Source organism: Acipenser ruthenus, chromosome 7 (genome assembly GCF_902713425.1).
Source record: "Acipenser ruthenus chromosome 7, fAciRut3.2 maternal haplotype, whole genome shotgun sequence".
NCBI lineage: Eukaryota > Metazoa > Chordata > Actinopteri > Acipenseriformes > Acipenseridae > Acipenser > Acipenser ruthenus.
In genome coordinates this window covers 17174204-17447918 of record NC_081195.1, presented here as the reverse complement: position 1 = coordinate 17447918, position 273715 = coordinate 17174204, and the positions used below count along the sequence as shown (strand labels likewise).

Sequence of the window (273715 nt, the reverse complement as noted above, 5' to 3'; positions counted from 1 at the left end):
TTTGTTTTAAGGAAATTTGGTGATGTCTCAAGTCCCTGTGAAGGATTGTTTGGCACTGGACCCTAAAATGCAATGTAGGTCACCGCGCCAAAAGTCCAGACCTCTACTTAAATCATTACCAGGGCCAAGGAGGATAAGGTCATAGTTTGTAATAGTAATTATCTGTTATTGCTAGTGTACTCCAAGTGAACTACGATATCAAAGCTTCAGCATTCTTTGATGTTTACTACAATTCTGACCCATCACACACTAATTAGCGCTTAATTACGTGCCAGACGAAAGTCTGTTTTTATTTGCCACCTCTATTTACATTGTGAATTGTAGCACAGGAACTGAAGTACTGGAGAAAGCTCAGCATTGTTACTGTGCTACAGCAGTCAGTTGAAAATAATAAGATAATCTAATTAAACCACTATTCCAGTCTGAAATAGAATGCACTTCAACAGATATATATATACACACATATATACACACACATACATATATATATATATATATATATATATATATATATATATATATATATATACATATATATATATATATATATATATATATATATATATATATATATACACACACACACATACACACACACACACATAGGCCTACATACATACATACATACATACATACACACACAAACACAATGTTTACCACTGAACAATGTGTGCAAGTATTAGCCTTGCCACAGTTTGCAATCAATAATAGCTTAATGATTTTTATGTTAAGTAAGCAAATACCCTCTAAAGTATACCCTTCAGTTCAGCAGTGGAAAAGAACATTAAATTACACACAGGATTGTATTTATTTTACATTAAACATTCTATTACTGATTTTGACATGGTGTGCAAAATATTGTTAGACAATTGCCGCAAAACTAAATTCCATGCAATGCATATTCTTCTGTAAACAGTACAAACACTTGTCCTGTGGTCATCTGGACACTAGGTGGCTGCTACAGATATTGGAATATGACTTGTAATAATACACAAACAAAAATAATGCTCTTCTTCACTCACCCAAAATATAACCCCTTTTAAAAAATATATTAAATTGCGACAAACCAGGGTGAGCTTGCCACATGCAGAACCATCTTCACTTGTCTTTTTGTGTAAAAAGGAACAGCACTGTAAAAGCACAGGTAGGTTTTTAAACAGGGCAGGCCTGTATGTTTATTTTAAACACAAAACCTAACTCTTTCCAGGAGTGCTAACTTACACTTTTCAAGTTTTAAAGTAATAAACTGGATGGCTAAGCCATTTACTAGTCTCAAATACATACTTTTACAAGCGGCACAAAACACTAGACCTGCTCTGTCTCAGCTCCCTGGTAGGCTCTCTTCAATTGAGCTTCTGGTTCTCTTTTTTAGCATGTGGCTGTTTCCCAATTAGCACCAATTATCCCATTTGGGGACAGCCACATTGGCACATGTATTTGGCAGGGACAGGAATTAACCCCATCCCTTCCAACCACCACCAAAACACATACAAACACTAACACTATTTACAGACAAGGTTCTTGCTCTGCCACATCATGTACAAATAGCCCTTTATGTAAATTGCCAAACTCTGTGGTTCATTTTAAAAGGCGGCAAACATTTAAAAAACAGCAGGAAAGCACAAGTTGAACGTGTGGTTATATCTACTAGCAGTGCTCATCAACATGAAACTACAGCACAAGCCACTGTCTGACCTCAGACGACCTGAGCTCATGGAACTGCTCACTCCCTGTGTCCCTGCTAGTATTCTCAAGATCTCAGGATGCTGGTCTGATTGTAGTCCCGATATGTTCTGTCTGAAGTCAGCTGGATCCAGGACTCCAGTTTATATATAATGGCAAATGAAAAAGAGCTATTTGTGATATGCAAGATTAATATACATATATAAAAAAAAACACAGACTCAACACAGCAGCTCTTGAGCCTCTATTATAAAGTTTTAGACAGCAAAAAGTAAACAAACCAGATTAAGCATGCACATGCACATAGTAATCTCTATGGAAAGCCATTTGGGACAAAAATGCATTGTGCTGCTTTAGACCGAGCCAGAATCTCATGGGACAAAAAAAAGGCAAGCACGTCATTCTGAAATGCCTCGCTTAAACAGTACCCAACTTCCTGAAAATGTTGTGTAGTGATTTTTATATAGATAGACTGTATATATTATATATATATTTTATTGCGACTTTATGTGGAATGTAATAAACGGGAACCAAAACTTTAATATTTTTTTTCCTTCATTTTACAATGCCATTTCCATGCTTGTTTTATTTGAAGTGTTTAAAGTTAAATTTCAGTTTTCATTTGCTTGTTCAGCTACAAAAAGGCACAAGTAAACCTAATGTTATTACTTTATGAAAACATGTCTATGGCCATTGTTTACTGTGAAGAAATGGCAATGGCAAGGAATAACATTTTTTTTTTTTTTAAATGTGTTGTCAACTTGATATACTATTTATTTTGGGAATAAACAAAACAACATTTAACTTGAACTGCTATTTGGCATCCTTTGTTTTGTAGTTAATTCACTGGGGTAAAGTAAGTCCTACACAACTTATTCTTTACTCCTGGGATATGTTTCTATTTTAACGTGTTACGTATTTGTAAGGTCTTGCTGTAAAATAAAGGCACACACACAGGGGCCATGGCCATGCCCCCTGCCTCTGCTGCTATGCTGTCTCTGCCTGCGTTCAGAGCAATATAATGGCTTTTATTACTTTTTGAAAAACGAACGAATATCCGAACGAATATTTAAATTATGGTGAATATCTGAATGTGAAAATCCCATGTTCATCCCAGCACTAATACACACACACACACACACACACACACACACACACACACACTTTTTTACATTACAACTGGAACCAAAGCAGCAGCTTGGTCATATATCTAGGTTTCTGTCTCGCTACATTTCAACTGGTGTCAGAGCTGTAGTAACAGTATCTGCACTGAGTTGATGCTGACGACAAGCAGTGCACAGATGAAATGTAAGGTTGAAAGGTTAAAGTCCCTGAAGCAAATCTTAAGGAATTATTAAAACAAAATGTTCAAGATTAGAATATGTGTTCCATCTGCAGCCTGTTCGTTTTGAGACAGCTGGAAGGAACACATTGAATTGTACACTAATTGTAAGTAGTCACATAATTTTCTATTCAAATGATGTTTACATAACAGAGTCTCCTCATAGTTCATCTTCTTGGATCACTTCATTAGGAAGTATCATGGCGAACAAACAAGGTTTTATCTAATTTAGTGTAAAGTAATGCTTACACCCAATATGAAACTTTACAACAGGGAAAAAATAACAATAATAAATACGAATTTAATTAAAACGCCACCGATACAGTTACAAGGATAACAATTTACTTTGATAAACTGGATGATAGGAAGCCCTTAGGTCAATGAATTTTAAGCATCCAATAGAGGTTCTAAAGTCTAATCAGGGCAAGGTATATAAAGAACACACATAAACACGATTACAGGTGTCAAGACCATACAAAGGGTAGGTCACCATGACCCACATCCACAGAATATGCAATAGTATCTCTTAACAATGCCCATGCACAGGTTCAAAAGCAGACCAGTGGTTCCCAAGATATAGCCTTCATTATCTCAGGTAAACACGTGTCACAGTGACCTTCATGTCCAACATATTAAACAGCTTATAACAAACGCTTCCACACTCAAAACCGCACAAGAGGTTCCCAATATACTGCATAGCTCCCAGTGGCTCAGCCAATCAGGTGTAAGTGTGTACTGGTTAGGATTGCTTCATCAGATTCAGGTTCATCCAGAGAGTAGGGTCATGAAAAGGGACAGGTCCTTGTTTGACACAGAGGAAAAAATAAAGAGGCATTGTGTAGTTGGCAGATGCATTGCTTTACCATTCCTACGCTAGCTCCACTAACCCTGATTTCCTACTCTACCAGCTCCAGTGTTGACACCTTTATGTCCCTCCCTCCTATCGCAGCAGGTCCAGAGGCCATGATAGATGCTGCTGAACTTTTCCTCCTATCACCTTTTAAAGAACGTCCTCTTAATCCATTGTTTAACATCGCAGTAGAAAACACTTTTTTTTTTTTTTTACTTTCAATTACCAGCCATTTTGCTGGAACTTTGTTGCGATATACAGAATTTATTGCATCAGCGTGAAAGCAGTTTTACCCTCTGTTACATTTATACCCACTGAACTGAATATGGTCCAGAGTAAATCAATGTAATTGCTGCTGGACCTACATTGCTGAAGGACTGCTTTACACACTGTGCCATCAGTTACTTAGCACATTTAACTGAAAATCCCAAGACAAAGGAATTAAAGATACAGTTAACCTCTAAACTTTTGGTGCTGTACGCATATGTAATAGAAACACATTCCAGTTTGTACATCACTAAGTTACATGTTGAAAATAGTAGTAGAAATGTAATCCACATGCCCATTGTAGCGAGTAAGGTTAAGACACTCTTTGATTACTCATACAAGTTAACACTTTAAATAAACATTTTTATCAGTTTAAAAAAAATGCATATTTACTAAAACAGCAGTCTTTGTCCTATTACAGAAATAATATATCTACATCCATTTTATTAAAATTACTTTTAACTCAAATCAATCTAAGAAAAGCATAAGTTACTATCAGCCATTAACATTGAAATCAATATTTGTATTACTTTACTACTTGCTAGTTTTGTAATAATCTGAAATAGACAAAGTATAGGTCATTTAAGTGCAAAAATGTTCAGGGGCAAGTTTGACGATAGGCTTTGGAAAAGTAGATTAATTAATGTATTATTCATTTATAATTATCTTAAAGGAGCTTACATACAAGAACATGGTCTTCATATGTTTTCATAGTCAGTGTATGCAGCCCGGTGTTAACATTCAATCATAAAGGAGCAACTAAGCCAAGTTGCTGCGGAAACAGGACAGCACATAATAAACATCTGGTTGCTTCTGATGGTAAACCAGTGATAAATCCCAGGGAACTACCTGAATGTGTCACGGAAAAGGTCAGTTATCTGCTGTTTGTGGGTCATGAGACAGGCGTAGCACTTATTATTGCAACAGGAACTTCAAAACAAAACAATCTTCAGAAGAAGCAACCAGAATAATCGAGGCCACACATGAGTGGAGTAGTGAATGGAGTGGAGGTGGCGGTTGAATATTTGACTGTACTTTATTTTAGCACTTTGTTTTAAAGGCACAGCTCTTTTAGAGTGGTTCTAGTAACATTTCAGCCAATACGGCTTTGTGAATGTCTTTTTTTTTAAAATACTAATGCATTGATTGTTGCAGATTATTACTTATCTGATATTCAATTAGGAAATTGGTTGCCAATCCCACCTCTATATATATTTTTGGGGTGAAAAAAAGTATCTGTTTAATTTATAAACTCACCAATGTGAGACTGAATGCTGCAATAGTCCCTACAGAATTGAGGTCCAAGCTTTGTGTAAAAAAACAGTGATTCCACACAAATCTGGGGCAAAATAATAATAACAAAAAAACATCAGTGGAAAGTTAGTTTAGTGACAGAAATGTCCTTTTAACAATGGCAAAACGATCTTTTGATGTACGGCTGCAGAAGTTCTGGATCTTTATTGGTCGCAGAATGGCTCATTAAAAGCACCTTAAAAAGAAAGTTGCAGCCACTTGCAATGTAAACAGCGCAAGATGGTAACACACAGTAGCAGTAACAAAGCAACATCAGGAGATTTCCTCAGAGCCAGAGACTGTATGTGGGGGCCTGTGGTGGCCATCCGTCCATTTTAAAGATCCCATTTCAAACCCCAATCCATCTAGGGGAAGAATTGCCTGTTTAAACACTTACTGTTTCTCGCGGTTTCACGTGTGATGCATTTAAGTTGCAATCAAAATTGTAAGGTAAAACTAGGTCTAATAGACAGATGCTGTGGCTCGTACCTTCTTTGGTGTATAGTACACAGACGAATGCACTACCTAAAACATTTGTCTTCTTGTCACTGAATTTGATTGAGTGTATTGAAGTTATAAATGAAATAAAATGAACAATGTTGACCTCAGAAGAACCCTACAAACAAGTCTTTATATTCAAAAGCATAAAAGTACCGATGGTTATGATGGTTTCAAAGCTCAAAATGACACCAGGCTATTTTAAACCCCATATTAAAAGCAGCAAGGCTTTCTCTTTTCATAAGAAAGTATGCAGCTTTGGCTGAGCTATTGTTGAGACACACAGCAGACAAAGAACATACAGCTGAAGAGTAGCTGATGATTGTGGAAACACGAATACAGAAATGTTAGTGAAAATGAAAAAGCCAATGAAAGTACTCCTTACATCATTTGCATGTCTGCTGCACTGTTGCCCTCTTACTGAACCACATCAAACCTTAAAACGCACAATCAGATTACCTATTATACAAACCATTTGCTATTATTTATAATCAACGCAGGCTTTTCGGAGGTTCACTAGGTCAGACAAAGTTCAATGATAAAAGCAGCAAGTCATCACAGTCACATCGTTTTATCTACTTCTGATTCAAATGAGTTTTTGTTTTACCTGCAAAGCTAACAGTGCACTTTCACATGATATTGAGAACAAAAAAATATCTTCTCGGCAATTTTTCACTCACACAGAATACCATGCTTTCTGGTTGATTTAAACAACTTCTTAATGATTGTTTTAGCATTTCTGAAAAAATAAAAGGGATACAACTTCAAAAAGGTTTCAAAATAGCAATATCAAATTCACCTAGTATCCTTTCCATGACCTCAAGCCTTTTTAAAGCTATAATGTAAGAGGAAGAAAGGGGTGATTGGACTATCTACTCTAATATAGATAACAATGAGTTTAATTTTAAACATCTATCAAATGCATAGGTTTTAAGAGAGTTGATTTTTAGCTAGTTGATGACTACAGATAGGGTTTCTGAAATATAAGAAAGAGTATAACAAAATAAAATGAATGCTGGGTTATAAAAATAAAAATAAAACACTTTTACCGAAACATATCAAATAACAAAAAAAAAAAAAATGCACCATCGTTGAATATCATGGAAGTTGAAATACCTTCAAAATAAAGAAACAAAAGCTTTAGGTAAGGTGATGCACCTTTTCAGTCAAAAGGAAATGTAAATGATATGACCTTTTGTTAACCTCACATTGAAATCATGTCAGTTATTCATGTCATGTATTATAGCGCGGCACAAAAGATTCATATCAACAACTACTTATTTAAATAGCTGTTACAGGTCAGTGAATGATATAAAAAGAGGTAAAGCGGAAAAAAACTGTCTAAAAAAAACACATGTTGATGCTAACTAACAGAACCTTCACAATTAATATATTGCATGGCTAGAAGGCACTGTCCAAGGTATTGTTTATGCATTATTTATTTATTTTACAATTTTAAATAAGGATAAGGCTATTGAGATGTAATCGGCAATGCAATCTCATACATAAAGCTACAATAGAAAAATATTAGAAAAATTATTATTATTATTATTATTATTATTATTATTATTATTATTCTTATTATGAATTTCTTAGCAGACGCCCTTATCCAGGGCGACTTACAATTGTTATAAGTTATCACAGTACAAAGTATCGCATTACAAAACATCACATTACAGGTTATCACATTATAAAATATCACATTACAGAATATCATAACACAGATAAGAGCAGATGTGAAAAGTACAATAAAATCAATTCAAGAGCAAAATAAAGCATACAGTAACTTATAAGTAAGAGCGAATTCGACTAAGTGCAGTTAAAACTTATAGTAACTATTTGCTTGTATGAGTAAAGTCCAGTAAGAACACGCAGTAAGTACAATAAATGGATGAGAATGATTTCAAATAAGAGCAATTACAGAAAACATGAGTACAGATACCTATAAGAGTAAAATCAAATACCAGATATAGTAATTAATTATAGGTAGGAGCAGTAGTTGAATGCAGCAAGGTATGGATCAGTTCAGTGCAAATATAAGTTGATGCAAAGTATTGGTACAAGTGGGTGCCATATAGTCCAGCATAGTTGAAAATTGTAGTGTTTACAGATGCTGTCTGGACAGGTGTGTCTTGAGGAGGCGCCGGAAGGTGGTCAAGAACTGAGTTGTTCAAGAAGAAAATAAGATTCCATACTTTATTTTTGACAGTTCTTATTCATGCGACTACTTTTATCTGTTAACACAGAAAATGCTCAGAGCCATTCTGTTTCAATATTGCACAAGTCCGTGTCAAACTAGATTAATGTATCATGAGACATTTCAACGTGGCGAGATTTCTCACAGCAACATTTCAGCAAGGTCGACGGTTAACTTGGTTGCAAAACTGGACTTAAACATATTGAAGCCGGAGACTTTGTAAAAATGACAACCAGCATGCTGAAAGTAGAAAAGTCAGTGTTATGCAGTTATGAGGTGGCAAAATGAAAAGGCCTTTGTAAAACACAAAGACACTACATGAATGTCTGAGTACTGAGCAGCACTGTTATTAATACTGAGGTTACACTTTACTGTCAGCCCCCAGCTTAGCTGACAGTGTTTAAAAAAAAACAAACTGATAGTCAGCAGTGTCTAATTGCACACTCTAAGAAAACACACCACAATCCACCTGTAGGGTCTGGTGTCTGTTTAGCCGCATTTTGTTTCTAAAGTTGACCTAATTGCAAGGATATTCCCCCCAGGGAATAACTGTTTCTCCAGCCTTAATTGAAATTACTGTAGCTTCTAAATGGAGCATACCATAGTAATAATAAAGCTCTGTATTGTGAATACAGTAAATATGTAACTTACACATATTCTTTGTCTCGTTATTTTTTAAAGTGATATCTAAGATACCCAGAGACATAGATAGTGACAAGTTCAGCCTTGAGAATATGAAGTGGGAAGTTCTGCCACATACACCCTTATAGTTCAGACCTTGGCCCAGTGATTTACTCCTATTTGGTCCTCTAAGGAGCCTTTTGGCCACCGAAGGCTCAGGACTAGTCTATCTCCCGACCTGGCAGCAGGGTGCATCCAAACTTCTTAATGCTGCTGGGATCCAGGTCTATCAGTGTAAACATGTACACAGCCACTTTGGAGAATGGATTGTCTCAGACACCACAAGTGACCTTCCAATATCTTGTAGATTCCATGCCCACACAGGCCCAAGCTATTCACGCTGCTGGAGGTGGTCCAATCTGACTAGAACCATTAATGCGTTATTTTCTAAAACAGCAAGCACTCCTGCTAGATAAATGACTGTGGCAGCAGTTAAATGACCCGAGTCAGATATAAGATCTTTTTTTTTTATACCAATGCCCACTGCAGAGAATACTGCCACTATGAACCAGAAAAAATGGCTGATATACAGATAGATGACAGTTGCCTCCATATAGCTACAGATTATGTGCAAAAGAATGTCCTTACCAAGTTTCATGGAATAGCAGTTCTCCACTTATATGTAAGTATTACACAGACACACAATAGGACAAACTGGCAGACTTTATAAATCCCTAGATTATGATACACTCAATAATTTGTTCATCACAATTGCACAGGTGGTTCTCTAGATATATGTAAATTCTAGTATGTGACACCTTGGGTACGGCTCCAATATCTATCGCTGACAGGCTATGCATCCCTGGGGGATAATATTTGTTTTGGCAGGACATGTACACACCCAGAGAACAGTACAGCACACACACATACATGTCACACAGGACTCCTTCACTCCTTCACTCAACACCCTCAGACGAAACAGACGTGCAGAATCCCTGGCTTTGCGTAAGCACCTCCAATCATTAAATAAAACAAGACTTGCACTTTATAGACATGAACTTAAGAAGACAATCCCCAAAGCCTGGATGCTATTGAATTTGAGACTGCCGTTATGGAGGAGTGGAACACCACCCTTCAAAAACACAAAGCTACTATAATCCACAGTAGAATGCCACAAAGAATGACTGCTTTCTCACCTCACCTTTCTTTTACCAGCAAAATATTGTTTTTTTTATACACTCTCTATTCATTCATGAAAAGTCTCTGTACATCATATTATATATATAAACACAGTTGGCACTCAACATTACTCTGGTGAAACACATTGTGTAGAATATGCTTTTACTGTAAAGGGCAGGAGTGCCGAAATGTACCTTTTTAGAACATTATATTTTACTTAAGCACTCTAAAGCAATATTATATATTGGTCATAAGTGATAGCTGCTACATAAAACTCGTTAATCAAGACACTGAACCCAATTATTACATTTGTTCTTATGCAAATATTTGTTTATGTGCAGGGTTAAATTTCAGATGGCCCGGTAAAGAATGCTATCTCAAAAGTCGATACTAAATCATTATCTCTTCAGCTCAAGCTAAGCACTTTCCCTTTTCCTACAAACATGTTCCCCTGTCCTGGATTCTCATGAGTGTCTCAGAACAAAAGGGGCTCATTAATAACTGCTAACATGGGCTTGACAGCAAGGGCTATCCTACATTCCCACCTTAATAGAGAAACTATTCATACCATGCAAACAGAAAACAGCTTATAATGGTCTCCAAGACATATATTATGACAACAAAAATCAGTGTCCAAGAAAATACATGTGCTACTGCATCATTGTGTTCCCCTTTCACCTCCCCACTCACTGCAGGATTACAATAAAACCAGCCTAGTTGGTTTCAGTTAGTGGAAAGCACACCAGCATTTGTAGCAGCTTTAATATGTATTACCTTTGTGCACACTGACACCCATCTCCTTCCCCTTCCTGGTATTCTTGTTCAAACATGCAGGGTGAAATCATACAATTACCATAACCAGTTTCAGCAGAATGAGCCTTGTATAGGTGTTAGATTGCAAATACCTGTCACCTCTCATATAATGCAATATAGAACAGCAGCTCTACCCAGCCACCCCATAGTCATCATCACCAGGGCACTAACACTACAATCACTACGGCAACAGTCAACATGGTTTATAGCTGCGAAAATATAGTTTTCTGCCATGCAGATCTACAAGGAAGTAGATCAATCAGAACATAGTAAACTGCTTTATTGCCTGGTTTATATCATATTTAGTCAAGCTCAAGGACATATTAGGAAATCTTTAGAACAATTAACACATTGTATATATATATATATATATATATATATATATATATATATATATATATATATATATATATATACAGCAAGCAGTAAGTGGAGTGCGAGCTGCTTTTCGAAGCAAATTCTGAGCCTGTAATACCACAAAGAATCAGGTTCTAGCCTATAGTGGACACTGATAGGCCTACATAGCTGGAAAGTGTAAACAGAAGAACATACACAGATTGATTTCAATAACAGCTGATCTGCTGACATCACAATGGGCATCTACCCTCAGATAGAAGCCCGCTAGAGTTGGAAACTGATTGGCTGATGGCACTGAATTCCAATACACGTGCCCACATAGCATTCACCCCAGTGGTTTAAATTATTAGTAATGCCAGAATCACTCAATGGAATTACAGCCTTATATGTACAGTTCAGTTTTTTTTTATTTTATATAAAATATCCCAGGAATTTATTGGTGTTTATTAAGAAATAATTTATTTTAATTTAAAAAAGTTTAAGCTTAGGTCTCTCAATTACACAGGACTATGTTTGCTCTTTATTGAGGGAAATTTGCTTACAGTTAATTAATGATATGCTAGAATTTCATGTTTGTTTGCTTTTTTCCTGTCTGGTCTACCTGGGGAAAAAAAAGTGGAGGCTATTGTTGTTTTTGTTTTATAAAACGATTTTGTTTTTAAAAAGCCAGTGTTAAATTATTTAACACTATACATAAACCACACTATTACAGTACGTACAGTATTTCATTCAAATGCATTGGGTTACCATTTTTGCGCACTGTCCACACTGAAGTTTAAGGTTAATTGGTTTTTGTGGTTTTGTTTGTTTGTTAAAGATAATCTACATACAGTATAGGGATATGTATATATTTTTTTTATCAGCATTTCTCAATATTTTTTTCAACAAGGGAAATAAGCTGTTCTATTTCTTTTCCTTCCCCAAAAATTGTTTTTAAGGAAAAAATAAAACAGATCAACTCCTTGGGAAGCTGTTCAATCTGATGCAGACTGTTTCTGTGAACTCACAGCCCCGAAGCATGTGAAATAAGATAGGAAGCATCAGTCCTATCACCAATGCTGCTAGGACTTGTCCTAGGGAAGCCTTCAATATGAGGTCAGGTAGAGTTCATTGAACTGTTAAACTCAGCACTAAATCAGCGTTTAAAAGGTGCTGTTTTTCAATTCAGTCCGCAGCAGTCAATAACATTACAAAAAAATTATAAAGTACCTTCCCATCCAAAAGGACCCAGACAGCATCCTTAAAGCAAGATTTAGACTATGAAAACTGTGCAAGGTTGATTTAGACTGTACTACTGCGCTGTCACATACCATAACAAGTTCAAAAGTTCAGCTGAACCATGAACTTTGTCACACACAGCAGGCAGTTCCACAAATACAACTAAAAAAGGGAAATGCATAAAAATCCCAAAGGTGAACCTATAGATTTACACCGTGACAAGTAAAGCATTCTTTCTCCATTAAGTTGATAACCTTCTTCTCATTAGAAGGAAAAAGAAAGTAAGTCAGAGCAAATGAAAATCAAACTGAAAATGTTTGATCAGTGATATTCACTGGCCGTATGTTCTGACTAACTAACACATGTTGAGGGACAGATCATTACTGAGTGAAAGCTAAATTCATCTATGCTATTTAATAAATTGTGGTGGAGGTTTTGTATTCATGCTTGTGTCTCTTGGTACTAGCGGTGACTGTCCTCCCTGTCTGGAACAGTGCGGTCATGACATTTCTGTATTTGTTTTAAAGCTGGGACGCATATTCTCTCCCGATGAAGCCTTGACTGGGCTATACAAACCAGCACTAAGCATAACTGGTTTAGGAATGAAAATAAGCATGTGTTGTTATTACAGCCTAATTTGAAAATGTTTTGAAGAAATCATTTATAAAAACAATAATATTGAACTCTATAGTTCCACATATTCCTCAATATTGTACTAAATTATTATTATTTTTCTTTTTTAAGTTACAATTTTTCATGCTTTTGTCTGAGCTAGTGGTGTTTGGTGAACTTACTCAGAAGCGATTGAGAGGATTTCAAACATTGCCGCACAGCTCCAAAATATTACACCTCGAGTTTCTCCACCTTAAATGCATATGAACTTGAGTTGAACTTTAACCTAGGTGATACTTGTTGATTCTAGCAAAGTGTATACTTTCAAACGAAATTCATAGCATATACCCTACAACACAATTTGAATAAATAATGCTGGTAATGCACCTTTTGAGGGGCTCCCTTGTCAAGCAAAATTACCTCTATCGTAAATTGGGAAAAGGAAGCTACTCCACCTTATTCAACCCAGTAGGGAACGACCTCTGGACACAACGTGATGCATCCTTCACACATAAAAGTGAGACCTGCCCTTTGAAGATCATTGTCCTTCCTTTGCAATAACAAATTAACTGCCCTGCCAGGACACCTCCCCTTCTATTAGGAAATGTAGCAACATTCTTTTCCTTCCAAATATCCAGTTTTAACAAATAATCTACTGTGCTGTTCTCGTACACACCCTCAGAACATGTCAAAATAAACAGACAAATAAAGTTGATCCATTAGACGATTCTCAGTCCACTGGTCTCTTCTTGTTTATTGATTAGACTGCACATTAAAACTGTATATCACCAATGTTTCCATCATCACCATCTTGGCCCTTTAAGTTAAATTACTCCTCCATGTGAGAGATGTCCTCAATCACACAACAAGCTTTAAAGCTTCTTGCCTAATGAGACAAGTGAACGGGTAACTCCCTTGGGTGAGGGAATATGGGTTCTTTTGCATTTACTTTACAAAATCCACTCATATGTTCAACTTCGGTCTCCAGAATCATATTAGAATTAGTTGTGTTTCCTACCGTGCTCACTTGTGTCCTATAAACCCAATCAAAACTTGCTAAGCACTATTGCCGAGACACATGGCAAGTAAGATAAAATAAACTTGAAGGTACAGTAACAAAGGGTTTTCTCTGAACACTAAAAAAGAGCATCCCTCTGGTCCCAGCTGATAAGCAGGTATCAGAAATCCCCCTATTGCCCTTTCAGAGGGATTATTTACTATAAAGCAGGATGGCAAAGGATGTCTTAAAACAGCATGGAAGGGGATTGTCTCTGTCCAGCCGTGGAAGCTTTGGAGGGTGTTTAATAGGGATGAGAGATATTCTATAAATAGAGTTGTACATTCAGGAGACTTTTCAAAGCTAAGAGTATTTCAGAAAGGCCTGCATTAAGATTGTATGGAAGAAAGGAGGACGGAACAATTATTCCCAGAACAATGGAATCTTTCATTCTTGTGCCAATCACGTCAACCAAACAAAATTGTGAAATCTAAGTTTACATGATCAAGAAGATTAATCATCAGTCTATCTGATCAGTTGTCATTGTGAGAAATGATTTCTACAAGCAAGAGATGCATGTGAATTATGAAATGTTAAGCAGTTTGATCCTGCCTAAATTGAAAGGAATTTTATTTGGAACGTACAGCTAATCACTCTTACTTCTAGGCTCTTGAAGGCGTCTATACAGCTTACGTGGTGACAGATTTGCAGCTTGTTCTATTTTCAGGGAATGTGAATCCAAATGTTTGCTGAATGCAATGCTATTACCTGTTATGTGCATACGGTTACCTGCAGTGGCAACTAGTCATTTTGTAGACAGAATCTTAAGGATTTCTGGATTTAGTACTGTAGGTATTTCGTGCAGCCATTTGTCAAACCAGTCTTTAGAATACAGACCCTTCCCTGGAGTCTCATATGGCCCGCACATGAACTCCACTCTACTTTCTCTTCTGTTTTATCACAAGGCAGAGATGTATCAGCTGGGAAACATGGTTCACAACATGGTACTTGCTTTAATAGCCTGTAAACTACACTTAGCAAGACATGCACCTGTACTGATTTAAAATGTCTGAGAGCTCAGTGTCTCCTAAATAAGCATAGCCTTTTGTGTAAATGACAACTTAGCAATAACTGTCATGGAAGCCATGGAGCCTGCAAAAGGAAAACATTATTTAAAACACCAACAAAAAGAAGATTTATCTTCATTGTCTGTGATATCGGTACTATATCAGCAAGGTAACTCCTATTGTAGTGTTGGAGCCATGACCGTTTGTGACAGAGATCAAATGATTCTTGGTGTTAGATCTCCCTCCCGACCTGTGAGGTAGCTGCATAAAGGGAACAGAGTACCCTGGACTAAATGGCACAACAGTTTATTCCCAGGGTTAGGTGGAAGTCAGACATCTAGGAAGGGGGCAAGGCTACGGTATACGAACTCAATGACCCTGACGGGAAACGGCGTGGCATCCGCGGATTGGAGGAGTGGATGCGCTCGTTGACCAAGGGGTTATGGGTGACGTTATAAAAAGGGGACGTAGTGATGTGATCTGGTCCTTTGTGAATGGTTATGTTAAAATGACCAGAAGGAAAACCTGTATTGTGAAACATGAGTGTTTTGTTTCTTGTTAATAATACTGTTTGTAATTACTTGGACAGCTAACACGATTTGGAGCTGTCGCCAAAGGCCAGCATTAAACCCGGATCAACAACACTGCACTTTTGTTTAACACTAAAGAACTGTATTCACCACAAGCACTAGAGCATGCACTGTGGACTGGTATTTGTGTTTGTGTATGTGTTACGTGTGGGTGAACTAAAAATGGGACTGTTATTATTTCTGAGCAAACCCGCGGATTATAAATAAGCAATACACGCCACTGATATTATTTACTGTTCTTTTGCCATCAGGCCATTGGATTTAAAAAACATTAAACAACATTGCACCTGCATTATAATTGTCTGTCTGTTTATTGATCACCTGCACAGGCACACTGCTAACCACTTTGTCACACCGTTTCATACAGATAACCTATTACTACGGCTTCTGAACTGTATTGCTTCAATTCCCATAAAAGTGCCATTAACCATGTAACAATGTAGAGTGGGGGACGGCAAGTTGAGAAAATAAGAATTGCAAAATGTGAATTTATGTACGAATGATGGAACAAATAGGTTCATTTGCTTTTTGCTGGCAGATATACAGCATGTATAACAAATATAGTTAAACATAACGTCTGCAGCTTTCAGACAGCTGTTGTGGCCTGAGTTAAAATAAAGTGGTGAAAGGAAACTGCCCAGTTCACAGAGAGGGCAGTAGCGATATAGTGTAGCAAGTCTAGCACATATATATGCTGAAAGAGTTACCCCTGGCTGGTCTGCCACAAATATCCCATTACCTCAATGAGAAGAAACACTCTTATTTTAGCACCCATTATCTGTACAATTCATACTCTCTGGGTTCATTCCCAAGTCAAGTAAACTACTAGGAAGGTTCATTTATCGGGCCAGTCTATCATTACTAATGGAAAACATTGTTTCGCTCTGTTGGAAAGATTAAACTAATGCATGCTCTTTAGGCTTTTTAACAGTCTTTGGAATTTCTTAAGTTACAGGGTCAAAAAGAGAAAACTGTGACCCACAAGAAAAATAAAAAATGTGACCCATGGAAAAAGATGCCTGTGAAATTGTGACAGGTAATTAAAAATCATAAGAATAACTTCATAGTTTGTAAAATGCCACTGAGATAATAATATCCAGGTGCAGAATACCAAAAGGCAAATAAGTTAAATTATAAATGTGCAATAAAAGGTAGGTTTTGACCTTTGATACTTTGACTTCAGAAGCCTAGAGCTTTAATGGCACTTTTCCCTTGTTGGCCCCGTTAACTACTCCTTCCTTCGCTTACTGCATTCCCAATGAATCCCAACAGCACCTAAACGCGTAGTACAAACTGTGGCGATTGTTTGACAGTGAAAAAGAAAATGAAATAAAAACAGGAAATATAAAATAAAAACTGCTTGAGTCATGCTAAAGAGGTCACAAAGCACCCATTTTCATACAGTCAACAACCATAACTCATTTTATCTCTGTCTCATTCTACAGGTTTTGACGAAGACACAAGCAAATACGGTGTTCTTTTTATTGATGCAATTTAACACATTATTGAAGGGCCGAACTTCCATATCAGAGGAATGTTTTGAATTTACATATAAACCAGCCAGTCAGACTCCACCCTAGAACAGTGACTTGTTTGTGAACTCTGATCACACAGGGGTGCAGGGCCAGTCTTCCCAGTGATAGGCGACTTCCTCCCAGGAGGTGAGAAAACTGGGATCCAGCCCAGTCTGCACTGCTGCCCTTTCACCTAATGCTTAGTGCTCATCTGGGCAGAGGTACTAGCTTAAGAAAGCTGGGATCTACCTCTTTCTAGACCCACCAAGGAACATCAGACATTAAGGTTACTCAGTGGGTCTCAGAGGAAAGACCTACCACTACCCTTTAGTGCATATTTCCATTTCCTCTTAGAGGACATTCTTGAACAAAATACTGGGTGGACAAGAAAACAGGAATCTGAAGTACACTGAGCATATAAATAGGAATTATGATTATACATGCACCTACAATAAGCACACTGACAAGCCCCCTTGTCCATCTGATATAACAAAGTTCAACAATAAATTCTAACTGCCATCTACATCCACCGAAAAGAAGATAACTTAATTTAGAACATATTTGTTTAATAAAAACTTCCATCTTAGTGAAGGGTGTATGCTGGTCCATGAGAATTTTGAAAAGTAAAAAGGGGCATTGAAATAAAATGGTTTAACTATTTAAAAAAAAAAAAAAACTGCACATTTCTAGCACCTAGTATCGTAGTAGTAGGTAATGGCTTTTTCTGGGGGGGAAAAAAAAGATTGTTATCAACTGTAGCCTTTGCAACGCTGTCTGTGAAGCTATTAAGACTATCTAGCACAGACTGCAGGAATTCACAACTGCTCCTGCACCAACACCCCACACCAAGGGTTACTAGTTACGTTATTTACTGCCCCCTTCAACCGTTTTGTTCTGAAATACAATTATCAGAGAAGTGATGATTATCCTTGGATGACATGTTTTTAAACCCTAACAATATACTCAAACGATAATGCAATACTTCCCTGCTTTAGCTTCTAATTGTCTTTTTGGACTGGTAAGAGCGGTGTAAACTTTGGCAACGATAACTGAAACTTTAAACACTAATTGATTTCATAGTTCACTGGTTATTTTGATAAGCCTGCAAAGCCTGATTCTGTTTATACACTCTAAATTCAGCGTTATGTTGTTGAAACAGACAAAGCTCTGATTACAAAAGCAGACTGGACCCTTCCACATGCAGCCTCAAGCAAATAAAGACGTGTGAGGATCTGACCATTTTCCACTTTCAGTTCTCAGCTTCAGATACCAATAAGAAACTTTAAACATTTTCGATTTTTACAAATAATAAAATGCAGGCTTGTTCTTTAGCTGAAGGGTGTTCTTCTAGGACTAAATCCAAAAGTCACCACCATCCTTTCGAGTCTGTATGCCTACTCTGTGAATCAGTCTGGGATAGAGATAGGGCCGTGTTTCTGCATAGTGATTGAACACAACAGGGGGGATTCCTTATCATCTCTGGATGGGTTACTGGTTACCCTCCAGTGAGAAGAAACATTGAGAAATGAACAGAAGCTTGGCTGTCAATCACTTGGCTGGTTGCTAATCAGGAGTGGACACTGGGCTGTGCTGATCAAAGAGGAGAGTCTCTGTGTTCCAGACCTGTCTCTCCGAGCTTCAGGGGTTTGAGGCAACAACAGTGGAGAGATGTGAAGATTTCCTGCAGACAGCCTTTCAGGAGAGGAGAGGAGATGAGCATGACCTGCTAGCTACCTCACAAGTACAGCCCCTGAAGCTTTAAAAGCAATCAATCATTTCTTGTTTCTCTGCTTTCTCTCCAGGTTTTGTGATATGAAATATTAGATGCAGCTACATACAGCACGTCATCCATCTGAAGCACAAAACATTGCTTGTTTATAAGCAATTTATCTAGACTAGAATGTCACACATTCTCAATAAGGTCCTGGAGCAAATGGCAGTAAATTACAACAAAACATGACAAATCTGCATTAATCTGCACTTGTTAGAAGAGTTGGGGGGGGGGGGGGGGGGGGCATGGGTTCAGAAATGTAAACCTCAAAATATTCAAAGGATTACATACAAACATGTGGTGATATAATAATAATAATAATAATAATAATAATAATAATAATAATAATAATAATAATAATAATAATATGCATAAAAAGGTTGGAGATTCATCTAAGATACACACATAACAAATCCACAACCAATGGCCAATATAAAAAACAAAAAAAAATTAAAACACTCAGATAGTACATAATCTGGTAACAGCAAAGGGGAAATATTATTTGAAGCCAAAGGAATTTAAATATAACAAAATGACAGGACAGTGTATCTGTAGTCTCCATGACACCCATCGGAAACTAGATGCCATAATCTCACCTTTCCTAAGAATTGCATTAAATAAATAATACTATGCTAGGTTTTAAAATGTCTCTTAAAAACAGGAGCTGGCTGACTGCCTTAAGTTGCTTGGCGTACAGCCTGTTCCGAGACATTAGACAGTTTAAACTTCTGACATCTGCTCTGGTCGCCTAAAGGAGGATAGCTTCTGGTGCAACTGTTAACAGCCATCATTAACTGGGAGTCAAAGCGTCTAAGTAAAAGCTTTGTGAACCCAGGCTGTCGCTTCCTGTGGGCTGTTAAGATGCAAATTGTCCAGATTGTCCAGCCACCCTTGGCCAACTAAGGAGGTATGTGCAGGGGGACCAAAGAGGCAACTCACTGAGGTGCCAACTTTTCTGTGTTAAAGTTCCTGAAGACAGATATGAATCATGTTGAATAACATTTTATTAAACTATTTAATTCTGTAGCACATGGCTGTCCAACTGAAGATATATATATATGTCTCACCAAGCCTTAAAATAAGTGTATATAATTAAGTAAAAAACAACACTGCAGAGACAATAGACAGGCTTTAGCAGAAGGATCAACAAAACTGATTTTGTGTTTAGTAAGCACAAAATTACTGAATACAGTATTGTAAAATAATAGGTATTTCGTTTCAGTAAACCTAACCTATATTAATTTATATGTTTTTTTGGCTTTCTAGGAGCCCCACTGGCTCTTTCAGCCAAAAGTGAGACAGGTCTGCAGCAGATAATGTATTTATTTTCAAATTTAGTAGTCTCCAATTGATTTTTACCCTGTTTCCTCCCAATTTGAAACAGCCAATTATTTTAGGCTCAGCTCACCGCTACCACCCCTGCGCTTGACTCGGGAGCAGTGAAGATGAACACACACTGTCCTCTGAAGCAAGTGCCACCAGCCGCCCGCTTCTTTTCACTCTGCAGGCCCACCATGCAGCAACCTCAGAGGTGCAGCATCGGAGGACAACGCAGCTCTGGGCAGCTTACAGGCAAGCCAACAGGCGCCCGGCCAGTCCACAGGGGTCTCTGGTGTGTGGTGAGCCAAGGACACCCTGGCCGACCTAAGCCCTCCCCACCTGGGTGACGCTTGGCCAATTGTGCCCTGCCCCTTCGGAGCTCTAGTCCACGGTCGGCAGTGGAATAGCCTGGACTTGAACCGGTGACCTCCAGGCTATAGGACACATCCCGTGCTCCACACGGAGTGCCTTTACCAGATGCGCCACTCGGGAGCCCCCTGCAGCAGATGATTCGAACATATTTTAAATGTGGGCTGAAGTAGGCTCCTTAAGGAGTACCTCCTTTAGATCTCACTGGCAGTGGTACTTGTTTGAGTGTAGGCAGGTTAATATATCTGGATGGACCCTGCAGGGATTATAAATGTCTGCTATAATGAAAATAAAGCTATAAAGGTGTCAAATACATTATTGATTCCAGTTGCCAGTTTGGCTGGACTAGGGCTTGCTCATCTGGGCAGAATCAATCCATAAAATACCTCAGGGTAGTGACTCAGGCTTATCATTGATTTGACTCACATGTGCAAATGTATGTTTATTTAATATTAATTAATATAGAGAGAGTACAGGCCATATTTACTATAAATACATTATTGCTTCCTTTGTAATACTGTATTAAAGTACACAATATTATTTTTTTCATTGGGTGTTCAACCAAAAAAACAAATACTCTGAGTAAACATATATACACAGTCATGTCAGGTATATATTATCAATGTAACTGCATAAAAATGCAATACAAATGGGGGGTCACCCGAAATGGCCGCGTAGTGTAAAGCTCCGCTAAGCTGGACGCCTTTTTCCCTCAATCCCTTAACAAAAAACACTTCAGTGGTGCCGAAATCCCTTAATTATCTACACTCAAGATAGGTTGCGATGCCAGTTGATCCTGAAGCACACTCCCAAAGATCTACTTCTCGGAAACAGAGAAACAAGCCGACATCTGAAGTGAAAGAGCCTGTCATTGACTCTCTAGTGCAGAAAATGGAGCAGATGCAGCAGTGTGGAGTAGTGGTTAGGGCTCTGGACTCTTGACTGGAGGGTTGTGGGTTCAATCCCAGGTGGGGACACTGCTGCTGTACCCTTGAGCAAGGTACTTTACCTAGATTGCTCCAGTAAAAACCCAACTGTATATATGGGTAATTGTATGTAAAAATAATGTGATATCTTGTAACAATTGTAAGTCGGCCTGGATAAGTCTGCTAAGAAATAAATAATAATAATAATTTCAGACCTCGAAAACAGGGGACACCAAAAGAACATTAGGATTGCGGGGGTTCCTGAAAACACTGAAGGACGTGATATGAAGAGCTTTCTGAACTCACTCCTACACGAATGCCTAGGACTACACATTGACAACATGTTTGAGATTGAGCGAGCACACAGATCGCTAGGCCCGAAACCTAGCTCAGAAGGACGCCCTCGGCAAATCATAGTGCGCTTTCTACGCTACAGTGCAAGGGAGAATGGTGAAACAACCGTGTGTTTTTCTTCCAGGATTTGTCGCAAGATGTGATGCTGAGGCGTAGGAAGTTTGATGAGATTAAGCGATCACTACAGGAAAAGGGCATACGATATGCAATGCTTTACCCATGAAAGTTTCAGTGAATGGCACCCTGCTTCGGTTTTCATCTCCCGCGGACATTTAAAGCTTTCTTTCAACCCTGCCGGAGTGATATTGCAACCTTCAGGGGACATCTAGTGGAAGTTTTGCGGTGGAGCAATGGATTCAATTTGAGCTTTCGGACTGATAGCTGGTAATTTCAAGTTTCGACAGAGATGGAGAACTATTAGGCCAACAGAGAGCTCAGTTATTATTTAAAGGGGGTGGGGTGGGGGTGGGGTGGGGGTGGGGGGGGGGGGATAAAACAAGATAACGAAAATACTATTGTTGGAAATTGCTTCAGTAAGTTTGGTTAAATTGATAACTGAAGTGAAAATTATATATATATTTTTTTCTACTTTGCTTCTCCAATGTTGTGAGGAGAAGAACTGACTGTTTTTGTTTAGTGGAGTATTTAATTTGGTGCAGGAGCTTTTTAGTTAACAGATTTGATGCAGATTATTACATGCTGGTTAAACAGCAGAACCTAGACAGCTATTTTGGGAAAATAATATAATACAGACTAGGGACTTTATTACTGGCATTATGCAGATACAGGGCTTATTAAGATATGTTGTCAATATAGTACTATGGTAGAGGCACTAAAAGTGGTTTCATGGAACATCAAGGGAGTAAATCACTAGATGTAAAAGGAAAAAAATTATTGTGTACTTAAAACAAAATAAGGTAGACATTGCCCTGTTACAAGAAACTCACTTAAACAAAGAAGAATCTGACAAATTAAGGAAAGACTGGGTGGGTCAAGTTTTTTTTTTAGCTCATATTCTTCTAAAAAACATGGGGTTATTATTCTGATCCACAAAAACTGTAAAGCACAAATACATAAACAGCTCTCGGATGTGGAGGGAAGATGGGGGCTTTAGATTTGGACATTTCTGGTAGAAATGTCTGCTAAATAAATAAAAAATTAAAATACACTTTAATGAATATCGATGCCCCTACTTCAGACTCACCTGATTTCTTCCATGACACATGTGCAGCCGTTTGACATCTTGGTAATGACCACATAGTAATTGGTGGAGATTTTAATCAAGTCAGAGATGTGCTCTTGGATAAATCTAATAACAAACTATAACAAAAGGTAGTTTAGCCATTGATACAATCTCAGAAGAACTGAGTCTTGTTGATATATGGCGTTTAGTTCACCCACAAGAGAGGGATTACACCTTTTTTTCTAGGCCCACATTCCTCTTACTCAAGAATAGACTACTTTTTAATCTCAAATGGTATGGTCTGTGTGATAGAACAGGCTTCAATTGGCAATATTGTCCTGTCTGATCACACCCCCATAGAACTAACACTGATTATCGATGATATGTCAGGGAACTATTCTCCTCATGGTGTATGAATACTTCATTACTTCAAAAATAAAGAATATTGCGATTTTATTAAAAAAGAAATACGAGAATACTGGGAAATTAATGAGGGATCAGTTTCCAACCCTCGAGTGACATGGGATGCATTTAAAGCTTATCTGAGAGGCCGTCTTCTACAGCATTGTTCCTTTCTTAAGAAACAAAGAATGCACATTTTCTGGAACTGGAAAAAGAAATTAAAGAACTTGATAAAAAGTATGTAACTCACCCCATTTTTGCTTAACAGGGGGATTAGACAGGGATGCCCCTTTCCCCACTAATTTTTGCCCTTGCATTAGAACCCCTGGCAGTAGCCAGAAGAAACAATACAGACATTGTGGGCATTCATGCCGTGTAACAAGAACATAAGTTATTGCTCTATGCTGATGACATATTACTTATGTCCACTAACCCTCAAACAGCTGTCCCTCACATCCTCTCATTAATAGATTCCTTCTCACAGATATCAGGACACAAAATCAATTGGACAAAATCTGAGGCTATGCCAATATCTAAAATATGTCCTCCGAGTATAAGAGAACACTGGCAGTTTAAATGGTTTCCAACTGGCATGACATACTTGGGTATAAAGCTCACTCCAGGGTTAAAATATCATGCAAACAAACCTCCTCCCACATATCCAAAAAATTGAAAGCACTTTACAAAATTGGACAAAGTTAGGCCTCTCCTTACTGGGTAAAATTAATATTATAAAGATGATTACTGTCCCCCAAATCACATATCTTCTCCCGCTCAGCTTCCCTCCTCGTCTTCTAGACAGATATAACAGACCTGTTTGTAAGTTCCTATGGGCTGGAAAAAAAACCTTCTTTTCATAAAACAAAACTGTTGGCATCCCACACAGATGGTGGCCTTGGACTCCCATAAGTAGATTGGTATCACTATGTCTTCTTGCTTTCTCAGCTATCTAAAACACATTTTGCAACCGAGCAAGCACCTATGTGGGCTATTATAGAAAGAGAACTTACAGATCATTTCCCAGTTCAGGCTTTTATTACTCAAACAGGCAGACCAGTCCCATTTAAGAACCCGGTATTGGCTTTTGCCAGGGAAACCTGGAAAGTGACTCACCAAATTAATAAATCAAATCCCTGCCTAACAAAAATGACAATCTATATGGTATAACAAACTACTACTTATTGATAAAAAGCCATTCGGCTGGGGGTCTTGGGTAAAAGCAGGAATAATCTTTATGGAAGATATGTTTGAAGGTTTTTTGCTATCATTTAAACAAATAATGACCAAATATAATATTTCAAAGACTGACTTTTGGAAATATCTCCATTTAAGAAGTTGTATTCTTGCTGTGACTAGATCATGTCCTGTAACTTTGATAACAGGTATTCAGGAGCTGTTTCAGAGTTCCTGGCAATCAACAGGAGGGGCATCTAAATGTCACAGCCTTTTTAGACAGACTCAAGCTCCAAAGTTAGAGGGTCTCAGGATGGCATGAGAAAGGGACTTTGGAGATGGTATTCCAGAGAGCAGCTGGCAGGAGGTGGTTGGGTCATGGCATATGTCCTGCAGAGAAATCCAGTCACATTTAATAAATTACAAAATAATCCATAGGTGCTACTGGACCCCTTGTGGAATGGCTAATTAAAACTGAGGACCACTGATTTGTGCTGGCGATGCAATAAACAGAGGGGCACACTGTTACACATGCTATATGAGTGTGAAATGAACAGCCTCGATGGTCCAAAATAATAACTCTTTAGAGTTAAGTATTTGGAATGCTGCTAAATCAGAACCCAGCATTCTGTATTTTAGGGATAGATCTAAACCATCAACAGACTATCTGGTGCCGACTTGCACTTACAACGGGTTGTAGAGAGGTACTTAGGCACTGGATGTCAACATCACCCATTCTGTTTAGGGAGTGGGTAGACTTGTTAACCAAAATAGCATCATATGAACAAGTGGTCTACAGAATGAACAACAGAAATGTATTTTTGCAGATCTGGGGTCCCAACATGCATTTGTTTAGAAGGAGAGCAATAGAATAAAACAGATATCCTTTCATGCTTTCACCAGTTTCCAACTGTGAAATCTGTATGGATCTTTCCTGATGTATTTTTTCTTATAATTATGCTCTATATAATCTTGCTATTTAACTGATGATACTCCATGTTTTTTTTTGTTTTGTCTTGTTATCTTTCTGTATGATTTACCTTCATTGGTGTCTTACATTCTGTAAAATCCAAAAGGAAATAAAAAATAATTCACCAAAAAAATGCAATACAAATAAGTTACATTCAAATGAAACTTTCATAAATGTTGAGAAACTTTAACAAGGATAAAGTTGTTTTTTGTTTGTTTTATTGCTCTTTTAATATATGATGCCATTTAACTTTCACACCAAGTTATTTATTTTCAATTTTATGAACAAATGGGGGGGGGGGGGGGCTTTGTAATTCATTAGATGAAGCTCATCTAGGCATAATTATCTTGGTACGGTCACATTTACTTTATTTTAAAAAGAGTATGTATGTAAGTAAAACGAATTGGAGAGTTATTGCTGGTGCTTTGTGTCTTCGAGATTATACCAATTAGACATAGAGACCTACCTACACATGTATATTGTACATTGAGGCATCTCCACAAGATCTCTGTCCCTGGAGGTATTCATAACATTCCATTATCACGATTATGACTAGACTAGCACTGTATGTCCTGTATAAATTGAAAGCTTTGATTTATTTACTGAATTTCTAAACAATTTTAAATCCTAGATATACAATACCAAAGTACAGGTGAGATTCAGGCAAGGTTTAGCAAGTTATGGCTATCTCCATTCTCTTGTTTTGAGACCTCCCACAAACAAAATTTGTAACTGCGTTCATCCTTCATTTTCACATTTTAAATGATCAATCATAGCAAAAGTGTTAGTCCTAGTATTTCTCATCTTTCATTGTCACCATCAAAGGAATATCTTGTCTTTGTAAAAGAGAAAAAGCAGCATTGCTATCAGGCTACGCAACAACAAGATACAAAACTTGCCTAAACTGGCTTCTAGCAATTTTTTCGAAGCTGCATTATCAATGATCTAACCTTCACTTGAACTTAAAACTGTCCTCATTCTCCATTTGTCAGATGAATTTAAGTCAAAGTTTGCATGTCTGTTAGGTGGATATGAATCCTGCTAAAAAAAAAAAACCATGATACCTCAACCTCGTGTAGGGCAAGCCTGTGACAGGTCTTCAGCATTAACACTGTACGACATGTATGCCCTACTTTATTACACTGCTTATCTGTAAAAAGCAGTCTGAACAGCTTTTCAATGAGACATTTAACCCCATTATAAATAGGCAGCAGTTACGTTCGCACATAAGGATGCCTTATCAAACTAAGCTATATTTTCAATGTTTAAAAAAAGAAAGAATAAAAGGTATTCATATTCAAGTGTTAATAAATCTGATTCGTGCAATGGTTTAAAAAAATGACACATTCCTTTTTTCTTCTCTTTTTTATTATACATTTAGACTTAAATAATTGTACCCGTTTTACGCCCAAATTTGAAATCAACTCACCGGACTAAAGATCAACCTTTATCCCTACTGTCAAGCCAATGATTTCTGCACCAGACAGCAGATGTTACTACATGTAAGCTACTAAAGCTTGGGAAATTCCACCTGGACTCGTAGGCACCTCACCAGTAGGGGTTACTGTGGCTCACTGAGGCCAAATATTCCCATACAATTCTCCTTCCAAATCCTCAGGAAAGCTAAGGATAATACAAATCTCCTTATGAGCCCCAAATCAAGATCGTGCAAAGGAGGTTCGAACCACAAGGCTGTCATTTGCATGGTCACCCTGCATACTGGAGTGTTTTTACTATATGAGCCACTGGGAAGGAGACAGTATTAATTCTTGATCACAGACTTCATGTTTCACAATTCTGGTTTAATTATATTTATATAAATAAGGTATGCTTGATCCAACAGTGAAATCTGTCTGTTATGGAGCTCTCTTGGCATGTGGATCCTTAGTCCCAACTTGAAACAATAGCCAACTATTGCAAAAGTCACCCTTTCTTATTTTGCTGGGCAGTAAATCATTCATTCACTTGTGCGGTTTAGCAGATGTTGCATTTTACCAAGCAAAATGCAATAATTGTATCTAATTAGAATTAGTAACTAATTTTACACAGAAAATGACTTTTCCATTTTTTACATAACTACCAAAATTATGGGGGTTCCCTATTAAATAAATCACCACCATTTACTAACAATAAGATCTTGAACTTGCACAAAAAATAACACCTATTTGAAGTAATGTAAATTTAAGAAAATTCAATTAAAAATAAAAAACATTACTTTAAAATTGTATTGTATAAAAATATCTCTTTCAACTCATATTAAGCCACATTTGTCTCAGACATCTACCTTCCCAAAAATGGCACACCTGAAAATAAGTTGTTCCACTAGCAATTTTGAGAAGCTATTTTTAAATGTACATATTAATTACCTCTTTTACTGTACCTCTAATTAATATTTTCAGTGCATGCCCTATTAGGGAATTCCATTTCTTTACCGAGGCAAACCATTTGTATTCCCCTTAATGAATTTGTTTTGTTGCTTCATTACACTTCACTTCTCATCAGCTTTGCAGCAACGAGTTAAGCTGAAGTCAGAGAAGTCAGTCAACATGTGCCTAAAGTCAAAGCTATTCGAGTGCATATCAAAATAAAGAAATACAATAGAGGCTTCCCTGTTCCCAAAATTATTATTGCGTTAGCCTGAACTGCAAATGAACCCGGCTTGCTTATAAAAGAAGCAGCTGTTCATGCGACTGAAAACTATGGTTCATTACAAGTTGACCTTGAATTAAGGAGCAAAACTTCCTCTCTTGTAGTACAATTATTCAGAAATGCACTGAAGTTAAACAATAATCAAAACCAGGACCAAGAGGCAGTGCAAAAACCTAGTGAACCACTTTGGCAGAATTATTGCAGTGTTTGTATCACCGAGTGATACAATGTGAGCTGACCCTAAAATGTTCCCTTGTACAATAAGCAGCAAGCCAGTGTTACCAACTTTACAGCAAACAAAAGGCTGATTGTAATGACTTTTTAAGCGTATCACTGTAAAAGCATTAACTATCATACATTTTGCATGTTCAAAGCGCAATACCTAGGTCAGATGCAGTGTACCAGTTCAAATTCAATACAACCTTTCTTCACATTAAATTATGCTTAATAAAATACGGTATTAATTTACAACTCTCAACTCTGGACCTTGTGATTATATAACATTTGGACTAGCTTCACTTGTTTTTCCGTGTTTAAACTAGCATGACAACTGGTGAAAGGTATATTCAGGATTCAGTAAGTAGGTCTGTTCAATTATGGTTATAACTGAATAAAAGTAAAAGCTTTTTTTCTTTTTTTTTTAAACTTATTTGGTAACTCAAAAACTAAAATATAAAACAGTAGTGAAGTCTACCTTTAGTTTGCCATAAGGTAAACTGATGGATTTATGAATGAACTTGTGGACAAATTAGATAGAAGCCCTGGTTACTAATGAAAATAGAATAAATCACACTAACAAGGACAAATGAGCCTCCAGCTATATTAGTCAGTACGTTAAACATTCTTTTAATGTACTTCAGACAAATTGCTTAAAAGCAATTTGTGATAGGATTTGTTACTCACCAAATCCAATGTATTATCTGTGCTAAATATTAATTGGAAACCAAAGTCGGTAAAATAAACACATTATTAAATCCCTCAATAGCTCAGCCTAGTGTCAGTACCACAGTATAGTGAATAGCTTCCTGGAACAAGTTTTATGTAATTGGAGCTGGTGGTTCTGGAGACATAGGGCCTTATATATCATTATGAGGAAACTGTCCCTGTAATACATTTACAAAGAAGGGGGCAATTTGCCTGTGATTGGAGAATATATAGACTCTTGCATTCTAAGAACTCACCTTTCCAAAACCAGAACTTATCCACAAGTTGTTCACCACGACCTAAACAAACAAGTATGTTAGTAACACACATCCCCTCCACAAGATCCATCAGTATCAGTAGATCATCGCCATGACCTCTATCCACACATGTACCTGTAACAGTGCAATGGTGACATGCGTACAGATGGATGGCTATATCTCCCCAATTGAGATACCCTAGAACAATGCGCTCAATCTCAACAATTGGATATGTGGTTCTCTCTATATATGTTACACTCTAAACTAACATACTGTACTTACCTGTCACATGGGACAGGCACTCATATATTAACTGAAGATCACTTCAATTGTCCATACCAGGTTTCATTATAATTGGATCAGCAGTTATCAAGATTTTAAAACAGAAAGAACAGATCAGCACTATTCGTGTAGGGGACACCATATTTTTTTGGTCAAAAGAAGATAAAAGCAAAGTCCTGCTACTCGTTAACTTGTGGCTCAACTCTTTGTGGCATCACAGATTTTAGTAGCTCTTCATTCTTGAGATTTAGCAGCTCTATGACAGCCTAAATGACAGAGATGCCTTCTGGCTAAAGACATTGATATAGCAGTTTCTGCCTGAGCTACAGCTGCTAGTCTTGGGTTTACTTCCCTTGTTATCCAAGCATTTTGAGAGGTTGACTTATGGGATCTGATATCCCTGGAAGTGTGGTCATACTTGTTTTTCTCCTTTTTTGTAATGGGTAGCCTTCATGATTGACCATTGAGAGGGGAACTCCCATTTATTTGGGCACATCGAGCAGATTCCAGTCAGTTTCCCATTGTCCAATAATCTACCTGCACTGAGTGATACTTATTTCCTTCTCAGGACAGGCTCACTCGTATATATTCGGTGTTGATTAAGTGTTCTTCTGACTAAACTGCCACCTATTGTAGTGTCCATTTCTTTTTTTTGTTTATATACAATATACTAATAACAAACCAAACAATTCAGACAGTAGAGGTGTTAGGTAGATGCGGTCTTATTTCTCAAATGCTTCAATTATAAACTTGAGTACACACTTTGAAAATATGGAAGTTCTACCGCTTGTTGTTCTGAAATTGTTAATGTCAGTGCTTATTTTGTCATGGTTGTATAAATCTATGCCATGCTTTTCATCACCTAAACATATACTACCGTCTATTTCAGCAACTCCCACACCATTTGACATATTAGAGGTTTCTTCCCAGGTCATAGGGTAGAAGGCCTTCTGTACCAGTGCTGTAACAAACTAAATGACAGCAGAACAGATGCAAGGCATCCAATAAACTAGTTTGTCCTACTACTAATCTGTATCACTGTGTGGCTTCCTACCATCCCACATCATCCCAGGACACGTAATGCCAGATACCTGCTTTAGTTTGGTTAGACTTTGGTACGGTCTGCCCAGGACCTCCTTGTAAAAGGATCACAGGGAATTTCCATAAAGATTTGCCTGCTCCTCATGTGAAAGGGTGAAGGAACCAGAACAGGTTGTAAGAGTCATGAAAGGTCCAAGGGTATACAATACATTCTATGTGAACCAACTGCAGTGACGTGAGTGAGCCAGAGGGGAGCAATGCAGGAGAGCATGCACTCCGTATTAAGATGCCTATGGGGCTTCAAGGAAACATTGGATACCTGAATGGATAACAAGGGATAAACAGCACGCTCTTTTGCATGTTTGAAAAGCTGTAAGTCTGGTACTCAATGCACACATTATTTTGTCTCATGCAGTCCACTATGCTCACCAGGTATTTTGCTGGACCTTTGGGGGCGCTAAATAAATACATTCATATGGGCTGGTGTCTCACAAAGAACTGAATTATTTAAAAAAAGGTATAGACTAATAAAGTATCTGCTACCTACTAAATTCTTTATTAACTTTTCTTAAGTTCACCTTACAGTGTCATGTAAATTCTCTTCCAGTAATTTACAGTTCTCTTCCATGCCCAAACGCTATATGCAGATCCCAAATTAAACTTTAATTTGTGCTAAAGAAACAACATTCTTGCTCGCTGATCAAATATTTAGGCTCTGTGTATTGCTGTCAATCATGCTTATACAGGCCCGATTAGATTTTTTCAGTAAATGACCCTGTGAAAATCAGGTGAATTGAGACTTCAATTTTTTACATTCCAACTGTGCTAGCATCAACACTGGATTTACAAACATATGCAAAGCTGCTTAAAACAAACACTATTTAATAGGAGGCTTGGTGGTCCAGTGGTTAAAAAAAAGGGCTTGATCCCAGGGGATTCCCGGTTCAAATCCCAGCTCAGCCACGGACTCACTGTGTGTGACCCTGAGCAAGTTACCTAACCTCCTTGTGCTCCACCCCTCAGGTGAGATATAAAACCGTGGTCCTGTTGGAAGTGACTCTGCAGTAGCAGTTGTTGCTTTAGGTAAAAGTGTCTGCTAAATGACTAATTAATTATAAATTAAAAAACATTATCTGCAGAAGCTGTACAATGTGGGTTGTGCATTTTAAGCTCCCAGATTCAGAGCATGAATGTGCATTTCAGACACCCCTCAAACTGGGCCAAGTTAATAGCATTGGAACCCAGGTTCATCACTGCCAATGCATGTCTAAAAACCACTTGATGTGTGGCAAAGGTGTTTTACGCTGTATATCCACTGATTGGTCATTGCTGGCAGTCAACACAGCAGAATTTCACTATACATTTTCAGTGTTAGTAAATGAATAATATTTTGGGTAACGCAGCACATTTGAAGTCATTGCTCATTAAAATCTTTGAATGTATCTTATAGACATTTAGTGAGCAAGAGGTCTGTGCAGGGTTATACAATTGTCTCTATGTCTTGGAGTGTGAATCAATTGGTTTGGTTGGTAAATTCCCTTCTAAATAATGTATAATGAAGTTGCTATTTTACAGAATACAATGGCACTATAGATATTCAAGAAGAGAGTTCAGCAAACCTCTCGACCGAGTGTGTTAAACCACATCTAAAGACAGAGCCACGTTTCATCAGCCAGCTAATTTGGATCCAATCCAAAACTGTTTACACACTTCACTACTGCCATCGTATGCTGCTTATATTTGATCTATTACATTCTTTGTTACTACACCTGCACAAAGAAAAGGAGAAAAAAAGACACACACACAGCACCACGTCTGAGGCTCGTTTTCCAGTTGATCAGTTTTACATTGCTGTCACTCTTAATATTCCTCACTGGGAGATAGCTCGGGCTTGGCTGCCATTCAGCCACACAAAGAAAAGAAGCTTGACGTTTGAGATGCATTAACAGGATACTCCTTACATGGTGTAATTACAACCAGAAGCCGCAGTGAGTGTGAAAGCAACAGATAACATCAGGTCACACAGCCTACAGGAGTTCACCGAGAGCAGCAGGGTAAATTCTCCAACGTGTTTTTATTGCCTTGGCCCTACATCCTTTTCATGTGTTTTAGCACACCCCGGTCACTGGTGCATGCCTGCTACTGAAACCTGAAAGCTAATTTGCTTGGTCCTGTTGGCACTGGTGGCATGAACCACCTGTGAATGATACTCAGCCCTCTGAGCAAACAAACACAGTCGATTCAGCCTGTTGCTCAAAACAAGCCCATGCTTACCCGTCGGCTCGAGTGAAGCGGTACTAAAGAAGGACACCGGATGAATTTTTAGAAACATAAGCAGCCTTCCCTATTCACTTCAGGCCAGCTCCTTGATAAACGGAGATTCTACAATTAGATTTCACTGTTTTATCTATAGGTCATGACCCTTTGCCTTTGGGAATGTGAACTTTTTTTTTTATTGCCGGTCATCATGCTGTGAGTGGTGAATAACAGCTGCCTTGACGTGGGTTTTACATGGTTTTGGACCCGTTCCTACTTAAACAGAAGTCAGTCAGACTTTTATTTACATTTGTAATGCTCAACAGGTTACATCTTTCTTGTATCTTAAGTTAGAACCAATGTTTTTTAGTGAAAATATTTTATATATTGGTACATATATATGGCATTCTTTAAAATCATGTATGGGAATTTCATCCCCTATTTAAAAAATGTAAAGTTTTTAAAATAAATTGTTCAAAATATAGATGAACAGAAAAAGACAGATGCATAAATATCACAGAAAATTGATTAGAGTTGATATGGTTTAAGTGTACTATCTATTAATGGCTTACAGGACATATCAATATTCACATCACTTTTTCTTTAAAAAGCCTAAATATCTAAATATCCACATGTAGATTTAAATGTCAGGAAACAATTCAATTTGATATTATAGCTTACTATTTATAAGTATAAGGTGTAACAAACAATTCATTCCCCAGGTCACCCTCCCATAAACCCTCTCGTCTCCATCACCAAATTCCCTTTTTAAAAGAAGGATACAGAGTGTCATTGCTTTTTACTACCCTTTCTTTTACTTCCATTTTATATGAATGGTTTGCAATAAAATGCATATTTCATCCCTCCCCTCTGTGATCTGCCATCTGCGTTGTTTGTTTGCTAACCCCCTAAGGTAATCCAAATTACAAAACACAGGGAGGAGCAGTAACTGCAAGGAGCCTCTACTCAAAGTATTGCCTGCTGTCAAAGTTGAATTATGACATGCTGACTCACTTAGGGAAGGGAACATTGTTTGCTTAGTCCCCATCTATGCTGTAGAGAGTAAAACTCCTGAACCATACCAGCGCTCATGCAGTGGGGAAACCTTGCAAGCCAGATACAGACCTCAGACCTTTTATACCCGGGACTTTAAACTTGTATTAAAACTACTCACTTGTGGTTACTTTACTAAGGCTATCGAGAGATCAAAAGTTAATTTATCAAGATTTCAGCCTGTCATTAAAAACAAACACAAATCCCTTAAAGGGTCAATCACATTGAGATATATGCATTCTAAAAACTTTAAATAATTGATTATCAAAGTATTCCACAAAAAAATATCAGTAGATGCTATATCTATGAAATTATCAGTTTAAACTTTTCATGACTGTATTCTAGCAGCACTTTGCAAACGAACAGTCAACATATAAATGCAATCCTTACAAATGGATGCATTATTAATTTTAAATTACTTTTTTGCTGAGCAAATTAAAACAAGACCAAACATTACTTATTACACAAGAATCTGGCATTCACCAAGCCTGAAATATGGGATTTTGTCCCACAGAATATGGCAAACTAACATCTCTCACCACTGTTACATACAGTGTGCCAAAGAAAATAGTAATTGCTTTCTGCTCAAAATAACGTCAACATTACCTGTACTTGAAAACAATAAAACCACATTTTAGTAGGTTGCCCTCTAAACTTATAAAGTCAGCGTCACCCGCTGTCCAAATTAAAAGATGTATGGCTTTATTAGATTGTCATCACAAGAATACTTCAGTGCTCCAAAGGGAGTGTCACATGGGCTCTGGCACTCTCATGGGTTTGGGAGGGAAAACCGGCAGGGAGTTTCTCCTCATCACGCTAAATCGAACCTGGCTGGCCAAGTGCCCAGTGAGCTTAAAAGCAGACACCTGCAGGGCTGGCTTTTGTCCTCCATAGGTGGGTAGCTCGCTGACATCCATTCGAGTTCCTGGGTGTAAAAGAGGAAGCTGGCTCGGCCGTGGGATCGGAGGACGCGCACTTCATCTTCAGGTCTCCTGTGCTGTGTGGGGAATTGCTGTGGTGATGATTGGACATTCCAAATTGGGGAGAATATCAGGGGTAAAATAATTGGGCACGCTAAACTTAAAAAAAACAGAAGAAAAAATACATCAGTGTTGCATGTCTTGAGGTCTGAAGGAAAAATAAGGCCTTTACTACAATACAAGATTAAAACTTGTTAGGATGTGAAAGTTACCTTTGTTTGACTATGCTAATGGATATTATCAAACCGCTTGCTCAACACACCTGGGGTGCGTTCAATAGGCAGAGTGCTGCAGAGCGTTACGTGGCGCTTTCTACTGAACGACCTGCACGCCGAGAGCGCTTCGTAATGTTAGCTAACATTCTGAGGAGCTGACTCGGTGGGCGTTTCAAAATGGCAGAGGCACAATACCAGTGCAGTGGCTGTGGTGTCATTTCCCCACATACTGGACATTGACCAACATATGTGCATGCATTTTTTCGTTATAAAAATATGATAGTTTATTTAAATTAACAATTTATAATTTGACTATTTTTTCCTTTCAAACAAAGTGAATCTGCAGCATCACATGCAGCATTCGAAACACTCAGCTTGTTATTGTTTGTTCGGTCGGTCTTACATTAAGGAATATTTTCTTAATTGCATTTAAAAAGAAAAATAATGGATGAATAGTGCCATGTTAAAGGTGAACTGTGTGCAACACTTTTTTTTACAGTTTTGCTATTTCTGCGAGATTAGGATTCACAGTGTATCTCGGCTGTAAAGCACAGCAGTATAGGCTACACCGAAAACTTTAAACCCTTTTTTTGTGGCAGAAAGGGGACGGTAGAATAAGAGAACTTTACTAAAATTAGGTACTTTTGCAATGTTACATTTATATCTAACCAAGAGCACATTATAAAGAAAATTATATATGTAGTATAAGACTTGAATCATATTGGAAAGAAAAAACAAACAAACAAACAAACAAACAGTAGTACTTAAATCATAAGACTTTGCAGAGGAACAGAAAGGCAGAAGCTCATGGAAAAGCAGAAGGTTGCAAAACAAAGAAACTAACTGCTTCATTCACAGATGTATTCAAAGAATCATTGAAGAAATAATTTCTTTGGAAAGTTTTACTTTTATTTGCTGTATAAAAATGTTACTGGGTTGAATAACTGTTGAAAAAATTAATTGTTCTATTTTTGGAAAGTTTTTAATTTTTTTATTTGATCTAATTGCAAGCGTAAACTGCACTGTAAAAAAACATGCAATATGCAACAATTACAGTACCAGGGAACAATGCTCTCAATGTAGTTTTCAATTCGTACCGGACTAGTTCTGTGTTTTCCGCCACCTTGAAACTTAACTCTTTGTAACACACTGTTCATTAAGAGCTAATTTAAGTTACGTAGTGCCACGGCGGAGCGCTCTGCCTATTGAAAGCTGCCCTGGCATGCTAGGCCATTGAGAATTGTTGCACAGTGTTTCCCACAGGTATGATCTGCAGAAGAGGCTACATTGTCACAGTCTGGCACCCAGGTGTGATTTGCACAGGTTAATACCGATATACAAATCTATTAAACAGCAGTAAGCTATCTGAATACAGAACTTAAAGATCGCCCTCATAAAAACTACATAGTTTAGTTTATTCACTTTGTGCCTGCAGGGCCAGCACAGGTGCACCTCAATAGTGCAAGCACCAATACAAAGAGAGACCAAAACAGACCACACTCAATAAAATAACAATACAACAATTCCAAACATTACTACACATCCAGAAATGCACATAAATTTATAGTTTTGAATGGAATGATCTTTCCTATACTAGAGCAGGCTGCATTTTTAGATCTTTCCTTGGCTACATACAGGTCTGCAGGGTTTAAAGAGTTAAGACTAAAGATCACCATGTGCTAGAGAAGTGACACACTTCAATATACTAACAGCCAATCCTTTCAATTTACCTGAACTAGATTTCAGAATCAAATGTTTCCTTTATTTTCTCTATTTAACTTATCTGTCTACTTATCTATTTTATCAACATTAATGCTTAATTGACGTTTGCCCATCCGTTAACAGCCTGATAAATGATGGACAAACAAACAACAATCAAGCCCATGTGGTTTGAAAAGCAGTAGTGAAGGAAAACATACACAGTAACAGATAGCACAAAGCAAATATCAATTGTAAAAGAAAACACCCCATGAGAAAACAGTAGCACTGAACCTAACAAAGAGACAACTGCGTAGAAAGAGCTTGTTGTGAAATTCAATTTGGACAATGAAACATGTATTTTTTTTAGGTGAAGTGCACAATTCTTAAACATAAACATTATATATTACAGATTCACAAATTACTAAAATTACTACATTTCCATTCAAATTATTTTAAACTTTATACTTTACAAACAGTTTTATGTTAAACCAAAAAATCTCAGTTCAATTCAGATAGACCCTTTTGTTGACCTGATAGACTCTTTTCCTTTACTTCCATTGAGATTTTAATGATATTTTATACTTTACATTCAGTTTAATGGGGAGCCTACAATTATTTGCCTGCCTGACAAACTATAAATGTGAAAGTTGCAAATAAATTAATCTGTGTGAACCCAGGAGAAACGGGTTCAATTCCATCTGCCTTACACAATAAACAATGAAATGCCAGTAATCTTGTGTGGGCTCTATGATGTTATAATGCTTCATGAGGACTGAACTGTCGTTCATGTAAACATGCTACTGAGAAAAGGTTATAATTTGTAGTCTGTGTACAGCAAAAATCTGCTCATATTTTAGTACACTGATAACTAGTTCTTATTATTCTATGCGCATATTAGTGAACAGATTTTGGATTCAATAACTAAAAACCTTGACCCTCCCAAAGTAATACAATGCATGTATTATCCAAGAGTCTTAATTTCAAGATGCTTTAGTTTAAATGTCCATTAATTACAGTAAAATCTCGATAGTCCAAACCAATTTATAATCCGGACCTGTCATAATGCTATACTGGCCGATAGCTGCTGTAGACACCAAATTTCAAAATCATGATTCTATGAGAAGTGTACAAAGCACTTACAACTACTTGTGTATTTTTTTAGTCTTATTACTGGTTTTATGAAATCTAAATGTCAAACACATAAAATGAAGATGAGACAAGGTGATTGTAGCACGGTACAGATTACACTCATATCAGAGCATGAATCTGAACAGGGTCTGCAGCTCAGATTAGCAGGTGTCTGTAGTTCTTAAAATCCTGGACACAAGCTCAGCTGTTCACATGATACAATTCTCAGCATTATAGGTGACTGTGACAAACATATTGCTTTAGTCCCCTTCACAGAAGGAAAACATGTTTCAAGAAAGAACGTTTAATTTACCATCCACATAACTTCAAATGAAGTAAATATATCATGACATATCATGACTCTCTTGTAAAACATCATCTTAAAATAGTGATCGAGTTCCAATAACAACTTTAGAAAAAATATTCATATACTATTATGCAGTAACTGCTGAACTCAAGATGGGTAAAGAAGGTTATGTGTATTTATTGTACAATTATGTCTTTTACAGAATTATCAAATTAGATGCTTGTATGACTGTCATGTGAGTCTTTTAGCTTTGTGTGTGAATTGTATTCTTATGACAATAGAAGTTACAACTTTAAGCGCTTTAAAAAATAACAAGCCTTGATGAGTCAAATGACATCTTTTTTCATTAACAGTAATAGAGCATACAACTTTTGGAAGGGGTTTGTGGCATCAAACTGTTGATATGGCACCCTCTACTGGGCAACATGTGAAATGAGTAATATAACATTTTACCAAGCATTTTCTTGTGACTTGTGAAATGCAACTATATTTACTCAAATAATACCCAAGTCAATTGCGTGGAAAGCTGTATTAAGTAACCCGGTCCTCGGGATCCGGAGGCCTGGTCTTTGTTTCACCTGTACCCAATGATCTTATTGAATCAATTAAACCAACTTCCAGGACTTAATCAGCTCATTTAATGGTACCTAAAAAACCTGGAGGACTCAGAACACTCGTCGGACCGGATATGTGCACCCCTGTGCTGAACCAGGGAAGAATGTTGCAAGCCAACACAAACTAATTTAATATCTGTGTAAATGCACTGGTGCACATCCGTTTCTGTAGTTAAAAAATGGGTCACATGTATTGCATTACATGGCTTCTGTGTATCCAGTATTCTTCAGTACTATTTTATTTTCCACGTCAGCCTTAAGGCAAAAATTCGGGGAGTGTCGGAGAGGGCCCCTCTCTTTCTTATCTCAATCCTGTCTCAATCCAGTCCTCCCGTTGGTCCAGATGAAAGCGGCCACGCGTAGCTTGGGCAGCATGGTTGTGCCTCCGTTCCTGAACTCTGTCTTAAAGCCTGGCTCCAGAGCTGCACCCCGCCGATTCGTCAGTCCCGGGTGGGCAGAGCGGGAGCTTCTCTTTGGCTATATTATCTGTCAATCTATATTTACCTATATAAGTACGTCATGTGTTTGTTTTCTGTTTTGTAGCAAACGCTCAGACTCCGTCATTCATACTTCATCTTAACATCTTCACTAATATTTAAAACCATTATATTTAAAACCATTCCAGCAGAGCTTCACATAGCAGGATTTCAAGGTATCAACAGAGCAACGCATCCGATTCCGATTTCAACCAGCACTCCTGCCCCATCTACCGTCACAGCAGAATCAGCACCAGTTTTCAACCCGACTTCAGCTACAGATCCGCAAGTTTCACAGCAGCAGACCCTATACCTCTGCAAGTCCCCACCTTCAGCCATCTGATGTTGTGAGCAACTCAGCATTATCCAACTTGCTCCAGTCAGCTTACCAATACATGGCTGCAGCGCTGGCTGCATCCACCAGAGCTACCCACGCCTCTGCATGGACTGTCTTCTCCATCTTCTGTGTCCAGAATCAGAATTCACCAAATACATTCAATCAAGTTTTCCTGATGGCATGTATTGTTTATCTCCGAGACATTCTCAAACTGGCACCATCATCTATCCGGTCTTATATCTCTGGCATTCAGTATGAATACCGCCTCCAATCTATACCATCCCCTGCTCTGCTATCAATTCCAGCTATTCGCCTAACTCTTCGAGGGATCGAAAAAAGTTTGCCTTCAGCCTCCCCAACCAGACAGCCGATAACCCGAGACATCCTTTTTAAACTCATCAATACATTGCGATATAGCTGCTTCAATCCAGCCGACGACCTCATCATGGAAACCTTGTCTCATAGCTTTCTTCGGATTCATGAGATGTGCAGAGTTTACAGTACCATCAAAAAACAGCTTTCCAACCCTGGGTCTACGCCACTCCGACCTGTCTATGGTTCCCACCAGCCACTTCATCTACATCTCAGAGTTTCTAAGACCGATCAACTGCAGCAAGGGCAGTCCATCCAACTAGCAAAAATCGACTCTCCCTAGTGCCCGTTTTCATCCATATCCAAATACCCCACCACCAGGAACTATGCTCTCCAAACAGACCCGCTATTCACGGACATATCCAGGACAATTATTACAAGACATTGGTTCTGCTCCCATCTATCGGCTCTCACTTCAAGAGCCGCCCTGCCGCCTCAGTTCTATACACCGCACTCCTTCCGGATAGGAGCAGCTACTTCAGCAGCAAGCGCAGGAGTGAACCAGCACCTCATCAAGAACCTGGGGCATTGGTCTATATCAGCAGTAGAGACTTATATCAGATTATCTCCCTCAGACACTGCAACAGCCCAGCAGTCAATTGTTAGCATACCCAGAGTTGGGGTGCCCTCTCAGCCAGGACCACCAGAGGTTTTCCCCAATTACAAAAAATTAAAGAAAATGTTTTTTTTTCCTCTCCACAGTGCAGATGGCCTCCAATCCATAGTCATCCTACTAACACTTTACTTCATCTTGTCTAAATGTTTCCAGCTTATATTCATGTGTGCAGCAAGCGGTCTTTCTCTTCACAGTGAGGTTTGCGGAAGCCCGGGGTCCCGTCTTTGGGGAGGGGTAGTGAGCTCACTCCCCCTGCCTCGGGTTCGGCAGCGCCGCCCATACGCCTACACGGCAGAGGTTCTCTCAGGAGCCTGAGGGGACCCCCGGCCACACACTGTACTTTCGCTGCTTATGCGCTTTTTGCCCTTACATGGGCCCTAGAGCCTAATTGTTGTCCTCTAGCCAGCTATATGTCTTAACTCTGGCCTCTAAACTGTCTCCTATTCACAGGTTCCTTTGGGGGCACATGACCCTGTCTAAATCTTTCTTATTCCAGGTCTGCGACCGTTCCGTCGCTATGGGTAGCCGCGTCTCCCCAGGCCACTAGAACGTGGTCCTCCGAGCTCTAAAGGGACTCTCCATGTGTTATATGTTCTTCGGTTCCAACCATACGGGAACCTCTTGCTCTCATGGGTATCTTGCTCCCAAACTACCGAGGAAGCACCTCACGGTTCTCCGAGTAGTGACAGTCATGTCTGTTCTGTCTGTCTACTAATCTCAGCCCTTAAAGACGCCCCATGAATTGCTGGTAAAAACACAGTGGCTTCTACACTAGATTCTGCTAGCTCTTAAAACCATAAACCATTTTTCTTATATGTTTATTGAGATTTGAAATTTTCAAAAAAATGATTTGGAATTGAATTGAAGGGAAAAGCCTTTATCCTGCCTTGTCTTCTTTCTCTGGTATATTGTTTCAGACCTGTTTGTTTTAAGACACGAATTCAGAATGCTTATAAAAGATAAGAGATTGATAGCATTGGAGAATAAAGCTTGCTTTATTTACTAAGCAGACATATAACACAGGAACACTGTATGGAATTTCAACACCCTTTTGGCGAATATACTTCAACCCTGAAATTACATGGGGCTAGCTGAAAGTAAGGAAGTTCACTCATCAGGTCATTCAACTAAATGTCTTTTTACAGCCAGTACTGCCAAAAGAGATGGATTACATCAAGGGTTGTGTTTTGCTATACAGGTAACAGTAAGTGCTTGGATAAGTACATACTCAGTTCACTTGAGACCAGGATGTGTCTACAGGTAACTGAAAGAATACACTGGAGCACTGTGCTCAATGAATGGTTATTCAGATGGAAAATCCCATGTTTCCAAGGAATGTTTCTCACCTGTTCATGTCAGTGAAAGCTGGAATGTTATCCACAGGGGTAAGGCACTAACTTGTCCCAGAGTGAATATTTGTGCTTGTTATTCTCAGAGAATAACAAACAGGCAATTTTTTATGTTCTTGCTCCTGAAAGGAAAACAAAGTTACAGTTTACAAATGCCAGACTTTGTAGATATATAGCATTTTTAAAGTACTAAACAAATACTAAATTAATATTGAATTATGCAGTGTACAACTGAAGTAGTAAAGTAAAATGTGTATTTACAGTCACCTGTTCACAGGGGTCACCTGCTCTTGCTAACAAGTAGACCCCAGAAGAGAGTATCTTTTTTTTTTTTTTTTTTTTGCTACAAATTGGTGACTGTTTAATTCAGGTTTCAATGCATAGATATGAGAAAGACTTCAGAAGTGGCACCCTCACCCTCACTCATACTTTAGTATCTCTTAATAGATAACTGCCTCTTACCACCAATGCAGAATGACTGGGTATGATATGTTCTATTCCTTTTACCCTTAAAAACTGGTTTCTGGTTAAGGACAACACTATATTGAATATTGTACAAGTCTTGGCAGTCACCGCTCACATTACATATGTTGGCAGAAGATGCCCCTGAATCAAAATAAACTGTGAATTGTCCATACAAAAATGAATTAACATTAAATACTAACCATAGGCTACAAAAAAGATTTAAGTGAAAAATATGACCCGATACAGAAGATGGAAATTCATCACAACACAAGATTCTTCTCTTTTTACTTGCATACCGCTCAGTGATAGATTCTGTTCAGCTGCTCCTCCCATAAACACTGGGCCTCTTTGAACTTGAGATCACATTTTCGCTCAAAGTCATACACCTGCAAGAGTAAAGTGGCAAGGTTTAGTTATGGAAATATCAGACTGACACAGAGAACAAATGATATTGCAAAGAAGACATGAAGATATTTGGTTTCCCAGCTAGAATCTTGTTCAAAATGTCCTTTTCTGCCTCGGAGCTTAAAGGAAATACACTGGATGTGTCAGGAGCTGGTTTTCAGGAGCTGGATTTCAGAAGTATTTTGGCAACATCAATTTGGGAATGTGCCTTTCATGGAATTGTCAACCATACATACTTGCAGGCAATTACTGTGGTCTGGCTGTGAATTATTTTCAATTGATATCATATACTGCTTTGCAAAACTCAAATCATCCATATGGATGATATTTCACAACTTTCAACATAGTAGCTGACACTATTATTAAACACATCTGGTAATATATCACATCTTGGAATTCAGCACAAATGTCTGTCTCTGTCTGAGACAGCAAGGACTGACTGCCAGGTGGTGTGGAACTGTGTATTTTTATACATAGATAAATAGATAAATAGACAGAGAAACTATGGTATTTTTCTCCAGCAAAAGAATATAAATACATTAATAAAGATAAAATGAAAAGCACATAGCATATTTTAAAATAGTAATGGATGTATAACCTAAATAAATCCTTCACATAAGGAATAGTATTGCTTCAATTTTAAACCAATTAAAAACATTTAGTTGTTAATGCCTTTTCTAAAGTTGGGATGTATTGTTTGGTAAAAATGCAAGCTGTCATTCATGCACCTTTGAACTGGACAGGTACAAGGATGGAAATAAGACTCCCATTGCATACCAGTATGAGCCATTGCAGGTTTTACAAGCTGAGCCAACTAAGTGACTCCTTAGTTTTAGACTATTAGTGTTTGAAACAGCTATTGAGTGCGAGTCTTATTTCCATCTCTGATGTTCTTGGTGACTATAGGTTATTCCAACACATACCAAAGCATACCTGTGACAACCGGAAATCAAACAACTTCAACAGAGCACTTGCCTTCCATACAACACATCTCTGCACACACACACAGTATATGGACAGTCTAGCTGTCCTGAGCCTAGATAACAGTGACAATCTTCCCTGCAGTGTGCAAACTCCTTCCAAACTTTGAATATTAACACTAATCCTTGATGCCTTAATATACACCTTATTTTCTGTACAGTATATTTTACCAGATATCTATTACCTGCTTTTTAAAGTGGCCCTGGATTGGTTTCTTGCATATCCCTAACTTTTAAATGAATGTAGAACTATACGATGGCTTGCTTTACGGTGTCTTCCTGAAGGCATTTTGATGTGACTGACATGACATTTACACACAGAGATTAGGATGCTCCAGTTCAGTTGTATATGCTATATATATTGACAGTATATATAAAATAGGGCAGTGCTACCACCCAGTGGCGATAATAAAATAGAAAAAAATAATGGAAATGGTTATTAGAAGTACTATATATAAAATAAAACAGACAACCAAGAATGTATGAATATATAACCATTTACTAGAGTAGGGAAATAAAAATCTAGAGGGGGGGGGGGGGTATGTAAACTGATATTAAAAGACAATAAAAACATTTTAAAGTTCAAGGTTTTGAGTTGTTCGTTTCTTTCTAGTACAACTATGGCAACCATTTCAGACAATTTTGTACATCTCATAACGTGCCATCAGTGATCATAATCCACACATCCAAAATTGGAGTTCCCCAGCTAACCCACCTCCCTCCAGAGCTACCATCCTGTCTCCCTGATACCCTTCCTCTCCAAAACCCTTGAGCGGACTGTACACCGCCAGCTCTCTGCTTTCCTGTCCAACCACTCTCTGCTTGACCCTCTCCAATCTGGCTTCCGCTCTGCTCACTCCACTGAAACCGCCCTCCTGTCTGTCACCAACTCACTTAAGTGTGCCCGAGCTGCCTCTCTCTCCTCTGTCCTAATTCTCCTCGACCTCTCTGCTGCCTTTGACACTGTTGATCACTCTATTCTACTATCATCTCTTGCTGACCTGGGGATCTCTGGCACTGCTCTGGCCTGGTTCTCCTCCTACCTCTCCAACCGCACTTACCAGGTAACCTGGCGTGGAGCAACCTCCACACCTCGCCCTCTCTCAACAGGAGTCCCCCAAGGGTCAGTCTTGGGTCCTCTCCTGTTCTCTCTCTACACCCGCTCCCTGGGCCCCCTCATCACATCCTATGGTTTCTCATACCATTTCTATGCTGATGATACTCAGATTTTCCTCTCCTTCCCCACCTCTGACCACCATCCCCTCCCGTATCTCTACCTGTCTGTCTGCTATCTCCTCCTGGATGCACTCGCATCACCTCAAACTCAACCTCTCTAAATCTGACCTCCTTTTCTTTCCCTCCTCCTCTGATCTCTCTATCTCCATTCCTTTGGAATCTACCACACTCTCTCCGTCCTCCTCAGCTAAGAACCTTGGAGTCACCCTGGACCCCTGCCTCTCTTATTCCCAGCTCATCTCCACTCTGGCAAGCACTTGCCGATTCTTCCTGAGCAAGAATCCGACTCTTCCTCACCAACTACGCCACCCAGCTCCTGGTCCAGGCCCTGGTACTCTCCCGCCTAGACTACTGCAACTCCCTCCTGGCTGGCCTCCCTGCGTCCACCACCCGTCCGCTCTAGCTCATCCAGAACTCCGCTGCTCGCCTGGTGATCTCACGCAACTCCACTGCTCCGCTCACTCCACTGGCTCCCAATCACCGCTCACATCCAGTTCAAGACTCTTGTACTAGCCTACAAATGCCTTGACCAGACTGCACCCAGCTACCTCCAGACCCTCATCTCTCCCTACACCCCCACTTGACCTCTCCGCTCCTCCTGCACTAGAAGACTGGCTCTACCTCCTTTACGCTCCCCTGCCTCCAGAGCCCGCTCCTTCTCTACCCTCACCCCGCAGTGGTGGAATGACCTTCCTATAGATGTCAGGACTGCCCAGTCCCTGACCACCTTCTGGCACCTCCTCAAGACTCACCTCTTCAGACAGCACCTGTAGAACTCCTCTTTTTTTCCCCCTGGACACTTATCACTCTTCCTTAAATGCGCTTTACTTGCTCTTATCTGCCCCCTATTTTACTGCATTTAATCCTGTACTTTAGAGTACTGTAATCTGTTAAGTGTTATTTAATCTGTAGTATTTTATATTTAATTATATGCTGATGTAACTATCACTGACACTGTTATCTGCTCTGTTATTGAATCGTATTTTGTCATACTTGTACTTGCTAGAACCGAAGTCTTTGTATTTTATCTTGCGCTTAATTGTATTAATACTTGTACTGTGATTCTTGAAATTTATTTTTGTTTATGACTGTAAGTCGCCCTGGATAAGGGCGTCTGCTAAGAAATAAATAATAATAATAATAATATTGCTTGGGGAAACGCGGTATTCTCTCTATCCAGGTTTAGTGTATAGGTTCCAGCAGGAGTTTTATATAGAACCACTCTCACAATGAACTGCATTCCAAACAAAAGCATTGGGGTTCAATTCTAAGATTCTGGGCCTACGCAACTTTCTATATTTAAATAAAGTGTAAAAACAATAACTATTTATCTTATAATACACACATATATAGTAAAGTTATTGTGTCCATGGAAACAATTATTCACCGCAAGCACCCATGATGCTCTACATTTAATTTCTCGAACTATCACAACAGCAAGCCTGTATTTTTGGTATTTTAAACACTAAGGCTACGTACACACACACTACAGTTGGGGGGTTCTTTGTCCTGGTCACTGTGATAGCGGTCTGCTTGGGGGAATATTTCAAACTCCTGACCCCACTTTAGCGGAAATTATCTTTTGCTTCATATTTTGTTTATCCATGCTTAATCTATCCGAGTTTGTGGTTCCTGTGTTTGCTATTCCTGCCACTTGCCCGTTGTGACCGCTAACCCACCCTTCCACTAGAGGGCGCACAAACTTTAAACCACGTACTGTATAGAACTGTACCAAGCGGTATTGAGTAAGGAAATCATCAAAAACAAATGTGCATATATGCAATGAAATGTTTCAAGGTGACCTGCATTGATTCATTACATACAAGTTATGTAAATACATAAGTGTCGTTTTCAGAAAACCAATTTTATGATTAAGTTTTACAAATACATTGGTTTTCTGATCTCATGTAAACGTACTGAATGATGTTGATTACCTTACTACTGTTAGGTAAAGTTCTGACACAATGTTGAAGGCTGCACTGACAGTTAGTTTGCCCAGCAATGCCAAGGCAGTTGTATTTAACCATGAACCTAAGAAAGAAACAGAACAAACAGCATCAGACATGATACTTGACAGCATTAACATGGACTGCAAGTGCTTCTTAATGCAATTCTACAATAAATCTTAATGTTTCTATGAAAACCCCAAGAAACTCTGGAGCTCAGATTAGTAATTTCTCAAATAGCATTGAATCCCTTACCAGAATGTTCTGGTAAAAACATTGTAATCATACAGGCAAATCCTGCAAACACCAAAAATCCAAATGTAGCTTTCCATCTTCCTGCCCTGAAAAAAACTAAACAAAAAAGTCATAACCAAGTGTAGAGCACAATAACAAAATGATCACCTATCTCTAACATTCCTGATCCGTTAGGTCTGCAAATGTCTCCCATATATTAAGTAATATATAAAAGCTGCATCTCCCCGTTCCCCTTACAATGGACAATGATCTTACACTGCTGGATAGAGGGCTGGTTGTAGGCAGTTGGAAGGGGGCTCCATCTCTAAGACAGCACAGACCTCAATGCACTGTAGGTGCATGTAAACTTTACACACTGATATTCAAGCTTCCATATGCCCTCAGATTCTGATACCTGCCTGCCTCCATTTTATCACCCCAAGCAGAGTCATATACTGTATCTGAGGGGGGTCATTACTTTGAAGAATTGTCTCAAAAGATGACTCTTGAGAACAGACTTCCATGTTGAGATGTGGTAACCACTAAAGAATTGTTGCACAGCCCACATATATTGCAGAATCCATATCAGGGACGCTGCATGACAATTGAATTAGTTAAGATGCTGTTGTGTGCCTCAGGTGTTTCTTTGTATCTAATCTGTATTGATGCCGTAAGCCTCAAGGTCAGTGGATGACTAATGCTGATTAGAGCTAGTGTTGTGTTCACTAGCCAGTGGTGAGATATAGATATAACACATCACCAGGGCAGGTGAATACATAAATAGCTTTGACTTTGAATCATGTGATGGGCTACATGTCACCACGCTACATACAAAGTGTCTGGTAAATGTTTCTAAATAGACAACTGTTCTTCTGTAAAACAAAATACAAGCATAGTTAATGCAGCCAAGTAGTATTCCAGCTCAAGGCCAAAACAAAATATTTAAACAAAATACAAAAAATATAGGCCGGGCATTAACATTCATTATCTTAAGCAAACAAATAACAAAAGCCACCAACCAGACCTTCCATGTGGTCTCCCGTCTCCCGTCTCCCGTCTCCCGTCTCCCGTCTCCCGTCTCCCGTCTCCCGTCTCCCGTCTCCCGTCTCCCAGGCCATTTCCTCTCATGAAGCTGTGTAGCTCCCTTATATACCATGTGGCCAGGGTTAATTGACACTTAATCATTCAATCAACGCCTGGCCACATTTTCACATGTATTTGGCAAGGATAGGTATTAACCCTATCCCTGCCAACAACCACCACAAACACACCCAAAACAACCAGGGCTGGAATCCTAACTTCCAGCCCTGCCATATTTAACAAACACTTTTTCATATGTTTACACTTACACATTTATTTACCTGTGCAGGGCTTCTGCCCTGCCACAGAAGTGTTAAGCATTCCAAAACCCCCACGCAACACATTACTTTACCTCTGCTGTTTCCCATGTTGCCCGTATCACAGTAGTGTTGACTTTTTTGTTTTTATTCAGACATCATAGGTAAACTAGGGAATGGCCTTTTTTCATCTTTTACTTGGGAATGTCTGCCAGGAAAAAAAAAGTCTTCTACCTTGCAGTGTTAATGCTCCCTTCTGTAACAATGCTGGTGCTCTGATTGATTGATGAGTGGCCTAGAGTGGGAACAGAAAACTGTTGCAGGTGTGATCGTGATCTGGATACACTGCCATCTTTAGAAGAGGTATTTCTCCTGGCCACTGCTCCCGAGTAAATGCTGAGAAATGTATTGCCCAGTTCATTTATGACCCACGATGTGTAATTAATGAATTTCAAGAGTCAGCAACATGTTTAAAAATATAATGCAGTGATACGAACAACACAGAACGCAGCAAAGGTAACGCAATGCATTTCTTGTTCACTTTGCAGGGTGTTCTGTAACACTTTAAGACAGACCAATGGTAACAGTGTCTATTTAGAAAATCTGAATCTTGTACCATGTGTAAACTGCTGTGTACCAAAAGGAGCACAGTCAAAAAGAAAAAGGTAATGTAGGGACACAAAAAAGTAAATTGATTGAAAAAAGCTGTTATATCAGGACATTTCAGACAGTGTCTTTCAGTTTGATAGAAAAAGAAGGGCAGTGTGATTCTAGAGAGAGAGAGTGAGAGAGAGAGTGAGAGAGAGAGAGAGAGAGAGAGAGAGAATAATAGATGGGCTTCAGTGAGTTGCAGGAAAATAATTTCATTTTGGGTTTCTGTGACGTCATAAATTACGAGCCCAAACATGGATACCCTTGTGATGCTAATATTAAAGACGAGGTTCAGGAGTACAGTTCGGTTTCTTTTAAACGCAGTGTTTCAGTGCTGAACAGACGTTCTATGTCGTTATTCGTTTGAGCAGTTTCTCTGAAATACAAATGTACTGGCTATACATCTTTTTCTTTTTAACGCATTCTCATTTTGTTTCATTAATGAACATTTCCGTACTGTGGGTGTTGTCGAGTGATTGAAAACGAGACAATTTGTGTTTGAATTGAAAGTGATGGTCTCGAGGAGTCGAATGGGTCAAAGTTCAAGTATATTTTCCTCTAGAGGAATTATCACTTTTTGACGTCACTAGTGTGGTATTATGCCTTTTCTTTAGTATGGTTCAGGATGCAAATATAGCCTTTATATATATATATATATATATAATGCATGAGCACTATGGCAACTCGAAATGCATCATAGGATCAGTAGTGCCAAACAGTACTAAAATTGCACCATATGTTTTTAATATTAAAAACAAACAATACGGTATTTATTCAAATGCCACTTGCTGAAGCAAGCCGCTAATAAAATACATATTACAATCAATATGCATAATAATAACAATACTTCTGAATCGGGCCTTTAGCTTCGCTGTTTAAAATATTAAACTTTCAATTGCATGCTGCGTTTTTACTTGATGAAGAACATCGAAGAAATACAAAACCTGCAGCAAAATTAAAGGAGCGGTAAGTCGTTTCTGATGTCTTCCGAATTCTCCTACTGACTGAAAAGCTTCATATATCCACCCCCGGTTAATCTGGCAACACCGTGGATAGAATAGTTGCATTGAAGCGTTCAGTACAATTGGGGCTTCAGTGATTGAGTTGTGTACATAGATATTTTTATAACGTGAGAGCTGGTGATGAAAAATTGTCTCCCAGTGTTTGTAGCACTTTTTTTTTCCCCCCACCCAGAAAAAGACACTGGTGCCGCCTAGTGGTCAACTGTGAAAACGGCTTTACAACACAGTACCAGTGTAAAACCTATTTTGGGGTAAACCTAGTCTTTCTGCATTGGTATTAAATACTAGCACCACTGTTACTTGTAGGACTAATTACTCATTAAAATATTTTGCATGCATTTGAAGATGGGAATGAACCATGTGTTTAAGTGTGTAAACAGTAGGCCGTATGTCGCAGTAGGCCTTCTTCCTCAGGCCAGGGCACAGTGAAACGGGATTCTCGATGATGTCATGGCATTTGAAAGGTCATGGGGGGGGGGGGGGGTAGAGTAGAATCAGGGCAATATTCCACAGTTGTCACTTTCATTCTCAAATGCACAAAGGAAAGCATAGATCATAGATGTCATGGGGCTCAGTGGGTCATTGAGGAATGGTGACATATCTAGAAATGAAACGCCATGCAGACTTGTCACCTTGAATCAGTGTCACCCTGGCTGGTCACAGTGGTCCCATACCTAATCCCCAGACAGTTGATCTAACAGTGGTGCTGCTTGAATGCCACTGCCCTACATTTCAGAAACCTGATTTCACTGTATTTTTATTGTAAATAATAAGTGTGTCAAATTACCCCAGCAGAGGAGGTACTGTAGATCATTAACATATACCCACAGTATGCTGTGAATGTATAACTGGTTATTTCAAACCCTTTTTTACTTTAATTTATAGAAGATCAGTAAATAATTTTTGGATATCTGCCCGTTTTATGTTTTTTCCCCCCAGAAATGTAAAAAAAAAAAGGATATAATTTATATAAAAATACTTTGTTTCTTTTAATCCCCTGTGGGTACATCTCCTACCCACACAAGCAGAATAGGTTTTGCATGAAATGCACAACTTATAAATCCCTGGTGTTTCTGCTGGAGCAAGAAATCGATTCCAAAAATCAATTTTTCAACTCCCTTGGTATTAATGTGCTTACATGCTTCTGAAATGCATGTGTCATCACAGCCACTGCGAAACAGAATTCAAGCAGTAATGGTAAAAAAATATATATCCTTGTTACTAGGAGACCAGGCTAAAACCCTGTTGCTATGGTGTTATGCTCAGACAGCCTGTGGTATTTACACAGTTTCTGAAATATAACGTGTAATCCACTGAACACAAATGAAAATCTCTACATCAGAAATCTGTTAAAATAAATAAATAAATAAATAAATGAGTGGATATGTATAAAATTAATACAGATCATTCTCTATCAATGCACATGCCCTTCATGGGGTTTCACTTTTGTCTTTTGTTCTATACAGAAGAGGATACATACATTAAACTGGAGTGTAGCATGTTCCCTCTTTATATATATAAAAAATTAATTAATTTTAGAACAAAGATTGGGAACAAACATTGCACATTAGTAGTGATATGATAACATGGCAGTGCAGTGAATTTAGCAGGAAGCATCCTTAGACAACACATATTTGCCACTAATGCCTCTTAGTACTAGACTACTATAATGCAAATGTTAACTATTTGATAATCTGTTAGTGTTGTACAACCACATTGGCTGTTTTCTGAAGACATTACTCATTTGTTAGTTTATTTTTTACTCCTAGTCGAAATGTTTGTCACTGTCAAGTTTCTTTTATCATAGATGAAGAAAAAAAAATAGCAAATATATTAAATGATTACTTTTCACTGGTTTTTACAAAGGAGGACACGAACAACATGCCCCACATGTCGACCTGTTCCTATCCAATTTTAAATAACTTTAGCATAACAGAGGCAGAAGTGTTAAAGGGACTAGGAGCTCTTAAAATAAACAAATCCCCTGGGCCGGATGAGATCCTCCCAATAGTACTCAAAGAAATGAAAGAAGTTATTTACAAACCGCTAACCAAGATCATGCAACAGTCTCTTGACACGGGTTGTACCGACAGACTGGAAAATTGCAGATGTAATACCGATCCACAACAAGGGAGACAAAATCGAACCAGGTAACTACAGACCAATAAGCCTGACTTCTATTATATGTGAACTTATGGAAACTATAATAAGATCTAAAATGGAAAATTACCTATATGGTAACAATCCTGGGAGACAGTCAGCATGGTTTTAGGAAAGGGAGATCGTGTCTAACTAACCTGCTTGACTTTTTTGAGGATGCAACATTGACAATGGATAATTGCAAAGCATACGACATGATTTATTTAGATTTCCAGAAAGCTTTTGACAAAGTCCCGCATAAAAGATTAATTCTCAAACTGAACGCAGTAGGGATTCAAGGAAATGCATGTACATGGATTAGGGAGTGGTTAACAGGTAGAAAACAGAAAGTACTGATTAGAGGAGAAACCTCAAAATGGAGCGAGATAACCAGCGGTGTACCACGGGGATCAGTATTAGGTCCTCTGCTATTCCTAATCTACATTAATGATTTAGATTCTGGTATAGTAAGCAAACTTGTTAAATTTGCAGATGACACAAAAATAGGAGGAGTGGCAAACACTGTTGCAGCAGCAAAGGTCATTCAAAATGATCTAGACAACATTCAGAACTGGGCAGACACATGGCAAATGACATTTAAGAGAGAAAAGTGTAAAGTACTGCATGCAGGCAAAAAAATGTGCATTATAAACATCATATGGGAGATACTGAAATTGAAGAAGGGAACTATGAAAAAGACCTAGGAGTTTATGTCTTCATCTAGACAATGTGGGGAAGCTATAAAAAAGGCCAACAAGATGCTCGGATATATTGTGAGAAGTGTTGAATTTAAATCAAGGGAAGTAATGTTAAAACTTTACAATGCATTAGTAAGACCTCACCTAGAATATTGTGTTCGGTTCTGGTCACCTCGTTACAAAAAGGATATTGCTGCTCTAGAAAGAGTGCAAAGAAGAGCAACCAGAATTATCCCGGGTTTAAATGGCATGTCATATGCAGACAGGCTAAAAGAATTGAATCTATTCAGTCTTGAACAAAGAAGACTATGTGGCGATCTGATTCAAACATTCAAAATCCTAAAAGGTATAGACAATGTCGACCCAGGGGACTTTTTTTACCTGAAAAAAGAAACAAGGATCAGGGGTCACGAATGGAGATTAGATAAAGGGGCATTCAGAACAGAAAATAGGCACTTTTTTACATAGAGAATTGTGAGGGTCTGGAACCAACTCCCCAGTAATGTTGTTGAAGCTGACACCATGGGATCCTTCAAGAAGCTGCTTGATGAGATTCTGGGATCAATAAGATACTAACAACCAAACGAGCAAGATGGGCTGAATAGCCTCTTCTCGTTTGTAAACTTTCCAAATTGTTAGTTTCACAGTACAATGGGCCATGTTTATAAAGCATTAACATGCCACTAATTGCACAGGTCTTCAATAAATTTACAGGGATGCCAATGCGTTATGAATATAGCCTAATATCTCAGACCCTGCTTCTAAAACCTTGGATTCTCTGCAAATGTCTTTCCAGGTAGTTCCTGCAGTCTAGTTTACATAACAGCTCACTTCAAAGTAAATGAGACTTTATTGAAGTCTTCGATGTGATCAGTTTAAGTGGGCTTAGTCAATGTTTAAAAGATCTGTATATAATACACAGTGGGAAATGGCTGCTGCTGCAATAAACCCAGTTACATAAGCACTGCATTCACTAAACTTATGAAAAGGATACAGAAAGGATTTCTTTCCATTCGTTTGACAGGCAGATAAGATTACTTTTTTTTTTTTTTTTTTTTTTTTTACATTCAATTCAAACAGAATCAAACGGGCACCCACAACATGAAAATTGCACCCCATATGATAATCCATTTGAACTGAGATACAGAATGAAACACGCTACAGCATATCTGTATCAATAAAATGAAAAATAATACAGTGGGTTGTCATTGGTATGCAGTCAGGAAATAACTGTAGAACAAAGTACTGTAGATGAGCATGTCTCTGTAATGTCCATCACATTTTCATAAATTCATTATCATGTGTAAATGCTATTCAGAATAGTAATCCAAATCTCCAAACCAGCTTTGCATGATAGATGATAGACGCCCCTTTAATTGACAAGTAACATCAAGAACAAAATGAGTTAACTGTCTGACCATGACATACATGAGAATTATTTCAGAATAGTATAGAATAAGAATTGGCAATTCATGTTTCTTCACAATTTAAGATTCTCCACCTATATGCAAAAATATAAGTGTGACATAAAGGATGAACGGACAGACACCATCATATATATCCCCAGAATCTTGTATTCTCAATAACTAATGCTAAATAATGTTCCTACCAAGTTTCATGACAATTAGGTAAGCGGTTCTCCAGATAAGACCTCAAATATATCCTGTGAGTATGTATGTAACAGGGAGAAGGCTGGGCACAAACCGGTGAGCCTGCGTAATGCAAAAGGGTCAGGCTTGTTTGTATCCATGGTTTTAGAGCTTTTAACCTCATCTCAACGGCAGAGGACTGGACAGAATCTGTAACGGCAGTGTATCACAAAACACTGGCTGATACATGTACATGACTGTGTCCATTATATTCACAGTGGCTTTCAATACATCAACACAGATGGGTACAGATCCTCCTATTAATCTAGCCCAGTGGCTACATTAATATAAAAACCATTGGGCGCTACAAAGCAGTACTGTAGATTTGTAGGCTGGGTAAAGTAGCTGTTGCTGCTCTGCAAAACTGGATGGGATTTAAAAAACACATAGCATGAGTCCAATTAAATGAAATAAATTAAGCTAACTAAACTAATGGAAAAACAATGAGAAAGTTAGTCAACATGTTTGTTGTTGATTTTCCAAAGTTTCTTTTCATTGGACTCCTGCTGTTAAATGTCTTTTTTTTTGGTACAAGGGTAAGGGTGGAAATTTGCCTACAGGGGACATGTAGTGTGTTGTTAGCATTACAAAATGGGTTTCATATTTAAAAGACCATAGTGTTTAAACATGGCGCTCAAAACTACACACGTAAGTCGACACAGGATTCGGTACACATGGAAACATGGAATGTGACAAGTTAATTTCCATTTGGTAGTTCCATTGATGGAGAGACAACTTCCAGAATAAATATTTCATTTTTGGCTGTCACTTGTGTGCAAAATGTAAGACACTTACTCTTTGCCACTACTGAATTAAAAATAAATAAATAAAAAATGTACTTATGGATATTTTAGGAAGAACAGGTCCAAACTGTAAACTAAAAAACAAGTAAAGTTATGCCAATCAGAAACCTACAATAGCTCCTGCAAGAGAAAAAAAAAGTACATTCTTTTTTACTACTGAAGACAACATAGTTTTTTTTGTTTAAATGTCAGTTTGGTGCACCATTGCCATAGACATGCCTTGTGCGATAGTTTCTATTGCTTTCTGCAGAACCGTGCAAGTACTAGATGGATACACAGATTAATGCCACACAAAGAGCAACTTCCCCGTATGCTTTTCATTTTTCACAGACGAATATATCCACTGTTCTGTCAGCGTAGATGTTAATCCTCAGCAGGGTTCAGTAGCTCTGAAGGTGCAATTCCACACATCCTTATCAAAATCACGATTGCCTTTGGATAGATCTCCTTCGTTCTTGTTTGAAAGCATCAACAGTGGCATTCATTTAAAGGCTTAGGCTGGTAAACCATTCAATCAATCATGTGTTTTGGGAGTCACTTCTATTTGGTGACAGATATTGTATGATTTATTTAGTTGTGCTGCAGTGTAACAGTCTCTCAATATATGGCATTTTAGATCTTGATGAATAATTTGTATAACATTTTTGGAACATTGTAAAAACCTGAAAGCTATGTGATGGGTGATATTCAAAAGGAAAAATGTATAAAGACACTGACACACCATTTGGCACCAGAAGGTTGTTCAATAATGTCAAATATGAATCAGACTTATGGGCTACATTCCGATATTTCTAATACAAGTTGCAGAAGGCCATACATATATAAAAGCTAAATGTTTTAATTTCCTTTTGGCAAAGTAACTTAATTTACATATTCAACATTTCTAAAAAAACAAACAAAAAAATGCTAAAAAAACCAAAAACAAAAAATGAAGGATGATCTGTCTTAATATTGATGCATTTAAATGATAAAACAAACTCAGCCTTTTAAATTGAATACTACTAACCAAAACTTCATGATCCTGCTCTACTGCGGACCACTATTTTTTAATTGTATTTAGTGGGGGTGGGTGTCATAGTAATTCCTGCTGGAGACTTAAAGTGCATGGATATGAAGAACCACTACTGTTAGAGTATTAGACCCATTATCACCTAAGAATACTCTGTCACTACATTGTGGAGGGAGCCTGGTCATCTAAGATAGAGGTGTAGACTGTTGATGTTTATTGACCTTTAGGTGCAATCAATGGACAATGTCCTTCCCATGTAAAACAGCTCCCAATCATCAAGGAAAAATCATCCTCTCTCACTGTGGAACACAACTGCACTCTGAAATTCTAACTGATAGCTCCATAAAATGATCCATCCATAACGTGAGCACCAACACAAACCACCGCTGCTGCTGCAGTGACCAATCCACATTCTTTTTACACCATGCAGACCCGACTAATAACTCTGAGGGCAGCCATATTAGCCAGTCACTTCTTTTCACTTTTAGTTGATATACAGTACAGTGGATTATACTTGCACATCAACAAATTTATCAATTTAGCAGAAGTAGTGTAATAAGGGTTTTAAAAAAATGCATAACAACAAGTTTACTAGTTTATTCCCAAAATCTATTAGACGCTAGGAACGTATGATGAATAAGTGAATAAGACAGCGGAGCACTGTGAAAGAGTGCCATATCTGTGCATAAGGACCAACATTTTTAATGAGAACCTTAAACATAAGATGCTTGCATTTCTTACTTATTGTATGTAAACTGAGCATCTGACAGATCATGTGGCATGGGGCACCTTGGTAAATGTTTGAATCCACCTCTTTTACAGGCCATTGCACCAAACCGGAATTTAAGATTATCAAATTGTGTAGAGGCCTGTTGATTAATTTTAATAAATAAATAAATAAATAAAATAAATAAATACTGAAATAAAAGTACACTTTTTGTACTTATGGTAAAATTAAAAGGTTGAGTTTACATTTACAAAGATCTGATTCTATGCACATTTTTTTTTTTTTTAAAACCATCCAATAATTAAAATACACAAACTTAAACGACATTTTAATATCTATACATTTTACCCGTAATTTTTACAAATCTCTTGCAAAATACACAATTAATTGAAATTCATTACAACAGTGAAATGTGATTCATTCTTTTAATTCCCCCAAAAAGTAAAAGCTTTGATGCACAAATATCAAGTAAACTTTCATTACCCAAGTATTTATTTATTTTTAAAAAATGTTCTCAAAAGGAGAAGAGTACATTATAGGGATTTGCTAGTTATCTAGACTTTCTAGGTCTCAATTCTAAATTGAAACCAGAATAAACCTGTTAATTGCATATTAGTATTCACTGCCTTTGTTACATACTGTAATGTGCCAAGATTTGCTTTGTCTAATGGTTACGGTTATGAAATCTTACCGTCAGAAGAGTTATGCAGTTCTAATGAAGCTTTTTAATAGCCTGTCGTCTATTACATTAAAGCTATAATTTAATTTGTGCAATAAAATGTACCAAATGTGTTTTTTTTTTTTTTTGTTTTAAATAAAGTTAATACAAATGACATCACTATGGTACTCAACATTTTGTTTTGCAATTAGCAGATTCTTTCAGTTACCTCAAAACGTGTCGGGGTGTGCATAGTACTGCAAGGAGCAATGTACAGTTTTCCACACCCTTTATACATTCCACATTGAGATGACTCTTGCAACATGAAAAGGTATAAGAGTGGAGAGAAAAGAAAGGCCTTGTCTCAACCTAAAATGAAATCATGCAACTGAACTAAACATTGACTTCACAATCCAGCCTCCCTCCTAGGGCAAACATACATATTCATAGTGGAATGCCAGGCTAGGATTTTGTATTCAGAAATCTTGGATCCTAGCTTTGAAGTGAACAGATTCACCAGCACGCAGAGGGTCAGTATGAGGTTCCTTGCTATGCTGAGCTGAGCCAATGATCCGCCTTGCATCACACAATCACAATGATCTGAATGACATTGAAATATTACAAAATAATTGTTAAATATGCATAAAAAAACATTCCCTTGACAATACTGCAAGGCACTACAAAGTTCCAAAAAGTCTCTCCATAGGCAGCAAGGAGGGGGAAATTGTATATAAAACAAAGAATGTATTGTTTAAAATTTAAATACTGGAAAACAAGGCAGTCCTGTACAAATATATAAAACATAAAGGCCATAAAGTTAAAAACAAACATGTAAACTGTAAACAAAATTCATACCAAGTACAAACACACACCGATTTCAGCAGTGCAGCTTACAAAATACAAAAAAAAAAAGCTGACATACAATGATTCAGCGTTTCACTTGCATACTCTGACAAAACGTCACGATACACACTTTGAAACATTTAATTCTTCAACTAAAAAGCAAATCTGTGCAGCTTTGAAATTGCAAAAAACAGACCCTCCACCAAAACAAAATAAATAAAAAAATAAGGACTTCTCCAAACAATTGTGTGCTTAACTCAGTAATCCGGCCCAGGAAAAAGTAGAGCAAATTTTATTGTTCATAATTCACTGTATTCAAGAGTGGTCTTTTTCCTTTTTTTATCTTCAGAGATCCGTACCGTATCTACAAAAAAAGAAAACAACAAATAAAGTAGATTTATAAGATGAATTGTACTTGCACTGCTACAAAAACGCAGGAATTAAAACTACAAACCACCACATATCAGCTTCCGCTTTGAGCTATTTCTAATAGATGACAGGTTGCAAGACTAGAGGCTTATTGGTTATTTACACATTTGTGAATAAAAAGTCAAAAACGATCTTGTGAAACATTAAATGGCTGAATGACAAGACATATCCTCATTCATGTTGTACACTCCTGAAAGAAAAGTTGATAAATGCATTTGTTTTTATTTTCCAGCTGATTTAAGACCCATGATGTGCAATTAGAAACCTGAACATAAAAGGGATTGTGAAAAAGCAAAGGTAAAAGTAATGGTGTTTCCTTTACATGTTACAGGGTTTTTCTCAAATTAAAAATGAACATACATCTTTGCGAGCTCTTAATCTTGTCAGTTTTACACTCTGGGATCTCCTGACACCTCTCTGTGCCAATGCTTCATCCTCCGAGCAAGCTCCTTCAATCTCTTTATCACTTATTTCCTCTCCAGTATCCTGGTTGAAGCTGTAGTCATAGTCTGGAAGAATAGATATATAATTTAAATCAGACAATGTTTTTACTATAAACAGCAGCACATGTACATTCATGTCCTGCTGTATCAAACAAACCCTTAAAAAAAAAAAAAAAAAAAACACAGCACATCATTTCAGAACTGGCAAGCAATTCCCTCACCTGTCAAACCGTGATCAGATTGCTTCTTAGAGCACATAGGAAAAATGCACGACAATGTGTATGCATAATCTGTACTCACTTTAGGAAGAACAAATGCAAACAAAAGCTGTGCATTTCAAATGTGTTGTAATGCATCTGGTATTATGGCTAAACTAGCTTGTTCTTTCTGTATTAAGTTATAAAACATGATTGCATAATGTCAACTATTTTTACTTTAGAAGCTGAAAATTCCCGCTGCTTGCAAGCTCCTTGTACCGCAGCATTCAAAGGGTCAACCATTTTATGACCTCCAGGGCATTTAGCTTCCCTGCTATCTATGTAGAAGTCTTGTTCCAAGCATGCTGTACGAAACTTGCCACATTCAAGTTTTAACAAGTAACTGATATTTGAACCAGTGGGACAGAGTTCAACATACCAGTGAAAAAATACTTGTGTTGAGCCACTAAACTAATTACTCAACATGCCAGGAGCTGTATGTCAACGACACACGCACATCTTGTTCTATTCCAGAATTCCTCAGGAGGGCGCCAGAGGTCAGAAACAGCACAAATAAAATGTGGTTTTGATTAGAACAACCTCCCTGGGATCAAAGAACATACAGTGAATTCTGTGAAGATATGTTTTGTTTATTTTCCCTTTGCAAGTATTCTGTAAACTAAGCAAAAATATGAACATTACTCCATTGCTCAGACAATTCACATTTATATAGGAATTATTTAATGGTGAACCACGGAATTACAGAAGGTTTTGCCACAGAAATGTAATCAGCCACTTGGCATGCTGCAAAAACAACAAACAATACATATTCTCTGCTCCCAAACAGAAATAAAAAGATTGCTTACACAAACAGTAGGGGGTGGGGGATAGGGACAGAGACAGAGAAAGAGAAAATGTAATCTGGGACCTTTAGTTTATTCATCTCTGCCTAGTCCCTAGTGTACTTGAACAGCTACAGTGACCTCAACTAACATTCATCAGGAACAGGCATGGTGCTGAATATTCATGAAAAATAAATCTAATTTTGCTCCAGCAGACAAGAGGTCTTCTCTTCAGTTCAATTTGAAGGCCGTAAATAACCGCATGGTAAATTTCTCCAAATACCAACATTGTCTCTTCAAGGGCAGAGTCAATAAAAGGCCAAATGAATATGAAGAAGAAAGTCCAAGGTAAAGCCAGGAAGCAGACAGCAGTATTCAGCACAATAGAGATGTTCTGCACTGTTGATTGAACTGCCTGTGTAAACCCAATCACTGAGTATACCAGGAGCAATTGTAATCTTTGGTATAGAACAAAACGACTACACTATATTAATCTTGGTAGTTGATAACATATTTTTATGCGCCACAAATGTTCATATCTCTACTGCTTATAAAATGACAGTTTTACTGCAGCTGAGATTAAAACAAGCTGCATGCCTGCGGAATGTCAAATATAGCAGATTAGCATACCCTATTCGAAGGCATTATGTATTCTGGTCAGGGTTTAAACTGCAAGGGATGGTTCCTAACATACCGTCCCAGAAACCATTTCACGTTTTTGAATTTAGATTAGATTTACGACTGTGCCTGCTAAATACGTAGGGTACAATTATCCATCCATCCAACCATTATCATTAACCGCTTACTCCTTTACAGGGTCGCGGTGAGCCGGAGCCTAACCTGGCAAACACAGGGCGCAAGGCGAGACTACACCCTGGACGGGACGCCAGTCCATCACAGGGCACCACACACACACACACTCACACAGAGGGCAATTTAGAGTGACCAATCAACCTGGACAGCATGTCTTTGGACTGTGGGAGGAAACCGGAGTACACGGTGAAAACCCACACGAACACAGGGAGAACTTGCAAACTCCACACAGACAGTACCCTAGGCCAGATTCGAACCTAGGACCATGGCGCTGTGAGGCAGCAGCGCTAACCACCGCGCCGCCCAGGTACAATTATTAAAAGCATAATTGCATACAAAAGCATGTAAGAGGCTGTGTGGTCCAGTGGTTAAAGAAAAGGGCTTGTAACCAGGAGGTCCCCGGTTCAAATCCCACCTCAGCCACTGACTCATTGTGTGACCCTGAGCAAGTCACTTAACCTCCTTGTGATCCGTCTTTCGGGTGAGACGTAATTGTAAGTGACTCTGCAGCTGATGCATAGTTCACACACCCTAGTCTCTGTAAGTTGCCTTGGATAAAGGTGTCTGCTAAATAAACAAATAATAATAATAATAATAATAATAATAATAATAATAATAATAATAATAATAATAAATAATAATAATAATAATTGTACCCTAACAATGCAAAATCTATTTGGTTGTCTATATACACTGTGAACAATCTACTTAATGTTTTCAGCACAACCATTGGATACCATAAACAAACCTGAAATGGTTTTGAAAATAGGAAGAGATCCGTACCAGAAGCCTCGAAGTTTGAGATTTTGGTTTTCTTTCTGCGATCAGGTAAGCCTGGGAAAGGCTGCTGCATTGGTTCATCCCCCTGTATGGCTGTCAAATCATGCATACTGAAGCTTCGCAGGCGATCCGTAAGAGCACCCTGGCCCTGTGGAAAACACAGTGTTATCCACCACAATAGCATGGCATCAGGGACTGAAAAACACCAAGCTCAAGGGTTTGCTTTTTCAGTCATCACAATGAAATAAAAAGGACTTTACAATGTAGTTAAAGCAGTATCTCTTTTTTTTTTTTTTGAGAAAGCAAGCCAAGAAAATAGAACACTGAACAGCATGCGTGAATTTTATAATGGTTTTGAGGATTTTGATCTTGGAGAGGATGGGGGTAAAAAGAAAAAGAAAAAAAAAACACAACTGAAAATGTACATGTTTCATTTGGCATGCAACAGATTGATAAAGGGCCATATATTAGTTATCCTATATCAATTGACTGTATTTCCATTTGATTTATGAACTAAAAACAAGTGTATTTTAGAAGTAGAAAACAAACGTCATTTTGTTGTGGGATAAAATCTGGTTGTACGTCAGTGATCTCCCTTATTTGAAACTTTAGAATACATGGTTAGTAATAAAAATATTTCACAAACATATTTAATGCTAGTGGGGAATTCCTTACACTACCTTTAATGTAACCAATTAAATAGATTTGGGTGGGGAAAAGAAAAAGGTCCCATGCTTTATTTTCATTTTTGCAATTACCTCAACGTGAGTGGATGAGAGCAGACGAAAGTGCAGTATTCCTACAAGATAGTGTGCATCAATAAGAAGAGAGCGACAGCAGAGTTAGAAAGAGAAGGGAGACATGAAATAACATAGCAGCACAGATTGTGGAGATATTAAGGGAAAAAACAATAGTTTGAAAACAGGTTTTGTTAGGCAGCCCATTTACAAGCATTTAAGGAGCTTTTTTTAGGCAGTACAGCCAGAATTCCTCCGCGGTTGTATCTCAGAGAGAACGTGCTGAACTCATTTTACATATTGTTCCTATTACAGTAGTTGTCAATGTACAACACGAGAACTTAAAATGGATACAAATTTCTAAACTGCCAGTCTTATGAATTGCCCAAATGAAAAGTAGTATTAAGAAAATAAACATAGAAGCATATGTTAATGGAAATGCAATACAAATATTTAAATATATACAGAGATGAAAGTGAGAAGTAAAGGAAAAAAAAAAAATGCTAGTGGCAAGAATCTGGGATCCACTGCAGTGTTGGAATTTTAGCTCAGGAACCCAAATTGAATGAAGTTAAATTCAGATTACAACTGAAATTAGAATGTATACCAAATAATGTGAACTTTAACTGCTGGTTTCACAAACCCAGAGACACCAATACTTGAGTGAACAAAACAGCACCTGCCATGCAAAATTAGGACAATAAGGACCATTCATAACTCATGTTTTGAAATAAGGATTCTGCATTGTTTTATTTCATTAACAGTTTACATTTATGTAACACTTAAAAGTCTTACGATCGATTTTGGTGTGATGTCTTCCCAAGAGTGTTTTTTTTTTTTTTTTTTTTTTAATAGCTCTGACACTATTGAGTCACAAATGTAAACAAATACGCTGCAGTGCGAATACAAAGCAGTGTTTATAAAGTCTGTAACAGTTTTTGACTGAAAGTAATTTAGCCTTACTAAACAAATGCAAACTTTTTTAAAACTTGTTTTTAATATATCTATCTATCTATCTATCTATCTATCTATCTATCTATATATATATAAACCCTCTTTCAACATTTAGCAGTTTACATAACATTAACCATACATTTTGACATTAGAAAAGCACATTTTGTATCATTACTGTATATTTAAACACTAGAAGCCCATGGCAGTCATTTTGGCGTTTTTTGGTTTTAAAATGTAATTTTCTCCAGTCATGTAACACATATGGGGCTGTGCGTTTGTGTACCTTTCTGTCCGTATGTATTAAATATTTTCACAAAGCATGAAACGCGGGAGTGCAGAAATAAAGGAGATATATTACATTATACCTATAAGCCCCGGGAGCAGTCACATTGACAGCCACACAGAAAACAATTGTATTTTGATTATACAGAACGGCATTCTACTTTTATTATTTTTATTTACCCATCCACAATGTGTTTAGCTGTAATTCAGGGACACGCAACCCGCTGCCTGTTTATCATTCGACAGCGGCCTGACACTGTATTAATTCCATTTCACTTATGAATATATCGTAAATGTTTTTTTAAAAACTTTGTTGACTTGCTTTTTTAAAATTTTCGCATAAAAAACAGCACACCATTTTAATTTGTACTGCGGAGGGCAATTGCTTCTCATCAGCTTGTCTCCAACTAATTTCATGAGTCTTCCTCTCCTTTCTTAAATGCACAAACCCGCTGCATTGAAAGAGCCCACTCCCAAGTTAACATAGGAGGCTTGTTGCTAGGGAAGTGATGTCACTGCCCTGTGACTTTTGGCTACATTGCTGCTGCTACAACTGAACTCAAATAAACTAATAAAAACTGCTTCAACAAGTAGATATTTAATTTGCTTTACATTATTGTGCAAGGTGTGTATATGGTAAAAGTACAATATTAATGCTTTGTTTTTAATTGTTTCATATATGTTGTTTGTGTATGTGCGGCCCGCTATACACCATTAGGTTAAACTAGTTTTCCGGATATGCAGCCTGTGATAAAAGTCTGGTTGTGCACCTTTGCTGTAATTAGATTAGTTTCTACTCTCTGCATGAGTGAATGACTGACAGTCTATTGTTTTTCAATCAGCCTTTTCAAAGGCTGGCGCCTGCTTGCCAGGTGCGCTTTTTCGGTCAGTCAATTAGCATCGGGACTAGTGAAAAAAATAAATAAAATACCAGAGGCCGTGGAGTTTTACAACGCAACAAAATATGGAGTTGATGTTTTGGATCAGATGGAACGTTAGTATTTTGTGAAAGCTGGCTCCTGACGGTGGTCTATTCAGGTGTTTTACAATGTATTGAACCTAGCAGCCATCAACTCCTGGGTACTTTACCAAGAATGCATGGAGAAGAATTTACCAAGGAGAGAATATATTTTACAATTAGCACAGGAACTCTGCAAAAAGCATTTGGAACAGAGGGAGACTGCCAAGCGTGTACACACAGCTAAAGCTGGCAACCCCGCTGAGAGCTGCAAGAGACTCCAATGCCAGGTTGGCAAGTGCAATAAAAATTTAACTTCAGGACAGCACGTGTGTAGAAGCACATTATCTGTGTTGATTGTGAACAGCCTTAGACTCAAGGTAAAGGAATACCCTTTTGTCGGGAAAAAAACCCCAGAAAAAAAGAAAAATAATTTGATTTTTTTTTTTTTTAACTTTATAACTTGTTGTGCTGCTGCGCTTCTGTAAAGTTTTCTTCTAAGTTTATTTATCTACGTTGTTCAGTTGCTTTTGTGCATCTGATAATAAACCGATTGCTGTTGAAAAGTAAAAAATGTATTGCTATCATTTCAGTTTTATAAATATGTATGTTATAAACCAATGTCTGTTCAGATGTTTATTTTTACTCAGGCAGAGAGTAGAAACTAATCTAATTACAGCAAAGGTGCACAACCAGACTTACCACAGGCTGCATATACAGAAAACTAGTTTAACCTAATGTGTATAGCGGGCCTGTGGCAGAGCAGGGACTCTGCCCTTGTAAATATTGGCAAGGATGGGGTTAAATTCTCCTCCCTGCCCAGGTTTATTGCGTTAGGTGGGAGTAATCAATTATTCAATTAACACCCAGCCACCTGGCATAAAAGGAGGCCTCAGCCTCCCATTAGGGGGAGAGTTCCAGAAGGAGAGGAAGATTTTAGGTCTGCTGTTTGTTTGTTTTTTTGTTTGAAGAACCTTGGTGGCATTACCGTTTGTTTTGTCTATTTCTGTTTAAAACCCTTTTGTTTGGCCCTCGTGCCGGTTTATTTTGTATTTTTTGTGTAATAAAAGCTTTATTTTGAACTCTTCACACTGTCTCTGAGCCTCATCCTCTGTCATCCTGCCACAGGGCCGCACATTGCTAAAGAATAATTCGAGTTTAACCCTTAACTGCAATATACATAGGCATATACATATAGGTAAAATTCCACAACACATAATTTTAACCCGGCTGTGTAGGTTTTTCTTTTTTTTACCAAAGCCCCCAATTTCTCCATTGTAGCCTGTATTATTATCCTTGTATGACAGCAGTATTATTACTGTACAACCATTAACTTTACTCAGCTCTCAATAACCCAGCTGTTGCCTCAGGATACACTAGCGGGTTTATTACTTAACCGCCTTGCCAACTGCTATTGGGTGAAAGTCACTAGACCCACCTTAAAAATGGTTAAATAATCGAAAACTGTAGTTTTGATATCGTGGCAACCCTAGCCTCAACAAGCTAGTCATTTTATTTTCCTTGTTAGGGTATGAATACTTCTGAATTAGCATCTCATCTCCTCCCCTCCCCCGCCCCCACCCAATCTGCATTGATCATCACATCAATAGCCCCGGGGGACCGAGTAAAAGCAGAAAACCACCAATCAGCAGAGATTTTTCATCTCTGTATATAGGAATTGCTTTACAACTACATTAAAATAAAACTAATGTTCCTGGCAAGAATGACAAATACTCCATGGAACTAAAATCAATATTGTTACAGCACAAAATGGATGTGTCAGTCTGGCCTTAGGGCATGCCAATTTATGTGAATACAAGAGATATTTTCATTATAAAAGAATACATTATAAAAAGAAACGCTTTAAAAAAATCAACTCACTTTTACACAACCAAAAGGAAAGTAGAATTCAACTTGCCTTAACAGCTGCAGTGACAGCTGCTGTTGCTGCTATATTTAATCCCTGCTTGCCAAACTTTACCATGGTCTCATAACTACGTTCTCTGGCCTGAACAATGTAGTCATCAATTTCCTAAAGAAACAAAAAAGGTAATAACAGGTTGAAGGATTAAAGCTTGAAAAAATAATGGAAAGATGTTTTCAATGTATTAATTATGTAATGGGTGGCCCTGGAAAATGGAAACTTAAATGTATTTGTCAAAGTATGTTCCAGAGAAACTTATTTTCATTTTCAGATAGACATGATTCTGCCATGCCACAGTTCACTGAGCACCAACGCCTATTCATTCTTGAACATTATTTTTCAGTCAAATGGACAAGGGCCAGTTTCCTTTTTTTTCTGCGGCCACCCAGTATTCAGCTCAAAGTAATTACTGAACTTGAATTAAAGGATTCTTTCAAAACACGGATGTATTTAGAGGAAAACCAAAGCATTCAGCCTCTTGGAAAACTATTTGAAAAAGATTAACACTTAGCTGGGTTTAGACACATGTTAACCATTTGCTGTTGTAATGGGAGAGCCTTTTTATTTTACATGAATATCATGTACAAAAGAACTGCTGTAAATAATATTCCCATTAATATCGTGGATATATGAATGAATAGACACACTGACACGGTAAAAAAATACATAGGTTATCAATGCTTCGAGAGTTTCAGGTGAGGAAGATGGGTATTTGATACAAGGCTGAAGTGAATGTGTATTCTCTCACCCTTTCTCTTGAAGAAAGAAGGGGATGCAGGAATTTCCTGTAGAGAAGGCTGGCTCCTCTGGTGTATGGAGACAACAGCCAAATTACAAATGCAATCTTCAGTTCATAGTAGAGTGGAAACCTGAGGGGTTAAGCAGGGAGAGAGAGAGAGAGAGAGAGAGAGAGAGAGAGAGAGAGAGAGAGAGAGAGAGAGAGAGAGAGAGGAGCTCATTCATATAATACTAAATAATGGAAAGATGTTTTCAATGTATAAATTATGCAATGGGTGGCACTGGAAAAAGGAAAACAAATTTATTTTTCAAAGTTTCTCATCTATCAAGTAGCCATGATAGATTTTTATATTCTATATATTATATAGACACACAATAAGGCCCGACAGGGTGTCTGTTTACGTCGAATATACGGACGCCTCGGGGCGTTGAGGCACAAGACGAAGCCGAGTGCCTCCAACCCCCGAGAAGTCTGTATATTCAACGTATACAGATGCCCTGAAGGGCCTTATGCATTTATAATACAGGTCAAACTGTGGATTTGAAGAAAAAAAAAAAAAACACAATAAAATAATGTTTATGGAAAAAAATGAGTCATTTTTTTATTAAATCCTTACGCCAATAAAGTAGTCCCATTTATAACTCGACACTAAACTGAATAAATTAATTTTAATGGCACATGCAAAAGAAAGTACATCTGTATTTTTAATATTGTGGACATTGCCATTGAAGAGATACACTAGGGCGCGGAGTTGAGACGGAACCGAGTTATTTTTTTCCCCCGTCACTGACAGTGCAGACACACTGAGCAGAACAGACGGGAGGAAGAAAAATAAATACGACGTCTCAGATTGAAGTAATTTTTCAAGGTCTGTGTCTGAGAGGGGTGGATAATGTACAGAAGTGTCTGTTTTTCTGTAGCGTTTACAAACTGCTAAAAATACATTATTTTAAGTGACAAAGTCGGGGTGACTGAGTATAAAAGACAGCGATTGTTTGTTTTTTTTGCCATCTTCCAGTTCATTTAATTAATTCTTCACACAAATCGGCATGTCTACTTACTACTTTGGGGTTTTTTGCAGGTAATTGGTAGCTGTGCATCTAACTGTAAAAGCAAGATGGCTATCGTCCGATAATTAATTATGCGAGGAAGCGCAGTGATTTAGAATGTGACAAGGCTCCAACTGTCCGTATCCATCCAATACAAGGACAGCTGGAGCCTTGCTCGACCAATCACATTGCTTGTTTCACGTTTCATTGCCAGCCGTGGATATATAGCTTGAAGTGTTACAAAATCAAAAGACAATTACTGTGAAGTCAATTGCACACAGTCTGAAGTTTCTAATTTTCTTCTGCAAACGCAGTAGATGTACTGAAGCACCCGAAATACAATGAATGATACCAGTTCTCTAAAAAAAACTGTAGAATAAATCTGCTACAGTATTTTGTATATAGTCCATTTTTATTTGATGGTCATCGACATTGAAAACCAGATATTAACAGTAAGTAGCAGCATTTAATTCCCCCCTCCCTCCATTAACTAAAGAGTTTCTAACCTCAGTGAGGCTCATATGATTTACTGGAATACAGTCTGATCTGCCATCCTGCCTAGATAGTCTGAAATGGGAATGTGATGCAACTTTAATTTCAATAGCACCAGTTAAATGAGATTCTTACATAAAATATCATTACAATCTGCATTTCTATTATACTTGTGATCTTACCAAGAAACTGTGAGGTCTGTGATTGTTTCAAGTACGGTGTAGAGAGCAAAGACGATCCAATACATCATCCAGCGAACCTGGGGGATATAAAAAAAAAGAAAGTGTCAAAGCAGTGCTTGAGGGACGATCCTGTTTAATAAAAGGTGCAGAAACACCAGAAACTGCCCTTTACTACTACTGCCACCACCACCAATACAGTAGAGAGGCGTTTCAGCCACTGCAGATCAGGTCTTTATGCTCTAAAAAAAAAAAAAATCATTAAAAAACTGACAGATCTCTACCACCATCCTATTCAGATGAAATTAGTTCTGGACAATCGACTAGGATAAAAAAGTTTGACAGTCACTGTATTTCTATCCCTGATTGCCAAATTGTCAGCCCTTCCCATTTTTATTAATTCATTTCACAGCTATTCTCATCCACTTTTTCAATGTCCATAGTATCAAAAATACTGCAGGTTCTCTGTTTTCAGTGCAGCAGGAATTTTGTTCATGACTGATCAACTGTGAAGGTACCAGTACCATACCCAATGGATTAGTAGCCTACATTTTAGAGGTGTAACGATTCACATGTTAGCAACTTTTTACAAAACAATGCTGATCTCATTACTGGATTGTACACAATGGAAATGTTTCATGCTATCATATTTAAGATAGTTGAAATATTTCAGCAGTTGATCACATTTTATTAAATGTTTTTGTACTTGTTTCCATTACTACATAAAAAAGCAAATAAAACAATTTTGCAAGTTTAGAACAAACAATTTTCATGTTTTATTAAATGTATTGTAACCAATGTGTTAACCCTTTGCGTTCCATTTATTCAGCGCGTCCGGTCCAATTTATTTTCACACGCACAGTTTATTTTAGACGCTCTGTTTAAAAGTATTTTTTCACAGTAAAACAGGTTTAAAAGGCACTGCATATCAACAGGACACTCAGTATTGCATCTCCAGCCCAGGCCCACCCCTTGTTTGCTGTATTTTTCACATACCTCTTCATAGTCGTGCATACCGATAAATCATCTCCTGATCACTCGTTTTATCACCTCATCTCAATTCGATCCAAGTCATTATTTTATTACTATAACATCTCAAAAAGCTCTGCAAATGTCTGTGATATTCTATGTCCATGATAGCGCTGGATGCAGAAGCAGCTATCTTGTTTGTTTATGTCCGTGTTATCTCTGTGGTGCCGGGGCTATCTGTATTGGTGAGATATGCCCCTTTTTTTTTCGGTCTTTTTCTATCGGTCTCACTCGGCCATTGAATGGTTTTCTCGGCTTTTTCTGGAGAAAAAACGACTAGAGACCTTTTTTTATGTCTTTTTGATGATGTCGGACAGGGTCCGACATTGGACCGGAAAGGGAAAATTGTAATGTCGGACCAGGGCCGACATAGGACCACAAAGGGTTCAAAGATATATCATGTTGTGAACCCAAAAGACACTGCCCTACTACATGCAACAATTGCAATACCTGCAGTAACATCAAAGTAAAACCTAGTTTTCACCCAGGATCAGATGTGCACATTTAAAATATTATGTAATGGAACTATGACTTTAAATTTGTAACCAGCCCGTCATAGCTCTGTGCAATGCACTGTTTAGTATGCTTGCACTTGCTGTAATATTAGCTGAAATCCATCAGGCTTTCAGAGAGACAGCATTTCAATTTCAAAGTTAACCCAGTCAGTCATGTGATAACACCCCTCCGTTCAGGCTCTGAGGTATTATTGGATATTTTAAGCCTCACTGAACAAAGTAAAATGAATGTACACAGCCCTGGAATTACTACACTGACAGGCAACTTGAGATTTAATTGGCAACCTCCCTGTGAACTTCCACAGCCTGGTTTTGACCGCAAGTGATCAATGCATTATATCAGCACTATAGATTACAAACCGGGTCTATTTAAGCATGTAAAACTGTTCTAATCTTTAAACCGCAAAAACACTAAATTTGGATAAACCTACCCTCCAAATTAATTAAAACAAATTGAACTGAGAGGAACAGTAGTTCCTCGCGCCAAGTTATCAGCAAAGCGCGAGAACTGCCAGACACTCTACACAGCAAGGATATTAAGTGTTTTTAGGGTATTGGCACCATTTCACTTTTAATTTGTAGTTCCCATCACTCTTAAAATGTAGGAAAGAAAAAAAAGTCAATACCTGCAATACAGTAAGAGAAATAAGTCACCAAAGTAAGGTAAAAAAATGTCCTTTTTCTCCCAACATTTTTTTGCAGATTTTTTTGCAGACCCTAGGCACTTTTATCCACGTATATTTACGGGACATCTGAGTTTAATGACAATTAACTTATTTTGTCAACACAGAAATATGCTAGGGAACACACTTATTGTGACGTCTATATCATTTATATTAAATTATTTATTTCTGTTTTAAAATTGAACATTTGCCTGCAAAAAATATAATTATATAAATATACAAAAAGGTCTGGCATGCTTGGGATTTGAAACTATAACCATCAGTTTGCAAGCGCGTTACTGTCAGTGCTACATGATCAGTTGAGACAAGCAGTATTTTGAAAGATGAAGTCAGCCAGCTGAGAATTCTTGGGACTTATATTGTTATATTTTGGAGATCTTTTGAGTCATCATTCATCATCATCATCATCATCATCATCATCATCATCATCATCATCATCATCATCATCCTGAGATTCTGATCTTGAGCTCTGAAAAATGTTGGTTTCCTGTCAGTGTTACGCTCATTGTGGTCCCTATTGGCGCAAGGAAGTACGGTTCCTCTCGATACTGGTTGATGAGATTAACACTATTTGTGGTCCACACTGGACAAAAAGGAACGTACACTTTTCTGAGAATTAGCTATGCTGAAGGACAACCTATATTTGGTAAAAGTAAAACATTAATAAATATTCAAATAAATGAATCAATAAATTAATACAAAAGACATTTCTTTCTTTATCTTGATATTTATTTGTTTTTCACCATCATATAAACAATGCCATTTAATACAGTATGAAATGAATAAATATTTAACAGTTCTTGTTCAATTGTATATTAGAGAAGATTTTTGTACATAAAGGCCAACTTTCAAATTAAAAAAATATACTGTAAGGACCCGGACAATTGCTTTGTTGCAGGACTTGTTATCTGTTCAGTTTGTCTCGACTATCTTTTATATGTTACTTGTATTGTAAGAGGAACGGGTCACGCCATTACTTAGCATGGGAAACGGGGAGTTAGTGAATGAGTGGGGAGAATGTGTGTTTTTGGGGGTTGCAGAACAGGGATGTGACTGGTTGATGAGCATGACAGCGGCGGGAAACGACAGGAGGTTATATAATAAGAGGGTGCATGAGCCTGGGGACTGGAGACAGTCCAGCGCTGAACTTGAACGAGAAACTGTGGGTGCGACTGAGCTAGCGTGTGAGCTGTGACCGGAGTGAATACGCAGTGAAAAAGTGATAAGACTAAAAACGTAGTTATTATTTTGGTGCCGTGAATTCCGGCCCGACAGGAATTCTCTGTAGTTTCAAATAAAACAAACATTTTGAGAATTCAACACCGCCTCCCCAAGTACTACTTCCTAAACATGAATATGTTACAACATACTAAATGAACAGATCAAGCTTATTATGATGGTTTGCAAAATCAGATGAAAGCTTTCAATACAAAATCGGGATAATACATAACCAGTATTTCATATTGTTCATCTTGTTACATGTTAAAAACTGTAACTTTACTGCTATACTACTTGCAAATGTTGTGAAATGAAAATACAAACTTTGTGGTGTGAAAGCTAGGGTGTCTGCATTGCAATCTCCATTAGACCCATGTCTTGGGTCAGATTCCCACACAGGGTTTATATTGCAGACTTAAATTAAATATATATATATATATTTTTTTTATTTGTGTAGCATACTTTTTTTTTTAAATTTGGAATCGCCAATCGTATTTTTACCCCATTTTCCCCCAAATTTGAAATGCCCAATTCGTAAGCCTGGCTCACCGCTGCCACCTCCGCGCTGACTCGGGAGAGATGAAGACGAACACACATGTCCTCCGAAACGTGTGCCATCAGCCATTCGCTTCTTTTCACTCAGCAGCCGCGCCATGCAGCTTCCTCAGTGTTACAGCATCTGAGGACCACGCAGCAGGTGAGCCGAGGACACCCTGGCCGATCTAAAACAAACACATTCTTAATGTGAAAAACATGTAGCTGATATGACACTTTCATTAAACAGGCATACTTTATTATTATTATTATTATTCATTTCTTAGCAGACGCCCTTATCCAGGGCGACTTACAATTGTTACAGGATATCACATTATACATTATTTCACATTATACAGATATCACATTATTTTACATACAATTACCCATTTATACAGTTGGGTTTTTACTGGAGCAATCTAGGTAAAGTACCTTGCTCAAGGGTACAACAGCAGTGTCCTCACTGGGGATTGAACCCACAACCCTCCGGTCAAGAGTCCAGAGCCCTAACCACTACTCCACACTTTAGCATTCATATGCATATTAAAAAAAAAAATTGATAATATATACAAATAAATAAAAATAAATAAATTAAACAAACAAATAAATAAATAAATAATTGGCAGGATCTGAACCCTAACTAGCCATACTTTCACTCCAACTACATAACCGCTACACTACACAGATTCACATCTTAACCCTTTCAACAGTAACTTGGCTTGTGTTTTTCAGGCACAGTAAAAGCAAATTGAACTCGCATGACAAACACAAGCCAAGTTAGTAGAAACAATTGGGGCAACCTTGATCTCCACCGCTTTTACAGTTGTGCCTATTTGCTTGGCTGGGCACTTTTGATAACTTGGCGTTTTTTCACATTTCCAATGTGTTTTTGTTTCAGATATAAGATACTGTAGCTACATTACTAGAAGGGGATAAACCTTTAATACAGACAGAGATTACAGAGACTAAGCAACACTGCACAAGTAGCTACACCAGACTGATTAGACAAACATGCTATTATGTAATATTTGTAGTGTAAACCAATTAATTAAAATTGATTAGCAATGACCCACTTTACAAAAACAGTCACTAATCCTAGTATTTTGCTGGTTGTTCAGACACATTTTATAGAATTAGCAACCAAGAAAATGTGACCTTCTGGCTTATTTATAAACAAAGGAACTCTAATCATTACACAGTACAGTAAGAGAGTTACTTGCGACTTGTAAATTAAACCTCTTCTCTCCCTCTCATCATAAATGATCCATCAGTAATAACCCAACAAACCACAGTGGTTATAAATGAGAACATTTACAAAAACTCCTGTGACTTACAAAAAAAGGCATGTGTAGTAATTTTGTATGTTTAGACATAAGCCTAATAATTCCACAGGACAAGTGTCACAAGAGGAGAAAGCTTATTTGGCCAAATAGCCTGTTCTATTTATTATTTATTTTTAAATGGTATTGTATCAATCAGGTAATGGCAAGGAGATAAAGGGTCTCCGACTCAAAACAGTTTTCATCTAGAAACAGTTCACAGAATAACAAAACACTGAAATTGCTGCAGGCAGAATAATAATGCAATTTCTCCTCAGTGAGATACTGTAAAATGCTAAATGTTTAAGACATGGAAATGAAAGGAAAGTGCTTCTACCTCAATTATGTAATGACTTCTGCAGAAAGCAAATTGCTGAATGAGGATTCATTTACTAAATACAGTGGGGAATTCCTCACTAAATAAACTGCGTACAGTAACAAGAACTGCATTTCTTTAAAGGAATGGAATTCCTTCCACAGGCTATAAAACGCTGAAAATCAACAGAACATCCAGTAGAACCTGCTTTTTATTTTGTTTCGACAAGCTTGAGTATTTATGTATTACAATAAGGAGACAAGCAATTAAACAAGCTGGTGGGTAGGTTGATCCAAACATGCAAGCAAGCATCAATTGCAGAACTGTATTCAGCAAAATGATGCAATACATAAAGTATTCCAGCAGAACTGTACATTTGATAAATCAGAAGATGAAAGCACAATGCAGCTTGGACTGGTCTGTTTGAGCAGAAAGCATTTACAATTATGGGAAGTGGCAAGATGTACTTGTATTGTAAATTCCACAACAGTAATGCAGCACAATTAGACCATTATTCAGATCAAGCTCTCCACAGATGGAGGGTCATTGGTAGGGCCAGTGCTTACTGGAAATTGCAGTGGTTTTCTCCGAAATGACCCTACATTTCCAAAATCACTTCTCAGATTTTAATAATACATTTATGAAGTTAAGTATTACACTTAAATAAATAAATAAATAAATAAATAAATAAATAAAAATAAAAAATAATACTGCAATTAAAAATATATAAGCAAAACATCTAAAAACATAAAAATCGCTATAAAACTAAGATCAAAGCTGCTGGGTGCGTTTTGGACTACTGTACTGCTAGGCTTTTCTTTCCCCATGTGTGTGCTGTGTGACTGAGTGCAGTTCTGTTTCCACTACTCTCCTTTTTTTCTTAACAAAAGGTAAGGTATGTTTCGAGTTGTGTGTGATGTTAAATAGTTTCTTCTTGTGCCACAGTGGTTTCAAATTCATTCTCCCTTCTCTTGTTTTAGGTAAACAAAAAAAAAGCTTTAGTATTAAAAAAATTACTAAGGAGTTGTTTTTCCCCACCCCCCAAGGATTTTTTTTTTTTCTTAAAAGACATAAAATACACCAAGTAAAAGGTGCAATTTTATTTTTAAATGCACCAGCAGCAAAAAGCTAACACTACATTTATAGTGTGCTTGAGTCACTAAAAGAAAATAATGAGTGTCTGTTTTTAGTAATGACTTGAGGCTTTGCAGTTTTGTGAAACAGGAGGACACTGATCAATCCCAGAAGGGTGTGGGGTTTCTAAATGCCTGACAGAAAGTAAAACAAAAATTTCCATTAAGCAAGGTAGAGTGCCAAAATGTCAACTACTATAGATTACTTGAGCAAGCTGTACAATGAATCTCCCTTGACCAGTTATAAAAGGTCAGTCAGTTAAAATTAGAAAATGACGATTAAAAAACGCCAGCTTAAAAAAAAAAAAAATGCATTTTTCAACGTAACTGAAATCAGAATTCCCACTAAGGGAACCTCTCACTCCAAAGTGAATGCACCGTTAGAAAACATATTTTTGAACTTAGATCATTCCTTCAAGTTGGAGTTTATTCAGCACCAAGATTCAAAAGTACGGTAATTTTATAAATGGTCTCCCTGAACCCAATGCATCTATTCTAAGTCAACTACTGTATCTTAACAACTGAAAGCTGTAGTGAAAAATAAATTGTATTGTTCAATAAAATGCTGAATATATAAATATCCCCACATTTGCCTGCAAAAAAAAAAAAACTTTGAAATTTTGTCTGCTGCCGAGGCAAATTAAATCAGATATTCAAAGTGACTCGTTTGTAATTTAGCAGAAATTATGGGTTTATAATGTCACAGTGAAAGTTCTTTGAACACACACACAAACAGAAAAAAAAGACAGGAAACTTCTGAGCACACTTCCCAAAGATCTCAGATTATTTTTTTTTTTTTTTATTTTTTTTTTTTCCTTGCCTAAAAATACTTTAACTGTAGTCAAAGGTTTAATATATAGACAAAGATCAAAGCAAGTCCCGCTGGAGTGGTTCCAAGTCAACTTCACGCATCTAGTTGTATTTTTTGCACAGCTTACTGAACGCTATACTATTACAGTAGATGAGTATTTGTATTTACAAAGGAGGTAGTGTGACGTAGGTTTACAATTTGATTAGATTTTAATATTTTGTTTAAAATTAATTAATGTCCACACACAGTAGATGTCGTCGACCAGAAAAAGATGAAAGAGTTAGCTCAATGACAGGCAAAATAAATCAGCTTGGTTGTGCACAAATGTGAAGAGGCAATGCTCGATCGAGGACTGTATCACTGTGTAATAACCTCCAGACTTGATCTCAAGGAGGATGCAATGAATGACATCATTCAACAGTACTAGAAACACTGTACTGTAGACCCCATGCAGGGTTAATTTCAGAGTGGTGGCAGAGTTGTTGACATGCAATCGAGCCAAGGAGACAACTGTGTGTTGCCTACTATACCACCCTCTTTGTGAATAAACTGGGCCTTAAGGGTACAGTGATGTATTAAAAAATTCAACCTTGCCTCAGACACAAGCTTTAATAATGACTTTAGCTCTGTATCACTCCCTGTAGCATGTGTATTCAGTGTGCTGCCATTTATACTGTAGATTAGTTTATATGCAAAAAAATAATAAGACAGCTATCACAAGGACTGTTGTACTGGTAAATGGATACCATCTAAGGTGCCGCAATATTGCATATTTTCAGGTAAAATACTACTGTATGCTGCACATTACCTTCTAGCAATGCAAGTCATGTACTGTTTTAAGCATACACGTTATAAAATGCACTGGTCCTGTACAATACACAAGGGTGTTAGCATTGAGTTTCTCCAAAGCAAACCATAAAATTACACAAAAATAATGTCCTAGTTTTGAAGTGTTCCCCCATTACTGTACTTGGAGATAATCTCGTGTATGATCTCGGCTTTGTTCAGACAGGAAGCGTGGGAACAAACAAACAGGCAATAGGAAAAACACTTGGCCTTCACCCTTTGATGTGGTTAACGTTACTAGATTTTCAAACTGGTGTTTTACGGTTCACTGTCAAAATGTCAGTGATGTCCTATTTAGAGGCTTACTGTACTGCACTAAAAATCCTGGTTCAACAATAAATACTTGGGATGGGTAAATGAATAGTTTGTTTTCTAATTGATTGAGTCAACCCTCTAAAAACAAACAAATCACCTGTTTCTATCACTCTTCCACTGCCACAGATGCTTCAACTGAAAGCTGCCACACAAAACAGTCATTTGAACTGGGGCCAGAAACTCAGTTTAGCCATGTAAACCTGCGCCAACGTGTGCTGAAAGCAATCTGCATTTACTCTATTTTTAGCTTTAAAAACTAACCCTGTTATACAGTACAGCTTATGTTAACCTCTCCTCATACTGGTTTGTCACTATGGAGAAGAAACAAAAGTAAAACATGGGGATCTAAATGCATGTACTATAGTACATCAGGGGAGAAGCGCTGAAAAAGCCTGAAAACAAGGAACATTACAAAAAAATGATAATGCCCAATGAAATTAGATTTCTTCAAAAAGGGTTTTGCTAGCAAGAGCTATGCAACAGTAGGCCAAATTATCAATTTTTTTCAATGTTTGATGCAGCAAGCAATCCTATAGATTAGGGGTTTTATTTAGATGCCTTCAGAGCACTAACAATAAAATGGACAGAACGGATCCACCATCATACTACTGTACAAACATTCAAATCCTACAGCAGATACGGTTAGAAGTTCAAGTTAATGACTACCCTGGAAACACGATTGCTGTTTAATATACAAAACTACTGGTCCCGATATTGGCAACACAGACTGTATAGTACTGTACAATAATATAAAATACATCTTTAACACTGACAAGTTAGCAGCTTACTATTTAGATGGTTAAAAATCAAAAATGGGGGGCTCCCAAGTGGCGCATCCGGCAAATGCGCCACTAATCCGGCAAACCCAGCATGGAGCGCAAGGTGCGCCCTATAGCCTGGAGGTCACCGGTTCAAATCCAGGCTATTCCACTGCCGACCGTGGATGAGAGCTTCCAAGGGGCGACGCACAATTGGCCGAGCGTCGCCCGGGTGGGGAGGGCTGAGGTCGGCCTGGGTGTCCTCGCTGTGCACCAGCGACCTCTACATCCTCCGATGCTGTAGCTCCGAGGTGGCTGCATGGTGGGCCTGCAGAGTGAAAAGAAGCGGTCGGCTGTCGGCACACGCTTCGGAGGGTAGCATGTGTTCGTCTTCACCGCTCCCGAGTCAGCACAGGGGTGATAGCGGTGAGCTGAGCCTAAAATAATTGGCTATTTCAAATTGGGAGAACAACAGGGCCAAAATCAATTGGAGACTACTAAATTTATTAAAAAAAAAAAAAAAAAAAAGCCAGAAACGACATTTATCAAAAGCAATATTTGATGCATGTTCATTGGATTCTTGTTCATCAGGAAATGGCATTGCTCTTCACAGTATGCTGCTGTATATGACTGGTAAACAGTTAATCTCCAAAAGAAAAACAAACCCAACCATCTATGGTAACCAAAATTCTCAACAGAAAAAAAAATCCTGCGCACATTCATTTCACTTGCCTGAAGCAAATTTTCCCCATGTCAAGTTCAAAGGTCTCCTAAACTCAGAACTACATTCCAGTTAAATCATGTGACTTACAAATCTAATCTCTGCACATACTGCATTTATCACATGGCAGACAGTCTGTCTGTTCTGTGCACAACAAGGTTCTTTGATTGTAAAACAGAGTAATACAATTCATAATAACTACTATCTTAACATACTGAAGGCATTAAATAACTTATTGTATTATATTAAAGATTAGTACTATCTTATTAACAAAACAAACATTTAACAGTTAAACAAAACAAAACATGACCAACAAACATTTACTGAATTTGCATTTAATTTGTGTAATATCACTATTTTACAAGCACCTGTAAACTACTAAAAGTGGATTCATGCGACACTTACATATTCTTTAACATTCTTTGTCTTCACAGCTTTGTAGGAAGAGTATGCAGGGTATAAGGTTCCAAAAAGTAGCCTGTTGAGAAAAACAAAATAAATGTTTACTGGTACAGTCAGGGTGTTGACGAGTAAGGTGTATTAGAGGCATCAGCATGTCCAATAGCTGGGTCATTAATGCATAATCTAGTTCTTCAAAATTAGAAAACAAACAAAAATGGTCACAAAACTCTGTTGTGTGACCAAAATGCATGAATTTAGGGTCCATTTGGTAAAACTCCAGCATCTGGAAACTTTTAAGAGCAAACACTTTCTACATTCGTGTCCTGACATGAAAGAAATCTGGAAATCAATGCTGACAGCATCCGCTTTGGAGAGCTTCAGGACATTGTTATAAAAATACCTTGTAAACAGTCCAGCTTTACTGTGTGGGTGGGAAAAAGACTGCTCTTTGTAACAGACAAGTTGAACAAAAACACACACACACACACACACACACACGTTGCACATAACAGCAAGAAGGTTCTTATTCTGGTTTGTTCCCCTATATTTATATTCAGAAATTCCTGGGTTTTACAATAGCTACAGAAGTTAGTGCCTACAAGGCTGTTTATTGCACTGCAGTATCTATACAGGTTAACTTCACTAACATTACATGGTGATTCAGACAGGTGGTAGCATCCACAGCAAATAAGCAGTATTCTGATTTCACAACCATCCCACATATTTACCCAGACAATTTATTTGCACCAAACTTTACCTTGGAAATTGTATATTAAATAAACTGTTTTTTGGAAACCAATGTCTAAGCCTGCAGAGGGAAGAAAACACAGCACATCCTGTGTGTAGATGACCTGCCCTAATATACCAGATGGGAACAAAGCCAGCCTTTCATGTGGAAGCTGGTTTCAGCTGAATCTAATTTATTATGTTCCACTCTGCTAGATTTATGGGTAATCCCCTTCAACCATGCATGGAACTGGTAGTGGAGGGGCCCCACTGTTTCAGCTTTCCAGCTGCATTAAGCAATTAGTACATAGTTCTTATTCTGTAGCACTTCGCGGATAGGACAAACTTGGCAGGACGTCTAATATTATTTTAGAATTGTGCTCCCCTTACAATCTGCACAGTTAAGCACACATGGCCAAACATAGTGAGAAAAGTAAAAGAAATGTAAAAATTAACAATTTTAAATAGCACCACAGCCAGAGGGTCTTCAGAATGCAGTATGGTTTAGTGAAAGAGTGTCCGTGATCCTTTTTCAATCATCCCCGATGGTGATTTCTCGCAAAAATCGACAAAGCAGCTCTGCAACTAGAACGATTGGCAGGCAGTGTCGTAGCTGAAAACTGAATTAAAGCAAATCTGGGATAATTCTGGTCCGTCTATATATGTCCAGAGAACTACACGACCATGAAAAAGTTCTCTGTTTGTGCTCTCCATATTTGGATCTACGTACCCATGCGAAGCGGCTTATACCACAATTGATACAATAAAAACAGATGCACGAAACAGGCTGACAAGAAAATTTGGAGGACTGAATACGTATCATCGTCATGTCAGTCACACTTGTTCTAAAGCTGTTCGCAGAAGGAAAGTGCCATTTCTCATTAAATTTGTTATAACGCAATGAAGCATTTAAAACAAAAACGTATGCTACCTTCGAATTTTGATTTATGTTATTCTGCGTCCCTGTTTATCATATGAGGATTTCAGTACCATAGCGAGGCACAAATGTATCATCACATCAGCAAGTACAGATGAACCTGTTTTATATCATAATTGCCGTGCAGATATAATCCATGATAAGGGGGTCATGATATGAACCGGGTTTCACATTTGCTGTCGACTGATGAGAGCTATCAATTAGGCGTTGCACTTGGTGTTTTTTTTTTTTGTGTGCATTTGTATAAGACTGACTATGTTAAAGAAACATTTGTTGGCGTTGGTGTTTTGTAATTGTAACTGAACTGTATCCTGTTAAGACCACACACGTAGCATTTGACAGGCTGCACAAAATGTCAGTTTATCAGCCGCAATGATTATTGGTTTTTAGTTGCGTTGGAAATTAATTATATGATGGTGACAAAACGTGTGTGAGTATCGTTGTGTTAAAAAAATTGTTAAAATGAACAGCTGCATTCAAAAAATGTAGAACAGCAAAAAACAAAAATAGTGCATTAACATTCTATTATAAAATCACTGGAATAATGCATTTATTCATATTTGATGCCCTGCAAAATATAATCTTATTTAACCTATTTTTATTTAAATATTATTATTATTATTATTATTATTATTATTATTATTATTATTATTATTATTATTATTATTATTATTAATAATAATAATAATAATAATAGCTTAGATGGAAATTCAATTAACAGTTCTAAAGGACTGACCTTTGTTTGGTGGGTGGTGATCTGAGCCTTTCTGCATCACAATCCATTTATATATAATAATAAAAAATAAAAAAAAGTATTAAGTATTCTTGGATTGTCACATGGAGGAACCTTTTTTTACTTTATTTAAATGAAATGGGTAACTGTACTGAATGTGTGCAGCTACTGTAAAAACCACAATTTTACAAAAAAAATGACACTCCCTCATTACAGATCTATTTATTACAGTAGACAGCACAGTAAGCTCATTTACTGGCCTTTGCCCTAAAAATCCGCTCATCTTACAGGGGCAGTGAGTTTTGTCAACCAGTCGATAGCCACGTGACTGATTCACAACACAATTTGGCACAATTGCCTGTCTGCTAGAGAAAGGCCCAGGACTGAATAGCAGGGGGTGAACAGGTGTTGAAGTTAGGATTAAGGTGAGCCCACAGAACACTCATGGTGCCTGACTGCAGCCAGGGCCCTTTCAGGACAACCAAGTACTTTCAAAGAGTTCATCAAACCCTGGCATGCATCGTTTTGCTTAAGAATCCAACAGCCAATCTTTCAATGAGGCAGGAACCGAATCAAGTCTCAAAAGTTGCCAGTTGCCCCTGGAACTCCATCACGGAATGCGAACCAAGTGGATGTGATTTTCACAGCTACATGGTTTGTAGCTGCTCCCTCTAGGATTGGAAACAGACAGGGAATCACTGCAGCTTCTACCAACCATGTACAGCTGGTAAAGCAACTGATCAAAAGATTGCACTATGTGTTTGCATACACCTTTAACAATGAGAAAGCATTTAAATATATACGGCAGGAGACAAAAGATTTTTGATGAACAGCTTGGTTGTCTCTCTGAACTGTACAGTAATAACACATCAAACTTCGAACATTCAGGTGCAAGATATTTATTCAGAAGTGGAAAAGGAAAGTTTTTCCATGAGCTACTTTCAACGCTCATGGAACAAGTGTACGAATAGGCCTACATAACCCAAAAGATACAAAACTCCACCCTACAAGCTTGAATGACCAAGGAACATGTTTTGATGTTATATAACTTAAGTCATCACCTCAGTTAGCCCCGAGCCAACAACAAATAAAATCATCTCTGACCACCCCTGCAGCAGCGACAAAGAACATTTTGCTGCAGAGCTAAATTTGAATTCTGCATATATTGTAGAAATAACACTACTATACATCCCCCAGATCATCTCTCCATTGCCCTTGGCAGGTTTATTCCAGATTAGGATCAATGAAGTCTGTCAATAATTGCTGTACCGTCAAACACCCTGGAGTATAAACTGCAGCTGTTCTGTATGGATTTAAAAAAAAAAAAACACACACACACACACACACACACACACACTACTGCTTTGCTTGTATTGTTGATATCCAAATCACCATAATTTATTTGCATTTTGATCACTGCATGTGACCAGGTTGGCTGGTGGTGATGTCAGGCCAGGAAGCATGTAGACAACAGAGTGGTGACAACAATTGTTTTCTTTTGATTTATTCTCCTCTCTCTACTCTGAACACCCAACCCAAAGAGAGTGAAACACTGCATCTTTTATGCAGCTGTACTCGATTGCTAATCAATCATTCAATTGGAAACTCGGTACATCTGCACGTGAACTAATTGTGCTCCCCATGCTTCCACACTAATACCAACTTTAATCTGCACGTGGAGTGATTGTTCAATCCCTGTGCCTAAATACAAATATACATTTTAAATCACCCGTGCACCAATACATACACCAGCAATAACACGCCACATACAACATAACACATAAATACCCACAGAGGCGGGGCACTCCACCACACTGTACTACAGAATGAAACTAGAGAAATCCACCAATACATTAACACAGCAAACTAAGGCTAGTATCTTGAGAGTATTTTATTATTAAAATGCAACATTCCTTCAGCATAATTCTTAGTGGATTATATACAGGGGTCCACCTTTGCTGTGGTTTATTTTCTAGATGCCATAGCAACTGTTCCACCTATAGTCTTCAGCCCAAGAAACAGGAAAACAAAACAAAAAAAAACTTAAATGTGTTTCAAAAATAAACACATGACTTAATAAGAACTCATTATTGGAAGTCTGCACTAAATTAGTATGGCAATTCCTTTCAAAGCGCTCTATCAGCCTTGGCTGTATACTAATCTCCCTCCACCCACACAACTTGAACTGTCTGTTCAAATCATGTGTTAAAGAAATACGGACAGCATACTACCGTTTCAAAAGGTTTGACAACAGTTACTTGCATCTCCCCAAGCTGCAGTCAAATCAACACAACAGTGGTTAAATTAATCTGAAAAACCATACTAACCACCACATACTGCAAAAGCTAAATATAAACCATAGTGTTCAGGAAGAATCTGTTAAAACATTTCACACACAAATGCAAAATGTAAACAATGTTAGGGGGTTTTACTTGGGGTCTTCGGTGCCTTTTAACAGCTGCTCTTTGATATTTCAAAACCAGGCACTGTGTTTTATTATCCGTCAGCAGGCTTTTAAAAGCCTTTGCAATTATTTTAGTAACACACACACATCTGTTTCTTTGGAAGGATCCAAGCAAGCAGCTCACAGAAAGAGTTATGCTGCTTTTCATTTATGTGCTTGCAGGATTAGACATTCAGCTGCATAGCTGTTGTGGTCTGTGACTTCAGTCTGACCTTGTTACCATTGTGGTTGTTGGTAACAGCTTCCATTACAATAGAGCATTTTTGAATACGTTGAGAGAGGCAACAACTAGGGATGGGAATTTTACATGTTTAAAAATGTATAAACTCTAAAGAAGTGGTTAAACGTTGAACAATATGCTAGACGTATAATCGTTCATGTGACAAATTTTGCAACACACATATTTAATGTATTAATTTTAGTAATTTATTATCATATACAGCAGTCCATCAAGTATCCGCCTGCTCTAGTGCCACAGTAAGGGCGGATATTATAAAAAGGAAGGGGTTTGGCAATTGCCTCCCAATAGTTTTTCTAATTGGTGCAACAGAAAGATTGACACTGGGGCGGGTTTTATTCTCGATCTGGCGCTTCATTGGTGCACTTCACTGGTGTTTTTCATGCTGTAGTGGGTGTGGTTTGGTATCCAGTCCACACGGGGTAATAAAGTTAATGACAAGTGTTTCTTCCGACAGTTGCAATATATATTTATAAAAAATATATATAAAAAAATGGTTAGGGCTCTGGACTCTTGACCGGAGGGTTGTGGATTCAATCCCCAGTGGGGGACACTGCTGTTGTACCCTTGAGCAAGGTACTTTACCTAGATTACTCCAGTAAAAACCCAACTGTATAAATGGGTAATTGTATGTAAAATAATGTGATATCTGTATAATGTGAAATAATGTATAATGTGATATCTTGTAACAATTGTAAGTCGCCCTGGATAAGAGCGTCTGCTAAGAAATAAATAATAATAATAATATTTAATAAAATGGAATCTCTAAACAAAGGAACGAGGCAAAGCCACATTTGGAAGTATTTGGAGGAACCGGACGACAGAACTGTGATGTGTAAATAATTATGCCAAACAAAATTGCTGTACCACCATTTGAAATGAAAACACATCCAGAAATTACTGTGGTTGGCAGTAAAAAGCAAACATCCACAATAAACAGAACACTCCAGGTGGCATCTGACATTTATTTAGCTATTACTGTACATTTCTGTGAATACGTATAATATTGGGTTTTTTCCCCCAAATATTAATTCAGAAAACACATAAAAGTGTAAATAAATTATGTTTGGGCTTTAATTTACCAGTACACTTTTACACAAATCGTTTGTTTAAAACATGTCCTTGATATCTATGTGATTTGTCAACAGAAGGGGATATTTAAAAAAATATATATATGGATATCACATTTGTGGCACTAATCCCTGAACAGTAGCGTTAATATAACAACGTATTGGAATCTGTGCATTTTAAAGATTCTTTAACACGTGTAAGCTGTGTTTTTTATCATTATTATTGGGTTTGTTTTGCTCTTTGAATATATATAAAAAAGTTTTAGTTTAGTTTATTCACTTTGTGCCCACAGGGCCAGCACTGGTACGTCTCAATAGTGCAGCACAAATACAGAGAGAGACAATTACCAAGATAAAAAATAACAATACAAATGCTTTTAAAAAGACCAAATTCCCATTGGGCCTATTTTTTTTTTTTTTTTTTAGATTCTATTGATTTTTTAGTGTTACATGCAGGAGAGCCGCTATAAGATCGTTACCTTTATTAAAAACCTAGACGTGCATATTCACGGTACTCTATTGCACTGCAGCAAAATGACTGTAAAATACTTGCTTGTTTTTAAAAAGAAAAAAAAACAAACCTGTTCTGTAAGTCCGCCCATCATTGTCGCCGGTGTCCCTCAGCACCAGCACATCTGATCTACAACCCATTCACAAACTTGCTCAGCATCAGCTGTCACAATTCAGTTTAATTCTGTATAATCTCCTCCTGTGAGAAAATGACTAATTATCATAATGTATTATTGTTGCCATTCTTTTTACTGTGCACCCAGCACTAAGCCATGAGAAAGACATACTGTATCATTGGTTAATGACTGGCAAACAGAGGGAGGGAAGCTGTTAGATTGAGCTCAAGATGACCATGCTTCCAGGAATGTTCAATCATACATGTTCACTAGCAGTGTCACCGTGTGATTTTTTTCCATCTGGGAGCCCCGTGCCAACTCAAAAATGTTTAAAAAGAAAGAAGGAATAAGAGCTGTCTAAAGTGAAGTGTTGTAGGATCGACTTGATGTTCAGGTAAGAAATGGGTGCACAACAATTGGTCCCCGACAATAATAATAATGTGAACCAGGGGCACAGATCTGTCTGAAAACCTGGGGGGGGGGGGGGGGGGGGATTTTAACCTAAATTTTTTCCGCTTACTTTGTTTGTGGTTGTGGTCTCTTACATTAAGCTGATTATGATCACCAAAATCAAACTGAGGGTGAAAGGGACTGGTATTATTAATCATGTCAATAAATTATAATACATGGGGCTCCCGAGTGGCGCATCCAGTAAAGCGCTCCGTGTGGGGTGCAGGATGCGCCCTGTAGCCTGGAGGATACCGGCTCAGGTCCAGGCTACTCCACTGCCGACCATGGATGGGAGTTCCCAGGGGGAAGAGCACAATTGGCCGAGTAAGTGCTAAATATTTTTGTTCCTAAGACAATAGGTTGGTTACCAATCAACAGCTGATGACTTTCAAGGAGCAATATCCTCAGACAAGGATTTTCTTTTTCTTCAGGAGAAAAATGTTTCAGGTACAGCAAGTGTGTGGCAGAAATGAACATGGTTTTAGAAGGAAGCTGGAAGCTCTCTTTTGAAAAAGGATGGGAGGGGTTTTCACCCTAAACCTGTTAACAGATCCATTAAAGGAGACAATTACTCTCTCTCCAGTTGTTCATCTAAGACACTTTACTGGTACTGTATGTTAAATTGAACTTAATCTAAAGAGTTAACAGAAAACAGCTGACTTCTCAAAACAAAAAAAAAAACATCTGGGCTTATTACATTTGTGCTGCAAGATCAATTACATATGGATCAAGAGGCTGAGAAGCAGGAAAAGAGAAAAACAAACTGACTATCGCCCCTTTCACACACAAATGCTGCTACTAAGCCGTTTCTGAGACGTTAAAAAAATTATTTAAAACATCCATTCACACAGCATGTAATTGCGCAATCTATGGCGGTATAATACCATAACCCTTTCACACAGCCAAAGGTATTTGCCCATAAATTATAGCATCACGCACTGTCCCTTCTATTAGTGAATTCACCTCCTATTCAGCCCATAAAGTTAACAATTCCTCAGACTCCAATTACTACCTCGTTCTTGATCAGCCATTGCAGTTGAAAAAAATGAAAGCATGTAACACCAACGACAAAAGCACGTTTGGTATACTGTACAATCATGTGGGATGTTGACTTTCAATCCACGCCACTATAGCGTTTCAGTGTTGTTGGCACAGAATTTCACAAAGGCAGTTTAGACGGTTCAGTGCTGTCTCTGAACCACCTCGCAAGGTGGTTCAGAGGCAGCATAAAATATGACGGATCTGTTACAGTATAGGCAATTCACACAGACCAAAATGCAGCATCAGTGCCGGTTCTAAGCCGTTATAACTCGTCTGTGTGAAAGGGGTATAAGATGAACTTTTACATGTACTAACAGTTTAAAGGAAGATATAGTGCATCTTCAATGATTAACTGTAAAAAAAAAAAAACACAAAAAAAAAAGACAGGATTGTCTTATAAAACAGTTATAAAACCTTGTTATACAGTATCTAAATTTAAAGGCATACTAAAACACATACTTCTCATCTTGGAATTCAATAACAGAATCCAATCAGTCAACAAAAAACAAAACATCTACTGCACAACTGACTCTGCCTACAGTAAGCAAGAGGTAAGAATATTCTGTCAAAAACATGGACGATATAGTTCCTAGTGATCTCTCTTTAAACAATTTGGTTAACTGGGGCCTCACTTTCACTCCGAGCAGCTGAAACAATAAAAGATTCAGACAGGCCTTGACTTTGTTTTCGTTCAGCTTAGGGTTTCCTGTTAAGATACAGTGACATTCTAAGAGGAGGCATTTGTTCGGTCCCAGGAAAGCCAACAATGCTATTCATCTGCTTAAATATAACACTTTATTGTCCAATGTGAGGAGATTTAAACACAGTTTTAAAACTTGAAACTAAATCTTATTAGAATTTGGTAATTAACCACAGTAAGTAGATATAAACCAATGGACACATTTGAAAAACATTTATTATTATTATTATTATTACACCCAGCTGTAATTATAATCGCCCCTCGCTATACTGCTGATTTGGATATATTGCGGTCCTGGAATTGGCTCCCCATTTTTACAGTCTAACTGCACATGGCTTAGCTGCAGTATACATAGACAATTTCACTTAGAATTACTGTTCGTTTTATTTCGTACTGCACATCAAACAAATATATAGAAAACAATTAAACAAAGCATTAATATCATACTGTTATCATATACACACGCATTGCACAATAACACAAAGAATCAGCATAAACTTGTCATCTATAGCAAGGTCTTTCCAAAGTGAAGAATAAATACAAACAGAGAACCAAAAAGTAGTGTGTTTACAACTTCATTTTTATAAATCAATATTACCATGTTGTATTTATAAAACAAAAACTTTTTACTATCTGCAGACAGTGCAAATTGACTATATAATTTATAACTAGAATAAAACAAACATTGAAATTGTTCTCAGACCATTTGTCTGAAGTTTCTTAATCCCTTTCTGGCAGATCAGCCAGAAAAAGAAGCCATTTTCCCACTCACTTAAATTCCCAGACACCAGGTCAGATTTCCAGACAAGGTTACATTAAAAGCCAGTAAAGTTGAAAAACTGTGGCTGCAGAATATAATGGGATCTGCTGTCAGTGTATACAGTAGACCTAGGGCCCCAGATTCATTTAACTTGCTTTAGTGTAAAACAAGCTGGGAATTATTTTAATCCAACAGCTATAGAACATTACAAACAATATATTTACAGATACACATCCTGCTCAGTCGAAGGAGTGTCAGCTTAAACAAATATGTTCTTTAGTAGCAAAGAAACCAGCAAGACTACAGTAACAAAGATATTTGACAGCTATGAACTTACTGTGTATGTGCCCATGAAGATTCATGCGTACACACCCAATAAACAGGGATTGTTTTTAAAGGCAAGGTTTCTATCACTAGTCTATTTGTCAGCTCCAGAATTGTTCCTTTGGTTTTAATTTGAATATTTTCCAAAGGAAATTTAAAAATAGGCACAAAGCCAATGCAGCATACACTTGCCAAAAGTTAATTTATACAGGACTTTTGTGTGCAACACAAAAATATCTTCAAGAAGATAGCTTGTGTGTTCACATTCCAGATTCTTGTAAAAGTAACAAACAATAAACATCTATTTTTTAAATGGTTTTCCAATTTTTTCAAATAAACAAAAAACTTACTAGCATTTATATACATATTTGTTCTATCAAAATAATGGTCGTCAACCAGACTATTGTGCAACTTATACTGCAACTTATCCAACTATACTGCAGATACGAATAATGTATTTCATATTTGACCTGTACCTTAAATGACTATAATATGGATAGATACAGATATATTGTATATACACTTGTGTAAAACTACTCATGCATCATAATTAGTGTTCCGCATTTTTGGTTTTTATCTTTCGAAGTTTATTTTGCATATATTAAAATAGGGATAAAACTGGTAACAAATAGTTTTTAATTGAAACCGGTAAAAATCATGGAGGGGGGATCTCAGTATACACACTTTGGAATATGATACGTAGCAGTTCTGGTTTCTGATTAAGTTTGATGTCCCTGGCATGTAGCTGGAACTTTGCTAACGTTTGTACAATCACTTCACTTTGTTTTAGTTTAATGTGTCACTTATTTTTCTGTATGTTCTTTTATTGTCAGCGCGAACATCTACCTTGATGCAGCAGTATTTGCAGCGCTATACATCCTCTGCCTCATCTGACCCACTTCTGTTATTTTTGCTTTTTGTATACTTCGAAACATTTGTTTTCTTTTAAATATTCATAAACTGATTTGTTTTCTCCCCATTCCTCATCCATTAAAAATATTATATTTTCGTGGAAGTATTTCAATTTAGTTTTTGATCAAACTAGTTACCACAACCCAGCAATTGCCACAATAAATCAGACTTTGATTGGCCAACATAATCAGGCAATAATGTATTTGTTAAGTGACAGAGAACCACATTTGAATATTATTTGATCCTCTGACGTCTAAACGTCTGCTGTATCGTATGATACAGTGTAGGGTTGCTTATTACAATGTCAGAGTCAAAAAAAGCATTTGAATCAAAATATTGTGTATTTCCTAGAAAATAGTACCTATAAAATATTGAATAATAGACAAAAACCGACATCCTGTTAAAAAAATCAATGTATTATGCTTCATTATTTTCAACTTCTGCAATTGTTTTGCAATATGATATGACAATAAAACACAACACTGCACTAAAACGGAACAATTCCAGTATAATTCTTATAGCCTACCAAGTGCATTTCATATACAAATAAATCATATTCATTCTTCTTCTCTAAATAAAATGTATAGTAGTGCTGGGACGAACACAGGATTTTCATGTTCGGATATTCGCTCAATTTAAATATTAGTTTGTTTTTCAAAAAAGTAATAAAAGCAATTATATTGCCCTGAACACAGGCAGAGACAGCATAGCAGCAGGGGCAGGGGGCATGGCCATGGCCCCTGTGTGTGTGCCTTGATTTTACAGCATGACCATACAATACGAAACACGTTAAAGTAAAAATATATCCCAGGAATAAAGAAGTTGTGTAGGACTTACTTTACCCCAGTGAATCAACTACAAACCAAAGGATGCCAAACAGCAGTTCAAGTTAAATGTTGTTTTGTTTCTCGAAATAAATAGTACATAAAGTTGACAACGCATTCTATTTATTTATTTATTTATTTTTTCATTCCTTGCTATTGTCGTTTCTTCACAGTAAACAGCGGCCATCAACACGTTTTCATAAAGTAATAACATGAGGTTTACTTGTGCTTTTTGCAGCTGAACAAGCAAACGAAAACTGAAATTGAACTTTAAACACTTCAAATGAAACAAAACGTGGAAATGGCGTTGTAAAGTGAAGGGGGAAAAAATCACCATTTTGGTTCTTGTTTATTACATTCCACATAACAAAAGTCACAACAAAATATATATATATAATATAGTTAGGTCTTCTGATTTTTGGATTTAACCGATAAAACACACCAGATACAAAAAAAATTAAATCGATGGATAGCCAATAAACACTGGAAAACATCGGATAAACTATGGAAATTGTTAATCAATTCACGTTGACTTTACCCTTTTCCCCTTAAATAAAACCTACTAAAAAAAAATAATAAATACATTTCCCAGTGCTGCTGGGCAATGTCCCGCCTTCCTGACCTGTAGCTATCATTGATTCGTTCTGAATACTTTAAACCCGCCCCAACTACTGAGTGACAGCACATCCCTACATTTCTATTGGAGACTCTGCTTGCGCGATTTAAAACTAGATTACAATCAGGATGGAGGCTTGTTAGCGGGATTTAAAGCTGTATTACAGTTAAGATTCGGAGGATTTACAACAGAATTGTGGCGAAATGTAAAAAAATGCCTACACAAAAACCCCAGAAGAATGTGCCCGTGACCACAGGGATTTCATTGTGGAAGACAGCAAAGGAAAGAAAGTGTGCAAGTACTGTCGAGTTACTACTGTACATATTTTGTCAGAAAAAAAAAACGCTCAAGCATTTTGTAAAGTAACCGAAAACACTAATTTCATACAGTATATCAGAAACGAAAGCCACGAAAAAATCGATTTAAATAAAACTCAAATAGCTAAAAATAAGCACCGAAAAACACAATTAATAATAACCAAAAAACAGAAGCCTTAAATATAGTCTATATGAAAATCACTATACAACAATTTCAGTAAATTGGGCACTGTTAAGCAAGGCATTTCTGAGTGACATGCTTGCCTTTTTTTTTTTTTTTGTCCCATGAGATTCAGGCTCGCTCTAAAGCAGCACAACGTACTTTTGTCCCAGATGGCTTTCCATAGAGATCACTTTTAAATAGAGGCTCAAGAGCTGCTGTGTGTATTCTGTGTTTTTATCTATCTATCTATCTATCTATCTATCTATCTATCTATCTATCAGAAAGATAGATAGATGGATAGAGATAGATAGATAGATCTCATATCACATAGAGCTCTTTTTCCATTTGTCATTTTTTTAAAACTGTCGCGCAAATTCTGATGAGACGGTAAATAAGTGCAAGGTATTTTTGTCATTTGTAGCGAATACAAACATCTGATTTTTGTATCTGAATTCATGTCAAAAAATATTAAGTTTGAATATTCGGATATTTGTCCCAGCACTAAGGTAAAGTGCAGTATATTACAGTTGTTACAGGCAGGAACTAAAATCTTACTTAAAAAATATAAGTGTATGGTATAGAGTAACATTCCATTCCTTTCTAATGTAGTCATACATTTATTTATTTTCTAACAAAATACTAATTTCTTTTCAGTAATAAACCCCCCCCCCCCAAGAAATTAGACTTTTCCATTGATAATTTCAAATTATATATAACAAACTAACATACAAATAGAATCAGTCGTAACTAGTGACGACTGGAGTGATTTTTTTCATCGTCACTTTCAAAAAACATTCATAATTGATGAGAGTGACGAGGGACAGCGAAAACACCGGGTATGATGTGGTACACAACAAAAAGTTTACCCCTCAGGAGTAATTAGACACACCGTTAAGGTAGGTTAACATTTAGTTCCCATAGTAAGCACTTGAAAACCAGACAGACTTCAGTCTAATCTCTAGAAATAGGAATGGCACAACTGTGTCAATTACAGCTAGCATCCGCCCTGTTACACAGGCATGGGCATGTTTAATGAAGGGCACATTATTCCTTTCTTTAAGAGGCCCCACAATTCAAACATTAGCCAGAAGCTCTCTCAAAATGTAACCTTCAAATCATACATTTTGTTTTAGTCAGCCTGGGTCCATCATGACAAATCTAGTATTTATTTCGTGCTGGGAGGAACATGGGTTCTAGATGTTTGAAAATTCTTTCAAAAACAAAAATATAAATACATTACAGTAAAAAATAAACCTTTGAGGGGTTAAATAACTTGGGTACCCAATAAAGTAGGCCACTTTTGTATGTACTGTTATTTATTTCATACATAATTTATGCATTGGTCACCTTTACATTATATTTTTTGATAGCCATTCTGTTAGATGAACAAATACGAACATTTATTTAAGTATAGTTCAGACCCACTAAAATGTCGATCCAAAAAGCATCAGACACAAGCAAATTGTGTGTGTTTGCATACACTATGGGAGCAATTCAAACTCTCAATAAACATCAGTATGTTTCCACATTTCGTTTTTTCTGATTATCATAACAAGAACAAACACCTTTATTGATTTAAGCGATTGTGAAAGCTGATGACTACTTTAAGCACACCCTAATTATGTTCAGTGTCATGCTCAGGAACCTTTGAGAGAACGTGTAATAGATGTGCTAAATTCTATCCCAGTCATGTATGGCAGATAAGCTCTAGCCATTGGGCCCCTGATCTCCTTTAGGATTTTATATAGAAACAAATGGCAAAGAGATGTCGTTCTGCAAGCATCTCATTTCAGAGACAAGAAAAACACAACACCTCGCAAATAACATGATCAATTCTGAAATCTGAGTTGTACAGTATTTCACCAAAGAGCTGGCGCCTTCCACGATAAACACATACTGTACATTCTTGCTGTGACCATCTGTATCATTTCCAGTTTGGAGTTAATCTTAAGATCTTACTGAAGCAGGTGTACTGTCTATAAAATCACAGTTTAATTGTAAGTCTCAGGGCTTTAAAAACGCTTATCCTCAACCTAAGACAGACACACTTGCTAAATTCAACTCGATGATTAAATATCTACTAAAACAAGGACGTCTGTCCAAACTGACATTTTGATCTGTGCAACCCAATCTATTTTAATTTGATCTACGAACTACTAGGCTCACATCTTCAGAACTACATTCACGTGTCATGTGGGAGGACTTAAAAACCCATGCATGATAAACATCTGCGGTTTGTTATGGTTTTGTTCAGATTTGCTGACGACTACATATTTTTTAAAAAGCAAAGCCGAAGGGGAAATAAACAATAATTACGTATTTAAATCGTCAGGAGCAAACAAAAACAAAGCGTATACAAATGTGGATATCACAGAGTACAGGTAAATGTATGATTTAATTTCAAAGCCTCAAGTCAACAACTGATTACTTTAATTTGTTGTCAATAAAAACGGTGATTTGTTCTAAATATTTTATTTTATTTTATTTTATTTTTAATAGACGAGGATTCAATCATATGGCCATAAACTAAGCTAGGCCTATGAAGCTTCACGAAGTTTAATTCATACCTCTGCCTGGTTAGGTGTCAGCTACTTAACCGAAGCCATTATTTTTTCGAGAATAAGTTACCTCGCCTGGGCTGGGTTACGTAACTTATTTCACCCAGGCTCAACAAACTACCATTCATACTGTCAGAAACTGTTCAATAACTTACACTATTGTTCTAGAGATAATCCACGACACCATCTTTTCTTCTGTTCTTTTTTATCTCTGTCGGGCGCTGGAGTGTGTTTCGAGGCGGTTGCTGCTACAAACTTCTAGAGAAACTTCAATGTTAAAAAAGAAAGAAAACGGATAACCACAGACGTCTACGACCTACATTTGTCCTTTAAAGAATAAACTACTCAGCTCCTCCAGATTTTTTTTTTTTTTTTTTTATCACTCTCTACCTCTCTCTCCTCTTTCAGTCCCTTTGGTCTTTTCTGGTGCTGGTGACGTCAGAGGCAATTCAATCGTTTTGAGATCTGGAAGTACAGCCCCACAGCTTCACCGTGATTGGACCATTTCCACAATGTTTTCAGCGAGATCTGTAGGTGGGTGATAGTATTGGTTCCTGAGGACGTCTGTCACAGTTTTGTTTGCATTTGCTGCGAGCGCTTGGCTTACTTCAGCCGATCAACAAAAGTGACAGGCTTACCAGCACAGGGAGAGGATAATTTGTTCCATTGTTTAGATTATCACATCACATGACTCATGAAATCAGCTGTATGACTAGTAAGTATAACCAAGACGCCCAGAATGTACAATGGATAAGGAATCCCATGTGAAAAGGTTACATATAATCAGTTTATTTTCAGGGGAAATTACAATAACAAATAGTTATTACTCAGCGACCCGTCCCGTAGGCTACCAACTGACTGTATTTGCATTTCACAATACAGTGAACAGTATTAAAAATCATGAATAATTTAGTGTAATGTAATAATTCTCCACGGATCGATACAAAATGCGCACTGGCCCAAAAATCTCTTTAAAGTTCATAAAGATAGTAAATAACAGTCCTGACACACAATATACAGTTTACAAATTCTTCCGTATTTAGCCCGTCCCAAAACGGTAGTTCCAGCTGCTGGTACACAAGCTTTAACGCTGGTTGCATGAAGCCTTCTTGACACTAGTGATGAACAGGCGTTCTCTGCTTACTACCTGCATCACCAGGGATTTGAATGAGGTATTGATTTGAATGTCACCGGGAAGGTCTGCTGTAGCTCAGGGAAGCAAAACAAATATGTAAACAAATAACTGACAGTGTCTCCTTTGTTTTCAATATACAATACTGTCTTTAAGTTATTCTATATATTTATTTTAAGTGTTTGTCACTTGCACAATAATAATTATTCACTGTTTGCACACTTCCATTTGTTATGTAAGTCTCAAGTGAAGGTGTTGCAGTAAACGTGTATTTCCATTTAACACATGATAGGGTCTGTTTCATTGATCTAAACAGTGGCCGATATAAATACTACAGCTCTTGAACTGTAGTGATCCAGGGGAGTACAATTGTCTCTGCGCTCTCTTTCCTAATTACCAATACCAATAATCTGCTTATTGACTGACATGCTTAGCAATCCTGACACTGAAGACGTGGCTGAGGTGAAATGAGATGGGAAGCAAAACTTCCTCAAAATGGCAACCTGAGAACTCTTTAACCTATGTATTGAGATGGTTTACAATGAAAATACACATTTGCTATAATATTTGTTTCTAAAGTTTCAAAACGTTAGGTTACTTACCGTAACCCTGGTTCACTGAAAGAGAAGACAACCAACACTACATTATGTATGGGATATTCCTGCCCTTCGGGTAGGTATTGCTGAGCTCTCTATACCAGAGCTGCCGAAGGCCCCTTCCTAGGATGACGCACTCGGTCCCGCCCACAGAGGGAATAAAACCATCACTCACAGGAAGATCCTCCTCTTTTTCCATCGAACCCGTGAGGGCAACTGAAGTGACCTCACGGGTGGTGGTGGTCTTCTCTTTCAGGGAACCAGGGTTACGGTAAGTAACCTAACATTCCCTTTCAATTCGAAGACGACCACCACTTCATTAGGTATGGGATAACGTATACCAAAGCTGTCGCAAGGGAGAAGGAACGGCAGCATATGACGGACGCACACCACTGTGCCTACAGAAGGCAAGGCAGGGTCTACCACATTAAAACGGTAGAACCTGGAGAAAGTATGTGGCATTGCTCCGCTAGCCGCAGTGCAAATATTGGACATCGAGGCACCTTTGAAAAGGGCCCAAGATGTAGCCAACCCTCTAGTGGAGTGTGCCGCTACCCTACCAGGTGGGGGCAAGCCAGCACCATTATATGCAGTCAAGACTGTGTTCACAATCCAGTGCGACAGACGCTGCTTAGAGAGGGGCTGTCCTAGGGTCCGTGTCCCATGACAGACGAAGACTGGTGAGATTGACACAGAGCTCTTGTCCTATGCACATAGCATCTCAATGCCTGCACTTTGCTGAGGAAATTCAATCTCTCATCCTCCATTGAAGCAAACGGTGGTGGATGGAAGGACTCCAGTTCCACAAACTGATTAATGTGGAAGGTTGTGATCACCTTGGGGAGGAAAGCAGGGTTGGTGCACAGAGACACTCTGCTGCCATCCTCCCAAATACACATGCAGGTGCTGTGCACTGACAGCTCCTGCAGCTCACTGACCTGCTTATCGGAGGTGATAGCCACGAGGAAGGCACTACGACAGGTACTTCAACTCTATGGAGTGTATGGGCTCAAACGGGGCCTTCGTGAGAGCCTCCAGTACAAATATTAAGGCTCCATTTGGGGAGAACAGTCCTCCTGGGAGGGCGTAATCGCCAAGCGCCTTTAAGAAATCGGGTAGCCAAGAAATGCGCACCCAGAGACACTGAATCTATGAGGGCATGGGAAGCAGAGATAGCCGCTAAATACACCTTCAAAGTGGAAGGTGATCTACCAGCATCAAGCAGTTCTTGCAGAAACTGTAAGATGACTGGCATAGGGCAATATATGGGGTCATGGCTTCTAGCCAGACACCAAGCTTGGAAATACCTCCACTTATAGGTGTACAAGGACCTAGTGGAGTGCGCCCTAGCGCTTTGCAACCTACCCACAACCGCATTTGATAGCCCTAGAGCTAATCAGCGGTCCCTTTTAGGGGCCAGACCCATAGGTGGAACCTGCCTGGTTCCCGGTGCCAAAGAGAGCCTTTCGTCTCACTGAGGAGATCCCAGGAGAACTGACGCTTCCTCTAACCAGACCTTTTCGAGAAAGGCCGGGAGCAGCGGTATAGGCAGGAAAGCGTACAAAAATGCTTTGGGCCATTTGTGCGCTAGGGCGTCTACGCTGAGTGGACCGCCTAAGCGGTGGAGGGAGTACAACAGGGGGCAATGCGTCGTCTCTGCCGAGGCGAAGAGATCGACCTGCACCTTCTCTAACTGTTCCCAAATGCACTCCACTATCTGAGGGTGGAGTCGCCACTCTGATGGATGCGGACCCTTCCTGGAGAGGAGGTCCGCTGCCCAGTTCACCGCTATGGTAATGTGCGTCGCCCATAGGGACAGCAAGTTCCTCTGAGCCCATGTCAATAGCCTGAAGGCCATGCAATGCAACCCCGGGGACCATAGGCCACCCTGGTGGTTGACATACCACTGTCATATGTCATGTGTACCGCTCAGCACTGGGAGGAAGTGGTGGAGAGCTTGCAACTCCAGCATGTTTATGTGCAGGGATGTCCAGCGATCTGGCCAGGATCCACATACTCCTCTGCCTTCCCAGACTGCCCCCCAACCCAAGACGTCACCACTTGGCGGTTTAACACTACTCCCATTCGTACACCTTCGCACAGGTGAGAGGTCATCCTCCACCAGAGTAGGGCTACCGAGCACACATGAGACACAGTCAGCCGACGGTCTCTGTCACTTTTGGTGTTGAGGTGGAACGCATTGAGCCATGCCTGTAGTGGGCGCATGCGAAGCAGACCCAGCTGAATGGCCGATATGGCTGTGGCCATCAGACCCAGTAGTTTCTGGCACAATAGGAGGGTGACCTGCGATCCCTGTTGAAACAGGGAGAGGCAACCCTGGATAGCTGCAACTCTGTCGTCTGACAGGTATGCGTGCATTGTAATGGAGTCTAGCCGGAGCCCCAAGTACATCGTGCACTGCACCGATGTAAGCTGACTCTTTGCATCGTTGATGGTGAGGCCCAGCCTCGTCAGATGCTCTGTCACGACCGCCGTGTGGGCCACTGCTCCCTCTTGCAACTAGGAACAGATCAACAAGTCATCAAGATTTATTACTCTGATCCCCTGCAGTCGCAGGGGGCCAGGATAGCGTCCACGCACTTTGAAAACGTACGAGAAGCTAGGGAGAGGCTGAATGGCAGCACAGCAAGCTTGTAAATGCTTCCTTGCAAAGAGAAGCAGAGATACTTCCTGTGGTCTGGACGAATGGGAACGTGAAAGTACGCGTTCCGTAAGTCCATGGTGGTGGACCGGTCGCCCGGCCAGACGGACTGGAGAATGTGATGGTGCGTCAGCATCTGGAACGTCCTTTCTTTTAAAAACCCATTGAGGAGCCTCAGGTCTAGGATGGGGCGAAAGCCGGCATTTTTTTGGGTGCCAGAAAATACCTCGAGTAGTACCCCTCTCCGTGGGTAGTGGGGAGCAAGGCGGCCTCTTCCTTTTGAAGTACCGAGGCCTGGAGAGGGTCTGTCACAAAGTGGTCATGATACATCGAAAGGGAGGAGGTCCCAAGCGGAACTGAAACGTGTAACCGTTTTGCACGGTGGCCAGCACCCAAGAGTCTGAGGTGCAAGCACGCCAAGCCTTCAGGGGCCTTGCTCGGGCTGCTGAGGCTGCAGCAGGGCAGTTTGGGGTGGCTGTTTAGGACGCTGGCCCTGGAAACGCCTCCTATGATGCTGGTGTGTGGGCTGGCCACGTCCTGTGTTTCCTCTGCCTGCCGGGTGGGCCAGATTGTTTGCTGCTGTGCCCTGTAGGCGATGCCTTAGGTCACCCAGCGGAGCCGTAAGGACTGGAACTGTTCTGGTGACAGTCCGCATCTGAGGAGCTCGCCAGCGGTTCAACCTGCCCCACGTGGAAGCGCAGGGAGGGAGCAATACGGGCCACCTGCCAGGGCGCTTCACGTTCCCGGTGGAACTCTGTAAGATCTCCTCCACGGCTGGCCCAAAGGTGTGTCCTAGGGATATAGGCGTGTCTAGCAGCGCGACCTTATCCGCATCAGGATCTCTGGCTTGTGACAGCCACATCTATCTACGAGCCACAATCAAGCTAGCCAGGCTCTGGCCAAGAGCTTGCGCTTGGAGACCGGAGATCTGCAGCAGCGTGCTGGACAGGAGACTCAGGGAGAGGGGCCTAGCGCAACACACCGTCCATATAAGCCATGAGCACACTCGTTGTGTTTGACAGGCGAGTTGTCTGCGCCTCTGCTTGAGATGCATTTCCGTCACCCTGCATTGAGGGTTCGGGCATGCCGGGTCTCTAGCCAACCCACTCACCGGTAGGGCCTTGACCAGGGCCGTGATGATGGAGTCTCCCGGGGGGAAACCCGCTAGGCCAAGCTTTTCTGCGCCTTCTAGAGAGGCAAGCATTGCGGCCTGATTTAGCACGCTAGGACCTGAGTCCGGACGATCCCAGGAGGAGTGTACGTACTCCATGAAATCTGGGAAGGCCGGGAACTTTTGAGGGAGAGGAGCCATCGCCTGTGTCCGGAAAATGGACCAGCGTGGTTCTGCCGCTGGCGTCCAGGGGATCTGCAGGAAGGTTGCAGCGTGTCCCATAAGTGCCGAAACTGAGCTAGACAACGGGGAAGCACTGGCTTCCGAGGCTACCTCGAAGCCAGGTTCTTCCTCAGCAGGGGGTTCGCCTACTTGCATGTCAGAGGAGAATGAGGCCCCCTCCCAAGAGGCCGCTATAGAAAGTGTGTCCTCTTGCGCTAGGTGGGACGCCTCTTCCCATCCACCTTGAACTCCCCAGGGGGAGGGGGGTATGGCAGTTGGGGCTGCAACGGAGCCTGGACAGCGACCGGGGTCGCAGGTGCCTGTTTGGCCAAGAGCTCCAGGACCTGGGCCATCTGGGCTTTGAGGTCCATCATAATGTCCCTCGCCTGCCTGGAACGCTTCATCCTTCTCGTCTGCGGAGATGGGGAGCGACTACAGGAGGCCTGCACATCGGGGCTGTCCAGCAGGGGGTCCTGGGACATGTCATGGAGGAGGGGCTCTGGGGCTCCAAGAGCTGTTGACGGTCCAGTCATAGAGGATGCAGAGCTCGCCTTCGTGGCCCCCTCCAACCTAGCTTCCTTCACCTGGGGCTGAAAAGCTGCACAGATGCTGCAGGCCACGTCCCTCTCGAGGGCCAAGGTGGCATGTTGGACGCCCAAGCACCGTGCACAGAGGGTATGTTTATCCTCTTGCGGGATTTTTTTATTGCAGGCTGTGCAGGGGTGGAACCCTGACTTGCCTGATATGGGCATGGTGTTGTGCATGGGCTGTGCACTGAACACCGCTTGCACTGCGCTCAAGCACTGAATGCGAATGCCGTGGGCTTACCACTAGCGCTGTAACAGAGGGTACCGAACACCGTGCACACCGTGCACCTTGTACACCGTGCGTACCAAACACCATGCACACCGAGTACCATGGGCATCTTGTGCACCGCGTACCGTGCAGCACCATATGCCCGTGCACTAGTGTAGCAGTGGCACCAAGCACCGTGTGCACCATGCATATTGAGTACCGTGGCACTATGCGCTCTTGCACTAGTTCTGTGGCAGTGGCCAAGCACCGTGTGCACTGCACAAAGAAATAGACAACCACTCGCGGGTGACTGCACAGGCAGCCGCATGCACACGACAGACAGATAACAAAGAGTGGCCTACCACGCAAGCGACAGAAGTCGTTGATTCCAGGAAAGCGGACAACTTTCAGCACAAATGCAAGGGAAATACAATCGACTCGAGGAGCTCTTTTCTATCAATACGCCCAGCTCAACACAGAGGTCTTACCGTACCGTCTTGAGAAGGAAAAAGAGAAATGGCTTCCTCGGGATGACAGTTTTATTCCCTCGGTGGGCGGGACCGAGTGCATCATCCTAGGAAGGGGCCTATCGGCAGCTCTGGTATAGAGAGCGATACTTACCCAATGGGCAGGCATATCTCATACGTAATGTCATTGGTGGTGGTCTTCGAATTGAAAGGGAACCACCTTAACTCTCAAAGACCAATATCCACCACGTTCAGCAGATCTCTGCTCTCTATAGCAGGCCACCGCACACTACCGATGGCAGTCCCCTGTTCACTATTACAGATCCTCACTACAGCAAATTTTGTCTCTCTCTTCAGATCTGCTCACTATTGCAGCATGCAAAAGTTGCTTTAGTTTACTGTTTAAATCTGCAACTGCCCTCCTCCAGAGCATCCAACACTCCAGTTTTCCTCCAATACTCGGATCGTGGCAGCCATTTCCACAGTCAAGGCTAACGCTAATCTCTATCTAATCAAAAAATCAATAAATAATAATGAAAAAAATACGGGGCGCTTGACTTCCTCAGCAATCTAGTCATATGTCTGCTCATTAATACATGGTGAGACATGTGGTACGAGACTGGAAATATATCTTGATTATGAGTTGAGTTCCACTATTAGGAGAATGACTGGAGTTGTGAAACCCAAATCTCTGAATGTGAGTTCACCTTTTCCATTCCAAGCAGACATGATAGTAGCAAACTGCTGATCGATCCTGTATTAACTAACACATAGGATGGTCGGCATCTCATCTCTCTACCCTTGTTTCCCGAATGGGGTGCAAAGGACGCTGAGCTTCCTCAGCAGTCGATTCTTATATTCATTCAACTCCAGCTGCCCCCTCAGCTCTCAGTTCCAGCACTCCTCCTGTCTCTACTTTTAGTATCTAAGTTCTGTCAGCTGGTCCCGCCTGCTTCTCTAACCCCCCTTCCAGACTCCTTAGTTTCACCAGCTGCTATTCGACTGAATCCTACTTTCAGTAACCTCCTTCAATCTGCTCCGCATTACATGTCTGCAGCCCTCGCACCTTCTTCAAGAGCTTCATATTCTACAGCCTGGTCAGCGTCTTCAGCTTTCTGCGCCCAGAATCAGATTCATCCTATTCCTTCAATCAAAATAAATCTTACATTTCCGGGATCCAATATCACTATCGTATCATTTCTCATTATTTATTTCTTAGCAGACGCCCTTATCCAGGGCGACTTACAATTTCTAGGTTCCCCATGGCAGGTATTAGTTTCTGTGACCTTTCTTCTATTTCAGACGCCTATTCAGCCATCAAGTATCGAGTCCCCTATCTCCCTTTCTTTTCAACTGCAAGGTATCTCCCCAGCAGGAAACCCTGCCCCCCCCCGGAACCTCTGTTCATTGATTCCTCTCACTCTGTCATCACTCCTCACTGGTTCTCAACCTCACTGGTTCTCACCCTCATCTCCTGAGCAGGCCTCCCCCCTTGACTCTACACCCCCATTCATTACTGTGAGGGCGCTAAGTAGCGAAAAGGGAAATCTTTGGACGGGCTGGCCTGACAGTTCATTTCCTGGGTCGGGAAGTTGGTCAGCCTGGAAGAAGGCGAGACTCCGTTGCAGGAACGTATTGACCCGGAAGGTAAACGAGATAGCAGCTGCAAGCCATAGAGACAGCTGAAATTGTTTACTAAGGGGTCATGCGTGATAGCATAAAGGGGCCAGAGAATCGTAAATCTTTTCCTTTGCTTGTTTTTTATTGAGAGACTGGAAGGACCGTGAGAGACACCGAGAGTTGTGTGTTAAAATAAATAAAATAGTGTTTTGTTTGTAATTTGTTAGTAACTGTCTGTGTTTTTGAACCACCAGACGGCTAACACGAATCTGGAGCTGTCGCCTTGGGCCAGCACCAAACCAGATCACCATTGCACTAAAACTGTCACGAACTATAATAAATTGTTATCACCCACCACGAGCACTATTGCACGCACCAGGATGGGTGATTGTGGCAAGTATTATTGTGGGGCAGATAACGTGTCTTTGTTATTTAGGGCTGCAATCCCTGTTTTCTGTACTCCGGGTTTTACATATTGCTGTGTATTACCGGAGCTTATTATTTGGTCACCAGACCCGGACTATAAAACAAAATAAATCTTTCCAAACCAGATTACAAATCTCTGTCTGTTTATTCCGGCGCTGCATCACCTCTGCACCTGTTCATAATCAGCAACCACTTTGCCACAATTGCATATAGGTGCAGCCACCTCCACCGCGAGGGCCAGAATCAATAACAGCCTGATCAAGAATATGGGGAGCTGGTCCTCTTCTGCGGTGGATTCTGATATAGTTGCAGCCCATTCTAAAATTGCTAGTATGCCTGGAATGGGGGCTTCCTGTCCACCGGGGCCACCAGAGGTTTTCCCCTAATCAGCCTCAAGCGTTTTTTTCCTCTCCACTGAGCGGCAGGTATACACAGTCACACCTACTAATAATTCCTAACCACCTCTGTTTCTCCTTCTTATCTTTTGTATATGTTATGCGTTGGCATGTATTTTTTGTCATTGTTTCGTGGAGAGCCAGGGGTCCATCCTTTGGGGGGCAAGTAAGTCTCACTTCCCCGATCTCAGGTTCAGGCATCCGCCTACCTTCCTTCTAATAGGGGGGGTTCTCACTACCGTGAGTCAGAGTGGACCCTCGGCCACACTCTATCCTGTCGCAGCTCATGCGCTTATCTTACCTAACCCAGTGAGGCTCTGTTCTATCCATTCCTCTCTTCGGGACGTGGCCGCTTTATGCTTCCAGTCTCGAGTCCCATACTAACCTGCATGCTTTCTCTACTTCAGGCAGCGCAGAGTCTCGGCCAATCACAGGGTTTAACGAGCGCCCCTTTACAGAAGCCCCAGGAGCAATTTCCTCTCCCGAGGGTTGGCTCTTCGAGTATTTAACCCTCGTATATGTTTTTTGGTAGCTGGGCTTCGCCCCTGGGATGCGATGGCTACGCCACCCTCAGTCAGCAACCACCTTTCTATCCTAATTTCCAGCCCGGGCCATTGGCCCGCTACTAAGTCTGGGCTTTTCCCGCTCCTCTGTCCTATGTCCGTTCCTTCAGCGGCACTCTGTCCTACTAACTGCTCTTCTGCTTCCTCTGCCCTATCCTTACATACCCAGCTCACGCCTTGTGAATTTATTTTATTTTGTGTTCATTTACGTTTTCAAATTCCTTTAAGTGAAAAGGACCAGATGTTGCTTGAGCTCCTTAACATTTTTTTTTTTCTGACCCCAAACAAATTTCATATATCAATATATTTTTTTAGGCCTACATTTAAGATTTTAAGGTCAAGTTCCTTTTTATTTCTTTTCTCCCAGCTGAAAACAATTAGATATTATTTGGCAGCAGTTTAGTTTATTGTTTTCCATATCAATGAAGGCTAAAAGTAAGATCTGTTTTGTTATTTATGAATTGCTTTTTACTATTGCTCACATGACAACATGAAAAAGTAGGTCACAATAGCATATCAATAGAATAGCATATCATAACAAATGCCCAGCATAGTTTATTTAAAACTGGATAAGAAAAAGTAGGTCACCTTCATTCTTTTATCCTCTGCATGTGGGTGTTCCAAAACAAAATCGTATTATAAATCCTTGTCTAGCTTTTGAGATGTAAAAGACACAAGACAAAACTCTAGCCAGCTGAGTTGTGTTACAGACGGTCAGCTAGTATCTTCAGCTGAAGTTTAAGCAATAAAGTTCAATTTTAAAAAAGTTAAAAAGTAACACTTTTAAAATAAAATAAATAAATCCTACCGGACCATTAAAATTAGATTATCTTAATGTACATGATCACATAGCATCCATCATATCATACTAGTTAAGCAAATCAATATTTTGTGCTTTCGAAAAAATGTTGTGTAGGTTGGCTTGGTACAAGTTTCAAGTGGTTAAACTAACGTGCACATAAAAACTTGCAGTGGGGAGTCTATTGTCATGGGACTAGATCATATGATAGCACTTTGAGCTCCCACTGAGAGACTGCCAGCTGCATCAAGCTGCACAGTTCCAGGAATTAATTACAACCAGAGCAGACCTGTTCACAATCATAAGGAGACTGTTCAAATTTTTTTTGTTTCATTTTCCATAATGGATGACTTATTTATATGTACTTTAGACACACAAATCTTATGTTTAGCTACTGTAGTGCTTACATTTATTTTTGTCATCTAAAAAATACAGCATTTATATACATTATTATTATTTATTATAGTAAATCCTAATTTTGTATGTATCCATTATGTATCCCCTATTGCTGAAAATTGTATATTGTAATTTGATTTAATATTATCATACTGTCCCTGTAATAATGGTCTTCTAAATAGTGGTAGGTGTAAATACCATTGCTGCTTACATTTTTAAAAGGCAGCCACTTCTGTGCTAAGATCAAAGTAAAGTAAGTCGTATTTTGTCATGAAAAATAAGTACCTTGAACAGAATAATTAACCCCAGTAGAGTTCTCCGGCTGGTTTAATCAGTCCATTCTCTATGCCCGAGTGCCTGGGCCATCTTTTATTGGCTCTGAGACATTTACATTGAAATTAATGCAGGCGTAACAACTGCTGTGATTGGTCAACTTACTGAGGTAGCCATGGAAACCATACATAAGGATAAAATTGTACGACCACGGCAAGCTGCATTTTTCAGATGCATTTTGCTCAGTGATTAATATTTAAAACATAGTATTCTGTGTAGAAAGGAGCCAACTGAATGTGATTTTGCAAGTTGTATTTGGTTGTTCAGAGTAATAGCGAAAAAAGTTACTTATGCAAGGCTCTCGTTTCCTTCTGTATTGTGCACATTCGTCTTTTTTGTGTATAACAGTTCAGCGTGAGAGGTAACGGCTGGACGTTTTAGTTACACAGTGTTTAGAAATTAGGATTTAAGAGTTATGTTTTTATGCATGTTGTGCTGGTTTTACTCAAAAGTAATTCCTGTTCAGGTATTTGGGAATAATAAGAAACACATATTTTATGTGATTCCCATCTTTCACAAGATGTATTCCAATGAATAAAGGACAGTTTAGATAGGGTTTATTTATAATGTTACAGTTTTAAACATATAAAATGTTTTTAATTTTCCCAAGGAGTACTAATAGTGGGCTGCAGTGCATAATGCAGCTGAATAGGTGGGCCTCAATGTAAAAAGGTTTGGGAACCCCTGTACTAGATCATTTCAGAGTGTAGCTATCTGTGCCCACTGCTTTATAAGACAGCAAGTACCTGTAGGACACATTCGGCTTCCCCTTTTAATTGCAGTTATAAATGACATATTCTGTTACAGCAAGAAAACAATTACAATGGGGGGGGGGGGATTACCTTTTCAAATGGGGTTTTTGTTACACTGATAACATATTGCAGGAATCTCTATAAAAATAACTGAAATATTCAACACAGGCCTGCAGGGTAACAACCTCCTTAAATAAAGAAGGGTAAATTTAATTGATCCAAATCATGGTAAACACAGGCACGGTTTGAAGAATAAAAATAGACCAACCCTGGAATTTCACAAAGCTTCCTTCTTTAATTGATTCAGTATTTAGAATCATTCATAGACCTGAAAAAAAAAAAAACAATGTTGTGATTTTGGTGTTGAATAAAGGTGTGTAGACACATTTCCCACATGTGGTGGAATGCGCTTGGCAACAGATGACGTTGGTGAATTGAGGTCTCTCTCTCTGTCTCTCTCCCCTCCTCTAATCTTGTTGTTATTCATAAGCATGTCTGCAGCTAAGGGAAATTCCCTTCAAGTTCCTTGGCCACACTTGCGAGAGCACAATACAGAAGCAGGAGCAACAACAGAGAACCAGAATATATTGATTCAACAAACCACTGCAGAAAGAATACATATATAACAACACTTACCTGGGTGTATAAATTATATTAGCTAGTGCTAACCATGCACACTATTATTGCAGGTTCTTTAATATTATTATTATTATTTTTAATGACTCTTAACCTATTATTATTATTATTATTATTATTATTATTATTATTATTATTATTATTATTATTGTACCCCCATAGCCAGAATAATCCCATTGCAAAAAGGACCAATATAAAAACACTTCTTTGAGTGATTGTCTATAGCTGATCATGCTCACTCTTCTGATCTGGTCCTCATACATATATATTTGTTCCAGATTTTCAGTGTGAAATAAGCCTATAACCTTGCTCCCTAATATATGCATATCTTGCACCTCCAGAGTCAAGCTATATACAGTGCTCTCTCATTATAGCCCTGTAGTCGAAAGTAAAGAAACCACACTATACAGTATGTGTTCTGCCTTATAATGAGAAGTGCAAGGGGAATAGCATAATAGTGAATATGGGAGCCACTGTCTTCTGATAACCGTTTCAATATTGCATTGTAAGAAGGAGCAATCAAACACTTTCATGACCGTCCAGAAAAAACTGAAAAACTAAGAAATGTCCATAATAGTTTATCTTAAGCATAATGATCTATAGTTGTAAATGAACATTCACGAACTGATATTGCAATTGTTAATCTATGATTGTGATTAAATCTATGATTTTATGATTTAATTTTAAGATATTTACAGTTCTTTAATTGCAACTTGACAAATAATCAACATTTAATGATCATGTATTTTTTTAATACATATATTAAGCTGTTGTGTTGAAATATAATCATATATGTTCATGCTACATCTAATTAACAAGGCATTGTATTTATTTAAACAAATTAATTGTGAAATGTATATGATTCTATACCATTAATATACCCCATTCTCTGAGCATTCATAATACAGTTCATTACAATGTCCTACAGTTTCTTATGGTTCATTGTGATATTGTTGTGAGGCAGGAATTGTTCGCTGCCACGAATGGTTCAAATGTTTTGTAACACAAGCTTCTATTTTCTTTTTTACATAGGGTTCTGTATAAGAACTGTCCATTGTTCTTTCAATATCACATTCTGAATTTGGTGCATTGTCAGAGACTGGGAGCCGCATGTAGAGAATTTCTGAAAACCTAGGATCAGATCAGCCAGTACAAACAGAACAACACACTGTCTCAATACCTTCCAATCTGAAAAAAAGGTATATCCAAACCTTCTACAGAAGGATTTGGCACTAAATTTAATTTATAGTCCCTTCTTTCAGATTGAAAAAGGAATTAACTTCTGATTCCTACTGTTGCTTGGTTGTCTTGACAACAAAAACGCTGCCTTTTACAAATGTCTAGTACCTGGCATGATATCTTTCTTTCATTACCTTTAGCAATAACACTGTAGCTCAGTGAAGTTGCCATTTAAAACGAGAAACTGGTACTGTGTGAATAGACTGTGGTAATTATTGGTTTATTTATTCATTAATTACTACACATGTGGCTGGTTGCACAGACTCCAGCCTGCAATAACCTTGGACAAGACTACCGCTAAACTGGCGATGCCGATTGATGCTTTATTATTTTATGCCTAGTGTGGCCTATTTTAAGAACCCAAACCGTGGCACTTAATCCTGCAGCTGTTTTCCACAATGTGCGGTTTTTTGACTCGGTTATATTAGCATTGCTAAATACAAGATCCACGTTATACAACCGCTGTATTTATCGTTTTACTAGACCCAGGTGAAACTGCATATTGTTACACATTTTCTATATTATGTCTATGCCTAAAATACAAGAAAAAAATTAATTGTCTTTGATGATATTGTCTTCATCCCAAAAACCTTCAGCAGTAGTCAGTTTTGGTCAGGAGACAGTAACAGGAAGTGAACCAGCTCTTTATAATAATAATAATAATAATAATAATATGAAAAGAAATGCTATAAATTTAAAATTGCGCCATCTTAAAAAAAAAATCAGGTTTGGTAGTATATATATATATATATATATATATATATATATATATATATATATATATATATATATATATATATATAGGTATTTTTTTTTAATTACATATTCTTTATATATATATATATATATATATATATATATATATATATATATATATATATATAAGTTTCTATTATGTAAAAAAGGGAAAGGTTGTTTAGGAATAACAAAGGCAGTATTATTAGTTGAATGTTTCCCTGCAACAAGACGAGCAGGTTTTTCTTCACATGTCTTTAGGGCTCTTTTTTTTAAACACATTAATGACAGGGCACTATTTTTAACAGTCAATTGTAGTAGTAGTAGTACTAGTACTAGTAGTAGTCGTAGTCGTAGTCGTAGTAGGAGCTGTCTCTCCGTGAGAATGAATGCGTGTCTGGCGAATGGAGAAGTCTGATCGCTGCGGTGTTGTGCGGTGTTGTGCCTCAGCAGGGCGGAGGGATACCAGTTGTACGCTAGCAGTGATCGGCTCCTGTGTTCAGTTTCACGGAGCGAAGAGTTGATTGTGTGCGGGAGGAGACTGAAAGAAATTTAAATCCCCCGGGTTGTGCGCGACACGCAAAAGATATAATAACAGTTCTTTTTTGTTTCTTATTTCAAACCCGTTTCAGTTAGAAAATGTCCGACCGGTAGGGCGCTGCTGCTGAAGTTTTGTGGGGGTCTTTTTCTCTTTTGTGGGCTATGGCGGTGGAAGCGCGGCCGGAGCTGGTCGGGAAACGGTTCCTGTGTGTAAGCGGAGAGGAGCTGCCGGAGCTCGGGGAGATCGGGCGCTGGGGATGGAGAGCCGGGGTTATCCGAGCTGTGACCCACCGGGACAACGACAACCCAGAGTTGACGGTAAGATATGGGTGCTATCCCACATACTGTCTTTATTTTCAGACTTTATGGAAAAGCTTGGAAAACATTGCAAGATAGTCTCAGGCTGTGTGTTTGTATGCTGCACATTTCTAGGGTTACTTGTCATGTGTATGTTATACTGCCCTGCTGTGTATAGGATTCAGTGTTTTGCATGGTCGTTGCGTCTTTTTTCCTGATATAGAAAAGAGTCGATGGTATTTTTCTCGCTTTTGGCAGTTCTCGGTTGCTAATTCATTTTGTTTGTGATTTGTATTTTAGACACAGCTTAATGTTCAACGCAGCCAAAACCTGACGTATTATCAAATTCTAAAACCTATCAAATAGAGCTGAGGCAATGCTCTATACCAAGCAAAAATATATGAAATACATATTCCAGTTATAAGCTGTACGCTGCAGTACGCCTGGTGCTCGTAAGAACGCATACATATTTACATTTCAGTTAGTTTATCTTTACTAATAAGCTAAATAAAAAAGCAGCATAGTATTAATGTAAATGGTGTAGTTTAATGCAGCATTGGCTTGTGTTAAAACAAAACGTTGATCGTACGCGTGTGTCAATCAGACAGGCAAGTTTTGGCTTAAACAATTTTTTTTAAACAATAGATGAATAGAGGATTAAATTACTTTTGACTTAAGCTTTTTTTTGTTTTGCTTACACAAGACATCGAAACATGAGTTCATAAACTCGACCTGCTTGTTGAAGGGGAAATCACGTTAATTAAATATTTTTATAACTGGGTTGTAATAATTAATTCCAATTAAAATAAACGTCATGCAGATCTGTATGAATCACTATCTGGAGGTAGTGATATTAACTGGCATTGGACGGAGAGCATTCCAGCTGTCAACAATGTCACTGGGAATATAGGGGCGGTGTATGCTTATTAATAATAAACATGAGTTTATTAAGTAATAGCGGTACACAACACAGCATGATATTACTGAAGTTGTATTTCTTTTTATAAACCAGCAGAACACAGTTCTTACATTTTATATTTATTATTCTAAATGCACCCCCTCAAATGCAATTGGATGCAATTTTTTTCATGTAAACATTTTTTGTATATAGGTATTTCCCCCACATACCAACAACGAGTTTTTAATATTTGTTTTTCCCGGTAAAGCCTTTATACACTTATTTTGTAAATCTTTGCTGTAGTACATGTATTTTTCTTGTCATGTGACTTGGAAGACAAAGGAAAATCTCTAGGAATTACGTATTACATATATATATATATATATATTTTTTTTAAATTGGTAATAATAATTTGACCTTTAAAATACATTTAAATAATCCATCCTGTTTTCACATTCAGTCGGATGTGTAGAATATTTGCTTAGAATTTAATTATTTGCTGTCGATAACCAACTAAGAACTCGAATCCTGCTGTGTGTTTGTTTTAATTTGCTACTGGATTTTAACACAGTTTATTGCAAAGAACCCATTATAAAATACAAATTGTTCTCAACATATGCAAATGACTTCTAACAATATTATGAAAAAATATATTTAATTTTAGAATAAGTACTTGTAGTGACAAGTTTTCTTCAGTTCACATAGTTTATCTGTTCATTAAAGTCAATAAAAACCGTATAAGTTAATAATTAATAACATATTTGCTGGTAGCTGGCACCCCTACCTCTTCGTTCCTTTTGAATTGATGTAGTTGTATTTATTTTACAGCTTAGGTGTGGGTTCGTTTGTTTTTAGGGAGGTCTCTTCAGGGCATCAATACTAATGCTGTATGCTGAAAAGATGAACTGAGATTATGGAGGAATTGTACATGCAGAAATTGCATACTTGCTGTTTGACATATAACCCATACATACTGTATTGTAAGAAGCTGTTTGGGGTCTAGAACAAAGAAGATGACATTTGACATTTAGCACATATTACATTTTCCTAGTCATATGTTTTAACAAAACACTTTTTCTCCTGTTATGCTTTTTAAGGAAAGCTTTGTAACCCATTTGAATTTTTAATATCAATATCATTTTGACATTCCTCCGTACCCTTTGCAAAGTATGCTTTGTAGAAATGCCAAAAAAACAATTTTTGCCTCAGAAACAAGCAGTATGTGCACCATGTACTTGGACTGTGTCATTGGCTTGTCTTTATTGGAAAAAGGAGTTATAAAAAATGAGCTCTGGATATTTTCAAGATAAAATGTTTGGGTTGGTTGAATTTGACAGAGTGTGGGGGGAAAATGACATGGCTTCTGGCATGGTGATTGCCACACATCTATTTCTATGCTCCCTTGTGGGATTACTGTTTTCCTTTTCCTATAATGTAGCAAGACATAATTTATTCTCATTAGTGTTTGTGGGCTGTGCTAGTAGGGTTTACCCAACATGCTAATGTTACAGTAGCTGTTTTTATTTTACAATTACCAATAATGCAATTTGTTTGCCCACGAAGAAGAAATACAAAATAATTAGTCTACATCTGCAACTCGGTTTAATAAATGGATCCCAATGCAGTTCGTTTTCAGTGTTTATGTTATTAGATTCTAACAGTGATGAAATAGTCTGTCTAGGTTTTCAGAGCGTCTTATGAAGAGTGCTCTGGTCAGAATATTTTTAAAAGAGAAATATCCAAACAAAACATTTTATACAAGAACATACACATTTTTGAATAATTTGTACATTTTCAGGGTAGCAATGGCTTTAAGTGCAGTGTAATAAAAGGAGAAGAAAAAACCCAACAACAACAAAAAAAAAAGAAACTAACTACAGTGAAAATAACTGATTTGTGGCTTAACAAAACAGCATGTAACATGAAACTCAGATGTTCATTCCAGTTTCCCTTCCCTTCCCCCTCCTCCTCTGTAACATAGTCTAGCCTATAGTGTTACCATTACTGTATGTGGAATAAACCAAATGTTGTATTGTCTGCTGACTGAATGATGTCATTGTCATGTTTCATCCATATCTTAAGACTAGATACTGAAATTAAGCTGTTGGCAATTATAAACTTAAGGAGCACAATAAATCTTGAGACATGCTTTTAAGACCTGTAAAATACACTGTTAAAATATGTGCAGATTCAAACCCCAGTTTATATAGCACATACACTTACTTGTTTACCAGCCTTAAGAAAAAAAAGAGTAAACAAGGTCCTGGGTAAATAATGCATACTCGAGGTTCTTGTTTTTCTTACCACAGGGCAGAAATCCTTGACCTAATTACCAAAAAAAAAAAAAGCTATATGTTTGCCACACTGTTTGTAAGGCACTCCCCAAGCTATATATTGTTAAATCAATTTGGAAGTATTAAAATACATCATACTGTAGAATAGAAAAAAAAACATTATAGCTGATTTGGGCTAATGCACAATGAACAGCAATCAGATAGGGTAAATTAATTTTGGTTTTTCTAATCAACTTAGTAGTTAACCTTTTATTGCAACAAATACACAAATTGCAGTCCCATTCACCAATTTATTTTAGTATCAATTTGTAAAGCACTGCAGTGGTTGATTTAAAATTGGTTGTCTGCTTGCGAGCCAGGGTATCCTTGAGAAATGTTCTGGTTAGAAAACCGAAATGAAATGGCATTCTACAGGAATGCCTTTTATTAAAACCCCTCAGCTTTGCTTAGTCTGTAGCTTAGAACTGCGAGGCACTGTCTTATTTTTATCCTTGTTTTAAATTTTATGCAGTCACATCAGTTTTGTTTCAAAGTACATTAGAAGAAGCTACCAAAAAGGCCTCTGTGCAAAATACAAGCTGCAAGGCTTGCATTCTAGTACCGTATACAGTAGCCTATTATAAAATTTGTACCGCTGAATAACATCCAAGACTTGTATTATTCACCAACGACAGACGGCTCCCCATTAATTACTGGCATTTAGCGTTTACTTTAAATATGATTTATAGTATATGTTCATTAAAACTTTAAAACCTGAATAGTTGTCCAATAACTTTGGCTGGGGAGCAATCAACATACGATAGCAAATAGAACACAAGTCTATTAACACAACTGTCAATCTGTGTTTGTATCAAATCTAATGTAATGATTTGTGTAGCCTACAGTGTATGTGTGTGTGTGTGTGTGTCCTGTTTCTTCTGATTCTGCGTGATAATCAGGTAGCCTCCTCCTTTGTCAGGTTCATGATGAACTACCTGCAGGACAGCCAGCATCTCAAAGATTGTTTTCAGTGGCATTTTATGTACTGTGTCCATTGTTGGGTTCTGAATTTTTCCACTTTAGTGTTTTCTGGTGTTAAGCAGTTTTAAAAATAAAAATACTCTTTAAAGAAAACAGACCCTTATGTAACCTCACCTTTTAGAATGGGTCATATTAAGGTCCAGGTTACAACATTGTTTAGACAGCATTGCATGATTGTAAAAAGTTAATTGAATCCAAGGCACCTACTTTGTACAAATGCATGGACTGTTTGTGCTTTTCAATTTAATTAATTAATTAATTAATTATTTTTTTAAATTTAGTAGTCGGCAGTTGATTTTTGCCCCATTTTTCTCCCAATTTGAAAAAGTCAATTGTATTATTTTAGGCTCAGCTCACCGCTGCCACCCCTACGCTGACTCAGGAGCGGCGAAGACGAATACACGCTGTTCTCCGAAACGTGTGCCGTCAGCCGACAGCTTTTTTTTTTTTTCACTCTGCAGGCCTGCCATGCAGCCACCTCAGAGTACGCGGTGAGCCGAGGACACCCTGGCCGATCTAAGCCCTCCCCATCCGGGCAATGCTCGGCCAATTGTGTGCCACCCCTTGGGAGCTCTCGTCCATGGTTGGCAGTGGAATAGCCTGGACTCGAAATGGTGACCTCAAGGTTATAGGGCGCATCCTGCACTCCATGCGGAGCACCTTTACCGGATGCGCCACTCGGGATCCCCCCTTTTAAAATTCTTTAAGAATGCATGAGTCTGTTTTCTTTTTAGCACAACACTGCGGAAAACTATAAAACCCAGCATGCTTTACATAGCCCAGTTTAATTAACTGAACCGATACCTGGAGTCTTATTTCTTCCCCCATGGAATTGCAATCAATGCAAATACTATTGAAGATAGTACTTGTGTCGGATAAAGGTAGATGTAGTTATTTTTATTTGTGTATCTGAATATTTTCCTAAACAGACTTTGTTTAGTAATGGTGCTATGGTAAAGTGTCAGGATAGGTATACAGTATAATCAGTGGTACTCAACTCTGGCCCTCGAGATCTATTCCAGTCCTGGTCTTTATTCCAGGCAGGTCCTAAATTAGTTAATTGCCTCTTAACAGCTTCAATTAACTACACTAGAACCTGCTTGGAGTAAAAACCTGGACTGGTTTAGATCTCGAGGACCAGAGTTGATACCACTGCAGTATATAATAAGTCCATGCAGTAAATAAACTTTGCTTTTACTTGCTTTATGTTGTGGATACTGTAGAAAAAGAGAAATCTAATATGACATATCAATTAGGGTATACATGTTTAAATTATTTATTTTATTTCAATTAATATACAAACTATAAATTAATCTACTGTATTATTTTGTAAAAAGGTTAATCAGCTGTCTTGGGGATTCACAATTTTGATCATGGCCCATCAGCAAAGAATTGGCATTACTAAAGAGGCAATTAATTAATTTTCCTGAAACTGAAATGCACTTCAGCTGTGTATCAAACTCAAAGTATTGGGTTGGTACTTTATACTAATGTTTTGTTTTCATCTTTCAGTGGGACTGGTTTAAAAGCGTTTATTTGTTGAAAAAAATCCTGAATGTGGACCATGATAAACTGATCAGACTACAATTCTACCCTACTGATGGGAATGGTTGTACTGCCTGGACACATGTAGAGACAGTGATTTTCTGTGAATTAATTTTCATTATTAGCAAACCTAATACCTTCAACTGATACCAAGTCGTAAACTTAAAATAAATAACATGTTTTTTAACATTTCAAATAAAAACTAAAATCACTGCCTTTACTCCTGCATTTGGGTTTGAGTGTACATCCTTGGACATGAATATACATTAAAATTAGTTTTACAATCTAAATGAGAGCTTGTACAGTATGTTGCAGAGAATACATAAGTTACTCTTTTGTGAAAAGTTATTGGAGGTGTGTTTTTGTGACTTTTTGCTGAATCAGTACTTCCTATTATGTTTATTTTTCTACACTTGCTGCCATCAGTAGCTCAATGTCGTCATGCAAAGTCAAGTAAAACTAACATTGGATCCTGATTAGGGTCAACATGGGTCACTCTTTGTTTTTACGATTTTGGGTTATTGTGTCTTTTACAGAATTTTTTGTTTGTGTTATCTCTCAGGTACAGTAAGGTGTACAGTGGCTCCTTGTAATTTTACTGTATGACTTGCGCTTAAATCATGACTTTGAAAACTGAGTTAGTCTATCCAGTTTTCTGTTAACATGGTCTAACCGGGAATTAACCAGGTTTGTAAAATAACGAAGGAGTAGGCCTACTGTATTCTCTAGTCTTATATGCAAAGTAGTAACCCATAGAAACACACATACTGTTTTATAGGATTTGCATTTTAGTAAATGTTAATACTGCCTTTAATTTAAAACTACAGCCTACAGTACATAAATGTAACTTAAATCGTGACTTGAGTTTCACTTTAAAAGGAAAAAAAAGGCTGCATGGCTGAAGAATTGGTGGGATTTAAGGAATCTTACCATGTAACTGTTTCAGATCTTTTTCTTGTATGAATGTTCTTATTTTCCAAGCTTTTGGTAAAATTAGTATGTACACATCTGGAAAGCAAATGAATGTGAGGTTTGTTTTGTCTTTTGTATTGGTTGTCATGGCTTGCAAGTAGTTTGGCAGGTTCTTAAAGATCTGTGTTGTTATGCCTGAGGCGAAGATAGCAACCCTGCTGAGTGGGAAAACGTGTTGTCGCTACACCACACCTCGAAAGCCTGGACTCCAGGGGGGATGTGTACATGCTTGGGAGGCCTAACTAGTTCTTAAGAGTGATTTCAGAATAGATACTGGAACTTTTATAATTGATTTACATAAGCAGAAAGCGTATATAAGAGTGTGAAACAAACAGTAGAATAGAAAGAAACTAATCCTTTGCAATGTTATTTTCTTAGTACAGTTAATTTCACAACCATGAACATAAGACATGTTTTAAAACAATTTTATAGGCTACTTACAGTACTCTTGTTGAAAATATTTTGCATGGGAGTTACCAGTAAAGTCCTATCAATAAAAAAAACCCATTTCATTTAAGGAACAAAACAAATAATAGCAAGAGCATGCCTACTGTATTTGACTTACAAAGTGATATAATTTGCTTTCAACAAATGTCAATTCTTAAAAGAACCTAAAATGTAACTAGTTTACAAGTCTTGGAATTGATATTCACAGTTAAATTTGACCCTACTGTGAAGTATTGTAGGACGTCGCTGGTGCTTGTATCAATACATTTAACATTCATGTTAATAAATAAAAAGCTTTGATTGCTTCAGTTTAATTTTCAGTGATGGTCCCAGGCTAAGAAGTCATTTAAAATAATTAAGTGTGTTTAAAGATTAATAGATTTTTCCATTATATGTGTTGTTTTTTAGTATACTTTTCTGAAGTAGAAATTTCTCATATCCGTTCAAAAATAAAATGTAGGCTACATGTCTGTAAAGTGTCTAACCCACGAATGTCACGGATATTGTAAGTCACTCATTCAGAAGCACAAAAATGTGTTCATAGTTGAACAGACATTAATAGGGAATTGCATTCATGTTGAAATTTATGTAAATTGATTTTTCACAAGCATTTCTGCAGGCTTAATATGCGATGTGCTGAAGGTTATCGGCCTCAGGGTAAGTCGATCTGTAACATGAGTTTTCGTTCAAATTTAGGGCAAGATTCCTTTCTTATGTGAAATAGTATTCTTTGTTTAGAACTTCTTGTGGTATTGGGAGTGTTGTATGGCTCCATTGATTGGTTCCATACAGTGGAAACATGACCTTTAACAGATGTTTGAGGCGCTGCCAACACGCAGCGTGATCAGCAGACGAGACAGCTTTTTCCTTGTAATGTCGATGAAGAACTGCATATCTGAAACAAGATGCCAAAAATTCAAACATTTACGTATTTAAACGAGCAAATGCTGCTGTTGCTTCTTCTTCGAGGCAGCTATCTAGACATAAACATCGTTGTTGGGGAACATATTCTGATTTATTCTTATGCAAATATCACTTCTCTAACGCTTAAATGATCATAAAGCATCACAGCAGGGTTTGCATGACAATGTGCTTTAATTTATGGTTCTAGGAAACATTACAAGGTTCCTTCATTAAATAAAATGCCTGTCTGGGTTCCTCTGGGGAAGAAAATGCTTCTGGTCTCAATTGAGAACATAATGCATTTACTGTATTGATTGAAAAGGCTTGTTTACATTTTATTTATTTATTTATTTTTATTCTCTGTGAGCCATTGGTGATTATAATTAAGCAGTTTCTGTGCAGTTTAAAAGAAAGTCAGGTGGACTTCAATTAAATCCTATAATGAAATAGGCTATACCAATGAAGCAACAAGGTTAACTGCAGATATGCCTTCTAGACTGAAGCTACTGTTACGCTGTATTTAATGTCTTATCCAGAAGTATAGTGAGAAATTGCTTAATCTGTGTGTTCAGCTTCTTCCATAAAAAAAAAACAACTTTATCCTTTACTTCACAGCATTAACACTTTCAACACTGCAGACCTACAGTACACGTATAGGCCTACTGTAGTTATTTCTTTATTCAAAAGTTACTTCATACTGAGAGTTTAGTTTAAAGATTTTAAAACAAAATGTTAAGTTTGAAATCACATCTGGTGTGTTAAGCTTTAGTGCAGGATGTTGTTCATTTCTGGTCCCAGCTTAAAGGGATGGATCTAGCTTGGTTACCCAGTTGTGGGATTTTGGAATGAACACTGCAAGCACTATTTTCTCAGAACTTGCTCGTGAGACTTCAGGAAGGGGCAGAGCAATCTGTTTAATTGACAATACAAGCAGTTGCTTTGCTGCACATGAAGATGTTTCTGTGTTGGTTGGTTTGAGGGATGCTTGTAGGTTTTAAAAGTAATGGGAAAGTGAAAAAATAATAAAACAAGTATCAAGTATGATTTCAAAATTCTTGGAAAAGGAAAGCATATTCCATGGTATTTGTAAAATGTATAGTTCAGTGTTCATGCTTACAAAATATTTAACAATATAGCTCATTGTGATGCAGATAATTATTCTTATTTGAAGCATGTACAGTAGCAGAGATAATGGACCAGGGGAACATTTAAGTGTCCTGAACTGAAGGCATTTCTTTGAGTGTAGGCATTTGTACTGTATTGTATTTTGATGCATTAAACTTACAAGAGTTGAGTTTCAAGATTATAAAGAGGCCTCGGGGCATCTATCGTAGAATTGTGACCACTCTCTGATGGTCCACAAGGCTTAATTTTAATGACGATGATATGCTGATGAAGACATTTTTTAAAAAATATTTTTTCCTTTAGAATTTTATTGTTGACCTCTATAATCAGCCCTGGAACAAACATGGGTTTTTCATTTTCAGTTTTTTTTTCCATGAAATGTGTGTGTTGGCTGTACATTTAGGTTTTGCCAAAAGCTCATGATTGGCAGAGTTGTCCTTTTCAAGCCAGCTTGCAGTAGCTTTGGAATCTTGTAATGGATCCTTGTTACTTTCAGATAGGTGTCAATAATTGAGAAAATCTGGGAATAAAACTTTACACCCTTGTAACTTGCTGTTGCATGCTAATGCTGCATGCATACTTAAAATGTGTACCTTGAATTAATAAAATAAAGAATTGTGTGTACTGTTATTCATTTAAATATGTAATACTGTAATCACTTTACAATATATTTTTTAAACTTACAGATGTGGAGTTTTATACTTTTAAACAATATTTACCCAATGGAAGCTAGTCTTCTTTTAACCCTATTCCATCCTTTTAAACTGACTCCATAAGCAATGGGGCCCAGAATTACATTTTGTGTGGGAAGTTTTAGATTATTTGTTCTGTTAAGCTCTTTCTACTCTAGAAAAAATAAATCCACTCAAAACGGCAGACTGCTGGTGCCGACTAGAGAAAAATATCCACCGTTTAAACAAAACATCATAATTAATACACAGAAGTCAGTCTACAATTTTTTTAATTTTGTAAGTGCTAGTTCTATAGGTGTTGGGCACTAGGATTCTATGATATTACTGTAGTCTCCTGATTTGCTAATATACTGAATGCAGTAGAGTGTGGTTGCGTAGTTACAATGTACTGATGTTACTTTTTTGCTTTTTATTTATTTATTTATTTATTTATTTATTTATTTATTTATTATTATTATTATTATTATTATTATTATTATTATTATTATTATTATTATTATTATTATTATTATTATTATTATCTTAAAGTAGAACAGGTGCTACTGTAGTCTGACATATTTCTATTTAAGAATAAGTAGAGACCCACAGTTAAATCCTTTGTTTCACGGCAAAGCTACACTGAACAAAAATAAACGCAACATGCAACAATTTCAAAAATTTTACTGAGTTACAGTTCATATAAGGAAATCAGTCAATTGAAATAAATTTATTAGGCCCTAATCTATGGATTTCACATGACTGGGAATACAGATATGCATCTGTTGGTCACAGATACCTTAAAAAAAAAAAAGGTAGGGGCGTGGATCAGAAACCTGGTGTGACCACCATTTGCCTCATGCAGCGCGACACATCTCCTTCACATAGAGTTGATCAGCCTGTTCATTGTGGCCTGTGGAATGTTGTCCCACTCCTCTTCAATGGCTGTGCGAAGTTGCTGGATATTGATGGGAACTGGAACACGCTGTCGTACACGTCGATCCAGAGCATCCCAAACATGCTCAATGGGTGACATGTCTGGTGAGTATGCAGGCCGTGGAAGAACTGGTCATTTTCAGCTTCCAGGAATTGTGTACAGATCCTTGCGATATGGGGCCGTGCATTATCATGCTGAAACATGAGGTGATGGCGGCGGATGAATGGCACGACAATGGGCCTCGGGATCTCGTCACGGTATCTGTGTGCATTCAAATTGCCATCGATAAAATGCAATTGTGTTCGTTGTCCGTAGCTTATGCCTGCCCATACCATAACCCCACCGCCACCATGGGGAACTCTGTTCACAACGTTGACATCAGCAAACAGCTCGCACACACGACGCCATACACGCTGTCTGCCATCTGCCCGGTACAGTTGAAACCTGGATTAATCCGTAAAGAGCACACTTCTCCAGCGTGCCAGTGGCCATCGAAGGTGAGCATTTGCCCACTGAAGTCAGTTAGGACGCCGAACTGCAGTCAGGTCAAGACCCTGGTGAGGACGATGAGCACGCAGATGAGCTTCCCTGAGACGGTTTCTGACAGTTTGTGCAGAAATTCTTCGGTTGTGCAAACCCACAGTTTCATCAGCTGTTCGAGTGGCTTTCAGACGATCCCGCAGGTGAAGAAGCCAGATGTGGAGGTCCTGGGCTGGCGTGGTTACACGTCGTCTGCGGTTGTGAGGCCGGTTTGACGTACTGCCAAATTCTCTAAAACAACGTTGGAGACGGCTTATGATAGAGAAATGAACATTCAATTCTCTGGCAACAGCTCTGGTGGACATTCCTGCAGTCAGCATGCCAGTTGCACTCTCCCTCAAAACTTGAGACATCTGTGGCATTGTGTTGTGTGACAAAACTGCACATTTTTTTGGTGGCCTTTTATTGTCCCCAGCACAAGGTGCACCTGTGTAATGATCATGCTGTTTAATCAGCTTCTTGATATGCCACCCCTGTCAGGTGGATGGATTATCTTGGCAAAGGAGAAATGCTCACTAACAGGGATGTAAACAAATTTGTGTGCAAAATTTAAGAGAAATAAGCTTTTTGTGCGTATGGACCATTTCTGGGATCTTTTATTTCAGCTCATGAAACATGGGACCAACACTTTACATGTTGCATTTTATATTTTTGTTCAGTGTAGTTTGGATGATGTACCCTTTTTTTTTTTTTAAATGATGATAAATTTGGGGGAACTCAAACCCACTCATCAACTCTACTTTATTTTAAAAAGTAGAAATTAACTTTCCATTCCGAGTGCATTTGTTTGTTTTTCTTGTAGGTTGGCCCGAGGACTTTTAGGAGAGATGTGTCTCCTATCAAAAGCTTTAAAAATCTTGCTGGATTTTATACTTGGCATTGGGTTATATACTAACATATGGAAGGATATATTGAAATAACTGAAACAGTGCCTGCCAGGTACTTGTACAACACACCAGTGTTCTCATCAGCGCTGTTGAGCTTAACGGAAAAATGACGCTGTATTCAGGCCATTTTCAGTTTGCGTAACGGCCAAAAAATAATAATAATCCTTGTTGATTTATTCCTTTTATGTGATAAATGGGTTTGCTTAAAATACTTGTTAAAGCTCTCAATACTCTTCAATGGGTTGGTTGTGACAGCATGTTCTTTAGTTTTGTGTGTAATGTATGCGACACAGAGATGAGATTGACCTTCGCTGAACTTTATTAGCACATTCCCCCCCGGTTGACAGATGAGACTAGATCCTGGGTGCGCCCCTGATACACAGCTCTGTAACAACCAACACCACTGCAGATCTTTATTATTATACCATAACTACGTTCCCTCTAAGACTTTCATTTAGTTAGCCACTGTGGCTAAAGTAACTTAACATTTTTATAGCCACACTGGAAAAACTTTAGCCACTTAACAATACTATAAACAAGTTATAAACATACTGTTTTAGCAAGGCAAAAAGACTTGTTTTATTTGAAAACACATAGATATTTAAATGCCAGACCCTACCATTTACAATACACATAAATATTATATTTAAATTGCACTATAACTCTGATTCCCATTTAATAAATGCCAAACTTAGTCCCACGTGAAAAAACGTCATTGCAGATTTCCTAAATTCTGAATAGGTTTGCAGAGATATTCATGTACTGCATAATCCTTTACATTATTTTGACTGATATGGTTTTCTTCCCACTACAGAACGGTAAAGCAAAATTGTGCCAGTAGACAGTGCTATTAGTGTATGTTAATATTAATGCCCCCCTGACCAACCACTGCTCTAGTTACACAAGATTGTAATAATGTGATTAATAATATTAGTAGGATTGTACAGCCACTACTGTGTTTAATTTTTTTTATCATGTTCTTTCACCACTGACTACTGACAGTAATATTGCACCGATTCTGACATTAAAAATCAATAAATCATAGTGAGATGAGTCCTTTTTTTTTTTTTTAAATAATAAATGTGTTTATTATTTTCTTAGATTATTACTCTTTCGAATCCACTCTGTTACTATTTCCAAAATCTATTTTAACACATTTTAAAGAAATAGCAAACAACAGAAAAACTTAGCTGTGATCTTGAAGCTGCGTGTTTCTGGCTTGCCGTCTGTGAAAATGTTCTTTCGGGACCAGAGGGTATGTTTGAAACCATGACTGCATCTCCTTGTGACTAGTATCATGGTCATATTTTAGTTGTGTGTACATGGGTGACTGGTATTCCTTGGGCTACATCTTTCGGAACATGATTCTGGTAATTGGTCTACAATTTGTTTTATAACATTTTTTTTTCATTTGGATACCATGTGGTTTTTTTTTTTTTTTTTTACAAGCAGCGCCGTCCACTTAATGTTTCTAATTAGAGCCTCTGTCCTCCCGCCAAACACAACGTTTGTGGCATGCATATATTATGTGATCAAGCTAAAGAGCTTTCATTGGGCAAAATGAAGTCAAACTAAACAGTCTATATTGACTCATCTACCAGCACACGTTGAATGTGCTGGCAGTCTTACACAAGTACATTTTTCAAAACCTTCGGGGAAAAATAGTTGAGCCACAAGGGAAAACGTTTCGCTTGTGGCGATGTGGTGAGCAGCTAGCGGGAACGTAGCATAACAAGCTGGGTTAAATAAATAAATCGTTCAGACGAAGAACAGTAATGTGTATTCCAAACAGTTTTGAGATATTCAATCTTTTTTATTTGAAGGTCTTTAGAAAAAAGTTCCACAATTTTACAATAATCCTTTTGTATTATAATGACTTCAGTTTCCCATAGATAGATTTTCTTATAGTATGTAGGTTTTAAAATATAAAATGTGGGACACAGTACATGTCAAGTTTTACTTGCGACAAGAAGAGAAAACGTTTGTTGTATATTCCTTAACTATGGAACAAAAGGGACAAACGGGTTTTCCATTTTATTCTTGCTAGCACACGTATGATCGTGTAAGTTACGTCTTTTAATGGTGCAACAACCATATATATCGGAACAACGACAACAAAAGCAAAACTCCAGTCACATGATCACAATAAAAAGAATATTTAAAATGTGAGATGATGCACGTTATTAGTATAGCTTTTTTTAGTAATCAAGAAGTAGCCTATATTATTTTTAACTACAAATAATACAATACAACTCACATGCAGAAACTACTACCATGCAGTAGGTAGGCTATGGTTGGGGGGGAAAAAAAAAAAAAAACAGTCGTGAATTAAAAAATGTTTAGAAAACTTAATATTTATGCTGTTTTTGAAAAGAATGAAAACGGCACTAATTATATCCACATAATCATAGGCCATTCTTGATGTTTTGAAAGGTAAAAACAAGTTCCTTAGTTGGACAGAAACAATAACATTATGGCACAAATCTAAAAAGTCATCCTATGACTCTGCATCTACCTACTGACAACCATAGATACAGAATATTATATATGCTGACAACTACTTTCACAAAGCGTAAGCATGTGCATGACTTCGCCGCTCCCACCCCCCTGCTCCTCCCACCACCACGCTGTGAAAAATTCCTGGTGGGAACCCTGCACATTTGCATATTTGATTTCAGATACAATCTGTTTAAAGGGAAATAAATGTGGATTACAGAGTATTGAATGCTGCTGTGAAATACCATAACATTTTTGCATAAAGTATAAGTAAATCCATCCTGTAGTACAGTAACTGTAGCCTTATCGATCTGGTTGCAGTTGCTGTGTTTCAATGGCAGCACAACTCTCCTGTCTTTCTAATCTAAAACTAGTATTGATATTTTTCATTCAAATAATATGCTTCCTACAGTCATTTTAGAAGAGGTTTATATATTGTTATTCACTGGCAGTACAGAATTGAATAACATTTTGGAGACTTTCTGTCCTTTTTTAGTATAACACATTAGGGTCCTGTTGCCTATTTAAATGAGTGGTTTTGTTCTAAATGTTTAATACAGTTATTTTTATTTTTACAGGTACAGTAAGTGATTACTATAGAGGACACCTAGTGTACAGGGAATGGAATAAGACATTCAGGTGCAGTTGGGTTGTGCTGTACTGTGAAAGGGAGCAGTTGTGACATTCTTTAAACCAAGCTACTGTAGCTTTTTTTGTATATCAAACTATACTGTAGCTGTCCCAAAGATTTGCACCAGACCTGTGGTTGGATGGATGTTCAGCTGAGGCTGTCATGCTTTGCTTCTGAGCCAAAAATAGGGAGACTTCATAAACACAGCCGTGTGAAAAATAAACTTCCAGTTTGGCAAGTGGCTGACTTAATTTTGTTATAATAACATTTTAAATGGGGGGAGGGGGGTGGTCGAGGGGGTTCAAAGCAGTGTACATTTGAGCTAGACTGCTGTATCAGCTTTTTTGTGTTTTCTGTTTGACACAGTACATGTTGTATATTACTGTATAGCTAGCTTATTTCCTTCCCAGATAAATTCCCAAGGACCTCCAACACTGAAAATGAATTTGGTTTATATAATGTAGCCTTGGGTACAGAAAACACACTTGTATCTAGGATCTCTTTTTTAGTTTAGTTTAAAAATGCACTTCTATAAATGTCAGACCAAATGTCAATCCCCGTGCTTCATGCAGAGAGACTTAGATGCAGTAGAGACAATAGGAAAGTAGTTAGATCGCTGTCCTCCTTTTTTAATTTATTTTTTATTTTTTATTTCAGATATCTTGGTCAGACTATTGTCAACTTATTTACCTGCATGAAGCATCACTTAACATGATTATATCCATCACACCACATGAAAGACTCACTTAAATATCTATCCCATGGCTTTGGAATAGTATAAGCAGCAAATGGAAGGTTTAAGGTTATTCTGTATGTACTTGAAGACGTGTAGCTTATCATTGTCAATGGCACTAAAGCAGTATTGTTTACACTCGGAAGTCTGCATTATTCTGTCATTGCATTACTCGGAATAGTGCTGACAATACATATAATTAGGCCTTCTGTTTTTCCGGTTTTATTAATTGTATTTTTTGGTGCTTATTTTGAGCTATTTTCGAGTTTTATGTAAATCTTTTTTTTCTGGGCTTTCGTTTTTGATATACTGTATGAAATTAGTGTTTTCGGTTACTTTCCAAAATGCTTGAGTTTTTTTTTTTTTTGTCAAAATATGTATAGTAAGCCGACAGTACTTGCACACTTAAGTTGTACCTTCTTTCCATTGCTGTCTTCCACAATGAAATCCCGATGGTCACGGGCACATTCTTCTGGGGTTTTTGTGTGTAGGCATTTTTATACATTTCGCCACAATTCTGTTTTAAATCCTCGTATCTTAACTGTAATACAGCTTTAAATCCTGCTAACAAGCCTCCATCCTGATTTGTAATCTCGTTTGAAGTCTTGCAAGCAGCAGAGTCTCCAATAGAAATGTAGGAATGTGCTGTCACTCAGTAGTTGGGGCGGGTTTAAAGTATTCAGAACGAATCAATGATAGATACAAGTCAGGAAGGCGTGAATAGATTAGATTAACCATTTCCACAGTTTTTACGGTGTTTTCCAGTGTTTATTGGCTATCCACCGATTTAATTTTTTTGTATTGGGAGAGGGTTTTATCGGTTAAAACCGAAAATCAGAAGCCCACATATAATATACACACAGTATGCAGCTGACATATTGGAGCTTAGATTTTGATTAACTTGAGTTTATTATTTCCTCTGCTCAGCTGTCTAGAGTAGACCCTAGACTTATTTTTCAGGATTTCTTAAAACATTGTCTTTTGTCTGAAACGATTAGGCCATATTGGAGGGGGAAAAAAAAAGGTTATTTTGTAGAACTAACAATTATATTTTATTTTATTGTAGCCTTGTTTTGTGTCTTTTTAGGTACACATCCAGTGAGTGAATTAGCTGTATATTTTTTTTAAACCTACTAAATCGTTCCAAAACTGAACTGCTTGACTGTTAAAATTTCAGTGGATGATAACACTAAGCCCCAGAGAGTATGAAAGGCCGTCACTTGTAAAAATATACACTTACTCATTGGCCCCAGGCAAAAAACTATTCTTTCAGGGGTAGGTTAAGGGAGGCCACAAACCATAACATATTTTGAACATAACTGAATAGTGTCTGATCCCTTTTTTCTGATACTGATAACATTAACAACTCAATTGTGATTACGCATAACTGGGTGTTGATAAAAAAAGTTAATTTAAAACATTCTGATTACAGGCATACTGTAGTGTAGACCTTCATTTGTTTTTATTTTTTTGGTTTAATCTTGATAAAGTGACATCGACTGTGTATTATTTACCTGTTACAACTTTATATTGCTCTGATATATTACATCTGTTAAATTATTAATTTAAAATCTGTTTTGTATCTCAGTATTCAGAGTACACTTCCAAGGCATTTTACATTGTAAGGATACTGTGCAATGTAGTAAACATGATGATAATAATGTGCAAACTTAGATTAAAACACACTTTTATGTTTTCAGCAACATGACAATTAAAGGCTCTTGGATTTGTCAGGTGGGCAGTGAGAAATAGAGCAGGTTTCTGTTTTCAGCACCTTGTTAAGCAACTTTCTAGTATACACTAGCAACTTTTGTTGTAGAATGTTGCTCAACAACATTAGTCGGTGTGAGTGTATACTGGCCTTGGTGGCTTGATCGTCAACTTGTCTTGTGGTTACTAGTTATCTGTTGTGCTTTTAGCTCAAAGTTAAGAGCTGAGTTTCAGAAGTAGGTCAAGTGAGGTAAAGGCAAGACTGGACAAGCACACACAGACCTCTCTAAATGAACAGTACTGGAGGAGAACACTGAGCCTGAGGGACATCTGGATTTAAAACTATTCTTGACTGCAAGGTTTTTGCGCCTCTTTTTTTTTTTTTTTTTTTTTTAATTAGAAAAGCAATGCATGTTGAAAAATGCTATTGTTGCTGGTTTCAGATAATGCACAATACAAATGTCATTATGATACAGAAATAAGACTGTGCCTAATATTGGTGTGTTCTGTGTCTAAATGTTATGACACTGACAGCTGTTTTTAAATGTTGGCAGGACTGTTGGTTCTTATGCCAGGAACTTGGACAGTTGGGTGAACAAGTTGTGTTTAGTTCTGTGAGTTTATGCTTGTTCATTTCTTTCCAGCAGAGGAAGGTTTGCTGTTAAAGGTCTGTCTGTAAGGAGGCTTACAGAGGCTTAGCTCTTGCTTTTATAAAATAAATAAATAAAAATAAATGAATACCACGGGAACTAGAGCCTTGCAAGCAAAACAGGGTGTTTATTCTTAAACAAATAAAGTATGGTAAGTCATGAAGTGTTCTGAAACTGCTTTGAAGTGAAGTTCTGCTGATATGATTCTAGGGTTGAGAAGTGAGTGTGTACAGTATGTGTGTTTTTTATAAATATGGATTGGCTAACCCACAGAGGACAGGGTGTGGAAGAGAGCCACTCCTAGTACCTGTACCAGCCTGTTCTATCATATACAGATCAGTTGTCAGGCTATCATCTGTCTTCACAGAGCCCTTGGTATTTTGTATGGAATTAAATTAACACAACAATATCTCTTACCCAGAAACTTAAGCATTTTATTTATGATTTGACATATTGAGAATAATTAACAAAGGGGTTTTCATTTAATGTTCAAGTCTAAATTATCCCAGGTAATGTTTATTGAAATTGCCTGACCTGAATGATATAAATACATACATGCTAGTTATTACACAGTGTAACAATTTTTTATTATTTTTTTTGGTTCCTTGGTAGTAAGTGTTATTTCCTAATTGCTTATGCCTCAAAAGTATAGACAATGCTATTATTCCCCACAAACTTTGCTTTTGTGACCAGGACAGTGATATTTTGAAATTTACCTATTTTCCAGGACATTCCAGATAGATTCAGTGCTGAGTAAACTTGGAGTAACTTACAGAACTTTCTAGAACTTTCCAGTAATATAAATAGTAGTATAATACAGGGGCCTTAAGCCCACCAGTTCAGTTAGTTCCAGCTGCCTAAGTGGATACATATCTGCATTTTTCTGAGATGGCATCAAGAGGCTGCAAGCATCCGGCAGATGCATTTTGAGACTTCAAAATGGTGGCATTCCTGATGGGTCTCCAAGGCGGTTTTACCAAGTTTCCCTGCTATCTTTGCCTTTGGGACAGCAGGGACACCAAGGCGCACTACCACAGGCGGGACTGGCCACAGCGGACCGAGTTCTCTGTGGGGAGGAACAACGTCAAGTGGGAGCCACTGGTGGACCCCCGGAAGGTGCTGATGCCATCACTGCACATGAAATTGGGTCTTATGAAACCATTTGTCAGAGCTCTAGATAAGGAGTCGGCAGCCTTCAAGTGCCTTCAAGACTTCTTCCCTAAGCTGTCTGAGGCAAAGGTCAAAGCCGGTGTCTTCGTCTGACCACAGATAAAGAAGATCCTGGAGTGCAATGAATTCCCTAAGAAGCTCACTAGTAAGGAGAAAGCAGCTTGGAACAGCTTTGTCGCAGTGGTTCGGGGCTTCCTGGGCAATCACAAGGCCGAAAACTATGTGGAGCTGGTTGAGACTCTGGTGAATAACTACGGCACAATGGGCTGTAGGATGTCCCTCAAAGTCCATATCCTTGATGCTCATCTTGAGAAATTCAAGGAGAACATGGGAGCGTACTCGCAGGAGCAAGGCGAGCGCTTCCACCAGGATATACTTGACTTTGAACACCGCTACCAAGGACAGTATAACGAGAACATGATGGGAGACTACATTTGGGGGCTGATTCGTGAAAGTGATTTACAGTATAATCGTAAATCTCGAAAAACTACTCACTTCTAAATCTTTTGTAGTCATTTTTGTATTACTTTAGTATAAATACATGTTAATTTGGATTCATATGTTGTTTTCTTCTGATTTTATGTGAACGAAAAGACACAAATTTACCCGTTTTCTCATTGGAAATAGGTACATTTTAAAATATCACTGTCCTGGTCACAAAAGCAAAGTTTGTGGGGAATAATAGCCATTTTCTATACTTTTGAGGCATAAGCAATTAGGAAATAACACTTACTACCCAGGAACAAAAATTGTGTTACATAGTGTTATTATTATTACTCATGCTTCATTTTTTTGTAAAAACAATATATTGAAAATCAACATAGTGCATTTAAAAGTTGTCATGTATTGTGTGCTTGCTGTAATATGGCAAAAAGAGATCTTGACATTTCAGGTTATTTACTGAGGAAGAATATTGATTTAACTATATTGATTCTACAGTGGAGCATACAGTACATGTTTTGTGTTCTCAGTGCTCGAAGTAGCGACTGTTTTTTCAATTTAGGCACCTTCACACGACCACCTTTCAGCTGGACATTTCTTGAGTATATATATATATATATATATATATATATATATATATATATATATAATGTCAGAAGTTTACATACCCCAATGGAAATGTATAATTTCTAGAAATTTTTCAAACAAATAATTATAGGAAAAAGTTTTGCTTTTGTGGATGAGGAAAAAGTTACAAGAAATAGATGTCTACAATTCATTTATTTCATCAATTTTTTTGCAAAACTCCAAAAATGCTAATTCAAAAGTAGTCATACCCTGACAAGGAAAATTAAATTAATAGCTAGTTGAGGCACCTTTTAGCAATAATAACCTTAATAATAACATTAATAAACGATTAGGATATTTGTCAATGAGCTTTTGGCATGATTCTTTAGTGATTTTTGACCATTCTTCAACACAGAATTGTCCCAGTTCATTCAAATTCTGAGGACTTCTCTTGTGCACAGCCGCCTTCAACTCATACCAAAAATTCTCAATCGGATTTAGATCGAGACTTTGACTAGGCCATTCCAGAACCTTGATTTTATTCTTCTTTAACCATTCTAAAGTAGATTTTGATGTGTGCTTTGGATCGTTGTCGTGTTGGAACATCCAGTTGCTCTTTGAACCAAGTTTTGTAGCGGAGGGTTTCAGATTATTGGCCAATATCTTTTGGTATGCTATGGAATCAATTTTGCCATGTCTTGGAACTAAATTAGAGGAAATGGATGGCGCTCAGTTTTTGTATTTATTATTTTTTTTGTAGAAGGTTTTATTTTTTAATGGGAATAGGTAAAGTCAACGTGAATTGATTAACCATTTCCACAGTTTTTCTGGTGTTTATTGGCTATCCACTGATTTTCACCGAATGGGTCCATAAAAATAAAAGTGTTTGTTTTGCTTTCTTTTAAAAATAATAAGAAAAAAAGTTTTTTTCATGTCTGGAAAAATTCTGCTTTTAGATGCCAAGTATTGTGTGTATTAAGAAAAAAACATGCTTGTAGATGCACATTTCTGTTGTTTGTTACTTAAGCATCACTGCACTTAATGTAACTATTTAAATTAAGCGCATTAATAGGTGACCATATAGAAAAAATTGGAGCCTGCAGGCTCCAAAAATAAAAAAAAAGCTTACTTTGAGCACTGCTTATAGAAATGTGTTGCTGACAGTTCTCGTACTTTAATTAGTCAATAGATCATTTTAGGTTGACCAGATATTAGTTAATTGAATTATAGCACAGCCAGCTGTGGTTTATATTCTTCCATCATTTGTTTTTCCTGTTTTGTATAGTCACATGGTTTGGAATTCTAGGTAAAATAAAATAAATAATCCCTGCCAGCCACACAGCAGTCCTCAATTCATACTGTTTTCATGCATGATCAGGTTAATTCTGTTTTAGAACTGGCTCTGGAAGCATTTTTGTGCAGTGCTCTGAATGATAATGTGCACTGTAGTGAGTTCCCTGGGTAAGCATTGCTGGGGTCAAGGTCACACAGTTAGGCAACTGCTGATGCAGTCAAGTTAACAGTGAGTGGATGTTGTAAACAGAATCCACCTCAGACTGCCAGCACTTGATTAATAGCCTGTCTATGTGCTGCTCCCTAAACCACATGGAACATCAGAGACATACTCTACTCCACTGCAATGAAAACTCAAATGATATTTGAACATTTCTCTCAGTTGTGTATCCCCTGAGAATACATCATCTCAGGTTTAATCTTGGAGCTTCAGGTAGTTAATTCAAAACTGGATTTTACACAATCTTTTTACCTTTTAATTAAGGTGATTTTTAGTTCTAGTCTAAATAGTTAAATTACAGTTATCTTATGTGCATAGCACTGTTTTGATCAGGTTTTAGGTGGAGGATGTTATTTAAAATGTCATTTAATACTTCAGTTCAGTTGATGTTTACTGGAACATTAACTTTTTAAATGCTGTTTAAAAACAACCAAGTGACTCGGAGTATTAATATACATCTGTTGTTTAACAATGAAACATGACCTCTTTCTTAGGACGTTATTCCATGTTGATCCAAACAAACTCCCTAGCAATACAAAACTACAGCTTGTTTTTGTTTGCTCTTATTTTTGTTTCCAAATATTACAAGATATAGTGGCTGTTAAATGTCTTAATTATTTATTTGTTGTGGTGATTTACAGGGAATAAGGCTGACAAATGTCTCTGTAGTGTTCATTTGTAGAGCTACAGTTTTGCTCCTTTTTAATCTGGATTCTCAGATGTGGATGTTGCGAAATCTGCTTTACAGTAGTGGTGGGGGAAGTAGTAATAGGTAATTAGATTGCTTAATAGCATTTTTAGGAAATGTGCCACTACGTATAGATACATTTTATAAAAGTACTCAAAATGCTGGTTACTGAGTAGTGAATGTTTGTTATTTTAAAGACATTTTTAAGGTCAATCTGTTTCTTCGGTGTCTCTTTGCAAGTAGTTTCTTGTAGAAAATGGGGCAAAGTAGGAGCTGTACTGAATACTTATGTTCATGGTATGGTAATCCTATACTTGGTTTACATCTGTCACTGGTTCAATTCATGATTGATTGAAGAAGGGTGCCTATAAAGCCGTTCTTGTGGAGGTTTCCAATTACAAATGTGTGCCAAAAATGGCAATGCAGATTTTGACACTTTATTGAAACATTTGGCAAGCTGGAAATATTACATTTGTTCTTGTGTTGGCGTTAAAATACTGTTAGAAATAATGATTATTTGGTGAAAAACAAAGATTACAGCCTTTCATTTTGTAGTATGTAAAAAAAGTCATTAAAGGAGGACTGGCATTAAGTTATGGAGATTTGCCCTGAAAGAAATCTCGGTAAATTGATGCTAGTTTGAAAGTAAATGTTTTCATGAATTTGTATGCATTGGTCTAAGAATGACGGGCATATCATTTTTCACCAGAGGTGGTGCTGCAACAATAGGACAAAGTATATTTAGTGCCCTTGGGCACCCACTTTTACTTAAGTCAAGTTCAGTGTGTAAGGTTAGTTCATCAGGATTCTAGATATTACAGTACATTTTGTCTTAATTCCATTTAGTTTCTGTTTTCCTTACACAATGCAGCCGAATTGTGCAAAATGCATATATTGTATGGTTTTTTTCAGCAGCTTACAAAAAACTAAATCTCAGAATAGGAAAACAATACTGCTCCAAAATACCTTTGATCTCAATGTCAATATCTGAAATATGAATACAATCAATTAATTGTGTGTGGAGGTCAGCCAGAAGGTCAAAGCTCCCCATACAGGGTTGAGGATATTGCAAAGTTTTTGTTTTTTGATTAAAATTCAGTCTGTAAGTATTATAAAATGTTGATTTCCAGCCTCCCCAAGAAGCCCCATTTTACTATAGGTTGATCTTGTAAGCAGTCTGTACAATGAACTCTGCTCTTCCTTGAATACCCATATGGACAGCCATGTCATGTATGGAGATTATGAATAATACAATAGCCAAGACAGTAAGAGACCAAGGCTTTACTTCACGTGTGTGATGAGGTATAGCTTTAGTGTTTTTACACTTTAATTTATGGTGCTTAGAAAAAAGAAAAATGTGTTTCATTTGTATTTCACCAATTCGGCTGTAATAAAAAAAAGGGAAATAAGAAGAAACAAAAGTAATGGACGATGTGTTCCTTTGGTTAATGTTATGTACTGTATGTTATTACTAGATATGCTTGTTGAATTTATTATTTTTCTGGTATTGTAATTCAATCTGCATAGGTTTTGCGGGATGGGACCTGGGATGTTTAGTCTGTGGAAGCGTGCATTCTAGGTCCAAGCATCAATTTAATTATAATTGAAAATCCCAGCATGCATTTACATTTGTTATTACAGTCAGCACTCGCATATCCAACCCTATAAAATTTGGACTTCAGTGACTGTTAAATGAGTGTGACGCATATTGGATTATGTTTCCCCGTTTTTCAGGGAGCACAAAAAAGATACAATATCAAAAATGCATAGCTTAACCCTTTGCGGTCCATTTATTAAATGCGCGTCAGGCACGCCAGGTCTAATTTATTTTCACACGCGCAGTTAATTTAGACGCGCTGTTTAAAAGTATTTTTTTTCACAGTCAAACGGGTTTAAATGGCCCTGCATATCAACAAAGCACTCACTAGGCATCTCCAGCCCCGCCCCCACCCTTTCATTCGCTACAGCTTTCACCTATGTAAGAAATAAATAATAATAATAATAAGTCGTACATACCGATCAATCATCTCCTGATCACTCGTTTTATCACCAAACTCCTCAATAATGCGATCCAAGTCATTATTTTATTACTATAACATCTCATAAAAGCTCTGCAAATGTCCGTGTTCTCTGTGCACAGATTCACAGGCAGCCAGCTTGTTTAGTTACGACCACCCCGTTATCTGATACCAGGGCCATGTATGACTATTCATGAGATGCGCCTTATTTTTATTTTATTTTTTCGACTTTTCTCGGCTCCTGTCGTTCCCACTCGGCCATTTGAATGGTTTTCTTGACTTTTTCTGGAGAAAAAATGACTAAAACCCGTTTTTTGCGTTTCTATAATGATGTCGGACAGGGTCCGACAATGGACCTGATAGGAATAATTACAATGTCGGACCAGGTCCAACAATGGACCGCAAAGGGTTAAAGGACTGTGTTTTAAAATAAATAGGCTTCCATTTAGATGTACTGTATTGACTTTGGTACAGTACTATATTTTCAGCAGAAGTATTTTATTTCAGAACTATGATTCTGAAAATATCACTTGCCAAAAGAGAAGACACGTGGACTGCAATACGGTACATACTTTTATGTAAAAGTCTGTAAACTTCCCAGTTAATGACCCAACAGCAAAATTAAATCAAAATGTTACCCATGTGCAGAACTGCGTACCATGTAAAAGGTAATGCAATTTAGCAAAAGATTTAAATAAATAAATAAATAAATAAATAAAAAACAGTTTCCAGAATTAAAACAGTATCTAAAGTCAGTCTTCAAAATTGCAGAATATAGTGCTTGATAAGGCCCTAATGTCACAGTTCACTTGCAAATGAAAATACACAAAAACAACTAACGATCACAGATTAAAAAAAAATACCTCACAGTATCTAGAAGTGTTTAATGATTAACTGTTACATTACTGTAGCTTGTCTCTTCGCTTTGTTTTGGCTTCATTTTCATCAGGTGAAACTGGAGGAAGTATATATTCTGATGCTAAAGAGTGCAAATACTGCACATCTGTTATACATTGTTATGACCACATCATTAAAAAAAAAAAAACAATAAGGACAATCTTTGCCCTTGTTTTTTTAAAGAACTGTGTTGTCCTTTTGCATTTGCGCCGTAATTAGTCCTTTGTGGTTTTAGACATGTTTCTCATCCAGATAGAGACTCGTGATATATTAAGGTTTCACATTTAACAATGCATCAAAGCATACAGTGGCACTGAAACTTATTTTAATTTGTTAATACAAATTTAAAAAGTACTTTACCTTTCTTTTTTACTTACAGATGCAACTCGAAAAGTGTTTATAAAATTAAGTTCATACAGGACTTCCCCTAGGGCTTGCAGCCTCTCTGTCTCACATTGGATTTCGAACTGTTGAAGCTGGAACACATCGGGGAAGCTAATCGCTGTTTACCAGTGCTCTGCTTCTTAAATAACGCTTCAAGACGTCAGTTATCATTATTTAAGTTTGCCTGCATTCTTTCCAGCACATATTATTGCTTGATTGATCTCTGAAAAAAATTGTTAGCTTGTTTTGGTATATCAACTGTTCTTGTGTTGTGACCTTAATTAACTTCTTCTAAATTAGTTTTTTATGACGACATTAAATGGCTTTTCACACTACTTGCAATGTTTTTAGCTCTGCATTGCCACTGCAAAGACCAAAAAGCAAAAATCAGAATATAACGTTCATTGCAAAGCTGATCACCTTGAATCTAAGTCACCAATTTTGCTGATGAGTGAGCTTCTTAGCCTAGCGGTAAAGCAATAGCCAGTGCTTTTTTGACCAGCAGAACAATTAGATTACATAACAAAGATACTGAAAAGCAAGTAACTTAACTTTTATACAAATAAAATGTTAAATTACAGGTTTCTTAATTTTGCATCCTTATTATTACTGAAGTTTCTTGTGTTACACCCATTTACTTTACAGATCTCTAACAAAATACTTCAACCTGTTAAAATACAGTAATTGAACTCGGTTTGTTCAATTCAGTTTGAAAATTTAATAACCAAAAGGTAACATTAATATCTTGTGTATCGGCTGCATGCCAGACACACAGAATGCGCAAGACATTACTCCAATTTGATTGGAGGTAGCCACAGAACATTAATTAATGTATACAGTAGTATAAATAATAATTTACAGTAAATATAAAAAATCACATGTGCATACTTGTAACAGGGCCAAGAGCCCTGTACATGAAAAGCGGTCAGGGCAAAGCCCTGCTGCTTAAATCTATTGTTTATTTATTTATAGAACGGGGTACCCCTCCACCCCAGTGCAGTTTATTATTTTGTGTTTGTTTTGTTGTATTGGGTTGTTGTTGTGTTTGTTTTGTTGTATTGGGTTGTTGTTGTTGTTGTTGTTGTTGTTGTTGTTGTTATGATTTTGTAGTTATAACGGCCAAGCGCAGTTTGTTATTGTTTTGTTTTATTTAAACGTGTTCTGGCAGAGGCGAGGTTGGTCACTCGTCCTCTGCCAGGAGTAATTAAAAACCTTGTGCAGAAGGTGGCCACCTACCCAATTAAGTGATTTAATTTGTTGCTAAATCGGGAGATGGTCAGCTGCATATAAGCCTGCAGCTCTCGGCACTCGTGGTGGGGTGTTCGGAGGAGGAACGAGAGCAAGAGAGGAGAGTAGAAATAAAAGAAAAAAAAGAAAAACGAAACTTAAAAGGAACCGTGAAGGCTACTGCCCAGCCGGACATTAAAGGACCTGTGTTGTTTAGTTAGTATTGTGTTCGTGATTTGTTTTGTTTATTATTTTATTTTGCTCTGTGAGCTCTGTTTTTGTTCAAATATTTTTTTATTTATATTTTTGTTAACAATAAACGGTGCACGGCGCGTTTTGTTTGGCAACTGCAGTATTTCTCAGTTTGTTTTCTTTCCTGCTTCTGGCCTGACGTCACCACATGACCATCCTGTCACAATACTGTATTCCACTTGAAGCTTAATGTAAAAAAATAAATGTCTTGCAACTAGAATCCAGTAAGTGTTGTGTAATTGAGGAAACAGAAAACAGCCAGCAAATGAATTTACACTATAATGTGTTGCATAGTACTCCTAGTATGTAAATTTGATAACAAGCACTAATGATTCTGGAATTTTAATTTAGCTAATTTAGCAACATGTTTTTCCCCTGCAAAGATTATAGACATGACCTCCGAAGGGGAAGTCAAATATTTGGTTTAAAAATTAAATAAAAAAATAGTTCATCACAGAAGTTTAAATGCAGTAATCACAAACCTTAAATTGTATGAAGTACAACTGTAGAACATGAAGATAAAAAAATAACTTGGCTGCGGTGCTGTAGACAAAGTATAAACAAAATTATAAGCAAAAATATTTGGCAGTACACAAAATTCAGAAGCTTTGTGACTGTCCATTGTAAACCTTTGTGTCTACATGATTCACTGTAAAGTTTAATGTGACATTGGTGATCTAGTAACATGGATATGGGTTTCCTGCAGTCGCCAGTAATTGCCCCTGTATCTTAATTTCAGCTGGCATTTTAAGATACAGTTCACTAACTAACTCCCAGTATCAAAACAAAATCTTGCTCATTGAATTATATATATACAGACGTGCTCAAATTTGTTGGTACCCTTACAGCTCATTGAAATAATGCTTCATTCCTCCTGAAAAGTGATGAAATTAAAAGCTATTTTATCATGTATACTTGCATGCCTTTGGTATGTCATAGAATAAAGCAAAGAAGCTATGAAAAGAGATGAATTATTGCTGATTCTACAAAGATATTCTAAAATGGCCTGGACACATTTGTTGGTACCCCTTAGAAAAGATAATAAATAATTGGATTATAGTGATATTTCAAACTAATTAGTTTATTTAATTAGTATCACACATGTCTCCAATCTTGTAATCAGTCATTCAGCCTATTTAAATGGAGAAAAGTAGTCACTGTGCTGTTTGGTACCATTGTGTGCACCACACTGAACATGGACCAGAGAAAGCAAAGGAGAGAGTTGTCTGAGGAGATCAGAAAGAAAATAATAGACAAGCATGGTAAAGGTAAAGGCTAGAAGACCATCTCCAAGCAGCTTGATGTTCCTGTGACAACAGTTGCAAATATTATTAAGAAGTTTAAGGTTCATGGAACTGTAGCCAACCTCCCTGGGCGCGGCCGCAAGAGGAAAATCGACCCCAGATTGAAGAGAAGGATAGTGCGAATGGTAGAAAAAGAACCAAGGATAACTGCCAGAGATACAAGCTGAACTCCAAGGTGAAGGTACGTCAGTTTCTGATCGCACCATCCATCGCTTTTTGAGCGAAAGTGGGCTCCATGGAAGAAGACCCAGGAGGACTCCACTTTTGAAAGAAAAACATAAAAAAGCCAGACTGGAATTTGCTAAAATGCATATTGACAAGCCACAATCCTTTTGGGAGAATGTCCTTTGGACAGATGAGTCAAAACTGGAGCTTTTTGGCAAGTCACATCAGCTCTATGTTCACAGATGAAAAAATGAAGCTTTCAAAGAAAAGAACACCATACCTACAGTGAAACATGGAGGAGGCTCGGTTATGTTTTGGGGCTGCTTTGCTGCGCCTGGCACAGGGTGCATTGAATCTGTGCAGGGCACAATGAAATCTCAAGACTATCAAGGCATTCTGGAGCGAAACGTACTGACAGTGTCATAAAGCTCTGTCTCAATCGCAGGTCATGGGTCCTCCAACAGGATAATGACCCAGAACACACAGCTAAAAGTACCCAAGAATGGATAAGAACAAAACATTGGACTATTCTGAAGTGGCCTTCTATGAGTCCTGATCTGAATCCTATCGAACATCTATGGAAAGAGCTGAAACTTGCAGTCTGGAGAAGGCACCCATCAAACCTGAGACAGCTGGAGCAGTTTGCTCAGGAAGAGTGGGCCAAACTACCTGTTAACAGGTGCAGAAGTCTCATTGAGAGCTACAGAAAACGTTTGATTGCAGTGATTGCCTCTAAAGGTTGTGCAACAAAATATTAGGTTAAGGGTCCCATCATTTTTGTCCATGCCATTTTCATTTGTTTTATTATTTACAATATTATGTTGAATGAAAAATCAAAAGCAAAGTCTGATTTCTATTAAATATGGAATAAACAATGGTGGATGCCAATTACTTTTGTCAGTTTCAAGTTATTTCAGAGAAAATTGTGCATTCTTCGTTTTTTGTGGAGGGGTACCAACAAATTTGAGCATGTCTGTATGTGTGTATATATATATATATATATATATATATATATATATATATATATATATATATATATATATATATAGCTACTGTAATTAAATAGCAAAACTGGTTGATTTACAGTATGACTAGTTTCAGTTTCAGTTGCATTTGCAACTCCAACCTTTTAGAGAATCAAGGTTTTAGCAAAAAGAAATCTATATACAGCAATAATGGTTCTGATGGTTTTTATGAGCAACTGCTGACTATTTTTATTGCGTAGTGGTATCTGTCAAACAATGTAAAACACAGGTTTTACTGAACCAGCTGTTTTTAGTTATCATGCAACCTTTTGATGTAACACATGTGTTCTACCTATCTGTCAAAAATGATGACAGCTGATTTTTAGATTACCTCTTGACCATTTGGTTTATGTGGCTAGCCCCATGGAAAAACTGAGTTTTAATGTTATGTGTAAACAAATAATTGTACTTTGTATTATGCATTGCATAAACAATAGGCACCGTATCTTTCTTTTTTAAAATATTGTAGACGGGCTATCTCCATTTAATGTGTCATTTTTTGTCTGTTTGTTGAAAGGGGTTGCAAATATCCTTTGTACAGGAATTTAGTTATATATTTAAATAGCCTAAAGTTTTTATTTTGTTTAATGGATTTACATTAAATCAATTAAGGAAGTTTTGAACATATTTCTTTCATGAATGATTGGCAAAATGTTTTTTTTTTTTTTCTTTGCTTCTATTGAAATAATGTACACTGTGAGGTCAAGTATACTGGGACCGTTCACTGTGACTTTGAGATATTGGGTTGATGTTTGCTATACATCTCTGTGTTTTTGACTTTCAAGTTGGAAAGAAATGTAAGAAACAACAGGGAATCTCAATATGGCAGATATAGCAGAGGAATCTATGGTTTGAAAGTGAAAGTTATATCTGTAGATCATCATGAAAGTAGTTGGGGAATTTTAGAAAAAATATCCATGTATTTGTCCCTGTGGCTACATCCCTGGACAAAACAGAAATCAATGATGTTAGTAGTCACATGGAACTACAGTAATGCAAGGTCTGTTGACTTTTTAAAAAAAGGAGTTAACAAGGGAAATCCCCTATTCAGGGGTGATTGAATCTGAAATATTATATTGAAAACAATCAGCATTTATTGCTAGCTTTAATGGAACAAAACAAAATATAGACTAAACATTAGAAAAAGAATAGCCAAGCCTGTGTTCCAGCTAGAAAATAAACACAGGAACTGTGTTCCTGTGTGTCCCTCTAAGATTTAAACACTGCAACAGCTGTTTAATATTCATCCTTTCGATTTGGTATGGCAGCAATCCATAAACAGTATCCTCTTTCATGGCTATATTTAGAAAGTTAAGTACTAGACACTATGGTTATTAGTTATCTGTGATGTGCTGTATTCATCTAATCTTACAGTATCAGAATTCACTATCTAATTAGCATTTGGTGTTGAGTCTCTCTGATCAGTTTTCTAAGCATGCATCTAGTATATCACGATGCACAAATGTGCTTTTATGACAATTGCTGTGTTCAAAGGTTGTTTGTTCGCTAGCCAGGAATTCAAAGTTAGTTCTAAACCTTCGAAGGTTGATCAGGTGGCATTCACACACTATGCTTTTTCTTCTTTTTTTATTTCTCTGTTAACAGAAACCGTTTTGACAATGTGTGAATACTGTACATCACACATTAAATGTCACTCGCATGCAAAATTTAGATCTTATGATTTGTATAATGCATATTACTTAAACAAAAGTTGTTGTATTAAAATCCACTACCAAATCGTTATATGGGGAGGTACCTGTAGCAGAGAATATGTTTGAAACACTAAACATTTTAATTTTGAAAATGTTCTGCCCCTCCCCCGTCCAGCTCGTTTTATCCAGAGGCAGAACTTAATTTCTTATTTCGCCATCTCGACAGCAAAGCGTTGTATAGTGTAAGCTGTATTGAAAAAACTGTCTCTCAAACTCTCTGCTGTTTGGGATTTTTTTGATAAATGCCCAGACGACCACAACAACAACAAAAAAAAAAAAAGTTGAATGCAAACTGTGCAAGCGACTGTTGATGTACCATCAAGGCACAACCAATCTCCAGGGTCACTTGACAAACGTAGGTTCATATTATTATTATAATAATAATAATTGACTGTTTGTTAAAGGTTTGTTTTGCCTAAGTCTGCTGCAGTTCTTTTAATTGGCCTCAATAAGGTGCTCCTCCAATGGTAGATTACTGTATATATCGCAAGCAGCATCAATTATGTGTACATAAACGTGTATTTTTATTTAAATTAAGACATGATTACTGTTCTATATAACGCATTTTTAAACTACATATGAATGTTGTGTTCCATTTATATGGATTACCTGTAACATAATATGAATTTCAATCAAATATAAACAAGTAGCTATGGTGACATCACCAGTAAATTATGCAAATTACCATCGAAGGTTTGAACCTTCCTTTGGTAATGTGCTCCGAACCTTCGAAGGTCAAATGTCAAAATGTTCTTGCAGCCCTACAATTTAGCTTATCCTTTGTATAAATAGTGGTTAATAGTCTCTTAATATTTCCAGAACATTTGGAGAATCTGGAGACAGTTATTTTAAATTATGCCAACTTAATTTGTTTCATTGATATATACAGGGTGATAGAATGTTTACCACATGAGATATGGTGCGTTGATGTGGTATACGTACTTGGTAATCAACCTGTATATATATATTTATAACCAATATTTGTACAAATATTGTACAGTGGAAGATGCACATTTCCAGAACAGTTATCAGTCTGTTACCAGATATGTTACCTGAAGCAATTATGAATTGCAATCTGGGCCACAGGCATTTTTGACCTCTTCAGAACTCTGAAAAATATGTTTTGACGGCAAGTTAGACCGAAGCTGGATTATGCCAGTTAGCTAGCGCAGTTTTGTTTTTTTCCTGTTTTTGAGTTTCTTTTTCCATTTCTCATGCGTGAGTCAATGCTAATACTAAGAGATATGTTTGTCAGAATCCCTGTATTTAGGTGATGTACCGTAATTTAATTGCTGCACTTATCTCGTGAATGAAGTGAAAGCACAGTGACTGAACTCTGAAAAATAGAAAAGCAATGGCCTCTCCCATTGACCGTTTAGCAGAAGAGCAGCATTTTATCCCCATTGCCAGCTCCACCCCCCTCTCCTCATTAGAAGGGCGACGGAGAGGACCAACTGATTGATTGCGTTAGATGTTTTAGAAACTTGCTGACTTGGCTCAGTGAGTTAATTCCTTCTGCAGTGCGAGTAAGCTTAGCCGAGCAACGTAGGTGTTCAGAGAAAACCACAGCCACTCCCAGAAGTTTACAAATGTAAGCTGCTATAATGGTTTAGCTATTTTAGGGATATTGTTCCTTGGGGATTAACATTGCAAATTTCATTAACTTGCAAAGTGGCTTGGTAAACCTACTACAGTAACACTAATAACATGTTAGTCATACTAAAGTAAATCTATATTGTAAAGAATAAAAAAGGTCTTTATTTTACTGGACAAAATCTAACATTTAATTTCAAGACCAAGATGAATGGCAGTTTGTTGAGAGAATAGTCTGTCTGTCACTCTTGAAAGTGTGCATATTGAAAATATGTTGTTGCTATAAAATAATAAAAGTCAATGTATGTCACAAATTCTGTTATGAAATACTGTACAGTGTTGATACTTTGAGGACAGGAATCATTTGTCATCAGGGAGCTGGTTAATTTTTAGTTCAGTGTTCATTAGATTTATGTATTCTACAGGGCTTTCAAGGTCAGATGCAGTGCAGTTCTGTATAGTGCACCTCAATCTGCTGTGCTGTGACTAGCAGATCAGAATTTGTTGTAATATTTTCTTTATTCTAGTACATGCAGTGCTTATGCACTGGTCTGCATTTAAATGATTTTTGTTAGGGGGTGTGTTTTTACCAACCCCCTCTGAACCTGAGCCAGCAATGCTTAGTGGGATTCAGAACTGGGGCTCCTGAACTTAGAATCTTGATGTTTCCCACCCAGTTGTTGCATTTAATAGTGTTTAATAGGGAAACAGCATTCTTAGCCATCAGTGTGCGTGTGTGTCCTTGTAGCAGGGCGGTAGCGAGCCCTGTACATTTATTTGTTTATTTATTATTAGATCGGGGTATCCCCCTCCGCCCCTGTGCAGTGTATTTTGTATTTGTTTTGTTAGATTTTATTTATGTATTTATATTACGGCGAAGCGCCGTATGTTTTTGTTATTATTTTATTATTTATGATGCCGAAGTGCTGTGTGTTTTTGTTTTGTTTTGTTTAAATATGAAACCTTGTGGTAATGTGTGACTGTCAGCTAGTGCATTGTTAATCTAGCCAGCAGTCAGACATAATTAATAAACTTGTGCAGATTATGGCCGAGTGGTAATAGGATAATTACTAACTAGTTAAACCCCTCGGCCACGATATAAAAAGCCTGCAGCTCTCCATGTTCGTGTGGGAGTTCAGAGGAGGAACGAGCAGCGAAGAATCAGAGCTAAAACGAAACTAAGCTTACCGTAGGTTCAGTGAAAGCGATTGCCCAGCCTGACCAGTTTGTTTGGTGTCTGTGATTATTTTTGGTTTAACATTTTTATTTTGCTCTGTGAGCAAGTGTTTTTGTGTTTTAAATATTTTATTTATTTTTGTGATTTAAAAATAAAACAGCGCCCAGCAGTTGCCTGTGTGTTCTTCCTGCATCTGGCTTGACGTCACGTCTGTGCCATTCCTGTCACAGTCCTTCAAAGACTTTGCATTGGGTTCAGCTGTACTGTAGTATAAATGGAAGACAAAGCACTTTGTCCAGCCTTTGTATTGCAGTTGCATGGCAAGACAGCCTTCTCAAAGTGTTCCACATTTTGTTTTTTTATTTAATCCAATGCTAGAGCTTCAATCAGTTTAGTCAGTCTTTGCAACCAGAATATTGATAGCTTTGTTAGGGTTCTTTCAGCTTGGAAACTATCCACCTTTTATTTTAATGGGTCTCATGAATCTTGCTTCTGAGGTTGCCACTTCTGCCTGTAGACATGCAAGTTTGATTAGGAATGAGGTTTTATACAAGGCTCACAGGAAACACATTGTAGGAGACTGCTTCGCACAGCTTGAGTGATCACACCTGCTTTCTGATTATTAGCTATGTGACCTAAAGTTTAAATCTAAAGTTTAAATCTAGAATTAAAAATAGCAAAACGTTATGCTGCTGCTTATGTCGAATAATAACAAACCTTGTTAAATTTTCTAAGGTACAGCCATATTTATACAAGATGTTTAAATTACTCCAGAACTCTTTCTGCCTTCGGTCAATGCTTAAATTAAGGGAATGTTATTGATAATCTGTTCTTTTCTTTAACCATTGATGGTGAGTATCATTTATTTCATAATTCATATTTGACTACAGTAGTGTTTGGTATTGACTTAATAGTGGAAAATACATATTTACCGGTATTAATTTATAGATATTATTTAACAGACTGTCACAGTATGAGGTGATGTTTGCATTTTACAATTGTCTATAGTATACAAGGGTTTCAATCCGATGTTTCTCATTGACAGTGACTGGTTTCTAAGGATTGCGAGAGGCATTAATCCATTGATTCAATTAGACTGCATTATTTTGGAGAAGGTTGCAGAACAATTCCTACAGCAGCATTACAGGTTTCATGAAAATCCATTAAAGTATGCCCCCCCCCCCCCCCCCCAAAAAAAAAAAATACAACAGGCCATCCTTTTCAAACCTTGTTCAAGCTTGGTTTGCGCTTTTAAATTTGGACACAAAATGGTGTCTTTTTTTTTTTTTTTTTAAAGTATCAGTGTTTGTTAAAGTATAAATGTCTCCTTACCCAAGTTGAATGCCAGAGATTGTAATAGAAGGCGGGACTCCATTTGAGCCCTGGTAAACAAAGAGGTCGTTCTAATCTTGTGGCAGATTTAAGTAATTAAATGCAGAAACAGATGTTGCCACGGGTCATGGCAGTTTGCCATCTTGTTTTCTCAAATCTATTTCTAGAATTTTTTTTTTTTTTTTTTAACCATTGAAGTCTAATTTTCAGTTAGATTTTCAGATTTGGGATCTGATGTGTTCAGGTCAAAAATGCCATTCACAATCTTTCCAGGACTCATTGGTATCACTCAGCAAGATTGCCGCTGACTTGGGAGAGGCTACACAAGCGACAACGCACTGAGAAGGATTGTTATTATTTTGAATTATGAATATTGTTTTAATAGTGTTTATTTAGAATAGTTTCCTATTTGAATACACAGGGTGCACCATTTTTGTGTATTCGATTACCCAAACTCTGGTCCCTTACGCTACCAAGAATAAAAGGCAAATGCATGTGTACAAGCAGACAGCATAACAGTGTAAGCCGGTAAAGTTTAGCTGGGTTCACAAAGTGTACAAACAATGTCCAAGACAAGATTTCTTTGTTCAATACCCTATTTCCTTAGGCAAGTTTTTCCTTTTGTTTACTGAATTAAAATACAGAACTCAATGAGCAGCAACGTCACAGCGTGTATCTCTTCCAATTAAAGCAACAGTAGCAAAATATTGCGCAAACCACCAAATAATAATTTTTGCTGTAGTGTATTCAGAATAAAATAACACATATCATATAGCAACCTAAACATTCTACATCTGTTTTAATTCTAATAAATAATAGTTATAAAATAATCTTCACGGTGTAAATATTGTAACCTTGCGCAAACAATAGAAAATACATTCCAACATTACAATAGTTTAACATTACTAATTAAAACTAGCCATCAAGTACTGACATTAGATGAATCTAAGTCAAGTTACTTTGTTTATTCAGCAACCTGTAAATAATTCAAAACAAGGATACCTGGTTGTACTTTTAATGGTCAGTGCAAATGTTGAAGTTACTCCATCCATTCACAGAAAGTCAACCGTAGATGTTTTACATTGAACTGCAGTCCAGAGTTAAAAAAAAGAAATCCTTTCCAACTCCAAGTATCTTGCCTTTTCTTATTAGTTACTGTGTTGGTCTTTATATTCATAACGTTAAATTACCTTTCTAATTTCGATGTTACCCACATTTGGATTACTTCTTTTAGCACTTGCTATATACATTCTTTTATTTCAGTTCACACATTCAAAGTTCGTTGGTGCCATGGTCCCAGAAGCTGTTTCATGACTGGCTAGCAACAGCTGCAGAAGCTGCTGTGTACAGTCATTACGGCGGAACTCATGCAGGATCTTAACATTAGCTAAAAACAAGGCAATAAAATTGGCAACATTTTCAAACAGAATACAATTACTGTAGAATGTTGCTATTACAAGCATTGCATAATTAATTAGGGTCCTTACATTTAATATGCAAGTAACAACTGGTTTAAGACTGACAACACGTGTTAAGCGTCAGCATTGAAAAAATAAAAGACGCGTTTGCTTCTACTCGTAGCTAATGTATACGTTTTTTTTGTGTACTCTAATATGTAATATGCTATTCGAATTGTTTTATTTTTTTATTTTTGTGTAATCGTGTATTTGACTACATTGACCCAACCCTAATTAGGATTATTAGAATTCAGTTTCAGCGTTGCTGTGACTGGTAACAGCTTGGTTGCGGGTTTGCTTGTGAAAAAATGAGCATCATTTGTACACATACATTTTCTAATCTTGAATACAGTATTATCATTTTCTGACAAGCACACAAATGTGTGCATGTTTAATGGCTGAAGTAGCATATATTGAGAGGCTTAATTTAGCCACTTTCTTTTGAGATGTGGGCTGTCTTTGGTTACCATACACAGTTAGAAACATACTGAAAATAAAAACCATCATGAAAAAAGATATAAATATATTGGGCCAGATAAAATTGCATCTGGGCCAATAAAAACATTAGCTCAGTGGCCCAAGGGGCCAGTTAAAAATCTAAACTTAGAGCCCTGGAATGGTTAAAGGACCCCAGGTACAGCCCCTGTCTGTACAACACTGACCATGGTATGTTTACAACCTAAAAAATAAGTAATAGCTTGATTGATTTGTGTAACTAACGATTATACAATGTGAATAGCGTAAATTACCAATGAAGAAGTATAATGCTGTTAATAATCCATATGTATATTTTCACTTATTTTGACACTTCCTCTAATGATCAATTTTCAGTTTGCTTGCATGAATTAAGATGTGTGTGTTGAAGTGTCAATGTAAGGTAAATCAAACTTTATTTCAAACATTTAGCTGAATTAACCAAATCTCCTTACCATATATATATATATATATATATATATATATATATATATATATATATATATGTATTATAATGAGAGAGTCATTTACACTGGATTATGATTAGAACACATTAAAAGGAGAGCAATACTTTAAAACTGGTAAAACGAAAAAGAAACATATAGCTATCTATTTATATGAAATAAAATGTTCTCTCACAAAATGAGACAAAGAAATATGTGGCATTTGAATACAAAAACTAGTAACTTTAGTAAAATGAGTCATAGCAGCGAGTTTCTACAGACACTGCTCACTTCCTGATTCCTCTCTGTGCACAACAAACAAGCCAGGCTGTCTCTGCCTCCTCTAGACATCCACTGGCCAGAATCACCGCTGTCTCAACTACCAATGGCCAGGCAGCGTTTCTGCAGCCTGTTCTAAAGCCTTTAGTACAGTGTCATTATTCCCTGCTTGCTAGCAATGGAATACAGAAAAAAAACACCTTGTTATTTGGGTCTATTATTATTATTATTATTATTATTATTATTATTATTATTATTATTATTATTATTATTATTAATTAATAAATAATGTTTTTATCTATGTTTTGTTTTTTTCTCTAAATTTTGTTTAACTTTGTATTATTGTTAACACTAGAACCACCTGATTTTTGAACTACCTAGAACTGCCACGTGGGTCACTGTGACCCATACATTTTTAAACTGCTTCGTTATGAAAATGAAAGACATACTATCGGATACAACTGAAAAGTTTTATTCATGAACATCATTTATAACATTTGCATCGCAGAAACACTATTTAAATGGAAAATTAAACATAAAGGCTTTATTTTTAAAATGAGCGCATCTACAGCACAACTACAAATAGTGAAAAAATATAATAAAATATACATTTCAAAAGAAATGGGTATGTACATATACCCGTGTACAGGTGTAAATGGGTACATGTACACACAAAACTATAAAACCGAAATCATTCTAATACTACATAAGAAAATATAAAACTACTTCCGGTATGACGGCTGCATTGTACTCTATGGAGGAGCGTCCAGTTGACTGTGCCTGCATCCAGGAGCTGTGTTGTAAACACAGACGCAGTTCCATTGAACACTATTGTGTAAACACATGTAAACTGGTACATACAAACCTGTAAAACTAAAATGTTTTTTTTTTCTAAAAGAAATATAAAAAAAGAATATATAACATAGGTTTCATATTAGGCACATAAGTTATCCTACCTGTCATTTCAGTTTGCTGTATGCATCTGAGTGCAGCTTGCTGTATTCCAATCAAAATGTCTACTTTCAAGATTAAATATTTCCTTCTGATATATTCCCAGTTGCATTTGTGGAACAAAACCAAGGATTGTTGTCTCCAGGTACATTGAAAAATAAGCAACTAGGCTGTCGCTGAGTTTGCATCTTGACAAATCCACAATCATAGCAGTCTCTGTCTCTGTCTCTGTCAGTCTACAAACAATGAAAGGTTTGAAAAAAAACCCATGTGTGCTAGGAGAAGGCGGTGTGTCTTGTTTGCTGCATTTACAAAAAAAAAAATAGAATATCTTACGTTATATAAAAAAAAATGATATAAATTAATGTATTGTAATGCATGGGTCACATTGACCCACTAGGCGGTTCCAGGTAGAATTGTTTAACTTTATGATTTTTGCGATTCTGGCTATCAAACGCTGTCTGGATATTTAATTCATATATTTAGGAAAAGTCAAAAACGGACATACACATACAATTTGTAGGGCAGCAGTGTGGAGTAGTGGTTAGGGCTCTGGACTCTTGACCGGAGGGTTGTGGGTTCAATCCCCAGTGGAGGACACTGCTGTTGTACCCTTGAGCAAGGTACTTTACCTAGATTGCTCCAGTAAAAAAAAAAAACCCAACTGTATAAATGGGTAATTGTATGTAAAAATAATGTGATATCTGTATAATGTGAAATAATGTATAATGTGATATCTTGTAACAATTGTAAGTCGCCCTGGATAAGGGCGTCTGCTAAGAAATAAATAATAATAATAATAATAATTTACAACGGAAGAGTAATTAACATTTAAAATCCAAAGTAGGCCAAATTGACCCGCATGGCGGTTCTAGTGTTAAGTCATTTGTTTCACGTTTCTGTCCGTATCAGTTTTCATTAACGATTGTACACCTAAATTCAATTAAATTAAAATAAAGAACTCATCATTGTTTCATCTACTCTCACTTAAATTCCTGAAGCGTCTGGCCGGCTCATTGCACAATGGGATATGTCTAGGATCAAGTGGAGTTTGCATTCAAACAACCAAGACCTTTTCTTTCATGATTTACAGTTTAATAAATGTTCCATATTAGCTACTCATTTCAAGCTTGTATCGCAATACACAAAGGTGTATTGTGTTGTCAAGTATCGCGATGCATCAGAACACGATGAATCGTCTCACCCCTACTGGAAATGCATCCGACTGTTTGTCAGAGCTGAGTAACAGGGCTACTGTGCAAATTAACTTGAGGGGATTAATCCTGGCTGACAGGTTTGACCTATATCGACTAATCTGCCACATCCCTCTCACAGTGCTGTAGAGAGAATTTAGTAGCGACAGCTGTCTGTAATGTTAGCCAGTTGTCCAGAATACAAATTGTCTGCTGTTAAAAGCATTTTATATTTCTCAGAGAAACCACACAGTTGTTAATTTTACAGCATCATTACTATCTACAAAGAGCCTCATTTGTGGCTGCACATTATTAAAACAGAGGATGTGTTAAAATATTGGAGATTGATCAGCATTCAACCAGATAAGCAATTAACAATTTTGTCTATATTCATTTCAAAGCCCCCTCGACTACAATCTGACAAAATCCTACTCCCCAATTGAGGTGGGGGAAAGCATTGTTTGATCTTCGTATCAAAGGATTCAGTGTTCAGTGCAGATAAAAATACAGATCTGAGGTACTGTAGGGTTGGTGTTCAGCATGTAATTTTGTTCAAATGATTTGGTTTTCATTAAGGACAATGCACCAGTTTCCATATAAAGATCCTGCAATAACAACATGACGAGGAGAAGCTATTTCTTCAAACACTTGGGAGTCTGTTTAACTGTAATTGACAACAGCAGCTGCATCTGCAATTCATGATTTTCACCATGCAAATGGGACTCCTGACAACTTCTCTTGGTGTGACCGCTGTTTCTAACGTATTTTCAAAATCAAGATGTTTTCTTGCAGACATCTGTTGTGGAGACATACAGTACAGTTTTGAAAACTGACAATGATGATGGTAACCTAGCAACCGGGTTGCAGCATGTTTTTTTTTCCTGTTATAAATCCATGAATTAATTCATTCCACATGTGCTCTTGATTTTGTGCAAGGGATTCTTTAACACTTACCAGGCCAAACTTAAAAACAAGAACACTTTTTTGTTTAAATTGTTAACTATAATGCAGACTAGTGGGGACCAGTGAGTTAATATAACTACATAATGATCTTAGCAACACACTGCCAAGGGTGTGAAATAAGAAATGATGTGTATGTACTGTACATCTGTATGTACATGTACAGTAAAAATGTAAGTGTGGCATACAGTCAGGTTTATCCATTTATACCAAGATTTAGATGTTCCCAATTTGATCATACTGGAATTATATTAAACGGTTCATTAGATTTATGTAAAAAGTTGGTGTGATATACCCCTGTCCGAGGAGGGGTGGGATCATAAAATAACACTTTTAAAATGAGGCAATACTAGAGATGGAAGGTACTGGAGAGCATTTTCACTATGAAAACAGAGCAGAAGAGCATTGCACACACGGTGGGTGTGAGCACTGAGGTTCACAACAAGATTTAACAGTAGATGTTTATTAACTTGCATTTAGTCAGCTTTTTTTGTTTTAAAGACATTCATGCCTAAACTGAAGCCATTTGTGCAGTGCCGAGAAAAAGTTTGTGAACCCCTTAGGATTTTCACATATTTCAAACCTAAAATGTTATTAGATCTTAATCTAAGTCCTAATAATAGATAAAGATATTTATTTATTTATTTATTTATTTATTTATTTATTTATTTATCCACAAATGATTCAACATTCAATATCCATGTGTGAAAAAGTATGTGAACCTTTAGATTCAGTAACTGGTGGCACCCCCTTGAGCAGCAATGACTTCAACTAAGCGTTTCCTGTAACTGTTGGTCAGTCTCTCACATCAGTTTTGAGGAATTTTGGCCCATTCCTCCTTACAGAACTGCTTCAACTCGGTGACATTTGAGGGCTTCCTTGCATGGACAGCTCGCTTCGGGTCCTGCCACAACATTTCGATGGGGTTTAGGTCCGGACTTTGACTAGAACATTCTAAAATGCGGAATTTCTGCTTCTGCAGCCATTCTTTTGTAGATCTGCTTGTATATTTAGGATCATTGTCTTGCTGCATGACCCACTTTCGGTTCAGCTTCAGCTCACGGACGGATGGCCTGACATTCTCCTCTAGAATCTTCTGATACAATGCAGAATTCATTGTTGTGTCAATGATGACAAGCCGTCCAGGTCCTGAGGCAGCAAAGCAGCCCTAAACCATCACACTCCCACCACCATGCTTGACGGTTGGGATGAGGTTCTTCTGTTCTAACGCAGTGTTTGGTTTTCGCCAAACATAACGTTTCTTATTAAGGCCAAAAAGTTCTAACTAACTCGTCTGTCCAGAGAACATTGTTACAGAAGTCTTGTGCATCATCTATGTGCTCTTTGGCGAACTTCAGATGAGCAGCAATGTTCTTTTTAGAGAGCAGTGGTTTCCTCCTGGCTATCCTTCCATGAACACCATTCTTGTTCAGTCTTTTTCTGATAGTTGAGTCATGAACACTCACATTAGCCAAGGCGAGAGTGGCCTGCAGATCCTTGGATGTTACTCTGGGGTTCTTTGTGACTTCCTTGATGATTTTCCGGTTTGTTCTTAAGCGAGATTTTGGTAAGACGACCGCTCCTTGGTAGAGTGACTGTGGTCTTGAAATGGTTTTGTAACCCTTTCTAGACTGATGAGCATCAATAACTGTTTTTCTGAGGTCCTCAGAGATTTCTTTTGATTGTGGCATGATGTGTTTCCACACACCTGTATGGTGAAGACCAAACTCACAAAGTTTCTGATCTTTATATAGGGTGGGGCCTCCCAAACTCACCCCTGAAGATCTACCTAATTATTTAAACACCTGATTCTAATTATCCCCTTAATTGAGCTGATAAAACCAGGGGTTCACTTACTTTTTCACATACCCTTAATTACTCATTGTTTTTCTAATTCATACATCATTTTGTTTCAAAAGACATGGAATTGGTTACTATAAACCCTATTGGATATTGATTCAAGGTAAAACTATGGAATTTCCGTAATTATCATTGGGGTTCATAAACTTTCTCGGCACTGTATATTTTCTATGACGACATAATTTGCTGATTTTAGGGTTATATATTGATGACATTCCTCAAAGTAAGTGGACATTGATGTCAAGGTATCTCATAAGGAAATCTGTGATTGGGTTAGGATATAAACACTATGTAGATTAATAGTTAACTACTGTGTTCATTCAACATTTCTCTTAAATATTTCACTTTGTGACCACAGTGAGTAACACTCGTGTATCTAATTTTATTGTGCTCATGTTTGTGCTCTGCCATGACCTGTCTCTCTGCAGTGCGTGATCTGGTATGTATGAATATTAACCGTGCATGAGCAGATGATGTCTGATTCAGGAGATTTACCAGAGCACTATGATTTACATTAAATATAGACCGTTCTGTTGCAAATCCTGTGGTTACCATGCCTTTAGTATTTTGTTTTGTTCTTTCTATTTTAAAGTCTCTATGTAAGCCTGCTTGTTTCATGTAAATTGGTGGACATTTCTGAAAAAAATAGAAACTGCTTGATTTAAATGTTGCTTCTTTATGCTAGATTTCAGATTCAGCAAGCAAAAAAATACATTAACATGCTGTAAATTGCTGTTGCCACTGTATTGCAACTGAAAGTGAGATTCCTTCTCTTTTAATATGGTGCTGTCTGACTCTGAACAGATGACTGAAGATAAGTGAGGGAGTATTTGAATGTGAAAGATTAGTAAACCGTATCCTGTTGACTCACATTGTTTTAGAAAATAGGGGTGAAGCCCAGGTCAAATTCTTCAGCTGGTATTGACAGATGGGGTTGTAGCCCAGAGGCAAATCCCATTTATATTTAGGCTGATGATCTTTGAGCCAATATAGTCATTATGGTAGAAGGAAACAATGATCAACACTCTCTCAGAACAAAACAGAATGGATTTTACTTTCTAGCTCTTAGAATAATTTGTTTAATTCCAGTAATGGTAGCTGGGTCATTCCATGTGAAATCAATCATCAAAAACCTCAACCTCCTTTGATTTGGATAAACATTTCCATGCATGTTTGCCTTTGGGAGGAGTGGTTACAGTGTAAATTTTAGGCCTGAGTGACATCACGTTCATGAGACACAGCTCATCAAACTTGACCCATGTTTGTAGCTAAAATGTTTGCAGTTTTGCAGTCTATTCGAGATTGAAGACAATTTGTTGCATAAATGGCTTTCTTGTGGCTTTCTTGGTGTTAAAGATATCAATGCATGCTGTTACCCATTTGCAAAGCATTGTGGAGTGCGCCGCACTAAAGGTCGCACCTTAACAAAGAAGCACATCAAAGACCACTAGAAGCTGAAGTCTGTGTATGGCCAGAAGTTATGTAACCCTTGTATGAAATTGCTAGCCCATATTCCTCCTGACCAAGACCAAACATCATCTTCAACACAAAGTGAATCCAAGGAGTCTAGTTCCAGAGAATCCAGCCCTCATGCTATTCAAAGTATCGAATCTGAAAAGGAACATGTGATTTCACAAATAAAAGAATCTCCACTGAAGAGAAGGAAATTGTCACAAAAGGTATGTAGCTAAGAAGGTTGGAGAAGCAATGAAGAAAAAGCTAAGAAAGGTTTTTCCACAAACAGAAGTGGAAGACCGTGAAACAATCAAGGAGCAGACTCAGGCATATCAGTCGAAGTGAGCAAGTTCATATTTTGACAGCCGTCCCAATGTCTTGGTCTATACGGAGGACTGCTGCTGAGTTTGGTGCTACCTACACGTGTCCAGGACAGCCATGGCTTTACAGGAAGAGAAGTGATGCCTATCAGATACAAATCCAAAAATTGGGGGGAGAACGCTAACAGAGGAGATTGCTCAAATGGTAAAATTGGAAGATGTTAGTCGACTCGTGGCCGGAAAGAAAGATTTTGTTTCTGTTTAAAATAGTCAGGAAGGAGGGAGCACCAACAAAAACAGCTTGTTCTCTACAATCTTTCACAGGCCTATCGTTTCTGCATCCTGACATTAAGATTGGCTTCTCCAAATTTGCAGAGCCTGAAACCAAAGAAGTGTGTATTGGCAGGCAGTAGCGGTACACATGCTGTTCATTTGTTCTAAGCTTCCACAACTGACTGCCAGTACAGAAGTGCCTTTGAATCACTGTTGACATTGCTTATCTCATGTGTTCCCCACCTGACGTTGATTGCCACTTAGGAAAGTGTGAAAATTGTCCATCACTTGAAGATTTCAAGAGTCATCTACAAATGCTCTTTCAAGATAGCCTGGTGGACGCAGTAGAGTATCGGAAGTGGACTACAACTGACAGATCCACCCTTCAGACAATCAATGAACCTCTTGATCGGTTTAGAGACTTTCACAAGCCATATCCAGCATCTTCATCGACATGATTTCATCGCAAAGATGCAGTCTGCATATTGTCAACAGCTGAGGGATGAACTCCTTCAAGAAAATGAATTTCTAGTTGTTGGTGATTTTGCAGAAAACGTCACTTTCGTCATGCAAGAAGCAGCACAATTACACCATTGGAACAACTCTCAAGCAACCATACATTCTTTTGTTTGCTATTGGTGAGACAAACATGGGAATTGTCAGCACATCTCATATGTTGCGATATCAGAATGCATGACTCATGACAGTCGCTGTTTATCTCTTTCAAAGGCATCTTTTGAGGTTCTTGGAGAACAAATTTTGGAGGCACCCAAGAAAAATCTATTACTTCTCTTACGGGTATGCAGGGCAATATAAGAACTTTAAAAATGACCTCAGCATTTGCCAGCACTTAGAAGATTTTGGCATGGAAGCAGAGTGGAACTTCTTTGCAACATCTCATGGCAAAGGACCCTGTGATGGTGTAGGAGGAACCATTAAACGAATGGCAACAAAAGCCAGTTTGCAGCATCCATACCATGACCAGATCCGGACCACACAAATTGTACAGGTTTGCAAAAGACAACATTCCTTGATAGCACAATGGCAAGCTGAGCAAGTTTTTCTGGAGCAACGATTCCTCAAGGTAAGAACTGTGCCCGGCACACGGCATGTCCACTTCTTTCAACCAGTTTCCAAAGCAAAAGGCCTTGTATGATAGTTCTCCCAGTCAACAAAACAAAGAGAAGAATCAATAACAGTAGAAGATGATGTCCTACTGTTTGACCAAGTGAAAGGATATGTTACTGTTCAGTATGACAGTCACTGGTGGCTCAGGCTAGTGGTGTCTGCTGATCAGAAGAAATGGGAGGCTGAAATTAACAAACATGCGCTGACAGAAGTACCACTGGTGGGGACAAATTTAAACGTGCACAATTCAGTATTGATTTATATTCAATTCACTTGTATTTGTGTTAGCCAATTGTGTAAATAGGGCACCTTGGTTAATTCATTAATATATTAATAGCTGTTACAGCTGCACCAGTTCACTGCAATTTCAGTTTAACAGGAGAGGAGAGTATACTCGATTTGCAAATAAATATTTTTGTTTAATTGTGTTAGGTGTGTAATCGCTTTACTCAGAAGATTCACCAGACACTCTGCATTCAACTCTGTGCTGTGCCTCAACCAATGGCAGGCACAGAATGAAACCTGCAGGAAATGTAGATAAGGTTCTAGGCTACAATCTATCAAAAACTGACAAAAATCCAAGGTTACATGATTTGACCTGGGTGAGGTCAAAGGTCACCAGATTCACACAACGTTTTTATCTTGTGCACTTTTGATCTAATGAATAGATAGTCCTATTGAGAGCTTTAAACACCAACACCAGCTTTCTCACCAGGTCGCTCAGGCCTACAATTCAGTGTAACCATTTATTCCAGACAATAATATGTGCAAAAGTTGATCAAAATCAGAGGAGGTCAAGTGAAAAATGGCAGTTTTTTTATTGCTTTCATATGGAATAACCCAGCTGGAATGGTGGTTACTGTACAGTAGCTGGCAAACCTTTTTGCTCCGGCTTTTGAATGAAGTGGTATTATTCTAAGACCTTTACAGATTCAGGTTTTTTCCTTTTTAGAGACATACTATAGTAGACTTTATATGCTTCTGAAATGATGAAGAATTTAAGTTTTCATCTACATTTAAAAAAATAAAAAATAAAAATAAAAATAAAATGTTGCTTTGTTTAGGCTACTGTTCCTAAACAGCAGGGTCATTTATAAAACATGATGTTTTATTCGTGTTTTATGTTAGTTGTTTTGTATTTCATTGAGTATTTTCTCAGGATTATATATGTATTGTGTCTTTGCATTAGCCTAGGCAATGGCAGCTGCTTGTGGACACATACAAAACCCTGATTTTATTAGCATGTTCATTACTTTCAATGAATCCATAACATGCAGTAGTGATGGATGATTGCCATTTTTAAGGTGGTCTGCTTGTGTCCTGGATCATTGCAGTTAAGGTGGTCTGCTAATACATTTTCAACTACTTGGACAGCCTGTGTAATCCAGTGAGTCTCTGTTCTAACTTCTAACTCTGTTCTGGTTTAAAAATCAGTGTTGTCTTGGCCTTATTACCACTTTCTGTTACACGTGGCCAGTATTAAGCAGTGGGTGGGTTCCAATAAAGTGGTAGGACATTGCTTGAAAACCACAGAGACACAGCTTTGTTGTTGTTGTGAAATGTGTCGCAACAAATTGTTAACAGCATTGAGTTTTGATGTCCGGATATTTTGATTCAGTGGAAATCTGCCAAAATATTCTGCGATTTGGGTACAGTATACATCACTAAAAGACAGAATATCTATGCTGATATGGACTCTCTATTTTGTTACTGTATAGCCAGGGCTGTATGTTACTAACAGACTTGTTTACAAAAACATTTCCAACCAACATATGTAAAGCGTGTTGGATTACAGATAAAGGCATTGGATTCAAAATAAATAATTGGTAGTTATATAATGAAGTTACGTACTGTAATACCCAGGAATACTGCATGAAAAAAATTGCTGTCTTTAGAAAGTTTCTTAATGTATTTTCTTTATTTTTTGTCCTTATTGAGGGCTTTTTTTTTTGTAAGAGTTGACAAGATGGCTGGAGGATTATTCAGGAAATACACATTATTCTGTATGTAACACTGGTTGCTTAAGGCATGCTTTTCTGCCAGAGCACTTGCAGTTTTAAAGTGTGTTAAATCAAGCGGAAGTGCAGTATGTGTGCTAGAAAAGTCCAAAGCGTGAAGAAGAATATTAGATATGGCTAGCAGCAGGCAGAGTGTAAAATAAATGAGTTAATGTCATGGTGCTGGGACAGTAGCTCTTTTGTATTTATGGACATGGCAGGGGAGTAACATAAAAACATGCTGTACAAACTGATGTGCTTAATGAAGCTCACTCAATAAGCTCAGCATGAATGAGTCAAACAACTGTTCAGTGAATGAAATGTGAGATTTAAGTATTATTATTATTATTTATTTCTTAGTAGACGCCCTTATCCAGGGCGACTTACAATTGTTACAAGATAACACATTATTTTTACATACAATTACCCATTTATACAGTTGGGTTTTTAACTGGAGCAATCTAGGTAAAGTACCTTGCTCAAGAGTACAACAGCAGTGTCCCCGACCGGGGATTGAACCCAAACCCTCCGGTTAAGAGTCCAGAGCCCTAACCACTACTCCACAAGATGTATCCTGAAGCTTATACAGTATACAATCTGAAAGTTGTTTAAATACTGACATAGTGATATAGGCTAGTCTAAAAAATTGAGAGATCTCTTCTCTCTCTCTCTCTCTGTCTCTCTCTCAACAGACATAAAGCACTGTAAGATAGTTGCTTTACAAGTCCATGTTTTCTGGGATGCTTCTTGCTTGCTTACTGCAGAAGCTGGATCTGCACTGGCACTGAAATTGATATAAATTCAATGCCTTTGATTTACTGTCTGAAAGGACTTTTTATTTATTTAGCCTTTCTTTTTTTGTGCATACATTTTTCTAATGTATGTATAGCCTTTTTCTTAAGGCTACAGTATGTGCTCAGTGTTCGCGCTAGGCCGCACCATTGCGTCAGTGCCCCCCTGAAATAAAAAATGTCCAGCTGAAATTCTCTTGACATGCCCGTGTGTCCCCCTTCCCAGACCAGACGCAATACCAATACGCAGTATATTTATGCATTTTGTATTACAATGACATGTCTGACGACAGGCTAATATTTTTTACTTGTTTGTTTACACTTGTGTTTTCATAATTAACCCCCCTTGCCATTATTTTCAAGTCCAGTAGAATGCGCTCACACCCTCCATGGTTACAGTCAGTTTCACAGCCTGGACACGTTTTCACACTCCTGGGAAGATTCACTACTGTCCCAAACTTTCCCCATTTGGACAATATGGCTCAGAGCCTTAGAAATGGCTTTGTAACCCTTTCCAGACTGATAGGCATCAACAACTTTTTTCCAGAGGTCTTCAGGAATTTCTTTTGTTCATGGCATGATGTGCCTCTAGAACAGGGGTGGGCAATCCTGGTCCTGGAGGGCCGGTGTTCCTCCTGGCTTTTGTTCCAACTGTGCTCTAAATTACTTAATTGTACTGATTATGATGTGCTCTAAATTACTTAATTAGACCAATAATTGGTAATAATCAGTACAATTAAGTAATTTAGAGCACAGTTGGAACAAAAGCCAGGAGGAACACTGGCCCTCCAGGACCAGGATTGCCCACCCCTGCTCTAGAACCTGTGTGCTGACAACTTCACTCTGATGGTAAGGGCCAAAGTTAGTCAGATTTATATTGGGCAGGGCTGGCCCAAATCAGGCCTGGTTGTTAACCAAAGTACTCAAACAGCTGACCCTAATTATCCCATTAATTGGGTTGAGTTAACTAGGGGGGGGGGGCAATAACTTTTTCACACCTGAAGATTGCATGTTTGATTACCTTGCACACCGAACAAATGTAAGAAGCACAAAACTTTGGTGTCATTTTTTCTCTGACTCCCTCTACATACTACTACAACCCACAAAAAAATCTGACCAAATACAAAGTGAAAAATGTGCAAAAATGCAGAAAATCAGACAGGGGGCAAATACTTTTTCACGGCACTGTGTGTGTGTGTGTGTATATATATATATATATATATATATATATATATATATATATATATATATATATATATATACACATACATACAGTGTATGTGATTTTTATACAGCACTGTATGCCTACAATACATCTTGCTTTGAGAAAACACCACTGGAATCGGAATAATTAATAATACAGTTCACGTGCAGTCACGGTTTTGGTAAGTAGCATTTTCTAAACCATATCCTTATGTGCAGTATTAAAATAAGTAAAAAATATAGGAAATCCACAAAACCAACGAAATACATATTGTATATTTGATATTTCATTTTTAATGTTCTGTGTAACACAGGCCAACATTTAACCTTGAACAAAAATTAAATACAGTACCGTACCTGAAGCAGATATACGCGTTTATCACATCAACACCACCAAATAAAGCAACAATTGTTTTGAAAAACTAAAAGCCTAGTCTTTAACTCATTTTATTTCCTGTGTGCGTTCGTGCCTGCGAATCGGTATTTATTTTTTTCAATGACCCGATTTAAAGTTTATTATAATTTAAGTTCATTTCAAAATACAGAATGTATGGCCAATCAGAAACCAAAGTATTGCCATGCGGTCTAGTTTGACAAGCCGTTACGTCTGGTGTGAGAGTAGGAGTTTTTAGCTTTCAGTCCAGTGAAAAAATATGGATTGTTGGCTCAATACTAGTACATTACTAGCAGAGGGTGATCAAGACGAAATACTGTTAGAGATTAAAAACGCCAAAAATGTCTTGCGACTGAAGCTCTCTCCAATTTCCCTGCCATCATCAGAGATTTGTGTGGTAACAAGCAGGGACATCCATCACACTGATACTAGGGAAGCGTTTTATTATTCTTTTTTAATTGGCATCAGTACTGTACGTTTTAGTCACCAATAATTTAAAAATGCCAATAATATGTTTTCGTAATGAGGTCAGCTGTAGAGATGGGTGGATAGTGAACTTTTCTTTGCCTTCTTTTCTGTAATTTTATTATCAATAAAAATACATGATTGCCATTTGCTATCATGGAATAGTCCTATCTGAGTGATTGAGGCTAGCACGGAGGCTTTGACTATTTTTTTTAGCCAAAAGTAAATATAATATATATTTTTTCTTTTATAATACTGTAACTTTTATAATTGTATGCATCACACACTCCAAGGCTTGTGCGTTTTGTTGTATCATGTTATTGTACAGACCTTTTTTCTGTTTTCATTTTATGACTGTCTCAGATGGGGGTATGCGGTGGACTACATTTTATGGAAATATTCTAATGTGATTTGGTAGAATGAATGTCCTCTACTCAGTGATGCACCAGCGTCACTGTGACACATTTCCCAATATTTTCTCCATCGGTGACAGTGAGTATTGTAGACACACCTTGGTTGCATCTACAGCTTTACAGTTAGATTTTTTGTTCAGAAACAAAAGGTCTGTAAACTCTGTTGGCATATTTAAAACAAACAAAAATAAGAAATGGTGGTTGGTTCTGAATCAAACATATTGACCCCCTCACTGAAGAAAATGGCCCCCTAAAATTGAGAGGGGGCCACACTGACCCTCTAAATCCTGGAGCAAACACTGTGTGTTTGACGGTCAAAGGTGCATAGACTGCTAAACAAAGAAAGTTGCTTAGCTACAAACACAGAATGTTAAGTTTGAGCACAACAGGCTTACAGTAGGCATGGCCAAAGGTTTGCTATTTTAAGTGCAGAATTATGCAACAGACCCTTGATTCTACTTAATTTCCATGTGGTTGTGCAACACAATTGTAAGTGAAAACTGCTGGTACATTTTTTGCGGTTTGCCTGTTTAATCACATGTTAATTCATGGGCCGTTCTATATACAGTAGCAAAAGGTTTTGATTTACTGAAAAAGTAGGAACTGAATTGTGTAGTTTTAAAAGTTGAATGTAGAGCAGTATATTTCATTTATAAAATACCTTAATAAATAAGTAAATATTAGGGTTACGTTTTCTTAGGACGGTAACAGTGTGGAAAAATAGGCTAGGTAGGTAAAGTGAAAACCTTTTCTAAAAATAGAATACTAAAACTAGGGTAGGCAAGTAATGTGGTTTAAAGTAGTGACACCATCAGAATAAAAACAAATCTTTTTTCTTAATGTTTATGCCTATACATAAAGCAACACCTGAATAATTCAGTGATGGCTTATTGTACTGTAAATGTATATTTAATGTATTGGAATGTACTGGGAATATCGTTTTTCAGGTATTTTAATACTGTGCTGTTGTTGCAGACAACTAATGGAAAAGCCTGTTTTAGCACAAGTTCCTTTATGTAAAAGCTAAAACATTTTAGGGAAGAAACTCAAGTTTGCTTTAATGAGGGACGATACTTACAGTACGTGCATCTTAAGTATACCTTTTAAAGCAGTGTTTTTCAAACTTTTTACCCCTTTCCAAATAATCTAGTCTACCTCGTACCCCCATCTGAGAGGGTCATAACATACCTATGAAAACAGGAAAAAATATGGTCTTTTCTAATTGCTAGATTAAGTACTGTAAATGGAAAACTGCTGTTAAAAACAAACTAAATAAAATACAGTTAGTTAACCACGGTGCAAATGCACCAACTAAAAATGCTGTGTACAATGATTTCAAAATCCAGACTCCAGCAGAAACAAGTCCAAATTAAGAGTCTAAAAATAGGTTATACTTCTGAAGACCAAAACTAAGGTTCCAGTTTAAGACAATCAAAAAGCAATTCTCAACAAAGACACACAGAAGTGTAGAGAGAACTAACTTCTTCTAAAAAGCAAAAAATAAAACCTTTTTTTTTTTTATTCAACTCTAATTGTCTTGAACAGTTTAGCTGGGACAATGTAAAATTCTACGTGTGTCATGTGTCATGCCAGAATAAGCGCATTGTTTTGATGTGAATAGTTCCAAAAACAAATTTAATTTGTTGAAAGTAGAAAAGGGATATTTGAGGCAAATGACTTTTAGCAAAATTTTACATGTTGGTGTTTAGTGCAGCTGTCTGCTCAACTCAATAATACTGCTATTTAAAACAAGCAACATCGTCATACCAATCTCTTGAATTTTTTTTTATTTTTTATAGCCCACAGACTGCAGTAACCAACTCACTGCTATTTAAATATGTAAATTAGCCATGTGTGCTCAACAGGCTGGGTGTTTATAGTTAACCTCGCCCAACAGAAATATACACCAGTACAGCTGTGGTTTTATTTGAAAGGAGATTGAACATTATGATTTGATTGCCAAGTCGCAAAGTACTACAACCTGGTAAAAAAATAAAAAATAAATATGCGTTGTCCGCATACCCCCTGACTAGAGCTTGCGTACCCCAGTTTGAAAACCACTGCCTTAAAGCAAAAGGAAATTGAAAGTTACATTTTTTTTTTTTTTTTTTTTTAATATACTGTAGTATGTAGATAATCCCCTAAAAACCTATAGGCCTATCCTTAAAAGGTAGCCAAGGATAGCACATTATTACAAGAATCATTACTATGAAAACAGAGGTCACCATGACCTACTGTACATCCTTGTAGAAAAGTATCTTGTAAATGCCATAGCTTCATCAAAGCCTGACAAACACTTTATATAATAGCCTTCAATCAGATGACAGTTTTATACCAGCACTGGCAAGCTCATTACATTTAAAATAAGAATGCGCTAATAATAATAATGATTTAAAAAAAAAAAAAAAAAAGTTTTACCCATGTAAACTATTTAAAACAATTGGGGGTTCAAATAAAAATAATACATGGAAAAACTGTATCATAGAACTAAATGATTGACTAGTAGTAGGGATATGGCTTTTATTTTTTTAAATTTAAGGTTACAAAAAATGGTTTCGTATTGTACTATATATAAACTAAACACGAAAGATAGCACCAATAACACCCAGTAAGCACTATTTACTTAAATGATCGTACTTGTAATAAACCGTTTCAATGCCGCTAATGTGGTTATAATTTTTTTACTCTGCTGCTGGCAAGGCATACTAGTTTTTTACTCAAACATTTGACGAACAGTAGCATTTCATAAAAGATGTGGTAACAGTGTGCATATGATTGAAAATGATGACAAACAAACAAGAAGTTAACTTTTTTCCTGACAAAAAAAAATCTTAAGTGGCCTTACTTTTTAAAACAGGAACCATTGGAAAATATTGTAAGTTTCACTTCTGTAAAGCAATAATGCGTTGTAAAAGGGGTAGTAATCAATAAAAGAATAAACACAATAATATATAGGGTGAAATGAGTTAAGGAGTTATTTGTATGATGAACTGAATTACCATTAAAGCCCCACAGCCACCGATACATGAACTGTCCGCTTTCCTTTTTGCAATACATCTCTCAGGGCTGCAACGAAGGGTACGTTTTGACCTTCGAAGGTTCGGAACACATTACCGAAGGAAGGTTCGAACTTTCAATGGTACTAATTTGCATAATTTACTGGTGACGTCACCATAGCTACTTGTTCATATTTGATTGAAAATCCTATTTTACAGGTAATGTAAATGGAATAAAACATTCACATGTAGTTTATAAATACGTTATATAGAACAGTAATCATGTTTTTATAATAAAAATAAAAATACATTGTTGCTGCTTGCGATATATACAGTAAGCTTGCATTGCAGCAGCACCAACTGCAGCGGATTTCGGCAAAACAAAGCTTTATTTTAACAATCACCGTTCCAAGCAGGTTATCAGTTAGTCACATTTTACTACTACTAAAAATATTAATAATACTACTAATAATAATATAAACGTATGCTTGTCAAGTGACCCCGGAGATTGATTATGCAACAATCGCTTGCACAGTTTGCATTCAACTTTTTTTTTGGTCGTCTGAATTTAACCAAAAAATCCCAAACAGCAGAGGGGTTTCAATACAGCTTACACTATACAACGCTTTGCTGTCGATATGGCGAATGAAGAAACTAAAGGTTTGCCTCTGGATAACACAAGCTGGTGTTTAGCATATATTTTGTACGTTTCAAACATATTCTACCATAGCACTTCTCTTACACTGTCTTGTACACTAGGTATTCCGTACATATTTTACTGAAGCACTACTACCGTACAGGTACCCCCGCAATGCTTTGGCATACTATACCCTGCTCCATACACAGCAGCGGCGCCATATAGAGTTGCAACATATAACAAATTGGTAGTGGATTTTAATACAACAACTTTTGTTTACGTAATATGCATTATACATATTTTGCATGCGAGTGACATTTAATGTGTGATTTATAGTATCACACATTAATGTATTGTCAAACGGTTTCTGTTAACAGAGAAAAGAAAAGAAAAAAAAAACAGTGCGTGAATGCCACCTGACAAACCTTTGAAGGTTTAAAACTACCAAAGAATTCCTGTCATTGTGCCTGGTTGTGGTGGGGCATATTGATTATGCAATTAATTTATTAGGTGACTCTCTCCCCTGCTAGTGTTGTGTGTGTGTGTGTGTGTGTGTGTGTTTTTTCTTTTGGCAATGCAATATTGTGAAATACCTTCTGTTTGTATTCAGGTTGAGATATAAAGCTGAGGGCGGATCAAGCATGTCCTGCCCTGTATTTAGGTTCTGTACAGTATGTGGTATTAATAAGTTGTATACATTTTTCTTGCTACAGTAAGCAATTTCTTTATTGTCCCCTGCAGGGTCTAAGCCGGACGATGGGGATTTATGATTTCATATTGTATTCTGAAATACAATGTATGAAAAGTAAAATTAAACCTGTAGTAAATTAAACAACCAAATTCTGGGATTTGCTTTCCTGTCTAGCTCTGCATCTGCTTACTGTAGCAACGCGGTTTATTTGAAACAGCGTGATTGCTATTGACAAAACTATTATCAAGGCTGGTACATATTCTACAACATGATGTGGAAATTATGAGTGTCTTTTCTGATGGTATTTCAACTTATATGACAATACACACCAGGCTTATCCAGTTTCTTTGACAAATCGAAAAAAATAGGATTCAATCTTATTTATTTCGCATCACTCCAGTGTCGCCTTGGTGCCTCTCCCGTGTCACCTGTGGTGTGAAAGATACTTATCAAAAGTATAGGTTCTATTCATTTTGTTGCATTGCTGCACAGTTTTGCTTGTCGTATTGCATCTGGTGGGTAGCAGCCTTAAGTGTGTTATTTAGGGATAAACAGTAAAATAAGAAAATAATGCAACTCACAGAAAAGTTTCTGTCTTTCTATTTACTCTGCCTTCTCCCCCTGTCTGTGTGTGGAACAGTGTGAGCGGGAGCATAGATAAGCAATCTGAATAAACCCTTGTTAATCAATAACTTGATTTTATTGCAGGTTTATGTTGAGTTTGATGACCTTGAATGGGACAAGCGTGAGTGGGTCAAAGTATATGAAGATTTCCAGATTTTCTTGTTGGAGCACCAGCTTGTTTGGGCGAAGTGGAAAGAGACCAGCCAGCCTCAGGGAACAAAGAGTAAGCAGATTCAGTGGCCTGCTTTGGTAAGTTACTAAACCAGTCATTACTCAGCTGCCAGTTGTGTTTTTAATTAACTTTCATTTTCAATTTAGGAACCTATTAGCAAGACAAATATACTGTAGCTAAGGCAAAAGCACTGTAACGAGTTTCTTTTTTTGTTACCCATCAGTTTGTGTTATGGTGCATGCAGATTAAGAACTATTAAGAGTGTAAAGTGTCTGAAATATGTGGTCTGTGTTTTGATTATATAACATGCAGCACAGAGCCATCTGGCACAAGCATTAAAGATAAGCTTTCAAAGAAAGTATTTGTATGACATATCAAGCCATTTGTTAAGAAGTGGGCATATCTCAGAGTGAGACTTTCCATGTGTTTTCTCGTGCATCATGCAATTTTACCAACTAGTAGTCTTTTAGTAAATTAATTGAATCTGACAATATACCAGAATATTTGTACTCTGAATATTGTGGGTTTGTTTTTTCTGTGTGTAATTGTGATATTTTTTTAAAGTTCATTTCAGGAATGTTTTCAGCTTTGTGTGTCACACTGGGATATCATATGGTCAATGTTTGAACATGACCACAGATAAAGATGTAATGTCCCATATGATTTTTGACATCTAGTACATTATTGACTGGAGTTGAGGCTTACTTTCTGGTGGAAAACTGCTGTCCCACAGGTCAAAGTGGAAGATAGTGGGCAATAATGAAATATTTTACTTTGGTGTAAAATTTAACACAATTGTTGGACACTGCAATGTTGAACCATACTGTATATGCTTTTGTGTTTTGTTAATTCATTTTTTATTTAATATAGTGACCCATTGCTTGTAAAGGGGAGGATTGCTTCTTGTGACCATTACGGGCTACAATATGTCTTTTAACGCGATTGGTGTTGAAGAGTATTCAGCTGGCCCTCTCGCCTTGTTTCTTGGTTCTGTTTGGGCATCTCGTTGTTTACTTTGATGGACAAGCACGTTGTTGAAAGGTTACAATAGTACAGCACAATACAATCTGCCATGTGTAGAGAAATTAAGCCCCAGTTTTTTTTTGTTTTTTTTTTAGACCTTTCCAAGTTGTGTTTTTTTACTCTCTTGCTTTTTGTGCAATGCTTTGGGGAACCAGTTTGTCAAAGAATTGTGAAGACTGAGACTCTAACTTCTCCAGAATGACTTTATTATGTTAAGTAACGGCTTTGTGATTCTACAATAACACTGTATTCTAGTTCTGAACAGATTACCGACTGGACATTTTAATTTCTGAAATAGCCCTGGCAGTTAATTATGAACTGAAGATATTTGGGCTACAAATGATTAAAATAAATTCTGCTACTTAATATATAAAGTTAATATTGTATTACTAGGTTAATTTGACTCTAATTAGACCTGATATTAGGGCTACTGATTTTCCATGATCGTGGAATCACGGGCGGAATTAGGCATTGGGAATGGAATTGGCATTTTGGGAATGGAATTCTGCTTTGCAACTGCACCTTTAAAAAAAAAAAAAAAAAGTAAATAAAAAAAATAAATAATAATTTTTAAAAAATAAATTTAAAAAAATAAACTGCGCAAACAGTATTTTACAGCTGTTATTCTCCTATAAAAGAATAATGGATTGCTTTGAAAACTATACTACCCAGCAGCCCAGCGATGACGCTTGTATAAAACGTTTTTGTATGTTTATTTGGATCATTGGATAATGAGAAAACAGGTGGTTTTGTGGGCATTACCCTGATGGACTATCTGTCTCTGTTGCGGCGCTGCCTGTGTGTTGTGTGAGTCGAGTTGCTTAAAAAAGCAACTAGCTGTTTTGTGAGTTCTATTCTGTGTACTATTGATATGTCACATACATTTTAAAATGTTTGTAATGATACTCTGTTAAATTCTCACACTGTTCTATTATTAAAGTACTATTCATATGGTAAAATATGTAAGTCTTGTTCAATATTTGAACATTAAGTTATATAATATTTATTATTGCTTAAAATACTCTGGTCTTTTTTCCAATCTGGCCCCCTTAAATTTAAAAAACTAGTTGAAGAGCCCTTAAGGCAACTGTATCTGTCCAGGGTATATAAGAAACACATGCAGGCAGCTTTACAGCAAGTACAGCATAAACCAGTCTGTGTTGTTGCAGATGAAACTACAGATGGGAGAAAAGCGTCCTGAACATTGCATTTCATTTGTAATTTCTTATGAAAATTGTATATTTTTGTAATAATGCCCCTTGTTTTTGACTTGTCTGTATATTGTAATGCCAGCAATAAGCTGTTTTTTCAAAACACTTATTTGTTGACTGACCTACAGTACATTGTTACTAGTGGACTGCTTTAAGAAATATTTTTTTCTGAAAACTACAGTATCTCAGGGACTTAAAAAAATAATTAAAAAATGAATTCAATAGATTTATGTAAACATTTTATTTATGTTCAAATTATGTGTTAATTCTTAATAATTTGGTAAAAATTGAATAAATGGAATTGGTCATTTTGAAAAACGGAATTAGTCATTTTGAAAAACAGAATTTGCCATTCCCAGAATGGAAAATCAGGAGCCCTATATTATGCAGGAACTTTTATTTCGGAGCTTATTACTACTGAAGAATTGATTATTCAGTACACATCTCTGTTGGTAACCAGCCAGGCTTATAATAGGTTGTAATTGATTATTCAGCCCTCCAGAAGGACTGGATTTATGTACAGTAATGTGTAAAGCCCATGTACAATTTAATGCAGTGACAGATTCCTAAAAGGCTTTTCTAAACATTTTATTGCATCCCTGCACAAACCTGCAATCTATTGTTTTTCTAGAGAAAGCGCCTTTTCCTTTTTGATGCTGCTTGAACTTGGTACACTACTTTTAGTATCAAAGGATAGAGGCTTTGTTGGATTTCATATTATATAAAAGTGGCGATGGGGAGTTTCAGGATGTAGAATACAGTACATCACAAGGGATGCAGCCAATATATCCTGTCAGCTGTATTGCTGCTGAACTAATGCAATTTTCACGTCAAACATTTGCTGTTGTGTTTCAATTGTGTGTAAAATAGGTAATAAAACAAGATGTACTGTAGGACCCTATTGAATGATACCAAGTTCATATCCCTCTAAAGGTCATTTATTGTTTAACACAGCCAGGGATTCGAAATGGAACCGGAACCGGAACGATAAACAACAAAAAAAATCTATTCAAGATTTTGTTTATCAGTTAATAATGTTTTTATTTCGTTCCCCTTCAGCCTGTTCTCTGTCTCTTTTACATTTTCAAACATACAATAATTTGAAAAAAGTGCTTTTCCCATGGTCTTACACCTCAGGGGTCAACGACAAAGCATTACATCACAGCCAGCTAATGAAATCCAACATTATATTTGCTTTTTTGGAGCAGCCAGTGAATCAAATACCACTATGTTTACCTTCAGTTCAGGCTTCTACTTTACGGCAGTGTTGGCAAATTAGCAAATTTTTCGCTAAATCTAGCTACTTTAAGGGCTGACTTGGCGACAATTTTTGTCAAAAGCGCCTAGCTACAAATCTAGCGGGTTCTAGGACAGTCTTCGTATCAACACCCTCCCCCCCACGACCCCCACGACCCCCCAATACCACTACATTAAAATAGCGACTTTCTGAGGCCAAACTGGCGACTTTCAGATCTGAAAAGTTGGCAACACTGCCTTGCGGTTTGCTACATGCTGGATTCACGTTACATGGTCAGTCTTGTATTTGCTCAAAATAAACAGTTACTGTTATTAACTTAAGTTATGTACACACAAAACAAGCTGTAAAAGTATGTGTGGCAAGTGAAGCGCTTTGTTAATAATCAGAGGTTTGCTACAGTAGTTATATTCCTGGATATTAAGAGTTAAGACATTTTACCATCGACTTGAGAAAAATATTTATTGTATAACATTAATTTATTTAATTGTATTCTCAATCATTTAACGATTCATGATTTTATTGTTCAGTGTTTCATTTTCATTGTTATATTCAAAAGAAGTATGTAGAAAAGTTGCACGTGTACATTTTACATTTGTTGTATGTCTTACTGTGGTATGTGCATACAGATGATAACAATGTTCCCCTTAGTGCTTAAAGAATACATAAGTTAAAAACACTACAAAGTTGAAAGGTGGAACAGAACGGAGAAAAAAAAGCAAGTTACATATTGATGGAGACATGCTCTCGATTAGCTGCAGTGTTTATCAGACAAACATCGCATTAAGTTATTACAGTGAATGTAAGTACACTAACCCACAGAGATTGTTGGGAAATGTCGCTCTTTTAAATTGTTTAAAAAATAAAAAAAAAAACTAATAAAAAAAAATTTGCAAACTCGAACTGAGGCAAAAAAAAGCAGATTGCTGTCATTTTCTTTTAAAGCTACAACATAGGCATTGTTGTTTCTATAGACAGGAAGTAAGTGCATTTATGATACAGGCAGATAACTTGTCACACCGTTTTTACTTTGAGTCCCGAGTTATCTGGAGTTTACTGTATTTCATGCTTTTTTGTTTAATTTTAGAAAATGAAGACCTATGAACACCAATACAATAGCCTACTTGGCTTAAAAAAATAATAATCTAACCGGTATTTCATTTAGTTAGAAACGGAACGAAATCAGCTGATCGGAACCAGAGCCAAAAATTCCGGTTCGGTTCGGAAAAAATCTTGTTTGAATGCCTGAGCAGAGCTTCACCTTGTGGTCATTGGGATCTTATTGACAAGCTAAGACAAATGGAGCCTAATCTCTTGGTACATTTGAACAATTGGAATCATCACTTTGCTGTTTTGTGAATGCTTTCTAGTGTTCTTTTGTAGTGCATATTAATTTGAGTTAGAATTTATATTCCATAGACAGGCTTTTATTACATGGGTCAGCAGTGAGATCCAGTTACAGGATGTACTAATATAGGGCCTTATGAAATCTGTGTTGCGGAGAACACGGACGTAATCGTGGAATTCTAACAAAAAAACGGAATTAGGCACCCGAGGACATTTACCACAACATCAGTTTAAACAATTACTTTGAAATAGACACGACCATGATTCTAACAGTAGAAAAGCGCTGCCTCTCGGGCCACTAGGTATCGTTATCGCTTGGGGGGGGGGGGGGGGCTTATGCTAAGGCTTATGCTAAAGCCTACATTTTCTTTTTTTTTTTTTTAATTTACAATGTTCCTAGTTTGTTTCTATTACATTGTGCCAATTTGTACCCTTTTTTTCTGAAAGCACTTTGATTAAAACTGTATTTTTTCATGCATTTCTAGCTAAATCATTGCTGTCAATGTATCAAACACTTGTTATAAAAACAAACTAACAAATTACAGATTTTTAAAATGGAAAAATCTGAAATCAGGAAAAAATAAATCCAAAAATAATAATAAAAAAGATTTCCTAGGGCCCTACTGATATTTATGGTTGTAGTTAATGGTTTGTTTTTTATCAAGACTGCTTGTATCCTACAGTATGGGTTACTTTTAGAGGAACATTATTAAAAAAGAAAAATGAAACAATTTAAACTCAGTTTTTGGAAGAAGATACAACACCAAGTATGTCAGTATCATACAGTACACCCCCCAACTTGGCTGGAAATTCAAAATTAGAGCCAACAGTTGATGACTAATGATCTAGGCCTATTGTATACCAACAGTATAGGATAGTATAGAATAATAATCGCCAAGCAATTTATCGAGATGTATGCAAAAATGCAAGTGCACCATACAGATTGATGGATGAACAGAGAGACACTCCCATATATCCCCAGATGTTAAGAGCTTATGCTAAGTATATTAATACCAATTTTCCTGGCAGGGATAGTACTATTTTACACTATTACAAACTCAACCCTTTTTGGCTCTGGTCTAGCAGTGTATTTCTGATGGCCATGTCAGTTCATTTCAGATTCCTGCCAAGGTGATTCACTATTTCCAGGGTTCTTTTTGGATTTAATTCTATTTGCTTAAACAAGATCCTTCGACTGACTTACAGTATTGCTTCTCTCATACACTTGGTATGCATCCAAAACATGCTGGGTCTGTAAATATGGTGTTAGTTTGACTTCCCAACAGTGTCCTCTCTCTCTGGTATTCCACTGCTTTTTATTCTCCTTTATCACTGTGCTGCACTAATCTCTATCAGTATTTTATTTCTTGAGAAATGAACACACATATTTCTGTTCTATTTGTAAAAATCTGTCCCTTAATACTATATATTGTAAACTCCTTGTTCCATGTACAGTATTTTGAGAAAACTGTCCATCAGTTGCCCAAAGCACTCCCCAGCAGCACCAGCCAATTGAATGTCCACGCCCACCTCCAGTATGGGTGTACCTCTTTGTGTGTTCGGTAATGAATGCATTGGGGACAGTGCCTGGGGCCGTGATTACTGATCTTTACAGGCCGAATTGGACAAGTGTATAAAAATGTATACAATTCTTATACATTGAGAAATGAAAAATGCTGTTTTTGTAAACTCTTAAGAAAAAAAAGGGATAACATAATTAGCTCATTGCATGGTTTGACCATGCTGAATTACATTTAAATATAGTTAGGAACTATGGCAAGAAACGTTTTTGGATGCAACACTGGTATTTATTGTTGATTTCTTTTTTTTTTATGATGTTTTGATTTTCTAGGATTTCAGGAATGTGAAGCCGGTATTAAAGTAATAGTTCATGAAATTCTTACTGCAGTGTTTTAAATACACATTTAAACCACTTTTTTAAATACAGTTTTGTTCCTTACAAGTGTTGTGTAAGTTGGTTATTGTTTGATGTAACTAGATAAATTGGTCTTTCTTAAACTGACCTTTCAATAGCAATCATCCCAGTTTTAAAGAAATATTAAGACTTTCTTGAAATAGCATGCATGATTGAGTCTCCCCCCCTGTATTTGACAGCAACAAGAGATCATTTAAATATAACACAATATAACCAAATGTTTCGACTTTCTTTCACTGATCCCCATGCTATATTTTATATGCTACAGTTTTCTTATAAAGAAAAAAAATGTGAATGTGAATAAAATTAATTTGGTTCTGAATAGATAAAACCATATTTTATAGTTATTTATAGTTATAAATTATTTATATCCCATTAAATAAAGTGGGTAAATAATTCACTAGTATATCACAGTTGACCTTGGCTAACCCAGAATAAATCCAGACTCTCTTTAAACCCCAGGAAATGATTTACATTGTTTTGTTCTACTTGAATCACCTCTAAATGGTGCCATGAAGGTGTAAGAGAATGTTAAGTAATTTTATATAGCCTATGAAGTTGCAATTATATGCATTTACTTCTTCATTAGAATATTTTTGCTATAAATATTCACTACAAATCTATTTTTTTTAAAGTATTTTTTATTATGTATTCTGCTTGGAGATTCATGTATAAAAACGTGTTATTCTATGACCTGAGGGACCTTACAATACTTCCTGAAAGTTTATGTTTTGGCAAATTACAAGACATTGTTTCACCTGAGTGATTGCAATGACATAATACATGTTTATTCTCAGGGTCTTTTATGAGCAATAATGGACACTGCTCTTGATTTATTTTCTCAACATAAATATGTATCAATAACATATTAGTTATTCATTCCAATATTACCAGCAATATCCAATGTTTTAAGCCTGTACTGCAAAGTATGGTGGCCCTGTAAGTCATCAAAACAAAGTGCTTTTTCTTTTTTATCATGTTTATACGATCGCAGTCCTAGAAGCCCACTTCAGTATGATCGTGTTTACACGATCACGGTCCTTAAAGGGTTAAGTTCATACCTACACTGTCACAAACTATTTAAAAGCCAGAGCAGCATTTGTAAGTCCCAGTAGTTTGCAATACTGTATTATTGGATTGTGGGGAATTGTAAAACATTTAGCTTACATTTAAAATTTAACTTTTCATTACTCTGCCCAGTCCTATTGAGTGAAATATGTTGGTACAGTAGTTAATTTGCATTCATTCAAGTCCTACGAAAGAATGGTTAGGAGAATTGCACTGTTCCAGATTACGGCACTTTTGATAAGCATGTGCAGAGCATTCGGCTGCATTCAGCTGTTTTAATTTAGGTTAAACATAATTTGTTTTCCATACACCTGTAGGCTGCTTGTTTAATAAACAGAGAAGCATGAGTGTTTATGGAGTGCTGTGCTTATTTCACTCATGAGAGGGCTTGTCGATTATTCAGACATTCTTTTTCGCGGAATAACTACAGTAGTCGGTGAGCTTTGAGTATCCTCTATTTATCTTGTAGCAACCCATTAGATTTATTAACTGTTTCATATGTACCTTAACTTTTAGAGTCTTTATTTTATTTAACTTGAAGTTGATCAGTTAAATGTATCATAAGGCTTGGATAGTATTAGAGTACACATTTTACTGAAATGTGTACGCTGCAGTTTCCACGTCTTTAAAAGATATTGGGCTTACTTCACAGGGTTACAGTAGTGTACTATTTAAAAAAAAAAGTCTGACTATGTTGAATTTATTTTGTAGTTCTATGAAGTTTTTAGGACTTTGTGTACTTTAGAAGATATCTTGGTTAAAGTACATGCAACACTTTCCTTTCTTTCGCGGTGTGTTATTTCTAATACTTTGAAAGCATTTAATGAAATGTAGGTGTGCCAACTGCAATGAAAACATCAGTAGATTCTGTCAGCTGACATGCACTTAAAACTTGAAATATTCATGACTACAGGTGAGGTGCTCCTCAATGCCAAAAAGTACCAATAATCTGGGAGCAGAGTGATTTACTTAATGTAACTTTCTGTAGCATGCTGTACCTTCTGTTTTAACAGTAAGTAAAGTAGATGTAATTGTTAGTTACTGTCCCACTAGCTGGTGTATGCTGTAGATTGATCGATTCATTGTACTAGCAAAGCAATTCAGTCTGCTATAGTTGGTCATGCTGGATTGATCATCTTATTCCCTTTCATGTCTTGGGTACCGAATGCAAACCTAATAGAAATGTATAAGTTACTGCATTAGTTTGGATGCGGCTCTGACACATCCTTCCAGATGGCAATTGGCACCCCTGTGTCTTGAGCACCGTTGTGTTCTGTTCGGCCTGACTAATGGCAAATGTTCATTTTCAATATTTTATTTGTAAATTGTAAAATTTTGGAAAAACAGAAAACGATGGTGGAGGGCAGCTACCCCTTGTAGAATGTTGCTGGCATAAATCTTCTTTAAAGCATGGTAGTATTGCAGCATTAGAAAAAGTGTTATTTTATAAAATATGCACCTCAATAAATAGGTAACCAGGTATACTCTACTATAGCCACTTAAATAGAAAAACAGAACTCTGGGTAAAGGTGATGTACATTTGTAGTCAAAAGTTTACATATCCCAATGAAAATGTATAATTTCTCAAACAAAGAATTATAGAAAAACTCTTGTAGCAAAAGTTTTGCTTTTGTGGATGAGGAAAAAGTTACAAGAAGTAGATGTCTGCTATTTATTTCAGCAATTTCTTTGCAAAAATAAAAAAAAAGCTAATTCAAAAGTATTCGTATGCTGACAAGGAAAATTAAATTCATAGCTAGTTGAGGCACCTTTAGCAATAGTAACCTCTTAGGATATTTGTCAATGAGCTTTTGGCATGATTCTTCTTTGACCATTCTTCAATGCAAGTTCGTTCAAATTCTGAGGACTTCTCTTGTGCACATCCTCCTTCAGCTCATACAAAAGATTCTCAATCAGTTTTAGATTGGGACTTGGACTAGGCCATTCCAGAACCTTGATTTTATTCTTCTTTAACCATTCTGAAGTAGATTTGATGTGTGCTTTGGATTGTTGTTGTGTTGGAATGTCCAGTTGTGCTTTAAACCAAGTTTTGTAGCGGAGGGTTTCAGGTGATTGGCCAATATCTTTTGGTATGCTATGGAGTCCATTTTACCATGTATTGGAACTAAATTTCTTACCTCATCTGATGAACTCCACACAATGTGAACTTCCACTCTCCATGTCGCTTGGGTCAGGAGAAAAAACCAGATCTCTTTCCCAGAGATCCTTTTTATAATCCCCATTGGCACCAAATACGTGCTCCTCCTCCATAAAACCTCCACCTCGTATCCAAGTCAGGTTGTCCAAATTTCTCTTGCATTGCTTGGGTAAGGACTAACATGCGTTGCGCTTTGTTATTTTTGTTTGAAAAAAAAAAAAAGTATAGGGTTAGAGTTTTTTTCTCTTCCCCTTTTCTCCATTTTCTGCTTCTATGCCTTCCGTCTGTTTTAAGTGTGGTTCCCCACTTTCTCCATCTTCTAACACAAATTTATGTTTAATGTGTGTAGACAAGTCAGTCACTCCAACTCACAAGGAAGGTCCTTCCCCTTTGGTGGTTCACCGTTCTGATAAAGGTTGTTCTACACCCTCTACTTCTAAAAGAGCAGGCAGCCCCAGAGAACAACAGAGTCCAGGTTTTTCTCCTCCCAGGAAAAGAACGAGAAAATCCACACACCCGCAGCAGCAGGGAGAGAGACGTATCGGCGAAATCAGTCACCACCATTATGGAGGCTCCAGCAGCCAGGGCTCAACCACCCCTTTCACAGCTACCAATGCCTAAAGGTCTCTTTTTTCAATGGCTAAAGGAATATGAGCAGTCAAAGCAGGCTCAACCTTTACAGCGTGTAGCTCATACAGCAAGTTCTGGTACCGTTGCACCCGGAAGTACACAGGAGCAATACTTTCCAGGTGCCCCCACCCTAGGAGAAGATGATGTCATTGACTCCACCCCCGAGGAGGACGTTTTTGAGTACACAGACGGCCCCTCTCCTATATACTCAGATGCAGATGCCGTACTGAGAAGGATTTCATCCTCTCTCAAGATACAAACCCAGACCTGTGCAGATCAGGATGACTTCCTTAGCATCTTGGATGCAAGGGATAAAAAAAGCCTTTGAAGGGTTCCCCTTCCATGAGGCAGTCTGGAGGTCTGTTGAGGCTATTTGGCAAAGATCTGTTACTTCTGCACCATGCCTGCCCAGAGTAAATCAATTCTACAGGGTACCAGTGGATCATAAAAACCATCTGTTCAAACAGCCTAAACTGGATACTGTCATGGCTACACCAACTGCAGGTATTGCCTCTACATCTGCTTCTTTGAATGGATCTTGATAAAAAAAAAAAAAGATCATTTCTTAAAAAAAAAAAAATTATCAGATCCATGCAGCAAAATACCAGCATATGCTGTGGAACCAGCTTTCCACAATTTTACAGTCACCTACACCCGAAAATCTAGAGGTGGCCCTGCAGCTGGCAGAAAAAGGGAAAAACACAGCAAAACTTCTACTGCAAGCAGCATGTGACACCATTGATATTAATGCCAGAGCTGTGGCTAATGACATCTCTGCAAGACGGTGCATCCAAATGAAAACATCTTCTCTGTCTGCGGACAATTCAGGGTGATCTTTTATTTGGCACCAGCCTGAAAGATTCCTGTCTGACATGAAGGAGGCTAGACAGGCAAGAAGATCTTGCTCTACTACAGGGAGAGGTACAAATACAGCAGACTTCTGGGTCCTGTGGCTTATTCAACAGGGTTACACGATTCTGTTCCAGGTTTTACCACCATCAACAGGCATCATACAGACAGGAACCTGAACAGTTTTATTCTTTCAGAAAAATTCAAGATGGTATCACTAGCCATTATCATCAAGGCAGTTCAACCAGGGGACTGGTTGATTTCTATAGATCTCAAAGATGCCTACTTACATTTTCCTATACACAAGGAACACTTGTAAGTCGCCCTGGATAAGGGCGTCTGCTAAGAAATAAATAATAATAATAATACAGAAAATATCTCTGATTCTCCATCAAGAACCACCAATTCCAGTTCAAAGTACTTCCTTTTGAGATCTCCACAGCCCCCAGGGTATTTACCAAGGTAATGGTCGTGGTAACTGCACATCTCCAGGGCATGGGCATCCACGTTTATCCATCTGCTAAGAAATAAAATAATAATAACATAGACTGGCTGGTAACAGCTCCTTCCAGAGAAAAGGCTTTGGAACACAAAGACAAGGTACTCTGCCTTTTTTCAGGATTTGGGCTTGCTGGTCAAAGAAGAGAAGTCGTCTCTTACCCCAACACAGTCTCTAATCTTCCTGGGAGCACAGTTCAATACAATCTCAGGAAGTGTTTACCTCGCAGAAGAAAGAGCTGCTACAATCCGACACATTGCAAATCAGCAGTTTCTGGGGCACTTGCCAGCATCAGTCTTCTTAGTAAGAGACGCAGCGCTACATATGAGACGCACGCAAAGGTGCCCCCTTTCTTCTTGGAACCACACCCTGCCAGACTCCCAGCCATCAAGGTCTCCCCAGGGGCAGCCACAGAAGCTAGATGGTGGCAGCTTTCACCTCGGGTATGCATGGGGATGCCACTATCTCCACATCCACCTACTCTCCGTCTATATACAGATGCCTCCCTGTTGGGGTGGGGAGCACACCTAGCAGACGTTCAGGTCCAAGGCATGTGGTCACCCAAACAGAAATCTTGCCACATAAATTATTTGGAGCGTTTAGCAATCTCCCTGGCACTAAAGCACTTCACCCCAATATTGAAACAAAAAACAGTACTAATCCTCACAGACAACACCACAGCAGTAAAGAACATAAAACATCAGGGAGGCACAAGATCATGGGACCTCTGCACTCTAGCCATGAACATCTGGAACTGGTGCAGAACACAGGACATCTCTATAAAGGCAACTTATTTACCAGGACTCGACAACGGTGTGACAGACCTACTCAGAGGGTAATGGCACACCACGAATGGAGGATTCGGCCCAACATCCTAGAGTGGGTATTCAAAGAACTAGGTCACCCAAAAATAGACCTGTTTGCAACAGCAGAAAATACCCAGCTGCCACTCTTTTGCTCCCGTGTTCATCAGGAGTTAGCAATAGCAATACCCGCCCTTACCTCTAATCCCAGAGGTACTCGGGAAGGTAAGACGAGACAGAGCCAGTCTCATATTAGTAGCCCCCTACTGGCCCAAAAGGTATTGTTTCTCGGAGATTCTACAACTGACCGAGACCAAGACCCATGCACTTTCCACTAAACCCTGACCTGTTATCTCAGAACAGGGGGAGACTACTACACCACAATCCAGCACTTTTTCAACTTGCTGCTTGGATATTGAATGGCAACAATTGAGGGATAGGGGGCTATCTGAACAAGTGGTAAACATTTTACTCTCTTCAAGAAAACCATCCACCTTTCAAACCTATACAGGTAAATGAAAGGAGTTTGTTTCCTGGTGCAAATCAAAATCCTTGCACCATTCAAATATTCCCATCTCTGAATTTCTATCTTACCTCAGCCACTTATTCCATAAGGGTCTCTCCCTGTCCTCTATTAATGTACATGTTGCTGCAATCTCCAGCATTTTACCTGGCTGGGATAATCACTGGGTGGGCTCCCATCCATTAGTTACCAGATTTATTAAGGGAGTGAACCATCTAAAACCCCTGAGTAAATGTCTTATTCCACAATGGAGCCTCAGTCTGGTACTTAATAAGTTCTTATGACCACCATTTGAGCCCATGGCAACTTGTGACATGAAGTATCTGACATGGAAAATGGCATTCTTGATGGCAGTGACATTGGCAAGAAGGGTAAGCGAGCTCCAAGCACTGGTTATTGATGCGCCATATTTTCAGTCCTTTAAGGACAGGATTGTGTGCAGAACTAATCCTCAATTCATACCAAAGGTGGTAACTGAAGTCCATATGAATCAAACCACATTTCCAGATTTCTACCCAAAACCTCACAAATCAAGAGAAAAAGGCAGCCTTCATCTTATAGATGTCAGAAGAGCCCTAATCTTCTACATCCACAGGACCATCGGTAGCAGATCATCAGGGCAACTTTTTCTCTCCTTCAACTCACCAGACAATGGAAAACTTGTCTCTAAACAGACAATTTCACCTGGATAACATCATGCATTGAGTTCTATTACAGGCTTGACAGCAAAACAGTTCCAAAACCCATCAAAGCCCACTCAGTAAGGGGAGTGGCTACTACTTGGGCAAAATTAAAATATGTTTCGATTCAGGACATCTGCAATGCCGCCACTTGGGCATCTTTTGATACTTTTATCAAACACTATAACTGCAATGTATCTTGCTCTCAACCTAACTGCGCATTCGGTTTTATCTGTGGTTTCTTCTACTAGTATCTAACCTACCACCCTTCAGTCTACATACTTTGGTATAGTTCACGTTGTGTGGAGTTCATCAGATGAGGTAAGAATACGAAGATTACCTGTAATATGGTTTCTTCATTGGATGATGAACTCCACACACCTGTATCCCACCCTGGGATTGTTTGTTTCATCACTGCACAAAACCTTTGACCAGAAACCATATCCATCACTCAAGTGCCATTTTACAAACTTTAAGCGATTGTCCTTGTGATGTTTTCCTAAGAGCGGCTTTTTCCTTGGCCATTACGACCATTTACTCTCTGCAGAAACACAAGGGTGTTCAAGTTTTGTGTCGCAGTTAGTTTACATTTAAATGTTTCCTTAAATGTTTCCTATTTAAATGTATGCCTACTAGTTCTTCTGCCTGTTTTTTTATCACGTCGTTTTTTTTCATCACGTCAATGCATAATATTGCGAGATTTAGTGACTATCAAAAACTGCTCCTCTCACCCACGTGATGCATTCAATAAGGAAGTTCTTTTCCGTTTGCCACAATGTGGCATGCACAATGATATTTATAACAGTTGCACCTTTTCTGTAGTTTAAACTAAATAGATATATACTAAATGTTTATTAAAAAGTTGTCGTTATTTGTTTAAACGTTTAAACGATTACATCCCTAATTGAGACCTTCACCATGCAATACTGTGGTTGAAATGGAAATCCACTTGCAGCCAATTCACTTTGGCAGTCAATCTCAGATTGTTATTAGCCTTCCTCACAATTCTTCTACTTGTTCTTGGTGAAAGCACCTTATTTCTTCCAGACCGAGGGGAGCGTTGTGACAGTACCATGAATCTTGTACTTCTTGATAATAGAAACAATTGTTGAAATTGGGATACTCAAATGCTTGGAAATCGTCTTGTATCCGTCGCCAGCTTTATGACAATAAATACGTTTCTGCCTATGATCTTCAGCTAGCTCTTTACTTTTTCCCATATTGACTTGGTAATGACAGCAATCATCCTATGCCTAACCCTTTTATACTCTCTAAGAATGTTCACCTACAATCCAGCATTTTCTAGACTTTTCTAGAATTAGGTTCTGCATTATCATATTGAAATTTCTAGCACCTTGTAGACAATACTATCATAGCATCAAAGGGTATGAATACTTTTGAATTAGCATTTTTGGAGTTTTGCAAAAAAAATGCTGAAATAAATAATTGTATTTATTACTAATCTATTTCTTGGATCTTTTTTCCCTCATCCACAAAAGCAAAACTTGTGCTACAAAAGATTTTTCCTAAAATTCTTTGTTTTCAAGACATTTCTAGAAATTATAAATTTCCGTTGGGGTATGTAAACTTTTGACTACAACTCTGTGTGTGTATACACACACACACGTGAGGCCAAACGGAAATTGAAAATATCTGTATAAACAAACTTTCCAGCACAAAAATGCTGTCTGACTGGCACTGATGCACTGTTTTTCTTTTCTTGTCCTCTAGTTAGGATTCGATTGATCCATGTGCAGCTGCCTTAGAGGGAAGGGGGCTACCGTCAAGGAAAGTTTGTGGTGCAGGTTGTGTCTGGTTGTGGGGGTGGAGAGTGTAGGTGATTCTTCACTGCCAACTACACAGCTGGCTGCTTAGTGGGAGCAATTACTGGCAGGGACTGTTTGAAGGGGAGCCTCTTGGCTACTCTAGCCTGGCCTCTTTGCAGGAGGGGAGCTGTGGGGGGAAAGGAAAGCAGCAGGATTCAGAATTTAGGAAGTCAAACTACAGTACACCCTCGCTATAACGCCCTTCATTATAACAAACTTTCGGCTATAACGAACCTGGCCCCTGGACTCCAAATAAAAAATAAAAAGATAATATAAAAACACACTGTCAATATCCCAGTCTGTACGCACGGGATGCCACCTCCGCAGTGAAGTCAACTCTGTTGTCGTAATAAAGCGTGCGCTGTTTAACTATGCCTCCAAAATGAAAATAATGTTATGTTGCAACAAAGCTGGAAACTATATTGATCGTTTGAAAAAAGGAGTAATGCTGGGATAGCTCTGTCCTGATGTGAATCTGTGTTGTCTAAAAGCACTGTTTTTTGGCTTGTTCAGCAACCATGCGGCAAAGCAAAATTGATTTAAAAAAATAAATAAATAAAACTTGAGTAACTATTCATGTCAAACTTTTCATGTCGTGTTGATTTGGAATAAAAACTCAGTTTGGGATTCTTTTCATGCTGGATTAAGATTTGGTTCTCTTTGAAATGATTCATGTCAGTTTGATTTTGAATAAAAGTTAAGCTTCAATTCGGGCTTTTTGTACTGCGTTTAATAGGATAAAGCAAAGGCAGAATACTGCATACATGAGATGAACAGGTACATGTAATTCTACTTTTATTCACAATCTCATCTCATTAATTTACTGCAACAGTATCGTTCATTTTGATTTGTCCTTTCGCTATAACAAACCTCTCGATATAACGAACAAAAGGACCCCAACAGGTTAGTTATAGCGAGGGTGTACTGTACATGCATGTTTCGAATTCTTACAAAATGTTGAAAGGACAACATGCTAAGCAGTTGAAAACACACATCATACAGCAGTAATCCTGGTGTTTTTTTTGTTTTTTTTTTGCGTGTGTTGTGGGATCTTATTTTGCGTGATTTAAAATGTGTTGGTTAACCCTGGCTTAATATTGGTACTGCATGTTCCGTTAGTTATAGAAATGGGTTAACGCTAGAACCGCTGGATTTTCGAACTACCTACAACTGCCACGTGGGTCACTTTGACCCATACATTTTTAAACTTAGTTATGAAAATGAAAGACATGCTATCGGATACAACTGAAATGTTTTATTCATGAACATCATATATACCATTTGCATTGCAGAAACACTGTATTTAAAAGTAAGTTCAACATAAAAGGCTGTATTTTTTTTAAAATGAGTGCTTATACAGCATGACTACTGTGAAAAAATATAATAAAATATACATTTCAAAAGAAACAGGTATGTACATATACCTGTGTACAGGTGTAAACGGGTGTATGTACACACAAAACTATAAAACCAAAATCGTTTCTAATACTACATAAAAAGAAAATATAACACTACTTCCGGTATGACGGCTGCATTGTACTCTATGGAGGAGAGTCCAGCAGCCTGCATCCAGGAGCTGTGTTGTAAACAGACACAGTTCCATTGAACACTATTGTGTAAACACATGTAAACTGGTACATACAAACCTGTAAAACTAAAATGTTTTTTTTTTTTTCTAAAAGTAATATAAAAAAAGAGTATATAACATACGTTTCATATTAGGCACATAAGTTATCCTACCTGTCATTTCAGTTTGCTGTATGCATCTGAGTGCAGCTTGCTGTATTCCAATCAAAATGTCTACTTTCAAGATTAAATATTTCCTTCTGATATATTCCCAGTTGCATTTGCGGAGCAAAACGAAGGATTGTTGTCTGCCAGGTACATTGAAAAATATGCAACTAGGCTTTCACTGATTTGTTTATTTAGCAGACGCCTTTATCCAAGGCGTCTGCTATCACTAAGTTGGCATCTTGACAAATCCACAATCATAGCAATCTCTGTCTCGTAGTAAGTCTACAAACAAAGAAAGGCTTGAAATAAAAAAAAAAACATGTGTGCTAAGAGGAGGCGGCGTGTCCTTGTTTGCTGCATTTACAAAAAAAATTGAATATCTTACGTTGTATTAAAAAGACATGTATTGTAATGCATGGGTCACATTGACCCACTTGGCGGTTCTAGGTAGAACTGTTTATAACTTTATCATTTTTGCGATTCTGGCTATCAAACGGCATCAGGATATGTAATTCATATATTTAGGAAAAGTCAAGTACAATTTACATTTTAAATGCAAAATGGGTCAAACTGACCCGCATGGCAGTTCTAGTGTTAGAAAACAAGCAGTTCCTTAACACCATGACACAGCATTTAACCTTTCTTTTATTTTAACTGATATTGCAACTACTTTGTTACATTGTGAAATATTTTTTACAGAGAAGGAAAGTGTAAATTGGTTGTATGTGCTGTCATGTTTGTTACATAGTGTGTACAATAGTTTGAGCCATTCTTCATACATCTCGTTTCTAACGTTAAACATTGTTATAAATGTGTGTGCTGTACATAGTTTACTTTTGAACTCTTTCCATAAATGTTACATTACTGTATACAATGTGGTTTTGCACTGGACACTGCAGCTTTAAAGTTTAATGTTTGTTTTGTGAAAAGATTTGAAATGACAAAACAGTGGACATACTGCAGCAGCTTTGAATTGTATTTCACCAGTCATTAAATATGTTAACTGCACTTTTTGATTTTATTATCATGAATGTGTGCTATGCGCTACCTTTGCATTTTAAGCATGCCTAATTGTAAACGTAATCTATCTAATGTTAAAAACTCCCTCTGCAATCATGCTGGTAATTTTGCCTTGACAACTTTACACCAGAATACTGTTTACAGACATTATATGTTCAGTCTGAATATAATAATTTCCATCTGTCTATTTTACTAACACAGTAATAACAGGGGGTGGAAATAAGACTCCCAAAGCAGTTTGTAGCCTACCTTTCATTCTCACCAGCAGTGTTTAATTGAGCATATTAGTAAATTATGTTCCTAGATACACTGCCTATTGTACAGTGGTTATATATTTTGTATGATTTGGTGCTTGAAACTATAAATCATACTTGACCTGTTGTCAATGCAAACCAGTCCACCCAGTTGGGTACAGTAAGTGCTACTGTACAGTAGTTTGGTTGCTTGTGACATTTAAATTCAGTCCACAATTTACCAGTGCTGTACTACATTTTACTACTTGGTCACTACAGTGCATTTTCATGGAGCAGGTGTAGAGAAATGTAAATATTCGCCAAAGATTTGTTGCAGCATGTTTTAACCCTGTGGAACTGTATGTTACCAGTGGGGGTTAGTGACAAAGTGGTAGATTGGTAGCAGGTGTATATCAGGTGCAGTGTGGATGCAGTAATTCGAAAAACAAACAGACAACAAAGTGCAGGTGAAATTATGGTTTTAATGATTATAAATCCAATGGTCTAATGACCAGCCAGAAAACAATAATGAGCTGGCAATACACAGCGATGTGTATTGCACAGTAATGAAAAAGGGTTGCAGTCCCGCAAACAATAAACACGGTACAAAACACACACAATTAGACACACACGATCACAGGTCCAAAGTGAGTGCTCTCAGTGCTTGTGGTGAAGTACAATGTTACATGCTATTGGTGAAAACAAGTGCTGTGGTGATCCGGCTTTGTGCTGGCCCCTGGCGACAGCTCCGGATGTGTTTAGCCGTCTAGTGCTATTTAACAAACAAACACAGACAGTTACTAAACAGAAAATACCAAACAAAACACTCACAAACTCTTTTTCTTTTTACTGTGGGAAATCTCCCTGTCCTTCCAGTTCCTCGTATCTCTCAAACCCAAGCGAAGGAAAAGATTTACAATTCTCTGGCCCCTTTTATGCGATTATGCATGACCCCTTGGTAAACGATTGCAGCTGACTCTATTGCCTGCAGCTGCTACCTCGTTTACCTTCCAGGTCAATACGTTCCTGCACCGGAGTCTTGCCTTTTTCCAGGCTGACTGACCTCCCGACCCAGGGAATGAACTGTCAGGCCAACCTGTCCAAAGCCTTTCCTTTTCGCTACTTAGTGCCCTCACAGGTCGAGAGGGAGATTTACAACCAGAACTCATTATATTTCCGTCATAGGGTTGTATTGTTTTTCTCTTGTGGGTGTGGAGAAGTGAAACTGCTGTGGGTTCCCTGCATACTATCAGTGTCCAGTGGGTCTAATAACAATCTGTATGAGCACTGTAGATCATTTTTTCTGATCATTTCAGTAAAGAACTTTGCTTGCATTTACTTGCTTGATTAAACAATCTCTGAGACTGCCCGTGTTCTGTGGCCTGTACCCTGGATTTCCAGTGATTTACTAACTGAAGGGGAAATGGGATATTTGCGGTGAGTTTACCAGAGGTGGATTTATTATCATTATAATACTTTAATTATAAATGCTACATTTTAACTAACAAATAACTTGGATAATGTTCAGGGATGTGCAATTCATATCGCCCAACACCCGGGACAACAAGATTTGTGTGAGGGACAACAAGTTTTGCCGTTTTATACTTTGCCCGCCACGCAAGTTTCTGAAAACTGAATTGTGGAAGTCCAGCACCTACTGTAGACACAAACATTTTAAAAAGTGTTTGTCCTACTCCTAGCACTTCTGATTGGCTAGCTGTGGAACAAGTAGTGAGCCTGGCAATGCACAGACTAATCTTTTAAACTTCAGGTTATTTACTTTTTTGTAAATTAGCAAATAAGTGATACGGCTTTCTTAATTCAAGAACCTGACATTTAGGAGGCTGTGTGGTCCGGTGGTTAAAGAAAAGGGCTTGTAATCAGGAGATCCCCAGTTCAAATCCCGGCTCACTCGCTTTGTGACATTGAGCAAGTCACTTAACCTCCTTGTGCTCCGGCTTTCGGGTGAGACGTTCTTGTAAGTGACTCTACAGCTGATGCATAGTTCACACACCCTAGTCTCTATAAGTCGCCCTGGATAAAGGCTTCAGCTAAATAAACAAATAATAACATTTAAATGCAGCAATCTAGTAAAGTTACAAAAAAAACCCCACCATAGTCGCTAAGGTATTAGCAGATTAGAAAAAATCGTTTTGTGTAATTAATACAATTATTTCTGAGTCTACTTTGTGGACAAGCATGTACTTGTTGGGATGTTTAAAAAAACAAACGTAAAGTTTACTATTTAGAAGCATTGGAAGAAAAAAACTTTCCCTGGCAAAAAATGTTACATTTTTTTCTTTGTTTGTGTTGCTAACCTAGTTTGCTATTTACCATATTTACATATTTGTTTAGATTTAAATGCTATATTAAGAAACAAAAGAAAGAAAAAACACTTTTTTTTACTAGATTTGAACAGAAGCGGTTTTAATTATTTATTGGATGTACAATCCATCAATTTTGTGAAACTGTTAAACATGAAGATTGACATGTTTTATAATGACAGAAATTATATGCTTATATATGAGATTGTCTGCACAATATTTTATTTTAAAATAAAATAGACTGTAAATCTCATGGCAATGTGTATATGTATTAATTCATTTATGTATTTATTTACAGTGAGAGTAGTGCAGGGAAAGAATGTGTGTCCCCCCCCATCCCTCCATTCCCCCCCCCCCCCCCCCAAAAAAAAGCCATCAGGGTATGAAACCAGGACCACCCTGCTGCAGCAGCGTTCCAGTTAGCCATCTTGGGCAAGATATTAGATACGGAAAAATAGCTGTAAAATGCTGTACACGGTTTAAAAAAAAAAAAAAGTATATAATAGAAATAAACAAAAGAAAAAACATTTTGTCTTTGCAGAATTTGATGGAGCCTACTGTAAATATTTCGTACATTTTGGTAGAAAAATAGTACAAAAATGCAGATAAACTTGACAAGTTTTACACAAGTCCTGTCAAAAAAAATCAGAATACCACAAAGCAGCAGTAATAGCTGGCAATGATTTCGTATCTGTGATGCAACAAACTAAAACATCTGTACATCAGGAGTTGAATTAAGCTTATAGAGAAAGATTGGAAAAAAAACAAAAAAAACAGGCGGAAGCGATTTTTATATTTGAATAACTCCAAGTGTTGATTATTATAGTTGTACTCTTAGTATCTTACTTAAATTTACTAGCAAATGTGTTCCAAACTGCACTGAAAGGAACATTTCCTTAAAGTATGTTATGTGATAAATTTGATGAGGTGAGGTGGGGTCACAGGGAACCTTTTGTGTATCTTGAAGATTTTAGTGAACCAGTCAAGTTAGAAGGCTAGATCCCCTCCCCCCGTTAATCACTGATTGATTGCGTTCACTGTTAAATAAAACCAAAATCCTACAAGTTATATTCTTTTTTTGTGTGTGTGTTTTGTGCAACGGGGAGGGGCAAGTAGATTTTTTAAGGAAAAGTAGATTTTTCTAGCATTTTGTCCCTTGGATAAGTGGTGTTGTTGCTAGATGCTGGTAAAAAGCATGCGCTGCTCTATGCAAGTGCTGGAAAGCCCCTTTTAAAATATGAAAGTCATAGTGCAGGTAGAGTATGCAGCAAAAATAACCTCCTCTAAACTGAGGGTTTGAAATATTTTAAGATTACTGCAGATGGTGCTACTTAAGCATGACTTCACCATATGCCACTGCTAATGGTTAGCATTACTCAAGGGATTTAATTCTATAGCACTTAGGGTTTATTTTGTTGGTTGCTTATACTGCTTGGTCAGAAAAAGCTGCATGGAAGCTGATTGGACATTGTTTTGCAGTGCTGTTGGTGGCCTCCTGTACTAGCCTGATCATTTACATGTAGCATTTGCTTTAATAAAAACATATTTATCATTCAGTTCTTTCAAGATTGTACTACTGTACAGTATTTGAAAGGTGGAACAATCTTTTGAAACTACTGTACTTGTATAGTAAACTGTAACTTAACCATTTATATTTTCAGTTTTTACAAATAATTTCAATGCACGATTGAGGTTCCTACATATGTGCATGCACTGGTTTAAATGAGTTATACTTAGAAATTATTTTATGGGTACACTTCAATAGAAATGAGTGTGCATGGATTTTAGCAGCATCATTTAATCAAAAATGCTAATCTGCTGGGTTACAGTCCTGCAGTTTTTTGATGCAATTAAATGCACCATTACATGGCAGTGTTACTGTATCTTACAGCCATATTAAAAAAATTAAATGGCCTTTCACACTTAAGAGAGCATTAACACAAGTATTTCTGAATGTGGCTCTTGGTGTCATGACACGCTTCCTAAAAGTGATCCGCGATCAACATCCCTTTTCAACTGCTTTGAATATCATACATTATGCATTTGATTGCAACATTTTGTATAGTTCTTACAACTATTTTTGTTTTTCTTCTTTATCTTTAAAAATAACTTCATTGATAATAGAATTCATAATTTTATGTCCTGGCGTTGCCAGTATAAGTGGTCCATTTGTGCTACAGTACAGGGTACTGCAAGTTTGGCAGTGTGCTGCGGATGAATCAGACTTAATGGTACGGAAAGGATATTGCATACTGGAGAAAATTGTGTGTCTGCTGCTTCTGCTAGAGTCAGCAGCTATTGCATTATACAGTAGTATGTTTGCTTTGTTGGAACAGCCAGTGAAGGTTACTTGGGGGTGTTTCGAGCTGATCATCAGCATGCATTGCTGCCTTGCAGTGCAAGCGCATCACTGTGAAGAGACTGAGAGACTGACTTCTGATGAAAAGAGGCTTTGAAAATTCTTTCTAAAATAACCACGCTGGAGGAGAGGTGAGAAGGATTATGAACAAAGGGGACATGTAGCCAGCATTGCTCAAATTAATGCATAATGGTGTTTTTATATGGTTGGCTTGATAATTATGCAGTGTCACGGGCTATGTTGTAGCTGATTTCTTGGGAAATTGTCTTAGCCAAATAGTACATAGTCTTCTAGTGAGTAAGAGACGAATCTTGAATGAAGTTAGCTTTTTTTTTTTTTAATGGATGATACCATTTATATAAATGACTTTGAAATTAGGTTTCATGCTGACCTATGAAGTTAAATATTACTCTTGGCAATCTATTTTAATTGCATTAGTTTACTGCATGTCAATTTGGATCTATTCTTTCCAGTGATTTTACTATACAGTACTGTCAGTCTGTAGTAAGTTTTATACTAGAAGCTAAAGTAAGATGGGCCCAAAGTTTAATGGAAATGTTTTACTGACTAACTGTCTACACTGCTAGAGCTTCAGGATCCAGTTTATATGCAGTATGAAGAGCTTGACATATGATAACTGTTCAAGGACAACTTGAAGCAGTACAGTGGGTTCACCTTTTAAATTGCCTCAGACACAGCAGAGAGGTTAATAATAAACTTGAATCTTCTCTTGTCTAATCTATTTATTTATGTATATTTTATTTATAAATGTTTTACTTTTATTTACAGGCCATTTTAAACAAATATATTACTAAGGGTATACTCCATTTCATCTCCGTATTCCAATGTGAATACAGAGGATATAAATTGAGAATAAGCCAGTATGTTCTACAACCTACTGCTGTGTGTACAGCACCATAATTGCCAGGGTCAAGTTCAAATTTCCCATTGCTTTCAATTCTGTTATACTGGGTCTGTCAAATGGTTTCCTACATCTTTAAAAACGGCAATAGACAAATTAATCCAACAGACCATGTGACTTGAAAGCAATCTGGTGCTCGTGCAGAGTGTGTATTATAATTAATGGATGGTTGCCCTTCTTGCTATACAGATTTATTATTGGCTGCTTGCCTGATGTTTCTGAAAGACATTATGTGACTTGCTCTTCTGTCCTAATTTGAAAGCTTTTATGCAGAAAGCAGCCTCCGACAAACAAAGACTTATAATATACTATCAGGACGATTATACTCTAGAAACAAAATAATTTATGTAATGTGTGTTGAATGACGACAGTAAAGTCATCCACTAATAAGTATTGTTATAGTGTACTGCTGTGTGATTATCTAATTCCTAAACGTGAGATTAGTACAGTACATTAATTGGAGTACATTAATTTCCTTTTCAAAAAAATTCCATCGTTTAAAGTGTCTTGATGCATTGAGCACCGCTGTAATTGAATATTGTATATGGAAATAATGTAACATTTACAAATCAATTATTTTCAATAATTGATATCCTTACCAAATGTCATCACAATCATACGTGCTAAGTGGGATAAGAAACAACTAGACAATCATTTTGAAGACTTTCCTGTTGCTTTTAAATTCACAGACTTCTACTGTTAATTGTTGGGTTTCTATGTATTTTACAATGTTAATACTGTACCTAGCCACTACTGTATATTAGTTTCACATACAAAAGAGAATTTGGATTAAGAACTGCTGTATGCTTGGCCGTGTACTTCATACATTATGAATTCAGTCCTACAATTTGCAACTTGATTGTCTGATAACAAAAAGTAGATATTTTTGGCACCATCAGAGTTTAGACAGAGTATGTAATGATTTACATAGCCTACCATATAATCATTTAATCTTTTTCTATAGTCTCTGTTTAATGGATTACTCATTTTATTTATGAGTTCTTACAATAGGATTAAACCATTTTAAAATATTATCAACTTTGGGATCATAAAAAATAAAATAGATGACTAATATTGCCTGTCATACTATTTGTTGTAGTGCTTTTTTGGTACAACATATCTTTGATAATATCAAATTATCTGAGGCACAATTAGTTAATCTTTATGGCAATTACTATGATCAAAGCAAGACCATGGTAGTCTATTAGAAACGCTACTGATATTCCAACTCAATTCAAGTGAATATGACCTATCATTACACTATGTAACACAATTTTTGTTCCTGGGTAGTAAGTGTTATTTCCTAATTGCTTATGCCTCAAAAGTATAGAAAATGGCTATTATTCCCCACAAACTTTGCTTTTGTGACCAGGACAGTGATATTTTGAAATTTACCTATTTCCAATGAGAAAACGGGCGAATTTGTGTCTTTTCGTTCACATAAAGTCAGAAAAAATCCAAATTAACATGTATTTATACTAAAGTAATACAAAAATGACTACAAAAGATTTAGAAGTGAGTAGTTTTTCGAGATTTACGATTATACTGTAAATCACTTTCACGAATCAGCCCCCAAATGTAGTCTCCCATCATGTTCTCGTTATACTGTCCTTGGTAGCGGCGTTCAAAGTCCATTATATCCTGGTGGAAGCACTCGCCTTGCTCATCCGAGTACGCTCCCATGTTCTCCTTGAATTTATCAAGATGAGCATCAAGGATATGGACTTTGAGGGACATCCTACAGCCCATTGTGCCGTAGTTCTTCACCAGAGTCTCAACCAGCTCCACATAGTTTTTGGCCTTGTGATTGCCCAGGAAGCCCCGAACCACTGCGACAAAGCTGTTCCAAGCCGCTTTCTCCTTACTAGTGAGCTTCTTGGGGAATTCATTGCACTCCAGGATCTTCTTTATCTGTGGTCCGACGAAGACACCGGCTTTGACCTTTGCCTCAGACAGCTTAGGGAAGAAGTCTTGAAGGTACTTGAAGGCTGCCGACTCCTTATCTAGAGCTCTGACAAATTGTTTCATAAGGCCCAATTTGATGTGCAGTGGTGGCATCATCACCTTCCGGGGGTCCACCAGTGGCTCCCACTTGACGTTGTTCCTCCCCACAGAGAACTCGGTCCGCTGTGGCCAGTGCCACCTGTGGTAGTGCGCCTTGGTGTCCCTGCTGTCCCAAAGGCAAAGATAGCAGGGAAACTTGGTAAAACCGCCTTGGAGACCCATCAGGAATGCCACCATTTTGAAGTCTCCTATGACCCTGCAGAAAAATGCAGATATGTATCCACTTAGGCAGCTGGAACTAAACTGAACTGGTGAGAAATTGGGGAGAAAACTGACTAAAATTTATATTTTAATAAATAAATAAATAAATAATAATAATAATCGATCCAAGTCTGCTTTTAGGTTATCCCACAGAGCATACTGGAGTAATTTTTGCATGCTAAATCATTTAGAATGGAATATAGGCCCCAAAGTTTTGTTCTATTTATTTATTTATTTATTTATTTATTTATTTTTTGAGTCAAGTTATTAATTAAATGTATTTTTTATATTAATATTGTAGTACCACAGTAGTGGTGCAATTGGCACCCTAATTTTGTATTTGATTATTGTTTAGGCATTTATCAAAGATAATCGATGCGTTGACATTTTATTTTTCAAAATAAAGTACAAACATTTTTTTTTAAACAGAAGATCCAATAACTGAAAACACAGTTCTGCATAAGTCAATCAAAAAGGCACAACTTATATTCAAATTAGAACACTTATGATGTATAGAAAAGAAAGACTTGAGTTAACTGAAAAGAATATGCGTGCGTCTGCATCAGATGTCCCTTTAACATTGTAATAATAGTAATAAAAAAATAAAATATTTAAACAGAAGTAATTTCTTTCTGAACTATGGTTGTTCATTACTGTTAACATTTTATGTCCAAAAGCATAGCAAAACATTTGAATTAATCTCACAAATCCTAACTAATTTAACTATCGTACTAAATTCAGCTTCTTTTTATATCATATTGTCATATAATCCAAACACAACATTTTGGAAACAAAAGAAGGTAATCGGTAGATTTTAATAGATTAAATAAAATAAAAACATATTTCCTAAATCAAGAAAATGTGACTACAATAGGCCTACTTCTGAATTAGCTTGGCCAACATGAATGTAGAGGCCTAAAGTGTGTATCCTAGCAACGCGCTAATCTACCTACTAGCACTAAAAGAAGCACACTCTCACACGCTCAAGGTTTTAATGCAAACTGGCAACAGGAGACTTCAAACTGGGTTCTAATTTGATGCATCGATTCACCAATATGTAATCGAAGCTCTGGAAAATGTAGGGACAGATGATCAATAATCGATACATCGATTAATTGTTGCACCCCTATACCACAGTCACTTGTTCTTTTTTTAATTTAACAGAAGCTTTTTGAAGCATTCTTCTAATGAGTCTCACTATAAAACCTGAAGGCACATTCTCTGATTCCTTGTACTTTACATTGTACTGTCTGTCCCAGGGATCCTGTGCTCTACATATCAGATTCCCTTTTGTGCTGTTACTTTTTTATTTATTGGGGTCAAGCAACAGAGGGACAAGTTTAGACTGTTACAGCATGCACTCCTTGATTCTTTTTATGGTTGGAATGCGTACTTAAGTCTTAGACATTGTTAAATATTTGTCTCCTGTCATTGTTTTTAGTAGTTGTACCTGTAGTTTGAAAATGCATACATAAAAATGCAGATATGATTATCATGCTGAAATGTGTGCCAATTATTGTAGTTTCTGCAATGAAGAAACTGATACTTTACACTAATATAGAATGACACTGTAATACAATAGCACTACACATTTTGACAGTAAATTGTACTTTCAGCAGTGTAATGTGTAATAGCCTTTCTCTAATTCACTGTTCAATATTTCACTCCTCAATATTTAAGAGAAAAAACAATGGAACACTGTATTGTTTTTTATTTTAATTCTTCCCATCGCAGAATACACTGTCTGTGTGACGTCAATAAACAAGCTTTTGCCCTGCTATTGTTGGTTGGCTACTGTAGGAATTATTAACACAAGCTCCATAAGTTACAAACTACAAAAGCATTTCAGAAAAGAATAGGCTCTGTTAACAATTATTACGTGCATCCTTTTGTAGCTTTCCAAAATGGTAATTGAAGGTCAAGGATTGTAAGAAGTACTGGTAGTGCCAAGAAACAAAGACAGTTCTGTTTTATCTTTTTTTTTTTTGTATCGCAGATTCCTTGACACAGTTAAATGCACATTTGTGAGGGTAGAAATAATCAGAGTTCTGCCGTACTAGTACGCAACTGTAACTCTTTTTATAGATGAAAGTTTAGATTTCTCTCGAGCATAGGTGTCTCGTTTACACTGTGTTTGGAGTTTGTAATCTAATAACCATCTGCCAGCTGGACTAGACCGTTCTAGTTCTCACCAGTTAAAGTGAGATAGAATGGGGAAATGTATCTTGGTAAATTGCTCAGCACACTCTTGTGCACTACTGTTTTGATTGTAGTTTTAAATATCTGTTTAAAAAACTTCTAGTAAGATGCTAATTGCCTTTACTTGGAAGCCTGCTTCATACTGCATAACCTTGAATACAGTACCATCCTTGTGCTACATAAGCCAGGAATGCCCTTGAATTCAACTGCTAAATTATTTAATGAATCCACTCAACCGCACACCATGTTTCCAGCCATATCAAGTAAGAACTCAGCAGTTGTTGAACTGTCTCTGCTTAAAGTGAGTATCAGTTCTAAATTCTAATAATTTAAATAAACACATGAAATACCTGTTGTTGTTGTTGTTGTTATTATTATTATTTATTTCTTAGCAGACACCCTTATCCAGGGCGACTTACAATTGTTACAAGATTTCACATTATACAGATATCACATTATTTTTACATACAATTACCCATTTATACAGTTGGGTTTTTATTGGAGCAATCTAGGTAAAGTACCTTGCTCAAGGGTACAACAGCAGTGTCCCCCACTGGGGCTTGAACCCACAACCCTCCGGTCAAGAGTCCAGAGCCCTAACCACTACTCCACACTGCTGCCCTAATATGACTGGGCAAAAGACACATGGAAGCAGTTAGCAGCTGGGGAATTTATACTACTTTTATCTTGTTTCTGCTTTTGTTCAGTCATGCTTTCAAAAGTGTGCTTAAATCACAAGACATCCCCCACCCCCCATCCTGACTCCCACTCTTCTAAGCCCAGGAAGTGATTTGCTTTCTCAAATGGCTGACTGGGCCACTGGAAACATTAGCCTATTCAAGTGGTCAGAGGTAAACTTAGATGACGGAAAAAAAGTTGATTCTGCACTGGCACTCCATATTTTTTTTATTATTATTTTTTTAATCATAATTTTATCTAGAAATGATCAGTTCCTCTTCCACGCAACAGGTTTTGTTTCTTGTATTTTTACCCACATCCTCCCTTATTAATTTTTGGTGATTTACATAGGCCTACAGTTTAGATGCCTTGACATGCAAGGTATTCATACAGTACAGTCTTGACGATTTAACATCACTTCTCATCCATACCGTACATAGTTTATTGAAAATTAAATTTCTTTTTAGAACTATACTGTAACTACACTGTAGTATAGCCTTTTTTTCTACACACTTTATGAACCACTGTTGCTCTACTGTAATGGTACTTGGAGATTTCACATTTCATTATGTTGTCTGACCTTGGTCTTTTTCCTACCTTATAAATCAGCAAAAATGCTCTTGAAGGATTGCATTACAATGTCTGTGTAATGGGAGAGATATTACTCCCATTTCCTGTTAGTACCTTTTCCAGATCAATAGGCATCTGTTAACAGCGAATAATCAGAAACACTTCAGCATCCCCTACTGTGGATGACAAAAACAAACAAGAATGAAAGTGCACCCTCACCCAGTCCTCAGAGCTGCTGTGGTCAACTGAAAAAATCTGCAAACACTAGATGCAATAGGGGGAATCCCAGCCTTCTAAACAGTTTTAGCTTTAAATGTGCTTTGTCTTTCTTATACTACTGTACAGCAAGGGTCAACAGCAACACTAGAGCACAACTCGACCAGGTCAACGGTTTGTCATCTGTTCATAAAGTCTTGCACTAATATACACAATTATTTTTATTTGAAAGAACTCCTGACATTAGTTGCTTGAGTCTGTGCATAGTGTTTATATTATTCATAGAACTGCATAATGGTTATAACAGCCTTTTCAGTATTTTCCTATTTAATTTGTTTTGTACTTTTAGTTCTTGTATTGCATTACAGCATATGTGAGTATGTGTTTTATTTATTCCTGCTTAGTAAGTAGTTTGGGCAGCAAACTTCACTTGTCAGTCTCGACAGTAGTCTGGTCTTTTGTCTGTACTTTTAAATTTATAACTGACCCGTTTTGGTCTGCCAGATGAGTAATCAGCAGTGTGACTCATGCTGGAAGTGACTCTGTTGCCACCTGTGATAGGGGATTAGTTACAGTTTTAAATGCACCGCCCCTTTCCTGATTCCAGCCTGCCTCAAGCACAGAACTTGATTCTCATTTGGGTGTCTGCATTGCTGGATGTAACTGCAAAGCAGTTTAAGCTTTTCATATACAATCTAAAAGGCTCGCTCTATGCTTGGTTTTTATTAACTGCCGGCTGGTTGCTGAATGCTGTATGGAATATCTGATTGGTTGTGTAACTAGCCTCCAGAGAAGTTATCATGACCCAGATCTAGGCAGACTGTAGAGCTCCAGTGGCAGGATTTCTCAGTTGTTAACACCACACTGCTGATGACAAAGAGTGAATAATAATTCGCCTCTGCAGAGAGAGAGAGAGAGAGAATAGGCTGCATTCTGCAGTTCTGTTGCTATGTTCTGTGATCTCTCCATTTGTTCTTTTGTTGTGCACTTAAAATGTCTGACATGTGGCCAATTACAGTTCATACTGTAGCTGTTTGCCTTTCAAGGCTTGGCTTTCCTTTTAATAATTACAAGACGTTTCTCTGAGAAGGAGTAATTTACGGTACCTTTGCTAATCAGAAAATTACCAGCGAGACTTTGGAAAGGACCAGTGAGCTGCTGCTATTTGGCTGTTCTCATATATTAGGATACTGAAGGATTCGGAAGAGGAAAAAAATAAAAAGGTGTGTACTGTATGTGACTCAATTCCTTTGAATACTCTGTGAAACTAATAAATTAGAACTGCTACTGTCCTCGGGGAGAATATTTAGGCTGTATTTGTTTTGATATGGTGTTTTGATAGATTAGATTGATCTTTTTATTGATGTGCTCAAATTGGCTTATTCATTTTGATATCTGAGAGCAGTAGAAAATGGCTGACATGACAGGTACTGTACTTTTATGCTTTTGTTGTTAAGACTAATACTACAGTAACTGTATTACTTGATTGCTCATTTTTATTAATATTAAACCGTTTTCATGGGAGAAGAAAATCAGATCAGAAATACTTTAAGTACCAGGAAGATATGGCACAAATTTACATCTAAACAGTGGTACACAGTATGAATGACATTTTGAATATTATTTTGTGTCCTTTTAGTGTAGCTACTTTATTTCATGTGTGTTTCTGCTTGAGGAGCATTATTGAAAATCAACAGCATGCTTTAAAAAATAAAACGGCAGCTGTTGCTGTATAAAAGGTTGATTTATGTCCTTGCTTAAGTGGATACAAGACCGGGACTGTTCTTTACATCTGATTTTAGGGTGGGAGTTTGGGACTTTGGTATTTTCGCTGGTATTTATAATCTTGGTGAACCAGGTCTGCCACAGTTTTCCTGTAATGTTATGTGTGGGCACTTTTTTTTTTTTTTTTATGGTGCATGGCCAGCTGCCCTGTGACCTATTTTGTTAACAATCCTTAAATGCGGTATTGTGCAGTGCACAGCTGTTTCCCATTACATTCGTACAAAGTGCACTTTGAACTGAGGGGGCTGTTCCAAATCATATCACAGTATACGTTGCAAACTGTGGATGTGCTGCAATATTGTATCAGTTTGCTTATAAACTGTAGGCAGTATTGTTGTGGGTGCTTGAAACGTTTTAAAATTTAATCTACATTCTGTGAATTAAATTTTTTTTTAAACTGCTTGCCTGCCACGGTGGGCTCATCTGTTCTGCTTTTTTCTCATCTAAATGGAATGTGGTGCAGTGTGGAGCCCTAAACAGGTCACAGTTATTGCAGACATTTCCTTGTTCACAGTGGCAGCCTTGTGCAATATTTAGGGGTACTGTACAGAGCCTCTGAATATTTCAGTTACAGTAGTATACAAATACATTTTGATGTGAGATTATATAGGACATAATGTGCAGCAGGTTTTGGTGTCATATGTAATAGTGGCCTGTTTTTGCTGGATGAAAACCATTTTTTTCTTAGAACTAGGAGAAGAGAGAGTTATGGGTCTTGTGAAGCAAGAAACAGTATTTACACATTTTTCACATTCATCTATTTATTTTATTTATTTATTGACGGGTGGTTTTTAGCAATGATTTTCATTGAAGTAGCAAAACATAACAGTACAGTAGCTTGCAGAAAAATCATGGATACAATTGATACACAATTAAAAAAAGAATGTATATGGAGGGAGATCACTGTCAAATATTCATATGCGTAAAAATAATTTGTACTTGTAATGACAGGTACAAGTCAAAAATAAAAGTAAATATCTAATGAGAACAACTCAAAAACAATTTAGTACAAATCAGAGAATTATGAGTACAAATCAAAAATACGAGTACGACTCAAGAAAAGCTAGTACAAATCACAAAGTTACGACTACAACTCAAAGTTACGAGTACAACTCACAAAATTTACAAGTTGGAAATCACTGTCAAAACTACGTCATAGAGGTCACAGAACAGGCTGTTGATTGGGGGAACAATCGATGAGTATTTAACAGCGCATGCTTCCAGCACCTTGCATTGCTGATAGAAGGGAAGGACTGGCTGCATGTTGATGAAATTTGTAGGAGGAATTTTCAAAGCGGGAATATGGCACAGTCGCCCAACAGATGGACAGTCTCAGTCTCAGCAAAGATCTTCTATATACACAAGATAGTCTTTCTGGCCCTGCCGATGCGGTGCATCATGGGAATCCAAAGTTCCAATGGCGACTTTTATCCTATCTCTATAATGCAAAGTCTGCTTCATTTCCTATTCAAAGCTTTCTCTTTTGAAAACTGATTTGCATTTTTTAGCAAGATTCACCTGGATTTGTTTAGACACCCCTCCTTAACACATCCGTGTTATTATTTCTACGATCGATGTATTCACTTGGCCTGACGAGCTCTTTATTGCCGAAGTGCTGTTCGAAATTGCCGCCTCTCATGAATATTCATGAGCAGACGCAGACAAGACGGGGGCGTGTTTTGGCTGTCAAGAGGTTGGGATAGCCAGTGATCGAGATTCTATATCCTTGATATCGGGTAGATTGCATTAATGTTTGATGATTTGAATGGGAAGAAATATTGTTTTTTTTTTAAAATGGATTTAATTCTACATATCCATAGATCAAATATAAAGTTTAAGGGAATAAGAAGTAAAAGTGACGTTGTGTGTGACTTTAACAAAGGGTATTTTCAGCAAGATCAAGGAGAGGTCCACATGCCGTGTAATATTTTTATTTTTACATTATGTGTAATAGCAGAAATGTAATTATAAACAACGTATAGCAGTAATGTGATTATGATAATATGTGAACTGTATTTATTTGGCTTTATTTGTATATTTTATATACTGTATAAGAGAATCGGCAATTTAAAACCCATGCTTTACAATTTTTTGCATATTTTTGACACTGAATTTTATCAGATCTTCAACCAAAACCTAATATTAGATAAAAGGGACCCTGAGTGAACAAATAATACAAATTTGATACATATTTCATTTATTTATTAAAGTTATGCAACAATGCCCCCGTGTGAAAAAGTAATCGCCCCCTTAGACTCAATAACTGGTTACGCCACCTTTAGCAGCAATAACTGCAACCAAACGCTTCCTGTAGTTATTGACTAGTCTCTCACAGCGCCGTGGAGGAATTTTGGCCCACTCCTCCATGCAGGACTGCTTCATCTCAGTGACATTTGTGGGTTTTCGAGAATGAACTGCTCGTTTCAGGTCCTGCCACAACATCTCAATGGGGTTTAGGTCTGGACTTTGACTAGGCCATTCCAAAACTTTAAATTTCTTGTGGAATGCAGTGTTTGTTTTTTGCCAGACATAACAGGGCCCATGTCGGCCAAAAAGTGCCACTTTTGACTCATCTGTCCATAGAACATTGTTCCAGAACTCTTGAGGATTATCCAGGTGCTTTTTGGCAAACTTGAGACGAGCATTCATGTTCTTCTTAGTGAGCAATGGTTTCTGCCTTGCTACTCTGTCATGAATCCCATTTTTGCCCAGTGTCTCGGATGGTGGAGTCATGAACACTGACCTTAGCCGAGGCGAGAGAGGCCTGCAGATCCCTGGATGTTGTTCTAGGGTTCTTTGTGACTTCCTGGACGATTTTTACGCCTTGCTCTTGGAGAGATTTTGGCAGGACGGCCACTCCTGGGAAGATTCACTACTGTCCCAAACTTTCTCCATTTGGACAATATGGCTCTGACTGTGGTTCGGTGGAGCCCCAGAGCCTTAGAAATGGCTTTGTAACCCTTTCCAGACTGATAGACATCAACAGCTTTTTTCCGGAGGTCTTCAGGAATTTCTTTTGTTTGTGGCATGATGTGCCTTGTCAGGCCAAGTGAATACATCGATCTTAGAATTAATAACACAGATGTGTTAAGGAGGGGTGTCTCTAAACAAATCAAGGTGAATCTTGCTAAAGATCTGTGTTGTCCTCCGGCACTATAGGTCTGGCGGCATTGCTGTGGATCTGCAGTGCGAAAAATTACGGCTTGGCAGGAGCACGTTTTGGAGGATGCGTGTTCCAGCCTCGGTTCCATGAGTCGGCAGGGGGGTTGCGAGCGGTGAGCCGAGGATACAGATAATAATTGGGCATGCTAAATTGGGGAGAAAAACTGGGGTAAAAAAATTGGTGATGACTAAATTTATAAAAAAAAAAAAAAACAGCACTGATGTGCTACAGTAAACCCTGCCCAGGAGAGCTATTGAAGTGTCAGAGTTATTCTGACTATTTTTAGTCTCTTTATTTATTTATTTATTTTATTTTTATATATATATATATATATATATATATATATATATATATATATATATATATATATATATATATATATATATATATATATATATATAAATATAAAGAATCATAATTCACAGAGAGGAGGATTAGGTGAACAAAGCTGGTCATTACAGATGTAACTGTACTGACCGGTCCTGTGTATAATCGGGTATACAGTACGGGAGACCCAAGCATTAAGCTTTGTAAACAGAAAAAAAGTCTTGAGGCAACGAAGGAGCAGTCACTATTAATAACCCTTAGAAAAGCAGGATTTTCTCTTGTCACTCTGCTAATGAACTCATCTATTGTAGCTCGCATAATAAAGAATGTGTAAGGTTGTGTGTGTGAGTAACCAGAGCTGTATTCCACTGTGACCTTCATCAGATAGCAGCTTACCATTTCCCCTAAGGCTGTTGAAACATTTCAGAGAATGACAGAATCGTTTCAGGCCTCCAGATTACTTAGCTGTGCATGAGTTCCAGCAGCATTTCTTTACATTCCAGTGCACACACCTTATAAAATATTTACTGTTAAATTATAGCTAAGCCCTGCATACAGGGATAGCATAATCTTTTGGAGATCCTTTGTTTCAAAAGAGAGCATTTGTGCTTTCAGAAACAGTTTGCAGATGCAGGCGAAATTAAAGGGAGATGATTTGTCTGCCTTTAGTGCAGTGCATGATTCTGCCTCAGATGACTTGTGTATTCTGGAGGTGTACAACAATGATTGCATTGTTCACGTGCCAATTCTTTGTACTGATTTTAATTTGTCATTTAGAAGCTGGCAGATGTGACAATTGCTGGGTTGTAGAAATATGTGCTTGTGCACTGTTATATTGGTAAATATTTCAATGATCTGGATTTGAGGATCAAACTGATACAGTACATGTATTTAATAGGCTTAATTCATTGTGCAGAATAAACTAGGTACACTTGGCATTATAGTCAAACAGTACATGGGTCATGTTAAGTGAGGTAAGGTAAATTAATTGTATTGGAGTATGGTGTTGCGTTTTATTCAGTATTGATCAGCCTGTGAAACTTGAAACATTTGCTCACTTTATTAATGTTACTAATTTGAAATTCAGTATACCATTAGGACAAAGGTAAGGGTTGTTTATGTAACCTGTTTTTTTATTTTTATTTAAATATTGTTTATAAAAAGGTGAGCATTTTAAATGTGGTTTCAGAATTTTACTGCGAGAACAGTCATAATACATTTTTCTTAAAACAAACCCACAGGAATATGTCTCGCTTTTACATTTTAAGTTTGAAGTGTTTTTCTTCAATACTAAAGAGAAACACCTATTTTCTGTCCAGTGTAGCAGTTTACATGTCTTGTTACTATATTTAACTGCCCTAGAAAAGTGAAATTTCACTGTGGCATTGTGCTCCAGCTGCAGTCTTGTTTTTCAGTCAGTGCTTTAGTGAGAGTGGTATAGTAGGTGATAGTTGAAGATAATAATACTACCCTGAAATAAACAAACAGTGTGTCTGACAGAACTGCGCACGTCCCTGGTATTAGAGCGACTCAGTAATCTGTATCAGAGCATCTTACCTGTGGACACTCAGCCAAGAATTTGGACAAGTAAAACACATGCTTAAAAATCATGGTTTTAAGACCATGGATGAGGCCTGCAGGGTTTTTATTGAACTATTCCAACATCTTTCCTGCTTATGCAAAACTTGCAGAGTGCAGACAAGCAAACTTATGACAATTTCAATGGAAGCTCCTGAGAATTATCTTGAAGATAATAATGCTACCCTAAAATAAACAAACGGTGTGTGACAGAACTTCTGAAAGACCTGGGAATGATTAAAGTATTTAGTCTCTTATTTAACTTGCAGCTGCTTGGCTATGTAAAGGGTACTTTTTTCAGATTTTTTTATTATTATTTACTTTCTTTTCCTCAACTTGGAAGTGAAAACTTCAGTGTTTAGTAGAATCTGAAATCTATTTTGTGATGATGTACAAGACTGTGGCGATGCCTGATTTTTCACTATTCATATATCATTCTCCCAAAAAAACGATGCATCGATTCATCGACGTTAAGAAAGGTTAAAGAAAACACAGTAATACATGTGGAGCTGTGGATTACTGTGTAACATTTCTAGCAAAGCTTTAAAAACTATTATGCACATTAAATTGATTACATCAGCCTGTTGGAGGTCAAAGCAAAATCCAAAAAAAAAAAAATGTTTAAATCCATAACAAGTCAGGTGAGCTCAATCGCTTGCAGATTCAATGAGTCAGACCTGAGGAGAGCAGTTCTTCGCTTAATGCAAAAAATAATTGCCGATTCCAAATTTAATAAAAGTAAAAGCTTTCCTTTGCTTAAACCCTTTACACAAAAACGATGCACAGGCTTGACTATCGATAGTTGTCAAACGATGCTATGCATCGATAAATCAATGCATCGCCTTAATGATACTAAGTACATTTCTTTAATAATACCAAAGTCTTACAAGTTTATTTGTTAAATGCATACCTATCCAGTTGTTTTAGGGCAGTGGCAACTGTTAAGCTACACATGTGACGTTCTTATTTAGATGTGTGTACAAGTGACCCTAAGCATGCTCCAATTTTTGTCATGGCCATAAATACAGTGACTTAAAGTAGACATTTTCAGTTAGTGTCACTGAGGTTAGCAAAATCATAGTATAAACAGGAATAAATATAAAAAAAGGTAACAGAGTGTGTGTGTTCTTGTACATAATTTTAACCTCAAGCTGGGCACATTAACGACCGAGTTTGAGCATATAACAGTAGCAGGAAAAGTCTCTTCGCACCATGAACTTCCACAAAGTACATCTAGAATGTACTGACAGAACATTCAATAATTGCAAACAAGGTTAGACTAATGTGCCTCAGCATTGATTCCATCAGGAGCCGTGATATGATTCAAAACACTTATTTCCAGGGCTTGTCTGAGCTTCTGCGCTACACACATGGGCAATCAACATTGTAATGGATGTGTTCAAATTACTGGAATTTATTGATCAGAAATGCTTCTCCAGGTTTAAATCCTATTGCTTTTTAAAATTGGTTTCATATTAATAATAATAATAATAATAATAATAATAATAATAATAATAATATTATTATTATTATTTATTTTACTGTGTGGTGCATAATGGTTAAAGAATGTAATATTTCTGTGATAAACAGTAATGTATAGTGGTTCTGTTGAATTCAAATTGTATGGGTTTATAAAGTGTTCCTACGTGTGTGCATATTTTTTTTATTTTGCTGATAGAAAATTCACCAGACATCAGAGATTTTACATCTGCTGAGAAAAAGGAAGAAAGCCACATCAAAGCTAAACTGGCAAGCTTTGAACTGTCAGACTTTCTTTAATGATTTTCTTATTTCTAACATTACTGTGTTCATTTTACAGACATTCAAACCTCTGGTGGGGAAAGCTGTGCTCAACTCAATCACTGCAGTAGAATTCTTCACAGATAGACATCTGGATTTCATGAGTGGAGATGGTGCCTGTCAACCTTATCAGGTTTGTGACTGTGAAAGAAGGCTTTTTACATCTACAGTATAGAAGAGTTGCTATATAGATACTGTTGATAGAGGGTTAGATACAGGGAAAATAGTGTAAAATAGTAATTTGTAGTGATATAACCAGTACAGTAAGGTCATCATATCATACATTGCGATATTCAAGTCACGATATGATATGACTCATGATGCATGTTATGCTCCTGACGTTAAACCTCATTGCTATTTTGTAATCCAAAAACATGAAATACACACAGTACAGTAAGAATAAAGATAAGTAGGTGATTTATAGGATATGTTTAAAAAAGTAAAATTAGTTCTGCATTGTATGTCATACACTTTACTAAAACAGGGAAGCAAACATTTAAAAATGTATCTTAATACAAAGAGCAAAACTGGTAGCATAGTATATTTTTTTAAACCTCATATTGACACATGGTATTTTCAGTGTGGTTCTACTTTACTCACAGTAGATTTGCATTTATTAAGCTTTTGACCTAAGTATCTTGTGCACTCATTTCCAGTACAGCTGAACGTATAATGAAATGCCATCTGCTTTAAATTGAAATCTTAGTTTTTATGTTTTTATGCCATATACAGTGTAATGCCCTGCTGTCCATGTGATTAGGCATCTGTGTGTTGTACGCCCTGTAGCACATTGACGTATTATCAGAAACAGATTAAAATTGAGCCATACTAGTATGTCATAAAAATCTTTAATGAAGAAAGCTGTGACATAACCCAGATCCTTTTTATATGAAGTTTGTGGTTTCTGCAGATGAACCTACTACATCACAACATGCATCTTGCGTAGAATTTCTGTTATAAAATAGATGAAACATAATACTGTAGCACAAGAAACGCATTGAAAAATGCTGTCTCCTGATAAAAGTAATACATCGTTGAAGTGCTTTGAACTCATACCGTCTAGAAAATGATCTTGATGCACCGTATTCCTTCAAATTAAAGACTCCCTCGAATTTAAGACGCAGACCAAATTTTCCACCCTCAATTTGGCAAAATTAAAAACACCTCAATTACGCATATGGAGGCAGTTGGTGGCCACACAGAGCATTACAGTTATGTGCTGCTTCTCATTTCCAGTCATGATTACTCACACCTGTTTTTTCTCCTAATTTGTGAACTGTGGTATTGCTTGGTATATCTAAAAATACGGGGGTCTGAGCAGCATTTCCAATCTGTCCAAGCTGGTACTGTTTGTTAAATGCTGAAATTGTAAAAGCTTCTTTGAAAATTCTTTGAAAATTCCTGCATGTATGTCATGGATGATTCGAGATCGGGCAGTATTGTTTTGGTTTGTTTTTTCTCTGCAGTAAGTCACGTTGCTGCTTGTGTATTCGGGCAGTGACGTCTTTGTTTGTCTTTTCTCGGCAGTCAGTCATGTTGCTGTTTGTGTACTTCGGTAGTCACGTCTTTAGTTGGCGATTTTTAAATACGCACATCACTATACTGTACTTGAATTTAAGACACAAACTATTTTTGAGAAGCAAAAAATGGTTCAAAAACTGCATCTTAAATTCCAAGGAATATGCTAATCATGCCTTAGAGTGCACTGTTGTAGAACTGTAAATAGCCTATAAGGTACCCTTTCAGAATATGACATTGTTTAGTAATCTTAACCATGCATTAAACAGGGCTTTGCATATTTTTCAGTTGGCATTTATACAAGCTGTTTCTGTAAAAGCATCTGTGCTTGGAGATAAAGGTATTACTAACAGTTCTGCACATACTGGTATTGTTCAGGAAGCATGTTGACAGGAACAGATGGTAGCAAAATGTGGTACATAGAAACCAAATTGTTTGCTTTGCTGGAGATTGCTGCGTTCTTATATGACTCAAACGTAAAACAGACAGAAGGTTACTCCTTTTAGTTTTAGAGCGGCAGAGAATGGAATATTTACATTACGATTGAGGTAAATGTTTTTTTTTTTTTGTGGGTTTAAGCTGACTTACTGTACAACAACCATGACTTCATTTGATCAGTTGTACCTTGTGCCTTAAATTACTAAAGAGCAGTATTTAAGCAAAACAAAAAAAATACAGTTACTGTTTACTTACAACAGTAACTGTAATAAAGAATGTCTGTTAAATACTCTAGCAATCGTGCTAACTACAGTACTAAATATAATCCTACTTTACAGGTGTGCATGTTTTTCCCATTTTGAAGTCTGGTGAGCAATACAGTACATGTACAGTGGATGTAAGTCTGGGTACTTGAATGTTTTATAATGGTTTACACATCTGAAATGAAATTCCACACTTTAGCCTAGGTGATTTATTTCAGTTTGACATGTTTCCTGTGTTTTTGACTTGGTTGTCAGGCTGGTCAGTTGGGTAAAGATGCTTGTTTTATTCTTTCTATTCACTGTGAAAGACCCTTTTCTTTGTATTGTTTGTAAATGTCTTTTTGTATGGGGGATGGTTTAGTTGCCAAAGATGCAGCTGGTGTCTGTGACCAGTGCCTGGACATGCCTCTTTCTAAATCTGTTCAGCAGCTGATTGTACTCTGCTCCCCACTGCAATGTAGGATGAGGATTTATTGCTTGCCCTTGAAGGGTAAGCTCCCCCACAAGTGAAGTGTTTCACTTTAATAGCAGAAGACCCTCCGCAGTCTTGGGATATGGATCTGGCAACCACCCCCCATCCCACTAATCCATACATCCATACATGTGGATTTGAAACCACTATTTCAAGAAGTAGCTAAAGGAAATGGAGCACAGTGGGCATACTATAATATTCTGGTAGATTGCTAACAGATCTAACAGTATTTAAACAAAACTGCATGTTTGTGTGTGTAAAGGGAATGTTTTGAAATTGGAAACTAGGACCAGAAAATTAGGGCATTTTTTAATTTGCATGAAATGGTTTTTGATTTAAATAAAACAGTATACAGAGAATGCAGAGATTCTCTACACAGTTTTAGAATGAACATCATAGTTTTTTTTCTCTTTTATAATACGTCAAGACTGGTTTACAACAATAAACATTTGCATTGATGCTTTATTAATTTGATTTATGATTGAACATCTTGTACTATGGTTGGTGTGTGTGTGTGTATATATATATATATATATATATATATATATATATATATATATATATATATATATATTACATTTGCTGTAAGATTCAATTGGTTTGAACAGCACATTTATTTGATATACCATCAGTTAAACCTGGTAGTTTTTGGTTTCCTCAAACAGATGCTAAATTTAGCACATGGCACTGAAAAGAAATTGCCACAACAGCATCTGCAGCATGCATTTAACTTTACATTGTATTTACAGTATTCTACATTTGTTTGTTTTTTACTTCTTAAAAAATCATTTTTAGGTTATAGAAGTGGAGTGGGTCCTTTTTTTTTTATTTATTTTTTTTTTTTCAAAGAATATATCATCAGCCGGTTGATCTTGGCATAGAAAAGGTTATGTCCTTTGCTAAGCACTCCTTTGATTTTGCCCTCTAGAAGGGAAAGCGCTGTGTATTTCAAGCCTGTATTCAGCAGGCTTGTGGAATGCTAATAAGAAACATCAGCGATGTGTAGCATCCTCGAAATAGCAATGAATCTACTTCTCTGCCATTTATTACTAATGAACGGATTGTTAATTTCTAGTGACGGACTGTAACTGCCAAAAGTGTAGTGAGTGCTGCTTGTACCCTGGCCTATTATAGATATTCTAGAAAGACTAGACATATTGATTGCATTGTGTAATAACATTGGCATACTGTAACCAAATTTATTGCACTAAAGATCTGACTCAGTCTGTACAGTTATTAGTTTGAGTAGCTTAAAAACATTTGAGAGTGGGAAGCTCAGTTGTCAGCATTGTAGACATTATACAGTTTTGAGGAATCTGTATGTGTGAAATGAGAATTTAACTTGTTTTTAATGTCTCGCAACACTGCTAAATCATTTGCACTGAATATTAATATTCACATTTTAGTGCTTGTTCTCGTTTTACTGCAGTATACAGTACCTATCTCAAATGTACAATATGCAATTCATAAAATCAGCAGTGAGATTTTCCTGAAACATTTTGGAGTAATTTAGTGTGTTTCCCAATACAATAAACTGCACTTAAAATATCATCCTCTGCTGATTTTTAAAGCCTTTACCTAAGAGAACACAGATGGTGTTGAATTACAGAGTTTTGAAGAGACTTCCAGGGTCTGTAGATCGGATCACACGGTCTTAGACAGACATCCCAATCAAGCATGACCTGCCAGTTTCTAAAATCCAGGCTTTGTGTTCTTGCTGAACTATTTACACGCTGCTAGTGTGGAACTTTGCTGCTGAAGGAAGCTTAGTTTTTTAACTAGTTCAAAGTTCATATCTGGAAGTACATTCAGTTCTCAATCCCACAACACCCCTAGCGAAATGTTTTATGCTGCTTCATTTGCTGAAGTTTCCAGTACTGTATTGCTTTTAAATTGAAAGATGAGAAACCCTTGCAGAAAAAAAGCCTGTACTGTATCTGCCCTGTGCTTCACTGAGGGATGTTGTGGTGGGGGCGTATAGTGGTTGAATATGTTCACTGGGAGCGGTGAGAAATGAGTGAAGTTTAGGGCAACACTCATTTCACAAGATGTCATTTTGTGACAGCTGGCTGGGAGATATACACAAGGATTAGTATGGGGAAAGTGTGGAATTCTACCTCCAGGTCAGTAAATAAATCACATGTTCCTACTGTAGTCCTTAAAATAGAAATGAGAGATTTCATTGTTCAACGCTTCAATTGTATTTATTTCTAATCCTGGAATCTAGCAGTAAAACCTCAATAAAAATAAATTTATAGAACTAAGGTATTGCAAAGGTAGTTGGTAAAGACTTCTGGTAAAGAGACCCAGTTGTTCTTTCCTTCATTATTTGATCAACAGAAATTTAAGGTTAGAAGGGAATACCCACGATGCACTGGGGTATGCTGGTGTATTTCCAAAGCTTGTCTGATCTGTTTATCAGCAGTTAGGTAAATATAGATGGCTCACTATAAAAATACCCCTGTTTAGTGAATGTCTGTTACTGTGTCCTTGTATTAATCACCACAGTACAAGTACAATAAATGGAAGTGGTGAGTGGATTTCCTGTTTGCCCAACATGAACTACTGTACTGTATCTGAAGAAGCAGTTAATGCACCTACGTCAAGTGGTGCTGCATCATCGTACTACTTGCCCTTGGAAAACAATATGGAAAGCTTGTTATCATTGCTTTTTTGTACTTAATTATACAACGCTCCATTAACAGTATGCATTTCCACAAGCGTATAAGACTGCACCGAATCTTTAAAGTGCCAAATACACTGTAGTAAAAAGGATAATGTTACAATTAGAGTGGGCTGCTGGTTCTTATGAAACAAAATGCTTTGACTTTTCTTGTTTTGTTTTTTTAATAAATAACTTTTATTTTAGTTTCATTTAAAGTATTAGGTATTTAAGTTTAGTGTTAATTTGGTTCAGATTGGTTTAATGTTTTGTTTGTATTCTTATTTTTGTGGATTTTGTTTTAGTCTTGCTGATCTGTTTATAAGACCCCTGGGGTAACTCAATCAAAAGAATGAGTATGGAGGAAATGGATGTAATTATTTAGAACTTCTTTCAACACTAATGTTCTCAGATCCACTGAGCATTTAAGCACTGATTTTGTTTCAGATTTTTATGAGCATCTAGAAAAATAAGGCTATACTTTAGTCAGTAGCTGGCACTAAACTGTTGAATGCACTTAATTAGTAACCTTTGACTTTGTTTAATTGTTGAAGGATGTGTAACAGATGAGCTATGAGTTCCTTTATTTTTATTTATTTTATTTATTTATTTGTTTTACAAACTTCATTAATCCAGTAGGAACCAGGATTTGTCTTAAAGCCCAGTTATTTTACTGTATACGATAAGATGGGTTTTATGACTTCATCTTGCTGGCTGAGAGCAAGAAGACTAACTAAACATGTATATTTATTATTGTAATATAAAAGCATGGATAAGCTCTTATTTTTTATTTGAGTTGTGTACTGTAGTTACAGTGCAATGTTCTTAATCTAGCTAGCAATCTAATAAATTAACTGCAGACTGCACCATCAAAATTAATAATTTCAGTTCACAACGTGGGTTATAATAGTGATTTGTATTTTCCAAACAAATTGTCTTTTTCTATATTTTCTTTATTGTGAGCTAGAACATTTTTGTATTCTCTTTTTAGGATGAAGTAGACAGTTTGAATCCAGTTCTCAGGGACAATCCACAGCTTCACGAGGAAGTGAAAGCCTGGGTTAAAGAACAAAAGGTTCAGGAAATTTTTATGCAAGGTAATTTTTTTTATTCATATTTCCTACAGCAAATACAGTTGGGGTGGGAAAGATTTACTTTTCATTTCTTAAACATTTATTCTTCAGGAATACACATTTTTAAGCAGTACAATATTTAGCATGTTTGTAATCCATCAGAATTTTTTTTTTTTTTTTTTGTTACATCTGGGACCCTGATTTAGTCTAGGTTGGAATAGCTGACAGTTGCTTCTCACTACCAGACATTTAGGGATTTTAAGTGAACTACACTTTTGGTGGTTTTGGCAGGTTACCTGTTTGCAGGGTCGGTGCCACAATTAGAAATAATTGTTGTTGGACTTGGCAGCTAACTAATAGGCCAAATTTAGTGTGTGGAAAGTATTCATAGCGGCTTCTGCATGGAAAACAAATCGACACTGAGGTTTTGAGATTTCGGGAATTGGCAGGTTTTGCACTTTCTCCACACATGCAGTACCTGACCTTGGGAATGCCCCAGTCTCGGTAATTATTATTTGTTTATTTAGCAGACGCCTTTATCCAAGGCGATTTACAGAGACTAGGGTGTGTGAACTATGCATCAGCTGCACTTACAACTACGTCTCACCCGAAAGACGGAGCACAAGGAGGTTAAGTGACTTGCTCAGGATCACACAATGAGTCAGTGGCTGAGGTGGGATTTGAACCGGGGACCTCCTGGTTACAGGTCCTTTTCTTTAACCCTGTAGCCCTGGTTTAGCTGAAACTGTTTTCTAAACAAATCAGCTGAGAAGATTAGTTTCAGATTACTGTATATGTAAAACTGTGCACAAGCTAACAAATAAATAATATTTGACTACTGGCACACTAGCACATCCATTTTGTCGTGTTTTTTTTGCACTCCAGTGAATTGCTTACAGATAGCAGTCTGTCAATCGGTGGGATCAACGTTCAACTACTGCTTTATTAAGTACATTCTTGTCCAATAAGGTTTGCCCTGTCTGTTTAAACAATGCTGTTTTTTGGGCTCCTTCAGATAAAACTTTGGCACGGATAATGAAGAAAATACTTTGTCCTGAAACAACAACGGAAGTGTTTTTATAATGTGGGTGTGTGAAAGTTCATTTGTGACTCAGTATATCCACAGTTACACTGATCAGCCCCGGACTGTGAATACAGTAGACTTGTGAATCAACACTGCACATTTCACATACTAACTACAGACTTTAGAAACTTGTGAGTCAAACTCTGTGTAGTTCAAACCACATTCTGTATATATATATATAAAATATATAAACTATATCTGCAGTAGGTATTTTACTTTTGGTGTCACATGTGTAATATGGTTTTATCACAGGTCCCTATTCTTTAAATGGATACCGAGTAAGAGTATACAGACAGGATTCAGCCACCCAGTGGTTCACTGGCATCATCACGCATCACGATCTCTTCAGTCGCACTATGATTGTGATGAATGACCAGGTAAAAAAAAAAAAATGTCTCCATTATACACTGCATTTAGCATATTTTCTATATGTAATTAACAGCACTGAAACTTACAATTTATTTTCACATTAATGCATTTTATCCTTCTATGGATACTACTTTATTGCTACCACTTTATATGCTGGACATGTGGATAGATTTAAACCAAATGCTGTTTACCGATTTTCTATCTGTTTAAAAACGATTGCTAAATTAAGAACTGTATAACAGAGAGCTAATTAACAATCCTTCTCTGTTAAATCAGGTTCTAGAGCCTCAGAATGTTGATCCTTCTATGGTACAGATGACATTTTTAGATGACGTCGTTCATTCTTTGCTGAAAGGTGAAAACATTGGAATAACATCAAGACGCAGATCTCGTTCCAGCCAGAACAGCAATACAGCGCATGTGAGTTTCTTCTAACATTCAAATACATTCAATACAAAATACACTCTATTTAAAATATTATTTGAACTAATAAAACTTATTGAAACTATTAAAGTCTACGATCACCTTTTCTTGCCAGTCAGTAAACTCAAGTAAGGATTTTGTTCTGGTAAATGACAAACCAGCACATGGTCAGTGCCATTGGTCGCTGGTTCATCAGGTTTTACTGTATATATTGTGACCGTTTTGGTAATTGCTAATTTAAAGTTGTATATGTACTTGTGTTAATTGGTAAACTTTTAAACATTAGTTGTCTGCAGTTGTAAAGTCTATTTGTAATGTTTGCTAGACCAAAATTATACACCAGTAAATTCATTTATATTTTAACTATCTGAAAGCATTTATTTGCTCTTTACTATTTTGTGTGTGTGGGGAGGGGGCTCTGATCTGGCATCACTGCGCATTATGATGATGATGATGTTAAAGTAACCACATCTGTTTTAATGTGATTATTATCTAGGGTCATTATACACGTGCTCAAGCAAACAGCCCCAGACCAGTCATGAATTCTCCCACTGCGACACCGAAACAAGCTCAGCAACAACAGCAGCAGCAGCAACAACAACAGCAGCATCAGCAACAACAGCATCAGCAACAACAGCAGCAACAGCAGCAGCAGTTTCAGCAGCAACAGCAACGGAGTTCCCGCTCCAGCAAGAGGAAGGGATCAGATAGCAGTGTGCCAGATGAAGATAAGATAAAAGAGGAAAGACTTGACAATGGAGGGCGAGGAGGTGTGTGAACTGAATAGTATTTATTTTCCTTTTGTTCAGAGTGTGAACAAGTGCTGTACCCTCATTGAAAACTGCCTATTTCGTGGTCATACTTGGCCTTAATACTTAAATTATAATCTTACTCCCTTCAATCTTTTAAATAGCTCTATTTTTAAACAGTTTAAAGGAAATATAATTAGTGCTGCTGAGGTGGTTGTAAAGCGTTTTGGCAGCTGTCAAAACAGCATTTTGTGATTTTAAGTTCAAAGCTTAATGAGGCCCATTTGTTGTGTATTTAATGTAACTTGAGGGACATATTTCGTCAAATGAAGTGCACTATAATTTTAACTTTGATTTTGTTTTCACCAAGACATTATGAAAAACATGTCAGGACCAATGTTCAAGACAACATGATGTGATCTGTGAGATTTCCTGTTAAATTATCTGTACCTGTACCAGCAAGAAAACAACCCAGACTGCAGAATATAATTAAGCAAATTCTATGGAAATAAGTAGGACCAGTGTGTTGGAAGTCCCTTGAGCTACAGTCTAAAACAATGTCTGCTGCACTACATAAAGAACTTTTGTTATTGCCCAGAAGCTGTCAACCCTTTGGGTACTGTGGCAACTGAATGAAGGTTGATTTTTATGTAGCCTCCAAGAACTGTTTGCCCATTTGTTTGTTATGAAAAATACTAAATGGAAGAACAGCAGGTGTCACCCAAATACATTTTAGTTTATTGTAGAGTATTACTACTACAATTGCTCCTTTGCATTTTTCAGTGGTCAAGTCGGGTACCATTGAGGGTTTTTTTTTGTGTTCATTTTGGATAGGATTGTCTTTGATCAAAATCTGTATTGCAGTCATGCAAGCTTTGAAAGTGGCACGTTATCTTTTACTTGTCAATCCCTACCATTTTATGTGCTAATGGATCTTTTTTATTTGCAGAATTTTCAAAAAATAAAAACAAACAAATTGTACATAAAAGAAGAAAACCCGAAGAGGATGAAAAGAAAGTTTGCTTAAAAAGACTGAAGGCAGACAATGTGTCAGACTACTCTGAGAGCAGTGACTCTGAAAACTCTAATAAGAGAATAGATTCTTCCTCCGAGCAGAATTCAGAGAATGAGTTAAAAAGCATAAGCACTCCAAAGGCTAGTGAAGAGGAAGAAAAGTCCCAGAGTAGCAAGGGGGCAGAGGAGCAGACTCTAATAGATAGACATTCTCCCTGGGATGAAATACCAGAAGATGAAAAAACTCAAAAAGTAGAAAGAATTCAGTCAGATGACTGTGACCTGCAAGAAAAATCTCAGCTCCAACCAGCAGAGCCGCCCACCTTCTATGATCAGAATGCCAGTACTCCAGATGTCCAAGGGTGCATTGTAGAATTGAAAAACACTGTGGAAACTTTACCTAATGACCATTATGCTAACAGTGCATCACAAACTCCTACACCAAAATGTGTTATTGATATCACTGAGGATAACAATTCAAATAATGTGTCTCAGGAAACTGCTGAGGCTGTTTCTGCCCTGCAGATATCCCAATCATCAGAATCATACATATCGGAGTCAAGACATTTGGTGTTAAATCCATCAGTTTCAGATGTTAGAAAGCCAGAGGTCGAACAGCAGCTGAACAATAGCATTGCCAGTAAAATTGAGTTTGCCCATTCAGAGGTTATAAGGACAGTTGCAGCTGTTGGTGATTCTGCAGCTAAAGTTGAAAAGGACAAGGCCCCCTATACCTCCATTATATCTTGCATTAGCAAATCAAACTTTACAGATGAAGGTAGAAAGTTAAACAAACAAAGTCCCTCGCCAGATGTGTTAAAGCCCAACTCAAACCCTTCTCCTGAAATTCTTAAGCCCAAATCGAATCACTTTTCTGACACCCTCAAGCCTAAACACCAGAACCCTTTGGAGACTTCCAAACCTAAACCAAATACTACCCCTGATATTTCAAAGCATAATATTAGATACCAGGACAGCCAAATCTCTGCTGCTTCTACAAACAGGCCAGTGTCAAAAGCTGAACCTGAAATGCCCAGGTCAAGCTTCAAGCCAGTGCCAGCAAGAATTAACCATACAGAAGCCACAAAGAGTCCTCTCATTATTGACAGGAATGAGCACTTCACAGTTTACAGGGATCCTGCACTATTCAGACCAGACACAGAGAATAACCACATTGCATATTTGCACCAGCATCTTCATCCACTCCATGCCTCTTCACACGCAACATGTTTAACCCCCAACAACCACCATCCAATCCACCTCCTTCCTGGATCCTCGCCACAGGCACCCATGGCTGCTATCAATGCCCATGCTTTAAGCAGTGCCCCACACCATTCTGTTCATCACCCTCATCATCTTTCAACAGTACTACCTGGAATGCCTGCTGCGTCTTTGTTGGGTGGACACCCACGTCTGGACTCTGGTCATTCCAGCAATTTAGGTCACTTGGCTCTAGCACATCACCAACATCACCAACATCAGCAGCAGCAGCAGCACCAGTTTTTGCAGCACCAGCAACCTCCTCCTCACCTCTTGGGACAGACTCATGCGACTGCATCATATAGCCAGCTGGGACTCTATCCAATCATTTGGCAGTATCAAAATGGCACCCACTCTTACCCAGGTCTCGGTATGCCTTCTTCTAAGTGGGTCCACCCTGAAAATACAGTCAATTCGGAAGCCAGTTTGAGGAGGGTATGTCGTTATTTATTTATTTATATGTGGTATTGAGGCTATTCCAATATTAACAGTATAGGTAATAAATACAGATATCTTTTATAAACAGTTTCAAAATTTTAGGGAAGCTGATTTGTACCAATAAGAAAATGTAGGATGAAAAGAGTTGTACAAAAGATTACAAGAATGTAAACAATGTACATATTCAGGCAAGTCAATTAAGGGATAACTAAAGTTTATTTGTTTAGTTGGGAGGTGTTATTATTATTATTATTATTATTATTATTATTATTATTATTATTATTTATTTCTTAGCAGACGCCCTTATCCAGGGCGACTTACAATTGTTACAAGATATCACATTATTTTTACATACAATTACATTATTTTTTACACATTATGTTTACATACAATTACTCATTTATACAGTTGGGTTTTTACTGGAGCAATCTAGGTAAAGTACCTTGCTCAAGGGGGCTCCCGAGTGACGCATCCAGTAAAGGTGCTCCACGTGGAGTGCAGGATGCGTTCTATTGGCCGAGCGTTTCCCAGGGGGAGGGAGGGTTAGGTCGGCCAGGGTGTCCTCGGCTCACCGCGCACCAGCGACCCCTGTAGTCTGACCGGGCGCCTGCGGGCTTGCCTGTAAGCTGCTCGAGAGCTGCGTTGTCCTCCGATGCTGTAGCTCTTGGGTGGCTGCATGGTGAGTCCGCAGTTTGAAAAAAAAGTGGTCGGCTAATGGCACACGCTTCGGAGGACAGCGTGTGTTCATCTTTGCCCTCCCAAGTCAGCGCAGGGGTGGTAGCGGTGAGCTGAGCTTAAAATAATTGGCTATTCTAAATTGGGAGAAAATAATTTTAAAAAATAATTGGAAACGACTAAATTTATTTAAAAAAAAAAAAAAAAAAGTACCTTGCTCAAGGGTACAGCAGCAGTGTCCCCCACCTGGGATTGAACCCATGATCCTCCGGTCAGGAGTCCAGAGCCCTATTGTTTTAACATAATAAACACATGAGGATTAAAAGGCTAAATTTTGATAGTCTGTATAGCAAAGGGATATCTGTGCATCTGTTAAGCTAGAAAGTGTAAATTAGTCTACAAAAGCTTTGTTACAACGTAAGCACTTTGTTTTTTTTTTAAAAAAAAAGCTCACTATCGGTATGTATTTTCTAAGGTAAGGCTGACGTTTATTTGTGTCTTTTGGTGGTAGAACACCCACAGCCCCTGGCTCCCTGTGACCACGGCAGACAGCCTTGGTTTATTGAACCACATTCCTGTCAGACCTGCCAGCGCAGACCCACACCGGCCAATCAAACTCCACATGCATGCTAGTCCACCTTTGTCAAAAGCAGCTGGAGACCATCACAAAGAGTAAGTGCACCATTCAGTATGCTTATATAATCTGTCAATTAGCACGTAATTGGCCTAAATTAAAGCAATGAACATGGATGTGTTATCTCAAACTGAACAAGTGCCCTAATTCAGCTTTAACCCTCTTTATTGTATTGATCTGAAACAGTGTTAGTGCAGCTCTGCTGAATGTATGTCGGCTTTACAGAATTTCATGGAACTAAGGTATAATTGTCCTCTGCTGGAGATGCGTATCCCTGGCAACAGGGTTATGTAGGCGCAACACATGCATATTACACTAGAGATCATTTTACCCGATTGTGATGAAACTTGGTTAAGAGATTCTTTAGAACAAGTTAATGAGAGTAAATCTGGGGTACATCATTACATACATTTTTAAAGGTTCGTACCATGGATGTGGGGGGATATGTTACCAGCAAAAATTTTAAAGCACTTTAAAAAGTCCAGAAATTCAGGGAAGTATTTTATGTAACAGTGTGAATTTTTGAGGGGATATAAACTTATATTTTAGATAGTGTAGGGGTGATTTCCTTGTTATTTGCGCTACATATTCATTATAGATGCCCACCTGTATTTTCAACCTACACTTTTATCTCTTATCTCTCGTTTTAGGGATCTAGACAAAAAAGTCTTCATTGATCCAATGCGAGCAATTACTGCTGCACATTTGAAGTCTGATCAGGACCACAGCAGAACACAAGCTGGCAAAGAAAGCCATATGCATAGACACTTCATGGATTCCATCTCTGGTCACTGCAAGCAGCTTAAACCACCACAAGAGATTGGGGACAGAATAAACAAATACAAAGAGGAAAACCGCATGATGCTTCAGGAGAGCATTGAAGTGGCCCCTTTTACAGCCAAGATAAAGTCAAATGATGTAGAAAGAGATTCTTATCCCAGGATACCCCCCTTGCCCACTGCCAGTCCTAAAAACCATGTCATAAAACAGGACAAAGATATCGAGCACTCTGCAGCAGAACTCTATAAGTTTAAGCATTCAGTGCCACAGACTTTGCCGCAAAGCAACTATTTCACCACCTTGTCGACCACTGTGGTGAATGAACCACCAAGATTATATCCATCCAAAGAAGCTATAAACTGTTATGTTGAGAAACTGAGCAGCAGTCATTCAGCATCCTCTAATCCCTTGATTATGACATCATTTAACAGTAAGTCACTTTCAAAGCCCCCTCCTCTGATTAAGCACCAACCAGAAGGAGAGGGTTTGGTAGGAAAAATAACAGAGCAGCTTTCTCAGCAAGTGGCCTCACATGTCCTTAATGCATCTGGTAATGAACGAAGAAGTCCTGTAATGTCCCCATCCAACCCACTCCGATGCATGCCAGCATTACACAGGGCCCCAGTGTTTCATCCTCCAACTCAGCAAACCTTGGACAGAAAGGAAGGCAGTTACGGTAGGCTTTCTCCACCGACACTGACTCCAATCCAGCCTGTCAGTGCAGCTGGTAAAATATCGGAATTGCAGAAGCCCCCGACCTTGCTACCGGAGCTGAGGGATATAAGCACTATTTGCAAAAACAATTCTGAGATGACTTCATCAGAGATTTGGAAAGTTCGTGATTCTCTAAGCCACGTGAAACCTGGATGGAATTTGGAAAAAAGCAATGGAAAGCCACAGGCAGCAACAGCATCTGTTATTGTACGCCCACCTACATGCATGAAATACGATGGTTTGCCAGAACCAAAGTCTGCATCCAAGGAGTTGGCCATTGAAAAATCATTTACAGGAACAAATCGGACATATTGCCTCAAACTAGGGGAAGGCAGAGAGCCTGGGAGATTCATTTTACCAAACAGGAACTTAGAGGATACTTGCACTCGGTACAAAAAGAACTTTCAGGCTGTATCCCAGGACAGTATTCCGAGTTCTTTTGTGGCTGCTGCCAATACTATGTGCAATATAAAAACTCATGTAACCACTTCTGCAGCCACAACCACTGGTGTCTTAAGTCGTGGTGAATCAGACATGACTTACTCTATGTCGACCACTGTCTCGACTAATTGTAGAACGGAAAGTTCTTCCCTTAAAAGTGGCGCTCAGTCAATGGCAGAGTTGCAGGAGAACAAGATCCGAACCACATCCCCTAGCACATTCCTGCCACTCAATACAGGAAGCACTACACAGGCCAGTGCAGGCCTTACTTATTCAGCCAGCTTTGTCCATTTAAAAAAGCACAAGGCAGCGCTGGCCGCAGCTCAGTCCAGAAGCAGTAACGCAAATGAAAGCGAGCCTGTTAATGCAACAATTCAGAAATGCTCACCGGCCATTTCACAAGACAGTACTGCAGTAAACAACACAATGAACAAAACATGCTCTTTAACTGATGGGCAACCTGCCCAGTCGAGTCAGCCTAACTACCACACAAAGCTTAAAAAAGCGTGGCTTACAAGGCATTCAGAGGAAGATAAAAACACTAATAAAACTGAGAAATTGGGAAGTGCTATGTCAGAGATTATTAAGCCATGCACTGTTAGTTTAATTGCATCTACGTCAAGTGATGTGGAAAATAACAAAGAAAGTAAAGAACAGGAAGACCAACTTGAGCAAGAAGAAAAGAAGACAAGGACAGGAACTAAAAGGACTTATGAGTCAGGCTCTGAGAGCGATGACTCAGATGAAAGTGAGAGCAAAGCCGAGCGAAGGGCCAAGCGTCAGCCCAAACCCACGTACAAAAAGAAACAAAATGATATGCAAAAGAAAAAGGGTGATAATGAGAGAGAAGATGAAGAAGTAAAATCAAATGGTATTTTTAGAAGTGCCAGGGAAAAAACAAAACTCAAGTTGGCAAGCAGTAGTAAGTTTATACCATTCCTTTTTTATGTCCTTGTTTTTGACATTGCACCATATCCTAATCCTGAAAGTTTGATTTTACAGTTAAGTTGGTATTACATCGCTTTCTTCGCTATGCTTAAGATGTTTATATATATTGAACTCATCAGAAACTCCAGGGTTGCACATCTGGATAGCAGATGAGAGAGTTAAAAAGTTGCTTCAGCCAGGAATGTTCAATTATGTGAAATACCTCTTGCAAAGATGTGTTTAGTGTAGCTATTTTAAAAGCCTTATGTATGGTTTTCTTAATATAGGAAGAGTTTTAAGATTTTAGCTCATGTTTTGGAGTCCATCATTGCAATTAAAGATGTGAACATGTTTAAGTAATATTTTAATTTTGTAAGGTACTGTTAATTGCTTAAACTTAAAAAGAAATACATAGCCATTGCTTATATAATTTCATTAAGCTGCAGCAGAATAATTTGCTGTACTTGCATTACTCCAACAAATCAGCTTTAATTATACGACCATTTTCTCTATTTCTAAATCTGCAATAGAAATGTTTAAGATTGATAGCAGATGTTGAACCAGTATGTGTGTTGTTGTTTTTTTTTTGTTTGTTTTGTTTTTCTTTCTTTATTATGATGTCAATTAAATTTGAGTGGCAGGCACATGGTAAAATGAACTCTAACTATTGAAACGTTAACCAGCGATTTTGTGCATATTTCAATTGCAAATTTAAGTTTTCAGGGTTCATCCTTTAAAGAAATAAGCACTCAGTTACTGTATTTTGGCTATGTGCAGTAAATAATTTAATTTTGTTTTGTTTTTTCCCCCACTATATATATATATATATATATATATATATATATATATATATATATATATATATATATATATCGTTTTTTATATTAGGTCTGAGTGCTGGTAATTTTATAGAAACTGCTTTCTAATCTAGCTTGCTGTAGATTTGGTATAATGTCATGTGCTAGAGTGCAGCCTCTAAAAGTGGAAGTTACTTTGTTGACAGATGGAATACCTCGGTCAGTATTAAAAGACTGGCGGAAAGTGAAGAAACTGAAGCAGACAGGAGAGTCCTTTCTGCAGGACGACTCGTGTTCTGAAATTGGACCGAATCTCCAGAAGTGTAGGGAATGCAGAGTCGTCCGCAATAAGAGAGGGGAAGAACCAGCTCCCTCCCCTGTGTTTTGCAGATTCTACTATTTCCGCCGGTAAGTGGAAATGTACTTTCTAGTAAGCAGAGGTAAAGACCAATTCCTGTGTTTTGTTTCATTTAGAGACTTCCGTTTTTAAACAATTATTAAAGAGTAATATAAGTACAGGGTGATTTTAGAAATTGGCAGGTGGAGGCACCAAATAATGGAAAACAATATTCTAGGGCCACCACCCCAGATCATAAACGAGCCAGCAGCTGACTTGGGTATATTGAATATTGGTACCATTTGTTTTGGAAACATTCAGAACACAATGCAGCTGTATTTCTGTGGCAAACAGCATGCAGAATGTTTAAATATAATCAATTTTAATGTTGTTTCAGACTTTCATTTAGTAAGAATGGGGTAGTCAGAATAGATGGCTTTTCATCTCCAGACCAATACGATGATGAGGCTATCAGTCTGTGGGCACCTGATGATTATGAGGACAATGAGCTCGACCTGGAAACCTCCAAATACATACTAGGTTACATTGGAGATCAATTTTGTCAACTAGTAATGTCTGAGAATACTGCAGCGACATGGATCAAAAAAGATGGTTGGTGTTTATTTTATTTAATTTTTGTTATTATTTAATGGGAGACAGAGAATGCTATCTAAATAATTGCATATTATCACAATGATCGATAAAGCAAATGTACAACCGTTAAATATGTCTGTGTCTGTTTTTCATGTTCATGGTAAAATATGTAAATAGTGTACTGCTGCAAGTCCAACATGCATTTTACAAAACAAGAATACAAGAGAAACATGCAGATTACATGGTTTGAAAACATGTTTTTGAATTGTTTTCAAAGAATATTTTTTGACAATTTTTTGTTGAACATGCCAAGAACTGGGAAAATTCTGCCTATAAATGTTAATTTCATCAACTGTGTTTGCTTTGACTTTCAGCCAAAATTGCGTGGAAGAGGGCAGTAAGAGGAGTGCGGGAGATGTGTGATGCATGTGAAGCCACATTGTTTAACATTCACTGGGTCTGCCAAAAATGTGGATTTGTGGTCTGTTTGGACTGTTACAAGGCAAAGGAAAGAAAGAGTTCCAAAGGTCAGGCAATGATTTAGATTTCTTCTCAAGCTGTACCATAGAACCCATTCAACCAATTAAAATGCTTGACATTCAGTGATTTTTCAGAACAATTCTACACAAGCAAACGGTACCTGGAATTTCCTCAACATGTAGGATTACCTGATTATGTTCCCTTCACAGGTTTTGAATCTCTAGCCTCCCCTGCTGGTAAATTGCTGCTATGATCATTTGTATAGCAAAGAATGCTCCCATGCTGTTAGTAATGGGCATGCAAACAATGCAATCTCCCTCATTTGTTGTCGGAAGAAGTATTTTGATCTGTACATACTTTGATTTGCTAAGATTTTTGCTGCATTTTGTGATTCCCCCCAATATTTATATAATCATCTTCAGAGCAAACTTTTAATTTGTCATCATCTTTATTTATTTGTTCTGGTCGGTACTTCAAGCATGCTAAAGGGACAATACTAGCCCTGAGCTGAAATACTGTGTGGAATAGTACAGATTGTTAAAGAAAAAATACAGTGAAATGTTAAATATTATGTTGTCTATTGTTAAAGCTTTACATATTCTTTTAAACATAAGTGAGGTTTTCTTTTGTGCAGTATCACTTTTACGATGAAATTCTAATAATAAAAAAAATGTGCTAGTTGTTTGAAAGAAATATGAAATCTATTTTACAAAGCAAGTAACACAGCTTGTGTTGTGTTTTAGACAAAGAGCTGTATGCTTGGATGAAGTGCGTCAAGGGACAGCCTCATGATCACAAGCACTTGATGCCAACACAGATTATTCCAGGAACTGGTACGACCCAATGCTTGTACTGTGAATGTTTACCAGGCTTGTGTAATTTCAGCTTTAGCAGATAAAATGTAATTAGTGTTTTCAAAGGGCTACAAATTCAAAAAAATAATGGTCATTTTTTAATGCAATTGTAATCTGTTTATGTAAATGTTCATTTGTTTTTGTGTACTACAGATACTATATGATATTAATTAAGAATTGTATTAAGCAAAAATGTAATGGTTAATCTGGCACAAGTGACCTGTTATTTTGTTCACAAACTGTGGTTTGTTTCTTTTTTCTTTTTTTTTTTTATATCAGTTTTGACAGATCTAGTGGATGTGATGCACACACTGAGAGACAAGTATTGCATTAAATCCCACTGTCCTTGTGCGGGCAAACAGAATATACAGCTTGGCAAGCACCCTGCCACCAATGGAGTTTCACAGGTACAGTTGCGAAATAGAAACAAAAAACAGGACAGCAAAATCCTAAATGATATAACGATATGACATTACAATGTATTTGGAGCAGCTGGTTTAAGAAAAAACAAAGGAAAACAAAAGCACTGTCAAACAAGATGGCATATATAAATTTTGTAGCTGAACCAAACTAATCTTCTCTAAATTTCTGCAACAATGTATTCTAATGTGTATATAACCACAGCTCAGAGATACAAATAAAACTGCAATCCAAACTGCATGTTCTGTTGTGGGTGGTGTATATTTTGTAGATTAACCCTTTGCGGCAAAAGGCATCAATCACAGGTCCCTAGTCGGTTTTTCTCCAGAAAAAGCCGAGAAAACCTTTCTATGGCTGAGATAGTCTGAGAGAAGCCGGGGAATAAAAGGAGGCGGATCTGAGCAATACACCACAGACATAACACAGACATAAACAAACAAGATAGCTGCTTCCTCATCCATCGCTCAAAGAAAATCGTGGACATTTGCCAAGCTTGTTTGAGATATTATAGTAATTAAATAGACTTGGATAGCATTATTGAGGAGTTTGGTGATAAATCGAATGATCAGGAGATGATTTATCAGTATGCACGACTATGAAGAGATATGTGAAAAATAGAGTGAACAAGGGGTGGGGCGGGGCTGGATATGCAGTACTGAGTGTCCTGTTGATATGCAGTGTCCTTTAAACCTGTTTTACTGTGAATAAAATTACTTTTAAACGGCGTGTGTAAAATAAACAGCTTGTGTGAATATAAATTAGACCTGACGCGCCTGACAGGCCCTGAATAAATTAAATAATTAACAATTAGCTGGGAATGCATTTCCCCCGATTTCCTGAGTTATATTGGAGACATCAGTATGTACATACAATCGCTTAAGCAGTTATGATAAAATGTGGTAAGGGATTTTCTTTACCATAAGTTATCAGAGTCTAGGGAGATATTGTACATAGGTCATGAAATGGATATCTATTTTGAAACATAGTTTTTGTGTTGTAGGTATTGCAGAATGTCCTTAATCACAGCAACAAAATTTCTCTGTGCAAGCCTGAGTTTCAGCAACAGAATGCAATGCCAAAACTCGAAACAAATGGTAGTAACAGTCCTGGAAGCGACACAAGCACAGACAGCAAGTTAACTCCGCCAGAATCCCAGTCTCCTTTGCACTTCCTGGCAGACTTAGCAGAGCAGAAAGCCAGAGAAGAAAAGAAAGGTAAGGTGGAAAAAGAAAATCAGGACCGTGGTGCTAATGGACTGATAATGCCAATGCTAATGGATATTGCATTAGTAGTTTGTTCCAGCTGGTAAGCTTTGTCAGCATGTGAAGCTGTCAATAAGCCAGACATTGTTCAAATCTCAAATGAAGTGCTATTCCATTTCTGCAGCTGAAGTTTAAAGGGTGGTTAAAACCTGAAGTTCCTTTGTAGCTGTTGTCATCCCATATGAGTTGAGTGCTGCATAAAAATGTCAAGTTAAATATTTGAAAGGCTGTTGAAAGTCTTGTTTAAAAAAATAAATAAAACATGCCTTTTGAATCTAAGCTGATTCAGCAGAAAAACAGAAATTTGCAGAAAAAAACTTTTTTTATTATTATTATCCTCTTCAGGGGATTTGGAGTGGAGGCGTCTGTACAGTCTTAAGTTCCATGTTAGTTTGACATCTATCTGAAGAACCGATCATCCAATTGTGAATACATTTGTTTAATGAATTCATTGAGTACATGTTATCGATGGCTGCCCGTATATCACACTTGGTTTTTAACATGTAAATACCGTGGATGTAGGTCATCTACTTTCTATGGTACGAGTAGCTGTGTCGGGGATGTATGTTATTAATGTGCGTGTGGGTCTGAAATTGCAATCCTGGTTAAAAATAAATAAATCGTTGCTGAAATATGAGAAAGCAAGATAGAGGATTTTTAGGATTAATAGTTTTCTTTTTTTGTTGACTAACCTCATACAAAAAATAAAATTGTGCTTAAATGAAAGTAAGTGATGAGCTCATGCCTCTGAAATCTTCCTTTGTTGCAGAAAACAAAGAATCCCCACTCAGCAAGCAAGTGAAGGAAGAAAAGGAACAGACAGACAGTTTAGAGTCTTTGAACTGCAAATCTTCCTCACTAGTGGCCAACAGCAATGAGCAAGGCTCGACCCTCAGAGACTTGCTCACGACAACAGCTGGCAAACTACGGCTGGGCTCTACTGATGCTGGCATTGCATTTGCTCCTGTCTACTCTTCAGGGACACAAGTGAGTGGCTTTTTATTGCCAAACTACATTTAAGTGAAAAAACTCTGGTAAAAATAAATGTACAGCTATGGAATGAACACATTTTGCTTCATAAAGTCAACCTGCTGAGCAATGTTATGTTAACATATGGAATTACATATGGCTTTGTAGTTTTCCACATACTTAATGAAAAACTTTTATCCAGAGAAACTACACTGTGTTTTCTTGATACTGTGAAAAATTAGGTATGCGCATGAGGCTTTGAAATGTAATTTTTTTTTTTCCTAGACTGGAAAAGGTGTAAGAAGCATACCTAATATTCTGGATGACATCATTGCTTCAGTGGTCGAGAACAAGATTCCAGCAAACAGAACAGCAAAGCTAAATCTTAAACACGAACTGAATGAGGAGAATAAACATGACAGGAAGAAGTCCACCTCAGACGAGTCCAGTAGACTGCACTCTGATATCCCGCATTCCTGGCTCTGTGATCGGCGTATGCTTTGGCTCAAAGACCACAGGAACTGTAACAACTGGAAACTGTTCAGGGAGTGTTGGAAACAAGGGCAGGTTAGTACTGGCCCAGAATGAAAATAAAGAACAGGACCACACGTAAATGAAGTTTATTCACCGGAGCCAAAAAAATAGGAGAAACAAAGAACTCTAACTGTTTTTTCCTTTCTTCAGAATGTTACACATTACAATGCCTGTCATTAGTATGATTTTTAAAAAACAGCATTTAGTATTTGAAAGTCAAGTATAGTTTGTTTATAGTATATTTGGCTCTCTACACAGAACACTAAGTTATTGTCTTAATTGGCACATATGTACATTCCATAATTTCATGTAGTCTCTTTCAGATACTGGTGTTTTCCAGTAAAGATTAATCATTTTACTGCCACTTTGATTGAATGTCTGCCCATTAAAATCTTTACAGCGGATACACAGCTCCATTGTATGATTCTCTCAATAAAGTTCCCATCACACAAGCTTACAAGACACAAATCTCTGAGGTGCCAAAGTGCATCTAGTTAAAGGAATATGAGATTGACTCTAAAACTTATTTTAGAGATCTGTTGTTGCGTCCGTAAATCAGTTAGAGGTTATATTATTTATTTATTTATTTATTAGCAGACACCCTTGTCCAGGGCGACTTACAATTGTAACAAGATATCACAATATTTTTACATACAATTACCCATTTATACAGTTGGGTTTTTACTGGAGCAATCTAGGTAAAGTACCTTGCTCAAGGGTACAGCAGCGGTGTCCCCACCTGGGATTGAACCCACGACCCTCTAGTCAAGAGTCCAAAGCCCTAACCACTACTCCACACTGCTGCCCCATTTTTGCCCTATTAGGAAATAGAAAATAAATAAACAAGCAATCAATGCAAACAAATGCAAACCCTTATTTATGAATTGTAATTAATACGCTGAACATCAGCATGATTAAATTCCAAACCCTCACAGCCTTCTCCAGAATACCGTTCAATATGTCAATGATATTAGTAATGATTATGTTTTATGCATGAAATTGTGATGATTGGGCAAGTTATACTACTCTTAAGGGTGTTTAATTGTGATGCATATTTTATTGTTTCAGCCTGTTCTTGTGTCAGGGGTTCATAAGAAATTGAATGCCAGTCTGTGGAAGGCAGAGTCATTTAACCAGGAGTTTGCAGATCATCAGGGAGACCTCTTAAACTGCAAAGATGGAGTGGTTTCTAACTCGAGCATCAAGGAATTTTGGGATGGATTTGAGGATCTAACAAGTAAGCATACCTTACTTAATTGTGTGTTATTAAAAAAAAAAAAAAAAAAAAAAAGCAGTTTGAAACTGATATCTATATTCTTTTTTGTTTGTTTTGCTTTTCAATTTAGAAAGACTTAAGTCAAAGGATGGAGAAACTATGGTATATCGCTTGAAAGATTGGCCATCTGGAGAAGAATTCATGGCCCTAATGCCTTCTAGGTAAAATAGCTTTATTTCAATTAGTTTCTGTTGAAGATTTATTATTATTGTTATTTTTATTATTTATTTTTTTTGCCTTTTAAAGTTTGATTTTAGTATTTTTCATTTCTGACAGTTTTAGATAATTTTTTATAAATATTTCTAGGTATGATGACTTGATGCGAAACTTACCCCTGCCTGAGTATTCAGACCCAGAGGGAAAACTTAACTTGGCATCCCGTTTGCCTACTTTTTTTGTGCGGCCAGACCTTGGACCCAGACTGTGCTGTGCATATGGTATGTGCAAGTAACTAAGAGGCTGTTGCAAGAATGTTTTTTTTTTTCTTTTTATTAAAGTTAGTAGATTTTACCATGTCTAATCAGCTGCTCATGATTCTGTGCCAGGTGTCACTGCTTCTAAGGAACATGATTTCGGAACAGCCAACCTGCACTTGGAGGTTTCTGATATAGTCAACGTGCTTGTTTATGTCGGAGTAGCCAAAGGAAATGGAGTCCTTTCTAAAACAGGTAAGAAATATGTTGAAAACTACTGTAAGTAGCTGATAAACATACAATTACGAAAATAAATAGTGTCTATGCTTTATAGTGAGTCATTAAAATGTTAAGCTTACCTGAGACTTGTTCGCTGTGTTAAATTGGGGTACCATTTCTAGAATAATTTTTTTCTTAGATCTCTGTTTGGTCAGCAGTGTTGAAATGGTGGGATAACATTTTCTTCAAGTGTGTGTTTCAGATGGCAGGTTTATTATGTATTTATTTTTGTTGTGGAACAGTGCAAGAAAACAGTGTTTTCTTTTGTAGGCGTGTTGAAAAGACTGGAAGAAGAAGATTTGGATGAGAACATGAAGAGGAGACTAAAGGACTCTACTGAGACTCCAGGGGCCTTGTGGCACATTTATGGGAACAAAGATGCTGAGAAAATTAAAGACTTTCTGCAAAAGGTTACAAAAAAATAGCAATAATTTAATTGTGCTAGAAAAATAAGTTTGATCTCATCCCATACAATGTGATGCCTTCATTGAGTGTGTGTTTTTTCAGGGCAGATTGTTTTGAAAGCAGAGTTCTGTTCTTTTTTAATGTTGTGGATTTATTTATTTTTAAAACAGATTCATGATTTGTGACTAAACTTGGTTAGAACACCCTATATCACAAGTTATTGAGGGCATCTGAATCTGGGGGGGGGGGGGCCTTCATTCGTTCGTATGTCATACATTTTAACTATACATGCAGTTGATCATAGGTGGATCTACATTTTCCTTTTTAATGATGGCACTAATTTTGTATTTACATGGGGTGTGTATGTAACTAACTTATTTATTTTTTATTTTTAAAAAAAATATATGTTTTGTTTTGTTTTTTTCCCTGTATCTGCACTGCAGACTGCAAAGGAGGAAGGCTTGGAGGTCCCCCAAGAACATGATCCTATCCGTGATCAGAACTGGTACCTGACCAGAAAGCTGAGACAAAGGTTGTTTGAAGAGCATGGTGTTCAGGGCTGGACTGTTGTACAGTTCCTTGGTGATTCTGTCATTATTCCTGCAGGGGCAATTCATCAGGTGAGCCTCTACTTATAATAAGGTTTACATAGTGAATAATACCGGATAAGCCCACTGAGAATCTTGCAAGGGGACCATGTGGCAGAAGGACAAATGGATATGATTCACCTTGCACACTTTTATATTAGTTTCATTATGTACTTTACATTTTTTATTTGTACAACATTTTAGGTGTACTGTATTTTAAATTCAATAAATATTACACACCTGTAAAATATATCAAGTACTCCTATCCACAGTCGTTGAGACCAAAAAGATTCAATGAAACATACATCCTACAACTTTAATTATGTTTGTAGCATCTTAAATACTGTAAATGCCCCCAAAATCACCTGTACCAATGCTTTACAATTTGAAGTACATCTACCACAGCCACAGTATCTTTTCCAAAATTATATTTAGCACAAATCTTGTGCAATACAAAGCTACTATAAGAAGTGTAAATCTAAAAACTAGTGTTACTGTTTATTATGTTTTGCTGATAGTCCCTGAAATGCAGTAATTGTTTAATAATAATAATAATAATAATAATAATAATAATAATAATAATAATAATAATAATAATAATAATAATAATGATGAAAAAAAATAAAGCCATATTTAGAGGAAATGGTTTCTGAACAGAAGACACAAACTTTTCAAATATATTCTTGCAACTCTGCCTTTTGTATGTATGCCATCAGGCAGTAATCAGAAAGGGGAAACATTTCTTACATTTAGTTAGTAACCAAATAAGGACCTGTGGAATACACAATGATTGAATTGAATTATCCCAATGTTTGACTGAGGTTGCCATAAGATAGACTGCATTTTTTATATATAATGAATACTGAATGTGATTTCAGGGTGCTTACAGTATTTGCAAAGGAAGTTGACTTCCTTCCTTTTTGATAAAACTGATGTACTATTTTAAGTTATTCTTGTGGTTTTGCAGGTGCAGAATCTTCACAGTTGCGTTCAAGTGATTAATGACTTTGTGTCTCCAGAACATGTGGTGCACTCATTTCACTTAACACAGGAACTAAGATCATCTAAAGAAGAGATTAACTATGAAGATAAACTACAGGTAAGAGTGTTAAATAGGTGCTCTTTTCTGCACTGAAGGTTTTTTGCCCAGCATTATCCCACAGTCCTTGTCAAAAGGAGTTTTACCAGATTTTTTTCTTTCCTGAGGAAAAATTATTTTTTTCCTTTTATCAAAAAATCTAATGCTCCTTGGTAAATGAGTCTGAGAAATAAAAGGATTTTCTTTTTTTTATAGGTCAAAAATATCTATTATCATACAGTAAAAGATGCCATTGGAAGTTTAAAAAGGTTCTGTGATGAAGAGCTTGAAGATATGGAAGAAAACTCTTGACAGTTTTTACATTTTCTCCTTATTGGTCTTGAAGACTGGGGGTAGCTGGAGTTCTTCATCATGTGGATGCACTAACCTTAGCATCATGAACCTACAGTGCCAAGCAGACTTAAATGGTATTTGTTACCAACACCATTACAGTATAGCCCAATGGATCACAACTATGATTTCAATGCAAGACTAAAGATAATCTATTAAAAACGGCACTGTGCTATTTTTTGTATTATACTGTATAATAAGTTTGTTTAAATGAACAAAAAAATCAAATGATGTATTTATTTTTGAAAAGAATTACAGAGTGCTATGTTATAGAACAAATGTAAATGTGACTTGTACAGTTTGCTAATATCAGTCTGATACTGTTCACTACATTGAGACAGTTACTGTGAGGGAGACTACAGACACCAGCAATCGCCTGTGCTTGGGGAACCTTTGCTGAATCGCACAGCCATCATGTCATATCTTTTGAAAAACTAACTGCCAAACTATTGTAAACAATGTAAAGTTCTGTAATGTAAAGCAAAAATGACTAAATGAATAACACAAACACTTAAGCATTTAAAAAAGTATTCACTGTAAAATTGAAGACAATTTACAAAAGCTGTAATTTATTCAAGACAATTGTGTTAAATTGTTATGGTGAACTTTTAAATTTGAAATGACTATTATCAAAACATATTATGCTGTGTAAATATATACATTCAATGATGTATTTTTTTAAAACATGGCTTGCTTCAAATTTGTTAAGTGCAAGTGGTACATGCTTTCTACATTTGAAGTTGAAAGAGGTTTTACATTTTCCATTAAAATGGATTTATCAAATGCTGATATTGTTTACTTTTCATCATAGCAAGCAGTGTGTTCAATCCTTGGTTAGGACATTCTTTTTAAGTTAACGAGGGTACCAGAATCAGGGGATATATGGAGGAACCCATCTGTCGTATGCTGCAATTATATTTTTACATGAATACATGGAGGATTCAGGTCAGGGTGGTCTACTTTTTATACTGATAGCTCTAATTTTGCAGGGGAAAGGCATAAGCTAACAGGAATGGTGCATCAATTTCCAATAGCTAATCTATTTGAAGGAACGCTACTGTGAAATATATATATATATATATATATATATATATATATATATATATATATATATATATAATTTAAATGCATTAAAACTATATATTTGTATTCTCTGATATTGTAGTCAGGTAAGCTTATACTGTTTTTAGTCCACTTTGATTGCATATTCAAACGATGACATTCAAGTAGCCTGTTCAAGCTTCCATTTATTATATTGTCTGGTGATAAGCTTGGTCTTTTGGAGTATTTTGTCCATCAATTAAAACCTGATTCTAAATAATTAACGTGTTAGGTGCCAGACCTTGATGGGAGCATTGAAAAAATTAGTGGGATTGCCCACATATCCCTAGTTCTCCTGCTTCAGCCCTTTTTAAGATCTTATTTGATTTGTAATACGCAATTTATCAGCTGCTCCATGCCCTTGAAAGCCGATTCTAATATTTATGTACAGTGCTGACTCTATTCATACGACTTTGATCTTTTGCCCTCGCAATTGTAATATGCAAAAGAAGCAGCCTGCAGTGTGCTGATTAACTGTGTTGTTGATCGCTTATTCAGGCATTACCCTCCCCTTTGATTTTAAGACATTATCTTTTGAAAGACTAGTATTACATCAAACATATTACTAGACCCAGAGTAACAGATGGGTGACCTTCTTAATGAGCTCTTAGGTCATCATTGGCCTTTAATATTGCTCTTCAGTTCTTGTTTCTTTCATGATCTGGTCCCCCTACTCTTGATATTCTATTAACCTGTATTATAATCTGTAATATACAGTGCCGTGAAAGTATTTGCCCCCTGTCTGATTTTCTGCATTTTGGCATATTTTTGACACGGAATGTTATCAGATCTTCAACCAAAACCTAATATTAGATAAAAGGGACCCTGAGTGAACAAATAACACAAAAATTTGATACATATTTCATTTATTTATTAAAGAAAGTTATGCAACACCCAATGCCCCCGTGTGAAAAAGTAATCGCCCCCTTAGACTCAATAACTGGTTATGCCACCTTTAGCAGCAATAACTGCAACCAAACGCTTCCTGTAGTTAGTGGGGCTTGCGAAGCAAGAGTCCCCACTTTAAATCTTTGACATTCTTCTTCTTCTTCTTCTTCGACATTCTTCTTCTTCTTCTTCTTCTTCTTCTTATTATTATTCTTTGGCACGCTACTCCTCTTACACCGTTTAATCTACAGACGCCTTTCAAACTTTAAAACGTGTAGACCGGTCTGGAATAGTGTGCTTGTATACAACTTTTTGATATCTTTCATACTTTTTAAACTATTAAGCTTTTTGTCCTTTTTTTGTCCATCTTCATTCACTTTAATGGGACTTTTTTCAACATTCTAAAGCTCCCCATTGTTTAAAAACTCCCAGACTTCCAGCATTCTATTTACTGTAAATGATGTAATTTTTGACACAAATCAGCTACTTTGACCACTTTCCCAACAAGTAAGACAAAAAGTTAGAGCATATGGAATCTTCCTCTGCTTCTCTGCTATTCAAATCTGAAATCAAAACATGAATGGCGTCTATCAATCAAGAGGTACAGCTGTTTTAGTAACCGCATCAACTTCTTTCAGTAGGCTACTTCCCACTGTTGAATTAACTGTCATAGAACTTTGAGTTTCAAATTTCAAATTCTAGCACATTCTAAGCATGAGACAATTAGTAAACAATGTGACTTTTGACACAAATCAGCTACTTTGACCACTTTCCCAATAAAGCAAGCCCCACAACTTTACTTGTAAAGTTACCATCTAGTTATTGATTAGAGGAATTTTGGCCCACTCCTCCATGCAGAACTGCTTCAACTCAGTGACATTTGTGGGTTTTCGAGCATGAACTGCTCGTTTCAGGTCCTGCCACAACATCTCAATGGGGTTTAGGTCTGGACTTTGACTAGGCCATTCCAAAACTTTTAAATTTTTTGTTCTTCAAACATTCTGATGTAGACTTGCTTGTGTGTTTCGGATCATTGTCTTGCTGCATGACCCAGCTGCGCTTCAGCTTCAGCTCACGGACGGATGGCCTGACATTCTCATGTAGAATTCTCTGATACAGAGCAGAATTCATGGTTCCTTCAATGATGGCAAGGCGTCCAGGTCCTGATGCAGCAAAACATCCCCAAACCATGACCACCACCATGCTTTACCGTTGGTATGAGGTTCTTACTGTGGAATGCAGTGTTTGGTTTTCATCAGAAATAACGGGGCCCATGTCGGCCAAAAAGTTCCACTTTTGACTCATCTGTCCATAGAACATTGTTCCAGAACTCTTGAGGATCATCCAGGTGCTTTTTGGCAAACTTGAGACGAGCATTCATGTTCTTAGTGAGCAATGGTTTCCGCCTTTCTTCTCTGCCATGAATCCCATTTTTGCCCAGTGTCTTTCTGATGGGGGAGTCATGAACACTGACCTTAGCCGAAGCGAGAGAGGCCTGCAGATCCCTGGATGTTGTTCTAGGGTTCTTTGTGACTTCCTGGACGATTTTACGCCTTGCTCTTGGAGAGATTTTGGTAGGACGGCCACTCCTGGGAAGATTCACTACTGTCCCAAACTTTCTCCATTTGGACAATATGGCTCTGACTGACTGTGGTTCGGTGGAGCCCCAGAGCCTTAGAAATGGCTTTGTAACCCTTTCCAGACTGATTAGACATCAACAACTTTTTTCCGGAGGTCTTCAGGAATTTCTTTTGTTCGTGGCATGATGTGCCTCTAGAACCTGTGTGCTGACAACTTCACTCTGATGGTAAGGGCCAAAGTTAGTCAGATTTATATTGGGCAGGGCTGGGCCAAATCAGGCCTGGTTGTTAACCAAAGTACTCAAACAGCTGACCCTAATTATCCCTTTAATTGGGTTGAATTAACTAGGTGGGGCAATAGCTTTTTCACACCTGAAGATTATATGTTCGATTACCTTGCACACCAAACAAATGAAAGAAGCACCACACTTTGGTGTCATTTTTTCTCTCAGACTCCCTCTATATACTACTACAACCCACAAAAAAATCTGACCAAATACAATGTGAAAAATGTGCAAAAATGCAGAAAATCAGACAGGGGGCAAGTACTTGTTCACGGCACTGTACCTTATCCACAAATACAATAATTATTGTCAAGCCATCGGATAAATTGTTGTCTGCTGTAGAATTCACAACACTAAATCTATACTGTATTGAGTATTTTCCCTGAAAACATCAGTGGTGTAAATCACTTTTGTCCCTACGATGTTTTATTCCAGGGTACAATACTGATTAGAACACAGATTAATTCACTAGAAATACCACTAGATGGCAGTAGCTGACTAAAGTTTTAACTGTAAACCATCTTTAAAAATGTATAACGTATTTATCCAGTGTCTATTTACATATTTGATTTACTAACAAGACCAAATTGTCAAGGTGAGTCACTAACCAGTGGCGGTCCTGTTAGTAATTGTTCAGATGTCTTGTGCTTTATAATTACACTGAACAAAAATATAAATGCCACATGTAAAGTGTTGGTCCCATGTTTCATGAGCTGAAATAAAAGATCCCAGAAATTTTCCATACGCACATAAACCTTATTTCTCTCAAATTTTCTGCACAAATTTGTTTACATCCCTGTTAGTGAGCATTTCTCCTTTGCCAAGATAATCCATCCACCTGACAGGTGTGGCATATCAAGAAGCTGATTAAACAGCATGATCATTACACAGATGCACCTTGTGCTAGGGACGATAAAAGGCCACTAAAAAATGTGCAATTTTGTCACACAACACAATGCCACAGATGTCTCAAGTTTTGAGGGAGAGTGCAATTGGCATACTGACTGCAGGAATGTCCACCAGAGCTGTTGCCAGAGAATTGAATGTTGATTTCTCTACCATAAGCCGCCTCCAACGTTGTTTTAGAGAATTTGGCAGTACGTCAAACCGGCCTCACAACCGCAGACCACGTGTAACCACGCCAGCCCAGGACCTCCACATCCGGCTTCTTCACCTGCGGGATCGCCTGAGACCAGCCACTTGGACAGCTGATGAAACTGTGGGTTTGCACAACCGAAGAATTTCTGCACAAACTGTCAGAAAGTCTCAGGGAAGCTCATCTGCGTGCTCGTCGTCCTTACCAGGGTCTTGACCTGACTGCAGTTCAGCGTCCTAACTGACTTCAGTGGGCAAATGCTCACCTTCGATGGCCACTGGCACGCTGGAGAAGTGTGCTCTACGGATGAATCCAGGTTTCAACTGTACCGGGCAGATGGCAGACAGCGTGTATGGCGTCGTGTGGGCGAGCGGTTTGCTGATGTCAACGTTGTGAAAAGAGTGCCCCATGGTGGCGGTGGGGTTATGGTATGGGCAGGCATAAGCTACGGACAACGAACACAATTGCAATTTATTGATGGCAATTTGAATGCACACAGATACCGTGACGAGATCCTGAGACCCATTGTCGTGCCATTCATCCGCCGCCATCACCTCATGTTTCAGCATGATAATGCACGGCCCCATATCGCAAGGATCTGTACACAATTCCTGGAAGCTGAAAATGTCCCAGTTCTTCCACGGCCTGCATACTCACCAGACATGTCACCCATTGAGCATGTTTGGGATGCTCTGGATCGACGTGTACGACAGCGTGTTCCAGTTCCCATCAATATCCAGCAACTTCGCACAGCCATTGAAGAGGAGTGGGACAACATTCCACAGGCCACAATCAACTCTATGCGAAGGAGATGTGTCGCACTGCATGAGGCAAATGGTGGTCACACCAGATACTGACTGGTTTTCTGATCCACGCACCTACCTTATTTTTTTTTTTTTTTTAAAGCATCTGTGACCAACAGATGCATATCTGTATTCCCAGTCATGTGAAATCCATAGATTAGGGCCTAATTAATTTATTTCAATTGACTGATTTCCTTACATGAACTGTAACTCAGTAAAATCTTTGAAATTGTTGCATGTTGCGTTTATATTTTTGTTCAGTGTAGATTTAGCATAAGTAAACAACTGACCTTGAGGTATCAGGATTGTCAATGCCATTCAAACCATAAATTTACAGGAACTGAATTGGGACCAGATTTTCCACAATTACTGACCTACAGAAGTTGTGAACAGTTGGCTGAGCACATCAGATAAATCTCTGTATTACTTCACATCTTGTGCATGTTGGTAGTTAAAAATCAATTAATTACGGTTCATATTGCCTTTTCAGGTAGTAGTTAAATATAACACTTCACTAAGAACAGAATTGCCCCTCGAACCTAAAAAAAAAATTATAATACTGTTTGAATTACAAGACATTTTTTTTCCAAGATGCTCATCAGTTTGCTCCTGGCCCTGCTGTTAACACAAGTGGAACTTATGCTTCATGAATATTTAGTTACAGTTGACTGAAAGAATACTAATGCTAGCTAATGTCGCCTATCACTAAACCATGATGGGCCGCCTTTTCCCATGTGCTGAGAAGTGTTTATTTTAAATTAATGAAAAGGCTTTGGAGAGCTGAAACAGCAGAAGATTCTTGATTGGCTGGTGAAGAATGGAGTTGTATTTTCTTCTGGTGCACTGAAAAAACATTAAAAGGATATTGTCACAAGATACCTTGATGACATTTCTCTAACAAGATAAGTGATCTGAATAATTTGGAAATACATATCAGCACTCTGTTCTCTGCATGTTTTAATATTCTATTACCTTTAAAACTGTACTTTCTGTAGAAGGAAAAAAATAATGTTACTGGTGTAGGTTATGGGAACAATCTGCTCTAAAGAACCATGTTACTGTGACTTTAGCATACAGGGGTGGAACCTATTTAAATAGTGACAGTCATAAGATGCAATGTCAGGAAAAAAAAAAAAAAAAAACACAACGTGGAATGTAAAATGTGGTATTCCCAATAGCAAGTCTTATTTACCAGTCTGAGCAGCCAGAATTGCTTAAACTGCATGAGATGATCTCTCACAGATCCCACACACCTCATTAACCGTGTATATTTACATCAGACTCCCAAAAGAAAAATTCAAATTAACTGAAGTCTTTAAATAAATTGTCTATTCTATTCTTCTTAAAGATCATATACTTACAACTAACATTTATTCATTCATGCATCACCAAAACAAGATACATATTGTTAATTTTTTTTTTGAATTTATAGCACACAGATCTTTGTTAGATTTACATCAAGCAATAATACAAAACAAAAAAAAAATCTGATGTACCCTGATTACTTTGTTATGTAAACCAATCATTGATATTAAAACATTGCTGATTTGGTTCCCTCTTTATAAAACATAAATATAAGCCATTCATACAACTGGCTCAATAAGTTGCATCACATTAAGAGCTCAAATATGTGGCACAAGTTCCAGGTTAGTGCTTACAATTAGAAATGCACCCTGATATAGTACTTCTGGATGATTATGCATATTAAAATGCAGTTACCTGAAAGAGTAGGTTTGTGTGGTATAAACATTACTTATGTGTTCAGTAGCTGACTGATTACAGTACAAATTAACTTGGTGACCAAAAATAAATAATAATATGAGGTACTGGATATGCCTTTTTCACATAAGCCAGTAACTTGCAGTATTGTGAGAAAGGCTTATAAATTGCTGCTATTGATCTTAGCTACATTTTCACCAATACCACAGGATTCATTATTATTATCACAACCCCCCTGTAGCTGTAAATACAAAATCTGAGCCCTTGTTAACATGAAAGTGGATCACCTTCACCTACTGTACATCCACTGTATGCAATGCAAATGTTACGCCTTCATATACCCAGTTTGTGTTACTTGTGCAAAATAATGTTCAAACCAAGTGTCATAACAATTGAATATGCACTCAACATAAGTAAAAATGTGTGACATGCAGACAGACACCTGTCACTTACCCCAATATTCCAATACAATCAATAACCTGTGCTAAAGAATGCTACTAACAATTTTTACAACTGAATAAAAGGTTCTCTGGATTCACTAGCAAAACACTGAAGTGTGACATATGACCGGACACCATGCTCCACAATATCGTTTGGCTGGGGTGAAGGATCCTTAGCTAGGGATACAAATTATGATTGGAAGAATGCTACTATAGTTTAAACAAGGCATTCAAAGGGCCCAAGGCTACTTTTACATATCACAGTATAAAAGGGCTTTTATTGCAGCATGGGTGTATTAGATTATTTTAGAAGAGATTAATTTAAATTACAGTACATCAAGTTAGATATTGGGACCTCAAAGTGTTTATTTAGACCACCGCAAGATCACCTCATGAATAAATTCCAGGCCATTAAGCAATTACTATAGCTCAGCATCACATATTGGGTTGCCAACTGTTTGGTTTTAAGGAAATTTGTACAGTGTCCAGTCTGAACAACTGACCGGACAGCAAATGTCCAGTTGTTGTGAATCTTGCTTACTCACTGTTCATTGCTGTTTGGGTATTTCCATTCTCGCTGAGTCAGTCCTTTTTTGTGGGACCGCTTCGCAGGCATTGCTGGTTTTGGAAAAATGGAAAGTTGGCAACCCTAATCACATAGGGGCTTACTACAAATTCCAGTTACCCCATTTAATTACGTGGCATAACCGATCTCAGTCACTGATACATTTGTGTGAATGTTGCAACCAATATATTTAGAAATTAAAAGGAACATATATCAGAAACAGAAAAGCTCTTCTTTTACAACCCCCACCCACTTCTGCTCCCCAAACATGCACATAAACCTTGGTGTATGAACTGCACACCTTTTCTTTTTCTTAGAACATTAGTAGGGAACTATGCTTTCACAGGAGAAGGGTATAACGTGACTCCAGGTTTCACCCAGTGCAAGCCCAACGGAATGTCATCTTGGGATTCTACAAGACAGCCATACAAGCATTTTTTTTTTTTTTTTTTTAGCAAAGGCACAGATCCCTCTAAGATTTTAACCAGTACAGTTGCAGTAAATGGAGTATTAAATTAATGGAGTACTGTAAAAATTATGCTTGACTGTGTCACACGATCTGCAGGGTAGCCACTGAACGCATCCTGCAATTGGGGTTGTTTTTTTTTTTTCCCCCCAGCCTTATGAGCACCGAACGCCCTTTTTCTTGTCTTTACTGTGCTAGTTTGTCCCTGGCACTCTTCATGTTCATTAGCTCTTGAAGTTCAGTCTGAATGTCTTCTGGAAGCTCTAAAGGAGGGAGATCATCCAGTGAAATGTCTTGAGTGGGCATTTCTAAAGGAGGAAGATTAGGTATTGGAATGTCCTTTGCCTTCCTATCGTCAGAGGGCTGAGGCAGTCCCCACAGCTCAGATTTCTCTACAAAGTCAGTATCTGCATATGGCTCCTTCTCTAGCGGGGCTTTTTTCAGCCTTGCATTTTCAGCTTTGAGCTGCTGGTTCTCCTGTATAACTTTCTCATTTTCAGCTAGAAGGAAGTCCACCAGCTTTTTCAGGTCAGCAATGGCAGTCTCTTGTTCTTCTAGTCTAGTCTTGTCATCCTTGAGGGGTTTGCTACCTGTGCAGGTCTCCAAAACAGCCCCTTTGTTCTTGAGTAAGTACAGCCAAGTGTCGTACTCACGCTCCACAGGTCCGAACCGCTCCCGAGCTGAACCCAGGGCACTGTGGCCACCGTCCGTTTCTGTCAAGGAGGGTTTTTGTGGAGAACACAGTGGATATGCAGCTACATCTCTGTCTGCTGGGGTTAGGCTGTGAGGATGGACTCTCTTCCCTTCCCTTTTGGCCCGTTTCCATTTCTCTTCAATCAGTCGCTGCTGTCTGATATGACTGTCCCTTTGTAATTCCAGTGACAAGTGAGCCTGTGAATAAAAATAAATATTTAATATTTATGTCATCAGTTACTTGTAAAACATAAAAGCACACGTGAATTTTTTTGAATTGAGAAGTTATGAAATCTGAAAAGCTTAAAATAATAATAAAACAATATCCACTGCCTGGTGTAGAGAGATGCAATGAATGACAATGAAACAAGCATTACTCAAAACCTGCTCCTACCTGCTCAGACTGCGTCAGCTTCATGGCTTCATTCAGCAAATCTGAACAGTGGAAATAAAGATAATTAATGATATTACTAATAATCCAAGGCATACATTTACACACACTCTTATAACAAAGCCTACTTAATCTCAAAGCTTCTTGCACAGTACATTTACATGCATGTCTATAATAATTAAGGTTGTTGTTAATCTGTTTAAAAAAAAAAACTCTATAAACAAAGAAAAGAATACAGTAATAGTAATAATACACAGCATTTTTTTTTAAAGCACGCTCCCTACCCATTATTTAAATCAAAACAGATGCTGTTCAGCTATAAAAAGCTGTATATGTAAGCAATATGACCACAGAACTTGCAGTAAAACCTACATTGATTCCCAAATGACAATTAGTGAAGCAACACTTGACTTTAGTAGTGACATTGACAACAGTGTGTGCTCTACTTAGCAAGCAGGCTGGGATCTCCCCTCCAGTGTTGGACAACACCCAGCCAACCCGGAGACCAGCACAGCAGGGGCCTCACCGAGGTCTAGGCTTCCACAGAAGCTAATTACACTTTGTAGAAATAATATTCACAAAACACCCAGGTGCACTCCAAGATCAAAATAAGCTGCACGACAAGGTAACAGTTTTGGCTCTGCACTGATCTTTTGCTTTGCAGCACTGTTCATTAAACATTGTTTTAATATTGGTGCATAAAATGTGTATTTTAATACAGTATAAAAATGAGTAACGTAATTTCAAGGAACGGATATCATTTGTGATCATACATCACTGTGTTAATCCAGTTAACTTTTCACTTTATAAAAAATGAAACAACCTGATTTTGCCATTAAATGTGCAAATTAGGGTGCGTCAATCAATTAATGTTTGGCAACTAGCGTTTTCTTCCACAAGCAAATATTGTACAAATGTAGTCTACAATGATGTAGTACCTAATAAAAGCAAATATTGTACAAATGTAGTCTACAATGATGTAGTACCTAATAAAAAGTAACACCACTCCATCATTTTCTTTATTTCTTATTTTTAAGAAACAATCCGTGACAGGCTTCTGATGTTTGGTTTAAAAAATGATAACCATTTAAACCATTAAATGGTATCCAACATCCCTAGTGCAGTAATAACCACCAACATAAAAATCATCAATGAATGAATGAATGACCCAACCTTCAGCTTTCCTATGGCAAGCGATGGCTTCTTCATACTTCCCAGCTGCCAACAACCGGTCTGCCTTCCTGCTCTGCTGATGAGCCTGAAAATGATACTTGTCATTAGAGCACAGTGCAAAATGCCTCAATTTATGACAACTCTAAATGATAACACAGTTTTAAAAAACAATTTACACCTGCAGTACCTTCAAATTGGTTGTTAAGTGCTAGAGATGCTTGCTGTAAATTTTTAGGAGCATTACAAAAAACGTTTTTTATAGCCTACTTTACGTATTGGATTGCATTAAGATTTTCATTTCCCCTTTTGTTTCATTACTGAAGCACTACAGACACAATGCAAAAACAGATTTAGTATATATTGGATTTTAAATGGTCTGAAATGAATAAAATCAATTGTACTGAATGGAAGAGCAAATTGTCCCATTTGCTTTGCCAGGTAATGTAGTGGGATACAGGGTTGTATTGTAATCCTATGGTAATGCAGTGATTCTCAAACCTTTTCGTTTGCAGACCACCTCAAATTTTTTTATCTCGGCGGACCATACATTAAACAGTACAGCTTTCTGAAAAATAAGCACATAAACACTATAATATTAAGAATAGCCGTAGACTTACCTTTCTTTGTTTCAATGCGATAGGTGCGCCTGTTTCTGTGAGCAAAGTTATTTTAAAACCAGAGTTTTAAATAATAGTTCTAGTTTACTTTTCATTAACACGAATTTACCGAGAGGGAAAAAACTGTTTTATATTAAAAATGATAATTACAGCAGAAATGGATTCATGTGAATTAATAATCTGTGAGGTGCCAGCACAGACGGAGCTCCGAATCTCCAGCTATAATCTTTAATTATAAAATTAAATGTTTGGATGCTACATGCCGATTGGCTGTTGAGGATTTTTTACCGGGCACTGCACAGAGAAACTTATTTTTGCCAAAGCACAGTTCAATTAATAAATTATAAACACGTCACATATTAACTCGCAATAAATATACACATTGTTGTGAGTGGTCTTTAAAGTTTTTAAAAATGAGTGACATTCCTTTCATCACATTTGATCATTTCAGATCAAATGTGAAAAAATTAAGAGACACAAAGACCTAACAAGTCAACAACTTAAGGAAATCGAACAAAACAAAAAAGCTTGTGCAGCTGGTGTTTTTATTGATTTGATGAAACAAAGAAATGGTAATCGACTTGAAACAATTTGTCTTTAATATGTAAACGGTCTGTAACAGTGCTGACAAACCCAATGATAGCCTGTTAGTGACCAAGCATTTAAAAATGTCAATAATTTATTTTTGTATGTTAGCTTCTCCAGGTCAGCACTAGTAATGTGTGGATAGTGAACTCTGTCTTTGCCTTTAACTTGGAGATATTCTTCATGCATGCATTTTCTTTCTGCTTCTGTAGCTGAGTTTTTAAGTTTTTGGGTTTGCAATGGGATCTATAAACTATGCTGCTGCTTCCTTTCCGTAATTATGTAACCTTTCCATGGACCACCTGAAGGGAGCCAGCTGATCACAGATTGAGAACCACTGCTCACATCTGAATTTAGATTAAAGTTTGTCTCAATAAAACATGTCGGGGCTACTGTTAGACATTTATATGTGCAGCGTTGTGCTTTTCAATAAGAATGCTGGGTGCTTGCAGCAGTTTTCAGTCTTGAAATGCATCTCGTTTCTGTCATGGTATGGGTCATTATGAAGGAAATCAGCAATCCAAACTGCTTACACCCCTGCTAAGTCCTGTTACTTGAAGTTATGAATAAACTTGGATCGTCGACTGCTAAAACAGAGCGCACACATGGATAGACTATGGAAGGATGTTGTAAACAGACACCATGTAATCATCTTGTAGTGTAAACCTGAGCAGGATTGTCAGACAATGCAAAAGCTGCTCTTGCATATAGATTTTTTTTATTTTTATTATTACAGCACTATGCCTGATAAAAGGTTATTTCTGAATAAAGTGTCAGAACTTGGCGAGGTTTAATGTCTACAGTGTTTGCACAAGGCAGTTTGTTCTTGAACAGTCTGTTGCAATTGTTAAGCAAGCTCTCACTTTTTATCTAGTCAACCAGATTCCAACTGACATGTCAGAGTAACACAGGAACCTGCAGATCACACAATCGGCTTTTAAACACAATCATTAAGCTAGCATGTTACTTACATTCTATTAATTGACCATCTGAAACTTGAGCAATATGTCGCACGTGTTCGATAAGCAGTGTTGAAAGGTGGAGTTTCAGCCCTGCCAGTCTCTCGAAGAACAGAATGTGATAACGTTTGGGTTAAACAACATGTTTAACCAGATAAAAAAAATAAGTGTTTTCTCTCTTCTGTTTTTCAAAAATATAATACAAACAGGTGGCCCCTGCAGATAAAGCTGCAGTGGCTGTGTGTGGGGGTTGGCGGTGGGAGTTTGTTTTGACATGCAGCTGTTATTGTTAGGAAAGATTGCTCAACACACTTGTTTTCAACGTGTGTGAAACTTACTCCAGATGCGCTTCTCACTGGATAAGAGGATGGGGCTTGCTCGAGAACTGCTTGTTTTCATTTGTGTTTTTAGCTTTAATGCACATTTCCTAAATACATACACACACATTTTAAAAACTTGAAAATAAACATGGAATGGCACTAATGAGCAATACTGTATCTGTATTAATATTTTATAAATAAATACTCCCTATTAGGGAATATATAACTCTCCTTGAAGACAGTGTGTCACAGTGGACAAGAATAAAAAGCTGACACACTTTGATAGATGACTGATCGCAGTAGATGCTTCTCGTATCCAAAACTGCACTTACTGAGGTACATTTCCTAAAGGAATTACAGGTGATATATTGAAGGAATTACAGGTGATGTATTAAAAGAATTGTCATGCATCCCCCCACAACAATGTAATCATCTTGAAGATAATTTAAATACAATGGTGGCACACTTCCTACTGGGTTGTGGCAGGTGTTCTGAATTTTAGTTCTTGCTTACAATTCAGCAAAAGGTGTGAAATCAAAAGGGTTAATGTTCTCATTCAAACAATAACAACATCATGTCCTCTGCCTGTCATACCTCATCGCTGGACTTTGCTGTTTTCACCTGCGTCCATCACACACCTGTTTCTGCTGCCTCTGACTAAGGATGGTTTCTTAAAAATCTTTAACAAGAGGCCACCGATATAAACGAGTATCCCGAGTAGTAGCTTTTTAACTTTTTTTGTATTTAACAATATCTCAGCAAGCATTGTTCACACAAGGTCTTACCCAAAAGTGAAAAAAACACACATCAGACAACTCATTTTCATATTTAGCCAACATAATATTTGTACAGCATGGTTTAATTTCATACATCCTTTTTTGTTAGAAGCAGGAAGTAAACAAAACGACTATTTCTGCCTTTATTTGTGGCTCAGTGTGCCTTAGTACCGAAGTAGGTGCTCCCTCGGAAATGCATTTGTATCTAACTAGCAAAACAAACGAGTGAAATGCCTGGCCGTGGAAATACTTGACTACGTGTCAGATACAGTTTCACATTAACGTATATATACGTTTGTATTTCTGTCAACCACAAAATTCGGGGAGGTAAGTGAATCATGTTGAAATAACTGAACACTGCGAGTCAAATAACGTGCGGCTAAAGTTGTTAATCCGATCATAGCGGATACATGTGTAGGTGGTGTCTGGTTATGAAATGTCTTTTGTTTCGTCGGGTTCAAGACGAGGGGGGTTGTGCAGTCTATAGACAAACATCAACAAAACTTACATGATTCAGAGGACTTTCCATCACCTCCATGGGTTTTATACAGCCTTCACGCCTGGAAGCCGCATGGGAGGCACACTTTTGTCCTGGAGATGGTCATCTGTACCTGCCAGTTACTCCATGGTAACAATCGGCTTTGTAATAGGGGATTATAGTGATATGTGTCGATAAACACACAGCAACTTCTCCACCATCAGCGACGGAGCACGGTGACGTCACAGAGCCGCCTTCCTTCCTGTTCATACTCAGAAAGCTCGCTCGCTTGGGAGGAGATCCCGCGATAACACAACTGCGCACGTATCTGTTCAACAGTTAAAGCGGCAGTGTTCGTTTGCTATACATTATAATACTATTTATATTGTGCTTTGGTTCTCAGTACATTTGTTCATAGTTCGGCCGTTAGTACACAGAAACCAATTAACATGTATGTCTCCTTGTCATTCCAGTTTTTTTTTTTGTTGTTGTTGTTTTTATTTAATTTTTTAAAATGTAGTCGTCTTCAGTTTTTGAGGGGTATCTCTGCAGCCGTACAGCTGCAGCCGTGCAGTTTTATTTTCAAATAAATACATTTCAAGATCTGCTCCTGGGGAGCTCCTACATATTGATTTAAATAATCCTCATCATTATTTTCTGAATCCAGTCACATAGAAATGTGCCTCATATGCTTCTTTTTTTCAGCTACTGAGATTCATTATTATTGGGGAAATGTCATACAGTGTGGTATGGATAACTATAATAATATGCAATAATGCACAGTGGCATGCATATTACCATATAATCTGAGTTTCCCATTGCAATCGTGTACTACAGTCATCTGTATTTAAATAATAATCTTCATCAACACTGTTTCAAAATGTCCCTTGTATGAACAAAACAGGGTCTCCCCTAATAATGAATACATCAATGAAAGATAAAAAATAAAATATATATTTATGCAGTGAATGACATTCCTGTTTTTCTCCCCAATTTTGTTATTATCTGTATCCTCGGCTCACTGCTCGCAACCCCTCTTCGCCGACTCGGGAAACGGCGGCTGGAACACGCGTCAATCCGTCATTTTTCGCACTGCAGATACACAGCGAGGCCACCAGACCTACAGTGCCGGTGGACAACACAGATCTGGCGGCTCCGCTGCAGAACCACAGTCGCCCTATCGGCCACAGGGGTCGCTGGTGCACCGTGGATTCCCCTGCCGACCTAAGCCCTCCCTACCCAGGTGGCGCTCGGCCAATTGTGCGCTGCCCCCTAGGAACCCCCAGTCATGGTCGAACCTGCATTCCAGTTTGTTTACATCCTCCAAAGGTAGTTTTAGCCTCTGCTAGTGGAACACGTTTCCTTGCCCATTGAAACCTGCACACCGAAAATGTCATCCAAACGCTTTGCTGCATAGAAGCAAAAAGAATAAAGCAATTGTGCATTTAAATGTGTTGCCTTTTTAAGCAAATGCCTTCCTAGTTATAGTTTTTTTTTTAATATAAAAGGATCAGTAAAAAGATACCCATATAAAAATATTACCATACAAAAGCACGTTATCACAGTATATCACTCTGTTGCATGCATTATGAAAATACCGTTGAAAAAAATGTTTTCTTTAAATTACTTAAAAAGGTATTGTGGAAGGGTGGTGGGCAATTCACTGACACACACGGGAGACAGAAGGTTTATTTGCACTGGTGCCCAGTTTTATTATTTTAGATACTTTCTTTTAGCCCGCAGAGGGCGCTGTTGTCCATGGCCTGTCTACCGGCAGCGGTAAACAGGTCCATAGAAATACCAATACTGGTAAACAGTTAAAAGCTGGTGCACTCACAGGTGCTCTGAAATAATAAATAACAAAAGGCGAAAGAAAAGGGAAAATAAAACACAGTAATAAAACTACAAAATAAAGGTGCTGCTTACGCAGTTCCCCCACTGCCGCTAAGCCGGTCAGCTGCGGTCTCAGTCCTACGCTGTTATGAACTATACTCTGGGGTGGCCAAGGTTCCCCTTCTACTCAGACATGTTCCCTCAGATACGTAACAAATTATTTTCTAAATTATTTTCTTTCTCTAGGCTGGCTGTCTTCCTCAGCCGTGCTTGCCTATTTTGGTCGCACACTCCAACCACTGGTGTTCCTGCCTGGTCTATGTTTACACTGGCCTTCTCAGCCAGCGTCTCTGTGTGTTTTCCAATCGCGGCCACCCGAATGCATAACCTAGCCCAGTTCTTATGGGCCGAGCAATCCCCCAAGGCCCGCCTCTCAGCCACTCAGAGAGAGGGAAAGCCAACACACCCTCTTCCCCACCTCTCCGTGTCACTGCCATGACTGACAGACGGATCTACCCCCCCCCCCCCCCCACCCCCCTCTCCGTTACAGGTATATATTGCACACACACACAAAAAAAAGTTTTTGTGAAATATATTTTGTTAAGTTATAAATAGGTACGTTACCTGGAAGTAACATTGTTCAATTGAGGAAGCAACAAAAATAATTCAATTTATTGATTTTTTATTTTTTTTTATTTTTATATAATATTTACTATACATTTTCTCTAACAAAATAGCAATATTCTGTTAACAAAATTAACAATATTAACACAGTTATCAATATTCTGTACACTTTTGCAACAGGCTAGTGCATATGAAAGTCCATAAAACAATTCTTCTCTGGTGTGAAACAGAGGCACACTTTGACTCCGCTTGCACTGCACTTCTGACACTGCACCTTGATAAGTCCTTTGCAGCCTGGATTTTTGCATCTTCCTGTAGCTCCAACAAAAACAGGCCAGTGTCCGGTGTGATCCTGATGAATTGATGTACAGGGTCACTGGGCTGCAGGTCCTGTTTGCTTCTTTTCGGCATACAGGTCCTCTTCGCTTGTGCTTGGCCTTCCCTTGTGCTTCTGCATGCTCTTCTCTGCATAGAGAGGCTGCTACCTTGCATTTGAACTTGAGGAGACTAAGCTGTTCCTTCTTGGGGACTCTGTATTTCTCACTGTCTCTGCGGTACAGGAGGCATGCAGTCAGGTCCAGCATGTGGAAGATTAGCCCATGATACCATTTCCTAGATCTGATTTTTGTTCTGTACAATGAAATAAGTAAATGCAGGAGGTCCACCCCACCCATGAATTTGTTGTAAACCAGGATAACAGCATGTTGCTTGAACAAATTATTTCTTCTTCCTATCCCATCTATCAACAGTAGAATGTTACTTTCTGGATACATACCAATTTCCGTTCATTTTATATAGTAAAACTAATGTAATACTAAGTTCTAGTTATGAACATAATTCTTTAGTTACCTATAATTATGAATTACTTTTTTTTAAAAATCAAATAAGCAAAAAAAGCAATATTACAGTATAAAATATTCCACTCACAAAGCGGGCCTTCAGACATGCAAGCTGACGCACATCGTGGTAATAGAATGAAAACAAAAAAGTCATGTGACCAAATGGGACTCTACCGTTGGTTTATTTATATTGTAAGAGCATGCAACTACACAACTTTTAAGTTTTAAGTTTGCCAAGGTTAATTTAAATGACATATTTGCAGGTTATGATGTTTTTTGTGCATTTATTATGCTATAATAATAATAATAATAATAATAATAATAATAATAATAATAATAATAATAATACACTACTATAGACAGTTAGCTAGGCATTTCTGACAGCAGCACAAAGGAATATACACTAGTAACTGTCCTGAGGGCATCAGATGATTCTTAATGGTTAAGTTTAGGGTTAGGTATTGGGTTACGGTTAGATTTTAGGGCTGGGGTTGGGCAAATGCCCTAGAATCATCTGATGCCGTGAGGACAGTTTCTAGTGGATATTCCTTTACGCTGCTTTCTAACAAGAATGGTGTAAACCTACCAATCATGTTTCTCCAACTTGAATACACTTTGTACCTCAGTCTAAAAAAAAAAAAGTGCTTTGGCATTTTGACAGACATAGCACACCTGACAGAATGCCCTACTATGTTACATGTAACTAGGGCGTCTGATTTTCGGGTTTTACCCGATTATCCCTGCACTGTATATGAATAAACGCCTGCGCAGTTGTCTGTGATTCAAACGCAACAGAGCAGAACTGGCGCCGATGACGGTAAGCTGATTTACCTATCAGAAAAAAATGTGGCTTCTAGTGGAATATATATATATCCAGTGTTAGACTGGGGGGTGGACGCAGGTGGACGCAGGTGGACGCAGTCCACTCACTTTTTTGGAAGGGTGGACGCTTCTTTCATTTGTTTGGTGTGCAAGGTAATCAAACATGCAATCTTCAGGTGTGAAAAATTGCCCCCCCCCTAGTTAACTCAACCCAATTAAAGGGATAATTAGGGTCAGCTGTTTGAGTACTTTGGTTAACAACCAGGCCTGATTTGGGCCAGCCTTGCCCAATATAAATCTGAACAACTTTGGCCCTTACCATCAGAGTGAAGTTGTCAGCACACAGGTTCTAGAGGCACATCAGAAATTCCTGAAGATCTCCGGAAAAAAGTTGTTGATCAGTCTGGAAAGGGTTACAAAGCCATTTCTAAGGCTTTGGGGCTCCACCGAACCACAGTCAGAGCCATATTGTCCAAATGGAGAAAGTTTGGGACAGTAGTGAATCTTCCCAGGAGTGGCCATCCTGCCAAAATCTCTCCAAGAGCAAGGCGTAAAATCGTCCAGGAAGTCACAAAGAACCCTAGAACAACATCCAGGGATCTGCAGGCCTCTCTCGCCTTGGCTAAGGTCAGTGTTCATGACTCCACCATCAGAAAGACACTGGGCAAAAATGGGATTCATGGCAGGAAACCATTGCTCACTAAGAAGAACATGAATGCTCATCTCAAGTTTGCCAAAAAAGCACCTGGATGATCCTCAAGAGTTCTGGAATAATGTTCTAGCGGGCCCCGTTATGTCTGGTGAAAACCAAACACTGCATTCCACAGTGAGAACCTCATACCAACGGTCAAGCATGGTGGTGGTAGTGTCATTGTTTGGGGATGCTTTGATGCATCAGGACCTGGACACTTTGCCATCATTGAAGGAACCATGAATTCTGCTCTGTATCAGAGAATTCCACAGGAGAATGTCAGGCCATCTGTCCGTGAGCTGAAGCTGAAGCGTAGCTGGGTAATGCAGCAAGACAATGATCCGAAACATACAAGCAAGTCTACATCAGAATGGTTGAAGAACAAGAAATTAAAAGTTATGGAATGGCCTAGTCAAAGTCCAGACCTAAACTCCATTGAGATGTTGTAGCAGGACCTGAAACGAGCAGTTCATGCTCGAAAACCCACAAATGTCACTGAGTTGAAGCAGTTCTGCATGGAGGAGTGGGCCAAAATTCCTCCACGGCGCTGTGAGAGACTAATCAATAACTACAGGAAGCGTTTGGTTGCAGTTATTACTGCTAAAGGTTGCGTAACCAGTTATTGAGTCTAAGGAGGCAATTACTTTTTCACACGGGGCATTGGGTGTTCTATAACTTTCTTTAATAGATAAATGAAATATGTATCACATTTTTGTGGTATTTGTTCACTCAGGGTCCCTTTTATCTAATAGTAGGTTTTGGTTGAAGATCTGATAACATTCAGTGTCAAAAATATGCAAAAATGCTGAAAATCAGACAGGGGCAAATACTTTTTCATGGCACTGTATATGTGAATATATATGTGTATATATATTTTTATATGTGTATATATAAGATTTTTCAAAATAACAGCAATATAGCTTTGAGCTTTATACAGCTATTACTAGTTACTCGCTTCTACCAAGAGGTGTAAAGTTTTTGGAGGGTCAACAAATTGCCGAAGTGCAAGGCAAAATACTACATCACATTGTAATAATTGCGCCAGCTTAGTATCCAGATCACGCCCAATTCCATGCTCTTTTCTTCATTTGAATGCATTTCAATATAACTTTAATGGATTAATGATGGCAAAGTGCAAATTTGATAGCGGGTGCAGAACGCCAGGTGAACACTATTCTTTACATACGCCGCATTTTTAGCGACAGGTAAAACTAGACTTTATGGCTGCCAAACACGATTTACTGCACCATTATGGGGGTTTTGCAACCGCAAATCACTTTGCGCGTATTCTTACATCACCACCGTCATCTCGGGGCTTCAGTTTATAAATGACTGGAAATCTCTTTTATTTTTCACTGCAGTGCTAATAGAATTCCACTAGGTGTCACCAGATATAACTCTTTTATCCAGAACACCTCGGTAAATCTCAGTGCAGTTACATTCCGAACCACTAGGTGGCATGTTGAGCTAGTAAATTGCAAAACTTCCTCATGGCATTAGAGACTCTTGTAGGCTGAATGAATGCAGTGGCTTCCCAAGGTCTTTTACACTAGCGTCCATTACAGTTGGTGGAGAAAGTGCCCCTTAAAATACATATGGTTACAAAAGCTGTTTTTTTTTTTTTTTTTTTTTTTTTTCTAGACATAACTTGCAGCCATCTCGCCTGTGTGGTATGTGGTCTTTGGAGAAATCATGTGATATTGTGACCTTTTAACTCTGTTGACTCCACCAGCTTCGTGGTGTAGAACAGTTAAAAATGATTCCATACGTCATTGAAAGGTAAGGTATGGGTAAAATAAATATTTAAACTTTAAACTAAATAATAACATTTATATTACTTTAAATTATGTTTTCTTGAAACCACGATAATAGGGGAACACTTAATAAGAGGTGAAAAGAACTAGACTATAACATGGTGTTTACAAAGCACTAAGGGCATCTGACTTACAGTAGCTGCACAATTTCAATGTATTTAACCTTTAAATTAAGAGTTTAATCAAACACTATTCTATGTATTTATGTCCCCAAATAACAAAAGATTGTGGTCTGTTAGGCAGTATAGAACATGAGCACAACAAAGAGAAATTTAGAAGGTTTAAAGCACCCATCTGATAAAAGACAAGCAAGATAACTTGAATCAAATGGCACTGTGGTTCACAAAATTGATATTTTTCTCTTGTAAATAAGATTTGCTCCTTAAATACTGTATAACCAGATAATGGGCCCTGTCCACAAAACTCTTGCATTATTTAATTTTTTTTAATTAATTAAATAAAGTTTTGAAAAGATAAACTGCTGAAGCATTTAATTTAGTAAATACAGTATGTTTGAGAAGATATGTGTTAAGTAGTTCTGCAATGCTATGGAAATATGGTATAACAGAAAATAGTTTTTAAATAGAGGGTGGATATATTTCTTACAGATAAGGTGATCTGTGTTTTTTGTGGTTGGGGGAAGACCACAGGACAGAAATACAGACTATTTAGATTCTGTGTTCTAAAGCTGTCTGTCGTACCACTGAAGAGGTCTTTAATCCTATCAGTCAAGAAGTACGCTGCTATTGATAGTGCATCATGTGAAGGAAAGTGGAATTTAAGAGTAGGAGGGAGGTGTGGAGCTGCCTTTTACCTGCCTGATTGCTCCCTGAAAAATACTGATGAGCCAGCTACACTTCCAGCCTTCCTCTCCTCGGGAGGCAGGGTTCCTCTGCCCACACTTTCTTCAGCTGGCTGTTGTTGTTGTTGTTGTTCCTGATTTTGCTTAGACTGTGCATTTTCAGCCCAGAGCTGAAGGCAGGTTTCCTGAGTCTTATCTATGTGGAGGAGCCCACATAGCCTCCCACACAGGGCCTCCCTAAAAGGAGAAAGGGAAGGCCTGTCACTTTGAAACAGCACTTTTAAACAAAGGGAACCCCTCTGAGAGCTAATGTGCTTGACAAATATTTCTTTCTTCAAACTACACATGTAAAGCTATCAGAGAGCTCTCTGTCGCTTCTCGAGTTGTCAGCCGTTCCACCCACTCACCAACACTTGTGTATTTTCCAATAGGGGAGGGGAGGTGGGATGCTGTTTTAGATTTTTATATATATATATATATATATATAGTATATTGTACTAAACCTAAAATAGCTTAATTTTACAATAGAACCACAACTCGGCCTAACTTCCAGGTATTTTGAGCTCCATTCGGGTATTTGTTTCTCAGTTTTGTCCAATTAATGTGGAATTTTTCCCTTAAAAATATCAGTTAATTAAAGAGTCGAGTAAAATATCTGAAGACGTGTCCCTCAGTTAACTAGTAAAATGTTTCACACGATGAAGAGGTCATTATCTGAGGTATGTGTCTGCTTCCCTTCAGTTTCTTATATATTATCCACAAATCAGTATTTATCAGAAATTGAACATATGGATGAATAAAATGTATTTGGGTATTAGGGCCTCAGGTTGTATCGCTATGTATATATTTATCTGACTTCACTCGAGAGAGGGGCTGTTGTTCCATTTCAACTGATCTAAAAAGGAAAAGTCACTTTACAGACAGTTATTAATGACTAGCATGAACCCCGAGGAGGGTGGTCGAAAAACAAAACTGTTTTTACAGCTCGATGTCAAAGGCTTTCCCATTGATGAAAAATGTATCCAGTCTGCTGTAAATACTGGCAGTTCAAGTGAAGAATCCTGTGGAGATTCAATCATTTAGGAATACGTGTATTCCCCCTGGAAGGGCTATTTGTAATTTCCTTCTGTTCTCGCTTAGTTTTTCTTTTTTTGGGGGGGGGAGGGGGGCAGACTGGTATTAATGGGAAAACCCTGCTAAAATGCTACCTCATAATAAGATATCCCTTTATAACGTGCAACTGATTATTAAGCTCAAAATAGCATTGCTTTATGAAACTATATGAAACCCAGTAGAGCCCCTCAATACTGATTTATAGACCCCCTTATTAAGGGAACTTAATATAATGTGAAAAATCATTGAAAAGTCTGCAAAAGAAAAGTTTTTTGAGTTTTAGTATGGCAGTATAGAGAGCCCCCACTGCTTAGATTATTAAAATGAACCACAATGTCTTCTAAAGGAACATTTTGAGGCTTTGTAACCAGGAGGTCCCCGGTTCAAATCCCACCTCAGCCACTGACTCATTGTGTGACCCTGAGCAAGTCACTTAACCTCCTTGTGCTCCGTCTTTCGGGTAATTGTAAGTGACTCTGCAGCTGATGCATAGTTCACACACCCTAGTCTCTGTAAGTCGCCTTGGATAAAGGCGTCTGCTAAATAAACAAATAATAATAATAATAATAATAATAATAATAATAATAATAATAATATATCCTTAGGCCCTTTGTTGTACAAATGTAGATTTTTGGAAAGTAGTAAGATCATTTTATCAGTATCAAAAAACACCTATCTCCATCCCTTGCATTTAATATGAAGCATATTGTTTTACGTTCCGTTCATAATCTTTATATCTAAAACTCTGTAGCACTGTAAAGGGCATGGTCTTCTGTTAAAAGCCCCTTTTTGTCACAGCGTCCAATATTGCAACCTCTTAGTCATATCTGGTAGGACAGTGTACACTTTGGATGATTATAACAATGAAGAGATATATCTGAAAAATCTAACAAGTATATGGTCTGCTAAAGAATCAGGAAAGACACTTTATAAAAATCACCATTTGTAACAATACTACAGTTCTTAATCCTATCATTTTTTAATGATTTTCTTCTGTGCTATTTTGAAGCAATTACTTTATTTTTAGAATGCTTGGGGTTAATCGTGGCACATTTCTTCAATAAAATACAACTTTGCTTTGATCTGTATTGCTAATGCTGTACAAATATGATTTGCAGCCGTTGTATTTCACAGCTATAATGTTCTGTGGCTTCAAATGGTATTTCTGGCTAATGGCTAAAATGTAGAGATAAGTAATTGTTTGTCCTGGTTGATGAAATAATTATTTGAGTATTTAATCTCCCGAGTGATACTCACACTGCTTTGGGCAGGAAACACGTGTTTCAATTGTAATGAACAGGCATTCGTATAAGCTTGATAGGGCTCATTAAGATGTAAATCAGCCAGCAGAGCTGTAGTTAAGCCAGCTTCTTTAAGACACAAATATGTTTGTAATACACAGTTTACTTAATAATTTTGTCATGTAATCTATTTATTTTAATAACCTTGGTGCTACATTAAATTCTAGATAATGATAGGAAATTAAATACTAAATTTGGTAGTGTTTTTTGTTTTTTTTTTTGTTTTGTTTTTTAACATTGGGAGTCTGTTTAATTTTCTTTGCTTTTTGACGGTTTATGTCTTTAGGTGAAAATATCTGTCACAATTAAACCTCCCCCAACACATGTCTGATTGTACACTAGAAGTCTTGCTACAAAAGTGTGATATACTGGGTGACTGTAAATTCAGGCTGGCCTCTTAGTAATATTGTGGTAGAAAAACTATTCCGTGCAGAGCAGTGGAACCACACAGAAGCCTATAAGGGTAATTGCATTAACTGTTTAAAAAGAAGAACCATTTGTCTTGAGAAAGGGTTATATTGCTGAGATAACATTAACAACAGCAAGGTGCACCATTATTCATTTTTTCCAAAGCAGCATTGCAAAATGGTTACTTTATAATTATATTAAGACACAATTAGATGCTTCCCTTTGAGAAGGACTGAAAGCCCATTTCTAGTTCCCAACATTTCTCACCATTAACCTGTCTCCCTGCAACACAAATGTGGTACACTGTGTCTGACATCCAATGGGGACATAGTGTTGCAGGGGGGCAGGTTAATGGTTACACTCAGGTGTACCAGCTGTACTTAGAGAGAAGACTTGTATCTAACAGCCACTAGGGTGCTTTAAACTTCAAGTCAACCAAGTGAAATCTCAACCAAGTGAAATCTCATTGGCTAGCCAGCAGCCAAGTGGACTGAGCACCAACCTTTAGTCATTGGGATCTGGGGTAATTCAACACTTCCCTACCTCATCTTTTGTTAGTGTGAAACTACGGAACTGGAGGAAGCCGTGCAGATTACTCATTCCGATATTTTACATACTGTCTCAAACTCGCCATTTACTCCAGTCTGAAAGCCGATGCTGGAACTGGCTTCATTCGCTGTCATGAATATGCAAAGTGAAAACTGGAACTCCTTTTCATTCCTGAAGTTCAGAATTGAAGCCACTGACGCAAGAACATGCTTGCCCCAAAGATTCATAGTTTCCTGCAAGACAGTCAAAGCAGAGAGTCAAAAGTTCTCTATTTGCATTTCAAAAAGTGATTGACCACACCTTTAGGGGCTCTAGTTGAAATGGCAATATCTCCACAACTTCACTCTCCAGCTTTCCTCTGCACTACCTAAACATCTGTTACAAAATGGTTAAACTCACAAGTAATAACTGCCCATAAATAAAAGAGGCTCAATCAGGCTCAATAGGTAACTGGTATATAGAGAATACTCTGTGAACCTTCATCGAGAACTGTAGTTCAGTCAGGAAAACTCATGAGATAGAGAACACATGGATTGAGGTAATATATAAAGCCCTTTTTAGCTGATCACTGGACGTGTTGTTTATCAAATGACGAATGAGATACTAGCCATTTGACTGACGAATGTTCTGGTAATGGTAGTGCGTCATATGCTTGACGCTTACAATTGTAATGTAGCTTAAAAGTGAGTTCCTTGCCTGAACCACCTCTTTGCTAAATTTATTCCACAAATGAGACTAGACCAATAACCTTCCAGCCCTGAAGTTGGGAAATAACCACAGCACTCTATTAATGATCGTGAAGGATTCTGTTTATGTAACAAATACAACGTTTTGGAAAAGAAAGTATGATTAAACCTATATTTAACGGCTGATATTGGAGAATCCTGCTTAGCAAAATAAACTACCATACCGCTGATATATAATCCTGAATTGATTTTCTATTTCTACAATAGGCAGAGTGATCTGATTAGAGAAGAATGACAAAATCTATCAAATTAGATTCTCACTTCATCATTCTATTATCATTTCTATCAGTAAGGAATTTCAACCAGCTGACAGATTGTGATGTGTGTGTTTGTTATACGACTGTAACGCTTTGACAAACACTGATTTGTGTCAGGAAGTGAAACGCTGTTTGACCATCTTATGAATTGAAGAGTAGCTTGCCAGTTGACCTAACAATATACTTTACTGATCTGAGTATGACATATCAGAGTTTCCAGTCTGTTAGGAGTGGGTTTTTTGGTCAACTGGTTTTATAACCACCCTGTACATTTTTCTAACGCGAACACAACAAGCTCCTGGTATTAGTATATTTTATTATCCTTTCCTCTCTGAATCCACCTTTAGAACAGTCTAACAGTGCCATATGCTCGCTGTATTGCTCCATCAGTCAAGATTTGCCTAATAGTTTTGAAACTGGCAATATTTTATTGCAGTTCTAATAAGAACATATAATATAAGGCCACACATATTATTGCAGTCATTTATCAGGTGACTATAATAATGAAATGTTCGAAGGCTGGATAATAAAGGACTCTTCAGAATTTTAATAAATCTGGGTGTGAAAAGATACGTCTTATTTCACAAATGATATGTACAACAGACTCATTTGTATTTGTTAACTTTTGATTTTTATTTGGGTGCTCAGTGGAGGAAGCCGTGCAGATTACTCATTCCGATATTTTACAAACTGTCTTCAAACTCGCCATTTACTCTAGTTTGAAAGCCGACGCTGAAACTGGCTTCATTCGCTGTCATGTGTCAAAAGCGAGATCTGGAACTCCTTTTCATTCCTGAAGTTCAGAATTGAAGCCACTGATGCAAGAACATATCGTAATGAGTCTGTTAACCAAGTGGCCTATACAGGGCTTCCATAACCTTTTTAGGCCTACACCACTATAGCACCCCATGTATTGTTAAAACATTATTATTATTATTATTATTATTATTATTATTATTTATTTCTTAGCAGACGCCCTTATCCAGGGCGACTTACAATCGCAAGCAAATACAAATACATTCAAGTGTTACAATACAAGTCATACAATAAGAGCAAGAAATACAATATATATATATTTTTTTTCAAGTATGACAAACCACAATTCAATAATACAGCAGATAATAGTGAAAGTTACATCAGGATATGATTAAATAGTGATAGTTACATCAGGATATGATTAAGTACAAAATACTACAGGTTAAACACTTGGCAGATTACAATATTCTGAAGTACAGGATTAAATGCAGTAAAATAGGGGGCAGATAAGAGCAAAATAAAGCATATTTAAATGAAGGGTGATAGTGTCCCAGGATACAACAGAGGAGTTCTACAGGTGCTGTTTGAAGAGGTGAGTCTTAAGGAGGCGCCGGAATGTGGTCAGGGACTGGGCAGTCCTGACATCTGTAGGAAGGTCGTTCCACCACTGCGGAGCAAGGGTGGAGAAGGAGCGGGCTTGGGAGGCAGGGGAGCGTAGCGGAGGTAGAGCCAGTCTTCTAGTGCAGGCGGAGCAGAGAGGTCGAGTGGGGGTGTAGGGAGAGATGAGGGTCTGGAGGTAGCTGGGTGCAGTCTGGTCAAGGCATCTGTAGGCGAGTACAAGAGTCTTGAACTGGATGCGAGCGGTGATCGGGAGCCAGTGGAGTGAGCGGAGTAGTGGAGTAGCGTGGGCGAAGCGAGGCAGAGAGAACACCAGGCGGGCAGCAGAGTTCTGGATGAGCTGGAGCGGACGGGTGGCGGACGCAGGGAGGCCAGCCAGGAGTGAGTTGCAGTAGTCTAGGCGGGAGAGTACCAGGGCCTGGACCAGGAGCTGGGTAGCATAGTTGGTGAGGAAGGGTCGGATTCTTCGGATGTTGCTCAGGAAGAATCAGCAAGTGCGTGCCAGAGTGGAGATGTGCTGGGAATAAGAGATGCAGGGGTCCAGGGTGACTCCAAGGTTCTTAGCGGAGGAAGAGGGAGAGAGTGTGGTAGATTCCAGAGGAACAGAGATAGAGAGATCAGAGGAGGGGGAGGAGGAGGGAAAGAAAAGGAGGTCAGATTTAGAGAGGTTGAGTTTGAGGTGATGCGAGTGCATCCAGGAGGAAATAGCAGACAGACAGGTAGAGATACGGGAGGAGATGGTGGAGTCAGAGGTGGGGAAGGAGAGGAAAATCTGAGCATCATCAGCATAGAAATGGTATGAGAAACCATAGGATGCGATGAGGGGGCCCAGGGAGCGGGTGTAGAGAGAAAGAGTAATGAAAAGTGTTTTTCATTTCTACTTTTTTTTTTTTGTAAAAGACATTTTTGCTGAGACAAAAAGACCTACCGTTTGGACACCAGACCAGAGTTTGGGGTCCACAAGCCTATGAGGTGTGCTGTAAGTGAAGTCTCATGTGCCTAGGTAATAACCCATGTGTAACTCTTGTCTGAAACTTCCAACATTTCTCAAACAGTTTGACTAATTAAATCCAACATACTTGTTCTGCCAACAAGACTAGAAACACTAGACTTTGCTCTTCATATTTATTGAAAAATGTCAGTTAAAGTATTTATAAAAGAATACCTCTGTTGCCAAGAAGATGGAGCGCTTGACTTAGTCTATCCTCTTTGTTGCAGAGACATCGGATGAGGTACAGCATAACTGGCGAGATAACATGTGTGGGTGCATGAAAATGAAAAGTGCAGCTGAGTACCGTACATAAGAACATAATAAAAGTTTGGGAACGAGGAAAGGCCATTCAGCCTATCAAGGCACATCCCTACTAGGGGGAGAATGTTCCCAGTGCTTTAGATCCTACTATCTCCTGGTAGGCTATTCCATTCATTTATAACTCTTTGTGTACAAAAGGGCTTCCTACCTACTGTTCTAAACTTACTTTTATTCAGCTTCCATTTATGCCCTCTTGTTCCTCTCTCTGCTAAATTTGAAGCAGTGTCTTGGGGTAACTTTATCTATACTATTTATGATTTTATAGACTTCAATCAAGTCCTCGCTTTCCTTTTTTGTTCTAGGCTGAATAGACTGAATAATTTTAACCTTCCTCATAGCTCTTGTCATTAAGTCCTGGGATCTAGTAGCCCTTCTCTATACCTTTTTTTGTAGTGAGGTGACCAAAACTGAAGGCAGTAATCAGTACAGAATTTAGAGCTGGGGAAGAAGTCTGAAGTTTACTGAAGGCAGGGCTTGTCTCTGAGCCTCTTAGAACCACAGCCAAGCTTTCATTTATTTTCTTAAAAAGGTCTATGCTTGTGATTCAGTTTTCATGAAAGGTGAGTGAAAACAGCTTCCCCTCACAGCTCTGCAAGAGCCCCACACGCCTTCCCTGAACACCCCAGAACACTCTGAGGTCTCTGAAGCTGACTGCCAATTGTGCTGGTTTTATGATGGGATCAGCAAAAATGTTATCCAGTATGGTCAGAACTGTACCTATGCTAGACCCCTAATTGTGTTAATATCAACATGAAAGGTTGTATTGTAATAATGAAGAGGAGCAGGCTTTCATGCAGAATACTTTGTAAAAGTACAGTACAGTGCACTTTTGTTCCCATGCCATGCACTGCAATTCAGCTGTTTCACTTGCATTGTGGATTACAAAAAGAAAGGCTCGCTTTTAACTTTTATTGGCATCTAAATCATAGTAATTCAATGATATTTAAAACTGTAGTCTTGAGATCTGAAACAAAAGCAGGTTGCAATGCTATTGTGTTGGATTAAAAAAACATGAAATTCATTTTTAAATGGACTTTATATAAGTGGTGTTTATGTTCAGGTTTTTTTTTTTTTTTTTTTTTTGATGGCGAACCAGGTGCCATTCTGCGTTTTCCATTATTCAATAATATTAAACTGCAAAAAATGACTAAATAGAAACTGATTGAACAAAAACATAACAAGCATTTTAATATTTGTGACAAGAAAAACAATTAAATATATTTGTATTGTTCTTGTTCTTTTTGGAAACTGTATGTGAGCAATTCATCTCGCACACCAAATATGGATCTATTAAGTTATGCATTGCTCCACTGATACTAAATATGAGAGGACAGATTATCGCTTACCCTGCCTTTGTAACTTTTTATAGCGATGACATATTTATCTTTATCGTCTTTATAACTGCAGGAAAAACTATTATGGTCATGTCATCACAGTGCGCCTAACAGCCTTTAAAGGCATGAAGAAAGAACCCGGGAAGTGCCTCCAGCTAATGCTTTTGAAAACAGATGCTTGCTTCTTTGACTGGAAAAAAAGTGTCAACTCCACAGTGTGGGTATGATCCTCCTGCACACCATCAGAAGCGCCTGAACACCCTGCTGAAAGGGAGTCTGGGTCCCAGGGAGTGTTCTGCTCAGCAGTGGACACAAAGGGCTGTGGGAGTCGTGCAGGAACACCACAGCCTACTCAATTGTCACACAGAGGTCTTCCCAGTGTTTGCTGCACCCACACACCACTATTATTCATTCTTTCAGCCGAAGAGGCTTTTTTTTTTACACAGATGTGTCTGTCTGTGAGCTTCCTGTTTGGCATTTGTAACTGTGAATCCATCCTGGAAAGTGCGTCATCAAAAATATTTATTTTTTTGAGGCCAATTCCTGGGGACCTTTGTAAAAATGTTACCACTAGCTGAGGCACTCGACATTTCGGTTCTGTGAGCCATGGTGACGAGAAGTATTGTATATTCAATGTTTTGTTGATGCTTCAGTGCGCATTCACTTTTTATTTATTGCTTAAGTGAATAGACACTACAGATGACTGTTCTTAATGGTAACATGTCCCAGGCATTTCACATCGTTTCATTTAACAAGTTAAGAGATAAGTATCAGTAAATACATGATAAAATGACACGCTCTTGTGCTGTTTTTTATATATTACATATTGATTAATGAATCATGGATTTATGGATTATGTTTAAGTAAATATGTATCACAACAGTGTAGTCAACTTCAATTTTACCAACCAGAACTTTCAGTTTGATTTTGTAACAATTTGTTTATAGTTTATCTGTTTATTTTCCTAAAGGTGTTTTTTTTTTAACTGTTGAGACCTCCCCCCCCCCTTCAAACCTAGTCACTTAAAGGAGTGCCAATCAAAACCAATTTTCTTATCTTTGAATGGCTATATGAATATTATTACTGGTACTCCTTTTTTAGTACAATTTATTTTATGTTAATTTAGGATATGCAGATACCTTTGATGTAGATTATTTGAGTTAGTTTCAACTACAACATATGCAGTTTGTAGTTTTTTTTTTTTTTTTAAAGGATACAGGAAGCATCAGCAACCTCTGCAGCACTGTGTTTGAGATATTTGAAGATGCCAAACTGAAGTGTAAAATACGAGGTCATAACCACAAGATCTTCAACAGAAATAGAGAGGGACCAGTGCTAATTACGGGTAAGAACATAGACTTTGGTTAGTACTCCTTTAATAAATAAAACATAAATGGCTATGGAGCCATGGCTGTTTCTTGGGAAGTAATTTACACAGTTTTGAATAGAGAAGTATCTTCAAAATGAGTGCCTACTATCAGCCCACTATCAAAGCCCATTGACTGATTTATAACTGGGAGATGCAGCTTTTACATATTCCAGAATAAATATCCAGGAACAAGTTTATCAGTGATGTGAGGGAAAGCCCATTTACACAAAAGTGCGTGCTACATACTACAGAGTTTATCATTTTGCAGTAATAACATCCTGTACAGTATGCAGGGTATGGATTTTGACAAAGTTCACAGGATTGTGGGTGTGCAATAAATGCATCATTATTCTCACTTCACGCCTTCCTATAGAACAATCTAACGATTTGAATGCCCGTATTTGGAATACGGGAAACCCCATCCTATTTCCAGAGTCCTTTACAAAACACAAAGCAGTTAACAAATGACAATAGTTTGTTACAGATTATGAATTGGAAAAAATGTAATCGGGTTCTAAGGGTTAATATTATTATTTATTTCTTAACAGACACCCTTATCCAGGGTGACTTACAATTGTTACAAGACATCACATTATTTTTATATACAATTACCCATTTATACAGTTGGGTTTTTACTGGAGCAACTAAGGTAAAGTACCTTGCACAAGGGTACAGCAGCAGTGTCCCCCACCAGGGATTGAACCCACAATTCTCCAGTCAAGAGTCCAGAGCCCTAACCACTACTCCACACTGCTGCCCGATATTGCAAGCACATTTTTGTTATTGTTGTAAAATCACATGTTAAAAAAAAAATAAGGATGCTTAAAATGAGGGGCAATTCTCCTCTAAAACTTACAATATTTAAAAAAATAATAATTCTAGGATGCTTGTTTGTGGGGGCACTAAGAACAAATTCAGTCCCTTTAATGGGACTAAGGGACTCCTTACATGTCCTTATAATACCAGTATTGAACTTATAGTGTAGGCTTCACTTGAGTCAATGTAAAAATAAAGATCTACCCACTGCACTGAGCATTAACTGCTGGTAATGATTAAATTATTCTAGTTAGGTTGTGTTGCCCTTTTCTATCAATTATCCAATGAGTCAATGAACTGTCCCGTGGCCATATGTCCATTTTGTGAAATGCGTCATTCTGGGGGTGCTGTGTTATGTAATATAAGAAGATTGTAAAACATGTTTTTAAACATACAGTCAATTCTCATTAAATCAAACTCCTCAAATTTCCACATACCAATTTTTTTTCCCAAGGTCTTAGCATGAACGTGATAATATATTATTTTAAAATACTTATTACAAGACCCATTTTCTTTTAGTTTAGTACAGATGAAAAAATAAGAATGTGACAATAGACAAGTTCCTTTCTGCAAGGACTGTGGGACATTCTAAACTCTTGAAAATGTGTTGTTAGAATGGGAGCCCTCACCGTATTGGAGGAGAGTGAATATCCATGTGCTGAATGCGGTCAGGTTAAACCTGTGTATAGCCTGTGTAAGGTGACTATTGTGTTGAATAACAATAAATAACAATAAAAAATGTTCTTGTGATACCTGCTTGCTAGCGCAGCTACCCTGTCACAAGGACAAACAGTACAATGCAGAATTAGCAGTGTTTCAGTTACCGATTCAATTACATATTATGTATTGTCATCATTTTTCAAGTCTCAGATGTTCCTATATGATGGTGAAGATGAATTTGCTTTTTTAATGGTAATTTACAGGGAATCTGTTAGTGAAGAAAATGTATTGGTCTCATGAAGTCAGCACTGAAAATATATTAGTCAGAAGCAGTGACTGGCACTCAAATGCAAGTGTTGAGCATCTGTGATGTGTTCCATTAAAGAAAATCAATGGAAAACATTTAGAATTTTTTTATTTTTGTGTAATGTTTTTTTTTTTTTTTTTTTTTCTGGAGAAACATATAGTTAAATATGCTATATAACATTCTGAAGTGTTTTTCCTACAGGAACTCCAATTCACAAAAGCAGCTAATGTGTGTCAGCAGCGTTCCTTTAACAGGAAGTGCAGCATGGAACAGTCCAATTTTTTTTCTTAACAAATGCTATGAAACTTGAAATTCTTTCTCATAAGAAAATGTTAGATGCACAAAGTGATGGTAAGACATGTTAGATAAGACTTACTGACATTATTTTGTTAGCTCTGTGTACAGCGATGGCCAGAAGTTTTGCCTTACCTAGAATTTTAGGATTGAAACATAAAAAAATAAAAAAATATAAACTATATGAACATAATTTAGTGATAATGTTGCTCACGAGAAGAGGATGTATCTTGCTTATCACTCCTTTAAGACAGCATACCTAAACGTGGGATTTATAAGCACAGCCCTGTAGGAAGAAATGTTGGATTTGGATTCAAAATAACAAGTGGATTTCAGTGCTTTAAATGCTAAATATAGTTAGCCATGTTGAGGATTAAGATGAGAAAAGGGATTTTCCTGGCATCGCCCATGACTGGGTTTTATTTCCTTTCATCAGAATCTGACAGACCAACTGCAGAGATTGATGTAGGGTTGTCTTCCAGAAGATGTACAAGGCTTTACAAACAGGCAACAAGATTGTGGTTTTCCAGCTTACTGTCTAAACGAATCAACCATGGAGGTGATGCAAAATTCACAATACAGGTATTCATGTCAAAACGCTCTGTGTATATCTCATGAGAGGTAGGAGATCAGATGTAGTGATGCACTGCCTTTCTGACCAAGGTTTAAACCTCAATAACGGGTTCCCAAATCTTTCCTGGACTGCAGCATCCTGACTGAGGACCCCAACACAATCAACCTCTAGATATATGGGCTTTCTCCTTAGGATAAACTCATTTTGCTGACAACCTGGCAGTGAATGTTCTATTTTGCAGGCCCCCAGTTTTGGAACCCTGCCTCTAAACTGCTTGTCTAGATCTTTTGTATAGCCACCCTGTTGCACAGACACACACACTTCCTCTTCCTCCCTACCTCTGAAACCCTCTTGCCACTGTGAACTAAAGAGACATGTTCCAGCTCTACCTGCAGCGGCAGGGGGGCATGAAAGCCATCTGCAAGATCTGCAGTTGTTCAGGGCAGCAAAACAAAAAGTGTAAACAAACTAAAATGGGGATCTCCTTTTCTTTCCACAAGGTGCTTTTGTGCTACTAATAAAGCCTAACAGGAAACACCTACAAAGATGACATTTTCACTATAGGTTCATTAGTTACTAAATTTCGGAAAATATGTTAAAAAAAAACTAAGATAAAAATGAAAGTGTAACCTGTATGTGTCACATGTTCAATTTTAATAATGCCTCCGATTATTGTATCCCCAGCACATACGCATAATTCCTTGTATGATTTCATTATGTCCTCTATAATGATGCCTGTGAGCTCACATTTCTTCTGAATAAAATTGATTGGAAACAATATCTACCCTAAAGTACCTCTAATGATGTTAGTGTCGGGTAGGAGTAAATTAGGTGGTATTTAGCCACCAAAGTATTTAATTTGGTTGCAGATGAGTAGGAGTGAAAGACATTATGAGGTCCAATTAAAAAAAGTCACTAATGTTTTTACATCAGAGTAGGAGGAAATTAAACAAAACCAACCCTGGGCTGCTAATATCATTTTAATTGAATGCCATTCAGTTGCATAGGTTCTGGCTAATGGGTGATGGAGTTTGTTGTAAGGTATTTAAAAAAAAATACACAAATAAGGACAGCAAATATAAAAAGAGCACCTATACTAACGTTATTTATCAAATCTGAAAATAAAGATGTGCTTCTTTAAAAAAGTAAAAGCCCTTAGCAACCACGTCTTTATCGAGAGCTACTGCTGGTAAGCTTGGTCACTCAGTTACATTGATTTAGGTACACACAAATGAATGTAATCTTTTGAAAAGTAATTAAAAAGTCAAGTACACGCCGTGTTAAAAACAATATTGGTATATATTCTTGTTTTAAGTGTTACAAAGAGATGGTGACACCCCTGCTGTGTTGACAAGAAACGCACTGCTTTTGCTGTATCCTGTGTTGTCCATATTGCAGTGTTGCCCAGTCTCACGAGAAAAAAAAAGCGACACTGCCTTTCAAAACAAGCCCAAAACACGCCCAACCCATTTCAGAGGGAGAGTAGTTTTGCCTGGCCTGGTTCTCCTCCTATCTCTCCAACCGCACTTACCAGGTAACCTGGCGTGGAGCAACCTCCACACCTCTCCGTCTCTCAACAGGAGTCCCCCAAGGTTCAGTCTTGGGTCCTCTCCTGTTCTCTCTCTACACCCGCTCCCTGGGGTCATCGCATCCTATGGTTTCTCATGCCATTTCTATCCTGATGATGCTCAGATTTTCCTCTCCTTCCCCCTCTGACCCCACCATCCCCTCCCGTATCTCTACCTGTCTGTCTACTATCTCCTGGATGCAAGCGCATCACCTCAAACTCAACCTCTCTAAATCTGACCTCCTTTTCTTTCCCTCCTCCTCCCCCTCCTCTGATCTCTCTATCTCCATTCCTCTGGAATCTACCACACTCCCTCCTCCTCAGCTAAGAACCTCAGAGTCACCCTGGACCCCTGCCTCTCTTATTCCCAGCACATCTCCACTCTGGCACGCACTTGCCGATTCTTCCTGAGCAACATACGAAGAATCCGACCCTTCCTCACCAACTACGCCATCCAGCTCCTTATCCAGGCCCTGGTACTCTCCCGCCTAGACTACTGCAACTCCCTCCTGGCTGGCCTCCCTGCGCCCGCCACCCGTCCGCTCCAGCTCATCCAGAACTCCGCTGCTCGCCTGGTGTTCTCTCTGCCTCACTTCTCCCACGCAACTCCACTGCTCCGCTCACTCCACTGGCTCCTGATCACCAATTGCATCCAGTTCAAGACTCTTGTACTCGCCTACAGATGCCTTGACCAGACTGCACCCAGCTACCTCCAGACCCTCATTTCTCCCTACACACCCACTCGACCTCTCCGCTCCTCTTGCACTAGAAGACTGGCTGTACCTCCTCTACGCTCCCCTGCCTCCTGAGCCCGCTCCTTCTCCACCCTCGCCCCGCAGTGGTGGAATGACCTTCCTATAGATGTCAGGACTGCCCAGTCCCTGACCACCTTCCGGCGCCTCCTCAAGACTCACCTCTTCAGACAGCACCTGTAGAACTCCTCTTTTCCCTCTGGACACTTTATCACTCTTCCTTAATGCGCTTTACTTGCACTTATCTGCTCCCTATTTTACTGTATTTAAACCTGTACTTTACAGAGTACTGTACTGTAATCTGCCACAAGTGTTATTCAATTTGTAATATTTTGCATTTAATCGTATCCTGATGTAACTATCACTGACATTGTTATCTGCTCCGATATTGAATCGCATTTTGTCATATACTTGTACTTACTAGAACTGAAGTCATTGTATTTTATCTTGCTCTTAATTATATTAATACTTGTACTGTGATTCTTGAAAAGTATTTTTTGTTTACGACTGTAAGTTTCCCTGGGTAAGGGCATCTGCTAAGAAATAAATAATAATAATAATAATAATAATAATAATAATAATAATAATGATAATAATAATAATAATGTATTTCTTATAGGGTGTTCTGAAACACTTCAACATTGCCAGGTCATGTAAACGCAGAAAAGTGTTGTTTTCAGAAAGCTAATACGCTCATGTCTTTCTGGCATTGAAAGTAGGTTGTGACAGTAATTTAAAGAAAGAAACGAAGGCTAGTATGAGGCAGACAATTAGCAACTGATCTGAAAAAAAATAAATAAATAAACGCACCTGAACTGTGTTACCAAAGCAACGCTTAACAGTTCCAGAGAACACTCGTCCATTGAGTGCTGTTTCGATAGCACCATCCTAACAGCAATTCACTTACTTTCTTTCCAGTTCATTTTCTTTGATTATTTGCTTACAAGCTGCATCACAGCATTTAGTTCTTACCCCCCCCCCCCCATACTTATTTCATAATGACAGTAAAGCGTTTCAATAATTTATTACATACAGGTTTGGTTTCAAGATCCTGATTGTCACTAATCAAGGACTACCTAATGTGACTGTAGGTAATCACAGACCCTTATAAACTCTAATCTTGGACAACTTGTTGAAGCTGACACCCTGGGATCCTTCAAGAAGCTGCTTGATGAGATTCTGGGATCAATAAGCTACTAACAACCAAACGAGCAAGATGGGCTGAATGGCCTCCTCTCGTTTGTAAACTTTCTTATGTTCTTCTTATGTTGTAACTTTACCTAAATTAACATTGAGTCGTCCAAGATTAATCAGGGAACATGAAACCAGTAGCTAAAGTAAGAAAGTCCAAGATTAGTAGTAATCAGGGTTGTATAATGTATATAGTGCGCAATCTAACTCACCTTTTAGGTAAACAGATTTGATTTGAGCGGACTGAGATTCTTCATTGAAACATCAATACATCTAAACATCAGGTATGTGAATTAGTTCGAAAGGAAAACATGTCTATCAACTTTACAATTTAATTCTTGTGTATTCTTTCTATGAAGTATGTAATCTTTCTAATAAGTATGTTACTCTAAAGATAAAGAAAATCTTAATGCATTTTGTGTGCTCCTCAAAGATAATCATTGAAAATGAAGATGGACAGCAGGGAATCCTTGTGACATTATCATTCACAAAGTACCCTGAAATAAACTCAGGTAATCATAGCTGCCCAGTTTGTTACTTTTTTAAAAAAAGAATAATGTACATAAAACTACATAACAAAGCTGTAAGCACTTCAAGGATTTTTGAGAAACGTTTGTGTTTAGTGTCACAAAGTCGTATTACCTTACGGGTTGCTTGACAATAGTAAATAATAAAGCTACAAAGTATGTTTTTTTTACAGATGTAAATGTTTGCTACTAATTAAAATATATTAAATGAATTTTGTAAAAATGAATAGCTTTATAAGTATAAGTGAATCACTATCAGGGTCTCTAGTCTGTGATAACCCCAACACTAACCCTAATCTAAATCCTAACCCTAACCCCAACACTAACTCTAACCCTAACCCTAACCCTAACCCTAAACCTAATCTAAACCAGGGCCGCACCTGTTCAGAACAGTGTTCCTAGTGCTGATCAGAACCTTTAACAAACTTAAATGTTTTGTATAGTCTTTGTATTATATTGTTGAAACATATATATATATATATATATATATATATATATATATAACCCTATATTAACCCTATGAAAAAATGAAGCAGTATCATGATATTTATAAAACATAATAAATTCAATCGCAAAAATGTCGACCTCATCTGTCTCTTCAATATTGCATCATTATGATACCGTGGTTCGGATTATAAATGAGATTAGACTAGCAGGGTTCGGATTTGAGTCTACTGCATTCGTATGGCATTTGTTACGAATCTGATAAAAAATGTGGGACCGGGCACGGCACTGGTCAG

General features: G+C 37.6%; 3 protein-coding genes across 6 annotated transcripts; 1 reads left to right on the top strand and 2 right to left on the bottom strand.

The window, feature by feature from the left end:
• Window positions 1-57734: 57734 nt before the first annotated feature.
• Window positions 57735-96284, bottom strand: LOC117414475 (receptor expression-enhancing protein 3-like). Of its 2 annotated transcripts, XM_059026501.1 has the most exons (9): window positions 95957-96284; window positions 80346-80418; window positions 73737-73909; window positions 69746-69822; window positions 68032-68152; window positions 67278-67391; window positions 62432-62576; window positions 59714-59862; window positions 57735-59288 (listed from the first exon to the last, which is right to left on the bottom strand). In XM_059026501.1, exons 3-9 carry the CDS (start codon window positions 73803-73805, stop codon window positions 59217-59219), a joined length of 747 nt encoding a protein of 248 aa, XP_058882484.1. In that variant the 5' UTR covers window positions 73806-73909; window positions 80346-80418; window positions 95957-96284; the 3' UTR covers window positions 57735-59216. The 2 variants fall into 2 exon arrangements, with proteins under 2 accessions (XP_058882484.1, XP_058882483.1); XM_059026500.1 differs by lacking the exon at window positions 73737-73909 and having other exon boundaries at window positions 57832-59288; window positions 95957-96280.
• Window positions 96285-111008: 14724 nt separating this feature from the next.
• Window positions 111009-234948, top strand: LOC117415444 (probable JmjC domain-containing histone demethylation protein 2C). 3 transcript variants are annotated; one of them, XM_059026498.1, is made up of 26 exons: window positions 111009-111538; window positions 168527-168691; window positions 207615-207728; window positions 213940-214045; window positions 215358-215482; window positions 215751-215894; window positions 216394-216667; window positions 217596-219355; window positions 220545-220705; window positions 221318-223524; window positions 224533-224734; window positions 225061-225275; window positions 225632-225784; window positions 226481-226570; window positions 226871-226998; window positions 228012-228225; window positions 229043-229260; window positions 229528-229809; window positions 230845-231013; window positions 231123-231213; window positions 231359-231489; window positions 231577-231720; window positions 232015-232154; window positions 232593-232769; window positions 233704-233835; window positions 234031-234948. In XM_059026498.1, exons 1-26 carry the CDS (start codon window positions 111383-111385, stop codon window positions 234124-234126), a joined length of 7794 nt encoding a protein of 2597 aa, XP_058882481.1. In that variant the 5' UTR covers window positions 111009-111382; the 3' UTR covers window positions 234127-234948. The 3 variants fall into 3 exon arrangements, with proteins under 3 accessions (XP_058882481.1, XP_033881689.3, XP_058882482.1); XM_034025798.3 differs by having other exon boundaries at window positions 111010-111538; window positions 231598-231720; XM_059026499.1 differs by lacking the exons at window positions 111009-111538; window positions 168527-168691 and adding an exon at window positions 199707-200165.
• Window positions 234949-241073: 6125 nt separating this feature from the next.
• LOC117414726 (nuclear receptor-binding factor 2-like) lies at window positions 241074-249392 on the bottom strand. Its single transcript, XM_034024501.3, has 4 exons — window positions 249130-249392; window positions 245365-245449; window positions 244195-244235; window positions 241074-243998 (listed from the first exon to the last, which is right to left on the bottom strand). Exons 1-4 carry the CDS (start codon window positions 249157-249159, stop codon window positions 243294-243296), a joined length of 861 nt encoding a protein of 286 aa, XP_033880392.2. The 5' UTR covers window positions 249160-249392; the 3' UTR covers window positions 241074-243293.
• Between the last annotated feature and the right edge of the window lie 24323 nt (window positions 249393-273715).

Coding starts and splice junctions, on each gene's coding strand:
- LOC117415444 (XM_059026498.1), top strand. CDS start 111,383: ATGGCGGTGGAAGCGCGGCCGGAGCTGGTCGGGAAACGGTTCCTGTGT. Junction 229,810..230,844: donor AGTGTTGGAAACAAGGGCAG/GTTAGTACTGGC, acceptor TTATTGTTTCAG/CCTGTTCTTGTGTCAGGGGT. Junction 232,155..232,592: donor TTAAAGACTTTCTGCAAAAG/GTTACAAAAAAA, acceptor TCTGCACTGCAG/ACTGCAAAGGAGGAAGGCTT.
- LOC117414475 (XM_059026500.1), bottom strand. CDS start 95,988: ATGGTGTCGTGGATTATCTCTAGAACAATAGT. Junction 80,419..95,956: donor ATTATCTCTAGAACAATAGT/GTAAGTTATTGA, acceptor TTTTCTCAACAG/GCTACTTTTTGGAACCTTAT. Junction 68,153..69,745: donor ACAGACCTCACAGTTTCTTG/GTAAGATCACAA, acceptor TTAACCCCTCAG/GTTTCCACTCTACTATGAAC.
- LOC117414726 (XM_034024501.3), bottom strand. CDS start 249,159: ATGGAGGTGATGGAAAGTCCTCTGAATCAT. Junction 244,236..245,364: donor TTGCCATAGGAAAGCTGAAG/GTTGGGTCATTC, acceptor TCCACTGTTCAG/ATTTGCTGAATGAAGCCATG. Junction 243,999..244,194: donor AGCTGACGCAGTCTGAGCAG/GTAGGAGCAGGT, acceptor TTTTATTCACAG/GCTCACTTGTCACTGGAATT.